The sequence below is a fragment of the Amphibalanus amphitrite genome, unplaced genomic scaffold (assembly GCF_019059575.1).
Source record: "Amphibalanus amphitrite isolate SeventyFive unplaced genomic scaffold, NRLGWU_Aamphi_draft 000123F_arrow, whole genome shotgun sequence".
In the NCBI taxonomy this organism is placed as follows: domain Eukaryota; kingdom Metazoa; phylum Arthropoda; class Thecostraca; order Balanomorpha; family Balanidae; genus Amphibalanus; species Amphibalanus amphitrite.
In genome coordinates, this window is record NW_024881618.1 from 476272 (window position 1) to 761553 (window position 285282).

The window sequence follows — 285282 nt, forward strand, 5'->3', positions numbered from 1 at the left end:
CATGTATTATATATTAACCCTCGCCCGTAAACGGTGTTTTGCCACCTTCGCCCATGCAGGGGGGGGGGGGTTGGTTTGGTGCGACCCCCCCTGGCGTTTGAAAACGGAGCGTCGTAGAGCTTAGCGGAAAAGATCAACGGATTGCTCTCAACGAGATCTCGCGATTGATGGTATATTTTTTGGTCCTAGGTCAACATTTGACCTACTTATGACCGGTCAAAGGTCAAATTTTCGGAAAAAAATCTAACTTTTTCAGATTTCCACGCCGATTGCGGCAAAACCGTAAGAGATATCGACTTGAAACCTTCACTATCGTGATCCTTGATCAATTCTCTATCGTTTGGTGTGTATTTCGATGTCATATCTCTAAAAATGATGCGTTGGGAGCATCGGAAGTCTGCAAGGTCATTTGTGCATTGGGTCACGTCAGGCGTGTGACGTCACTGACCTGACCCTGACCCAAAATGAACTACAAGAAACAACCGACGATGCCTGAAATGGATAGCAAATTCGAATTCAGGGCATCAAAATACCCCGAAAAGGCATACAAGTGCAAGAAGTCATTACAGGTCAACCGAGGTCACTGACCTTACCTTGACCTTTAGTAACCTTCAAAATGTCAACGGACATTGTGCCAATGTCAAATCAGCCAGTTGTGATTCTAAAACAATCCATCAGTGTGTCAGGTCAGTCGGCATTTATACCAAGTGAAGCATCTCCAATTTAGCGTAAATCTGGCCGGAGCTTGTTCCCTTTATGACGTCATAACTCCGTGACCTGACATGACCTTGACAAAAAAATACCAAAAGTTGCGCAAAGGATGCCCCAGAGGGTACTGAAAATTTGAGCAGGCTATCTGAAACGGTTCGGCGTGTAGCTAAGAAAAACCTCAGGGAGGGGGGGTTGCACCCCCCCCCCCTACATGGGCGAGGGTTAAACTGCGAATAGGAAGAACAAATCTTTTAAATGTCGAACAGATAGGCGAGACGTTTAAAAGATTTTTCTACCTACGAGCGGTTTAATAATTTTATCCAGTACCGCCGATATGTTTCGGGCGCTCAGAGGTAAAAAGTACATTTTATGTAAAAAGTACGACATAATTCAGACTAGACGAAATGTATATTAGACATTTCGTCTATTAAGACATTTCGTTTGTTAATCGTCTAGGCGTTCAACAAATCAGTTAAAGGCATCTGATAATGTTCTCTCTTTGCACGTGAAGCAATTGTAAACACTGTCTACGGTGCGGGATAAGAACGTTTTATGTATTACCCTGGTATGAACAAATACACTGGCGGATCCGGGGGGGGGGGCATTTGGGGCAAATGCTCGGCTCCTGGGCCACGTAGCGACAAACGGTAAGCGGCATTCGAAAGCACGTCAAAATCTTAAATCATGATGAAAGTAGATCATTCATTTTTGGGTCAGGTCAAAGGTCAGAGGTCATTTTTTGTCAAAAAGAGGTCAAAAATCACCAGAGGTCATTCTTTCTCATTGCGACATTTCTTTTTTTTTGACAAATCGGCGCATAACTCGGCTTGGGAGCCAATACAGCTATAACACAGCGGAAAAAGCACATTCGATAGGACTTTTGACGCTCTTTCTTGAATAGCTCTCAGATTTGACCTAATTAGATCAACGATTAAAATAATAAATATCATATAATAATAAGATTAACGATTCACTTAGCCTCAAAATGGCAAATACAATGTACTCCGAATGTACCTAGCCGTTTTCATGGAAAATGTTTTTTTTTGTAGATACCTTCCTTCTAGCACACCGGGGTGCTAATCTTTTTTTACAGTGTACCTATAGTAGTAATTTTACCATCGATCAATTAGAGGGGTAAACATCTCAAAAGTTTGAACTGCACCATGAGTGTTAAAGTGGATGGAATTAACCCCCAAGAATACGCCCGTGATAGAGTACATTCGCACCGGAGCATTATTTTATTCCCCATATACGTCGTACAATGGTATAAATATTCTTGATTTCAGTGTAATGGCGGTGTATAATAATCAAATTCAAATTACCAAGGTGTACTTTTCTTTCAGTGTACTGCTAATAGCTTTCGACTCAAGGCACGGCATTGCTTTTGTCAACATCGTGTTCCTCTCGACGAGACGCGTCGAATGAACCTCTAAATTTAACCTTAAAGGTCATTTGGAAAATTTTACCCAAGAACAAGGTCACGACCTAACCGGAAAAGGTCATGCTGCACATCAGTCGATCTGTATCGTCGACTTCAACACATCTAAGGTGTTTTCATCGCTCTAGGATATCTCCATCAAAAGTTAGTGTAGGTACCTAAAAAATTGTCGGACCTTTATGACCTGAGATCATCAATATCAATCGTTGAAAGTTTCAAAGCGATCGTTCAGTGGGTGCAGCTACGGTGAGCATCCTAACTTTTTCTGAGGTCATAGGTGAGGTCACCTGACATTGCCTGATGACCTGACCTTGAGTGACCTGGGTTGGTTGGGTCTGAAAATTTCCCAAAACCTATGTGTAGAAAAGATGCATGGACAGATGTGTCAAAAATCAAATGGCCGCTTTTAGAGATATCTGCGAAAAAGCGCGGGGGGGGAATTCAAACACCCTCCCCCGGCCCAGTGCAGATAAAAAACAGTCTCTACTGGACTCTGGTTAGTGGCTTCCTAATTTCCAATCGAGGATGTGGGCTGTGGGGCGGTTATGTGCTATTCGATGACCGCTGGTGACCATCGATGACCAAGCGGCTCTCGATAATCATTGATCTTTATTCTCACGGCAAACGGGCCTTTTTCATAACGTGGACGGCCGGCGATTGGCGATTGGCTTCTATGGCACTTAGAAACACCAAATTTACAGGGTAGATGGGTCCCCGTCCATTGAAGATCTCGCCTCTGTGCGAATTTGATTGCTCTAGATTAATATTTTTTTGGGGGGGGGGGATATAGATACAGAAATTTCGCTAAAACGGATCCAAAGTTTTCGCTTATAACTTTCCATCGAGTTAAGATAGAGCAAAAAGAAAAGCACCAGTGACTCAGCACGTCCGTGCGCAGCGAATGGTATACCTTGTTACCAGTTTAAGTGAACTTTAAATTTTCCTTATTTTTAAGTGAACTTAAATTTACTAATTAAAGGGACCCTCCCACCTTAACATTAGATTTGAGTTGAGATAGCCAAAATGGGGTCCCTGGCTCACAATTACCGGTTTCGGCACTCACAACATCGAGAAATGCCTTAAATCGGAAATATTGAATTTCAAAATTGCAGCATTTTGATTCAGAGGGGCTAATGCATAGGAATACCCCTCTGAATGTGTGACGTCAGCGCAGATATTTAACGATTTTTAAATGTTTGACTAAAACGTTTTGTAGCACGCGGTGGTATATGCTGCTTTGCGCGCAACAAGTGCCGCACTTTCAGCTGCCAAACTATTGCTTCCAAATAAAGTCGCTAGGAACAGCGGAGATCCCAAAAAGTAAACAAAAGTAAAAGTCTAATATCTTGAAAACCGGTGAATATTTTTCGGTGAAATTTGGTAGATATTCGTTTTCGCTCTTTCTGAACCGAGCGACATCACTTTCATGCCAATTCATAAACTTTTTTGAAGGTGGGAGGGTCCCTTTAACCCTCGCCGGCCGAGGGGGGGTGCCGCCCCCCCATAGGTTTTTTTCGCGATAGCTCCGAACACGCTGGCGATAGAGAATTGAAACTTGGCATACCTGACCTTTGATTCAAGCCGGATCTTTTGATACTAACCGCATTTTTGGGTCAGGTCAGGTCACTGACCTATGACGTCATAAGTGAACCTCTGCACGGTCTTCAGATGTCGCAACTTCGCAACGCCCTCACTGCCAGAGGAGATGTCACAGGGAAATGAAACTTGCAGGAACTAGTATCCATTATGAGTCTCACAACTTGTATATCTCGGATTTTTCCTAAAGGTCATATGAGGTCAGGTCATTTTCGTGACCTCACCATTATAAGTCAATGGGGAAAAATGAAAACTGCTATTCTGGCGCCGGGAACGATCTCCAACTATCTCAAGCACACAGAATCGTAATTTGATTCACTCCTTGCAAGGTTAGATGCGTCACTTTTGCAATGTTGACCTTGCGTGACGTCATTTATGACGTCATGTCATATTAGTTTTTCGTCAATAACTCTTGATCAAATTGAGCTAGCGAGTCGGGAAAGCCACCAATGGACTCAGGTAGACCTGCCGAATCGAATGATATGCGACATGACCTCTTTCGACCAACTTCGTGACCCGGGGGTGCTGACCTGACCTTGACCTGAGGTCAACACCCTAAGTTGACCTGACCCGAACAAAAAGTACATCATTCGATGCGCCTGAGCGAGGCGAACACGATGCTGCCAAAATCGCGGCTCTGCGGCCGTTTTTTGCGAAGTTATTCACCAAAAACTGAACCGTACCTTGGGGCACTTGACCTGACCTCAGAGGTCACCGGTTGACCTAGGACCTTAAAATCGGATACCAATCTCTGCGTCTCGTAACGGTGCACCCGCTCGTTTTTTCCGCGACGCGCTAGCTCCACCAAGGGCGAAACGGCGAGGGGGGAGTCGTACCCGCCCCCCCCCCCCCCCCTCGGCCGGCGCGTATGCCGGGTGTCCCAAAAAAAGTTTACCAAGACAATTCCTTCGCAATTGTTGATTTTTAATCTGATTCGTATAAAAGTTGGCATGTTTGTAGTAAAAAACATGGCAAACACGAAAAACATAACAACGATCATTCATGATATAAAACATCTTTGGGAAAACGTTTTGCATAAAGACATCTAATTTGGACACATCTCACAGACGCTTCTCACAGTTTGTGGTTCAAACGGGACTCGATCATCATCGGACTAAAAACGATACCTATGGTTCACATTTGAAAAGCACTTGTAGCAAGAATAAATGACCAAAATGATTCCTGCATGGCTGAAATGAGTCACACAGCACTAAAAAATGTTACCAATGATGTCTCCTCATGGGAGGCTGGTCAGCTTCAAAATCAAATGTCGACTAGACGCCCTGCTCTCCGCCTCAGGGCCTTAGTCCATGATATTCCTTCATGTAAGAAATTAAAAAAGAACTACGTCTATCATACTTTGTTAAGTTGGGCTGAATGGGTGAAGGGTAACCGCTCAAATTGAGGGTCACCCGCTCATTTGTTTCCATACGCTGCCATTGGTGCAGTGGACTGATAATCGGGTCTTCAAGGGGTCATGTCCCGCCTGCTACCGCTCACATGTGTCAGGATAATGACCCTCAACCGTACAAAAATCACGCAGCACTGAAGAACTGCGAATTCATGACTGAAATTAAGCAGATTTCACAAGCAATGACAAAGCACCAGGATACCGTGCATCTTTCCACGCCGATGTGGCGCACGGGCTGTTATTTCGAGCACCTCCTCTAAGGAGAGTCGCCTGCAGGTGGGAACATATTAATTGGTGTCATTAGTTGTGCCATGTCACATGGAGTTGAATGGTGTGTCACTCGAGTTTGTCAGATGACCAGTACAGAAGTTATTGGCATTTAGCCGAGTAAACTTTTTATTGGGACGCATGGTAGAAAACCAATAGGTCCGGCGAGGGTTAAAGTGACCATCCCACCTTAACATTAGTTTTGAGTTGAGATAGCCAAATTGGTGGCCATGGCCTGAAAATACCGGTTTGGGCACTCATACATAACATCGAAAAATGCTTTAATTCGGAGATATGGAATTTCAAACTTGCAGTTTTCGGATTCTAAGGGGCTAATGCATTGGTGTGCCCCCTTAGAATTTGTGACGTCAGCGGAGATATAACGATTTTTAAATATTTTACTAAAACGTTTGGTAGCACGCGGTGGTATATGCTGCTTTGCGCGCAACAAATGCCGCACTTTCAAATAAAGTCGCTAGGAACAGCGGAGATCCCAAAAAGTAAACAATAGTAAAAGTCTAATATCTTGAAAACCGGTGAATATTTTTCGATGAAATTTGGTAGATATTCGTTTTCGCTCTTTCTGAACCGAGCGACATCACTTTCATGCCAATTCAAAGTTTTCCAAATTGCATCATATCGCATATCATTCGATTCGAATGATCACAAGGAACACAATGACACCATTTTCGAAGCTCTAGCCTCATTGTGTGCCAAGTTTTTGGCGAAAACGTAGTTTGACCTCATTTGACCTTAATGACCCGACCTGTGTTTTTTCAGAAAGAGACCACCAAATTCATCTTCCATGGAGCTGAAAAAACACAAAAACGTTAAAATGAAGCAATGAGCATTTTTTTTTATAATTTGAGCTATTCGGACAAATTTTATTAGAAATAGTCGTGACATCTAGATGACCTCAGGTCAGCCGAACTTGGAAAACCTGGATGTAAGTTATACAACTCGGTGAGCTTAGCATATCCTGCCAGTCGAGTTGAATCAAGTCGATCATCGATGAACAACTCTAGATTCCATTGACAAAATAGCGCATTTTCAGTGCCATTTTAAGCATGTACCGGTTTTTGTGACCTTGTGACCTGAACTGAGGCCACTGAAACACAAAACTCCCATGTCACACGTCAAATGGCTGCCCCAAGTTGTGTCTGAGATTTGGTGGCGCTAAGTCTTACGGTTCTTACGCTATAATCGGTAAACTCAGCGATTCCGTTACCGCTAATATATGTCGTCCAATTTTACTACCCTGACATTGTACCGGTTTCGGTTGACCTGGTGACCTGACCTGTGATGGCAGAGACCTGCAATTTTCATGGAAGGTGCCCACAGGTTGCCTCAGAAGGTATGCAAAATTTCGCGGCTACGTTATTAACGAAAAACCTTAGGGGGAGAGGGTGCATCACCCCCCCCCCCCCTCATGGCCCGGCGAGGGTTAAAGCACCATTTGTTGCCGGCTGTCGTTACTTGACCCAAGAGCCAGGGGTGTAAGGAGTTCGGCCTGCTAGACGCCTGGGTACTTACCAACGATCCGAGACATGACTGACGTGAGCGTCCCTCACTGCACTGGTGACTTATAGGGATGAAACCTCTGATTCGCTCTCTGGAATGCCTAGGACAACAGAAATGTTCCCACCCTACCACCCCGCCTCACTCACTCTTCTTTCCGCCCACTTGCTTAACCGCGTGCACCTGACGCCCCCGAACGTCCCTACCTACCCCCTCCCCCTCCGAACCGGGCGACCTTCACTTGGCACTTGGCGACGCATGCGCAGTGCGGCCACTCTGACGTAAACAGCCGGTCGACGGCGCGCGGATCGCTCCGTCGGAGAGCACAGATCGGCACGTCTATCAATTCAGCAGCAACGAATATCAGCCTCACAGCAGCATATTTCGGGGTCTTTCGATTTGGCTGAAAATCGGTATACAGGGCCTCCTCGATGCGCTGATTTCGAAAATGTACCTCTTTGGGGTGGTATTTTGCACCGTTAACGAGTTAACGGCCATTTAACATTTTAACGGGAAACGGTGGTGTCTTTCGATTTGGCTGAAAATCGTTATACAGGGCCTTCTCGATGCGCTGATTCCGAAAATGTACCTCTTTGGGGTGGTATTTTGCACCGTTAACGAGTTAACGGCCAGTTAACATTTTAACGTGAAACAGCGGGGTCTTTCGATTTAGCTGAAAATCGGTGTACAGGGCCTTCTCGATGCGCTGATTCCGAAAATGTACCTCTTTGGGGTGGTATTTTGCACCGTTAACGAGTTAACGGCCAGTTAACATTTTAACGGGAAACAGCGGGGTCTTTCGATTTGGCTGAAAATCGGTGTACAGGGCCTTCTCGATGCGCTGATTCCGAAAATGTACCTCTTTGGGGTGGTATTTTGCACCGTTAACGAGTTAACGACCAATTAACATTTTAACGGGAAACGGCGGGGTCTTTCGATTTGGCTGAAAATCAGTATACAGGGCCTTCTCGATGCGCTGATTCCAAAAATGTACCTCTTGGGGTGGTATTTCGCACCGTTAACGAGTTAATGATCCGTTAACATTTAGGCAGCATATATCGATTTCAGCAGCAAATTTTCGGGGTCTTTCGATTTGGCTGAAAATCGGTATACAGGGCCTCCTCGATGCGCTGATTCCGAAAATGTACCTCTTTGGGGTGGTATTGTGCACCGTTAACGAGTTAACGACCAATTAACATTTTAACGGGAAACAGCGGGGTCTTTCGATTTGGCTGAAAATCGGTATACAGGGCCTCCTCGATGCGCTGATTCCGAAAATGTACCTCTTTGGGGTGGTATTTTGCACCGTTAACGAGTTAACGGCCAGTTAACATTTTAACGGGAAACAGCGGGGTCTTTCGATTTGGCTGAAAATCGGTGTCCACGGCCTTCTCGATGCGCTGATTCCGAAAATGTACCTCTTTGGGGTGGTATTTTGCACCGTTAACGAGTTAACGACCAATTAACATTTTAACGGGAAACGGCGGGGTCTTTCGATTTGGCTGAAAATCAGTATACAGGGCCTTCTCGATGCGCTGATTTCGAAAATGTGCCTCTTTGAGGTGCTATTTTGCATCGTTAACGAGTTAACGATCCGTTAACATTTCAGCAGCATACATCGATTTCAGCAGCAAATTTTCGGGGTCTTTCGATTTGGCTTAAAATCGGTGTGCAGGGTCTCCTCGATGCGCTGATTCCGAAAATGTACCTCTTTGGGGTGGTATTCTGCACCGTTAACGAGTTAACGACCAATTAACATTTTAACGGGAAACGGCGGGTCTTTCGATTTGGCTGAAAATCGGTATACAGGGCCTTCTCGATGCGGATTCCGAAAATGTACCTCTTTGGGGTGGTATTTTGCACCGTTAACGAGTTAACGACCAATTAACATTTTAACGGGAAACGGCGGGGTCTTTCGATTTGGCTAAAAATCGGTATACAGGGCCTCCTTGATGCGCTGATTCCGAAAATGTACCTCTTTGGGGTGGTATTTTGCACCGTTAACGAGTTAACGACCAATTAACATTTTAACGGGAAACAGCGGGTTCTTTCGATTTGGCTGAAAATCGGTATACAGGGCCTCCTCGTTGCGCTGATTCCGAAAATGTACCTCTTTGGGGTGGTATTTTGCACCGTTAACGAGTTAACGGCCAGTTAACATTTTAACGGGAAACAGCGGGGTCTTTCGATTTGGCTAAAAATCGGTGTCCAGGGCCTTCTCGATGCGCTGATTCCGAAAATGTACCTCTTTGGGGTGGTATTTTGCACCGTTAACGAGTTAACGACCAATTAACATTTTAACGGGAAACGGCGGAGTCTTTCGATTTGGCTGAAAATCAGTATACAGGGCCTTCTCGATTCGCTGATTTCGAAAATGTGCCTCTTTGGGGTGGTGATCTGCATCGTTAACGAGTTAACGATCCGTTAACATTTCAGCAGCATATATCGATTTCAGCAGCAAATTTTCGGGGTCTTTCGATTTGGCTTAAAATCGGTATACAGGGCCTCCTCGATGCGCTGATTCCGAAAATGTACCTCTTTGGGGTGGTATTTTGCACCGCTAACGAGTTAACGGCCATTTAACATTTTAACGGGAAACGGCGGGGTCTTTCGATTTGGCTGAAAATCGGTATACAGGGCCTCCTCGATGCGCTGATTCCGAAAATGTACCTCTTTGGGGTGGTATTTTGCACCGTTAACCCTCGCCCGCACATGGGGGGGGGGTGGTTGCCACCCCCCCAGGTAGTCTTTCTGCTCTGCACTCAACATTTTTAGAGCTAGAAGGCTGATTTTTCGTATAGCTGCTCCTCTATCCTTTCTTGATGTCCACTAAAAATTTCAAGTTTCTGTGATTTTTGGTTTCGGAGATATGACCTTGTTTTTCAGGTCATGTCATGACCCAAATGGCCAATTCTCAACATCTTGCGTTTGCCATGGGCCTTGTGAGCTTTTGACACCCTGATTTCGGCCTTTTTTGCCAGTCTTACCTCCCACCTATCATGGAACATGTTGTTCGACGATGTACAGGGGTCAAGGTCAGGGTCAAGGTCAACCTAGGTCATCTAAGATAATTGCGTTTTAGGCAAGCTGAATTTACTTTTTGTGAAGTTTTTTGACTGCTTTTTTGGTAAAAGCTTCTCAGATCATGATTTCATGTAATATAGACCCAAAAACAATCGGTGCACACATCAGTATACACACAGACACACACAGACATACAAACACATATAATTGACCTTGACCTAACTTGACCTGAAATGACCTCAGCAGCAAAATTCTGGTCGGGTAGTGTTACAAAGAGGTTCTAGCTGGCTTGGCACCAGAAAACAGCATCGTCATCGGTATTTGATAAGCAGCGCACTTGATATCCAACGGTGACCCAAAACAGCAACATTTTTTAGTTTGACCTGACCTGAAAGGTCAAGGACTGACCTGAGAAGGTAAAACTGGGTATCATTGGATTTGTCTCTTCCCAAAGAATCTTTTTGGTCTCTACCGCTAAGCTCTATCTCCAACAGGAACGGAATGGCGCGGGGGGGTGGCAACCCCCCCCCCCCCCATGTGCGTTCTAGGATGGGAAAATGGCATGTGCGGGCGAGGGTTAACGAGTTAACGGCCATTTAACATTTTAACTGGAAACGGCGGTGTCTTTCGATTTGGCTGAAAATCGTTATACAGGGCCTCCTCGATGCGCTGATTCCGAAAATGTACCTCTTTGGGGTTGTATTTTGCACCGTTAACGAGTTAACGGCCAGTTAACATTTTAACGTGAAACAGCGGGGTCTTTCGATTTAGCTGAAAATCGGTGTACAGGGCCTTCTCGATGCGCTGATTCCGAAAATGTACCTCTTTGGGGTGGCATTTTGCACCGTTAACGAGTTAACGGCCAGTTAACATTTTAACGGGAAACAGCGGGGTCTTTCGATTTGGCTCAAAATCGGTGTACAGGGCCTTCTCGATGCGCTGATTCCGAAAATGTACCTCTTTTGGGTGGTATTTTGCACCGTTAACGAGTTAACGACCAATTAACATTTTAACGGGAAACGGCGGGGTCTTTCGATTTGGCTGAAAATCAGTATACAGGGCCTTCTCGATGCGCTGATTCCGAAAATGTACCTCTTGGGGTGGTATTTCGCACCGTTAACGAGTTAATGATCCGTTAACATTTAGGCAGCATATATCGATTTCAGCAGCAAATTTTCGGGGTCTTTCGATTTGGCTGAAAATCGGTATACAGGGCCTCCTCGATGCGCTGATTCCGAAAATGTACCTCTTTGGGGTGGTATTGTGCACCGTTAACGAGTTAACGACCAATTAACATTTTAACGGAAAACAGCGGGGTCTTTCGATTTGGCTGAAAATCGGTATACAGGGCCTCCTCGATGCGCTGATTCCGAAAATGTACCTCTTTGGGGTGGTATTTTGCACCGTTAACGAGTTAACGGCCAGTTAACATTTTAACGGGAAACAGCGGGGTCTTTCGATTTGGCTGAAAATCGGTGTCCACGGCCTTCTCGATGCGCTGATTCCGAAAATGTACCTCTTTGGGGTGGTATTTTGCACCGTTAACGAGTTAACGACCAATTAACATTTTAACGGGAAACGTCGGGGTCTTTCGATTTGGCTGAAAATCGGTGTACAGGGCCTTCTCGATGCGCTGATTCCGAAAATGTAGCTCTTTGGGGTGGTATTTTGCACCGTTAACGAGTTAACGACCAATTAACATTTTAACGGGAAACGGCGGGGTCTTTCGATTTGGCTGAAAATCAGTATACAGGGCCTTCTCGATGCGCTGATTCCGAAAATGTACCTCTTGGGGTGGTATTTCGCACCGTTAACGAGTTAATGATCCGTTAACATTTAGGCAGCATATATCGATTTCAGCAGCAAATTTTCGGGGTCTTTCGATTTGGCTGAAAATCGGTATACAGTGCCTCCTCGATGCGCTGATTCCGAAAATATACCTCTTTGGGGTGGTATTGTGCACCGTTAACGAGTTAACGACCAATTAACATTTTAACGGGAAACAGCGGGTTCTTTCGATTTGGCTGAAAATCGGTATACAGGGCCTCCTCGATGCGCTGATTCCGAAAATGTACCTCTTTGGGGTGGTATTTTGCACCGTTAACGAGTTAACGGCCAGTTAACATTTTAACGGGAAACAGCGGGGTCTTTCGATTTGGCTGAAAATCGGTGTCCACGGCCTTCTCGATGCGCTGATTCCGAAAATGTACCTCTTTGGGGTGGTATTTTGCACCGTTAACGAGTTAACGACCAATTAACATTTTAACGGGAAACGGCGGAGTCTTTCGATTTGGCTGAAAATCAGTATACAGGGCCTTCTCGATTCGCTGATTTCGAAAATGTGCCTCTTTGGGGTGGTGATCTGCATCGTTAACGAGTTAACGATCCGTTAACATTTCAGCAGCATATATAGATTTCAGCAGCAAATTTTCGGGATCTTTCGATTTGGCTTAAAATCGGTATACAGGGCCTCCTCGATGCGCTGATTCCGAAAATGTACCTCTTTGGGGTGGTATTTTGCACCGCTAACGAGTTAACGGCCTAACATTTTAACGGGAAACGGCGGGGTCTTTCGATTTGGCTGAAAATCGGTATACAGGGCCTCCTCGATGCGCTGATTCCGAAAATGTACCTCTTTTGGGTGGTATTTTACACCGTTAACGAGTTAACGACCAGTTAACATTTTAACGGGAAACAGCGGGGTCTTTTGATTTAGCTGAAAATCGGTGTACAGGGCCTTCTCGATGCGCTGATTCCGAAAATGTACATCTTTGGAATGGTATTTTGCACCGTTAACGAGTTAACGGCCAGTTAACATTTTAACGGGAAACAGCGGGGTCTTTCGATTTGGCTGAAAATCGGTGTACAGGGCCTTCTCGATGCGCTGATTCCGAAAATGTACCTCTTTGGGGTGGTATTTTTTACCGTTAACGAGTTAACGACCAATTAACATTTTAACGGGAAACGGCGGGGTCTTTCGATTTGGCTGAAAATCAGTATACAGGGCCTTCTCGGTGCGCTGATTTCGAAAATGTGCCTCTTTGAGGTGGTATTTTGCATCGTTAACGAGTTAACGATCCGTTAACATTTCAGCAGCATATATCGATTTCAGCAGCAAATTTTCGGGGTCTTTCGATTTGGCTTAAAATCAGTGTACAGGGTCTCCTCGATGCGCTGATTCCGAAAATGTACCTCTTAGGGGTGGTATTTTTGCACCGTTAACGAGTTATCGACCAATTACCATTTTAACGGGAAACGGCGGGGTCTTTCGATTTGGCTGAAAATCGGTATACAGGGCCACCTCGATGCGCTGATTCCGAAAATGAACCTCTTTGAAGTGGTATTTTGCACCGTTAACGGGTGAACGACCAATTAACATCTTAACGGGAAACGGCGGGGTCTTTCGATTTGGCTAAAAATCGGTATACAGGGCCTCCTTGATGCGCTGATTCCGAAAATGTACCTCTTTGGGGTGGTATTTTGCACCGTTAACGAGTTAACGACCAATTAACATTTTAACGGGAAACAGCGTGGTCTTTCGATTTAGCTGAAAATCGGTATACAGGGCCTCCTCGATGCGCTGATTCCGAAAATGTACCTCTTTAGGGTGGTATTTTGCACCGTTAACGAGTTAACGGAGAGCTAACATTTTAACGGAAAACAGCAACTTCTTTCGATTTGGCTGAAAATCGGTGTCCAGGGCCTTCTCGATGCGCTGATTCCGAAAATGTACCTCTTTGGGTTGGTATTTTGCACCGTTAACGAGTTAACGACCAATTAACATTTTAACGGGAAACGCCGGGGTCTTTCGATTTGGCTGAAAATCAGTATACAGGGCCTTCTCGATGCGCTGATTTCGAAAATGTGCCTCTTTGAGGTGGTATTTTGCATCGTTAACGAGTTAACGATCCGTTAACATTTCAGCAGCATATATCGATTTTAGCAGCAAGTTTTTGGGGTCTTTCGATTTGGCTTAAAATCGGTGTACAGGGTCTCCTCGATGCGCTGATTCCGAAAATGTACCTCTTTGGGTTGGTTTTTTGCACCGTTAACGAGTTAACGACCAATTAACATTTTAACGGGAAACGGCGGGGTCTTTCGATTTGGCTGAAAATCGATATACAGGGCCTCCTCGATGCGCTGATTCCGAAAATGTACCTCTTTGGGGTGGTATTTTGCACCGTTAACGAGTTAACGACCAATTAGCATTTTAACGGGAAACGGTGGGGTCTTTCGATTTGGCTGAAAATCGGTATACAGGGCCTTCTCGATGCGCTGATTCCGAAAATGTGCCTCTTTAGGGTGGTATTTTGCACCGTTAACGAGTTAAAGGCCAGTTGACATTTTAACGGGAAACAGCGGGGTCTTTCGATTTGGCAGAAAATCGGTGTCCAGGGCCTTCTTGATGCGCTGATTCAGAAAATGTACCTCTTTGGGGTGGTATTTTGCACTGTTAACGACTTAACGACCAATTAACATTTAAACGGGAAACGGCGGGGTCTTGCGATTTGGCTGAAAATCAGTATACAGGGCCTTCTCGATGCGCTGATTTCGACAATGTGCCTCTTTGAGGTGGTATTTTGCATCGTTAACGAGTTAATGATCCGTTAACATTTCAGCAGCATATATCGATTTCAGCAGCAAATTTTCGGGGTCTTTCGATTTGGCTTAAAATCGGTGTACAGGATCTCCTCGATGCGCTGATTCCGAAAAGGTACCTCTTTGGGGTGGTATTTTGCACCGTTAATGAGTTAACGACCAATTAACATTTTAACGGGAAACGGCGGGGTCTTTCGATTTGGCTAAAAATCGGTATACAGGGCCTTCTTGATGCGCTGATTCCGAAAATGTACCTCTTTGGGGTGGTATTTTGCATCGTTAACGAGTTAACGATTCGTTAACATTTCAGCAGCATATATGGATTACAGCAGCAAATTTTCGGTGTCTTCGAATTTGGCTTAAAATCGGTGTACAGGGTCTTGACGAGTGAATTGTGAGAATCGTGAGTTACGTGGGAGTGAGCGCGCGAGGGAGCGCTCACTGGTGTGGCCTCTGTTTCCGGGAGAGTTTTTTTCCAAGACCAAGCGAGGCATGTGTTTGTGTAATCGTAATTAGTGATGTCAGTTACAGAAAATCGTGATACCGATACCAAACCAAATACCAACAATAACCATAGGAAAATACCAAAACCAAACCAACTTCAGAAACTGAGGGAAATACCAACTTTTTACCGAATTCACAGCCTCTTTTACGTTAGCGACGATTCACAATACCAACAAAATACCAAATGCATTATCCTTGAAATACCAAATACGAAGTTGGTATCGGTTTGGTATCGGTATACCAAAAAGTTGGTATTCGATTGACATCTCTAATCGTAATGCAATGTAAGAGCCAAAAAAGCATGTCAACGGCTCAACGATGAAGATCATTCGCGGATCCAGCCGCAAGTTTTTTTTTTGGGGGGGGGGGCAAATGGCCGAAATAGCCCCTTTTTTCCATGCACCACCTTGGGCGTAATATTAAACCTCGGGTCTGTGGGGAGGGGGCAAACACGCTGGAAGGGCATGGTCCTATGTAAATGCCCCCTGGATCCGCAAGCGTTGAAAATAAAGTTATTATATTACGTCAAAGGTTGTTTCTAAGAAATGAAATCGCCAAGCGTGTAAAGTACCGCGATACGGATAACAAAAATAATAATTAACATTCAGCCAAATCGAAAGACCTGTTCCTTAATAAAAAGATAATTGGCAGTTCACTCGGTAACGGTGAAAAATGCCATACAAAAAACACATTTTCGGAATCAGCGCAACGAGGAGGCCCTGTACACCGATTTTCAGCCAAATCGAAAGACCCCGCTGTTTCCCGTTAAAATGTTAAATGGCCGTTAACTCGTTAACGGTGCAAAATACCACCCCAAAGAGGTGCATTTTCGGAATCAGCGCATCGAGGAGGCACTGTATACCGATTTTCAGCCAAATCAAAAGACCCCGAAAATTTGCTGCTGAAATCGATATATGCTGCTGAAATGTTAACGGTTCGTTAACTCGTTAACAGTGCAAAATACCACCCCAAAGAGGCACATTTTCGAAATCAGCGCATCGAGGAGGCCCTGTATACCGATATTCAGCGAAATCGAAAGACCGCACCGTTTCCCGTTCAAATGTTATTTGGTCGTTAACTCGTTAACGGTGCAAAATACCACCCTAAAGAGGTACATTTTCGTAATCAGCGCATCGAGGAGGCCCAGTATACTGATTTTCAGCCAAATCGAAAGACCCCGCCGTTTCCCGTTAAAATGTTTATTGGCCGTTAACTCGTTAACGGTGCAAAATACCACCCCAAAGAGGTACATTTTCGGAATCAGCGCATCTAGAAGGCCCTGTACACCGATTTTCAGCCAAATCGAAAGACCCCGCTGTTTCCCGTTAAAATGTTAACTGGCCGTTAACTCGTTAACAGTGCAAAATACCACCCTAAAGAGGTAAATTTTCGGCATCAGCGCATCGAGGAGGCCCTGTATAGTGTATACCGATTTTCAGCCAAATCGATAGACCCCGCCGTTTCCCGTTAAAATGTTAAATGGCCGTTAACTCGTTAACGGTGCAAAATACCACCCCAAAGAGGTACATTTTCGGAATCAGCGCATCGAGGAGGCACTGTATACCGATTTTCAGCCAAATCGAAAGACCCCGCCGTTTCCCGTTAAAATGTTATTTGGTCGTTAACTCCTTAACGGTGCAAAATACCACCCTAATAAGGTACATTTTCCGAATGAGCGTATCGAGGAGGCCCTGTTTACCGATTTTCAGCCAAATCGAAAGACCCCGCCGTTTCCCGTTAAAATGTTAAATGGCCGTTAACTCGTTAACGGTGCAAAATACCACCCCAAAGAGGTACATTTTCGGAATCAGCGCATCGAGGAGGCCCTGTATACCGATTTTCAGCCGAATCGAAAGACCCCGCTGTTTCCCGTTAAAATGTTAACTGGCCGTTAACTCGTTAACGGTGCAAAATACCACCCCAAAGAGGTACATTTTCCGAATCAGCGCATCGAGGAGGCCCTGTATACCGATTTTCAGCTAAATCGAAAGACCCCGCTGTTTCCCGTTTAAATGTTAAATGGCCGTTTACTCGTTAACGGTGCAAAATACCATCCCAAAGAGGTACATTTTCGGAATCAGCGCATCGAGGAGGCCCTGTATACCGATTTTCAGCCAAATCGAAAGACCCCAAAAATTTGCTGCTGAAATCGATATATGCTGCTGAATTGTTAACGGTTCGTTAACTCGTTAACGGTGCCAAATACCACCCCAAAGAGGCACATTTTCGAAATCAGCGCATTGAGGAGGCCCTGTATACCGATTTTCAGCGAAATCGAAAGAACCCGCCGTTTCCCGTTAAAATGTTATTTGGTCGTTAACTCGTCAACGGTGCAAAATACCACCCTAAAGAGGTAAATCTTCGGAATGAGCGCATCGAGGAGGCCCTGTCTACCGATTTTCAGCCAAATCGAAAGACCCCGCCGTTTCCCGTTAAAATGTTAAATGGCCGTTAACTCGTTAACGGTGCAAAATACCACCCCAAAGAGGTACATTTTCGGAATCAGCGCATCGAGGAGGCCCTGTATACCGATTTTCAGCCAAATCGATAGACCCCGCCGTTTCCCGTTAAAATGTTAAATGGCCGTTAACTCGTTAACGGTGCAAAATACCACCCCAAAGAGGTGCATTTTCGGAATCAGCGCATCGAGGAGGCACTGTATACCGATTTTCAGCCAAATCGAAAGACCCCGCCGTTTCCCGTTAAAATGTTAAATGGCCGTTAACTCGTTAACGGTGCAAAATACCACCCTAAAGAGGCACATTTTCGGAATCAGCGCATCGAGGAGGCCCTGTATATTGATTTTCAGCCAAATCGAAAGACCCCGCCGTTTCCCGTTAAAATGTTAAATGGCCGTTAACTCATTAACGGTGCAAAATACCACCCCAAAGAGGTACATTTTCGGAATCAGCGCATCGAAGAGGCCCTGTATAATGATTTTCAGCCAAATCGATGGACCCCGCCGTTTCCCGTTAAAATGTTAACTGGCCATTAACTCGTTAACGGTGCAAAATACCACCCCAAAGAGGTACATTTTCGGATTTAGCGCATCGAGGAGGCACTGTATACCGATTTTCAGCCAAATCGAAAGACCCCGAAAATTTGCTGCTGAAATCGATATATGCTGCTGAAATGTTAACGGTTCGTTAACTCGTTAACGGTGCAAAATACCACCCTAAAGAGGTTAATTTTCGGCATGAGCGCATCGAGGAGGCCCTGTATACCGATTTGCAGCCAAATCGATAGACCCCGCCGTTTCCCGTTAAAATGTTAAATAGCCGTTAACTCGTTAACGGTGCAAAATACCACCCCAAAGAGGTACATTTTCGGAATCAGCGCATCAAGGAGGCACTGTATACCGATTTTCAGCCAAATCGAAAGACCCCGAAAATTTGCTGCTGAAATCGATATATGCTGCTTAAATGTTAACGGTTCGTTAACTCGTTAATGGTGCAAAATACGACCCCAAAGAGGTACATTTTCGGAATCAGCGCATCGAGGAGGCCCTGTATACCGATTTTCAGCCAAATCGAAAGACCCCACCTTTTCCCGTTAAAATGTTAAATGGCCGTTAACTCGTTAACGGCGCAAAATACCACCCCAAAGAGGTACATTTTCGGAATCAGCGCATCAAGGAGGCACTGTATAACGATTTTCAGCCAAATCGAAAGACCCCGAAAATTTGCTGCTGAAATCGATATATGCTGCCGAAATGTTAACGGTTCGTTAACTCGTTAATGGTGCAAAATACCACCCCAAAGAGGTACATTTTAGGAATCAGCGCATCGAGGAGGCCCTGTATACCGATTTTCAGCGAAATCGAAAGACCCCGCCGTTTCCCGTTAAAATGTTATTTGGTCGTTAACTCGTTAACGGTACAAAATACCACCCTAAAGAGGTACATTTTCGGAATGAGCGCATCGAGGAGGCCCTTTATACCGATTTTCAGCCAAATCGAAAGACCCCGCCGTTTCCCGTAAAAATGTTAAATGGCCGTTAACTCGTTAACGGTGCAAAATACCACCCCAAAGAGGTACATTTTCGGAATCAGCGCATCGAGGAGGCCCTGTATACTGATTTTCAGCCAAATCGATAGACCCCGCCGTTTCCCGTTAAAATGTTAAATGGCCGTTAACTCGTTAACGGTGCAAAATACCACCCCAAAGAGGTGCATTTTCGGAATCAGCGCATCGAGGAGGCACTGTATACCGATTTTCAGCCAAATCGAAAGACCCCGAAAATTTCCTGCTGAAATCGATATATGCTGCTGAAATGTTAACGGTTCGTTAACTCGTTAACGGTGCAAAATACCACCCCAAAGAGGTACATTTTCGGAATCAGCGCATCGAGGAGGCCCTGTATACTGATTTTCAGCCAAATCGATAGACCCCGCCGTTTCCCGTTAAAATGTTAACTGGCCATTAACTCGTTAACGGTGCAAAATACCACCCCAAAGAGGTACATTTTCGGATTTAGCGCATCGAGGAGGCACTGTATACCGATTTTCAGCCAAATCGAAAGACCCCGAAAATTTGCTGCTGAAATCGATATATGCTGCTGAAATGTTAACGGTTCGTTAACTCGTTAACGGTGCAAAATACCACCCTAAAGAGGTTAATTTTCGGCATGAGCGCATCGAGGAGGCCCTGTATACCGATTTGCAGCCAAATCGATAGACCCCGCCGTTTCCCGTTAAAATGTTAAATAGCCGTTAACTCGTTAACGGTGCAAAATACCACCCCAAAGAGGTACATTTTCGGAATCAGCGCATCAAGGAGGCACTGTATACCGATTTTCAGCCAAATCGAAAGACCCCGAAAATTTGCTGCTGAAATCGATATATGCTGCTTAAATGTTAACGGTTCGTTAACTCGTTAATGGTGCAAAATACGACCCCAAAGAGGTACATTTTCGGAATCAGCGCATCGAGGAGGCCCTGTATACCGATTTTCAGCCAAATCGAAAGACCCCACCTTTTCCCGTTAAAATGTTAAATGGCCGTTAACTCGTTAACGGCGCAAAATACCACCCCAAAGAGGTACATTTTCGGAATCAGCGCATCAAGGAGGCACTGTATAACGATTTTCAGCCAAATCGAAAGACCCCGAAAATTTGCTGCTGAAATCGATATATGCTGCCGAAATGTTAACGGTTCGTTAACTCGTTAATGGTGCAAAATACCACCCCAAAGAGGTACATTTTAGGAATCAGCGCATCGAGGAGGCCCTGTATACCGATTTTCAGCGAAATCGAAAGACCCCGCCGTTTCCCGTTAAAATGTTATTTGGTCGTTAACTCGTTAACGGTACAAAATACCACCCTAAAGAGGTACATTTTCGGAATGAGCGCATCGAGGAGGCCCTTTATACCGATTTTCAGCCAAATCGAAAGACCCCGCCGTTTCCCGTAAAAATGTTAAATGGCCGTTAACTCGTTAACGGTGCAAAATACCACCCCAAAGAGGTACATTTTCGGAATCAGCGCATCGAGGAGGCCCTGTATACTGATTTTCAGCCAAATCGATAGACCCCGCCGTTTCCCGTTAAAATGTTAAATGGCCGTTAACTCGTTAACGGTGCAAAATACCACCCCAAAGAGGTGCATTTTCGGAATCAGCGCATCGAGGAGGCACTGTATACCGATTTTCAGCCAAATCGAAAGACCCCGAAAATTTCCTGCTGAAATCGATATATGCTGCTGAAATGTTAACGGTTCGTTAACTCGTTAACGGTGCAAAATACCACCCCAAAGAGGCACATTTTCGAAATCAGCGCATCGAGGAGGCCCTGTATAGGTACCGATTTTCAGCGAAATCGAAAGACCGCGCCGTTTCCCGTTCAAATGTTATTTGGTCGTTAACTCGTTAACGGTGCAAAATACCACACTAAAGAGGTACATTTTCGTAATCAGCGCATCGAGGAGGCCCAGTATACTGATTTTCAGCCAAATCGAAAGACCCCGCCGTTTCCCGTTAAAATGTTTATTGGCCGTTAACTCGTTAACGGTGCAAAATACCACTCCAAAGAGGTACATTTTCGGAATCAGCGCATCTAGAAGGCCCTGTACACCGATTTTCAGCCAAATCGAAAGACCCCGCTGTTTCCCGTTAAAATGTTAACTGGCCGTTAACTCGTTAACGGTGCAAAATACCACCCCAAAGAGGTACATTTTCGGAATCAGCGCATCGAGGAGGCCCTGTATACCGATTTTCAGCCAAAGCGAAAGACCCCGCTGTTTCCCGTTAAAATGTTGACTGGCCGTTAACTCGTTAACGGTGCAAAATACCACCCCAAAGAGGTACATTTTCGGAATCAGCGCATCGAGGAGGCCCTGTATACCGATTTTCAGCCAAATCGAAAGACCCCGCCGGTTCCCGTTAAAATGTTAAATGGCCGTTAACTCGTTAACGGTGCAAAATACCACCCCAAATAGGTACATTTTCGGAATCAGCGCATCGAGGAGGCCCTGTATACCGATTTTCAGCCAAATCGAAAGACCCCGAAATATGCTGCTGTGAGGCTGATATTCGTTGCTGCTGAATTGATAGACGTCAGATCGGCTGCGTTCGTGGGCGAACGTCGTCGCGTGCGAGGGGAAGGAAGTGAGCCGCGGTGTGCGTGTTGAGGGTCGCGAGCGGCGCGGTTTCATCCTCCGTTTCATCACGGGCTGTGAGACAGAGGGTGGGATACCGCGCGCTCACCTGCGAGACTGCGCTGAGAAGTCGGGTTCAGGTTGGAAGAGCGTCACGTGGGTCGTCCTCGCGGTGCGGCGTCCCGCGGTGATATTGTTGTTCCGGTTATATAATCCTACCGGGTGACCGCCGTTGGCGATGAAGATGGCCTCCGACGACGAGCCGGCCGTGCGGCCGCCTCCCAAACAGGTATGTCGGCCACGTGTGCGTACAGCGGGAGCCGGGAGCCGGGAGCCGGGAGCCGGGAGGGAGGGAGGGGTGGGCGGTATATGTCAAGTTTAGGTCCTAACTACAATTGTGGCGCTTTTGATACGAATACGAAACAGCAAAAATTTTAGGTTTTAGGTTAGGTTAGGTTGTAGGTTTGTAGGTTTTAGGTTGTAGGTAGGTAGGTTTGTAGGTTAGGTTAGGTTAGGGTAGGTTTGTAGGTTGTAGGTTGGTAGGTTATAGGTAAGTAGGTAAGGTTAGGTCAGGTTTGATTATGTTTTTTTCTTTTATTTGCGAGACATATGAGTATCATTTTTGGATTCAGGATGTCAAATAATGTAAAAATATGAAAAATTTATCAATGAAATCTTCTTAGGACTTAAACTTGACATTTACCGGGGTGGGCACTGGGCAGGCCGCCCGTGCGCCGCGCGCGCTCACGGTTCGGGACCAACAGACGCACCGCGCCGCCGGCGGTACGTGGCCGGCACGAACACCGGCACTGCTGGTCCGAATGTAATATGTATGGATAATGGAAATGAGGGTGGAGTAGGGCGAACCCTGGACCTTGCTGGTTGCTAGAGCCTGCTGAGCTCATTCATTGACTTTCAGAGTAGATATCTACATACCTACCTAGTACCTAATGCACTCGATTATCGAATATCGATAGGTGCAAATACCCAAGTAGACATGGGTTGACCTAAGGTCATTGCGTGACCTTTAGGGGTGAAATCGGTTGTGGAAATGTAGCTCTAGGTCATGACGACTACGAGTCGTATGGGGACATATTCAGCGCTCTAGCTCCACTGGGGGGGGGGGGGGGGCACAATCTGCTGTGCAAAGTTAGGAGTCGTGACCTTTGTTGACATCTACAGTTCAAATGGCTAGGAGCGACGCCGAATGGTTTTGGAAATGTATTGTCTACCCCAAGAGATCTGTTATGTGCGAGTTTCAAGTGGTTTCGAGGCGTGCCGAATCTGGGCTGAAGATGGGCCCGGGCTGTCTTGACGGACATTAGGTAGGCCAGGGCCTCGGCTAACATGTTAACTGGTGGGCCAAATGGCCCACCAGTGACCCGAAATGGCCCACCAGCCTCAAAGATTTGGCCCACCAGTTTTTTCCGAAAAATCTAAGTTTTCACATTTTACATCACGACGTAGGTAACATTGTGATACAGACAGAGACAGAGGCCCTACTACATTGTTGCATTTAGTAAAAGTAAGAACTTGATCGTCGTTGCCCGCCTAATACCATCACCATTCCCGGTTTCTTGAGACAGCCGTAGGTTAAGCCTCGGTCACACTTCACCGGATTGGACCAATGGACGAGAAACGGACGGCGTCCGGTGATGTCCGGGGTCCGGGGGATGTCCGTTCGTTTCCGTTGGACGTCCGTTTCTCATCCGTTAATATCCGTTCCATGTCCGGTGGTGTCCGGTGTGCTCAACCGGACACCACCGGACATGGAACGGATATTAACGGATGACAAACGGACGTCCAACAAAAACAAACGGACATCACCGGACGCTGACAGTTCTCGTCCGTTTCTCGTCCGTTGATCCAATCCGGTGAAGTGTGACCGAGGCTTTGAATTTTATGTAATAATCGTGAAAGACGTCTGCCTCTGTAAATTACAGATAGTGTCGGCGGCTTCCTGCCGATCGAGGTCTGCGAGAGTTCTTGCAAGCTTTCCGATCGATCGAGTGGTTGCAGTCACATAAGCATCTGCCGCAGACCAGTCGGTTACAAGAAAAACTACGAATAAAGAACAGACCAGTTCAGACGGTCGGGGTTAAGCCTGCGAGCGATCTCAGACGGCTCGCCGATAGACACGATATAAGCCAGGGTCAAACTAGAGGTAGTGTCGGCAACTTCCAGCCGATTGAAGTCTGCAAGCGATATTATGCGTCTTCACGACCGGTATGATGCTTGCAGTCGCACATCTGACCAGTCGGACGAATTTCGAACCGTTCACAGTCAGCGTTCCAAAAATTTCTCATTTGGGCTGAAGATGACACTCAAGAATAAGAATGGATAATTTTTCACTCTCACATTTTGCGTGGCTATAGAATTTTCCACTCAGACACCCAAGAGAAATCTGAAGTTTGGGACACTGTTCACCAGAAGTGTACATCACTTAGTTTTTTTTTTTTTTTTTAGAAAATATTAGGGTTGCGCAGTGCGCTTGGGCTTTTGAGTCAATTCTCTTCCATGCGACACCAATAGGCTTAATGATCATTTTCAGAGATGTTGGGGTTGCTGTTACAACCCCCTTTTGGGGTTCCTGCTACAACCCACTTTATATATAAAGTTGCACTCGTGCTGTTCACAATTCCTCCCGATCCACCCGACAACGCCCGATCCCGTCCGACCGCTTCCGAATCTCCGACCAGTCGGCGAGCGATCCATTCAGGGCTCGCTGATTTTTAACATCCGACCGGCCGTAAGTTATCGTCCAAAGTTTTATAATCTGCGTCAATATTTTGTGCATACTTGTGCGATTTTATGTGCACCGCCGGAGTATCACCACTGAGAGGTTTGTGGGTCCCTACTACTCTCTCCTCTCTCTGAAGAGTCGGAGGGGGGGGGGGGGTCCAGCCCCGTTTTTTTACTTTTTTTTAATGCCATCCTGACGTTCTTTGCGGAATAAAGTGGCCGAAATCTGGGGAGAAATCGAAAATGGGGTGGGGGGGGGGGGGGCTATGGCTACGAAGGTCAGTCCATGTCGCTGCCCAAGTGGCCCACCAGTCAAAATTCCTTAGCCGAGGCCCTGAGGTAGGCACTAGGCACTACATGGCGTGCTACACATCATGTATTGCAGGCAGTATAGGAACGCCATGATCCATCAGCTTCGGCGTGCGAGCAACGCGTCTTTGCACTTTTTACTATCTCATGGTCGTTATGGAATCTTGTCGCGCCCTGATGCCTGGAGCATTAACCATCCTACGATTGTTCCATTGTGCCACCTCTCTTTCATGCGAGACGTTAAAAACGCGTCTGTCATGTGCTAGGCTCCGTCACGTATCTCGGTTGTGATATTCCCAGCGGCGCCTCGACCGTGACGGGGCATGTTGGGGCCACTTCAACTCACGGCCGTCGGAAGGCAGCGCGGGCCGCAGGCGATGGCCAACGCTGAATAGCGCGTCCCGGCTAAAGCATTGCAGCATTGCAGCAGCATTACAACAGTATGCTGCGAACGATACGAGCTGCCTTTTTTGTACCCGTTTTTTATATCCCTCTTTCGGAGATGCCTATTCCCGAGCACTCGCGCTAAAAGCGTAGACGATTTCGCTCGGCGTTGTTGAAAAATGTCGCCCATCGTTTCCACTTTTTAGCTATTTGCTGTATACAATCGATAGGATACTGAATCCCCGACTACTTGTGTTCGAGTCCGTCAAATTTCGTCAAAATTATTACAAAAATGTCAAGTATACCTCGGTCATTTAATAGCGAAGGTCAAAGGTCATCATAGGTCACCAGAGGTTATCATAGGTCAAATTTTCTGTTATGGGAAAATATACTCCATAACTTTCAATTACCTGAAAATTGATCTGATTGACCTCTTCGCTTTTTCTTTCTCTTTTGCTTTTGCTTCTCAGATTTGACTCCAGGTCGACAGTTTGACCTCGTTCAGTGTATCCATGTCAGTTAAGATGATAGATAACAATAAGTCTGATAAGGGCTTCGCTATTTTTTATACCTATTCTCCACCCTGAGAGGGCAAGCCTAAAAAAGCCCTTCCAGCCATGGCGCGGAGAAGTAGCTATGCTTGGATTCGATGTACATATTTTAATGTTACAATGTAATTGTAACAGCATCCAACGCCATCCCAGATCCAGGCAAAGCACAACTTACATATTACATAAACAGCGCTGCCAAGGCAGAAATTTCGCGAGACTCATGCCGTGGGCCGAGGAAGATCGTACGGATCGTACTTAACCTCGTACGTTTGCTTAAACGTTGCCATGAAATTAAACTTGCGGATAAACATGGGCTATTTGGGAAAATTGCACTCGCTGGATAATGTGATAATCGATTCATTATTAATGCGCTTACAAGGGAATGAGTGCACCCTTATTCGTAGAGGGAATGAATACGTGAAGTTTGCCTTAAATGCCTACATCACATCCATATAATAATGTAGTTCAGACTTTACCAGTTACAAGATCAAGCTTTAAGGATTTTGTCATCATCCATATTAGCACATGTAGAATCAATATGACACGAGTATCAAGGCACAGTATCATCATTACAATTTTTCAATTAATTTATCCGATATTATGAGCACAAGGTCAATTTTACCATTTTTATTGAATATAAGTAAAATCTAACGGTGCCTACGGAGTCCGTGACGGGGGCTCGGCTCACAGCTACGAGTAATGCGAGAACGAAGCTAATTGGTTGGTAGTTTATGTATGATATATGTTGTGTGGAACCTTCCGAACAATGCCGGACTGCCGATACCGGCGGTATACTGTATCGATAGGGAGCTCGAAGGTCCGTTCACGGTTCACCTCACCGCTGTTGTACCGCCTCCGTTAAGGCTGCGATGTTATACCATAACTACTGTATCGATAGCCGAACTCGTCTGTCCCGTAGGGAGTTCATATGTCCCGTTCACGGTTCACCTCTCTCCACTGTTGTATATAGAAACCGTCTCCGCTAGGGTCGCGATCCTATACTATGTCGATAGGGAGTCCGTCCGCCCGTTCACGGTTCATCTCTCCACCGTGCCGGTGGATAGGTACCGCCCCCGGCAGGGCTGCGATCGATGCGAGACGTCCAGCCGACTGCGTGGGAGGAAATGTGCTTACCGAGGGAGGAGGTAAACGAAGCTCTGAGGTAGGGAGGCTCCGAGGGCCGGGCTAATTACTGACCAGCGGCGTCTCCTTCCAGATTGGCTCGGAGGGACGGGAGGGCTGAACGGATTAGGTAAACAGATTATATGTAGTTGTTTGTAGATTAGGCGGATAGAAATTAACTGGACTTACTGGTGTGTTCATCCCAGCCTGGTGAGCAAATGTGCTGTCATCCTGAACTTGTTAGACTGGGAAAATGATGGGTGATTTCTTTGACAGTACGTATCTCTTGCATGCTCTAAGATGAGAGAGTACTCCGCAATTACCGAATCTGGTTTCGTTTTGTCTCATTTACTCCAAACGCACTATTATTTAAGACTTTTTGACCTTGAAGCTGTTATATTTCCGTTTCCCGTTACGGTCTTGAATGTCCGTGTAATTCGCTCCGTTACATAACTATGTATGTATGTAGGTATAGAAGGATGCTGACTTCTCCGCCAGAACTAGACGTCAACTAAACATGGTTCAATGACCGTGCACCTACTTAAAAGGAATTTGATGCTTGATCATCACGTCCTACTTCGTTCCCTGTACAAAGTCCGTAATGGTGGTTAAATGCTTATTATCTTATTATTGAAATATTAAGAAAGATGGAGAAAGATGTAATGGAGCTGAAATATTAAACGTCAACGGTAAATGGTGATGTGTCAAAGTACAGACAAATTCAAAGCAATCCGATACGAAATCTATCTGATATGAGCTGTTATGGTTGAACTTAGATTCACTTCACTGGGCTAACTTCCCCATTGATGATCCCGTCGTCGGCCGACTTTCCCATTCCCACGGGCTAACTAGCGGCAGCATATGCTCGCTTCCTCCCAGATAACTCTGTTTGCAACCTTATTTCATCTGCTGCGGCCTGGCGTTACCTGTTCCGTACCCAAGCCGGTTCCCATGTGCAGTCCATGGGCCCGGGCAGGCGGGGCCGGCCGCAGCAGCTGTGGCCGCGGGCTTCACGTGAGGCCGACCGACCGAACCACTTTCACTCGGACCCGCTCACACGGCCGTCAGGAGATAGACGGATGGCCACAATCACAGGGGAACGAGACATCGGGTGCCGATCAAGGCGATACCGACGCTACGATTTTGTTTACTGCCAGGCGTCAGCACATCATGTGGGAAACTATTTACACATGTTGGTACATTTTGAAGAAAAATCTGTTGATTGATTATAATTAGGGTATAGTATAGTGTTTGTTATATCCGTTTAAATGTGTTCGCTCTGAACACGTTGGTACATTATATTCTTAAAAGGCTCCCTCTTTATTGCATGACAGGCCAGCGAAACTGCCACCGTTAGGTACCGCTCTAGCTACCTGTTTCCCAGGTCCCTCGCTGGTCTGACGACGTGTTTGCTCGCTGTTTCAGGGTCTGACGGCGTTTCTGGTGGCTTCCATATTCTCGGCCGTGCTGGGCATGTTCCAGTTTGGCTACAACACGGGCGTCATCAACGCACCGCAATTGGTAAGTCGCCGGCTTCTTATATGTACTCCCCCCCCCCCCCCCCGAGTAGTGGCTAGTAACTACACAGTGTGTGCGATGTACATATATGTATGTGTTGTTTGCTTTTTACTTTTATATTTGTTGGTCGTCATCCAATGTCTTATGAAAATGACGTGTAATGTTTCGAAAGTCTGATGCGACGGGCGCGGGGACCCAGTGTGGGTGGTGGTGGCCGGTGATGGCTCATTCGGTACACGGGACCTGACTGAGCGGCACGAATGTCTAGGGGACGTGGCAGGGCGACACGTGTTATCGCGGGTTACCGGGGAAATCACCCCCAACCAGCCACACCCCTCCGCTGAATCATACTGCAAATTACACCGACCCCTCAGCCCCAGATCGGTACAGTGTTGTAAGCGATGGCCCTAAACCATGCAATGGCGTTTTCAAACCCCGGACATTCATCGCTTCGCTGCACCCGCCGTCTGTGGCGCTGAAGGTCGGCCACAATGGGTTGCATTCACAATAGCATTCGCTGTATTTCGGTCCCGCCAACTAGCGTGATATATGTGACCGGGGTCGTGAAATGGCCAGCTGGGCTCTTTACTGCTGCTAAATTGGCCCGATACTAAAACGCTAAACGGGAATCATGCCTAAATGGAGGACTATAAACGCAAAATCGCACAGTCGGTTTAGCCTATTTTCAAGCATGAATGTAGTTGGGCTGCCACATTACCTTTCTCACCGCTCTTTGACATCGATTATACCGGTGTGGATTGGTGAACTAAACATTGAGAGGTTCGGGTAGGTATATGCCTAATTTTTTTCGTGTGCCATTCGTTTTAACTGAATAGCTGCTCGTCGTGATGGGCTTGTTTGGCCTCGCAGTACGGACGATGGGCGTGCTGTATGGTACTACTTTATGGACGTCCCCGTGACGTGTTGTGTGGACGTGTTGTATGGACGATGGACATGTTGTGTCGTATGGACGCCCTGTTGACGTACTGCATAGACGACTTCATTATGGACGCGCCGTATAAACCCTATGGACGTGCTGTATGTTTACTGTATCGTCCCATTATCACCCTGCCATTCTGTATGGGGTCTGTATCGTCCCACCGTCCCCCTGCCATGCTGTATGGGTACTGTATCGTCCCTCCGTCCCCCTGCCATGCTGTATGGAGTCGGTGCCGTCCCACCGTCCCCCTGGTGGCCTCTGCCATGCTGTATGGGTTCTGTGGGTTCTGTGTCCGTCCCTCCGTCCCCCTGCCATGCTGTGTGGGTTCAGTATCGTCCCACCGACGTTTGTATTTGTATTTGTATTTTACATCATCGGCACTCTTCCACTCAAGGTGGCTATTCCGAGCCCTCGTCAAAACAGTAAGCGCGTTAAAAAGACACACAAACAGTTAAACCTGCAAAAGTATAAAAGCACGCTAAAACTAAAAGCACAGCTAAAATGTGTGTATGGTCGCCTATCCATCTAGCTGACTAGGTGACTTTTAATACCTTTCTTAAAGCGCGGACCAGACATGACCTGAAGCTCCGTTCCTATGACATGTTCGTTGTACAGTTTACACGCTCGCTGCTTAAAAGTTCTTTGGCCAAGGCTGGTTCGAACACGCGGTACATGTAAATGACCGGACTGCCTAGTCTGGCGCTCGGAAACATCTCTATTGTACGATATGTCCTGTCGCAGTACCTCAGGCTCACCCCTGCTAATCACCCCGTGTAGCAGACATACGTCGTTCATGTCAATCAACGCACTGACGGGGAGCCACTCCAAATTCCTAATCACGTCGGACACATGATCATACTTCAGTCTGCCAGATATCACTCTGGCAGCAAAGTTTTGCACTTTCTGCAGTCGCTTTAAGCTCGTTTTGCTGGCACAGCCGAATACCTGACTACAATAGCGCACATGTGACATGACTAAGGCGTCCAGTATAGTCGGAAGTACACTTGGAGGAAGCACATGCCTGGCGTGCATCAGGCCAACAAGAACGCCTAAACATTTGGTGACGATATAATCAATGTGTGGTTCAAAGGTCAGTCGGCTATCAAAGATTACACCTAGATTTTTAACAGTTGACACCGGTTGCAGAGTCTCTCCCAGGAACTGCACTCGGACCGGATCCCTCTCGGCAGCCTGTAGCGCCGATCGGCCTCCGGCGACCATCATCTCGGTTTTTGCAGCGTTTATCTTCATGCCGTTCTGGATAAAGTAGGTGGCCAGAGTGTCCAGGACACCCTCCAGTGCAGTCTGGATCTCTGGCAGCCTCTCCTTGGGTCCTGAGACGACCAGCTGGGTGTCATCGGCATACCTGGCCATCCTGACCATACACTGAAAGAAAAGTACACCCAAAATTGGAATAATTTTACGGTGCCTAAATCTCCAACCCTAAGTGATCATTCTACTCCCCCGTGTAAATTGCTTTAACATGGGCGATTAGCGACTATTTTTACCACCGGGTGTTGTGAAATAACTCCCATGAGCTTAAAAATACACTTACTCTGGAGTAAAAGTACGGTGCCTAAAAGTCCAACCCTAAGTAATTATTTTACACCCCGGTGTAGGGGAGTAAAGGCGAATAAAGCATGCGATTTACGAGAGTAATATTGCACTCCCAGTGTAATAATATCAAATCGGATTTCACCCCCTGCTTCTGTGTGTAAAAAAAGTAAATAGCATAAATACACCAGAGTAAAAAAAAATGAAGGAGTAAAAATAAATCACATTATAATTCACGTTGAAACAAAAACTCAAAAAGATAATTCTATGACTGAAAAGGCTTGGAGTAAAATTACCCCGAGTTAAATATACGCTACTGTTTCAGTTTACCCTCTGGTGTATTTCTATGTCTAGGCTGCAATGTAATGGTATATCGTCTGCTTATACATACTTTGCACCAAAGTTCATGATGAAGTCAAACGGATGGCATGCGATGACCATTTCGGATAGTATCGTGTAACCATGAGATGTCAGATACGCTATGGGCAGGATACGCATTGTGAACGCGCGGTACGAGGGATCCGAAATTATGAAACAATAAATAAAACAGTGATGTCTGCCAGTCGGTGCAATAAAACGTGACTGCTAATAATGCAAATAGTAGTTAAGAAATATCATGTTTAACACATATCATGTATTGATCATAGTTCAATCACAGTACAATCACTGGCTTCGATCTCGATGAGTTTGATTACGTTATATCACAGACACTTTGATCACAAACAAACCACCCAATCACTTTGTTCTATATGTATACATGGGGTTGCGCAGTGCGCACGTAAAATACCCGATTTGAAACTTGAATTGGCTAAGGGATAGTTAGCCCAGTTAGCTTCCAGCATAGTTAGCCAAATTGAATATTTTCATACAATGTAGATACACGTTTGGGATGATATTCTTCCAAGTTTTAGATAAATCCATTCACGTTCAGCTCAGTTGTGCTGTGCACCTCGACGTGACTCCTATCGTTTTTCAGTACTTTCTCGAGGCGCTCGCGGTACGCCAGCGCTGCTTTCTAGCGCATCTCGACGGTGATCTCTGCGAAGGCGGCTCTGAGCCGACCTTGTAACTCCGGAATGTTCACCGTCTGCGTCAAGTATGCATACGACTTCACAGACCCCCACATGAAAAAATTCACGCGCGGGGTGAGGTTGGGCTTCGCCCAAACTGCCCTGGCCACCGCACTCGCCCAATTTGCCCTGGCCACTGCGCTAGCCCGACCTCACCCCGCGTGTGAATTTTTTTCATGTGGGGGTTTGTGAAGTTGTAGGCATACTTGACAGTTGACGCAGACGGCGAACATTCCGGAGTTACACGGTCGGCTCAGAGCCGCCTTCGCAGAGATCACCGTCGAGATGCGCTAGAAAGCAGCGCTGGCGTACCGCGAGCGCCTCGAGAAAGTACTGAAAAACGATAGTGGTCACGTTAAGGTGCACAACTCAGCTGAGCGTGAATGCATTTGTCTAAAACTTGGATGAATATCATCCCAAACGTGTATCTACGTACATTGTGTGAAAATATCATCAAATTTGGTTAATAATCATGGAAGGTATTAAAGTTTAAATTCGGGGGTTTTACGTGCGCCACCCTGTACTTTGTACTCTTGGCGCTTGAACATGAAAAACTTTGAAACATGAAACGCACGCAGACCACACAGTATACAGTATACACTCTTCGTCTGTGGGTCTGTGCTAGATCTGAGCTGCCGACATGACAAGAGTGGCGTACCGCAATTGCCAGTACTCTCGCACGCGCATCTTGCACTCTACTCAGCCAGGGAGCACACTATCTTCTACGATGCTTTACTTAGTGAAATAGATGTTTAGGGCCTTCTTGTAGAGCACCTCGAAGAGGCACTTGCATGGTCAACAGAACGGAAGATAAAACACGGCATGAGTTGCAAGGATTGTGGCAACTTCACCGACCTTCGACTGTGGCAGCTCGAAGTCGCTCTCTGAACGTTGAGGCGGGACGACTGAACACTCACGGAGCTCTGCTCGTTTTTCAGATCGTCCAGCGTCGCCCCGCGCCCGTAGGCGGGTAGCGCCACCAGTTCGTCACCTGTGAAGAGGAAAATAAATTAACAATGATTTCCCGACACAGCGGAGCCAGGAGAATAAACATTATTGTATGGTTACTCCCGTTGAACCCTCAGCCCTTCGGGACCCGTCAGGAGCGGGGCTCGCTGCCCTTCCGTGGTGCAACTGAGTGAGATATAAATTGACTGCATGTATTCACCGGTTCAGGATGCAATACGTAACATTACTTTTACTATTGAGTAAAGATACATCTCAGATATTTGTATACGGATAGAATCAAAATGATAAATCACATTAAGTTTTAATTATAATTACGCATCTTTAAGTCATGAATGAAAATAGTGTACTAATTTCGCCGGGACCAGAGAAAGGCCACAATGCCAACGCTGGTAACTAGTCTGTAAAGAGGGACATAAAGTAACCAATGACCCTGCATTCCGCAACCACCGTTGACCGTTCCCCCATGTGCGTTATACGTAGGTAGGATGAGAAAGTAGGGGAGAGTGGGGCACATTCGTGCAAAAAATAGATAAATCCATATATCTGTTCTTTGGTTAGTGCAATGGCAAAATTGTTGATTATAGTATGGAAAAGAACTATTGCATGATATTTTTCCTCTTTAAAAGTTATCCTCTAAAATTATTGCTTCTATTAGAAAAAAATGACTTTTAGCTGAACGTTTGCACGAAACTGCCCCACCTATGGGGCACATTCGTGCAAGGGATGGGGCACTTCCGTGCATCCTGCAAGTGCAAAGTTCGAGAAATTACCGGGCATTACCAGAAATTTACCAAAGGAAATTGGCAGGGGGTCATTTCACTTGATTCCTTTCGACAAGAATGCATTGCACAACATATGTAGACAGAATGGGCTGGCCAACAAGAATGGGCCAACTGCCGGCCTCCGTGACCTCGCCAAGTTCGCGTGAATTACTCGTCACGACGTCGCAAGCAGCCGAGACTGAGTCAGGCGAGCGTCATTAGTGAAACCTATTACAGATAAAGTCATAAATCGCAAAAACTAAAAAAATATGCACGAATGTGCCCCCAGGCAGTGCGTACACGAACCTGCCCCTCAACGTTATTTGTAATATATTTCAAAACTTCTTGTTGAAAAAATGACACTTTTTCAACAAACAAGTTTGCAGCAGTTCCGTGAATAGAGTGAGCTTCTTCGCCCCCAATTTTGAAAAGCTGAACCCATTTCCGAGTCAGGATCACGAAAATGGATGATATGAGAAAAGTTTGGAAAGCTCACGAACATTACAAATTTGTGTTTTTATCAAGGATGACAGCAGGTACAGTGTTGTCTTCTAGTTACAATGAACGAAGGGCGGCAATGATAGACATATCTCCATAATTTACCTTGAGCTCGTGCAGTCACTCGTGTTCCCATAAACTGCTGAAAACGAATGTGCCCCATGCACGAATGTGTCCCACTCTCCCCTACATAGCATGGGCGGACGAGGGTTAATAAGCAGCACGGGCGGCAACAAAGAGAGACAAGGGTCGACAACATACATTCTCAATGAATGAGAGTAGCTTAGAAAAGTATGGATTTGCGTTATAGGTGTGGCAGTATTCACCGAAAAAATAGACCTTACAGTTTTATTCACGATCGATGGCAACACAAGTCAAATTCCTAAAACCAGACGTTTCGGCCACAGGGTGCCTTCGTCAGTGGACACTAGTGATTAAATTAAAAACACATAGTATCAAAAACAATCGGTATAAATCGTTCGAAGTCGACACATCGGGCACAGGTTTCGAAATGCATTCTTTGGTTCAACATTAAAAACCTAAATTGAGAACGGCATTCATCACGCTATTGTTCTTGTCGCGTTCTTTTGATATGCTGAAAATTAAATTATATAATGAATGTACCTACAGGTCACAATGTCAATGTCGGAACGTTTAATTCGCTCGCCTTTTCTCAGAGTCTTTCAAAGTTCGCCAATCACCTTTCGTTTAGAAATCGTTTACGTTTTGTTTCCTTGTGACATCATTGCAGCCGCTTTTGCCCAGGTGAAGAATCCAGGTTTTTCGTTCACTGTATCTTGGAAACAGATGTGAGCTGCTTCCAGAGCTTTTCTCACCGATTTTGACATGCCTTTTTCAATGACATGAGCACTGTTCCAGTTTGGTAAATTTTGACATTTTTCGATATGAAGGACGAGTGCGTTCGATTTTTTGTGGTTCCGGACATCGCGTTTGTGTTCCTTCAGTCGTGTGTCGAGTCTCAAACGCGATGTCCGGAACCACAATAGATCGAACGCACTCGTCCTTCATATCGAAAAATGTCAAAATTTACCAAACTGGAACAGTGGTCATGTCATTGAAAAAGTCATGTCAAAATCGGTGAGAAAAGCTCTGGAAGCAGCTCACATCTGTTTCCAAGATACAGTGAACGAAAAACCTGGATTCTTCACCTGGGCAAAAGCTGCTGCAATGATGGCACTAGGAAACAAAACGTAAACGATTTCTAACCGAAAGGTGATTGGCGAACTTTGAAAGACTCTGAGAAAAGGCGAGCGAATTAAACGTTCCGACATTGACATTGTGACCTGTAGGTACATTCATTATATAATTTAATTTTCAGCATATCAAAAGAACGCGACAAGAACAATAGCGTGATGAATGCCGTTCTCAATTTAGGTTTTAAATGTTGAACCAAAGAATGCATTTCGAAACCTGTGCCCGATGTGTCGACTTCGAACGATTTATACCGATTGTTTTTGATACTATGTGTTTTTAATTTAATCACTAGTATCCACTGACGAAGGCACCCTGTGGCCGAAACGTCTGGTTTTAGGAATTTGACTTGTGTTGCCATCGATCGTGAATAAAACTCAATCATGTCTGATTATTTACAATAGACCTTACAGCTGTGGCTACCAGAAATCAAGGCCCACAATTGTATAAACAGTCAACAGATATTCGTCGGTCCTCGGACATTCTGAGAAAAATAATCGATCAGATTGGCGCATGCCTTGCGGTCCGAGGAGCTATCAGCACAGATTACGAATTGGACGGGGGGGGGGGGGGGAGCGCGTAGATTGGTCTGCTACATCTGAAAAAGTAATAAAAAAATAGCGCCCTCTCACGATCACAATACCATAACCCGCGCACCGACGGGGGTCTGCGCCAACTTCGTACCGACGGGGGGGGGGGGGGGCGGATGACCGCCCCCCCTGAGATCTCGAGAACGAAGCAAGATAGCGACAAGCGGTAAGCGGCAAGGGATACGCACGGACAAGGTCTACAATTTTTCAAAGGTCATTTTCAGGTCAGGTCAAAGATGACGTCATAGGGGTCAAAAAAGTCAAAATGGCGGCGATAGGTATAGAGAGTTTTTCTCGAATAACTTTCGAACTAGTCAATATAGGAACAAACTAAGGGCAGCATCGTGATCCTCTCGTCAATCCGCATCGAATGATATATATGTTGACCTCGAAAGGTCAAGGTCAAAGGTTGACCTCAGGTCACGTGACCTCGAGGTCATCATGTATATCATTCGATGCGCCTTGACGAGCTGAGCACAATGAGACCATCCGCGTGGCTGTATCTTGTTCCTGTACGGGGTTATTGTAAAAAAAACGCTGGTGACCTTTGATGACGTCACATGACCTTACAGCTGCCCAACTGCAAAACAGACCTCAAGGTAGTGAAGGTTGATCGTATATGAGGTCATGTATGGTTTATGGGGCCATTCCGACCCGTTTTAGTGGTAAAAACAGGGAGTTGATTTTTACCCCATTGACTTATAATGGGGAGGTCGAGAAATTGATCTGACCTTAGGTCATCGATATCAAAATTATGAGATATACAAATTGTAGCTACTAATGACCTTATAACATCCTGCGACTTTCAAAGGCCTCCGACATCTACTGTAGCTCTGGTACGGTGACAAAATTGCAAAAAAGTGACTTGAGGTTGGGTCATTCAAAGTGACCTGGTGACCTGACCTTAAAAGTTAGGAGGTTCAAACTTGCACACCATGTGTAAAATTGATGAGAGAATAGTCGTACCAAATTTCTTCCCGCTATTTGCGAAAAACCTTAGGGGGGGCGGATATCCGCCCCCCCCCCCCCGTCGGTGCGCGTGATAAGTGATCGAAACTCACCGTCGGTGATTGGCGTATCAGGGAGGACGTTGCCCGCATACTGCTCACACACTTGCTGGATGTTCGTAACGACTTTTTCCTTTAGCTCTTCTGGCTCCTCACGAGTCCCCATAATCAGGGTCAGATCGTGCCACAACTGAAATGGAAGGAAAACAAATATTAGGCAAATATAGAGCGTGCAATCACCAGTAGCGTCGCTAAAATGGGATCTTAGAGGAGCCGGGAAACTCTGGTGTCGCATCGAACGAGCTCAGGTGACCACCTGCTGAGCATGATTTTAACTTAATTCCTGTGTGGCTGGCTCCTACCTACAAATAAGGCCTCCGATAGAGGGCATCATCTCTTTTGAGGAGTCAGAGGGGCCCTAGTGGTCACTGGTCACTGGTCAGACACAGATACTAGCGGCTATTCACAGGAGGCCCCAGGTGGTAAGAAAGACCCCAGCTGTCAGCGAAAAATAGAAGGAAAACTATTTATATCACATTTTTTGGCTGTAAATTGATAATGGTCAGTCTGACCAGCAAGTCACTTTCACTGTGACCAAAAATGGGTTAATATAAGGCAATATCCTGGCCAAAAGATACATTTTAAGTCTTACCTTTGTTGTTCACTGCTTGCCGCGGTCTTGGTCGTCCAGTAGACACTGCACGCTTCACCTGCACGCCACCCCACGCTTCACCATGAATCCATCCAGTTCACAGTTTCGACACAAACGTTAAAATGGCGGTACAAAATGGCGGTATAAATTGGCCACGTGGAACACTATAGTAAAATAACGCCCCGAGCTGTAAAAATACAACACTGAAGAGTGAAATAACCATGTAGCATAAAACCACACCTAACAATCCCTCGCTTATCAAGCCCACAGTGTAAATTTACTCCATTTAGGTTTTGCGATAATCAGCTGAACCACGCAAGTGTAAATTTATGCTACCAACTAGCCATTTATTATCCGCATGGGATTCAAAATGCACTTGGGTAATAATTTTACTACCATTAAGCTGAGGTGTAAAAACATAAGAGCTTGAAATTACACCATAGTTGCAAGAAAAGCCTAAAGTACTGGATGGATTACACCTAAGTTGAGTAAAAAATGCACCTAGTCATCTTTTTACTCTGAATTTTCGGCTAAGGGTGGTACAAATAGTCTAGAAAATGGTGTTAAGTGGTTACAAATATCACCCAAAAATACCACCAAGGTGTACTTTTCTTTCAGTGTACTGCCATTCACCTCGGACGGCACGTAGCAGGCGGCGCCAATGGAGGCGATGTTGTACAACATCGGTCCCAGGCAGGATCCCTGGAAAATGCCGATGTTGATGGGGAGCAGCGTCGATCTCTCCCCTCCTGGCACCTGAACACACTGCTTGTGTCCGGTGAGATAGCTCCGAAACCAGCCCGGGTCTATCTGAAGCAGTTGAAGTTGATTCAGCAGGGTCTGATGGTCCACAACATCAAACGCGCGGCTGAGATCAATTAGCGTCAGGATGCTGATGTCGCCCCTGTCTGCTGCTTCCAACAAGCTGTCGTTCACACTGACGAGTGCTGTAGCGGTGCTGTGCTTTTGTCTGAATCCATGCTGCTCCAGGCTATACAGATGGTTTCGGTTTAGATAGCCATCACGTTCTACGTGATGGCTACAGGGTGCGACGTTCTACAGGGTGCGCCATAAAGAATTACCCATCGATAAATTCACTTTATTTCCAAATGGGCTGGCATAGGTAGGCCATCTTCTGCATACGTATCGCAAATTTGTCTCCAATCCTAACAGTGTAGCTCATTTTGTGTATCCTCGTCTAATGTCTTTGCTACGCTCCTGAAATGCGAGGTCGTCATACCCGTGTACATACCCTGGTCCCACCTTCACCCTGCCGCCGCTGCGTCCGGCAGAAAATCGAGGACTTCATCACCGCGGTGTGGAAGGAGCGGTATGGGGAGGTCATCGACGAGTCGACGCTCGACCTCATCTGGTCGGTGGCCGTCTCCATCTTCGCCATCGGAGGCATGGCCGGCGGCTTCTCCGGTGGATACGTGGCCAACCGGCTCGGCAGGTCAGTCAGAGGGGTCACAGGTCACGGCACAGAGACGGTGGCACAGAGGCATGGCCGGCGGCTTCTCCGGTGGATACGTGGCCAACCGGCTCGGCGGTCAGTCAGAGGGGTCACAGGTCGTGGAGGCACAGAGACGGTGGTAAGGTGACGGGTTAGACCACTAAACGGTCACTCAGCTGGACTAGCGGCCACTGGGGCACCGGAAGGGTCACAGGGCTACGGAGGCGGTCATGAGGTCACAAGTGCCGTCATCGTGTCAGGAGAAGGTCACAGGGTCACTAATACTATCACGGCGATAGAAGAGCGGTCATGGTGCCAGAAGACAAGGCCAGACGACGGTCATGGGGTCACGGAGACGGTCAGGGCCGGGGTCACAGAGATGGTCAAGGGGCTAGAGGAGTAGTCATGAGGTCACGATATGGTCACAGGGGGCACAGGGGCGGTCGAAGGGTCACAAGTGCAGTCATTGTGTCAGGAGACAGGGCCAGGAAGAGACGTTCGGTCACCTGATCATCCATTTGCTCTGAAGGCCGCGTCCCGGCAATTGGGCGCGATTGGCACCTGGGTGGGTGACCAGACCGATCGATCGACCGACGTCCGACGCCGCGCTGGTGTACCCTCCTGTCGCAATCACTTATGGCGCCGGATGTGTGTTGACTCTGGAGGCCAGTGACGGCGCCCAGTACAGGACGCGGAAGTGTCCCCCGAGATTGGCCGCGCCGCCCTCGAGTGGTGCTCGTATTTCTCTATAAACCGCCCCCGGGGAGGGCCAGGTCATGGTACCGGTCGGGCGCGGTCTGGGTCCCGCTGTGTCACCGTGCGTCGCTAGTGCTATCCGGGTAATGGTCATCGCCTCCCCTCCCTCCCCGGACGAGAGGAGCAGGACACACAGATGGAATAACAGACCGCCTCTGAATGCGAGATGGCGCCGCGGGCCGTCAAAGGAGGGCCCGCGCACCTGGGCTATTAGCGATGAAAGCGCGCAGCGGAGCGGAGATTGGAGCGCCGCTCCGGAGCTGCAGCTCGAGTGCTAAGCGAGCGAGTGCTGCTGACGGTCGATGATGAATTATGGTTATGATGGGAACTCCGGAACGACCGCCAGTCGACCGAGAACGAGCTGACGAGCGGCGAGCAGTGTTTCAGTTTTGGGAGTGGCTGTGATGTTGTATGGTGGTGCTGCGAGATAACGTAAAAGCTATGTAGACTGACCCGAAAATTTGTTTGAGGATACTAGCCATCCTTTTAGTCAAATGTTCAGAAACATGGCCGAAAAATTTTGAGTGAAAAATGTAGGCATGGTTTCCTGTATGTATATTATTATTATTATTATTATATATATATATATATATATATATATATATATATATATATATATATATATAAGTCATCAATTCTGCCTGAAGTTTTCTTAATTCCCATGCTTTAACCCGCGCCGGGCCGGTGCTCTGAGATTCCGCGCCGGGCGGGGAGGGGGGTGTCTGAACACCCCCCCCCCCTTCTAACTCGGCTCCTGGGCTACGTAGCGACACGCGATAATCGGCACTCGAAAGAACGTCCAAAATAAGGAGGAAAACACTTTGGTCATTTTTTGGGTCAGGTCAAAGGTCAGGTCACCAGAGGTCACCAAAGGTAAAATCTACTATACTATTTGTTGAATGAAACTCTGTCTGTCTGTGTGTTTGCACCGTGCAGAGGGGTGCTTTGACGTCGTGCACAGGTCAAACGGTACGGTCGAGGGGGCTGGAATTTTCGCAGGGTGTTGATGACGTCACGGGCACGTGCAGTGTCGTGTTTCGAATCTCGGGGGGTGGATGGTTCGCACGTGGCACGCCCTGGAAAAAGGTGCTTTTTCTCCAAATTTTGCTCGGCTCTCAAGCTTGCTCCAAGGCATCGGCAGCCGGGTTCAATCGCCTTTGACAATAAAATGCATGACGATCGGCGGCGGGTGCCTCTCATTTGCAGATTGGCCAAGTTATTTATTTTGATAAACAGTGGCGAATGAAGGTTTTGATTTCGGTAAATAAAGACAGTTTTCAATACGCCTACATAAACGCGCCGGGTTCGACGCAATGCGCCACATTTGTCAAAAGGCGCCATTTTTGCCGGAAATTGCACAACTTTGTCAAATATGGTCCGATAAAGGTGCAATTCGGTGGAAGGATACATGACAAAATGACAGGTACAAATGCGCCACGTTTGTCGGAATGCGCCACATTTGTCACAAGGCGCCATTTCCATCAAATACCATTAAGAATAATGGAATGACACGAGTAGGAGCAGGGTTAGGAACTCTTTTTTTAAGTTCATCAATTTATATGATAATCTGTGACCTCACATGACCCAGTGGTAGTGTTGGTAGTGTAGTGGTAGTAGTATTGGTAGGAGTAGGGGTAGTGGTAGGGGTAGTTGTAGGGGTAGGGGTAGGGGTAGTAGTAGGGGTAATGGTAGGGGTAGTAGTAGGGGCAGTGGTAGTGGTAGGGGTAGTGGTAGGGGTAGGGGTAGGGGTAGGGGTAGGGGTAGGGGTAGTAGTAGGGGTAGTGGTAGGGGTAGTAGTAGGGGCAGTGGTAGTGGTAGGGGTAGTGGTAGGGGTAGTGGTAGGGGTAGTGGCAGGAGTAGGGGTAGGGGTAGGGGTAGTGGTAGGGGTAGGGGTAGTGGTAGGGGTAGTGGTAGGAGTAGTGGTATGGGTAGAAGTAGTAGAAGTGTGGTACAGGCCGATCCAATGTGACGTGGTGACCTATACGACCTGGCCTCACCGAAGGTGACCTGGCCTGACCCAGTGTGACCAGGGATGACCATCTTGACCTGACTTGACCCCGTATGACCCAAATTTCATCCAACTAAGCCCTCAGAATAGTTATTATGTTCAAAATTTTCCTCTGCACGTTTCCGTCCATATCTCTGCTTCCAGACGACAGAGCGATTTAAATCAAACACCATTCGAAAGCAAATTGGCTGCTGCCGCATTTTATGGCTACGCCGCGAAGCAAGTGGCGCAGCCGCTTGTCTATATTACTATTTGTGGTGACGTAGTTTCTGTCTATTACGAAGGTCGCGACATGGTGGTACGTAGCGCGGGTTACAGGTCACACCGTTGCACCTACCGCGCTGAAGTTTGCGCAACTCATAGAACAAGGATGGACAACGTGCCTTTGATGGGTCTCAGCTCGATCGGATCGATAGCGACCGCGTGGCGCGTGCCCAAAAAGTGCAAATTCGCGTCATAGACTTTACATTTATTAATCGGCTGGCAAAAACGGGCGAAAACAGCCAAATTTGCCCGACACGGGTCCGGTCCCGGTGCAATATCTGGGTAACCGTGGGCCCGACCGGTACGGGGAAAACAGCATCGTGTAGAGAATCGAACGGGCTATCGAATGGTGTGCGGTGCAGGGGTTGGCACGCGCCACGTGCACCGGGGAGGACACTTTCTTTTGAAAAATGGACGTTTTGGACGGATTTTGGAATTTATATTAATTTCAGGTGATCGCCAGACGGAATGAGTTGAAACAGCGCCTATTAGCAATAAAAATGCACCGTCTCTCATGGAAAAATTGTGAAAAGCTAATTGATCAAAAACAATGTGGAAAAAATCGCTGAATTAAATGGTATTTGTCCAAAATGTGCCACTAAAAAGTTACACGGGATTTGCTGCTTAACCTAATACGTTTGACAATTGAAAATGCTATCATTGGAAAGAGCATTCAATTCTCTCCAAGATCCAATCATCACGTTTGCATGACAAGCAACAGTATTCTTAAGAATATAAATGTTTTAAACCTCTGCAAAACGATTTTTAGCGAAAATTATCTACGCCTTTCATTTGTCTTAAAACTACGCACCTCAATTATAAAGCACATTTGACAGATTCTGAAGTGGAAAGCATGCTTATCAGACACGGGCACCTCGATGCGGTGGATATTTTTTCCACAAACCAAAACGTTTAGCCGTCAAAAAGCAATCGACCGAAATGGATAGAGAACCCAACCGACACAAGAACAACCAAACACCCGCCGATCGAAAATACCCCTTTTCGCGTTGCGGAGCACGCGGGTCACCCTAGTGTTGACTATTTCAACATTTTGGAAACTGCCAACGGCTATCTCGGGAACCGATAGAGCTACAGCGCCGCGGAAAAGCGCATTCGATAGCCCTTTTACAGACCTTTCTGAACAATGTTCTCAGATTTGCCCTAAGGTCAACGGTTTAGCCTCCAGAGGGCAAAAACTCCAAAAATAGCCGTTTTTACGAAAAGTGTTCTTTCGGCAATGACTTTTGACTCAAAAGAGCCATGACATTACTTTTGCCAGCATCGTGTTCCTCTCGTCGAGACGCGTCGAATGAACTATAATTTGACCTTGAAAGGTCAACTTGAAAATTTGACCTCAGGTCAAGGTCATGACCTGACCGGAAAAGGTCATGTTGCATATCAGTCGATCCGCAACGTCGAGCCGAACACATCTAAGGCGTTTTCAGCGCTCTAGCACGCCTCTATCAGAAGTTATTAGCGAAAAACTCTTAGATTCTGTTCGTGACCTTAGATGACCTCGGGGACATAACGAGGGGTCACAGTTGCCATTTTCCGGTTCAGTGTGTCAATTTTACCTACATCTCGATGTTTGAGAGTGTGTAGAATAGCGTTCGTGCGAAACAGACGCTTTTCAATTTTCTCCCATTGACTTATACCTAATGGAGAGGCCGCCAAATTGACCTGACATTAGGTCACCGATATCAAAATTCCGAGATATACATTTTATAGATTATGTTGCTCTCATCAATCGCTGAAAGTTTCAAGGCAATCGATCGATCGGTGTAGCTATGACGAGCATTCTTATTTTTTCTGAGGTGAGGTCACTTGACGTGACCTGGTGACCTGACCTAAGGCGACCTGGGTCTGAAATTTTCACAACATGTGCGGAAAAGACGCACGAACAGGTGTGCCAAAAACGCTGCGAAAAACCGCAGGGGGGGGGGGTCCCCGGCCCGGCGCGGGTTAAAACCCTCGTCGGCCGAGGGGGGGGGGGGCGGGTGCCGCCCCCCATAGGGTTTTTTCGCGATAGCTCCGAACACGCTGGCGATAGAGAGCTGAAATTTGGCATACCTGACCTTTGATTCAAGCCGGATCTTTTGACACCAACCGCATTTTCGGGTCAGGTCAGGTCACTGACCTATGACGTCATAAGTGAACCTCTGCACGGTCTTCAGATGTCGCAACTTCGCAACGCCCTCACTGCCAGAGGAGATGTCACAGGGAAATGAAACTTGCAGGATCTAGTATCCATTATGAGTCTCACAACTTGTATATCTCGGATTTTTCCTAAAGGTCATATGATGTCAGGTCATTTTCGTGACCTCACCATTATAAGTCAATGGGGAAAAAATGAAAACTGCTATTCTGGCGCCGGGAACGATCTCCAACTATCTCAAGCACACAGAATCGTGATTTGATGCACTCCTTGCAAGGTTAGATGCGTCACTTTTGCAATGTTGACCTTGCGTGACGTCATTTATGACGTCATCAAGGTCATATTAGTTTTTCGTCAATAACTCCCGATCAAATTGAGCTAGCGAGTCGAGAAAGCCACCAATGGACTCAGGAAGACCTGCCGAATCGAATGATATGCGACATGACCTCTTTCGACCAATTTCGTGACCTGGGGGTGCTGACCTGACCTTGACCTGAGGTCAACACCCTAAGTTGACCTGACCCGAACAAAAAGTATATCATTCGACGTGCCTGAGCGAGGCGAACACGATGCTGCCAAAATCGCGTCTCTGCGGCCGTTTTTTGCGAAGTTATTCACCAAAAACTGAACCGTACCCTGGGGCACTTGACCTGACCTCAGAGGTCACCGGTTGACCTAGGACCTTAAAATTGGGTACCAATCTCTGCGTCTCGTAACGGCGCACACGCTCGTTTTTTCCGCGACGCGCTAGCTCCACCAGGGGCGAAACGGCGAGGGGGGGTCGTACCCGCCACCCCCCCCCCCCCCCCCTCGGCCGGCGCGTATGTAGAAAACCAATAGGTCCGGCGAGGGTTTTAACAAGCTTCACTTGCTTCTCGGCTTGCCATCTTTTGTGCTCTATATATACCTTCTCTTTGACCGACAATGGAGCTTCTTATCTCAAAACTAACTTGGATCCGTTCCAAGTTCCAGCCGATTTATTTCTTGTCGGCATCACTGTATCACTAATGCAGGAGGCAGCTTATGTAACCTGCTCGAGTCGGCTCAGCCAGGCGGAGCAGAGGGGCGTCCCTGAGCGGGTCAGTGGTCTGTCAGTGGGGTCCGCAGGTACTTTGCAGGTGGGCCGGGTGCTGTTTGGGGGCCGGCGGCACGTTATGTAACCGCCGCAGGATCGTTCCGTCCGGCGGGGGGGGGGGGGCAGCGGCACACCGTCGCCGCTGCTCCTGCCTACCGTCTGAACTGGCTTCCGACGGGTGATAGTTGTTCGGAGAGATCGGCCCGAGGCGCGCTCATGACTTGTGGCCGCTAGCTGAGGTGTCTGACGGGAGAAACCTGCCTCTATCTCTCTTTCAATTGCCTCTCTTCTCTTTCACACTACATCTTCTCTGTTTCTTTTATCTCTCTCCTTTATCATCTCTTCTCTCTCTCTCTCTCTCTCTCTCTCTCTCTCCCTCTCTCTCTCTCTCTCTCTCTCTCTCTCTCTCTCTCTCTCTCTCTCTCTCTCTCTCTCTCTCTCTCTCTCTCCGATGCCTATGCACTAATGCAGGTGCATCGGCGGCATCCAGGACCAGGTGCGACCTTTCCGATGGCCATTCACAAAGGGCGTGGGAGTCACAGGCCCCCTCTATTTGGTCCATGTGCCGGTAATGGTGCCGCTACCCGGTAGACCGGGGTAATAATCGACACGTTCCGGCCGGCCGTCTGGAGCCGCCCGGTGTTGCCCCCCGCCGTCTGTGTGTCTGTGTGGTTCGTGGAAGCTGATGACGCCGGCGTGTTCCGTTCCAGGAGGGGCGGCCTGATGATGAATGACGTCATTGGTATCGTGGGCGCCGCGTTAATGGGCTTCAGCAGCATGGCCGACTCGTACGAGCTGCTCATCGTCGGCCGGCTCGTCATCGGCTACAACTGCGGTCAGTGAAGGGGGTGCAGACCCGGCCCGTCCCGCCTCACTCCCACAACGCCTCCGCCCTTTCTTGTCCCGCCCCCGCCCGCCTAATTTATTGCACGGCAATACATAATAAAACGAAATTTTAATTCGATGAGTCTTCGGAAATTGGAGATTTTATCGAACCGTGACTCCGCATCCGGTAGGGTCCTACAGCGCCTTCCTGGATCCGCCAATATTCATTCGAGCCTTCACGTCTGCACCAGGCAGCAGTGCAGTGGTTGCTGGATGTCACCTGCACCGCGACGGCCGTCAGCGACACTGTGGCGGCCGATTACCCTACCCAATACCCAGCGCTCTAAATAGAGATTCAATATTGGCGACCGAAACTCGGATGCGTCGCTCGAGGCATGATAATGTCAACCAGTTGATGCAGATATCGATTTAATCATCAGCAGAGGCTTTTATCTGTTGTTGGTTCTGATAGGCATGGAATAAAGCGGCATCCAATCTTTTTTCTAAAGAAAAAAAGCATTGCTTTCGATATTTGTTATCATTTCTTCTAGCAGCCAGAGCCATTACACAAAGAATAGCCAAAGTTGGGTCAACAAAGTATTCAGTCATCTGTGGCTGAGAGCTGAGCTGAACGCGGGCTCAGTTGATCTAAGGCCAAAGTCGATAACCTGGTATCGACACCTGCTTTCACCTAAATGGATTTGTAAATTCTAGTGAACTTTGAGGAAGGCAACTTTGCATTCCCTTCCCCACTGTTACATGTTTCAGATGACTTCCCGCGAACCAAAGCATACACTTTGTTTTCACTCGGTTTGCAGAAAGTCAACATATTAGAAACTTAATCTCTTTAACTTTCTCAATTCGCTTGATAAGTCAATCTGAACTTATGTTTGAATCTGATTCAGATTGCATTGACTTCAACTCCTTTGCGTGGTCTGGAATGACTTTGTGTGGAGCTCCTGTGATGGCCCAGTTCCAATCTAGTTCCACTCCTCCAGATCCCGACGTGCTGTCGCCAGTCGCCAGGCTGGCGTACTGTGTGCGTCCCTCTCCCGTTCAGCCCAGCATCAGCTGTGTGTTCGGCTTATGCTATCGTTCCCTTTCGGCGATGCAGTACTGCAAGCGCCGTTATTTGCTGTACCTTCATCACCTAAAAATGTAGTCGTGCCATGCAATGTGAGGTAACTGAGCTGAGATAATTGTTATGTTACATTAAAAACGCCGGTTTCAAAACGGACCGGTGAATAAGGTCTGGTCTGGTCCCGATTGGCATTGACACTCGTCCGTCTGTCGCCACAGGCATGAGCTCGGCCCTGGTGCCGATGTACGTATCGGAGATAGCGCCTGTGAACCTGCGGGGCGGTGTCGGTATCGTCAACCAGCTGGCAGTGACCATCGGCATGCTGCTCTCACAGGTGGGTCCGAGACCAGAGTGGTAGGGTCACGGAGGGGCAGGGTGGGTCAACGAGGGGCGGGGAAGGGTCAACGAGGGGCAGGGAGGGGTCACGGGTCACCGAGGGACAGGGTTGGGTCAACGAGGGGCAGGGAGGGGTCACGGGTCACCGATGGACAGTCAGTCACCGAGCGGCGAGACCGGGTGACAGGTCGGGACGGGGGTGACAGGGACGGGTGGTCGGTGAGTAGAAGAGGCGGGTTACCGCGTGGGAGCGAGGGATCGAGGGACCAAGGGGCAGGATTGGGTCACTGAGTGGCAGGGACGGGATCACCAGTCAGTAGGTAATTCATGCCTCGCTGATGCTGTCCGTGTTGGTTGACCACGATGACCGGCGGTGCGCGTCTGTTGCAGATTCTGGGCCTTGGTCAACTGCTTGGCACCGATGACGGCTGGCCCCTGCTGCTTGGTGAGTGCCCTTCGTCTGCTACTTGAGTATCCTGTGTCTGTAACCCCCTCTCTGCTGCTCGGTGAGCGTCCTGTGTCTCACACCCCCTCCCTCTACTGGTAGGTGAATGGTGAGCCTAGCCCTCGCTCTAACCTCGGGAGCCAGTGTCGTGCGTGGTCCGCGAAATCAGTAGTGATTTTCGTGCCTGTGTTCCAGCTAATGTGTCTGACATCTGCCATTTACGGTGTCAGGTGTCTGTCCAATTTAACTGTGGTTCGCTTATTTCCCGGAGCTCCGATTTCATGTGAAAGTGTTAACTAAATTGGGAAGGCCAAAATGGGCTATTGATTTTCCCTTGTTGGGGAATTACCAGGAGCTATGTTAAATGTTCTTTTCTTATTGCGTAAAAAAAAGAACCAACCACAATGCTGGTTCTTTAATTTTTTACCGCTTGAATGTACAGCTCTGACTCCTCGGCTATTCTGGTTATTTCCGTAATTACGAGGAAGCCAAAACAGACAAGTCATCCTGAGGGATTATTAGAAGGTTACGTTAAAAACTTGTCTTCTGTATCTGTTAGATTTAACTAATAGTTAAACACCTTAGCAACCGCATTTCATTTGACAGCTGCACGGTTGGATTCAACATTTATCGTCAGACAATCGACAGCCAGCCAGCCAATTGTCGTCATTGGCTGTAGAGTGATATATTTGCTGTCTGAGTCCCTGCACTCATCTTTTCATTCCAGCTGGGAACCTGTCCAATATCTTTCCTCTGAGCTGCGCCAATGCGAGCCGAGGCCCATGAAATGCCCGCCTGTGCCGAGCCGAGTCCGGAGCGTTCGTCGGGGTCGAATTGCAGGCGGTGCCGTGACTGGCGGCCGGCCGGTGCCACGTGGGGTGGGCGGGCTGCCAGGACGGTCGTCGTGTCGCCGTCTCGGGGAGGGTGGGGTCCTTCCTCCGCCCCCGCACGACGGTCCGATTCGGGAGCACCCGGTACGTGAGCAGTCTCTAATGACGGCGGCTGATGGCTCCGTGTGTCGGTCACGTGCTCTCAGGCAGACAATGGAGGCGAGCATCTCTGTCTGACCGTGTGGGGGTTTGATCGGGACACCTCTGAATGAGCTGGTGCGACCCCTGACCTTTCGACGCATATACAAACATTGTGCGGCTCGTCAATGACTTGTTCAATGTTCACTGTGAATGAGCGGTGTAATTGCTTTGGTTATATGCCGTCCCAATGGCTTCCCGCTCAGTTGGTGTGTGTCTGCTGTGTTCGGTCGGTGTTCGGGTCGCTGTGTGTCTGTTTCTCTCTCTCTGTGGGGCAGTAATTGGCCCGTATCTGTCCCGTATCAGGCTATCAGCGATACCCAACAAGTGTCCGGTCACGGACGTCTCTCGTGCATGAATAATTCACCGGTCCCTCCGACCACCGTCTGCCCAGTCTGCCGGAATGCCTGGTCCACGACCGTTGGAGGCTCTTCGTAATCAAGGCACGCCCGGCTGGCGGCGTAATATTACCGCGCAGTGTCGGCCGTCCCCTCTCACACCCGCCCCGCCCCGCCCCGGCCCCCGCCCGGCAGCCCAATATTGCCCGCCGCACCGCCGCCCTTTGACGCCTCCGCTGGCGGTGGCCGCCGCTCTCCCCAGACCGCCCCCGATAGCATTGTTTGATCCGGGCCTGATCCACTTCACCGCCGCCCGCAGTAGCCAAATGGACCAACTTTTAGATGAGAATGCAAATCAGCGTGCCCGACTGGAAAAGTGTGCCATCGCCCATCAGTATAAGGCATTCTTTCTCTGAAACGATCGCTATGATGGATTCTGCTATCTTCGGTTGAGTACCAGAGTCTTTGGTTGTTATTTGACAAGTCCAAGTTTCTTCTCCAGTTTGGATTGACTGAACGTATGTAAAAAGCTGATAGTTTTTTTAATGTTGTTATCTTTTTTCTTGAATGTTGCGACAGGGTGTTTTCAATTCTAGGCTGTTCTGAATTCTGATTTCTTGGGTGATCCACAAATGCGTATTCAATACCCATATTTTATACCCGCATACAATATCCTTGACATTCACTATTCTATTCATGTGCTGCTTTCGCGTATGAAATTCCTCATCGTTATTTTTTTAACCCCCGGCCAGCTGTTATAGCGTGTGTCCCGCGGCCAGTCTCTGTGAGTAGTAAGCACACATCAGACATGTGCTTGGATCCGAGAGCTGGATCTATGATCTCAGTGGATCTCTCGACAAAATAGAGGGGTTGGATCTATGATCCGAGTGGATCTCTCGACAAAATTCAGGGGTTGGATCTATGATCCGAATGGATCTCTCGACAAAATTTAGGGGTCGGATCTATGATCTCTGTGGATCCAGCGGGCACAAATTTGTGGAGGACCTATGATCTGTATGGATCTCACGACAACATGTAGCCAATGAAACCCTTATCCTACATAATTGTACACCTTACAGTGCAATACAATTGAGAATTGTCACTTGTGGACATGGTTGTTGTAATCATTAGGTATCATCATTAAATTTGAATTTAAATGAACAACATTTGTACTACATTTAAAATAAACCAAGAACATGCACATTGCTACTTTTTGTGACCAATTGTAACTTTTTCATGACAGCACTGATGACAATCTTACCAACAAGCTACAGCCACTTTACTTCAATGAACAAACAGTACAGACAGATGCAGTGGCAGCGGAGCACTGCAGATTTTCATTTTGGTCCCATTCTTTCCATGCAACGCCAGTAGGGCTAATGTTAAAATGCCAAAATCTATGGGGGGCACTGTACCCTGGTGCCACCCCCCCCCCCCTGTTCCGCCGCCTATGGACAGATGTTAGGAAATCAAATCTGGAAGCCAAATAGGTCAGTTTTGCTCAAAATAATCCAGCAATCCACTTCTACCAGGTATGAAAACCCAATCTAGAATGTTCGTATGAGCTATTAGTATGTGCAACACAATTTCGATTCAGTAAGAATAGCAACCAACCTCTAATACTTTCCTAATAAAATTACAAGTTCAAAAATGGCATCAACTTCTTCAGATTACCTACTTTTGGCATCGTGCCAACTGCCACGTGTGGCGCCATGCCGTGCTGTCGTTATGAGAGAGCCTCCCAAAAAAGACAAACGAAATTCACAGCTCACGTTTTGGTAATATTGTTTTATTACGTCATTATCGTTTGACCAATGAAAAATCTTAATTTGACTAAAACCGTAATGATTCCAAAAGATTCCCCGTAATAGGCCCTTCAAACTAATGACGTAAGATATTGTGATTCTTTTGAAAAGTGAATAAAATAAAGATGCAAGGCACACACTCGCTTTCAGCTTACGTTTACGTCATAAAATTCATCGCTACAAAGATGATATTCACAAACAATCGTATCGTAAAATTATGTGAGGCAGAAAAAAATGAACATTCTTTTGAAAAAAACTTCAGACTTTTGAATTTCCAGTTTGATTTTTTATTTATTTTCATTATACTCGAAGGAAGAACGCTTAGCTCATTTGTTATTTGAAATGACGTCACGATTTCTATTTAGATACTGAATAATCATTTTACGGTAAATATCCAAGGCTGCATTCCAATTGACATTTCGCTTCCCATCGCTTCCGCAGGCTGTTGAATATTTTTATACTTTTGTTTATATCTCAGTTTATTTTATCAAATATTTCTTTCAATGGATTGAAATACCTTTACCTAACCAAGCCACATGTGTCAGTATCATCTTTTATTGTTTATCAATCAATTGTGTTAGCTGGAAACTGGAAAGCCTCATGGTTGTCTAATGCAAGATTGTCTTATCATTATGTAGATTCTAACATGAATTGTGATGTGGTACCTAGGTACCTACTACCTAGTAATGTATTGTTCATTAGTCATTACTTTGACTTACCTCTATGTTAAAGGGACCCTCCCACCTTCAAAAAAGTTTATGAATTGGCATGAAAGTGATGTCGCTCGGTTCAGAAAGAGCGAAAACGAATATCTACCAAATTTCACCGAAAAATATTCACCGGTTTTCAAGATATTAGACTTTTACTTTTGTTTACTTTTTGGGATCTCCGCTGTTCCTAGCGACTTTATTTAAAAGTGCGGCATTTGTTGCGCGCAACGCAGCATATACCACCGCGTCCGCGTGCTACAAAACGTTTTAGTCAAACATTTAAAGTGACCATCCCACCTTAACATTAGTTTTGAGTTGAGATAGCCAAATTGGTGGCCATGGCCTGAAAATACCGGTTTGGGCACTCACAACATTGAAAAATGCTTTAATTCGGAGTTATGGAATTTCAAACTTGCAGTTTTCAGATTCTAAGGGGCTAATGCATTGGTATGCCCCCTTAGAATTTGTGACGTCAGCGGAGATCTAACGATTTTTAAATCTTTTACTAAAACGTTTGGTAGCATGCGGTGGTATATGCTGCTTTGCGCGCAACAAATGCCGCACTTTCAAATAAAGTCGCTAGGAACAGCGGAGATACCAAAAAGTAAACAAAAGTAAAAGTCTAATATCTTGAAAACCGGTGAATATTTTTCGATGAAATTTGGTAGATATTCGTTTTCGCTCTTTCTGAACCGAGCGACATCACTTTCATGCCAATTCATTAACTTTTTTGAAGGTGGGAGGGTCCCTTTAACGGACGTTCGAAAGCCTGATGACGTCATCAGATTCCCGTAATGGTTAAGAGATAGGGACCACGCTGGTCCCACCCTGCAAGTAAAGGGAAGAAATTGCTTGAACACCATAAAGCTGCGGGGGTTGCGACCAGGATAAATGGTGATTTCTGAGCCTGGCCGCAAACTTGGCTATCTCAACTCAAAACTAATGTTAAGGTGGGAGGGTCCCTTTAATTGTTAATGCAAACTTTTCTGTTGGTATGTGAACAATCTTCATGTCACTCAATTCTCTCAAGTTGTGACCGTCATGAGCCTCCTTTATTTTGTATTCTGTATAATGTAACTGGATGCCTTTACTAATATGGCCTTTGTATAAGATTGTTTGTTTCTAATCATACTTTGGTATTCATAACTTCTTATGAAAGAAAGTTGTTAACATTTTGAGCACCTATGAGCTATGATCCCAATGGATCTCACGACAAAATTGGGGAGCCAGATCTATGATCCGAGTGGATCTAGCGACAAAATTGAAGGGTCAGATCTATGATCCCAGTAGATCTCTCGACAAAATGGAGGGGTTGGATCTATGATCTGAATGGATCTCGGATCGGGATCCATGGGATCGGATCTCAGATCCATTTTTCCGGATCCAAGCACATGTCTGGCACACATCACCCCGTATCCTGTGTCCGGCTGGTCTGTGTACACATATGGTCCGTATCCGGCCTACCGGTCCCCCTGACCCGTCAGCCCTCAGCGGCTGGGTCCCTCTGACCCGTCAGCCCTCAGCGGGCCGTACCGGACGGGTCCCTCTGACCCCGTCAGCCCTCAGCGGACGGTTCCGTCTGCCCCGTCAGCCCTCAGCGGGCCTCATCCTACAGCGTCCACCGACCACTCCGCCTCTGCCATAAACACGCGTGTGCACACATCCGGCCTCTCGACCTTTTTCGTGCATCGTGAAAAAGCCGCGTCTCGTCAGATACAACCGCTGGCTCGTGTCTGACTGGTGTGTTGGCGTGCTCCATGCCGGGGTGAGGGTGCTCTAGCTCTGTGTTCTGCCGAGGGTGCTCTACAGAGAACCCCGTATTGATGGGGCTCCCGGCCTCCGCGCCGTGGTGAGGGTTAGAGTTGCAAAATTTCCCTACCGCACTACCGGCATGCCGGTAATTTTTCACTACCGCAGGTTTTTTCGTGGTATCTGGCATGTCTTGCCGGTAGCATGCCGGTATTTTTTATTTTGCCCCCCCCCCCAAAAAAAAATTATCAGCATATGATTCAAACTTTGGAAACTAATGCGTGGTTCACACCGGATCCGTAATGACCGTTACGTTCCGTAATGAATGCGGTGGCGATTAAAAAATATCTCGAAAGTGGAGGGCACAATGCAACGCGCATGCGTAGTTCGATTTTTTTGACGACGTAACGCCGTAATGGTTACGGATTCGGTGTGCACCGGGAATTGCCATCGCTGAGCGTTACCGTTCGAATCAAGTGCGCCAAAACTCTATTTTGTTTATAGGCAAGCGGAAAATGGACTAAAGTCAAGAGCTGCTTTTAATATCAGAGCGCCAGAATGTAGACTTGTTTTGCTCTCTTCCTTTTTAATTTGTTAATTTCACTCTGACATAGCGGTCTACAATTGTATCGAGTCATATCATTGTTAATTAAACGCCGGTGGGCAGAACACTCAACACTGGACGGAGATTCTTGCATTATTTCTTGTATTACAAGAGGGCATGTCTATGCCCGTCAACGCTGAAATTTATTTCTTACATTCTTTGCTATTCGTGGGTAATGGGAATACCAACGGACGCCAGAATCTGTACTGTATACCATTTGCTCGATTGGCTTGCCAAGAGTCAATGTGGATTCAAACATCTTCAAATATCTACAAGTCCAAGTATCAAATTTAGCAAGTAGCGGGGGCAATATGGCCAGTGAAGTTTACTCAGAACTGCATGAAACTCAGAACTCAGAACTCCATATACAAGATACAAAGTAAGCCGTGAGCGTTACACGCTGAGGGCATGCTCACAAGAAATAGTAATTATTGGCAGGTTGATTCGAGCTAAGGTAAAAGGCCAAAGGGTCCGCACGTGCACACGAGCAGACCGCTGCCCTCGTCAACATTTGGAAGCTGCATAGCTGCTCGGCGATACCTTGGCTTAACCTACCAAAGAATCAGATGCAATTCCAAGCAATCGGAACATGTCATTAAAAAGGGTAAGCACGCGCACGTGTGCAGACCAATACGCTCGCTGACCTGTGAAGTCTACTAATATGCATGGTGTTATTCAGCATACTTAATATAAGCTCTGTCGGCCCACCCAATCTGCAGTTATGGAAAAAGGGTGCGCACGTGCGCACGTGCTAGCCAATACCCTCGCTGACCAGTGCAATCTGCAGGTCAGCATGGTGTCATTCGGCATACAAAATATGAGCGTTATCGGCCCAGCGGATCCCCAGATATGGAGAAGGGGTACGCACGTGCGCACGTGCAAATCAATGTCTTTGCCAGCCCGTGCAATATGCTTAAAAACATAGTGCTTTTCACCATACTTAATATGAGCGCTATCGGACCAACCGATCCCCACATACTAAAAAGGGGTACGCACGTGCGCACGTGCATACTAATGTCTTTGCCAACCTGTGCAATATTCATATTTACATGGTGTCGTCTAGCATACAAAATATGAGCGCTATCGGCCCAGCAGATCCCGAGATATTAAAAAGGGGTGTGCACGTGCGCACGCGCTGAAGGAATTCAAAACCGTTCAAAGGTCACCGGATGTGTAGTGTGCACCCAGCCAAAACAACAAACAAATTTTGAGCTGTATCGCTTCAGCCGTTCCCGAGTTATGAAATGACGAGCTCTTCTGGAACCTCTCACGTAGCACGTGGCACGCACTGTAACAGGCACTCATGAGTTTTTATGGATAGCACAGTTCCACGAAGAAAGGATACATCCCCTCTCCAAAGAGGACCGCTCATCAAACAGTCAAACCGTTTTGGAGATACATGTCAACAAAAGTCATTACGGCGGCCGGTCGGGCCGAAAAGTTCAATTTTTCCAACTTCTGTTACGTTCCGTAACCAGTACGGTGGACGCTGCCAGTTTACGGCGGCTGGTTGCCACATTTCAACTTCGTCTAGAAAAGTCGCAATGCCTGGGGAATCTTGAGAAATGTCTAGCTCATTACGACCGTAACGGTTACGGCGTCATTACGGATCCGGTGTGAACCACGCATAAGAGGTTATTGAATTGTAATAACAGCAATCTTAGCCACTGCAAAATACATTTTGTGGTAGAAGTTCCATTGCTAAGGGTAGGGGTAACACATGAGCCTCAGCATTTCACAGGTTTGGTTATTATTAGAATTGTCAAGAATCTACTGTGGTCTATCAAAGGAAGAATACTTATTCTTGTTGCAAAAGCACAAGCAATTAGTAAGTCTAATGGTAGGTAATAGGTAAAATACAATAAAATAAATAAATGTTCATGGCAACATTCCCTAGGCAAAAGGCAGAGTCAAAACAACACAAAACACATTGTTTGGAAACTGGCCTTGAGTCCTGAGATGTGGTCTGAGTCCCTGAGATACTCTACAAAGAATTTGACACTGAAAATCCAGCTGAAAAGGCAGGCCTTGAGCCTAACTTTGTCCCAAAATGAAATGAAAATGAATTAAACTAGCATTTTGTCTTATCTTTACAAGAAAACACAACATGCAGACAAAATGAATACAAAGTGGCGCAAAATGATCAGGCGAGGCAACCAAGGATTGACTTTTAGGATCCTCTCTGCCCTAATGAAAGGAAGTAAACTGATGACGTAATATATATTCATATGCCCTTTTGGTTTAATTACTCAAGAGAAATGAATTTTCTTGTAGTGAATAACACTCACAGTGTTGATTTCATTAGAATTTTATATCGTTATGGATGATTTGAAATCAATTAAATGAAATCATATTCACGAGGCAGTAGTTTGTAGTCCAAACCTGTTTTTGCAGTATTTTAATCAGCTGGTTAAAAACTGTGTTATGGCGCATCTGCTTCGAAATCCTTTATAACCTTGTGTTTGTTCCCGCGTTTGAGATGGGGAGGATATTATATCGTTTTTATACATAGGTGACTTCTCAGGAGTAGGACAAGTGAGTTATTAAGTATTAACACATATTTTTACATGATTCGTATCCTACTCACGAGGCAGCAAGCCATGGCGGACAGGAAAAAGCAGATGTTGATCTCACTTCCTCAGTTAGGAACATGGCCGAATCTGTAGTTTTTTATATTGTGACTATCTATAGTTCATTATTTGGTTGGTTGACCTGCAAAATTTTAGGAGAATGTGGAAAATAAGAACGCCTGTGAAATGTAAATGTTGATTACAGGTGAAATTTTAACAGCTGTAGACTGGAATTGAGTTTCAAAATTGTGGTATTTGTGGGGCCAACTCAGCCAAAATCAGCCTGCTGGTAGTTTTGGCTAGACAAGTGGGTGGCTGCTGGGTGGGGCGGTTACAGAAATTGCCAAAATGTGGCATCTCTTGTAGGGGTAGGCCAGAATCAAGAATGCAGGTTTTTTAGTATGCCGGTAATTTGGCGGTTTTTTTGCTTGGGGCGTGGTCACATGCGGAACTTTATATACCGTGGCGGTTGTAGCTACAACCCCAATTTTTAAAAGTACAACCCCAATGGCAAAACTACAACCCCAACATTGGAAAATTAAGAATTAGCCTGAAACACATGAAAATGAACAAAATGTGTATCCCTACAGAAGCAGATAATTGAGATATATCAAGAAAGTGAAGATATCAATAAATTAGGACATCTTTTTGAATTCCAGATGCTAAAAACATTGAAAGTGCTCTGTTAAGAACATATTATTCCGTTGAGACAGTGAGCAGAGCATGATATGAAAGTCAATCACTTCACACTTCTTAAGCATACTAAGTGAATCATATTGAAAGTGTTCCAAAAAATCTTAACATGTAACATGAAAGTGTGAAGCAAAAAAAAATCATAACATTCATCATACTTTTGCAGTGGCGAATCCAGCTCAGAGTTTGGGGGAGGGGGGCAAACCATAACAATTTATCGATTCTTTCCATGCCTCGTCCATAGGCATGGAAAGAATCCATGCCGTCCATAGGTCCATAGGCGTAATATTAAAATTATGCCGTTTGGGAGGGGCAAATGCCCATTTTGCCCCCCCCCCCCCCTGGATCCTGATCCGCCACTGTACTTTTGGGTTTTCTCACTAAATATTTCATACCTGTGGGCTGTGCTTATCAAAGAGATAAGCATAGATGAAAAGTTTGACACAAAACAGTAAGCTTCAGAAATAGATTAACCTAACCTAAGCCTCCACCCTATGTAGCATTCAATCACCATAATCATAATATCAAATGCATTTCTTAAGTGAAATATCACTCTGTTCGCAATTTTGTCAGTTGGCACAATACCACCAATCAGCACGAATATTTGGCTAAAATGACGACACTTGAAATCAACGTTGACGACCATAAAAAGTAAAAACCAATCCTGTGCGATAATTAGTGCTGGGCCCTGTTCGGGCAGCGCATCCTATTGTAAAATTTTGCACCACGCATGCGCAGTTGGGGTCTCTCGGGTGCCAAGCTCCGCCCTTCGGCGTATGACGTCACACGTGTGACGTAGGCTCGCGCAAAATCTTTCAGTTTTGCGCAAGAAGAAAATAGTAGCTGCAGGAGGCGAAAGTGGCGCGGATTAAAGTTTACCCTCATATATTTCTTATTGTAAGTGGTTAGTATGGTGTTGTTTTGGTATCATTATCTTTCTTTTCAGTGGCACATTGCTATTAACCACATTTGAACGCATTTTACTAAGTAACTGAACGAAACACACCAGTCCATCCGCGCCACGGTTCGCCGCGTGTCGCGTGGCCCTCGGCTTTGCGAGCCGGCGGAGAGGGGGCGGAGCATGGGCGGAGCCAGGCGGCTGACATCATCGCATGTGTGACTTCACACTCAGCAAAATATTTTGCGCGGACCCGAACAGGGCTCTGATAATCTTACTGACAGGTTCGCGAACAGAATGCAAACGATGCAAACTTAAGTCACATGTAAGCCAGCATGACGCATTTGATACAAATGCAAGGTTTTGGCGACGTCTGTCAAATCAGCAGCAACGAATATCAGCCTCACAGCAGCATATTTCGGGGTCTTTCGATTTGGCTGAAAATCGGTATCCAGGGCCTCCTCGATGCGCTGATTCCGAAAATATGCCTCTTTGGGGTGGTATTTTGCACCGTTAACGAGTTAATGACCAATTAACATTTTAACGGGAAACGGCGGGGTCTTTCGATTTAGCTGAAAATCGGTGTACAGGGCCTCCTCGATGCGCTGATTCCGAAAATGTACCTTTTTGGGGTGGTATTTTGCACCGTAACCGAGTTAACGACCAATTAACATTTTAATGGGAAACGGTGGGTTCTTTCGATTTAGCTGAAAATCGGTATACAGGGCCTCCTTGATGCGCTGATTCCGAAAATGTACCTCTTTGGGGTAGTATTTTGCACCGTTAACGAGTTAACGACCAATTAACATTTTAACGGGAAACGGCGGCGTCTTTCGATTTGGCTGAAAATCGGTATACAGGGCCTCCTCGATGCGCTGATTCCGAAAATGTACCTCTTTGTGGTGGTATTTTGCACGTTAACGACCAATTAACATTTTAATGGGAAACGGCGGGGTCTTTCGATTTAGCTGAAAATCGGTATACAGGGCCTCCTCGATGCGCTGATTCCGAAAATGTACCTCTTTGGGGTGGTATTTTGCACCGTTAACGAGTAAACGGCCAATCAACATTTTAACGGGAAACGACGGGGTCTTTCGATTTGGCTGAAAATCGGTGTACAGGGCCTCCTCGATGCGCTTATTCCGAAAATGTACCTCTTTGGGGTGGTATTTTGCACCGTTAACGAATTAACGGCCAACTAACATTTTAACGGTAAACGGCGGGGTCTTTCGATTTAGCTGAAAATCGGTGTACAGGGCCTCCTCGATGCGCTTATTCCGAAAATGTACCTCTTTGGGGTGGTATTTTGCACCGTTAACGAATTAACGGCCAACTAACATTTTAACGGTAAACGGCGGGGTCTTTCGATTTAGCTGAAAATCGGTGTACGTTCAGTGTCTCAGGGGCAGACAGACAAGCCGTTGTGTGTTCCTAGCCATCGTGGCTGTGAAGAGTATGCGTTTTGTTTACGATTCGCCAAACAATGCATAGTACATTTGCTCGTTGAAAAAAGAAGATCATCTAGTTAATTGAAGTATTCGGTGATATGAAAAGGCTGTGGCATTTATTATTTAGTTTCCTCAGGTTGAGATAATTTAGATCCAGTGTTATGTTCCTTTGCGGCATTGTGTTCGATATGTTGTCCTCGTTTGCAAAATATCTCATGTCTGATCAGTCACTATTCCGGTTTATACTACCCGTTTCCGTAATAGACGTATTCCAGACGACAGTGGCATTAATATACAAAGATGGACTCGTTTTAAGTTTTTTAGTCTAAAAATAACGTATTCCTGTTTAGGTCTTCGTTGTCAATTGCCACGAGTGGCTTAAATTGTTACTCGTAGGGAAAGAGCCCTGCTCCAATACTGAGTAATGTTTGTGTCAAATGTGGAAAGAAACAAGTATTCATAGGGACTGTGATTTTGGGCGTTTACCTACCGTTTCCGAATCGCCACGACCAGTACCTAGCGGCGGAACACCCTCAATTAAGGGGGGCACTGTCGACTTTTGATCCCATTCTTTCCATGCAACGCCCATAGGGCTAATGTTAAAATGCCAAAATCAAAGGGGGCACGGTTCCCCGGTGCCCTCCCCGTTCCGCCGCCTATGGCCACGACCATGGTGGCGACTGGCGATACCCGAGTGCCTACAACCAGGCACATATATCGGGGTTACATGAGCACAGTAAATACGTATTTAGCCGCTAATTCGAATTAGGAACGCATTACCGACTCATGTAGCCACCTGCTAGTACGAATCGGCGATCCGATCCGCGGTTACATGAGCAAAGCAAATACGTATCACGATCGGATTCACCGCTAATGCGAATCAGGAGCGTACTACCGACTCATGTATCCACCTGCTAATACGAATCGGCGGTCCGAACAAAATCCGCAGGGAAAGAGGCTTAGAAGCAAATAGGACCAAGATACGTATTACAGGAACTATTTCTGTCCAAAAAGAAACATTAAAATGCAAAATAATAGGTATTTTTTTCATTTGCTTCTTTTGAAATAATAATTAAAAAAATATGTCGGTATTTTGTCAAGTTTTCAAAAATAAATATAGTGAAAACCAAAAAGAAAATATCAAAGTACTTTCAGTTGAAACATTTTTCTGACAGCACTACAGACGAATCAAGAGAGGCAAGTGCTCAATGAGTCAAAGCAAGACAAATTTATGTTTAACTTTTTTTTGTTAAGTTAATTGAGAATGTTTTGAGCAGATTAAATGCAAAAAAGACATAAGATATTAAGTTTTTAATTCAGTCACCTCTATTGCTACGGAAGTGCGCCACATTTGTATGCTATTCCGTTTGTAATGCGCATCGGGCCGAAAGCCAAACTAGATCCGCTTGACGTCACTGATACGAATTTGCTCATGTAGTCGGTGCACTGAATGCGTTCTTGGGGAGCTGATGCGAATTAGCGTAGTGCGTATTTGGAACGGATCGCTCATGTAACCGAGGCACAGGATTCGGGCCGTATTTCACAAGAACTATTCTTTGCTGACTGGAAGCGTCAAAATGCAAAATACTAAGCATTTTTTTATTGGCTGCCTCGTAGAAAATAGCAAAAAAATGTTGGTATTTTGGTTTAGTCTTTGCATGTGAAATAAAATGAATGAAATATTTTGATACATAATTTTTTCTGACCACCCTGCTGTCGCTGCATGGCGAATCAGTGCCCACTGACTTAAAACAAGAAAACTTTGTTTTCATTTTTTGATTTCATGTTAATTTTAAATGTTTTTGAGCCTATCAAATGATATAAGTATTTAAAATTTAGATCAGTCGTCCCGGTAAATGCCGCAGCTGCGCCATGACTGTACGCTAATCCTATTCCGTTTGTGATACGAATTACCGGCCGTCGAGGAGTCAGCCCGGGTGAGCCAAACAAGATCCGTTTGACGTAGATAAAACGAATTAGTCTCATGTAACCGGTGCCGTAGATACGTTTGTGGGGAGCTGATGCGCATTAGCGTAGTGCGTATTTGGAACGGATCGCTCATGTAACCCCGGTAATAGCCAATAGAGGGACGACAGGGTCAGCCGTCTCTCCCTGGAGATGGACCACTTTTTTTTTTTGTAATTGAAAATGTGGGCCCCTCCCGAAAAATAGTGGGCCGAATCCGGGGACTTTTCGGGTTTTGGTGGGGGTATACCCTGGGCTCCGGCAAACTACAACCCCAATGAAAAACAAAAAGTTCCACCTCTGGGCGTGGTAGCATGCCGGTATCCCAGAAAATTTTTGTGGGGCGGGGCGGTGCCGGTAGCAGCCCATTGGGAAAACTTTGCAACTCTAGTGAGGGTGCTCTAGTCTAGCCCTGCGCGCAGCCGACTGCCGAGTGCTTGTGCTGGGACCGGCGGATGGCGCACCAGAGCGGTGATGATATCACACTCAGCGATACGAGCTGAGTGCACCGGGTATATGATCTAAAGGTGTTAATTCAGACATGGCGAGATGATGCTCCCAGATATGGCGAGAGGCTACTACACCAGACTCGTTAGGTGAATCGTATGAATGCAGTTTTTTCGTCATGCGCTGCGACATGTTTTTGTTCGAAGTGACGATTAGATGTTGTATATCACACACAATTTCCTTGTTTCAGCTACCGGTTTTCATAGCTGAATTTTCAAATCGCAAAACCCACTTACGTTTTTTTAGGAGCTTGACTATGCATGTCCTCGTCACATGGTCTTTTCTTGTGTCCTCAGTGTGTCATCTGTGTCGTCAACAGCTAATCGTCTATCCTGATCCTTGTCATTCTCACTCCCTGTCGTGCACTTCCGTCTGTCACCAACGTCTGTTCCCTCTCTGTGTCCCAGGTCTGCCCGTGTTGCCCAGAGTCACCACTGTCCCGACTGTGCCCGAGTCACCCCTGTCCCGTCTCTGTTCCGCAGGTCTGGCCGTCTGCCCGTCAGCGCTACAGCTGGTGCTGCTGCCCATGTGTCCCGAGTCACCGCGCTATCTGCTCATCACCAAACAACGCGAGCAGGACGCACGCAAGGGTGAGTGAGCCACAAACGATGTGCACGCGAGCGGGTGCACGAGAGAGGTGGCACGAACTGTCCTGCGGGAGGGTCGCATAAGAAGCATCAGTGATAGTTTTGACTCGCTGTAAATTTGTACCTATGGAACATTGTTACCAGGCTTAGATGAGACATACGAGGGGGTATCGAAGTTCTGATCATCACATAGAAGGTATAGACCGATTTTGATAATTTTTGGTTGGTATTATATTTGGTTCTTAAGAACAATGCTCCCGCAAAGAGAATCCTGAGAAGTGGTTTTATCTTATGTAGGAGAGACTTAGAAGTAAAAAAGATGAGTATTGGGCTCATTGAGGACCGAACCGTCATACAACTAATGCATTTGAAACGGTATCACACTGAGAAAATACATCAAGAACGTGAAATTAGTTTATGGCGAGGATAGCCCATCTCATGCACTTACCGAAAATGAAGAAATAATTTTCAACTTGGTTGCATGACCCTTGCAGGGGAGACAAGAAGTGAGTGACTACCAGTGACTGACAAGGTGATGACTGTGAAGGAAGTGGAGGACCTCATCCTTACAGATCGTCGTGTGACCTTTCAGATGATTGTGCAACAGAAAGGTCTCAATGCTGGCAGTGCCTGAAAATATTATCAGCGAAGAACTACAGACGATAAAGGAGTCAGCCCGCTTAGAAGTTCGTGTGTTTACTTTGTTCAAGAGAAAAATGCGTCTTGGCCTTTCGAAATGAAAACTAGGCTTTTTTTAGGAAATTGAAGACATCTTCGATCATTTGATGACTTGTGACGAATGCTGGGTCTATGTGTATGATCCAGAGACAAAAAGATGACCAAGAAGTATAAGCACGGCACATCTGTCCTTCTTAAAAGGCGAAGATGCAGAAACCGATATGGAAGGTCAATGCTATCAGTGTTCTGGATCTGGCGTAGGATAGTCATTACCGACTGTCTTGATGATGGTCGGATAATGATAAGCAAGCAATACTGCACACTTTTGAAGAAGTTGCGAGATGGCCTCAAGCAGAATCGCCGTAAAAAACCCAAGAAAGATGTTTTATCCGCACCGACAGCGCCCCCGCCCATTCGTCCTGAGCTGCGATTGAAGAAACAACATGATGAGGACATTAAATCTTATCGCATCTAAGAAATTCACCTGACCGGGTATTAACTGACTCTTGATTGTTACGGTAGATGAAGAATCCATAGTATGGCCGGTGATTTAAGGACAGAAATGACGTCATTGATGAGGTGGAGGAGTGATTTCCGGGAGAGTGCGAAGGTCCTACAATGATCGCCTGAGGCAGCTCAAGAAACGATGCAATAAGTTTGCAGTCGTGTGTGCTGACTTGTAAAGGAGTAATGAACATCATATAAAAAAATCAAATTTCTATCACATCTAATTCATGGTGATGATCAGAACTTTTCGATACCCCCTCGTATATGTTCAATCCATCCTATCACCTAGAATGTGTGATCGATCATAAAATGGGTTATCGTGAAGTTGAATATCTGGAGAACATAGTCTTAGGGAAATGATCAATGAGTATTGAGCTAGTACTGACACTGGCGGATCCAGGCTTGCGTTTTGGGGGGGGGGGGGGGCAACTCATGCAGGAGCCAAACCTAGGGTACCCCCAAATCCTGTTTTCTCATCGGATTTAGGCCACTTATTTTTCGTCACAGCCCTGACACTATGAATATTTTTTTAACTAAAAAGAAAAATATATAAATGGTAGCCCACCTGACCCATGCCTTTATATTACTTTGTAAACACTTACCATTGCTTTTGTCGACCAGTTAACCCGCTTCGAGTCAGTGCTTGTGCCCCTTTGCGGGCCGGGAGGTGGATAAACACCCCCTGTCTAACTCGGCTTCTGGGCCACGCACTGATTGAACTATGTTTCATTATCGTTTGGGGGAGGGGGCAAACGGGCCACTTTAGGCCTCTGGGAAGGGGCATGGCCCTAAATGCCCCCTCCCTGGATCCGCCAGTGTAAGAGACCATTGGAGCTGCAGTTGGGTACCTCAGACGTCAGGGTACGCCCTCAGATGTATAGGAATCGCATGGAGACCTCTTATGCTATAGTGGACTGAAAGGACCCAAAGGAGCCTGTCTAGGGCTCCCGGAGATAGACGTGGGCCCTCAGGAGCCCGCCAGAGCCCCCAATGAGGGATAAGTGAGGGATACAAAGTGCCTGCAATTGCATATTGCATAAGCCATAACGCCTTTACAAATCAATATAGATAATGTATCAGTGGCAGATCCAAGGGGGGCCACATGGGTCATGACCCCCCTTGGTACGCCCGGGGGAACCACAGGCCTGTCAGGGGCACCACCGGCCTAGCAGGGGCACCACCAGCCCGCCAGGGGCACCACCAGCCCGCCAGGGACACCACAGGCCTAGCAAGGGCACCACGGGCCTGTGAGGGGCCCCACAGGCTTGTCAGGGGCCCCCCAGGTCTGTCAGAGACACCAGAGACCTGCCAGGGGCGCCGCCGGCCTCGCAGGGGCACCATGGGCCAGTCAGGGGCACCAGAGGCCTAGCAGGGGTACCACAGGCCTTACAGACCTCGGGTGGCTGTCCCTGCGCGGTATGTCCGATTTCCACACCCTTGTCATCGCACACAAGGTCATACAGCGCCGAGAACCCGAGCAACTAGCAGCCCTGTTCGTCGCTAATAGCGCTATCCGCGAGAGACCATCCAGGCAAGATCGCCTCTTCCATCTTCCCCGTCCGCGGCTGGAAACGGGCAAGCGGCGGTTTGGCTATCGAGCTGCAGCTCTGCTGAACAGCCTGCCACCTCACCTGTCGCAGCTGCCTCCCGCCCGCTTCGCCCGCGCTGTTAAAGCCGCAATCGTGGACGATGAATCAGCACATCGTCGCTGACCAATAGGATGGGGGTGGGTAAGAGCGATGAGGCTGTCCTGAGAGTGTTTTGTCCTTGTTTTGACGTGAGTGAATGTGCAAATGTTTTGAATGATTAGATTAGCAACCGCGGATACGGATTCTGAGCAGTAATCGCCACGCATTTTGTATGTGGATCGCTCTTAAATGTAAATACAAATACAAATACAATACAAATACAGGGGCACCACCGGCCTTGCAGGGACACCTTGGGCCTGTCAGGGGCACCACAGTCCTGTCAGGGCCCAGGGGCACCAGCGGCCTAGCAGGGGCACCACAGGCCTGCCAGGGGCACCACCGGTCTAGCAGGGGCACCACCGGCCTCGCAGGGGCACCATGGGCCTGTCAGGGGCCCCACCGGCCTCGCAGGGGCACCACCGGCCTCGCAGGGACACCACCGGCCTCGCAGGCATCACGGCATCACGCAGGGGCACCTTGGGCCTGTCGGTGGCATCACGGGCCTGTTGGGGGCACTTAAAGGAAAAGGGCCACCTTTAACATGGGGATTGAAACTGAGATAGCCATCTTGTAGCCCGTGTCCGAAAACCTATCAGTATACCTCCTTACGGCCGATTTCGGCCTCCATTCGTAGTTATCGGCAATTTTAAAAGAAAATACGCCAGGAATGCGTCCTTATCCCAGGAATGCGTTCTTATCCGACAATACAGCCACCCGCGGCGAGGCTTTGGTTTTTTACCAATCAGCTCCAACCAGCTCAGCTTTAACCAATCAGCTTATTTGACACAATCCGACGAGTCTGTCTTCTGAACGCTGATTGGCTTGAGTGTGACGTCATCGCTATGCCATCATACAGTAGGTGCCGTAGAGAGTATCAACATAGTACCAATATGTTAAATAGTTTTAAATACTTTTTAGCGAATTGTGCACTTCTGGCACCAGTTTTAAAAAGAAAATGAAAAATAATAATGTCAAAATGAAAAACAACGATATCTTCATATTTCACGAAGGTGGCCCTTTTCCTTTAAGCATAGGTGGAGCTTTTCCAGGGAAGTTGGTGGGGCAAAAAGTCGTCAAACCCACAATGTCCGATTATAAAGTTGAATAAAATGCCACACTGAATCAATTCCTATCATTACAGACATATTATTTTGCATTAAACAGACATTCCAAAGCTTTTCAATGCGAAAAAGATTAATTTGCAAAGCAACAAAGTCTTAGAAACCAGCTAAAGTTGGTGGGGCAAAACGCTTATTGGTGGGGCAAAATACCAAGTTGGTGGGGCAGCCGCCCCACCAACTGTATAGGAAGCTCCACCCCTGCCTTTAAGGCTTGTCAGGGGCACCACAGTCCTATCAGGTCCCAGGGGCATCAGCAGCCTAGCAGGGGCACCCTAGGCCCGCCAGAGGCACCACAGGCCTGCCAGGGTCCAGGGGCACCACAGGCCTAGCAAGGGCACCACGGGCCTGTCAGGGGCACCTCAGGCTCCCGTGCCCCCCCCCCCCCCGGATCCGCAAGTGATGCCACACCACGCGAAACACCGCCAACTACCAGCTGCCGCGCCATAAACACGTGCCAACAACAGTCTTTTTTTGAAGGTCGACTCCGCTCGCGCAACTTTTGACTGACCCTCACTGCTACCATATTGCTTCCATATTATGCTGTGGAAAGGTGGCTACACGGATCACATAACGGATCGGCAACTCCCCCCGCGACCTGTCTCCCCTGCCACCTGGTGGGCATTTAGGTGAACTATCTTCACTAAGGAAGCGGCCGGCCTCGTGCGTGTTGAGGGCGTCGTGTCGGAGCTAATTAAGTGATTTTTCTGCGGAACATGGTTTCTCAGCTAGCTTAGAAGATACCTATGGTATACATGAGAATGGCAAGAATCGTTAGAGACAGGTTAAGTATTTGAGATTGTATCCTTTGTCATGAAAATCGTTGTTTTCATACCCACGTGGGCGACCTAGCGTCCATCGTGAAATGGGTAATTTTCCGATCGCTGTCATCTCTTACATATATTTCATGAGTATATTTTTGATAAATATTCATCTGCCGATTAAATTAAACCTGTAACTTTCACAAATATACTTGCATAAAGTAAAAACCCACGCCGGGCCGGTACACGGTACCAACCGCGCCGGGCCGAGGGTGTATGAAACCCCCGCCCGCCCCCCCCCCCTAACTCGGCTTCTGGGCCACGTAGCCACACGGGGTAAGCGGCATTCCAAAGAGCGTAAAAATAATGGCGGAAATACTTCAGTCATTTTTTAGGTCAGGTCAAAGGTCAGGTTACCAGAGGTCATTAAAGGCAAATTTTGTCTATTTCAACAGTTTTCGAAACACCCGACGCATAACTTGAGAACCAATAGAACTACAGCGCCGCGGAAAAGCGCATTCGATAGCTCTTTCACAGGTCTTTCTGAGTTTTATTCATAGATTTGACCTCAGGTCAACGGTGTAGCCTCCAGAGGGCAAAAACTCCAAAAATAGGCGTGTTTACGAAAAACGTTTTTTTTTCGGTAATAACTTTTGACTTAAACGAGCCACGACATTACTTTTGCCAGCATCGTGTTCCTCTCGTCGAGACGCGTCGAATGAACTATACTCGTAGGTTGACCTTGAAAGGCCATTTTGAAAATTTTACGTCAGGCCAAGGTCATGACCTGACCGGAAAGGGTCATGCTGCATATCAGTCGATCCGTATCGTCGAGCTGAACACATCTGACGTGTTTTCATCGCTCTAGCACGTCTATCAAAAGTTATAGTAAAAAAAACTGCTGTTGACCGTTTTCATGCCACTGTTAACATGTAACCCGATGTTTGAGGGTGTTAAGAATGACCCGCCCAGACCAAATGAGACGCCTTTCAATTTGCTCTTATTGACTTATTATTAGTATTATATATATTATTATATATAGAGAGAGAATGTTGAATATGAGGCAATATATAGGGTGCAAAATGACCTGACCTGGCTCTAAGCCACAGATATCTTGAGATGTAACACGTGGCTAAACCAGCCTCGGGGCCAAAGCTATAGTCACTGTTTAGCGGCACGCTGCTACCCAGTACCTAACATCATCAGGTATGGGTGCCTCCGTTCCTATGGAAACGTAAGCAAACTTCACAATGTTGCCAACGTCCGGCTAAGTGTCGATACCTTGTAGCGGCGGGGAGGGTCGTATCGTGAAACAGGGGCCGAGGTCCACCTATAGTCTCGTTAATGGCCAGTTCGTTGGATTTGCTCCGATGTTATCTACTCCAACTGTAGCCGGTGACCGTCTAGATAGATAGCTAGATAGATAGATAGATAGATAGCTCCGATGTTATCTACTCCAACTGTAGCCGGTGACCGTCTAGATAGGAACAGGGGATGAGCTCGTACTATGGGCAGACGGATGAGGAAAGGTCTTCGTGTACCTACGGCCAAAAACGACGCTAAAGTTGCGAGGACGTGCTTCTTGCTCATACAACGCAAGCATAACTAGAAACATTTGGATCATTATGCATGCTCCAGCTGATTAGGGAATGAAGTATGTAACATTTCCATGTTATGGTAACATTCCAGCTGTTAGAGAGACTCCGTAATTTAATCCGTTCTTAACCTTTGTTTGTTTTTGTTTTGTTGGGTTAGGCCCTTTCGGTCCATTGAGACCATTGCAGAGCCGGAAGGATTATAGGAATTGGGGTAAACATTGGTATGGACAGGCACCCTAGAGAGTCACCGGGGCTGAGCCCGTCCGAATGGACAGGCCGACCAGCCCCCCAAGCACTCTCTGCACCCGGCTACGGGTGTGCTCCCATGGGAGCAGTGGTGCGCTTCAAGGGAGCAGCCCGCATGAGATAAAGTTGCCTGTCCAGCCCGGATCAAGAGTTGCTGCGTGGAGGAAAAGGATTTGAACTTGATCTGAACATCCTGAGGATGGAAACGACGGACGGGTGTTGCGTTCACACCCGTTTCCCCGTGCCTTTTAACGGTTATATAGCCTTGCTTTTAAAGGGACCCTCCCACCTTCAAAAAAGTTAATGAATTGGCATGAAAGTGATGTCGCTCGGTTCAGAAAGAGCAAAAACGAATATCTACCAAATTTCATCGAAAAATATTCACCGGTTTTCAAGATATTAGACTTTTACTTTTGTTTACTTTTTGGGATCTCCGCTGTTCCTAGCGACTTTATTTGAAAGTGCGGCATTTGTTGCGCGCAAAGCAGCATATACCACCGCGTGCTACAAAACGTTTTAGTCAAACATTTAACGGACGTTCGAAAGCCTGATGACGTCATCAGATTCCCGTAATGGTTAAGAGATAGGGACCACGCTGGTCCCACCCTGCAAGTAAAGGGAAGAAATTTCTTGAACACCATAAAGCTGCGGGGGTTGCGACCAGGATAAATGGTGGTTTCTGAGCCTGGCCGCAAACTTGGCTATCTCAACTCAAAACTAATGTTAAGGTGGGAGGGTCCCTTTAACACTGGTTGCGGCGGGCGGCCGGCTCCCCTCCTTAGTGAAGATATCCGCGCCGCTAGATGGCAGCCCGCTCCGCGGGTACACCGATAACAAAGGGAATCGGGGAGAGTTGCCGATCCGTTAGGTGATCCGTGGTGGCTAAAAACCTCTATCAAGGTATATTTTCTTAGCAATTTTTCTGACGTTTGGGGGGGGGGGGGCCAAACAGGCCACTTTAGGCCTTTGGGGGGGGGGCATGGCCCCCGTGGCCCCCCCCCCCCCTGGATCCGCCAGTGAGTACTGACATATTCATCATTCTCAGTCCGCTAGGATTTTTGGAAGCGTCAAGCCAGTCTTTATAGCGTAATCTCTGTTTTAGTCGGCGTTTCCTCGGCTATCGGTTACGCCACGACACGCAGTCATTTATGTATGCCTATCTGCCGGCACGGGTCACCCCTGATCGGTCAGTCTTCAATATGGTATGACTTCCGCCTTTACGCTGGGTCGTCCTCTGAGCGCTCTGACACCGCGCCGCGGGGTCGTCTCCTCAGCTCTGCGGAAGCTGCGCCACGACAGTGCTATAGAGGCGGACGTGGAGGAGATGAAGGCTGAGGAGCGGGCGCAGCAGGCCGAGTCCAGCTTCACGATGCTGCAGCTGATCACGTCGCCGACGCTGCGCAAGCCGCTCATCATCGCCATCGTGATGCAGCTCTCTCAGCAGCTCAGCGGCATCAACGCAGTACGGTGACGCTTCGGGGTGGAGAGGGAGGCCGGGGAGGTGTGGAGGAGGATCCTCTGGCGGTTCATTGTTAATGAGGGTGTTATTCTTCACACGGTACTACCCAAGTTTCACATAGCGGCTGTCACTCGCCTGGGAGCAAGCTAATTCATACTGTCCCCTTACCAAAAGTTTAATGAGCATTCGCCTAAAACCACGCGATTGACATTATTTCCTCGACATCACCCTCTGCCCTCGGCAGGTCTTCTACTACTCGTTCGACATCTTCTTGGACGCCCACCTGTCTGAGGAGTCGGCCGGCTACGCCACCATGGGCGTCGGCGTGGTGATGGTGCTGATGACGGGCGTCTCGATCCTGCTGATCGAGCGCGAGGGCCGGCGCACGCTGCACCTCTGGGGCCTGGGCGGCATGTTCTTCTTCTCCGTGTTCATCACCATCACGTTCCTGGTGAAGGGGATCATCTCGTGGATCTCCTACCTGTCGGTGGTGTGCACGTTCGGGTTCGTCGTGTTCTTCGCCGTCGGGCCTGGCTCCATCCCGTGGATGATCACTGCCGAGCTCTTCTCACAAGGTGAGTTTGCCGACCTATGGGCTGTGGGCTGTGACATGTGGCAGGAGTTGGCGCGCCTTTGGTGCGCGGGCGCTGTCACTGTCGAGCTCTGTGTGGGGGTTGTGTGACAGATGTGTGCGGCAAATGCTGGTTATTGCGGGTCAGGTATCGAATTCGAGACAACTCGGGTCCCGTAGGGATGTCCGTCTTATTTGTTCTCTATTAATTCTTGACATACGAACACGGCTGTCACGAAGATTGATAATAGCTCGGTTTATGGCTTGTGGAATATTTGAAGTGATTCACATTTGGACGCCTTTGAAGTGGCTTGACCAACATGCCAAAGATAGCTGCCCCACGTCGCCAGTCTGTCGTCTGTCCGCTGGATCAGCGCATCGGCTTGAGGAATCAGCAAATCATTGTTACCGGGGCAACGGGCGGCTGTTACCTAGGCAACCGACTGTTAGGGTGAAACTAGCGCTTCCTTGTCACCGAAGGATTAGTCAATTAATATTGACGGTGGACTCGACTGGAAAGTCAGTTAAACTTGGCGGCTCTCACGCCTGGGAAGTATTTGTGCCCCGCAATCACGGCTCGGCGGAGGTGCGGCTCAGTGCCCCGCGGCGTCCTCTCCCTCTCCCGGAAGAGCTGGCCAGTGGCTGCTGACTCGATCCGACTGGGCACTCGATCCGTCCACTCCCGCCCCGATTGTCCGGTCTGCCGCTGCGGTGGCTGGACCGTCCCCTGTCCTGCCCTGTCAGCGGCTGAGGGCACCCCTACCCGGCAGGGGTCGCGTTACACCCCTGTCCGGCCCCCGGACACCGGCCAATGGGTCCGCTGCCGCCGGCGATCCGAGGCGAGGGGCCATGGTGTATTGATGTGCCGAGCTGCGCCATTAGCTGGGACACGTGCCGTCAGCATGCCGTGGTTTGGAGCCCGGGAGGTCGTGTGGTAGACAGCGGCCAAACATAGAGAGGTTTACTGCCTTGAGATGCCATTGGTGGTGCACAGAGGTGAAGAATATCGCCTTTTAATCTTCATTATTGCATGCATTTGTAACATAAATGGAGATAAACTGTGCAGTGTGCATCAAATGTATTAAACATATACAAAAATCGCGCATTCATTTTGGGCTTGCGTGTTGTTGTTTCTAATAACGCTGAAATAATTGCAATTAAAAGCGAACGGCCCCAATATCACACATTAGTCCTGGCCGGGCTCTCCCTATCAGATACACAGTCGGCACATTTGATGTCCGTTAAACATTGACCAGCCCCCCAGTTGACACGTGTCGCGGTCAATGGTCATGGTGTGTTATGTCACTTCTTCATCATGTGTCTGCTGACAGCCATGTGTGGTGTGTTCGCTCAATTAATTGGACATGTTATTTGGTTCGCTTAATTAAAGGCTGTTATTTGGGTCCCGGAGTTTGAAACCTGCTACGATAGTTAGACTGGATGGAATTAAGTTTTCGTAATTTCCATTCATGTTTCTGCATACTTTATGTTCTTTCGTGGTGTGGCATTCAGGACTCAAGTTAGTGCAGTTATGTTATGTGGAATGTGGATTGCGGGCCTTCCATTCTGTCGTAAACTGCGTCATAAGTACATATGCCGTTTTCCGTTTCAATCGTCGCTGATATTGTCACGCCTGTAGCACGTAACATCACATTCACGACTGTATCGATGCTGATCGTGTGTTTCGCTCCGCAGGTCCGCGGCCGGCTGCCATGAGTATCGCAGTGCTGGTCAACTGGTTCTGTAACTTCATCGTCGGCATCGCCTTCCTCCCGATGAAGGTATGTCCGTCTACAGCGCCCGCCACTCAGCCCAGACATGCCATCCCGGTCAGACAGAGAGTTCGTACACGACTCAGGACTGGTCAGGTGTAGTCGTTGCAGTAAGGCACGGCGAACCAATTACGCCCGTAACGTAACCCTTCCTCACACACAGGCATCATGTTTTATCTTTTATCTATGTAATAATCTACACTACCCCAGCAAAATAAATCTTGTGGTATCCTTGTATTTCCATAAATCACCAACAGGCTTACGCCCAATTACAAGTGAAGTCAGACGCACACGCATACATGCATTAATATCGCCCATCCCTCCACACACACACTTCTCCTTCGCATTCGGCAGAGGCCGACTCAATCACATAACGCACGCCAGGGTTGAGGCATTGGTGATAGGTACAACCGCCGGACCCGGTTTGTCATACAGATCAGTCGACACAGTTCGACACAGATCAGTCTTTAATCAGGAGCCATCCGCACTCCGTCATTGTTTACGGTATGGTCAGGCCTCTTCCCAATGCTATTTGTTACACGTCATCGGCAGCCTGACGGGACGAGTGTGCTATGTGGGACGGAACCGGACAGTGAACACGGGCCTTTGACCCGCGACGGTGCCCAAGTGTTCCGTGCAGGTTTGAGCTCGGTGGTGAACAAGGGCCTTTGACTCGCGCCCGCTTCCCGGGGTCCCGTGTCCATATGCATTAGGCGGTGAACAGGGGCCTTTGACCCTTCCCCGCTGTCCGAGGGTCGGCTGAATGGGTTCCAGCGGTCGATAGTATCACCCCACCGGTCGGCGCCCATAGAACGCGACCCTGCCAACCCACCACGCACCCCGTGACAAACGGCCCGGCATTGTTCCGGGCCCGCGGCCGCGGCTTGAGCGGCACCTTCCGCTTTGCGAGGGTTGCCAGCACGGGCCATGTGCTCAATGCTGGACGGATGGCTGTCTAGGGGAGGCGACCTAATCGTGTTGCTAGTGACGTAGTAATACGCCACGCGACGACGCTGTCAGGTCCGACCTCGTAACTCAAATCAAAGCAGACGTGCCGTGATGTACGGCCTCATAGTGCTGATTATGTAAGCGGTCCTTAGTCGCTGTTTGGCCCGTAGTCCGGCTGGTCGACCGTGTCCTCTTTGTAGTTGGCTCACGGTGAGGTCGTGACCGGGCTCCGTGATCGCTCCGTTACGTGACACCTATCCGTCACAATCACGGCGACTGCCGGCGCCAGGCTGTGACGGCAAATCGTCACATCGGGGAACCACCCTGCTTGGTACACCGACGGTGACCCAGAAGGGACAGAATGGAGGAAGGTGTCAACTTTCGTGGTTAAGAGAATCTTGGTTATCTGTAAGAATCTTGGTTAAGCTCACGCTTTCTTCGAACGTTCAAAGCTGGTTTTTCTACGACATTTGACGGCGCGGGTGCGTTTTGTGCGTGTGCGCTCGTATGAGCGCCAATCGTCTATCGCTTCCATAATCGATGATGGTATACTAATTGCCATACGCCACCTGCGCTCTCTGTCCCCTCCCTTCCCCCACTTCACCGAGAGGGTTCCTGCGGCAAACGTAGAAGACACGCAGGGACGTACGGGAAACCCATGGACGCGCAGGGAACGACGGGACGCCTAGGGAGCGCAGAGGCATGCATTAAATGCAGAGACGCGCTGAAACTACCGAAGGGGCGGTGTGATTCGGCGAAAGGCCAGCTGCTGTGGAGGAAGGGAGCGGCGATGGCTCGATTGTCCGTCGGCGCCGCTCCGTCTTCCCTCCGCCGGCAGCTGTGTCGATCATTGTCCGGAGCGCTGGATAATTGGCGGGGGCGGCCCATGCACCCATCGATCGACGACGGCGGACGGCGGGGACCGGCGGCGACGGCGGGGACCTGGCGACGTCGGGGGGCCGGCGGACACGCGATCCCGACCTTGGCCCAGAGCACCGCAGGCCGGGCGCAGCGCCGTCGGCAGCCGGGGGATGACACGTCATTGATCATTGTCAGTATCAGGACACTGGCACGTTTTCATCATCAGTATATGATGAAGGCGGGCGATAATTCATCGCCCTCAATAAAGGCACGCTTATGTAATTTTCGGTAATATTTCCATAAGAATAAAGGAGCACACGTGACACTTTTTTTTGGATATGTTCAGAATTCTGATCATATTGAGAGTTAGCCTAAGTTGCCAGCCTAAGGAGTTCATCCTTATATACTCATCCCGGTAGCTGCCCACTGCGCTTGTGTCTGCTGGTTCATGTCGACTCGCTCAGAGTATGTCTGCGGTAATATGTTAGTCGTCAGTTTGTCTTCTGCTGACATCTGTCGACTGACAGATTACGTCTGCTGGCTGATCTCTCCCTTAGAGACCCGCCAACTGGCTTTCTTCCCTCCCTTCCCCCGGGAGATCACACCGCAGCTGCTTGAACTGACCCCCCCCCCCCCCCCCCGGCCAGTGTGGCCAAATTGGCAATGTTGTGGGGAAATCCTCCCCTAATGAAAAGGATAATGACATCCTAAAAATTGGGAAAAAGACATCCTCACGACTTTTTCACTTAAATATATCATACTGTTCTGCAAGCATCAATGTGTTTGGCAACTTCTTGCTAGGTCATATAATACCTCTGTCTCAATAAGCGCCAATTTGAATATAGGCAACACAATGTTAAGCAATATTCATATTCTTATGTTCTGGCAATATTGATATAAAATATAGGTTGAGGTATGTATGCAGCAACTGCAAGACGTATGGAAGAAGACAAATGCAAGACCAGAGACAGCATGGCATTAGCAGTTGAAATCAGCATGCTGATGCTGCATGGGTGATGTGATTGTGACAAAATAAAAACTGCATTATATTCCAGTGTCTTGACTTTTGGAGCTGAGTTTGTACCTACCAAACAACATGCACAGGTTTGGTAAGGAAATCACAAATTGAATTGTACAAACAACTAGGCTATTTCAATTTCAATTTCAATCGATGCTCACCCAGCGCAGATACAGCATATAGCCTTGGACCAGACTCGGATTAATATACAATAGTTACCAGTATAACGCCTTTTGGGGCGACTAACGGAGCGAGCGAGAGGGTGGGCCTTGCACGTGCGAAATTGCGAGGGGGTACCTCCAACTGACTTGTGCACGGCACCCTACTAACCGGTCTCTAGCGATGTGCCAAATTTGGGCACAATCGGCCCAGCCGTTCTCGAGATCTGGAAGCAGCACCCTGCACGTGCGCACGTGCAAAATGGGTCCCAACTGACTTGTGCACGGCACCCTACTAACCGGTCCCTAACTGTGTACCAATTTTGAGCGCAATCGGTCGAGCCGTTCTCGAGATCTGGAAACGACCCCTGCACGTGCGCACGTGCAGCAGCACCCCAACTTTGGCACATGGATATGCAGAGCCTAGTGAGTGCCTACCTACATGCCAACTTTCAGCGCAATCGGCCAAGTAGTTACCGAGATATTGCAACAATTACAAAACTGACACCTCTTCGTTTTGCACGTGGCACGTGCATAAGGGGTCATCCACATGCATCGTGAATAGTCCAATACTTGGTAGAAGGAATGAAGCTACCCTACAAAATCTACCGCATGTAAATCGGTCAAGTGGTTGCTGAGATATAAGCCTCGCAAAAGCGTCCGCACGGCCGGCCGGCCGGCCGCTCATACTAAGAAATTTCCGTTAATCTAAGGAAAGACTACGCTCGCTTCGCTCGCTCCGTAATCAATTGATCGCAAAGAATAAAAGCAAAACTAAGCTCAAACACAACCACTGAAAATCAGGATAAGCACAAACCCCTCGGACACAACAACAATGCATCCACAGCGTCCACAACACAAGCAGTCGTTCGAGATTCAAGGCCATCAAAGACACAATAATCCCCTGTTGACTCTTCATACATCATGCACCACCGCCCTGTCGTGCTTTGTTCAGCCTGTGACGTCACCGGTGGTCAAAAAGGAAGTCGTTATCGGGAAGTCAAAATCCCGAAGGAAGTAGTTATTTTCCCCCTAACTCCCCCTAACTTAAAATGACGACAGCACCGTTAATCGACCAAACCAAAACGAGAAAATGAGATAATACGAAAGAAAATGAAATAATACATTGCATACGCGGTCATGTTCTTGGAAAATTTGCGAAATGCTTGTTTTTGAGCCCAGTAAACTTCCGTCATTTTCATGCGAAAAATCCGCTGATTTTGCGGAAAAAATGGCTTCTGAAGAAATGAAATTGTTAATTCCCAGGCTCATTTTACGAGCTAAATGTTATACAAAGTGAAAGAAAATTGATGAATTATGCCCACCTATGCATCAAAACTGATATTAAGCCCACAATACTCTATTTTGACATGTTCAAATATAATGACATCCTTCGCCTGTTTTGGCGAAATTCTACCCCTAACAACCCCTAACTTCAACTCTTCGCCAAACTGTAAAAAACCATTTTTGTGATTTGGTATTCACATATATCATGCTCCATTGAGTTCCCTACAATATTATCATCATTTTACCGGCTGTATTGTCTTAATTTTCACGTTTGGCTGGCTTTCGTGAGCCGCTGTTTTAGGGATGTCGGAAGTTTTTCTGCCGAAAATCTCTGAAATCGTGTGACGTAATACAGAGGCCGCGAAGTTCGACAGGTGCGTCGAGATTGATAATCTTGTACAATATTTTGTAGACGAGGAAAACCGAAACATTTGCTCCATACAAACGATTCGAGAAATTAAATTGAATAGACAAGCAGTGTTGTGTTGTGGCCTTGTTGCCTTATTTCAGCATTTGATAGAAGCGTAATAGAACTGATAGCAATACTTGCAAAGCTATTAGTCAAGGTACAGGGACCTAAGACCTTGATCCTGGAAAGATCTCAATTAAAGTTGGGATGATGTTGGTCTATGCATGCACGTTTGTTATTTGTTGGTGGAGAGCGTAGGCTGAGATTGCTTTGGAGAAGCATGGAACAGGAACACAGCCTCAGGTAAGAACGTTTCTCAGCATTTCGAGCCTTTAGCTCTTGCCATCATCAGGAATCTGCAACCGAACCTGGATGTTGAGCTCATTCACTTCACAAATATATAAGGCATCAGTTAAAATTTCATTTGTGTGCATCTATTATTTTTCCTGATTTGATACATTCATATACCTACTTCAAAAATACATATTACCTAAAAACACCAACAATCAGAACTCAGAAGAAATTTCCAGTGATGTTGGCTGGTTCCGTTAAGTTAATTATTAATATTTGGGATTAGCACCTCAGCAATGACATTGTCATTGCTAGTAAAAACCCTCTAGTTTCAAAGACTTTTCATTACCAGTTAGTAGTTACCACCCATCTACTCTGTGCATTCTGACTGAAAGAAATGTAGGCATCTGGCCAGATTCTTACAGATTGATATATATATATATATATATATATATATATATATATATATATATATATATAGGTATCTGGTATGATAAAATTTGGTTTATGTGTAGATAGGTTGTGGGCTTAAGGTTGTAGGTAATAGGTTTTGAGTTGGGACTGGCAGGTTGAAAGTTTTAGGTTGGTAGGTAGCTAGGTAAGGTTAGATCAGGTTAGGTTATGTTCAAAATATTCACTGGACTTCATATTCACATTTACTAAAGATTTCTTATATTGAGGGGTGATCTGTTAACATTGGACATTTGATGAAATGTTAATGTGAAGGCAGATGTGATGGGTATTAGGGTGTGTCATTTTGGGCACTTTTTTTCGCAAAACATGGTGCTCCACTGATTTTATCGTGCCCCAGACACGTAGAAACCGTGTGACATTTTTTATTTCCCCCAAATATTAACACCCATGCGGCGCCGACCGCCGACACTTTGGCCTATCTCTCAGCATTAGCGACCTCAGCGCCCCTAGCGGCAATGTTTTGAACTAGCACGCTCGCTATGCTTTGTGAGCTTACGATCATCATTAAATGCATTTTACCGAACTGACGCCTTGCTGTTGGCTTGTCTGGCACTCAGAATGTTGGTGAAAATGTGATGTTATGCATCTTAAAGCACGAAATAGTTCTGTGTTAATGTATATTGCATAGTACTACCCCCGATCCCCGTCCTGGTCTGACGGGATACGTACGAGCGCATGTTTATAGTGCCTGCTATTAGGTGTCACATGTTTTTTTTTTTTGGTAGCGTCGTTCACTGCATAGACCCCGGGGAACAGGGGGGGGGGGGGCAGTGGGGGCGCTTACCCCCCCCCCTCCAACTTGAGAGCCGAGTGGGCGCCGCCCCCTCAACATTGATGCAACGATGAAGGATCTCTGCTCCCTTTTATGGACCTACATGTCTGTTTTTATATAAACATCAGCACAAGGTATTTCTCTTGCATTGAATGGTTTCTGCTGATTCGGCATCGATTTAAAGGGACTATCCCACCTTCTAAAATGTTGTTAAAACCAGTTAAATTGTGCCCGACTTTATAGATTGGATGACCAGGAACACGGTTCTGGCATTTATTTTTCATTAAACATCTTAGGCTTCCCATATTCCAAACACAAACTTTCAAATATGTGACGTCACAGCCCAAAATTACCTCCTTCCCCAGGCCACATTACTGTCATAAAGCTGATTCTTTTTACTCTGTAGGCACCACAACAAAGTTCAGACCAAGTTTTAAGCGATTTTTCAACGAACAAACCCATTTAAATCAGAATGACTAAACGAGGTGACGTCACACTAACGGTCGCTCCATGTTGAAGATAGGGCCTTGTACAAGGCCCATTTTCAAATGAAGGGAACGAATTTCTTCAACACCAAGAGGCCGCGGGGGTTGCAACCTAGATAGATAGTGGTTTCTGACAGGGTTGTATACGACTCAAATTTTTGGTGAGTCGATTCAGAAGAGAGTTTCCTAAAACTGAATCGACTCGACTCATGATTCCAAAAACTTTAATTGAAATGATTCGATTCAACTCTTGACTCAAACATGACAAGAAATATATGAATCAATTCGACTCATGATTCAAGCATATTTTCAGTTTAACGATTCGATTCAACTCATGACTCAAGGGTTCTGTTAAATAATTTGAATCGACTCATGACTCAATTCTGACTCAACTCATTGGACAGACTCATCAAATTATTCAACATAAAATGTTTGTGCAAACCCAAGAAATACAGGTAGTCGTAAAGCAGGCGTCACACTTATTTCTGCAACCATGGAGAGGCGCTGTACCCAGAGATGCTTTCTAATCAACCCAAACCAAACCAAACCTAATCAAACCTGACCTAACCTAACACAACCTACAACCTAAAACCTATCACCTAAAACCTAACCTACAGCGCCTCCCCTTTGTTGCAAAAAGAGGTGTGACGCTTGCTTTACTAGGTAGTGAAATACATTCATGGGTGCATACTGCATATGTAATTCCTGACAACTAGTGAACTATATACATGTAGATATTTAAAAAGTTAACATTAATCATTTTATTTATGTATGAAATAAAAATAAAGAAAAACATGTTGCTATTATTATTGAAACCACAGAACACACTTTGCATACCTATAGGTAATGTAAATAAAAATGTCAGCAGCAAATCGATAGGTACCTGACTACGTGCCAGCTGCAAGCCAGCACAGTATTGATTTCTAAATAAGAATGCAAATATGAAGCCTTTAATATATGACAAATATGAAGCCAAATATAAGGCTAATTAGAATCACAAAATGCAAAGAAAAATCATTTTGTTCATGCCCTGTTGCCTTGTGGCCTTGAGAATTTACCAGGACAAGGTTTAGGGCATAATCCAATAATGTAGTGTGATCCACTTTTTAAAGGTATAAACACATGACGTCAATTATCTTAATCTTAGCTTTAGCTTGTCATAACTAATTAAACTCAAAATAAACAAACCAATTTTTATTAAATTTAGCAGAAAAATACAACACCAAGCCTAAAAATGGACGTTTTCGTTTATTATAAATAACAAAGTTAAATAAAACGTCACTTTCCAGTTGATTTGCGTAATGGTAGCGCTTTTTTAGCTATGGTAGCGCCGCTACGATTTTTTGCTTTTCCTTTACGTTTGGGATATGGCAGCAAATATGATTGTCGACAGAAATTGCTAATAACTTACAAATATTACTCTTATCTATTCAAGCTCGAGAAACATTTGTCCACGTTAATGACGTCATACAATTTTAATTTGAAACCAAATCTTGTTATATTTTTTCTTAAACTTTATCATTTTATAATTTACTGGCTAAAAAGATCAAGTTCTCATATCATTTTAAAACTGTTCCTATTCATTTATCAGCTTGAATTAAATAAAAACTTCATTTTTCATCTTGTTTACGAATACTTATTTGCGACGTCATGCGCGACCACGAATTAGCAATTGTGAACCATCGGAAAAGAAAAATGTGAGGGTTATTGATGGTCTTTCTAGACAACTTTGATAGACAATTATTTAAGGTTTTATTTCAATTGTAAACGGGTATCTATCTCATACTTGTTAGTGTCCCTTACTAGCACTCACAAAGCCAACCCAATGTGAGTATTTCAGTAACAGTCCACAGATGTAGTGATTGCATATAGTTATAAATACAGGCTGAGGCAATTGCAATGCTGACTTGCCAAAGTTGAATATAATAGGTAGCTGATGCCAGCCAAAACATAAAAGGTGCTCACTACTTCACTAGCAGTTTCATGACTTTAAAATAAGTTTATCTTACCTGGTGGCTGGAGCAGACTGTGACAAGTTACCTTGAATCGATTCAAAATGTGACTCGCGTTACCTTGAATCGACTCAAACTCTGACTCAAATGGCCTATACATATGTGAATCGACTCGACTCATGATTCATTAAGCTTTCAAATTATTTGATTCGACTCAACTCATGACTCGAAGAAAAACGACTGATTCTTGAGTCGATTCATGATTCAACTCTGAGTCGTATACAACCCTGGTTTCTGAACCTCGCCGCAAACTTGGCTATCTCAACTCAAACCCCATGTTAAAGGTGGGATAGTCCCTTTAAGAACACCTGCTATTGTCATCCCACTTTGATTTTATCTGAACTTGATCATAACTTTGGTAGGTCAGATTTTATACTGGACCATTTTGGTTCCGGATGGTATTTGATTTGGCGTGATGAGAACATTATGACGTACAACGGTGGTAAAGTCGTTGATTGATACAGGTTTACTCGCTCCGGTGGGAGGCAGTAGCGGCGGAACACCTTCAATTAAGTGGAGGGGGGGGGGGACACTGCCGACTTTTGGTCCCATTCTTTCCATGCAACGCCCATAGGGCTAATGTTAAAATGCCCAAATCAGAGGGGGCACGGTGCCCCGGTGCCCTCCCCGTTTCGCCGCCTATAATGGTGGGAGGGCGGCGTGTGGGACTCAGAAGGAGACTAATGGCTTGTGTTGTGCCTTTGGTAGGACCCTCAGTATCACCGATGCAGGGCCTTCAGACCCTCCAATTAGGGGCCTTTAGAGGCACTGGTGTGGGGTCCTCACAGACGCCCGTGTGGCCCCTCAGAGGTGCTAGTGTGAATCCCTCATAAGCGCCGGTGAGGGTCCTCACAGAATACAGACGCCGTTGTGGACCCTCAGAGACACTGGTGTGGGTCCGTTACATGTGGGTGTGTGGCCCTTAGAGCTGCTGGTGCGAACCCTTTAAAAGTCGGCAGCTGGGGCCCTCAACGACCGGGGAGGGGGACCTCAGACCGGCAAGGGGCCCACAGAGGCCGGCGGCATTTTCAGAAGCCCTGTGGGGTCCTTAGATACCGACAAGGTACTCTGAGACGCCAGTGCGGCCCTCAGTCTCCGGTGTAGGGCCCTCAGAGTTGCAGGTAGGTGGCCGTCAGATATGCTTTTGCCGAACCCTCACAGGCGCAGGTGTGGGTACCTCAGAGCCACCAATATAGGGTTGCATAAATGGTGTGGCACTGGCTTGGGGGACCCTCAGTGGTGCCCTTATGGGCCCTTAGAACCACTGGTGTGGGGCTCTCAGAGGTGCTGGTTGTGAACCCTCAGAGGCCCTGCTGAGGGCCCTCACGGTCTCCGTTATGGGATCCTCAGAAGCCGGCGTAGACCCTGACGGAGATCTTAGTGTGGCTACTTAGGGGTTCATGAGGTGCTCTTACGAGACTTCACAGGTCTCTTACGAGACCTGTGAGGTCTTTCTCAGTTGAAATATAGTCAGCGTGGACCCTCAGAGGTCAGTTGGTGCCGCAGGGCCCTTCATGGCCGGGTGGGCTCTCAGAAGCACCAGTGAGGGCCCTCAGTCTCACAGTCGTCGTAATGGGGCCGTCAGGGACATTGGTGTGAGGCCATTACTGATAACAGGTTGGCGTAAGGCCCCAGATATGGCCCCTCTTGGGCCGGCAAGGACTCTCAGAGGCACGCTAGCGGCCATAAGAGGCCGGTAAATGGCCCTCAGAGGCCGCCAGTAGCCTTCAGAAGCCGGCGTGTAACCCTCATGGACAATTTAGTGAGGCTTCTTTGGACTCACGAGGTGCTGTTACGAGCCCTATTTTTTCTGAATCGAAATATGGCCAGCATAGACCCTGAGCGGTAAACTGGTGCCACAGAGCCCCTCCGACCCGAGGAGTCCTCTGAATGCGATAGGGGGGGGGGGGACTAGAGGGCACGTGCCTCCTGGGACCCCCTGACTACGCTACTATTTCATATGCGTCATGTCAGGTATTTTGGGCTTGCACCCCAACTTGAAGAATGTTCCTGGGCCCCTGTGACAATATATTGTATTCATTATAGGTATTCGTCATTAGCTTGCACTCTCTGCAATCTGCCCATACTATTATTTGTCCCTAGACGCGCTTACAGAGAGCAGGGATAAGCCCATACAGTCAGCGGCCTGTTAGTTTCGCAAACAGCCGCCAGGGGCGCTAGGGTCGCCTATGTTGTGAGATAGGGTAAACTTCTCTCGCTCGGCGCCGCCTGGGGGTTAAAATTTGCGGGAAATTAAGAATGCCACGCCCTTTCCACATGAGTGGGGCACAATAAAATCGATGGAGCACCTTGCATTGCGATTAGTGACACACCCTAATGGGTATGCAGATTTCATTACATCAATCATTGCTTTAGTGTGTGAAAAATCTTTATGAAGAAAATGCATTCTGGCATTTGCAAGCACCATTTGAACTATGATGATGTATTGAACTGCTTCATTCTGAAGCCTGATCTGATTCAGATGGGAAGTACCTAATCATTTCAGGGATTTGGAGCTGTGTGTAAATTTAAAGCGATCTACATTTCTAATTCAACATAACAAGGCACTTATTCATTGCAAAACACTACTTATAATTGCAGTGGTACCTAGGTGAGGGGTGTTTTAATTTATGAGGAAAATACTGAGCAATATACATTATGAAATCTTTTCAACTTCACCACAACTGCATAGTACATTATGGCGACATCTATTGAGTAGGTTGTGGTGTTTACAGAGCCACCTACTGGCAGACGTCCAAAACGAAACAACCAAGACGCACCGTGCACTATGCGTTCAGACTCATATAATCGAACTGATTGGTGAATTGGCCCCAGTCAGTCATACCACCATTCGTGTGACTGATTTGTGAACCTACCATAGACCCCTTACCTGCAAAGCATGACAATCTCGATGAGATGTCGTCGGCGCGAATGCACTCAGCTAGACGCTGGTGTGTTGTACAGCACAGCTGATCCACTGTCGTGTGGTACGATTTTTTTGTGCCCAACCAACATGGTATCGTGAACTTCGGTGTGAGACTGAGCACATACCCTGTTGTGCTAGGAAAAGGAAATGATAGGGTGAACTATGAGACCCACAACGGGTTGAGCAGGGAATAAATCGCCGTGTTTTTTTCCTTCAAACTCCATATCTGTTCTCCCGTAAATTTCCGACAGGTTGAAAAAAGCTTTAAAAAATACAGTGACTCGGTTTTCTGAAGTTTGTCTGTCTCAGCAGATGAAGCAATGTCAGAACAAGCTCACATGCTCACATACTTGATCAGGATCGAATAATTGGACTTTTTAAATGGGATTTTTCGTGCTTCCGGGCAATTCACGGGAAGAAGATCAGGGTTTGGAAAAAACGCGTCGAAATGACCGGCTATGGTGTTTTCCCCTAAAAAAGTGTGATAGGCTGGTAAATATTTTATGACCTATTCAGTAATAGCTCTAGGTCTTGTTAGATGTAGGTGTGTTTTTCCAGCTCTGTTAGCTCTGTTAGAGTCCGTCGGGCTGGTGCGGACTCATTACCTTAGTTGGTGCAGCTCGTCGACATATGTTGTCTCGTCTGGATATGGATTTGCGATCTGGCCAGCGATATAACGGTGACAAAATGTGTTCATCTCATCCGTTCGACCAACTCTTCTAGTTCAGTGTTACCCAGCCCAAAAAAAGATCGGCGATATGGACGTTTCGGTACCTTATTGCATTTTATTTTCCCCTCAGTTGCCGTTACTACACACAGTAATGAGTAAATTCATCGCACACATTGAACCCAAGATCACAGTTGCGGTTGGATTCTGGGATATGCACTAGGACATTAAAGGGACCCTCCCACCTTCAAAAAAGTTAATGAATTGGCATGAAAGTGATGTCGCTCGATTCAGAACGAGCAAAAACGAATATCTACCAAATTTCACCGAAAAATATTCACCGGTTTTCAAGATATTAGACTTTTACTTTTGTTTACTTTTTTGGGATCTCCGCTGCTCCTAGCGACTTCATTTTGGAAGTGCGGCGTTCGCGGCAGATGTTGCGCGCATATAGCATATACCACCACTGCTTTACAAAGATGTTAGTATAAGGTTTTAAAATCGTTAGATCACCGCTGACGTCACAAATTCTAAGGGGGCATCTCAATGCATTAGCCCCTTAGAATCCGAAAACTGCAAGTTTGAAATTCCATTCCATATCTCCGAATTAAAGCATTTTTCGATGTTGTGAGTGCCCAAACCGGTATTTGCAGGCCATGGCCACCAATTTGGCTATCTCAACTCAAAACTAATGTTAAGGTGGGATGGTCACTTTAATGTCGAGGATGACATCGGGAGTTGTACTGGCCACTGGCTATATCGGTCAACATTTTATATTAGTGATAACTTTTCTTAGTTCTCATAATCGATGCAATTCTGATTCTTATACTGATGCAATGTTGATACAATAACTGATTCAGAAATGGTCGTATAGTCGATTAATTCGATTGATTCGAGAGTAACCTATTAAACACAACACTATGCATTTACATTTTATAAAACGTGAATAGGTATGCAGTATGCGCAGCTGTATCTTCGGGGAGCAGACGTCGGTGTCCGAGGTCATCTGGCAGTAGGGATCTTGATGGATTCGTAGGTTCACGATGATGACAGGAGTGCTTGCAAATTGGAAGGCTCGCGATCTTCTTTCAGGAATGGATGAGGAATATGCCTGGAATAGAGTAAGGGGAATCAGCATCGGGAAGGTGGTGGTTGGCAAATGACCAGTGGCCGTTGAAGTTGTTCCTATTAAACGATTGTCTGAAAAAGGATTGCTATTTCTACATATGTATCACTGAAGTACTTTCTTCAAAGATACATCAGTACTGAATGTTAGTAAGGCCATTTCCCACCTTTTCTATGGAAATTAGAACTTAAAAAAAATCAGTAGACCATTTTTCAAAAAAATAGTTACATCCTCTGGCGGCTTTTTTTCTGCATCCTCCCCCAAACGCAAAATGGATTTGGCCACACTGCCCCCCCCCCTCCCCTTCCCTCAGTGTATGTGTGTTCGTACAGTCGTGTACAGGTTGATGGTCCGCCACTCTTTATCCACCGGGTTCCTATGGCTCAGCATTGGCAGCAGCCGCCTGGTACCGGTAGGCTGTGCCGCATGACCCGAGAGTGAAGCGGCACAGCCTACCCACACTGTATGACACCGGCTCGGGTCGCCTGGTAGAGCGATTTGACCGGACGCTGCGTTACACCGGCTGGGGGGAGGGGGGGGGGGTAAGGGTCAGGCCTGTCTATTTGGCTCGGCTCGGTGGATGAGGCGGGCTGGAGTGTGGTGTGGGGCGGGGGTGATGTGGGGAGGGAGTGAGCGGACCTGGGGCTGGGTGTGTGTGGTCACTTGTCGCATAGAACCGATCGTAATCCACCCTCCAAAAATTCGCTTTAGAGATATTCACAAAACCCAGGGGGGTTCAAACACCCATCTCCCAAGTGGAGTGCGGAAGGACAGGTAAGGGTCCATACGGTCTCCTCATGAATTGCAGCAAAGAAAGAAAACAGACCTGTCACCAAATAATCTTTCTGAAAAGTGGACAAATCGCATAGCCTCGGACACAGAAATAAACATCCAGCACGCGAAGCGTCTCGAACCGGGCCTCTCACTACCGGTCAGTTTGACAGTCTAGCACTCCTACGCTGAGCTACACCGGATGGTGGCCACGGCCGGGGCAAAGTCTGGCCGGGCGGGCGGCGGGGCCGGGAGGTCGGCAGCAAAGTCAACGAATGTTTTTGTGGTTCCGGGTGCGGGTCGCTCTAGCTTGGTGGAATGATGATGGATCATTGGCAAAACTTTCAACGTGGCGTCCCGGTTCGAGCCTCATCGGGGCTCCGGCTACTTTTCCGAGTTAGGATCTGGTTTGATTTTAGTGGTTGCGAGCCATTTATACGGTTTTATATCTACATGTCGATTGTCGATTGATTGATTGATTGATTGATTCATTCGTTCATTTAATACATGTCGACATTTAAAGGGACTATCCCACCTTCTAAAATGTTGTTAAAACCAGTTAAATTGTGCCCGACGTTATAGATTGGATGACCAGGAACACGGTTCTGGCATTTATTTTTCATTAAACATCTTAGGCTTCCCATATTCCAAACACAAGCTTTCAAATATGTGACGTCACAGCCCAAAATTACCTCCTTCCCCAGGCCACATTACTGTCATAAAGCTGATTCTTTTTACTCTGTAGGCACCACAACAAAGTTCAGACCAAGTTTTAAGCGATTTTTCAACGAACAAACCCATTTAAATCAGAATGACTAAACGAGGTGACGTCACACTAACGGTCGCTCCATGTTGAAGATAGGGCCTTGCGCAAGGCCCATTTTCAAATGAAGGGAACGAATTTCTTCAACACCAAGAGGCCGCGGGGGTTGCAACCTAGATAGATAGTGGTTTCTGAACCTCGCCGCAAACTTGGCTATCTCAACTCAAACCCCATGTTAAAGGTGGGATAGTCCCTTTAACATACGAATTGACATCCAGGATCAATCCGATCAATCTACCATTTTCATAAGCGTATTGCCTAAATATCATGCATATATGTGGCACAAGACCTATGGTTGCCTCGATACTGTGCCAAATCACGTTTTGCACAATGCACAAGTAAATTGTATTCGCTGGGTCTTCCGTGTATTTTGCTTAGCAAAAACAGGAATGCAATTGTTAACCCTATTAGTGGCAGGGGGGGGGGGGGTTGTTTTCATCCACCCCTCAGGTTTTTCGGGAATATCTCCGAAACCGCTGAAGCTACGATGCTGAAATTTTCTGACTTTTCCTAAAACTAAATTTGGCACATTCCCGGAAAATTTCAAGTTCATAACTTTACCAGGGGCGGCTCCAGAGCACTGGGAATTGGGGGGTCCTATTCGTGAAGCGAGTCATTTGGGCGAAGATCACGATGCTGATGTAGTATAACTGTATGCACCAGTTTTACGAACAGTGAATGAAAGGTATCATGTGATAACATATACAAAGTTATTGTGCATCCTCTTTTGACACGTTTTGCTATAATTATAGGCGGATCCAGGCGTCCAAAAAGGGGGGTTATGTTTTACCTCCCAACATAGGTGCCCTGACACCGCCTATGCATGACCAATACAATTGTAGTCGTTCTCTCATAAGAAAATTGTAACATAACAAGACCATTACCACCCTTTTTAGAAACAGTACCAACAAAAACCTTATTTACTATACTTTTTGTGTACCCCCAATCTCAATGATCTGTATCCGCCTATGATTTTTGAAAATGCATATTTTTAGGATCCATGTGAATTCCTGGTTCATTCTCTATCGATCGGCAAAAGTTGCGTTAAGATTGGTTCAGAAACCTGGCCGTGATAAACAGTCTAAAATGTATCTGCAATTTGCCCGTTTTTACCCCCCTCTACCCCCCTATTGACATTTTTTTAATTCTTATTTTTTAGAAATGTAGATCACGTTGAGCGAAATCGAATGCCGTTTGAATTTTGAAAATCGGCCCGTTAGATCTCGAGATATCAGGGGGGGTCGTAAACAGCCCCCCCTGCCACTAATAGGGGTAGCCAGGAGCCTGCCACTAATAGGGTTAAGCGACGCAAAATGTGCAATGCAGCAAGTGACCACACACACCCGCCCAGCCCCCATGGTCCACCAACACGCCCCACACCACTCGCCAGCCCACGCCAACCACCGAGACGAGCCCCTCCCCCCGCGCTGGTCTGACGCGACAGCTGGTCTACAAAGCGCTCCACCCGGCGACCCGAGCCGATGTCAAACGGCGTGGGTAGACTGTGCCGCTTCACTCTCGGGTCATGCGGCACAGCCTACCGGTACCAGGCGGCTGCTGCCAATGCTGAGCCATAGGAACCCGGTGGATAAAGAGTAGGGGACCATCAACCTGTACACGACTGTACCACCCTGACATTCTCCGTCTCCCTTTCCGCAGAACGCGCTGGAGAACTACACGTTCCTGCCGTTCTCGGCGCTGCTGGCGATCTTCTGGGGATTCACGCTCAAAATGGTGCCCGAGACCAAGGGAAAGACGTTCGAGGAGATCGCCGCGCTGTTCCGACGATCCGAGCCGTGAGTCGTCGCGCTACAGTGCTGAGCTGGCACTCTCAGACGAGTCGCCGTGCTACAGAGCGTTGCTAGGATAACTGGTATGGGAACTGGGGTGCCGTTATGATAGGTGATGGATTTAGTGCTTTTGGGTTTGATTCCAAACTCTTGTGCTGTCATGATGGCACTTGATGGGTTGAACCAATTTATATGAAAGCAAGTATCACTAGAAAAGCTGTGTCAATCAAGCCACTACGTTGACAGAGAGAACCACTTTGCGGTACTTGCCGATCTTTGCTTGATGAACCAGTTGTAGGTTTAGACACCATTGGCCTTCCGCCACCGTTCTACCGGCCGTGTGCCCTGAGCTCGGCGCCGTGTCTGACCGCCCCTGGCTGTTCCGGCTGCCCAGTGGGAGCGAGCTGATGCTGGACGAAGATGGCTTCAGGTGAGCACCCCGCATGGTGTGTCTCCCACCTACCTCCCGCCCCGTCCGCTCTGTTGCAGACTGGTGCCCGAGCAGCAGCAGCAGCAGTACAAGACCGACGCGGGCACTGACAACGGCGCGTTCGAGTCTAGCTCGCAGCTGTAGCCGCCGTGTCTCTGCCCGCCCGCACCGCCCACCGCTGCGGGCCCGCGTGTGTGTGTGTCTGTGTGTGCGTGTGTGGTGCCGCGCGCTGTGTGACGCTGTTTGCCGTGACGCGTCACGTCTGGGGCTGCGTGACGCGAGTGACCGTCACCCGGCCGGTTGCAGGCCGATCACCAACGGCTCCCAGCCGGCGGCGGCGGCGCGGTTCGAGGTGCCGCCCCTGCTCGAGGCCCGCTACGTGCCGCCCTGTAAGGCACGCGCCGCGCGCCCGGCGCCTCTGTATCGGTGTGCCCCGTAGAGCATGTGTGTGTGATGGAGGCCTGGCCCCAGGGCAGGCGGTCGGAATATGTCAGAGAGACACTGGTCAGAGCTAACCGGAACTCGAACGGTGGGAGTTATTCGACTTTGATCCGTCCTTTTTACAGGACTATAGTAAATTTCCAGATTACAAGGATGGCATGACATTTGCAAATTTAGCCCAGCTAAACCAATACCTGTTGTTACACAACAGACCTCGTGCCTTGTCACATGCCTCATGGCATGGCCTGGTAACGCCACCTCAAAGCCAAAAAAGCTGTCGTTTCTGGTCGAGTCACGCTCGCTGTGCCTCGTCACGGCCTCTGAAGTGGCAGTTCGTCCTTAGCCGGAGGCCGCTGAGTTCACAGTCCTTACCCGAGGGCCACTGAGGTCACGGAATGCCATTCTCGAGAGGTTTGTATCTCTAGCTGATAGCGCTCAGCCTATCATCCACTTAGTGCGTGGTCAGTAAACAGCACCCAGTCAAGTTATCTATACCGTCCGACTCTGATCAGAGACAAAACAGCGGCGGATGCTCGAACGATTATACAAGCATCAGCGCTGCATCGCCTGGCTCTGACAGTTAGCATTGACCCTCAGCTGGTGACCTGTGACCGGTGACCTCTGGCCTGTGACCTCTGACCTCTGACCTGCCCCGGGGGTCTGCCATTCTCCTCAGCCGTGTCTGTACCCCCATCTATTACATCCGGCTTGCGTGCATGCTTGTTCCGACCATCCAGTAGACGGCATGTGTCGCGATATTGGCATGCTGTAGCGGCGGGCGGCCCGACGGCCCGGCCGCTCTGTTTATCCTGCTAATGATGGCCGATTTGGTTGTCGGCCGGTATCGGCCGCGGGCACGGTGTAATGTGGCCGTGACTAGCACGGTGGATGGAGTACTTATCGACGGGCGCACCGGGCCGTCAGGAGACCGGCCGCGGTACAAGACAGCGCCGGGGGACTCCGGTGGGGCGGAGACTATGGTGCCCTGATCTTGGGGTGCCTATATACTGCTACTTATCGGGGGAACGCAGCGTTGATTAACGCGGATAGCGACTCTGGGACAGCTGCTGCGGATGATAGCAGCTCATCTGGCCTTGATAGTGCAATGTGCGGCGGAGGACATTCGCTCGTTCATATATCGCTCGTTTTGCAGATGTGAATGTGCTGTATGTTGAATGCTGGATGGGTAGATAGCGTTCATTATCATCTGTCTCCGGACCCGGGATCGCGTCTCGTAGTTTTGTGTTGTTACTGAATGGTAATTTTCAACATTATCCCCGAAAATCGTCAGCATGAGCGTGGATCGTCGCCTGTTCCCGCATGCCTAATGTTCACTCGATTTATGTGTTCGGTGGTCGCCTGTGCCTTCCGTGGTTCCGACGTTGGATGTGATAGTGCGCCCACCCCATGTGCCAATGCTTCTGTAAGATACGGGGGCCGTATTTTTCTACATGTATCATGAAGAGGAGCATGTAATATAGATATGCCAGCTGTTATTACGGATTATGTAATTTGTTATTTGATTATGTAATGTCAGTGCAGCTTCATTGCAGCCTGGTTACGCTAGTGAAATGGTACCTAACTCAGATGACTTCAGAAAATATGTCTTATTCCGCTTCGAATCTTGGTAAGTAATCATGGCTTTTACATAACTGTTCGAAGGGAGTCGGCTCTTGGGTCTCGCTATGTGGGTCGCTAAGGTGATTAACAGACCCAGCTGTGTGACTGTTGCCTGGCTGGTAAGACACGCGTGCTGCCGATGCCCGTCGACCCAGCTGCTGTGCGGACTGGCACAAAGTCTTGACCCTCTCCCAACAGCAGCGAGAAGTCCCTGATGACGTCTCCCTAACCGTCCTTCCGAACACCACAGCTGCACCGTTTTTCTGTCTTTCCTCTCTCTGACATCGCAGTGAGCTGGCCAGTGTTCACAGCTGACCCGGTGTCGTCCTGCCGGCAGCAGCGCGGGGTCTTGGGCCTGAGTTGGTCAGTTACAGCCGGAGGTCACACAGCTGACCTGTGCCCCCCCCCCCCCCTGTGCCCCCCCCCTCTACAGCAGCTCGGGAGGTAGGGCCTTAGCTGGTCAGTTACAGTGATGTCACACGGCTGACCTGCGCCCCCCCCCCCCCTGTAGCAGCTCGGGAGGTCGCGCCCCAGCTGGTCAGTTACAGTGGAAGGTGACACAGCTGAACTCTGCCCCCCCCCCCCCCCCCCCTCTACAGCAGCTCGGGAGGTCGCGCCTGAGCTGGTCAGCCTGCACCCGTCGCTGGAGCGGCCGGCCGGCTGCGCGGCGGCGCCCAGCCCACTCGGGCCGCGCCTGGTCGACCGGCGCAGTCACCACCACCTGGAGCCGCTGGCGGCCGAGCTGAGCACGTGACGCCTGGGGCCGGGCCGCGCGCCCTGTCCGCCACCGCGCGCGCCGGCCTGGCTCACCGACAGGTCACTGGACACAGAGCCGTACCGGCTCAGCACGCAGGGTGGCCCGGCGCGTGACGACGCAGCGCCGGCGGTGGAGGCCGCAGCCCCGTCAGACGACCTGGCGCGCTGGGTAGGACGGTCCGGGGCAGGCGCCGCCTTCTGGGAAAGCTCAGAGAGGGAACTGGCTACAGAGCACGGACACCTGTGATCTCCGGAGGCTCAGTCGGACGCGTTGCGAGCACCTGAGCGGAAGTGGCGGCATTGGCAGCCCAGCTGTGATGGCGCGTGTGCCGCGCGACAATGACACGAACACGTGAAACCGAGCTCTCACCTGCCAAGTGTGGTTCGATGCGTTTGCTGTTGAATTAGGTAGTGATTTTCATTCAGTACTCAAATTGTATCAATTGTTGAACTTGTATTTCTATTTTATCTGAATGCAAAATATGACGCGAGTGGTGCTAGCCATGAAGAGTGTTGATTCTCATTCCAGTTTCTGAAGTCGGAGCGGCTCGTAAATGTTCGATAATGTTCAGACCGAGCCTGTTACTGAGCGCAGTGGCCGTGGTGGCGGCGTTGAAGGATCGGCGTGCGGCCGGCGCCGCACTGCTCTCGATAATCAGAAGATAATGAAGCTCAATATTTGTAGCTCCTGTAGTGTGCTGTGCGTTACGCGGCGCTGGCAGGTAGGGGGCCGGTGTGGGTCGATCGGACAGACGGGAGCGGAGTACTGTCGGTCCAGTCTGCTCAGTGGTATTCTGTCATCGGGCGGTGCGGAATACTGTCCAGTTAAATGGACATCCGCAGAGAAATGCAGCTCGACAGACGTGGTGTGGTTGGTCAGTGCGTCATTTTTCAATTCACAGGATGACAGGATTTCCTTACTCTTATTTCGGCGATTCTCGGGATCCTCGGGCTCATCGTTCGGCCTGCCGCGCGTCCCGGGGCCGCCGGTCGCGGCTGTCTGTCCGCAACTGGCGGGTTTGTTGCTGCAGCACTTCACTGCCCAGTTCCGCAGCGCCGGTTTCATACTCCGCCGCGGTCTCTGTGCGAGTTGAGTTTGTGAGTTGAGCGAGCGCGAGTCGCCGTGAGCCGGCGTGCGGCGGGCCCGGCCTGCCCTGGCCGCCCGATCCAACGATACGCTTACCGTTGTTGCGTTGGAGGGTGGCGTGCGGTGTGTGCTTCGGTCGCCCTTCTGCCAACCTTGGGATAGTCATGTCGACTGTCCGTGGACTGTCAGGTGCTATGTGGAAATGTGCTAGAGCTGAGGCCTCTTGCACCAAACTACCTAGCTAGGTAAAATCGAAAAAACCGGTTTCAGAATAAGCTAATCTAACGGTGGTAAATTTGTTTGCAATAGCCCAATACATGATCCTACATGTGCTTGCAAAATTTTGCATGCAAATTGTTACATTTGAGACTTGGACTGGGTATACGATGCAAAATAATCCAAGCATTGGTGCAAGAGGATTTTGGTGCAAGAGGCCTCAGATGAGTGGAGTGTCAAGTGTATATTTCAGTCTCGTGATGTGACTGTGCGGGTGTGATCGTGAGTGTGGTCCGTGATCTCTGAGGTCTGCCGTATGCCGGGACCGGAGCTACCCGTTCCGGCACGTGCCACCCGGCCGCCCACTCACTGCCCGGCCCGCGCACAGCGGCGCTCCACCGTCCGCTGGGGGTAGCTCTGGCCCGGCCAGGAGCCGACCACTGACAAAACAGCGTGAGGAGGTGATGTCTGTGTGTTCTATGGAGAACTGGGTGGATAAGAGCCAACTGGGATCAAATCAAACCCACCGCTCAAAACGAACAGACTGCATCACCACGCTGGTATATTAACACACATCGTTTGTCATGACACACATGCGGTCCCAGTCGTCTAACGGACCAGAGATTCCACGCGAGTGACGGTCACACAGTGTAAGGAGACCGCCGACCGGCCGACCGGCGGTCAGTCATCACGGTAGTCACACGGCACGGAGCCGCAGGCACGGCACGGCACGATATCAGAGGTGCGCCGCGCCGCTCACCACGTGTCACTGCATATAAAACATCTGGTACTCACGGCACGGCACGGCACACGTGATGTGCCGGGAGGAGACTGGTCACTGAGGACCGTGGGTCAAATCGGCAACAGCATTCCACGCTAGTACGTCCTCTGGTGTGAAAGGTGCAACTACGCTGAATATTTCAGTACAAACCAGAGCATGCTCAGTTGACCTGACTTGAGCCGGTAGTGGTGCTCACACAAGGCATGTTGTTGTAATATTTTGCGAAAAAATAGCACCTCAGCATAATACCATAATTGATCGCAGTCCATGCGATGTGCTTGAACAATGTCGCCAACTTGAAACATCGATGTCTGAATACTGTCGGTTGAACACTCGATGAACACTTCAACCTCTAAGTGAAATGTGCCTTACGTCATGAAACTGGTGCTTGATAACTAAGCAGCTCTATGAATGGACACTCCATGAACTAAATAGGATGTTTAAACTAAGCAAAACACTGAACAGAACAAACATATGTCGGCTTCCATTGCCAGTTAATACCGCCTTGCCGCATGGAGTGATTAGCAGCCACATGTTAGTAACAACTCGGCTCCTCTCTCCCTCCCCGGTACCGTTCATTTCTAAAACCTCGAGGGTAACACATCCGCAACCCAAATCCCATACACATATCAGTCATAAGTCCTCCGCTATAACATAATAACTTAACAAGTGAAGCTCAAATACTCCGCGAAATGTGCGACCATCACCCTGCCGAACCAAGCCACCACCCCAACCTAACCCTCCCTCCCCACGGGCGCCTGGCGGCCTCCAGAGCTCCCCAGACCGACACGGGGCCTGCCCCGGCGGTAGCCGTCCACTCCCCGGAGAGACCAGGCTGCGATGTACAAAAATTAACGCAGTCCTACTCTCTCATGAAGTGAGATAACTCTATGGCTCAGTGATGTGTAAGTAACCATCGATACTCGATCCCATCTGAGGCTGCGGTCCCACAACGGGAGGACCCATCACGACAGGCAGTGTCGGCGGCCTTCCCACCACCGTCTGCCAGTGTCACACACGCGACACACGGTATCGTCCCGTCCATACTTCACGGCACCGTCCACACGACGGTCCCATCTCCGATCGCTGAGGCAGAGTCGGACAGGCGCCCGGCCGCCCGGCCTGAATGTATCACAGAAGGACGAGCTGCAGCGAGCTCACATGAAGTCCTGGCCGCCGACCGGCGGGCCCAGTTCAGATGTAGTCGTGTCCGGCGCCCCCGGCCACCGGCGGCGCGGCGGCCAGCGGTGCGCGCGGCGGCGGCGCCGGAGGCCGGCGCAGTACCGGCAGCGGGTGCGCCTCCGTGTTGAACACGTAGTCGTTGAGGTTCAGAGTGCTCTGATCGTCGGAGAAGAGCAGGTACAGGTACTTGAGCGTCTCGCCGAGGAAGAACGACTCCATGGAGTCGCGCGGGTTGAGATTGTCCGGGTTACGCACGTCCCCGATACTCGTGTAGCCGCCCGTCGGCACACGAGCGTACTTCTCAAACGCCTGCGGGACAGGGGGACGGTCAGAGGCTGGGACTGGGTCACTGGACATCGGCAGGGAGATTGGAGAAGGAGAGTGTCTCTCGGTCTCGGCAATCAACAGTCATAACTTAGCGGGAGAAAGTGCTTCTCAATGAAATGTGCAACGGAGGCAATAACGAGAGAACGAAAAACAAAGAATGCTTTTAAAGGAACTTCCTCAGCATCCAGTATGGTAGGGTTGAGGGATCGGGAATAGCTCACAAGCTCACCTGGAAAATGTTCCACCCCCAGTCCTGGTAGATGTATCATCTCACCTGGAAAATATTCCACCCCCAGTCCTGGTAGATGTATCATCTCACCTGGAAAATGTTCCAGCCCCAGTCCTGGTAGGTGCGGTTGCCGGTCAGGTGGTACAGGTACCACAGCGACTCCACCGTCTCCGGCCGCAGCAGGCTGTGCGCGTCCAGCGGCTTCACGTAGAAGTCGGTCGTAGAGTCCGGCTGTGGTATAACGGGACGAGGTCAGCGAGGGAGAGGAGCTGAACAGAGAGAGGTCAGCACGAGACCGGCTGAGCAGACAGGGTGGGGAGAGAGGATGGAGGTCAGCGCTAGGAACAGGGAGGTCGGGTGGGACAAGGTTGGAATAAAAGGTAAAGATTCAGCCGAGACCTCGACATAGGAAAAAAACAAACAGTACGGGAGAAGTATAAAGACAGGGAGCAGTCTAAAGACAAGGGTTACAGCCACCGTGGAGCTGAGTCGGTAATGGCTGAAGTGGGCTCCAAGGATCAATGTCTTATCGTTTCGGTACCTCAGCACCTGACACGGGGTTATCCGCGGTCGGGCCAACGGGTTCGAGACACTTCAGAGCTCCGACAACAGCCGTGTCGTTGGGTGGAAGCTATTTACCCTAAAGGTGAATCAAAGATAAAGATAAAGGTCCTTCAAACAATCGCCATCGAAAACTGCGTCAACTACACACTGAATATTGTGTAGGTAATGAACAATCTCAGCTGGTGTTATATGAGTGTTTGGAGCACGTCCACCGTGAAGTGACCTCAGTCCACACTCAGAACTTCCGCGCCGAGAACAAAACTCCGGTGAAGTAAGCGCAAGTAAATAAACAGTGCGCGACACGAGGGGGTATCGGAAAGTTCTGATCATCGCCATGAGCTAGATATGAAAGAAAGTTAATTTTTTACGTGATGTTCATTAGGTACTTCTCCACAAGTCACCACACAAGACTACGATTTTTTCCATCGTTTCTTGAGCTGCCTCAGGCCGCCATAGTAGAACCCTTCCCACTTCCCGGTAAATCACTGCTCCACCTCATTAATGACGTCATTTCTGTCATTAAATCACCGGTCGTACTGTGTATTATTTGCCTCCTGTAACAATCCAGAGTCACTTAATACCCGGTCAGATGAATTTGTTAGACGCAGTAGGATTTAATGCCCACATCATGCTATTTCTTCAATCTCAGCTCAGGTCGAATGAGCGCGGGGCGTGTCGGCGGGGAGAAAGACATCCTATCGGCCTTTTGGCAGCGATTCCGCTGGGAGACATCTCGCAACCCCTTCAAAAGTGTGCTTAGTACGTGCTAATTATTATCCGACCCTCATCAATTCAGTCGGTAATGACTACCTCAGGCCAGACCCAGAACACTGACTACATTGACCTTCCATATGGGTTTCTGTATCGTCACCTTTAGAAGGGCAGATGTGCTGTGCTTCAACTTCTTGATTATTTCTTTTGCCTCTGCATCAAATACGTACACGCAACATTCGTCAAGGTCACCAAACGATCGAAGATACCTTCAATTTTCTAAAAAGGTGCCCCAAGCCGGCGAGGGTTAAACAAAGTCAACACATGAGCTCCTAGGGAGGTTGACACCTTTATCGTGCGTAACAGGCACTGCTAACATTAAGACCATTCTGATGCATGATCATTTGGAAGGTCACACGACGATCTGCAAGGATGAGGTCCTCCACTTCCTTCACAATCACCACCTTGTCAGTCTTTGGTAGTCACCCGGTTCTTGACTCCCCTGCAAGAGCCATGCAATTTGAAAAAAATATTTTGCATTTTACGGTAAGTGCATAAGATTTTTTTTCGCCATAAGCTACTTTCACTTTCCTAATGCATTTTCTCAGTGTAATACCCTTTTAATGCATTAGTTGGATGACGGTTCGGTCCTCAATGGGCCGAACTCATTGCGCATCTTTTTTATTTCGAAGTCTTTCCGACATAAGATAAAACTGCTTTTCAGGATTTTTTTTTTCTGCATGAGCATTGTTCTTAAGGACCAAATACAACACCAACAAAAAATGATTGAAATTTAATATAACTTCTGTGTGATGATCAGAACTTTTCGGTACCCCCTCGTACAAGGTCACGCTACACCTTTCTAGCATCTGCAAAACCGTACAGTATCCAGCTCCACCATCCGGCACTGGAATAGGGCGCGCTAGTCTCTGGTGCCACCCTGACCCACGATCCCAGCGGCAGCGCCCATCCCGGCCACGTTCATGTTGAAGTAGGTTATCTCTGGCGCCACCCCGGTCCCTGATCCCCGAGCTCAGCCCCCACCGCGACTCACGTTCATGTTGAAGTAGGTGATCTCTGGCGCCAGTCCGGTCCCTGACCCACGATCCCAGCCCCACCGCGACTCACGTTCATGTTGAAGTAGGTGATCTCTGGCGCCACCCCGGTCCCTAATCCCCGATCCCAGCCCCACCGCGACTCACGTTCATGTTGAAGTAGGTGATCTCTGGCGCCAGTCCGGTGGCCTGACGGCTGTAGGTGAGGTAGCACGTGTACATCAGCTCCTCGGCCAGCTTCATGTAGGACGGCGGCAGGCCCAGTCGCACGCTCAGCGCCAGCGTGCCCGGCAGAAAACAGGCCAGGTGGTCCTGGTGGATGTCCGTGAAGTTAGCGTCAGCAACAGCAACGAATACAGCGTCGGATTCAGAATCGCTTAAAGAACTCATTTTAGGGCAATTGGGGGACGGGGAGCAAGAATATGACCTTTATTTGGCCTTACTTATTTGGCCTCTTACCCCTTACCCCTTAATCGGCCCTTAAAGGAAGGGGCGCGTCAAAAGTGCCTCAAGGGTTCGTCTGATCGCCAAAATAAGGGTCGCAATCGATTCCCCGGGTCAATATCTAGCCGCAGCCTCGGGTTCCAGATGTGTGCAACTTACCCCTTACCCCTTAATCGGCCCTTAAAGGAAGGCGCGCGTCAAAAGTGCCTCAAGGGTTCGTCTGATCGCCAAAATAAGGGTCGCAATCGATTCCCCGGGTCAATATCTAGCCGCAGCCTCGGGTTCCAGATGTGTGCAACTTATCCCTTACCCCTTAATCGGCCCTTAAAGGAAGGGGCGCGTCAAAAGTGCCTCAAGGGTTCGACTGATCGCCAAAATAAGGGTCGCAATCGATTCCCCGGGTCAATATCTAGCCGCAGCCTCGGGTTCCAGATGTGTGCAACTTACCCCTTACCCCTTAATCGGCCCTTAAAGGAAGGGGCGCGTCAAAAGTGCCTCAAGGGTTCGTCTGATCGCCAAAATAAGGGTCGCAATCGATTCCTCGGGTCAATATCTAGCCGCAGTCTCGGGTTCCAGATGTGTGCAACTTACCCCTTACCCCTTAATCGGCCCTTAAAGGAAGGGGCGCGTCAAAAGTGCCTCAAGGGTTCGTCTGATCGCCAAAATAAGGGTCGCAATCGATTCCCCGGGTCAATATCTAGCCGCAGCCTCGGGTTCCAGATGTGTGCAACTTACCCCTTACCCCTTAATCGGCCCTTAAAGGAAGGGGCGCGTCAAAAGTGCCTCAAGGGTTCGTCTGATCGCCAAAATAAGGGTCGCAATCGATTCCCCGGGTCAATATCTAGCCGCAGCCTCGGGTTCCAGATGTGTGCAACTTACCCCTTACCCCTTAATCGGCCCTTAAAGGAAGGGGCGCGTCAAAAGTGCCTCAAGGGTTCGTCTGATCTCCAAAATAACGGTCGCAATCGATTCCCCGGGTCAATATCTAGCCGCAGCCTCGGGTTCCAGATGTGTCCAACTTACCCCTTACCCCTTAATCGGCCCTTAAAGGAAGGGGCGCGTCAAAAGTGCCTCAAGGGTTCGTCTGATCGCCAAAATAAGGGTCGCAATCGATTCCCCGGGTCAATATCTAGCCGCAGCCTCGGGTTCCAGATGTGTGCAACTTACCCCTTACCCCTTAATCGGCCCTTAAAGGAAGGGGCGCGTCAAAAGTGCCTCAAGGGTTCGTCTGATCTCCAAAATAACGGTCGCAATCGATTCCCCGGGTCAATATCTAGCCGCAGCCTCGGGTTCCAGATGTGTCCAACTTACCCCTTACCCCTTAATCGGCCCTTAAAGGAAGGGGCGCGTCAAAAGTGCCTCAAGGGTTCGTCTGATCGCCAAAATAAGGGTCGCAATCGATTCCCCGGGTCAATATCTAGCCGCAGCCTCGGGTTCCAGATGTGTGCAACTTACCCCTTACCCCTTAATCGGCCCTTAAAGGAAGGGGCGCGTCAAAAGTGTCTCAAGGGTTCGTCTGATCGCCAAAATAAGGGTCGCAATCGATTCCTCGGGTCAATATCTAAACGCAGCCTCGGGTTCCAGATGTGTGCAACTTACCCCTTACCCCTTAATCGGCCCTTAAAGGAAGGGGCGCGTCAAAAGTGCCTCAAGGGTTCGTCTGATCGCCAAAATAAGGGTCGCAATCGATTCCCCGGGTCAATATCTAGCCGCAGCCTCGGGTTCCAGATGTGTGCAACTTACCCCTTACCCCTTAATCGGCCCTTAAAGGAAGGGGCGCGTCAAAAGTGTCTCAAGGGTTCGTCTGATCGCCAAAATAAGGGTCGCAATCGATTCCTCGGGTCAATATCTAGCCGCAGCCTCGGGTTCCAGATGTGTGCAACTTACCCCTTACCCCTTAATCGGCCCTTAAAGGAAGGGGCGCGTCAAAAGTGCCTCAAGGGTTCGTCTGATCGCCAAAATAAGGGTCGCAATCGATTCCCCGGGTCAATATCTAGCCGCAGCCTCGGGTTCGAGATGTGTGCAACTTACCCCTTACCCCTTAATCGGCCCTTAAAGGAAGGGGCGCGTTAAAAGTGCCTCAAGGGTTCGTCTGATCGCCAAAATAAGGGTCGCAATCGATTCCCCGGGTCAATATCTAGCCGCAGCCTCGGGTTCCAGATGTGTGCAACTTACCCCTTACCCCTTAATCGGCCCTTAACCCTCGCCCATGTAGGGGGCGGTTGGTGCAACCCCCCCCCCCCTGAGGTTTTCGGAAATAGTGCAAAAACGGCGGCGCGCAGCGCCGCCAAATTTTGGGTACCTTATGGGGCAAACCTTGCGCATCTTTTGATAAAAAAATTTGACCGGGTCATGTCAGGTCACGGAGTTATGACGTCACAAAGGGAACAGCCTCCGGCCGGATTTTCACAAACTGAGTGCCAACGCCCGAGGTTTCCTGCCGGTGGTACGGACATCGGTTGATGGATCGTGATGAAACTTCCCATGCATGTTGGGGCAAGTAGGTATTGGCTATCATATGGTATAAGAAACTTGACCGGGTCAGGTCAGGTCACGGAGCTATGACGTCACAAGAGGAACAGCGTCCGGTACTATTTTTGAAAAGCGCCCGAACCACTATTTTGCTAATTCTTGTCACCTCAATGGTAATATGCAGCAATATTAGCTTCTATAGGGAGCAAATGGACCTTCCAAATCCAAAAATACAATCAGATTTCAAAAATTTAAATTTTGATTTTTCGAATTTCTGCCGCCGACTGTGACCTTGCCGACTTCCGGCGCTCCCAACGCGCCATTTTTAGAGCTAGGGAAACGAAATACATACCAAACGATAGAGAATTGATCAAGGAACACGATAGTGAAGGTTTCAAGTCGATATCTCCAACCGTTTTGCCGCAATCGCCGCGGAAAGTTGAAAAAAGTCTATTTTTCCGAAAATTTGACCTTTGACCGGTCAAAAGTAGGTCAAATGTTGACCTAGGACCAAAAACTATACCACCAATCGCGAGATCTCGGCGAGAGCAATCCGTTGGTCTTTTCCGCTAAGCTCTACGACGCTCCGTTTTCAAACGCCAAGGGGGGGGGGTCGCACCAACCCCCCCCCCCCTGCATGGGCGAAGGTGGCAGATCGCCGTTTACGGGCGAGGGTTAAAGGAAGGGGCGCGTCAAAAGTGCCTCAAGGGTTCGTCTGATCGCCAAAATAAGGGTCGCAATCGATTCCCCGGGTCAATATCTAGCCGCAGCCTCGGGTTCCAGATGTGTGCAACTTACCCCTTACCCCTTAATCGGCCCTTAAAGGAAGGGGCGCGTCAAAAGTGCCTCAAGGGTTCGTCTGATCGCCAAAATAAGGGTCGCAATCGATTCCCCGGGTCAATATCTAGCCGCAGCCTCGGGTTCCAGATGTGTGCAACTTACCCCTTACCCCTTAATCGGCCCTTAAAGGAAGGGGCGCGTTAAAAGTGCCTCAAGGGTTCGTCTGATCGCCAAAATAAGGGTCGCAATCGATTCCCCGGGTCAATATCTAGCCGCAGCCTCGGGTTCCAGATGTGTGCAACTTACCCCTTACCCCTTAATCGGCCCTTAAAGGAAGGGGCGCGTCAAAAGTGCCTCAAGGGTTCGTCTGATCGCCAAAATAAGGGTCGCAATCGATTCCCCGGGTCAATATCTAGCCGCAGCCTCGGGTTCCAGATGTGTGCAACTTACCCCTTACCCCTTAATCGGCCCTTAAAGGAAGGGGCGCGTCAAAAGTGCCTCAAGGGTTCGTCTGATCGCCAAAATAAGGGTCGCAATCGATTCCCCGGGTCAATATCTAGCCGCAGCCTCGGGTTCCAGATGTGTGCAACTTACCCCTTACCCCTTAATCGGCCCTTAAAGGAAGGGGCGCGTCAAAAGTGCCTCAAGGTTTCGTCTGATCGCCAAAATAAGGGTCGCAATCGATTCCCCGGGTCAATATCTAGCCGCAGCCTCGGGTTCCAGATGTGTGCAACTTACCCCTTACCCCTTAATCGGCCCTTAAAGGAAGGGAAGCGTCAAAAGTGCCTCAAGGGTTCGTCTGATCGCCAAAATAAGGGTCGCAATCGATTCCTCGGGTCAATATCTAGCCGCAGTCTCGGGTTCCAGATGTGTGCAACTTACCCCTTACCCCTTAATCGGCCCTTAAAGGAAGGGGCGCGTCAAAAGTGCCTCAAGGGTTCGTCTGATCGCCAAAATAAGGGTCGCAATCGATTCCCCGGGTCAATATCTAGCCGCAGCCTCGGGTTCCAGATGTGTGCAACTTACCCCTTACCCCTTAATCGGCCCTTAAAGGAAGGGGCGCGTCAAAAGTGCCTCAAGGGTTCGTCTGATCGCCAAAATAAGGGTCGCAATCGATTCCCCGGGTCAATATCTAGCCGCAGCCTCGGGTTCCAGATGTGTGCAACTTACCCCTTACCCCTTAATCGGCCCTTAAAGGAAGGGGCGCGTCAAAAGTGCCTCAAGGGTTCGTCTGATCGCCAAAATAAGGGTCGCAATCGATTCCCCGGGTCAATATCTAGCCGCAGCCTCGGGTTCCAGATGTGTGCAACTTACCCCTTACCCCTTAATCGGCCCTTAAAGGAAGGGGCGCGTCAAAAGTGCCTCAAGGGTTCGTCTGATCGCCAAAATAAGGGTCGCAATCGATTCCCCGGGTCAATATCTAGCCGCAGCCTCGGGTTCCAGATGTGTGCAACTTACCCCTTACCCCTTAATCGGCCCTTAAAGGAAGGGGCGCGTTAAAAGTGCCTCAAGGTTTCGTCTGATCGCCAAAATAAGGGTCGCAATCGATTCCCCGGGTCAATATCTAGCCGCAGCCTCGGGTTCCAGATGTGTGCAACTTACCCCTTACCCCTTAATCGGCCCTTAAAGGAAGGGGCGCGTTAAAAGTGCCTCAAGGGTTCGTCTGATCGCCAAAATAAGGGTCGCAATCGATTCCCCGGGTCAATATCTAGCCGCAGCCTTGGGTTCCAGATGTGTGCAACTTACCCCTTACCCCTTAATCGGCCCTTAAAGGAAGGGGCGCGTCAAAAGTGCCTCAAGGGTTCGTCTGAGCGCCAAAATAAGGGTCGCATTCGATTCCCCGGGTCAATATCTAGCCGCAGTCTCGGGTTCCAGATGTGTGCAACTTACCCCTTACCCCTTAATCGGCCCTTAAAGGAAGGGGCGCGTCAAAAGTGCCTCAAGGGTTCGTCTGATCGCCAAAATAAGGGTCGCAATCGATTCCCCGGGTCAATATCTAGCCGCAGCCTCGGGTTCCAGATGTGTGCAACTTACCCCTTACCCCTTAATCGGCCCTTAAAGGAAGGGGCGCGTCAAAAGTGCCTCAAGGGTTCGTCTGATCGCCAAAATAAGGGTCGCAATCGATTCCCCGGGTCAATATCTAGCCGCAGCCTCGGGTTCCAGATGTGTGCAACTTACCCCTTACCCCTTAATCGGCCCTTAAAGGAAGGGGCGCGTCAAAAGTGTCTCAAGGGTTCGTCTGATCGCCAAAATAAGGGTCGCAATCGATTCCTCGGGTCAATATCTAAACGCAGCCTCGGGTTCCAGATGTGTGCAACTTACCCCTTACCCCTTAATCGGCCCTTAAAGGAAGGGGCGCGTCAAAAGTGCCTCAAGGGTTCGTCTGATCGCCAAAATAAGGGTCGCAATCGATTCCCCGGGTCAATATCTAGCCGCAGCCTCGGGTTCCAGATGTGTGCAACTTACCCCTTACCCCTTAATCGGCCCTTAAAGGAAGGGGCGCGTCAAAAGTGTCTCAAGGGTTCGTCTGATCGCCAAAATAAGGGTCGCAATCGATTCCTCGGGTCAATATCTAGCCGCAGCCTCGGGTTCCAGATGTGTGCAACTTACCCCTTACCCCTTAATCGGCCCTTAAAGGAAGGGGCGCGTCAAAAGTGCCTCAAGGGTTCGTCTGATCGCCAAAATAAGGGTCGCAATCGATTCCCCGGGTCAATATCTAGCCGCAGCCTCGGGTTCCAGATGTGTGCAACTTACCCCTTACCCCTTAATCGGCCCTTAAAGGAAGGGGCGCGTCAAAAGTGCCTCAAGGGTTCGTCTGATCGCCAAAATAAGGGTCGCAATCGATTCCCCGGGTCAATATCTAGCCGCAGCCTCGGGTTCCAGATGTGTGCAACTTACCCCTTACCCCTTAATCGGCCCTTAAAGGAAGGGGCGCGTCAAAAGTGCCTCAAGGGTTCGTCTGATCGCCAAAATAAGGGTCGCAATCGATTCCCCGGGTCAATATCTAGCCGCAGCCTCGGGTTCCAGATGTGTGCTACTTACCCCTTACCCCTTAATCGGCCCTTAAAGGAAGGGGCGCGTCAAAAGTGCCTCAAGGTTTCGTCTGATCGCCAAAATAAGGGTCGCAATCGATTCCCCGGGTCAATATCTAGCCGCAGCCTCGGGTTCCAGATGTGTGCAACTTACCCCTTACCCCTTAATCGGCCCTTAAAGGAAGGGGCGCGTCAAAAGTGCCTCAAGGGTTTGTCTGATCGCCAAAATAAGGGTCGCAATCGATTCCTCGGGTCAATATCTAGCCGCAGCCTCGGGTTCCAGATGTGTGCAACTTACCCCTTACCCCTTAATCGGCCCTTAAAGGAAGGGGCGCGTCAAAAGTGCCTCAAGGGTTCGTCTGATCGCCAAAATAAGGGTCGCAATCGATTCCCCGGGTCAATATCTAGCCGCAGCCTCGGGTTCCAGATGTGTGCAACTTACCCCTTACCCCTTTATCGGCCCTTAAAGGAAGGGGCGCGTCAAAAGTGCCTCAAGGGTTCGTCTGATCTCCAAAATAAGGGTCGCAATCGATTCCCCGGGTCAATATCTAGCCGCAGCCTCGGGTTCAAGATGTGTGCAACTTACCCCTTACCCCTTAATCGGCCCTTAAAGGAAGGGGCGCGTCAAAAGTGCCTCAAGGGCTCGTCTGATCGCCAAAATAAGGGTCGCAATCGATTCCCCGGGTCAATATCTAGCCGCAGCCTCGGGTTCCAGATGTGTGCAACTTACCCCTTACCCCTTAATCGGCCCTTAAAGGAAGGGGCGCGTCAAAAGTGCCTCAAGGGTTCGTCTGATCGCCAAAATAAGGGTCGCAATCGATTCCCCTGGTCAATATCTAGCCGCAGCCTCGGGTTCCAGATGTGTGCAACTTACCCCTTACCCCTTAATCGGCCCTTAAAGGAAGGGGCGCGTCAAAAGTGCCTCAAGGGTTCGTCTGATCGCCAAAATAAGGGTCGCAATCGATTCCTCGGGTCAATATCTAGCCGCAGCCTCGGGTTCCAGATGTGTGCAACTTACCCCTTACCCCTTAATCGGCCCTTAAAGGAAGGGGCGCGTCAAAAGTGCCTCAAGGGTTCGTCTGATCGCCAAAATAAGGGTCGCAATCGATTCCCCGGGTCAATATCTAGCCGCAGCCTCGGGTTCGAGATGTGTGCAACTTACCCCTTACCCCTTAATCGGCCCTTAAAGGAAGGGGCGCGTCAAAAGTGCCTCAAGGGTTCGTCTGATCGCCAAAATAAGGGTCGCAATCGATTCCCCGGGTCAATATCTAGCCGCAGCCTCGGGTTCCAGATGTGTGCAACTTACCCCTTACCCCTTAATCGGCCCTTAAAGGAAGGGGCGCGTCAAAAGTGCCTCAAGGGTTCGTCTGATCGCCAAAATAAGGGTCGCAATCGATTCCCCGGGTCAATATCTAGCCGCAGCCTCGGGTTCCAGATGTGTGCAACTTACCCCTTACCCCTTAATCGGCCCTTAAAGAGGGGGCGCGTCAAAAGTGCCTCAAGGTTTCGTCTGATCGCCAAAATAAGGGTCGCAATCGATTCCCCGGGTCAATATCTAGCCGCAGCCTCGGGTTCCAGATGTGTGCAACTTACCCCTTACCCCTTAATCGGCCCTTAAAGGAAGGGGCGCGTTAAAAGTGCCTCAAGGGTTCGTCTGATCGCCAAAATAAGGGTCGCAATCGATTCCCCGGGTCAATATCTAGCCGCAGCCTTGGGTTCCAGATGTGTGCAACTTACCCCTTACCCCTTAATCGGCCCTTAAAGGAAGGGGCGCGTCAAAAGTGCCTCAAGGGTTCGTCTGATCGCCAAAATAAGGGTCGCATTCGATTCCCCGGGTCAATATCTAGCCGCAGTCTCGGGTTCCAGATGTGTGCAACTTACCCCTTACCCCTTAATCGGCCCTTAAAGGAAGGGGCGCGTCAAAAGTGCCTCAAGGGTTCGTCTGATCGCCAAAATAAGGGTCGCAATCGATTCCCCGGGTCAATATCTAGCCGCAGCCTCGGGTTCCAGATGTGTGCAACTTACCCCTTACCCCTTAATCGGCCCTTAAAGGAAGGGGCGCGTCAAAAGTGCCTCAAGGGTTCGTCTGATCTCCAAAATAAGGGTCGCAATCGATTCCCCGGGTCAATATCTAGCCGCAGCCTCGGGTTCCAGATGTGTGCAACTTACCCCTTACCCCTTAATCGGCCCTTAAAGGAAGGGGCGCGTCAAAAGTGCCTCAAGGGTTCGTCTGATCGCCAAAATAAGGGTCGCAATCGATTCCCCGGGTCAATATCTAGCCGCAGCCTCGGGTTCCAGATTTGTGCAACTTACCCCTTACCCCTTAATCGGCCCTTAAAGGAAGGGGCGCGTCAAAAGTGCCTCAATTCGATTGCGACCCTTATTTTGGCGATCAGACGAACCCTTGAGGCACTTTTGACGCGCCCCTTCCTTTAAGGGCCGATTAAGGGGTAAGGGGTAAGTTGCACACATCTGGAACCCGAGGCTGCGGCTAGATATTGACCCGGGGAATCGATTGCGACCCTTATTTTGGCGATCAGACGAACCCTTGAGGCACTTTTGACGCGCCCCTTCCTTTAAGGGCCGATTAAGGGGTAAGGGGTAAGAGCTAGGGCCAAATAAAGGTCATATTCTTGCTCCCCGTCCCCCAATTGCCCTAAAATGAGTTCTTTAAGCGATTCTGAATCCGACGCTGTATTCGTTGCTGTTGCTGACGCTAACTTCATGGACATTCCTGGTGGCGGGTATAAAACACAGTCACGCACTCGTGCTAAATTGTTTCGGCTCACCGAAACAGTCATGTGCTTGTTCGAAAAAAAGAACCTGAATATGGTGAAGCTACAAAGCGAGCGGTTGAAGAACATTTCAAACTGTTCGACTGCATACGAAAGTCAGTAAAACACTTCGAAATGCATGAATTCTACGCCATTTGAAACGATGTCAATTACCAGCGATTATTTATAGACTACATTGTTTTGCATTTTAGTAGAACATTGAATTTGTAACGTTTCAGATACCGAACCGCCCACCATTCAAACGCACCATTTTCGGTTTAATGTTCTTGCCGCCGCTCATCAGCTCTGCCAGGAAGGTCAGATCGCCCGGCTTGCTCTTCTTGACTAGGAGGTGCTGAATGCCCTGCACCGAGGCGTTAAAATCATTCCGGAGACTGCGGAAAGTGGAACGGCGTCAGTCACACAACGTCAGATAAATATGGAGTTATTGAACTGACAGAGGTTTGCCAGTGTTTGTTTCAATGAGCTTCACCATCACAAAGCAATAATCAACAAGCCGTCGTGAAAGCATTGGCTCTCAGAATAAATAAAATACCTGAGATGCACACTGCACAGGGTCCTTGCTACACTCGCTTTATCCAGCTCAGCACTATTCCTCTTTTCAGTCATCCCTCTCTCGCTCCCCATCAGTAAAAGGTAGGGATCCCGACTCACTGAGCCAGCGGCAGTCCCAGCTGGGCGTACTGTTTGATCAGGTACTCGTAGTAGCTGTCTCCCCTCCCCCCCCCCCCTACTCACTGGGCCAGCGGCAGTCTCAGCTGGGCGTACTGTTTGATCAGGTACTCGTAGTAGCTGTCTCCCCTCCCCTCCCCCACTCACTGGGCCAGCGGCAGTCCCAGCTGGGCGTACTGTTTGATCAGGTACTCGTAGTAGCTGTCCCCCCTCCCCTCCCCCTCCCCTACTCACTGGGCCAGCGGCAGTCCCAGCTGGGCGTACTGTTTGATCAGGTACTCGTAGTAGCTGTCTCCCCTCCCTCCCCCTACTCACTGGGCCAGCGGCAGTCCCAGCTGGGCGTACTGTTTGATCAGGTACTCGTAGTAGCTGTCTCCCCTCCCTCCCCCTACTCACTGGGCCAGCGGCAGTCCCAGCTGGGCGTACTGTTTGATCAGGTACTCGTAGTAGCTGTCCCCCTCCCCCCCCCCTCCCACTCACTGGGCCAGCGGCAGTCCCAGCTGGGCGTACTGTTTGATCAGGTACTCGTAGTAGCTGTCCCCCTCCCCCTCCCCGTCCCCCACTCACTGGGCCAGCGGCAGTCCCAGCTGGGCGTACTGTTTGATCAGGTACTCGTAGTAGCTGTCGCCGCTCCCCTCCCCACTCACTGGGCCAGCGGCAGTCCCAGCTGGGCGTACTGTTTGATCAGGTACTCGTAGTAGCTGTCCCCCTCCCCTCCCCTCCCCACTCACTGAGCCAGCGGCAGTCCCAGCTGGGCGTACTGTTTGATCAGGTACTCGTAGTAGCTGTCTCCCCCTCCCCTCCCCTCCCCCACTCACTGGGCCAGCGGCAGTCCCAGCTGGGCGTACTGTTTGATCAGGTACTCGTAGTAGCTGTCTCCCCTCCCCCCCCCCCTACTCACTGGGCCAGCGGCAGTCCCAGCTGGGCGTACTGTTTGATCAGGTACTCGTAGTAGCTGTCTCCCTCCCCTCCCCCACTCACTGGGCCAGCGGCAGTCCCAGCTGGGCGTACTGTTTGATCAGGTACCCGTAGTACCTGTCTCCCTCCCCCTCACTCCCCTCCCCACTCACTGGGCCAGCGGCAGTCCCAGCTGGGCGTACTGTTTGATCAGGTACTCGTAGTAGCTGTCCCCCTCCCCCCCTCCCCACTCACTGGGCCAGCGGCAGTCCCAGCTGGGCGTACTGTTTGATCAGGTACTCGTAGTAGCTGTCCCCTCCCCCTCACTCCCCACCCCACTCACTGGGCCAGCGGCAGTCCGAGCTGGGCGTACTGTTTGATCAGGTACTCGTAGTAGCTGTCCCCCTCCCCCTCCCCCTCCCCCACTCACTGAGCCAGCGGCAGTCCCAGCTGGGCGTACTGTTTGATCAGGTACTCGTAGTAGCTGTCCCCCTCCCCCTCCCCCTCCCCCACTCACTGAGCCAGCGGCAGTCCGAGCTGGGCGTACTGTTTGATCAGGTACTCGTAGTAGCTGTCCCCTCCCCCCCTCCCCTCCCCCACTCACTGGGCCAGCGGCAGTCCGAGCTGGGCGTACTGTTTGATCAGGTACTCGTAGTGGCTGTCTCCCCCTCCCCTCCCCCACTCACTGGGCCAGCGGCAGTCCGAGCTGGGCGTACTGTTTGATCAGGTACTCGTAGTAGCTGTCTCCCTTCCCCTCCCCACTCACTGGGCCAGCGGCAGTCCGAGTTGGGCGTACTGTTTGATCAGGTACTCGTAGTAGCTGTCTCCCCTCCCCTCCCCCTCCCCCACTCACTGGGCCAGCGGCAGTCCCAGCTGGGCGTACTGTTTGATCAGGTACTCGTAGTACCTGTCTCCCTCCCCCTCACTCCCCTCCCCACTCACTGGGCCAGCGGCAGACCGAGCTGGGCGTACTGTTTGATCAGGTACTCGTAGTAGCTGTCCCCCTCCCCCTCCCCCTCCCCCACTCACTGAGCCAGCGGCAGTCCCAGCTGGGCGTACTGTTTGATCAGGTACTCGTAGTAGCTGTCTCCCTCCCCTCCCCCACTCACTGAGCCAGCGGCAGTCCGAGCTGGGCGTACTGTTTGATCAGGTACTCGTAGTAGCTGTCCCCTCCCCCTCACTCCCCTCCCCCACTCACTGGGCCAGCGGCAGTCCGAGCTGGGCGTACTGTTTGATCAGGTACTCGTAGTAGCTGTCCCCCTTCCCCTCCCCTCCCCACTCACTGGGCCAGCGGCAGTCCCAGCTGGGCGTACTGTTTGATCAGGTACTCGTAGTAGCTGTCCCCCTCCCCCCCTCCCCACTCACTGGGCCAGCGGCAGTCCCAGCTGGGCGTACTGTTTGATCAGGTACTCGTAGTAGCTGTCCCCTCCCCCTCACTCCCCACCCCACTCACTGGGCCAGCGGCAGTCCGAGCTGGGCGTACTGTTTGATCAGGTACTCGTAGTAGCTGTCCCCCTCCCCCTCCCCCTCCCCCACTCACTGAGCCAGCGGCAGTCCCAGCTGGGCGTACTGTTTGATCAGGTACTCGTAGTAGCTGTCCCCCTCCCCCTCCCCCACTCACTGAGCCAGCGGCAGTCCGAGCTGGGCGTACTGTTTGATCAGGTACTCGTAGTAGCTGTCCCCTCCCCCCCCTCCCCTCCCCCACTCACTGGGCCAGCGGCAGTCCGAGCTGGGCGTACTGTTTGATCAGGTACTCGTAGTAGCTGTCCCCTCCCCCTCACTCCCCTCCCCACTCACTGGGCCAGCGGCAGTCCCAGCTGGGCGTACTGTTTGATCAGGTACTCGTAGTAGCTGTCCCCTCCCCCCCTCCCCTCCCCCACTCACTGGGCCAGCGGCAGTCCGAGCTGGGCGTACTGTTTGATCAGGTACTCGTAGTAGCTGTCCCCCTCCCCCCCTCCCCACTCACTGGGCCAGCGGCAGTCCCAGCTGGGCGTACTGTTTGATCAGGTACTCGTAGTAGCTGTCCCTCCCCCCCACCCTACTCACTGGGCCAGCGGCAGTCCGAGCTGGGCGTACTGTTTGATCAGGTACTCGTAGTAGCTGTCTCCCCTCCCCCTCCCCTACTCACTGAGCCAGCGGCAGTCCCAGCTGGGCGTACTGTTTGATCAGGTACTCGTAGTAGCTGTCTCCCCTCCCCCCCCCCACTCACTGGGCCAGCGGCAGTCCGAGCTGGGCGTACTGTTTGATCAGGTACTCGTAGTAGCTGTCCCCTCCCCCTCACTCCCCTCCCCACTCACTGGGCCAGCGGCAGTCCCAGCTGGGCGTACTGTTTGATCAGGTACTCGTAGTAGCTGTCTCCCCTCCCCTCCCCACTCACTGGGCCAGCGGCAGTCCCAGCTGGGCGTACTGTTTGATCAGGTACTCGTAGTAGCTGTCCCCCTTCCCCTCCCCTCCCCACTCACTGGGCCAGCGGCAGTCCGAGCTGGGCGTACTGTTTGATCAGGTACTCGTAGTAGCTGTCCCCCTCCCCCTCCCCCTCCCCCACTCACTGAGCCAGCGGCAGTCCCAGCTGGGCGTACTGTTTGATCAGGTACTCGTAGTAGCTGTCTCCCTCCCCTCCCCCACTCACTGAGCCAGCGGCAGTCCCAGCTGGGCGTACTGTTTGATCAGGTACTCGTAGTAGCTGTCCCCCTCCCCCTCCCCCTCCCCCACTCACTGAGCCAGCGGCAGTCCGAGCTGGGCGTACTGTTTGATCAGGTACTCGTAGTAGCTGTCCCCCCTCCCCCTCCCCCACTCACTGGGCCAGCGGCAGTCCCAGCTGGGCGTACTGTTTGATCAGGTACTCGTAGTAGCTGTCCCCTTCCCCTCCCCCACTCACTGGGCCAGCGGCAGTCCCAGCTGGGCGTACTGTTTGATCAGGTACTCGTAGTAGCTGTCTCCCCTCCCCCTCCCCACTCACTGGGCCAGCGGCAGTCCCAGCTGGGCGTACTGTTTGATCAGGTACTCGTAGTAGCTGTCTCCCCTCCCCTCCCCCCCACACTCACTGGGCCAGCGGCAGTCCCAGCTGGGCGTACTGTTTGATCAGGTACTCGTAGTAGCTGTCCCCCCTCCTCCTCCCCCACTCACTGGGCCAGCGGCAGTCCCAGCTGGGCGTACTGTTTGATCAGGTACTCGTAGTAGCTGTCCCCCTTCCCCTCCCCCTCCCCACTCACTGGGCCAGCGGCAGTCCGAGCTGGGCGTACTGTTTGATCAGGTACTCGTAGTAGCTGTCCCCCCTCCCCCCCACTCACTGAGCCAGCGGCAGTCCCAGCTGGGCGTACTGTTTGATCAGGTACTCGTAGTAGCTGTCCCCCCTCCCCTCCCCTACTCACTAAGCCAGCGGCAGTCCCAGCTGGGCGTACTGTTTGATCAGGTACTCGTAGTAGCTGTCCCCCCTCCTCCTCCCCCACTCACTGAGCCAGCGGCAGTCCCAGCTGGGCGTACTGTTTGATCAGGTACTCGTAGTAGCTGTCCCCCGCTCCTCTCCCCTACTCACTGAGCCAGCGGCAGTCCCAGCTGGGCGTACTGTTTGATCAGGTACTCGTAGTAGCTGTCCCCCCTCCCCCTCCCCCACTCACTGAGCCAGCGGCAGTCCCAGCTGGGCGTACTGTTTGATCAGGTACTCGTAGTACCTGTCTCCCTCCCCTCCCCCCCACACTCACTGGGCCAGCGGCAGTCCCAGCTGGGCGTACTGTTTGATCAGGTACTCGTAGTAGCTGTCCCCGCTCCCCCTCCCCACTCACTGGGCCAGCGGCAGTCCCAGCTGGGCGTACTGTTTGATCAGGTACTCGTAGTAGCTGTCCCCGCTCCCCCTCCCCACTCACTGGGCCAGCGGCAGTCCCAGCTGGGCGTACTGTTTGATCAGGTACTCGTAGTAGCTGTCTCCCCTCCCCTCCCCTCCCCTACTCACTAAGCCAGCGGCAGTCCCAGCTGGGCGTACTGTTTGATCAGGTACTCGTAGTAGCTGTCCCCCCCCCCCTACTCACTGGGCCAGCGGCAGTCCCAGCTGGGCGTACTGTTTGATCAGGTACTCGTGGTAGCTGTCCCCCCTCCCCCCCCCCACTCACTGGGCCAGCGGCAGTCCCAGCTGGGCGTACTGTTTGATCAGGTACTCGTAGTAGCTGTCTCCCCTCCCCCTCCCCCCCCCACTCACTGGGCCAGCGGCAGTCCCAGCTGGGCGTACTGTTTGATCAGGTACTCGTAGTAGCTGTCTCCCCTCCCCTCCCCTCCCCTACTCACTAAGCCAGCGGCAGTCCCAGCTGGGCGTACTGTTTGATCAGGTACTCGTAGTAGCTGTCCCCCCCCCCCCCTACTCACTGGGCCAGCGGCAGTCCCAGCTGGGCGTACTGTTTGATCAGGTACTCGTGGTAGCTGTCCCCCCTCCCCCCCCACTCACTGGGCCAGCGGCAGTCCCAGCTGGGCGTACTGTTTGATCAGGTACTCGTAGTAGCTGTCCCCCCTCCCCTCCCCTCCCCACTCACTGGGCCAGCGGCAGTCCCAGCTGGGCGTACTGTTTGATCAGGTACTCGTAGTAGCTGTCCCCCTCCCCCCTCCCCCACTCACTGAGCCAGCGGCAGTCCCAGCTGGGCGTACTGTTTGATCAGGTACTCGTAGTAGCTGTCCCCCTCCCCTCCCCCACTCACTGAGCCAGCGGCAGTCCCAGCTGGGCGTACTGTTTGATCAGGTACTCGTAGTAGCTGTCCCCTCCCTCCCCCTCCCCCTCCCCCACTCACTGGGCCAGCGGCAGTCCCAGCTGGGCGTACTGTTTGATCAGGTACTCGTAGTAGCTGTCCCCCCTCCCCCCCCACTCACTGGGCCAGCGGCAGTCCGAGCTGGGCGTACTGTTTGATCAGGTACTCGTAGTAGCTGTCCCCCTCCCCCCTCCCCCACTCACTGAGCCAGCGGCAGTCCCAGCTGGGCGTACTGTTTGATCAGGTACTCGTAGTAGCTGTCTCCCCTCCCCTCCCCCACTCACTGGGCCAGCAGCAGTCCCAGCTGGGCGTACTGTTTGATCAGGTACTCGTAGTAGCTGTCCCCCTTCCCCTCCCCTCCCCACTCACTGGGCCAGCGGCAGTCCCAGCTGGGCGTACTGTTTGATCAGGTACTCGTAGTAGCTGTCTCCCTCCCTCCCCTCCCCCACTCACTGGGCCAGCGGCAGTCCGAGCTGGGCGTACTGTTTGATCAGGTACTCGTAGTAGCTGTCTCCCTCCCCCTCCCCCACTCACTGGGCCAGCGGCAGTCCCAGCTGGGCGTACTGTTTGATCAGGTACTCGTAGTAGCTGTCCCCCCTCCCCCTCCCCCACTCACTGGGCCAGCGGCAGTCCCAGCTGGGCGTACTGTTTGATCAGGTACTCGTAGTAGCTGTCCCCGCTCCCCCCCCCCCACTCACTAGGCCAGCGGCAGTCCCAGCTGGGCGTACTGTTTGATCAGGTACTCGTAGTAGCTGTCCCCCTCCCCTCCCCCACTCACTGGGCCAGCGGCAGTCCGAGCTGGGCGTACTGTTTGATCAGGTACTCGTAGTAGCTGTCCCGCTCCCCTCCCCCACTCACTGGGCCAGCGGCAGTCCCAGCTGGGCGTACTGTTTGATCAGGTACTCGTAGTAGCTGTCCCCCTCCCCTCCCCCACTCACTGGGCCAGCGGCAGTCCCAGCTGGGCGTACTGTTTGATCAGGTACTCGTAGTAGCTGTCCCCGCGCGCGCCCATCGTCACCACAGAGTACTGCCGAAACTGGCCGTCCTTGGTGCTAATGTAGATGGGCACCAGGCCCTCCTTCTTGGGGAGGCCGCTGATGTGGTTTGACACCGCCATCGCCCGGTCCTGCCGTGAAGATCGCAGATGTTAGATCAGACAGCCGGGGACGGGGAAGGGCGAACAGGTGGGGAAGGGTATATACCAAACTGGCCGCCATCAGTGCACACCTAAATATCATCGGTGAGCTCACACGCATTTTAATGTTCACTCAGTCATCAGTGCCCAGTTCGTTGTCAAAACACATCCTGCGCTCATAAGATTTGCACCCAACCGGTCATAAGATCCCATTCGGTCCCTCCGATGTCCCTCTATTCACCAATCCTTACCCTCTGACCAGCTGCCCTCTCACTGAACAGCGCGTCTCACTGAGCCCGCGTCCACTCACAGAGTACCGCCGGTCGCCGGAGACGTGGCTGAGCTGATTGAACTCAAGCTGCAGGGTGGCCACCTCGGCAGTCGAGCTGTCCGGGTTCCAGGCCGGGCCGCGCGCCTTCAGCGTGTGCAGGTTGACGTCCGAGTAGGGGATGCCAGAGGGAGTGTTGAAGGCGGGCAGCAGACGGTCACCCAGGTCCACCTGCCAGAGGCGGAGGACGGCGGCGCCACGTCAGAGGGAAGTCAGAGTAAAAAAAATAGACAACACCGAGGCAGAAAACTAGACAGCGATGTAGGTACATGGCTAATGGCGTGAATCTATTTCTTTGTTACATCGTCTGTTCCTATCTAAAATCAGGACCAAGTTCAAAGACTAACTTTTCTTGAGCATGAGCCCAAACTCTGCGAGAGATGACGGTCACATGAGCGCATTCAAACATATTGCTAACAACACTACTGGTTTGTAACATCTCTGTGTGACATTAGTCATCAGCAGAGAGTAGCGTCCTCCTCTTGTCGCACTCACGGCCTTCTTGAGGAACACGTCGTCCTGCGAGAGGTGGTGTGCGCTCAGCAGACCGCCCAGCACGCGGATGGTCGTCTCGAACACGTTGACGTAGTCGCTGACGTCCAGACTCAGATGGTCGGCCACCCAATCGCGCGCCTCGGCAAACTCTATAACAGGGCAGCAGAGAGTGCGTCAGGTGGGGAACGCGGGTCATTGTTCGTCCGTAACAGAACGTAAACGATACCTAGAAGAGCAGGAAATACAAATGACTTAGTAAATGGCTGATTGCTGATTACCTAGTCGTATAGACATGATTTACTCCATGGTGTTCATAGTTCATACAATGATCGAAATCGCTATACAATGATCGAAACCGCTGTCACAAGGCAGCATCCAATCATCCTCAGCACTATCATGTAAACTAGCACCCCTTTCCATCACATCAACCTTGCACCCGTACATAAACCGAACCATCAGGGAGGAACCTCCGGTAAGAAAAACCCACACCCACGCCCTCTCTCCGGTGGAATCCAGGCGCCACCCCTCTCCCTCCTCAGCTGAGGCGCCGCCACCTCCCACCTTTCTTCAGGTCCATGATGTACATAGTGTCCAGGCTGTCGATGAGTGTCAGGCCCAGGCCGAACCAGTCGTGCGCCGTCTGGGAGATGGGCTTCAGGTGGTCGTGGCCCCAGGCATAGTTGGTGTACGCCGTCCAGGCGTGCTGGAACGCTGACACCACCGCGCGCTGACGAACGTTGGTGGGACCTGGTCGGACAGACAGATTAGTGGTCAGACACGTAGACAAGACACGGTTACATTATAGTCGGATAGGCAAACGGATGTGGTTGGATTGTGGTCACATGCAAAGACGTGGTCAGATTCTGCTCACGTGACATTGTGTCAATGTGACACACATTGACATTGTGTCACACGCACAAACGTGGTGAGATTCTGGCCAGGCTTTTACTGAGACAGATACATGAGCGCGCATGGCGTACGCGAGCACAATTGACAGTGGTATCAGTAATTATACGTGAACGTGACTATTAAAATGCAGGAGATGGTGCGAATCGCTAAAGGTGGGTTAGGCTTATTCTTCATGCCTAGCTCAAACTGCTCAGATGTAAACAAAACAAAAAAACAGTCGAAACTTTCAATTCAGCCCCACCCTTCAAACACCCAGCATCCGACTACCCCACGTTCCACGCAGTTCGGCCCACCGTACCTGGGAACTGGACGGGTGCGCGTTTGGCCCGCGGCGGGATCAGGGGCTCCGGCTGCGCGGGCCCCGAGTCCGGGTCCGGACCCGGGTCCTGCTCCGGCTCCGGGTCGCGGTCCGGGTCCGGCGGGTTGCGGACACCGCTAGGGTCGTCGTCGCCCAGGTCCTCGCCGATTCTGCGGGAGACGGCCGGCCGGGTCGGAGTGGTTAGAGTGGGGACAGACAGGGCAACGGGAGGCACAGATGCCTTCAACGAGGGGCGTTTGTCATGACTCTCAGCCAACGATATCAGATGGTCATGAAAAAACGACTATCGGAATTATCCATCCAACTTAGCCGGTACCATTAAGGCCCAACATATGCAACGACATTAGGGTCTCCCCACAATGCAGTGTCACAGCGACCTAACTCCGGACTGAAGTCACAGCACGGTCAGCCCCCTCCCCCGGTCAGCCGCTGCTCACTTGTCGACGTGGTGCAGATGGACCAGTTTGTTGACGCGCTGCACCTTGTTACCGGCGCCGTCCAGCGTCTCCTCCAGACGGTGCTCGATGTTGGCCCCGCCGTGATGCTGGCCAGGCGCCGCCGGACGGCCGATCACCCGCCGAACCTCCTGTACCGAGAGAGGGGAGGTTAGAACTGTCCGACCGACAGTCCGGGGCCGCCGGCCGGCCGATCACCCGGCGAACCGACTGTGGGGCGAGGGGAGGTCGGAACTATCCGACAGCGCGGTCCATGGAGGGAGGTCGGCACTGTTCAGTGACCCCGTCCACATAGACGGCAGTCACGTAAAGCTAGCCTATCTCGTAATGGGCACACCGGCTGCCCAAACCCAGCAGACCAAGTCTTGGCCGCAGAACCCGCTCTATCGGCGTCCCGGTGACCGATGACAGTGGCAGGTCGGCCACCCCTGGCTTACTCACCACACCGCCCTGACGGGGCCCAGTCCCACAGGACAGGTCGGCCACCCCCGCTCTACTCACCACACCACCCTGGCGGGGCCCGGTCGCAAATTCCCAATAATGCTACACGCTACGCACCTCCAGCGCTGAGTGGCTGGTTGTCGCGGGAGATGACGTCATAGCCTGACGCCACGCTCATTGGCGTGCGGGTTATGTGACGTCACATCTATCAGCCAAGCAATAGTTAGACGAGGTGGGGTCTATTCGCTAGTCCAGATACAGGTTAAGGAAACTTACGAGGACAATATACGAGTCTATGCACGAACCACACGCGGACCATGGATAATTACTAGTGGTGTCAATTACGGAAAATCGGAATACCGATACCAAACCAAATACCAACAAAAACCGTAGGGAAATACCGAAACCAAACCAACTTGGGAAAATGAGGGAAATACCAACTTTATACCGATTTCTTAGCTTCTTATACATTAGTGATGGTTCATGATACCAACAAAAGACCAAACACATTACAATTGAAATACCAAATACCAAGTTGGTATCGGTTTGGTATCGGTATACCAAAAAGTCGGTATCCGATTGACATCTCTAATAATTACCTTGTTAGTTATCCAAGCGCGGACCTAAGGCACGAATTCAAGGGGCTATTGTTGGCGTTTGTTGGGTGCACTGACTCAATCCATCGTCTGTATAAAGATAGGCCCCTCTTGCACGGAGACTCATCCCGAATTCGCAGTCTCCTTGGACGAATATGTCTATAATCTTGGTAACGTATTTAGATTGAGATTCATATTCGATATTGATGGTCTGCGGAGTGCGGAGTGCGGACCATTTAGAATCACTTGAAAACGATTTTGACTTGTGTCTCCGTGCAAGAGGGGCCTATCTCCCTCCAGACGATAGAGCGAGTCGGTGCGCTGGGTGTTGAATTTGACCGTGATGGTGTTAGACCTGTTAGACTGTAATTCGTGTTGGATTTGTGGGTAGTGTTGCTTCTGCACCTGTGGTGTTCGATGGAAACGGATGTTTTTTTTTTTCGGAAAAAAATGAATCTTTAGGCATTTTGAACATCCACGTGAACTGCAAAGATTTGGCTTTGAGATGTAACGTCAAAACCCGAGAAGAGTTCAGAAACTGGCTGGAAATTTGCTGTTCTTCTACCTCAACTTACCTTAACCCGCGCCGTGCTGGGGGGGGGGGCGTTTTTACGCCCCCCCTCAGGTTTTTCGCAAATATCTCAAAAACGGCGGCGCGCAGCGCCGCCGTTTTTGGTACACGTGTTCCTACATCATTTCCGCACATGTTGTGAAAATTTCAGACCTAGGCCGTTCAAGGTCAGGTCACCAGGTCACGTCAAGTGACCTTACCTCAGAAAAAGTTCAAAGGCTCGCTATAGCTACACCGACTGAACGATCACTTTAAAACTTTCAGCGATTGATATGAGTAACAGTATGTATAAAATGTATATCTCGGATTTTTGATATCTGTGACCTAAGGTCAGGTCAATTTTGCGACCTCTCCATTATAAGTCAATGGGAGAAAATTGAAATGCGCCTCTTTTGGACGAATATCGTTCAAAACGCTCTCAAACATCGGTTCATAGGTAAACATGACACACTGAATAGGAAAAATGCACCTGTGACCCCTCTGTGTGCCCCTGAGGTCATCTCAGGTCATGAACGGTCGCCAGCAGTTTTTTGGCTATAACTTTTGATAGAGACGTGCTAGAGCGGTGAAAACACGTCAGATGTGTTCAGCTCGACGATACGGATCGACTGATATGCAACATGACCCTTTTCGGTCAGGTCATGACCTTGACCTGAGGTCAAATTTTCAAAATGACCTTTCAAGGTCAACGAATAGTTCATTCGACGCGTCTCGACGAGAGAAACACGATGCTGGCAAAAGTAATGTCATGGCGCTTATGAGTCAAAAGTTATTGACGAAGAAACGTTTTTCGTAAAAACGGCTATTTTTGGAGTTTTTGCCCTCTGGAGGCTAAACCGTTGACCTGAGGTCAAATCTGAGGACATTACTCAGAAAGGTCTGTAAAAGGGCTATCGAATGCGCTTTTCCGCGGCGCTGTAGCTCTATCGGTTCCCGAGATAGCCGTTGGCAGTTTCCAAAATGTTGAAATAGTCAACATTTTACCTTTGGTGACCTCTGGTGACCTGACCTTTGACCTGACCCAAAAAATGACCGAAGTGTTTTCGTCCTTATTTTTGACGCTCTTTCGATTGCCGCTTACCGCGTGTCGCTACGTGGCCCAGGAGCCGAGTTAGACGGGGGGACGTGAAAACGCCCCCCCCCCCCAGCACTCGGCGGAAAGTTCAGGCCACCAGCACGGCGCGGGTTAACCCAGGGACACCGCCGAACACTATGTATAAACGTTCTATAGCCTTGGTATAAACGGATCAGCTACAGCTGCCGTCAAACTCGTAATTGATGCGAGTGCATCTCGTTCACCTACGTTGCAATAACGTAGCACCTCGCTATTCGGTGTCACTTGTTTGAGGTCATTTGCTTTGTCAAACATCTGGTGGGTAAATCATTCACGACGGATACGCTTACTTGAGCCGTGGTGGAATGTTGGTCCTCAAAACCTGTCACCAGCCGTGCACAGCTCGCCCTACCACCGAGCCAACACTCCAACTCGCACCGCACGAGCAGAGTACATTTCGATTACCATAATGCTGCATGACGCAACAACCTCAGGTTCTTTCGCCGCAACTTCCCTTGCGTCGGATAAACCCGATAAATCGTTCGCAGTGTAGTTGACTGAAGCATCAGAGCAGTGGTCTTCGAGCCCTCCCATCGGCCGTGCACATCTCGGAACCCGCTCCCATCTGCCGTGCAGATCTCTCTGAGCCGCCTGCCGCCGGCGCCTCCAGAGCCGAGCGGGCCCCCATGCGCATGCCCCGTACGCGAGTGACGACACCGTGACGTCACCCGCCCGGGCTGTGCGTAGCGTGTAGCACTATTGGGAATTTGCGGCCCGGTCCCACTGCGCAGGTTGACCACCCCTGATTTACTCAACACACCCCCCTGGCGGGGCCCGGCCACCGCGGACAGGTCAACCACCCCCGCTCTACTCACCACGCCACACCGGCAGGGCCCGGCCGCCCGGTCCCACCGGACAGGTCGGACCACCCCGCTCTACTCCCCACACCCCCCTGACGGGGCCCAGTCCCACAGAACAGGTCGACCAGCCCTGGCTTACTCACCACACCACCATGACGGGGCCCGGCCGCCGCGGGCAGGTCAGCCACCCCTGGCTTACTCAGCACTCACCACTCCACCCTGACGGGGCCCGGCCGCCGCGGGTACGTCGACCAGCCCTGGCTTACTCACCACACCGCCCTGGCGGGGCCCGGCCGCCGCGGGCAGGTCAGCCACCCCTGGCTTACTCAGCACTCACCACTCCACCCTGACGGGGCCCGGCCGCCGCGGGCGCCTCGGCCGGCGCCGCCTCCAGACGCTGCCCCGCTGAGCTCTCTGAAGTCGAGGACTGGAGGGTGTTCTGCAAACAGGACACCCACAGTGGACACCCACAATCACAACACTCCACTGAGGCAGCGCTAGATGATCGCACCCGAAACGAGACAAACAAAAAGCAACACAGAAAGCGAATAAGCGAAGCAGGAGTAAACTCAAAGAGTAAGCCCCCAGCACAGGCCGTCAGACTACAGGATAAGACAGCATCAAAACGGCCATTATGCAACAGGATGTCTCATATCTATCTTATTGGCACTCCCACCAGCATAAAAAAACGATGGGCACTAGATGACAAACTTTGCACAAAGAAATGTAAATACTGTGTCAAAGCAAACAATTAAAAACACAGAAACTAAAACAAAAGTACCTGAGCATACCTACTTAACAGAAACCATACTCCCACAGCAGACAGTCACGACACCGCAACACCCACGAGGCCCGCGCGACTTACACTTGAATGATCATTGAAGATGAGGAATACAACACAAAATATTGTGATGCCTAAAACTATGGTTATAATGTTTCGTTGAAGTCTTGATAATCGATTCCATCTCTGAAATCAAGGAAAATCGGTCACTTTTCCGGAACCAAAGCTCAATTCCTGAATATCATATGAATAGTTGTTTGACGAAAGCTGCATCGAATTGGAATAGCAGTCATATCATGCTTCATAAAGATAACATATTTCTTAGTTTCAAATTCTTAGTCAGGCACACTACATTTGAGCATGTTATTCAAATTGACCAGCCCAAAACATTTATGACTTTTCTGCTAGTAACAAAATATGTGCACATTTGTAGTCATAGGTAGGTACTATCTCAATAAATATCATCTACCTACATTCTGCAGTGCCCATCCTGACATTATTATCTTTCTCCCCTGCACTCAGAGGGATACTGGCATGTGAGTAAATGCTTACCCTCCATAGAGATCGACCAGTGGAGCCAGCCTTCGCTGCTCCCAGTAGAGGCAGCTCTGAAACTTGCATGGCAAAATCTGCCATCTGAAAAGAATCAGCATGCTTAGGTACAGTTACTTGAATTTTAGCAGGAAGAGAGAGAAAGAGAGAAAGAGGGAGAAGGAGAGAGAGAGGAAAGAAAAAGGTGAGGGAAAGAGAGAGAGAGAGAGAGAGAGAGAGAGAGAGAGAGAGAGAGAGAGAGAGAGGAGAGGAGAGGGAGAGGGAGAGGAGAGGGAGAGGGAGAGGGAGAGGGAGAGGGAGAGGGAGAGGGAGAGGAGAGGGAGAGGAGAGGGAGAGAGACCATGGCACCTGGAGCTTCCATGGGGCCATCTGAGGTTGTTGTAAGGGCCCTCAGACTTCAGAGGCCAGTGTGAGCCTTGGAACATACATTGGGTCCTAAAAGCTGTTGTGAGTACCCTCAGAGGCTGTCAAGGGGCCCCTAGAAACCAGCATGGTCTCTGGAGCCTGTGTTGAGCCCTCAGCTGTCACTGTCAGGGCCCTCAGATGTTGTCCTGGGGGCTCCAGAGGCCAAAGTGTGCCGGCCAGAGGCCACAGGCCCTCATAGGTCATTGTGAGGGCCCTCAGAACATTGTAGAGCCCTTGGAGGCCAATGTGACTTCTGAAGTATTTGTGGGGCCCTCAGAGGCTGTCATTGGGGCCATCAGAGGATGTTGTGGGGCACCAAACATGGCTCGGGTGCTAAAAGCCGGTGTAGCGCCCTTATAGTCCAGCATGTGGTGCTTCTTACTGTACCTACTTCGACTTCCTACAACCTCACATAGACTTTCCTTTCCAAATTAATTATTTTCAGGAGGAACTGTATTGAATGTTTTGATGGGCCTCATGTGCCAGTCTGCAAAACATGGCAGGGAGCTCGACAAGATTTTCGGGGCAGACAAAATCCTGCCCCGAATCAGAATGCTGAGTCCAGGGGCAGCCCAATTCCTGCCCCTAATGATGCAAATAATGTAACGATATAATGATGTAGGAAGCAGTAAGAGGCTGAGAAAATCACTTCTGTGTCAATTTTTTAACTTCTGCACCAGATTTTCCTGTTTCTGCCCCAATCTTCCTGAAACCTGCCCCTTTTTCTGCCCCAACCTGTGGTGTCTGCCCCGACGAGATCTCGTCGAAGCCTGCCACGTTTTGCAGACTGGCTCATGTGCATATTCTGAGGGTGCAAAAAAGATAAGTTTGCACGGTACATGTTTTGGGTGGTGCAGCTGCACCCCTGCACACCTTCTTCCACCCCATTTGGATTAGTACATTCAAACCATTAACCTAAAATGGCGGATGGATTTTCCAGCTTTGGAATCTGTGAATTTTACTGAATCAGGATGCTGGGCTGCGCTTTTTAACAAAATATGTTGGGACGTGATAAGTCAGAAGTGCTTTTCATCAGTGATTTGAGTCTTATTTGACTCTTGAATCAGTTGTACAACCTAAGGTTTCAAGAGTTGAGTAGGGGCGAGAATCGCACGAATCGACTCAAAAAACCTGTGATGCTCATTCCTGATCAGTTGGTGACATACCAGGGAAATAAGCTATAATTAGAGCGCTCTATTTATTGCTCCTGCCCCATGTTTAAGAGATACCCCTAAAAGCGTGATCTTTTATCGGCCCTTACGCAGCAAGGCAGTAATTCTCAGACCAGTAGGCGGAACTATGGTCATGAGTACCCAAATATAGGAACGTTCCCATTTTTGGGAACGGAGTTCCCAAATATGGGAACGGGCGTTCCCATTTATGAGAACGGAAGGCAATTTTTCGGCCGTTCTCCCACTAAAACTCAAAAGTGCATCACGTCTCAAAAAAGTGCACGCTGATTTAAGTGTCTACTAAATCTCCATAAAGTTATCTTTAATCTGACCGTGGAACAAGGAAATTGACCGTGGAATGATATTTTTAATGATTTTTTGAAAATGACAGAATGGTGGAAATATGGGTTATACGACATTTAACATGCAATTTTAAGGAAAATGAAGCATTTTTCAGTTTGAGGTAAAGTATAATAATTTTCGCCTGGTTATGAACTTTCATACTATCGACACCAGATGCTGACAAATGCAAGCGAAGACGCGGACGGTCCCGAGGTAATATTGTTGACTTTTGTGTCGGGGCGGACGACCGCGTGGAACGTGAGTGAATTTACCGAGCTACTGTTGTAAACTCAGTTTAAGCGGTTGAAAATTATCCAGCTGTATTTTATCATCCCGGAAAGACATATTTTATTTGGATGCTAGCTGTTAAGAGTTGTTTTATAAGGAGCGTCATGAGCGTGGTTTTTGTCTTCCGTGTTTCTAAGCGTGATCGTTTTGGGGGAATTTCTCTTATATAGCTCGCTCTGTGTGGCTTATTTATAATTTTTATGCTGATTTCGATAATTCCTCGTGCCCATCCTACCAGGCCTGTTGCCACTTACACTCATCAAGAAAGGAAAAAACTAGATTTTCATTGGGACTAGGTGTTTTGAGGGTGTAACATATTCAGCGTTCCCATTTTTGGATACTTCCTTGTACTCGTCAACTATCGGTGATAAACAGACAGGTGCTTGACATGTCTCCACCCTCAGCGCGGACGGTGGATATAGGTATGGAAGACCTTGTTGAACATCGCTGAGCGTTGTGAATTACGTAATCCTGCAGAGGGGGGCGTGCCCGCTGCGAGATCGACGGGAATAAAAGCGCAGAAGACCGGGCGAAACATGCGACGGTCTTGCCGGAAAGGTCATCTGATGATTGTTGCGTTAACAATAATTTGCGGCGTTGGACGTGATGCTTGTTAATGAAAAGAGCCCCTGAAAGGCGTCGGTGAAATCGTTCCCAATTTTGGGTACGCCGTTCCCATAATAAGGAACGCTTGCAGCGCCAGTGTACGAGAGCGTTCCCAAATTTGGGCTCGCGGCCCGGATGATGGACTGCTTTAGAAAAAGGGGAACGATTTGAAACTACGATGGGCCTTACAATATCAAACTCTTTCCCAACAATATTGAGACAAATATCAGGCGGTTCACGATCGTTTTATATTTTTTGGACGTCATTTAACGGTTCTTTTTCTTGTTTTAAATAATGCCTACATGGCGTTCCCATATTTGGGTTTATCGTTCCCAAACATGGGAACGAAAATGCGTTCCCGAAAATGGGTACGCTTGACCATAGTTCCGCCTACTGAGACCGGTGGATGGTATCAATAGAAAGAGAATGCGTCAAAGATTAACATGAATTAATTAAAATAACATTAAAATGTTAATTAAGCGTGGAAATTAGTCCCAAACATAAGCTAATTATTGCTCCTACCTCGGCGACGGCGCTCCCCGCAGTCGCGTATTTACAAATTGCAACCGAGCTCCGCCGTGGGGTAAGGTGGGCAGGGGTTTTCGCACTACGGCTGCGGTTGAACTACCGTCTGTGGTAGAAACTTCAGGATGATGGCGCGTTTCATACGAAATCTGGCGCAATGTTTATTTGCTTCTGAACTTGTATTGTTATTGCTGTGAACTCTTGAAGTGGGGGTGTTTCAATTACAGTTTGTGGATTATTTGGGTTTCTTGATATAAAAATCGAATAATATTATGAAACATTGTGTGGAAACTGCAAATACTGATATAATCAATTGCTTAGTTTGGGAATTGATACACATTTTGTAGAGGTTTGTCTGGCAAATCGTGTAACAAACTTCAAGCCTATCATGATCTGAAGCTGTTGTAACAAATCAAAATTGCTTTGATGTTCCATAGTACCTTGTTGGAAAGACTGGAGCATGGTTCAAGATGATGTGTAAAAATTCAAGATTTGTGCAAAAGCTTACGACTGAAGAGTGAAAACAGTTCTATATGATGGCTCAATCAAATGTGGAAATGGACGACAAAAGTAGAGTTTCAACATTCGAGCATGTGAGAATAACTTCAGAACTTCATAGTTCTTGTAGCATTGCATTCTTCTTTTGTACAGTTCTAGGTTTTGCTAGGGTATTTCAATTTCAATGTGTCAGTTGAGATATATGTGGATTTCGGACAAAATTTAGAATCATTGCATGGTAGATATGTACTTGTTCAGTAAAAAGGTATGTGATGAATGCGACGATAAAGTTTTTTTTATGATTAAATATATGTTCATTGTTGTACCTACAAAAATGCAAGCTTACTAGCACCTAGTTATTGAATCAAATCGAAAGTATTTGCTATTAATGTAAATATGTACCTGCAAAGTATGTCAATAAATTTGTGTGATGTTGACCAGAGAGCTGTATCATCTGGGCATTTATGTTGCTTCTTACATTTGGTGTTAAGCATAGTAATTATGGATGAACTTTGTGCCAATATCTTCAATTCACAGTGTATGTGGCATGTCTACAGCCCTCACTGATCCTGCTATAGCTATAGGCATTTGACTCCAGCAAGACCAAGGGCATGAACTTCACAGTTGCGCAACCCTTTTCTTGTACCACCAGTCACTTTTTTTCCTTAAGGTGCACATGGCAGTGTACACAATAATGCACAGAGGGCCTACACAAAAACAGCATGATTAGTGTGCACTATGATGCACAGCATTGTACCCTGATCATTTGAATATTCTGGTCACTCAAGTCAGGAGACCATTTTTGAATGTCACATTTATTATACATCACTTGTCAAACAAGAGCATGATGACACACATTTTGACAAGCAATCATGGTAATATTCCAATCAATTGGACACCTCCCTAGGCATCATTTTCCAGGAAGGTACTTCTGCAGGTGTTGTGGTAGGTTAGGTTGAATTGGGTTAAGTTAGGTGAAGTAAGGCGGTTAGGATCAGGTCAGACTGTAAGACCTGGTCAGGTTGATTTTAATCTTTCATTCTAATTTGACATAGATACCTATTACCTATGTTTTTGCTCCAGACTGTACTTCATTAGGTAATGAGTTCATTTTGTTTTGTTTTTTATCTGTCTTGTTTTGTGTTTTTGTCCCTTATGTTTTGCCCCATAGGCAAGGGTGGAGCTTTTCCAGGGAAGGTGGTGCTGGTTGGGCAAAAAGCTGTCAAACCTGCAATGCTCGGTTGTTAAGTTAGATTATGTGCAACACTGAATCAATTCTTTTAATTACAGAACTAATATTTTGAATTACACAGACATTTCAAAGCTCCTCAATGCGAACAACATAGTGGTTTGCTAAGCAACGAAGTTCTACAAATAAGCAAAAGTTGGAGGGGCAGAACGCTATTTTTTCTCTGACAGCTTCGTAACTTGTTACGAAGGCACTAAAACTACTTCAGTACAGGGTGTAACGAAATTATCCGGACATCTATTTTTTGCCATATCTGTTTGCACAGTTTCCTCATACTTTCTGATGTTAGAAGTGGGAATATTGGATGAATACGTGCCTCTGCTATCGGTTTTCAACTCAGCAGTGACCTGACCTTGTCATGTGACTGTTGCTCTGAGTAGGAGTCGATTCACAGACGGGTTCACATGGTAGTTGTCGTCCAAGGCAGTTGCGAGAAAGGGATACAATCTCTCCTTTCGTGGTAAAATTGCATGGCGGCATCCACGGCGTCATGAGCCAGAAGCTGGTCTGCCAGCAGCTAGACATCAGCAGCAGCCAATTGCACATCTGCCTGAGGTGTAATAAGCTGGGACTTCGGTGGCAGACTCAGCCCGGTCGCGACCACAAAAGCCGCCCTTTGTCAAGTGGTGAGGAGAGTTGTCAGGATAGCGGCAAGGAAACGGCACCAATCAATCTGCAAATTGACTCGAATTCTTACCAAGTCAGATAATAAGAGATCCCATATCATGGTTTACCGCTACCCGCCCTTTAACTTGGTTCTAGTGCCCTTCAAACTGAAAAAGACAACGAAACTGACGGGAAAACAACCAGTTCACATCCTTTCGCCTCACGCCGGATCGCGTCCACTGGATGAAGAATGATAAGGGTGAGGTGGTCTGGTTGGATGGGTAGCCGTTCGAGCTGTTTTATCCTTTGAACCGTCAAATCGGCCATGTATGGGCGGCCAGCCGCTCGAACTTGCTGGCCTTCACCGCCGTCAAACATCCGGACAATATCCAGAACTGGAGCATGTTCAGTTGCCTAGCGATCCTCCAATAGGACATAGTGTCACATAATACCACCATCAACGTCAAGTATTACCCCGGAGAAACATACTGGCTAATGAATAGTCGGAGGCGCTCAACCAGACGGTATAGGAGGGCTCGGTTTCTGAACGCGCACTGATGCCTGATTCAAGCCACGCTATCTTCATGCGGGGCGGCGCGCTACTTAAAAGTCCCTAAAAGAACGGGAAGTGATGCCGATAGAACCTTCAATCATTCTGGGCTAACGCTTATGACTTGGAAAAAGTCGCGATCCCAATTCAATTGAAAACCTGTGGGCTCTTGTTCAGCAGGTGACTGAAGAGACGCCCGCCACAAGCACCGCCCAACCGCAGGCACAGGTTTAGACGGCGTTGGTCCGCGTCAAAGCCAGTTTGCTGGAGAATCCATTGGCTGAAATGCTCCAAAACATTCGCCACTGTGTTTTTATGAAAGGTGGCTACATGCTCAGTCAAAATAAAAAGTACCAGAATGTGTTGCTTTTTAATAACAGCGGGAAGAAAGATGTCCGGATAATTTCGTTACACCCCTGTAATGTTCAAATGGTTGCTAAATTCGAAATCAGCTAAACAAAAACTAGCCTAGAAACATGTTAAACTCGAAAAAGTGAACCGGGGTCATCAAAGGTCATTGAGCTGACCTGACTTTCATGTGACACCCACCCTAATGCATGGGACGAGCATCATATCACATGTTTCAACGCTTGAAACCACTTAAAGACTGCAAACGCGCGGCTAATGCGAGCAGACATATCGCCGAATCGCGATTCGGGCCAAACATGGTCTCGAGAAATAGGTCACAGGTCAAAGGTCATTTGGGTCAGGGTCATGAAATTTTCAGGGTAGGAGTAAAATTGATAAAATCGGGGGTATTGAAAGTTTCGTCGCGATCGGACGGTTTTTACGCGAGTTACTCACGAAAAACCGATGGGGTCCGCTCAACGCCTCCCCCTATACGGGCGAGGGAAAAGCGCAACCAAAAAGGCAAAAATACGCACATGCGATAACCTATACTGCGAAAAAAGGTGCATCATTTTTTAACGTCGCCGACAAATTGTAATTACCCCAAGCTCAGGCAGCTGTATGGTAGAAAATGCCCCAACTGAAATACACTACGGCGCAAATAAAATACCCTACGGCGGAGCTCGGTTGCAATTTGTAAATACGCCCCGCAGTCAGCGGAGAAGCTAAAATAAAAGCCACCATCCTCCTCCGTAAGTCAATTTTAGAGCGGCCGAGTGGGCCGATGCGGGGCCACCAAACTGAGGTGAGACGAGGCTAGCAATTGCAAACCGCCATAGAAATCAATATCTTAAGACGTACAATATGGGATGATTACTCTGAAGCTGGAGTGAAAGCATGAGTAGATTGCAAGAAACGAAATGCATAGATTGGTTGAATTATGTACAATAGGCACAGCTCAGATGAAGCCATTTCTATGATGTTGACATATGACATAACCCTTCCTCTCCTCACGCATGACCTAAGTGCATTGGCAGTTACCGGCATAGTTTTTGGGCACGAGTGTAATTCGCCATCGGACCGCAATGCATGTTGCTAGGCTGCTGCAATTACAACGAACATACGAATACTGCCTTCATTTGTAGACGTTTGTTTTTTAGGCGGTCTTTGACGTGCAAGGGGGCATACCTGTCGACAACTTGAGTTTCTCCGAATTTCAAAATTTCCCAGAATTTCAATTCCTTATGCACTGTTGTAGGTACAGCTATGTTCACAAGTTTTCGTTTCCTCCTGTTCTAAAAAGGATGATATTTGTCGATTTCGTGCGTCGCTGATAGGAGGGTGCGTTTAATAATTAGGCCCAACGCTTTCTGCATCCACGAGTACCTTCAAAAGGGAACAACAGTTTCCATTTATTACACTATGGGACATGTGACAAAATGACCACTGGAACACGCATGAAACGGAGCTGATATTCCTAAAAATGTCTACAATCACTTCTTTTCTGACACTATTAGCAAATACCATCTCAAGTTAGGTGGTTGACAGACAGTCAATGGAGGTCTGGGGAGACTGAGTGATGCCAATTCACCACTTAACTGATAATGAGGGCCGAGGGAAGAGAAACATGCAACATGCACAACTGACAACTTGACAAGTGACAAAACACTACCACTATTGCGCAGTGCACAACAAATTACAGAAGCCAGCCCAAAAAATGCTTTTGGTGGCTAATTGCAAAACAAGTCACTAATAAATGTCTTAGTTGCAGCTGAACACTGCACAATAATCACACTGTTCACACATTGAGTGAGATGCCACAGGTGGTTTGAATCACACTTTGGTTCAACTGCAAATCTGAAGTGTTGTCATGAGGTTCATGCCTCCATGATCACAGCACTTTGGTTGTGGTTGGCATAACTTGTAGTCTGCAGAGTTCCACATGAACTGCAGACACCTCATCTGGTGGTCTTCATGTTGCTCAACTTCTTCAGGAGGCAAATGTCGACCACCCAGCGGAAGCATGGTCCTGCAGAAAAGAAAGGTAATGCATAAGGTACAAACATTATCTGCTGAAACAGCCCCTTCTGTTGGCTGTTATTAAACTTTTAACATAACATAACAACATGTATTCCACGTATATTACATTTGTTGAAGTAAAATACTACCGGCTATTTCAAAACCAGAAAATGAAATTATATTGTGGCATAATTCACATGCTCAGCTATCAGTATCAAATAATAATCAATTTAATATTTGGCATATTCTATATAACACATTCATAGAATATTCTACTTCACGTCACAAGGACTCACAATCTTTCTGTTGGGTGTTTGATTGACGCATTAACTAAGTTTGTCTTAGGTTTTATTATTGCAAAAAATTCATATTGCATTATTGTATCAAAATACTGCCAGCAATAACAAAACAAGAACATGAAATGTCAATGAGCAAGCCGCCTTTCCTAAAAATGGATTACTTTGAAAGGAATTTTAGTTTCTTTTAAGGAAAAGGAGAAATGATTATCAGGTAATTATCAGAAAACCACTCAACCAGCAAGTGGCTGGATGGTTTCACAGCAAACATCAAGCCAAAACATATACTTACATTTATCTTACAATTGAGCCATTTGACTACTACAAGGATATGTGAGCAAAATAAGAATCCAATTATCCAAAGTTGACTTCCTTGCAAAGTTTATGCCTTATTTTATGAAAATGTGTCACTAGAATATGATACTTATCATCGAATATTATTAAATTTACGATTTATTTCGATCGGAATGCACATGGAGTCCCGCGCCAATTTCGTCGACGATGAATATGATCGTGTTTCATGAAGAGATAAGGGGTTTCAATGGTCTTTCAAAGCAAAAATTTGATGCAAAAATTTGTAGGAAATAATATAAAGCTGGTTCAAATGGCCATCAACCATTTAAAACACCGAAAATACTCACAACTCCGTCCCGACGACCACGCAGCACCGCGCACGCCACACTACTGGCACAATGCCAAAACTGCTGTCATAGCGGAAATATTTTTTTTTCTCGATTGCAATTGTGGAATTATTTATTAAACAGAAGATGATCTTTCCGAAAAACCGACTGATTTCATACACAGATGCATGGAAAATAAAAAAAATCCCGGTAAGTTTATTTGTATTGTTTTGTCGATTTTGACATGCTCCTAGTTTGCAGCCATATTTCGATATGTTCTACAGGGAGTTCAGAATTATTTCAGGACCAATCTTTTCCTCATTCATTTTCCCGTCGATCATGAAATTTTTAGAGCGGAACAATTAGTTTCCAGGCGGTCCGAGCGGTTTTCGTGAGAAGGGTGCAAAAATCGGCGTCATTTTTAGAGCCTCGACACCAGCTCAACACAGGACCCTATGGGAGACGGTGAAGTAGCGGGAGCAATAAATAGAGCGCTCTAATTTTAGCTTATTTCCCTGGTGTGTCACCGACTGTGATAGCTTCCGCATCCGCCGAAAAGGTGACCGTTTCCTTTCAATAACGTAAAATCGCTGAGCCCCTTACGCCCACAGCAGCCTTTCACACATACCCAGTACCCACTGCTCAAAGCCACGCAAGACCATATAAGAGAACCCACGGTATGAAAATTGACTGAAATCCAAACCTCAGCGCTGCCTCACACCGATGTCTGCGTCGGCAACGGCGACGACGACGTCGACGACGACGACGACGACGGAAACGTCAACAGACAACAACATTGCTATGTAGCAATATGTTGTTTTTATTGACGTCACTAGCTTTTAAGGGATGCTGCTTGTTAGCGATGGTTTCTAAGCAGAAATAATATCTTAAATAACTCGAATAGAAAACTGTAAGTAATTATTATGGAAAATTTGTTGCGTTTGATTTAAATGTTTTGTAGAAATTGTAAAAATATTGCGGAATTATAAACATTCTTAAAGTTCGATGACGTCATCTATATACTAATTTTTAGTAAATCTATTTGACACTTTCGGCTCACTCGCTACATTTGACTAGCTATAGAAGTTACGGCCACTAAAAAATAGTTTTTTAACTAGGGCAGCAAGGCACGGGTTTGCGATTTTGCTGAGCTGAGGTGAAGGTGGGGTGACTGAAGGGTGACTGAGGGCATATCAAATCAAATATACCGACTGAAAGGTAACGCTATTGCTTAGTAAGTTGGTGCATATGGTATTAATTAGTGCTATTAATCGCATGCTTGTGCTTGTCGATTATTATTAATTGCCCATGATTGTGATATTGATTGGTGCGGTGGTTTATCACTGTAGGTATTTACCTGCAATGGTGCGTTCGGAGAGGCACATTCCACGTGGAATCTGTGGAATATTCCAGACACGCGGAATATGTCTGGAATGCTCCATGCTCTCAACATTGAATATAGGTACCATGTCCATTAACTTGTCAATATTTGCTCTTTTCCCCTAAGGGAACTGTGAAGGTGTAGCTCAAATGCTGGGTTTTTGCTCCTGTGACCTGTGCTTGACCTTTGCCTGTGATGATGAGAATGCAACATATTCATTAACCTGACAACTGATGCAGACAAACAACACAAACCACTGAGCTGGGAAGATACATTTGTTCCCAAGAGGCCAGGGCCCTGGCTCCTCAAGTCCTCAGAACATTATTATTTGTTGCCTGCAGCTTCAGGTACCTGCCTGCAGCCTCAGCTCTGCCATGGTTTCAGGACTTAGTGGTCCAACCAAAAAATACACTCCTTTATAAATAAGGCTGCTTTCACTTTACGGAAGTGAAAATATTTGGTCTGGACCCCCATGACCCCTCCCCCAGTGCCAGAGCTCCCTGGTAGCTCCCTGCCTGCAGCTACCAGGTGTCAGTGCCCATTTCCATGGAAACATAAGCAAAATTGTGACTTTTATTTTGAAGGGCCTCAAATTGGATTATCCCTCTAGCTTTTGCACTTTTTGATTAAAAGTACAAGAAACTTCATTCTAGCTTTTTGTTTACATGTTTTTAAATCATAATATGTTTAATGCTTACTTAGAATGTGCCAATGCAAAATGCAAATTGCCTTGGAAATGGAACTGGGTGTAAATAGGTAACAAAAGTAAGTTAAGTTTCATATCTGCAAAGTTTCTCACTAGAATTCAAATAAAAGGTGGTTATATAGACAGACACTTATTTTCAGAAACAATATTATTATGTTATGTCTTTAAAGTCAATATTTTGAAAAGATCACATTTGCCTCTATATTTGTCATATTTTCCCCCATTTTTCATTGACATTTGCTTGAGTTAGTGAACTAAATATTAACCATGACACATGGGATCAGTTACACCTACATTAAATCATATTTGGCAGGTGCTCCTCTACTCAGCTCTCCAAACATGGCAGCTTCAAGAATTACAAAGAAAATTATGGATGTCATAAAGAGCAAGGAAACCAGGGATTATTTTATGAGGTAAGTTTGATTGCTGTTTGTGTGCATGCTGCTTAGTGGTGACAGGTCTGCCTGTAATGTCCTGATGTTTAACATTTATATTTGAGACTGTTAAAACTGATTAAAAGGATTAAAAGGATAGCAGACATCAGCACACTGACAAGATGATCCAACATAATCCTGCATCTGTTAGATATTCGACCAAATAAGCCTTCCTGAAGTCAGTACCTAAAAGCTTTCAAAAGCTACATTACAAATGTAATTTTGTGCTAACTGCAGTAAGCTCATGTAGTTGGGTAATAATGTTCCTTCTTGCTTTTTAGAGCTAGTCTTCCATGCTCATACAAGTGCATGCACTGTGTGCTTCATTAAGGTTATCTTCAATTTGCTGTAGGCCTCATCAACTGCTTAACCCGCGCCCTGCTGGGGGTCCTGGATTTCCACGCCCTGCTGGGGGGGGGGGGGTGTTTGAACACCCCCCCTTGTAACTCGGCTCCTGGGCCACGTAGCGATACGCGGAAGGCGGCGTTCGAAAGAGCGTAAAAAATAATGACGAAATCACTTCGGTCAATTTTTTGGTCAGGTCAAAGGTCAGGTCACCAGAGGTCATTGAAGGCAAAATTTCGCCGATTTCCAGGTCGAATGTCGAAAATTTCCAAGAAGCCAACGCATAACTCGGGAACCAATAGAGCTACAGCGCCGCGGAAAAGCGCATTCGATAGCCCTATTAACGCCCTTTCCGAGTAATTCTCTCAGATTTGACCTAACGTCAACGGTTTTGCCTGCAGGGGGCAAAAACTGCAAAAATAGCCGATTTTTTTGAAAACAGTTTTTCTGCAATAACTTTTGACCCAAGCCTTGTACGAGCTTACTTTTACCGGCATCGTGTTCCTCTCGTCAAGACGCATCGAATGAACTATAACTTGACCTTGAAAGGTCAACTTGAAAATTTGACCTCAGGTCAAGGTCATGACCTGACCGGAAAGGGTCATGTTGCATATCAGTCGATCCGTATCGTCGAGCTGAACACATCTAAGGCGTTTTCATCGCTCTAGCATGCCTCTATCAAAAGTTATTTGCGAAAAACTGTTAGATACCATTCGTGACCTAAGATGACCTCAGGGCATAAACAAAGGTCACGGACACCATTTTTAAGTTCAGTGTGTCTAAACCACTTGTAATTCGGTGTTTGGGAGTGTTTATAATGTCTTTCATCCAAAAGAGGCGCATTTCAATTTTCTCCCATTGACTTATAATGGGGAGGTCGCAAAATTGACCTGATCTTAGGTCATCGATATCAAAATTCTGAGATATACATTTTGTACATGCTATTGCTCTTAGCAATCGCTGAAAGTTTCAAAGCGATCGGTCACTCGGTGTAGCTATGACAGACATTGAAAGTTTTTATGAGGTGAGGTCACTTCAAGTGACCTGGTGACCTGACCTTGAATGACCTTGGTCTGAAATTTTCACAACATGTGTAGAATTGATGTATGATAAGGTGTACCAAAAACGGCGGCGCTCCGCGCCGCCGTTTTTGAGATATTCGCGAAAAACCACAAGGGGGGGTGTTCAAACACCCCCCCCCCCCAGCAGGGCGCGGGTTAACCCGCGCACCGACGGGGGGGGCGGATATCCGCCCCCCTGAGGTTTTTCGCGAATAGCGGGAAAATCGGCGGCGCTACCGCCGCGAAAGTTGGTACGACTATTCCCTCATCAATTTTACACATGGTGTGCAAGTTTGAACCTCCTACCTTTTAAGGTCAGGTCACCAGGTCACTTTGAATGACCCAACCTCAAGTCACTTTTTTGCAACTTTGTCACCGTGCCAGAGCTACAGTAGATGTCGGAGGCCTTTGAAAGTCGCAGGATGTTATTAGGTCATTAGTAGCTACAATTTTTATATCTCGGGATTTTGATATCGGTGACCTAAGGTCAGGTCAATTTCGCGACCTCCCCATTATAAGTCAATGGGGGAAAAATCAACTCCCTGTTTTTACCACTAAAACGGGTCGGAATGCCCCCATATACCATACATGACTTCATATACGATCAACCTTCACTACCTTGAGGTCTGTTTTGCTGTTGGGCAGCTGTGAGGTCATGTGACGTCATCAAAGGTCACCAAAGGTTTTTGGCCAATAACTCCGTACAGGAACAAGATACAGACGCGTGGATGGTCTCATTGTGTTCAGCTCGTCAAGACGCATCGAATGATATACAGGGTGTAACGAAATTATCCGGACATCTTTCTTCGCGCTGTAATTAAGAAGCAAGACATTCTGATATTTTCCCTTTTGAATTATTATATAGCCACCTTTCATAAGAGCGCAGGTACACATTTTTGGAGCATTCCAGCCACTGGATTTTCCAGCACAGTGGGTTTCGTATAGAGTAGCGCCTTACTAACCTGTGCCCGCAGTTGGGCGGCGCTGGTGGCGGGTGTCCCCTCATTCATCTCCTGATGGAGAATAGTCCATAATATATCGACGGAATTGCATGGGAACTATTTCCAAGCCATAGCCCTTTAGCCCAGAAGAACAAAAAGGTCCTCTCGGCATCACTTCTCATTCTGCTAGGGACTTGAAGGTGGTGCGCCGCCCCGTATGAAGACTGCGCGGCTTGAATCAGGTATCGGTACACGTTCAGAAACCGAGCCATCCTGTGCCGTCTGGTTGAGTGGCTCCAACCAATCGCTAGCCAGGGTGTTGCGCCGGTAATACTCGTCACTGATAGTGGTTTTCTGTGTCGTCATGAACAGCTTGAATATTACACAGCAGCTGAACATTCTTCAGGTCTGGATTTTGGCCGGATGTTTGACGCCGGCGACGGCCGGCACATTCGAGCTGCTGGCAGCCCACACATGGCCGATTTGACGGTTCAACGGGTATCGCAGCTCGAACAGCTTCCCATCCGACCAGGTCACCTCATTCGTGTCTTCCTTCGACCAGTGGACACGCCCTGGCCTGAAGCCGAAGGTGGTGGACTGGTTGTTTTCCCGTCAATTTCATTGTCTTTTCCAGTTTGAAGGGCAGTAAAACCAAGCTAAAGGGCGGGTAACGGTGAATCATGATGTGGGACCTCTTATTATCTACCTTGGTAAGAATTCGAGTCAGTATGCGGATTAATTGGTGCCGTTTCCTTGTCGCTATCTTGACAACTCTCCTCACCACTTGGCAAAGGGCGCCTTTTGCGATCGAGGCCGGGCTGAGTCTGCCACCAAGTCCCAGCTTATTACGCCTCAGGCAGATGTGCTACTGGCTGCTGCTGATGTCCAGCTGCTGACAGACCAGCTTCTGACTCATGCCACCATGCCACCAACACGTAGCCTTACTACGAAACGAGAGACTGTACTCCTTTCTCTCCACTGCCTTAAACGAAAACTATCAAATGAACCCGTCGGCGACTCGACTCTTACTCAGAGCAAGAGTCATTTCGCAAGGTCAGGTCACTGCTGAGTTGAGAGCAGATACCAGAGGTATGCATTCATCCAATTTTCCAGCTTCTGACATTAAAAGAGAAACTGTGCGAGCAGATATGGCGAAAAAATAGATGTCCGGATAATTTCGTTACACCCTGTACATGATGACCTCGAGGTCACGTGACCTGAGGTTAACCTTTGATCTTGACCTTTCGAGGTCAACCTATATATCATTCGATGCGGATTGACGAGAGGATCACGATGATGCCCTTAGTTTGTTCCTATCTTGACTAATTCGAAAGTTATTCGAGAAAAACTCTCCATATCTAGCGCCGCCATTTTGACTTTTTCGACCCCTGTGACGTCATCTTTGACCTGACCTGAAAATGACCTTAGTAAAAATTGTAGATCCTGACCGTGCGTATTCGACGCCGTTTACCGCTTGTCGCTATCTTGCTTCGTTCTCGAGATCTCAGGGGGGGGGGCGGTCATCCGCCCCCCCCCCCCCGTCGGTGCGAAGTTGGCGCAGACCCCCGTCGGTGCGCGGGTTAAGTTTTGGCTGTCCTGGGTACAATGCCAGTCCTCAGAATACAGCAACAGCTGAATGCAACATCAGACTACTGCGTCTTAGTTTAGTACCTATATCGAGCAGTTGAAGCCATTATGCTGACTGTCAGTGTTGTTATATTATTGATTGTGCCTCATATCACTGATGTCAACGGAGCCAGGCATTCATCACAATGTCATGACAAACTGACAGGTGCTCCATTGTGTTCGCAGCACCCATTTTTGGGGGCCTGTGGCCAACTGGGGTATTCCTCTGGCAGCACTAGCCGACATCAAGAAAGACCCGGAAATCATATCGGGAAAAATGACGTTTGGTGAGTTCCACTAAATGCTGGTTACATGTATACATCATTTTGTGAATTGCCCAGCTTATCTGTATTCCTACATTTAATCAAGAGAGACGGGTTTGTAAAATGCCGAGACGGCTTCGGACCCGGTTGAGTGTTTCGGCTCAGAGCGATCAGTCGCCGTGAATCGAAAACTGGCCCGTGTTCACCGAATCGCTTTGTGCCGCAGGAGGCACGAGCTTCCTCAGATTTCCGAAACAACTGAGTTTTGATTCTCCAAATTATAGCGGTTTCCTATAGCCCATTTAGCTACCTTCGAGTTATCCCGCTCTGATGAACGCTCATCGCTCCCATTTCAGCACTGACGTGCTACAGTGCCGTGTTCATGCGCTTTGCCTGGATGGTGCAGCCGCGCAACCTCCTGCTGTTCGCCTGCCATTTCACCAACGAGTGCGCTCAACTGACCCAGGTATGACGACACAGGCCCTGTCTGGTGCCTCACGTCGCGACAGAGTCCAGACCTCTGAGCGGCCCACGCGGTCGTCCCCAATGTTTATTGGCCAGTACGTAATGTGTAGCATGAGCCTGTCCTGCAGTGTTTGCGCAATAATACCGTGATCGAGCGCTGCAACTTGTCATGTTGCCTCATGACATTCATCAGCAGTGGAGAAGTCTGCCAGTCCCGACCATCTATTTTTAGATGGTCGATCAACGTGCTTGCGAAATGCATCTGATTTTGTATTGCCGCGCTCAAACGTCTCTCCGACACCGTTCTCTCGTTGGTATCCAAGCTGTTTTGACGTCACTGGTGACGTCACGCCGTTCTATTTCAGCTGGGCCGCTTTATCAACTACGAGTATCTGGGCGGTCGCGCCCGGCGGCTGGCAGCGAAGGCAGAGGAGGAGGCCGCGGCCGGCCCGTTGTCGGACACCCTGGCCGCGGAGAGCGACCCGGCGCCGGTCGCCGCCGCCGCCGCTCCAGTCGTGCCCGAGTCCAAGGACAAGGTGATATTCGTCGGACAGAAATAGTCTTCCAGCCGACCGGTTAGGCCTGAATAACGAATGCTAACGATATGCGTCTGCTCACCATGGGCGGGTGGCGGGTTACCACTGGTTGGGAGCCCTCCCGTGGTGACGGGGTAGTGGGCCATGGTGCCGACGGATTCGGTCGTTCCACGTAGGGTCGAACAGTTGGGGCGCTGCAGTGTCGGTGTGTGTGTGTGTGTGTGTGTGTGTGAGGTGGGGAGGGGCGGGGTTGTAAGGACCGGTGTCTGCTCGATGGGTACAGAGCGGCCACCGGCTGCAGGTGTCGGTCGCAGTGGGCCACAGCTGCTGGCCGTTACTGACGCTCGGACTCGGCGCACACTGCCTGTCTGCTCCCGTCAGGGACGGCCGGCCGGCACCCCGGCGACACGGGAGTCAAACGGTGATCAGGGCGAATTGATGTCGAAAGAGTGAATCGCAGTCGATCCGTGTGAATTGTCAATTTTTTTCGTGAAAGTTCGTTGTCATGCCAAGACGATGATGTTTGTAAGAAAGATGTCGAATATTGGCCTTGTTATCAGATGGCATTGACTTTTGTCCGTGTCTACTGACTGTCATCCTTTTGGTGCCCGTTTTGCTGCCGTGTGTTAGTCATATTGGCCGTTTTGAGCCGATGGCCACTGTTCCACTTGTGAGATCAGGTTGGATTGATTTTGGACACCCCATGTGAAGTTTGGCATTTGTCGTGCGCACCACTTTTATATTGACACGTTGTGTCGTACCGACGATGGTTTTCGAGCCGCTACTGTTGAATGGGCAACTTGTGACCGTGATCGAGAGGCGAATGACTGGTGGATTTTGCCATGTATTTGGTGCAATAGACTGTGTATTCCGTCGCCGCTTAAATACAGGTACTTGCAGATGCTATCATTTTGCAAAAAAAGGTCATTGAATGCACAAGAAAGAAATAATTTATCGTCGGTATTTTGCTCAGACAGTTTTCAATGTCGCTTTGGATGATGCCTTTGTCGTGACGCTTTTCGATGAACCGGCACTGGTTATCGATTGTTTCGACGCGTTTGTCTTCACCTCGCTCCTGGAGGAGCTCTTGGCCAGTGAGCTGCCGGAGGGCCGTCCCGTGGCCGACCTCCCAGTACGGGCCGCGGGTGGCGCGGTGCCGCCGGCTCTCCCGGTCGCGGCCCGCGAGGAGCCGGCCCTGGTGTCCAGAGCGCCGCTGTGCGCCCGGCCGGCGGCCGGCGGCGCGTCCAGGCCGGGGCCGGCGCTGCCGGCGCTGATGACTGAGCGGCGCCGCAGGTGCTCCTGCCAGCCCACCTTGCCGAGCTCCCAGTCGTCCGAGATGTGCGCCGACGACACGGACGGGCTCTCGTTGATCACCTTGGGCCCGGACAGGTCGAACACGGGTGGTTGGTCGGCGTAGAGCGCCAGGTGCGGCCCGGTGACCGGCCAGCGCCGGGTGCGCGGCCGTGGCGCCTGCACGCGCCACCAGTGCCGCTGGCGCGACCACTCCTCGAACGGGCGCAGCGCCTGTCTCCGCACCGACGCCGGCACCTGCGGGCAACGAGCCGAGCGGGGAACTCAGGGGTACACTACTGCCAAACTGAACGGGCAGGTCGGACAGGACAAGTAACCACGGCTGTGTGGCGTGGTCTGCACCGTTAGAAGCGGTCCAGAGACTCGCTTGTGCCCAAATGATTAGTGACACGCGCCCCCAAACATTCATTTTCCTTAAGTTCTACTTTCGTGATACCTACGGTTGATGAATGCTCAAACATTGCTCACGGCCGTGCGGATGATTCTCCGACTCACCTGAATGGGCGACTCGAAGGGCAGCAGCTGGTCGTCGCTGAGGCGGCTGACATCAGACTCTGATCCGGAGCGGCTCAGCGAGTCGTCCGAGCCGCCGTGCTCGCTGGCCGCCGGCCGCACCAGTTTGGCCAGCGCGCGCGCCCTCTGCTCGTCCTCGTCCGGCCGCAGTCGCTCCAGCGTGGTGTCCCGCACGTTGTCGATGAGCGCCCGTTCGGCGGACGAGGGCCGCGCGGCCGTCAGCAGGTGCGTGATGCCCTCGACGCGCAGTCGCAGCGGGCCGCCGTCGTCCGACGCCGCCGGCGCCGGCTCCGTGCGGAAGATGGAGCAGTCGGAGCCGGACGGCGCGGAGACCACAGCTGGCGGGTCCAGCCGGCGCAGCGGGGCCAGCGAGTGCTTCAGGGACGAGTTCTGGCCCTCTGCCGGCGTGGGAGGGAGGGAGAGGGTCAGGGCAGTCGGTTTAGCTAGGCTGAGTGTAGCCCACTTACATCACAGGGCTCGCCATCCGGCACAAAACCATCAAATGACAGCTGTGGAGCAGAGTTGGCTCACTGACCCCACCTCTCACTCGCGTCTTCCGGCAGGTCCTCTCCTCCCCCACCCCGCTCACCGATCCAGTCTATCTCACCGATCCAGTCCATCTGATCTCACAAATCCAGACTCCAGTCTATCTGACCGCTCACCGAACAAGTCCATCTGACATCTCACCGATCCAGTCCATCTAATGTCTCACCGATCCAGTCCATCTGGTCTCTCACCGATCCAGTCTATCTGGTCTCTCGCCGATCCAGTCCCGATATTTCGCCGATCCAGCCCGTTGGCTCTCACCGATCCAGTCCCGATATCTCACTGATCCAGTCCTGTCGTCTCTCACCGATCCAGTCCATATGGTCTCGCAGCGTGTCGCCGTGCTGGTGGTTGATGACGCTCTGCAGACAGAGCGCAGCCTGCGCCACCAGGTCGCTGTGGTCGCTCAGCGAGACGTGACGCAGCGCGCGCGCCGCCGCGCTCCGTTTGGCGCGCTCCAGACGGCGCACGTGGCCCGACACCAGATAGTTCTGCATGTAGCGGAAGTTGCCGTCCAGCTGGGCTGTAGAACGTATGTCAGGGAGGTTGAGGTCAATGGTGGGCGAGAGTTGAGGAAATCACGGGTATGGCTTGGTGTGAATTGAACAGGTTGTTGTCAAATATTTGCGTTGCATGCGCGTTGTACCTACGAATCGGAAACGCAACTGGTAGTTGGAGTCGACTGGAACCTAGCACAATTCAGTGCTAGGCAACAAGTGTCATTCACCAACAGAATGAAGACACTATGCCGACCGCGGGTTTGTCTATCGTCACTACATAGCATTATACACCGACATTCATAGAGAGCGGATACTGTCCTTTCCTATCATGACCGTGTCTTTCTGTTTTAATAGCAGAGGTTACCGAAGCAATGGGTAAAAATAAGTTTGTTCAAAGAAGTTAAGATCAAATAAGTTTAAATAACTCAGATGCATAGACCGACGACCGTAGACACTGACATAATAGGTTGGGGCTCACTTTCAAAGGCGTCATGAAGCTGGTCGATCTGCTGAATTCCCAGTTTCAGGCACTTTATCTTCTCTCGTTTCTCCAGGTTCTGGTTGAAGGGGTAGTTCTTCCAGAAGTCGACCTGCTCCTGTTTGTCGGTCGCCTCCATCATGACCTCTCGCAGCTCCTCCGACAGCTCTGAGGGGAAGGTGAGGGCAGAGGTGCGGTGATAGGGAGAGGCCTCCTCCGACAGCTCTAGAGGGCACCGGAGTAATGTGAGAGTTGAACTTCTGACAGCAGCTCTGAGAGGCGGAGGCACAATATAAGGGACATAAGCTTCGACAGCTCTGAGGGACAGACGTGCGGTATGGGAGACAAGCCTCCCACAACAGTTGAGGGCCAGAGGCCAGAGGCCGGTGATAGGGACATGTCTACTCCGACAGCTCTGAGGGCAGAGACGCGGTTTTACGAACGGGCGGAGAGTCTCGCTAGCTTACCAGCCACGACACATGCACGGCTCCAGCCGGCCTCCACCTATCAACCCGTTTAGCCCTCTTGGCTCTTAGGGATCCACCCTCTCAGTTCTTTTTCTAGCACTCTAATGAATGAGCAATTTACGTTTATCGTTGAGAAGGGAAACAATCATTTTTTTCATTCATATGCACTCCATGGGGTGTTTTCGAGCAGCGCGGTGTCCCGGTCCCTCCCCACGGACCTCTCTGCCCCGCCCCACGCGCGGCCGGCCGGCGTCTCACCGAACTCTGCGCGCTCGTGGCGGCGCTGCTCGGCGCGCAGCTGCGCCTCCGCCTCTCCGATCTCGCCGTCTCGCGCGGCCACGTCCTCGTCACAGGCGCGCCGCTCGGAGCCCTCCTGACGGCGCAGGAACGCGATGGTAGCGTCCAGCTCCGAGCGCTGGCCGCCCACCTGAAGCACAGTGCGACACGAGATAATTAGGGGTGGGTGTGAGGCTGTGGGCGGTATTCCAAGACAAGACAAGACAAGGCTGTTAGGGCGGTGAATCAGTCACATCCAGTCACCCAGGCAGCAGTCAACAGAGCAAGATGGAGTCACAGGCTGATGTCAATTCTGTTCGAGAAGAGGTCATGGGTTGATGTGAGTTCTGTTAATTTTGAATGTCAGGTTATGGACACAGCGGGATCGTAATTACCTAGGTACCTGGGTCTTAAGCTCGCGGTTTTCATCCTCCCATTCCTTGGCGTTCTCCATCAGACGAAGCTTCTTCTGCGTCCCGCAGTCCAGCCTGCCAGAGGAAATCACGTCATATGAGGCGTGGAGGAGTGACACTGTGGCAGACACTAAATTAGGCAACCTTAGACACCGTTGGCTGATGGCTGAATAAGAACTATCTGTGGACGTTAAAGGATCTCGCTATCTGAAACATATGGCCTAAATCAGCTCAACTCAATCAGCAACGTTACAAAGTGTGCGTATGTGTGTGTGTGTGTGTGTGTAGGGGGGGGGGCTACAGAAGCAATATACTCACAGGTATTCGGCGATGGTGATTTTCGGATCTTTACTCGGCTCTTTGGCCTTCTTCTTCTTCCCCTTTCCTTTCTTCTTGCCCATTGCTGCTCTCTTGGTGCAAAATCAAGGAAATCCACAAAGGTCTACGCCAGTACGTGAAAGAAACATATGGAGGTGACAGGCTTGTGGCTCGTAGTGCCCTTCAACAGCATCATCATCATCATGATGTGTAGGCAGAGGATCCGTAGTTTCGCAACGAAAACAATTTGATGAAACCAGAGATGATCGCAATCACATTATCGACATAAACACTGCGGTGCAGGCACCAATTTGTAAGAACTTTAGGACGTCAGTGCATTAGTCGAAGTAAAATTCGCAGGAAGTGTAACAACAGGGTCACAAAAGGAAGACTCGTTAGACTGAAAACGTGTCGACGCTTCATGTCCTCGATTTAGACCCCAAAAACGTGCTGACTTTGGTAATGAGCCGCTATCGGAAACAGTGGATAAGAAATGGTCCGATACTTTGGACAGGATAAATAGCACAGTCTCAACAAATTTATTTACAGAATATGTCATAGCTGAACAAGTTCATGTTCACGAAGATAATAAAGATGGCCCAATGCATCCGGATTACACCCAGTGACGTGTCTGATTCGACATAGGCGTCACGAATTATGCAAAAAAAAAAAAAACACACACACACACAATTTCAATTTCAGAATAAATGAATCAGCAGAAATTAGAGAAGTTCGTAATCTCCAGAATATAAATGGCCACACAGAAGTTCAAAACAAAATAATAACGAATGATAATGGCAGCGCCAAGCTTCAAACCGCTGTACCTTTCGCGTATAAAAATGCCACCATACATCATTCGCGTTTACGATACGTTTAAAGACGTGCACCTTCAATGTGAGATGTCGCCGAGCTATGCCCTCACCTCATCCTGTGAAAACGTATGGGACAAACGTACAAAAGAGCGCTAGACAACCCCCATTCCCACCCCCCCCCCCCCCCACACATCCAACATGTCTCTCAACACAACACAGCAGCGTCTTTCCAGCGCACGGCAAGTTCCTCGTCCACTGCACTTTGCGCCTTCCAGCGGTGAGCACCGCCCCTCGCTGACCATGTCCGGGCGGTAGGGATGCCGTCAAAGAAGTCCCACCCCGTCACTCCCACTGGCGTCCGTTCGCCGCGGACCCACCGTTGTGCACTCGCGCTCGCAGTCCTCTCACGGCTCGGGCCGATGCCCGGCCAGCAGCAGCTGCGTGTCCAGCTGGCTCTGCGCGATATCGTGCAGCGCCTCCTGGATCCGCTGCAGCAGCTGCTCGCCGCGGGACACCACCTCCCGCAGCCGCTGGCCGGCCGCCTCGTTCTCACGCTCGAGCAGCTCCAGTGCCGACAGCTGCCGGCAGAGGTGGCCCTGTTAGCGGTGGGCTCGGGGTCGAATATGTATGTATGTATGTATGTATGGATGTATGTATGCATGTATGTATGTATGTATTGACATCAAAAGCCTTCCACATATGGCGTGGCGATTACGGGGCGAATACAGGGCCAGCGAGGTGCCATACGGCAGCAGTCGCTCCCACTTCTTAATGCGAGGTGTTGAGTCCTCACAGGGTCGTCAGTGATAGTGGGATCTCCCTTACAGTTCGGCGGAAAAGTTGCAGTTTGGTGGAGGACTTCCCATTCACCCGTAGTTTGTAGAGCTCTGAGAGCAGAGTGACTTACCTGCAGTTCGGTGGAGGAGTCCTTACCTGCAGCTCGGTGGGGGTGGGGTCCATTTACCTGCAGCTCGGTGTGGGGAAGGGGGTTCATTTACCTGCAGCTCAGTGGAGGAGTCCTCGCTGGGTAGCGAGTCGATCAGCGTGTCAATGTCCTTGGCCTTGCGTCCGATGAGCGTGGCGAACAGCTGGGCGTAGTCCTCTGCGGGCTGCACGTGCTGCGGCGTGCGGCCGCCGGCGCGGTCGAAGCCGGGGAAGTGGCCGGGCGCCGCCTGCTGTTGCAGGATGCCCACACTGTTACAGAACAGCTCGGCCAGCTCGTTGACGGCGTCCTGCAGCTGCGTCAGCCGGTCGGCCATGGCGGCGCAGCGCTGCCGGGCCGCGTCCCAGGCGCGGGGAGAGCAGAGACCCCAGCCGGTCGGTGTCAGCAGGGGTAGGCAGCTTCTGACAGTGAAACGGCGCTACCTACCAGTTTCTGAGAAAGGCCCCAATACTTGTCAGTGATTATCCACCTGTACAGTGCTAAGGAAATAGTCAAACAGTTACATTACAATACAAAAAAATGAAACGGGGTAACACAATCCAATTTATAAAAAAAAATGAAACCACGCCCAACGTAACAGAGAAACTTCCAATACAAGCTCAGAATCCCTCGAAATCCATTTTGTATCGGAGCTTTGGAGTGGAAGTCAGTTGAAGTCATGGCAACAACCCAAGAGTCAGAGTCGGGACTGTCCACTCCAAGCTGCCTTGACTCTAGAAAATGATAGAACAGTCACGGAACTGAATGCTCAGACTACTCCAGAACATGTATTCGAACCTGGGGTAGCATTCACTGATGCACGGCTAAAAATAAGATTTGCATAGAGCTGCTCGGCGTGAAGTACGTGGTGCTGGACAGGACCCCGGGGCTCGGCCCGCACTGCCGCAACCTTCGCCGCCGTGTCCGCCCCCACATCGCCCAGCTTCGACACATCACTGGCCGCAGCTGGGGCCTGGAGAAGCGGCAGCCCCGAGCTGTCGCCAACGGCCACGTCAGATAGGCCATCGAACACACAACGGCCGCCTGGCTGCCAGCGACGGCCAGGACTGACATGGAGGTGCTGGGGCGTGAGATGCGCGCCGCAGTTCGTCACCAACTGCATCGGATCGGTCCCCCCACCGTGGGGTCACGGCCGAGGCAGACATGGTACCAGTTGCGGCTTGCCGCACGGCGCTGGAAGCGCAGATGCTAATCAAGGTCGCAGCTCCGCCCACTGAGGACCTTCTGCACTAGCTGGCAAATGCAGACCTAGCGCGGCACCTCAATTCATAGAAATTGGCTTAACCTTGGCCCGCATTGGTGTTTTGCCAGCCTCGAACGTATGGGGGGGGGGGGGGGTCCGTCGTCCGTTGGACCCCTCTCGCCGTTTGGCTCCTGATCGAGCTAGAGCTTTGCGAAAAAAGCGTGTTGCCCGTGACGAAAGGAAGCCGATGATACCCAATTTTAAGGTTCTAGGTCATTGGTTGACCAGGTTAGGTCAATGACCCGGCCAAAAGTCGGGAAAATCGGGACCTGTTAGAGCATCGTAAAGTGCGGCTGCTATAGGGGTTTTCGGGGTGCTGATAACGAATATCATGTTAGTTTTGATCACAGATGATGTCTTCATGCATTTAGGCCAGGTCAGGTCAACTATCGAGCATTCGTAGTACGTCGCGTATTCGTAGTACCTACGTGCCAACCGCCTCTGACAGCTTCGTGTCACATTACGAAGGCACCAAACTTCTTCGTAAATGTTCAAATGGTTGCTAAATTCAAATTCAGCTAAAAAAAACTAGCCTAGAAACATGTACAACTCGAAAAAGTGAACCGAGGTCATCAAAGGTCAATGACCTGATCCGAGCTCCAAATGACCTTGAGGCTTGACACCAACCCTTATGCATGGGACCAACATCATAACACATGTTTGAACGCTTGAAACCACGAAAAGACTGCAAACGCGCAGCTAATGTGAGCCGACACGCCGAATGGCGATGCCGGCCAAACATGGTCTAAAAAAGTACCTAGGTCACAACTCACAGGTCAAAGGTCATAAATTGGGCCAGGGTCATGAAATTTTCAGGGTAGGTGTAAAATTGATTAATGCGAGGGCACTGAAAGTTTTGTGGCAATCGGCAGCTTTTAACATGAGTCCGCCATCAGAGGTCAAGGTTCACGTTTAGAGGATACCTATGTAGTGGCTAGAACACTAATGGTCACCATTAGTGTTAGTAACACCATTAAATGGTGTTACTTCAATTCAGAGTACATTCACAGACTCAATCGAAACCAGAGCACGCAAATTGAAATAAAATGTAAAAACAAGAACCCACCCCCAAAGCAAGGCGTCAGTATCATACTATCAGTAACAGTAAAGTTGGTCGAAAGTCAAAGTTGCATAGGTATTTACCTACCTACAACCTCAACCTGATACAAGCTAGGAAACTCTTAGAACCAAGATTCCTATCTCAACCTGATTTCCCGCCCGACTTTTACACACTTATATATCTTGATCTCGAACCAATCGAACCAAAAAGCCTACTTAATCCCATAACATTTGATCAGTGGGGCCCTTTTATGGGCTCTCTCTATCGTCTGGAGGTTTCGAAAGATGCTCTCCAGAGATGGCGCTAGTAAATTTGGCTGACATGACGTCATGCTAAAAAGTGATGGGTTTTGTGAGAGCAAATGTAATAATAGTTGAAAATTTTGTACTTTTGCTTAATTAAGAAAAAATAAATATACAATTGTTCAAAACAGCGTTTTCCTCATTCATCCTTCATTGTTTTAAGAGGAATATAGACAGTTTAAATATTTTTTCTTGACCGCAATTCGCACACGCACTAAATTAAAAGCTGGAGTTTTGTGCGTTCGTAGATCGTGATTTGAGAAAATAAGTTGACAATAATCCTTTGCACTTTTGCTTTACAATCATTTTTCAATGCAGATAAATGCATTAATTATTCGAAAATAGGCATATCTTTGAAATATTATGATTTTCCACAAGCAACTTTTCCCAAAAACTTGAACTACTTACAACTGACGAACGCATCCAATAATCTAGATGTCTTAGGATGAGTTCGTCATTTTTTTCCAAGGAAATACGATACAGTTCAAGCTACTTTACCGATTTATTAGGGTACTTTTGCCAATGAATTAATAAATAAATGACAACAATCAATCTCATCATCAACCATACTCGGAAAAATTTTCTTCGCATAAGCGCGAACACATCCGCGCTTTCATGAAAAGTCACGCCCGTAGATGTCAGGACTGCTGCTTTATGTTTCGCAAGGTGGCGCAGCGCGCAGGGTACCGACTACCGAGGCTGAGGTCTCCAGACTCTCCACCACGATTTAACTTGGAAATGGCCGATGGGGAAGGTCTCACCCAAAAACGGACGCCCTTTTACACAACTGCATAAAGAGAATGAATTATTGGCATAGCTGACCACACGTCCCCTCCCCCTCTCCGCCCCAGCTCAATAGGAAATATCGCCTATTTTCCTTAGTCAGTTATATTCTGACTAATTTCTCACTCTTCCCAGTAAACCTTAACATGCATGATGCAGATGTCCACTGCGTAAGTCGTGTGCTTCCGTAAGTGTGCCAACTATATAGTGTTGCCTACACTCTACAGTGCCTACTGCTTCCCCATTGTCGTTATAATTGGTGATTCTCAGGTCAAAAGTTACACAGTGGTCTCAGAGAACAATCGTTTCAACAAATTAACGATTCAAACCGTTGCATTCTACTGATATTCCGGTCAGTTCTGCTACTAAACGATTCCGGCAAAACACTCTTTAGGTTATGTATTAGCGAACCACCACACAAAATTCGCCCAATCAATGGTCAGTTATTACTGCTGGGCTGAACCGTCATACGCTATATAGCCTATTGCAGTCAACATTTTCAGAACGATACTGACTGACGAAACACAACGTATTCGCGGATTCGCACATACGTTGGCACCCAGGTGGCCTGTCAGCAGCCGCACAAATCCGCACAGCGCAGCCGGGATTTGACATTGAGATGGTACACCGTAAAGCATGCCTTTCCACACAGGCACAAGCACAGGGACACAAATTCTCAAAATCCAAACTTATTCCAATACTGGTCAATTACGAATAGGCATAAAGTTTTGAGGTTTTCTCATGTTCATTCTTCTTTCAACACACGCGGCAGGCTGCAGCAGCTGCAGAACATCTCACAGAGCTGCGCTGGATGCAGTCATGAGCTGGGACACGGTCTGTGACCAATGACCGATCGGGGGTGCCAGCCTCCTCCCGGCACGCGATGCACTGGCCGCCGCGCAGTCGATGTCGGGGCACCGCCGGCATTCGCCGACAGGGTTCCATCCGATTCGGTGTATTGGTGGCAGCCCGAACAGTGACCCACGCGAAGCTGGTGGACGTCGATGGCCGATGAGCGATGCCCTTCCGCGACCGGCGGTGGCAGTCGGTCCCACATCAAGAACAGATACCAGTCATGCGGTCAGTCGGCGACGGCGCTGTCGCGAGCCGATCTGATGGTCGCGCGGTGGGCGTTGCCGACGTCCACCGGGACCGTCGACTGGGGGAGCGCGGCCGCCTCTTGGCCGCCGCCTCTGGTCGGCGAGCTCGTTGCGCTGTGGGACGGCATCCACTGCAAGTCGTTCACTGTGAAGCGGTCGTTTGACCGGACCTGGCAGGCGGGGAAAGGGGGCCTCAGATGAAGTAAAACCATCCCTCAGGCCAGCTTGAACTGGCTCTCCACCTCACCATGTTAGATAAGCAGACACCCTCGTGATCATCGCAGCGATGATTGCCAATTGGTGTGTCATTATGGGAGAGGATGCCAGCCTCCTTTGCAAGATAGTCTGCCTTTAATATAGTGCAGCCCGACCCATTGCCTGTGGCGCAGACTGGGCTTGATAATGCAGTGCAGGACACACCAAACGTAAGCGGCCATCTGTACCCCCTGTGCAGTAGGGCTGACTCAAGAGCCCAGAGTTGCCCTCCCCCCACCATTCTGTGCACGTGATAACTGGATGGGACATGCCATGGTCAGCATCTGTTCAAAAGCTGCCCTAAGCATGTAAAGCTCCACTGGCATGCTCAAGCATGGTCACAGTCAGTTCTCACTTCTCAGTTGAACCTCCAATGGAAACCCATCACAAAGTAGAGATCAGGGCACCTCTCACACTGCAGCACACTCAACGACTGAGGCACCATCTCATCACTTGCAGGTGGTTCTTGCCAGGAGCAATGCCAGCCACGCACATCAGGTGATAACAGCAGTGTACAACTGCAATCTACAAGCAGCCATGTTCTTTCTGGTTTTCTCCTGTTGAGATCCACTGCCATGCATGAACTTGATGGGCTTTTGTTGCGCTCCTCCCATGTGCAGACAAGTTTCTGCTGAAACAAAGCAAAGCAAATGTGATTAATAATGGCCCTGTTTCACCATCCAGACACTGTGTGCACTGGTAGCTACGGCATACCATAGCATCACTCAAATGACGTTGCATGTGATCTCTTAGTTTATGATCAATCACGTTTGGAACAGAGTGAGAGGTTCTGAAAAACCGTACCAAGAACAGAGGTTTGAGTTCAAATACTGCTAGCATGCTGCTGGTGCTGGTACCGCAGCGTGCAGCGTTCTGGGATGCTGTCATAGCTTAGCGTCACAGTGAAGTTTGTTGACACTGCCATGGAAACCCAATTGCAATGCTCTGACACACGCAGCGCACTGCAGTGCTCAAGTGCGTGCTCTGCCGTGAAACACCACCCATGAACGTTGGTTGCATGACCAGGATGGAGCAGTGTGGCAGACAGTGATTTTAATCTTAATTGCACTTCCTAGAGATTAAAATGTTGTTGGTGAAATTGCTATTCATTATTCCTATTACCATTGTCTAAATTTCACATTTCAAGACAGCATCAGCATTGACATGTTATATAAAATAAGGTTTAGACTTCAGGTGCTTCAGGTGGTCCCGGGTTCAGCTATTAAGTAAAACAAGGGCAAAAAATTGTCAAAATTAAAAAAAAAAATACCTGCCTTCATCAACACCTCATCTAATCTAACCTCATCCTCATCTAACAAGGCCCTAAAAGCAAAAACCGTTTGAATAACAATGTAATATTTTGCAACCGCTGCACCATTACTGTCACGTACGCCACAGTGTATATAAATAACGTACGCTATCCCTAGATTGGTTGCTGGTAAGTAGTGGTTGTCGTCATCAACTCGTCATGCAGCAGCTGATTGGGATGGGCGGGGCCTATTTTTATCCAGGCGATAGAGAGAGCCCTTTTATGCTTATTAATTATGCATACTCTGTTTTTAAGGTTTATATAGCCTTGCTCTGTTCGACTTCTCCGCTATCGAGCGAGAGTTGGCTGATGAAGTGCTCGTTGCCTAGCAATTAGCGATTTAATTTTCCAGTTGCCTGGGAACGGCTGCCTGCCGATAATAAAATTTGTGCTATTGAACATATATCTTAATTCGTTTTGGAGGCAGTTATTGCGCATATTTTCTCATTTATTATCAATAAATTTATTTGATGACGTCAATAAGATAGGCCAATCATTTTGTAGTTTGATGTAATTAATGAAATGAAAACCAATTGGTATCGCAGATTGGCTTTGATTCTATGACGTAGGTAATCACCTTCAAATAGGTGATAAGTGTTACAAGGCCGGGCATGTGGAAAAGATCTGTGAGGGGAGATGAAGATTGGATTGGATGTAGAGTGGATGGGGTGTAGTGGTCTATTTATCCACAATTTTCCATATTCGTGAATTAGATTGCTAGATCCTGTTTATTCTGCGAATTCGTAAGTTTTGATTGAATTTTGAGTAACGTGACTAATTGCACCTTTGACGGCTCAAGCTGGTCATACAAATGATGCGTTTTATTTTGGCTGATGAAATTTGAGGGACAGGTAAATCATAGGTACATGATGCCTGCTACTACAGTAACCGTGGTTCCTCATGCTGCTTTCATTGCTGCAATATGCTTTTATCAGCTTACTGACTTTGGGTTAAGTTGTTTCATAAATATTTAACTTCTAGCCTATTGGTAGGTAAGTTGCGTAAAATGGGGCTACCACTATGATTTAAAATTTTGGGTTGTAACCCTTTGATGTTTGAAGATGCCCAGATGAAGTTTTAACCAAATACTATTGTCAATAGACTTAAAAGTTAAAATGAAGGCATGTATTGATTGTTGTATCTCAGTAGGCGGAACTATGGTCATGAGTACCCAAATATAGGAACGTTCCCATTTTTGGGAACGGAGTTCCCAAATATGGGAACGGGCGTTCCCATTTATGAGAACGGAAGGCAATTTTTCGGCCGTTCGCCCACTAAAACTCAAAAGTGCATCACGTCTCAAAAAAGTGCACGCTGATTTAAGTATCTACTAAATCTCCATAAAGTTATCTTTAATCTGACCGTGGAACAAGGAAATTGACCGTGGAATGATATTTTTAATGATTTTTTAAAAATGACAGAATGGTGGAAATATGGGTTATACGACATTTAACATGCAATTTTAAGGAAAATGAAGCATTTTTTACATTTTGAGGTCAAGTATAATAATTTTCGCCTGGTTATGAAGTTTCATTCTAGCGACACCAGATGCTGACATATGCAAGCGAACACGCGGACAGTCCCGAGGTAATATTGTTGACTTTTGGTGTCGGGGCGATTGACCGCGTGAAACGTCAGTGATTTTACCGAACTACTGTTGTAAACTCAGTTTCAGTGGTTTAAAATCATTCAGCTGTATTTTATCAGCCCTGAAAGACATATTTTATTTGGATGCTAGCTGTTTAGCGTTGTTTTATAAGCAGCGTCATGAGCGTGGTTTTTGTCTTCGGCGTTTCTAAGCATGATCGTTTGGGGGGAATTTCTCTGATATAGGTCGCTCTGTGTGGCTTAATTATAATTTTTATGCTGATTTCGATCATTCCTCGTGCCCATCCTACCAGGCCTTTTGCCACTTACACTCATTAAGAAAGGAAAAAACTAGATTTTCATTGGGACTAGGTGTTTTGAGGGTGTAACATATTCAGCGTTCCCATTTTTGGATACTTCTTGTGCTCGTCAACTCTCGGTGATTAGCAGACAGGTGCTTGACATGTCTCCACCCTCGGCGCGGACGGTGGATATAGGTATGGAAGACCTTGTTGAACATCGCTGAGCGTTGTGGATTACGTAATCCTGCAGAGGGGGGCGTGCCCGCTGCGAGATCGACGGGAATAAAAGCGCAGAAGACCGGGCGAAACATGCAACGGTCTTGCCGGAAAGGTCATCTGATGATTGTTGCGTTAACAATAATTTGCGGCGTTGGACGTGATGCTTGTTAATGAAAAGAGCCCCTGAAAGGCGTCGGTGAAATCGTTCCCAATTTTGGGTACGCCGTTCCCATAATAAGGAACGCTTGCAGCGCCAGTGTACGAGAGCGTTCCCAAATTTGGGCTCGCGGCCCGGGTGATGGACTGCTTTAGAAATAGGGGAACGATTTGAAACTACGATGGGCCTTACAATATCAAACTCTTTCCCAACAATATTGAGACAACTATCAGGCGGTTCACGATCGTTTTATATTTTTTGGACGTCATTTAACGGTTCTTTTTCTTGTTTTAAATAATGCCTACATGGCGTTCCCATATTTGGGTTTATCGTTCCCAATTATGGGAACGAAAATGCGTTCCCGAAAATGGGTACGCTTGACCATAGTTCCGCCTACTGATCTGCAATTTTATGGGAACAAGTACTCATAAGAAAATCACGTTTGCCATGAATACCTAGAATTTATGTGCAATAGCTCGTTAATATACATCTATGTTTGTACCCTTCTTTCTTTGGAAAAAGGCTGTGATTTGTTAGCTTAGTCACTATTTCTGTTTTACAGAAATTCTGTTTCTTGTTTTCTGATTCTGATTGTTACATATGCCAATTCTGATTGTACCTACCTACCTATGCATTTACAGGTTTTGACACTTTTAGGAACAATGACTGATAGTAACTGTGTCAGTGAGAAGATGGAAAACACTACCATTGAAGACCAGCCTCCTGCTACAGCAGATGCAGCAGAGGATTTTGTAGATCCATGGAATGTGACCAGTCAGTCACAGACTGGTATAGACTATAACAAACTTATCAGTAAGTTTTGCAGAAACCAGTTTGGATTGGCTGACCATTTTCGTGGTGGAAAATCTTATCATGATAATGCACATTTGGCTGGGCTTTTGAGGGCTTAAGAATTGTAAAAATGTTTGATGCCTTTGTAGAGGTGTGTATACCTTCCATTGATTCCACATTTATAATGTAAACACATTATAAATGTTGGCATGAACCAAGCTCATTAAGATAAATCTGTAGTTAAAACTTCAGAAAGTGGTGTTTCTTACTCCAATCACCATTAATCAATAACCAGACATGGGGCACGCCTTATTCAGGTTTCATCATGAATATCCCAACAAGCCCTGGGATCCACTCTCTCTCCTCGGACGGCCGAGTGACGTCATCGGCTGCGGTGACGTCACTCGCGCACGAGGTCGGGTACCGACTGTCACAGTAGTAACAACAGCGGCGTGCTGCCCCGGTGGAGCCCAGTGCGGTCTCCGGCGCCACTCCGCGGCTGATCTGACCGCCGCCTTGTCTGTGCGCCGTCCCCAGGCCGGTTCGGCTCGTCCAAGATCGACGAGACGCTGCTGGCGCGCATTGAGAAGGTGACCGGGAAGCCGGTGCACCACTTCCTGCGGCGCGGCATCTTTTTCTCGCACCGCGACCTACACACGATCCTGTCGCTGTACGAGCAGAAGAAGCCGTTCTTTTTGTACACGGGCCGCGGGCCGTCCTCGGAAGCGCTCCACCTGGGCCACCTGGTGCCCTTCATCATGACCAAGTGAGGCGCGCAGCGGAGCTCCTCCGAGATACATCTCATACTGTGCGTGATGCTGCTATAGGCCCTCTCTCGACTATCAGTGGCTTTGTCGTGTTTCCCGGCAATCGGTTCGCATGTTTTTTTTTTTATTTCTTCAATTTATTCTGATAGACGGACACGGCAGCCTAGTAACTTTGCAAGTTGTCTGTTGCTCGGGTCTCGATGAGCACATTTGTCTCGATTAACGTCAAGCCCGAACCTCTCTTTGAGCCATGTGTCTTACTCATACGTAGTACGTACAGGTCTCGCGGGTTTTAGCGGTAGGTTTTGCACCTAGAAAAATTAGTGTACTTTAGGCTATATCTTCGTTGTCTTAAGCTTTTAAGTGTTGAAGAGACGATAGACTTGTTGGTTCACAAGCCGGCCATGATCGTGTAAAATGACTTCATCGTAGATCAATTAGTTTCTGAGATATAATCGGAAATGTAAAAGTGCAAAACCCACCGCTTAATCTCGCGAGAGCCGTACGTCTCAGTGAGCCTGATGTAGTTTCCGCACCCGTCTTTTATCTGAGGGCGTGTCTTACCCACATATGCTTTTAAACCCAGTATCGAACCTTTCAGCCCAGCTATGTCTACACGTCCTGGCTACGAACCGACCCTTGTTTCGTATCGTACTCCTGTCCCGTGGCCGTCTCTAAGCCTCGTGCCGCCCCCGCCAGGTGGCTGCAGGACACGTTCGACGCGCCGCTGGTGATCCAGCTCACCGACGACGAAAAGTTCCTCTGGAAGGACCTCACTCTGGAGGAGGCGAACCGACTGGCACACGAGAACGCCAAGGACATCATCGCATGTGGCTTCAACCCGGACAAGACGTTCATCTTCTCCGACCTAGACTACATCGGGTAAGCTCATCCACGTGTTGGACACTGACGAGGACGCTTGGATGGTTTGATGGTTAACACGTGATTTGATTTCGACTATGGTGAATCGGTGATTTATTCAATCAGTTTCATTTTAAGTTTGTAGTTTTATTTGTATCGGTGTTTACATTTGAGATTGGTTAAATATCATTTGACGCTTATTCATTCGATGTGTTTCAGGCAATGTCCCCAGTTCTACCACAACATGATGCGCATCCAGCGGAGCGTCACCTACAACCAAATCAAGGGCATCTTCGGCTTCGGCGACAGCGACCACATCGGCAAGATCGCCTTTCCGGCGGTGCAGGCGGCGCCCAGTTTCAGCTCGTCGTTCCCGGTGCTGTTTGGCGGCCGCGCCGACCTGCCCTGTCTGATACCCTGCGCCATCGACCAGGACCCCTACTTCCGTATGACGCGCGACGTGGCGCCGCGGCTCGGCTACCAGAAGCCGGCGCTGCTGCACTCGTCCTTCTTCCCGGCGCTACAGGGCGCCATGACCAAGATGTCCGCCAGCGACCCCAACTCGTCCATCTTCGTCACCGACACCGCCAAGCAGATCAAGACCAAGATCAACAAGCACGCCTTCTCGGGCGGCCGGGACACGGTGGAGGAGCACCGGCGGCTGGGCGGCGACTGCAGCGTCGACATCAGCTACCAGTACCTGACCTTCTTCCTGGAGGACGACGCGCGCCTGGAGAAGGTCCGCGCCGACTACTCGTCGGGTGAGCTGCTCACCGGCTTCCTCAAGAAGGAGCTCATCGAGCTGCTCCAGAAGCTGATGGCCGAACAGCAGGAGCGCCGCAAAGCTGTCACCGACGAGGTGCTCAAACACTTCATGACGCCGCGGCCGATGCTCTCGTGACGGTCGGGTCGACGATAGGGTAATTTTACACGGACTGGGAACTGAACTGGCTGGGACCGACCACCGCAGCCGGAGGTTGTGCTTTACGGGGATGTGGGGATGGGGAGGGGTGATCGGTGAGCGGGGAGTGGGAGGTGAATTTCCTCTGCTCGTCAGGGCCCGTCAATTTGTTACGGTATCGTAGCGGCCCGCTGGTGGATAGCGGGGAAAGTCACAGACAGATTTTACCGGTTTGTGCTTTTTGACTGTTTTTGTTTTCTTTGTTGAGGCGTTTTCCAAGCATAAATACAGCACACGCTCGCTCGGACCCGATCCATGTGCTTTGTTACCTTTATTCACCCTATGATGGATTTAAACGCGAGATTATTTCCGAACTTCAATATATTACAGTGCAGCCGCTTTTGCAGCGTCCCGTGTTACTCGCGTCTTCCCCCAACGGTTAGTTCGTACTTCTGATGAGTTTCATACCCTCATCTATCCCGTCTCCGAGCCCCGATGTTACTCCCGAACGTTCTTCCCATCAGTCACACACGTCTGTTGGACGGGCGATGTATTCTGCTGAGGAGGTCGCCGCGTTCTCGTCCAGACGCTCCTCGCACCACGCCCGGTACACATACCCAGGTACCCAGTTCGTACAGCGCCACAACACTCCGCCGTGACACGCGACACCGGCGCCCGAAAACGGCAGCACCCGACATCGCCCTGTATTTACAACATGTTCTAGTGATTCACACCGCCCTGTAGCGAGGCGCGCCGCCTACTTCCTGTACCACATCTGCACCGTCTTCATCCGCTTCACCTTCTTCTGCAGCTGGAGGATGCCGTACATCAGCGCCTCGGCGGTCGGCGGACAGCCTGGCGGAGCAGAAAACGCGTAACAGACCGAGAATAGCGGACATTGTTCACACTGACCTTGGAAGAAAGGTAGAAAATGTGCGACAAGGTAGTCGGGAATGGGCTGATGGAAACGTACACACCACACAATGACAAAGCGTTGCTGCGTGGGGTCTGTTCCAGCGCCTCCAGAAACCTCCAGAAAGCTCCAGAAAGCTCTAGAATCCTCCAGAGAGCGTTCCAGCGCCTCCAGAAAGCTCCAGAAAGCTCTCGCCAAAGCTCCAGAAACCTCCAGTAGCCTCCAGAGAGCTGGGAGGTCCAAATTTCTCTGGAGGCTCTGGTCTACAATTATGGCGCACATGTGACAATCACGAGTGTAAACAAAGGAATTTTGACTGATTATTTTACTACTTGAATGTTAAGAAAATTACATTGCTATAATTTTGTTAATCTTTCTTAATAAAATTGAAAACAAATTTTGCGTTTCAAGAGAGAACAATCGTCACTCTTTTGGTATATGTGATGCCAATCTCCAGAAATCTCCAGATTGCGTTCCAGCGCCTCCAGTAAAACCTCTGGTAGAGCCTCCAGTCAAGAATTTCTACTGGAGGCGCTGGAACAGGCCCGTGGTCAGAAGCAGGGTCTGAAAACCTAGTTAGCCTCTACCACACGAACGCAGGCTAGGTTCGACGACAAAAAAAAAACGCGCAGTTTAAATCAAGAAGTACGTAAAATCGCACACACACATTCAACAAGAGCCATCCAGTCCACCTCGTCGCGGCCAGCCCGCCGAGCAGCACCGTCGTGCCTACCTGGCACGTAGATGTCGACGGGTACGATGCGGTCACAGCCGCGCACCACAGCGTACGAGTAGTGGTAGTAGCCGCCGCCGTTGGCGCAGCTGCCCATCGAGATCACCCATCGCGGCTCCGGCATCTGAGGGCGGGAGGAGGCGTCACCAGACTGGCTAGACCAACAGGATAGATAACAGCCAGACCGGGAGGGTGGTGCTGGAACAGCGGGAGAAAGGATGATGCCACAGGGATTCTCAATGCCGTCAGTGTTGTCTTTTTACAACGGTGGCATCGCCGCTGAGGACAGGTCATTATCTAGTTTTCGAAGGGTACACGGCACGGGGTGTATGTGGAACGTAACTGACATTTCCTGGAACCACTGGGAAGCGCACATCATTACGAAGGCATGTAGCAGCACTGACGCAGCAATCAGCCAGCAGCCTTTCAAATGTTTGCTTACCCAGCAGAAGCAATGGCTCTTCTGATAATCTCAGCGCTCACCTGATCGTAGATTTTGCGGAAGGCGGGCGCCATTTTGTTGGTGAGCGTGCCCGAGACGATGATGACGTCTGCCTGGCGGGGGGAGGCACGGAACACCACGCCGTACCGATCCATGTCGTAGCGCGGCGCCGCGATGTGCATCATCTCCACGGCGCAGCAAGCCAGGCCGAACGTCAGCGGCCACAGCGAGCCCTGCAACACACAGCGGCGCAGGCGTCAGAGAACTGAGCAGCGGGGTGGTAGAGGGGAGGGAACCACTGGGAACACAGCGAGCCCTGGAACGCGCAGCGGCGCAGGCGTCAGAATGGGGCGCGGGGTGGGAGAGGAGGTAACATAGTCAACTCTGCCGCATAGCAGAGGTCAGAACGGAGTCGCGGGGTGGGAGGGGAGGTAACATAGCTAACTCTGACGCATAGCAGAGGTCAGAACGGAGCCGCGGGGTGGTGAAAGGGCAGAGGAAATCATTGGAAAAGCCGCTACTTCGCAAATTTATTACAAAGCCCATATGGTGACCAAGTAAATTAGGATTTAGGAAACAATGATATCGATAGAAAGGATCCAGCAATAATGATACCAGCAGCACAAGTGAAATAATCGAAACGTCAACGCCTGTGCCCTAATGAGAGAACCTAGAGACATTAGGTCCATCATACCCCCCCCCCCCCTGTGGTTTACCGCCGTGCCTACCTTTCTGCCCCAGTTGAGCAGGTCGTCCAGCCGAGCCACCGCGTACTCGGCCTTATTGTTGAGGTTCTGGAACGGCGAGTACGGCTTGTGCTTCTGCGGCACCACTGTCGGGCGGCACAGAACGGTGTCAGGACATAGTGCCACATTAACGCCAGGCGTGTGTACTGTGTAGTGAGCTCACAGGGCTGTCGCTCAGTCTAATATAAGGAACTAGAGTCTCATAAAGCAGTGACAATGAGCCGCCAGTAGGTATAGTATCAGTCTGATAAATTAGTTACCAGCAGCACATGCGGCTCCATGTTGGGAATCCCCCCTCCCCAAAAAAATGTATTATTGAAGTTCCCCACACAATAATTCACCCCTTGATCTTTCCAACATTATCTCGCATCCCGCATTCGAGCCTCCCGTATCCCTGCGCGCCTCGCCCGTCCGTCCGTCGGCTACTGACCGGCTTCTGAGGTGGCCTCTCTCCGCTGCTGTAGGGCCGTCGGCTGGATGGAGGGAGAGCTAACTGCCGCCAGGGGCCGGGCGATGGCAGGGGCCGCCCGGGACACCGCCAGGCCGCGCAGAACTGTGGGCATAGGCAACAGGCGGGTTAGACAGTGCTATCGACACGGAAACAGGCGGCTTAGACAGTACTGTAGGCACAGACAATGAGCGGTAGGACAGAACAGTCGGAAAGGACACGGGTCAGACGGAACTGTCAGCACGGGCGGAGGACGGTTCAGATAGAGCAGCTGTCAACACAGACGAAAGACGAGTCAGACAGAACTGCCGACACAGGCAGCAGACGGGCTAGACAACTGTCGACACGGAACAGGGTAGGTACAGCTGTCAGCATGGGCAGCAGGCGGATAATACAAAACAGTGGGAGCACACACGGGATGAGTCATAACTCAGAAACCAGGGCGGACTGACGGACAAAAACAAAATCCGGTCCGGTAAAAACTGCAGTGGTGATAAAGGCGGTAACTGTTGACGGTAGCTGTCTTGTAACTTTTCGAAATATGAGTACCAATCATATGAATGTTGAAAAAGAGTCAGGACCGTAGCCGTAAAACGGAAATTGAGGTACTGGATCCATTGGATGGATATGTTGAATATCCGCAGACATACATACTGTCCCTAAAACTGAACTACCTAATGCGTCCATTACACATATTAAAGCGCGTACAGCCACCTAGATTTGTCGAGCCTAAAAACTGCCAACCTGAGACTATAATAGGTATATGTATGTAGTGTATCCATCGGGCGTGGTCCGCTCAAATAAGTCGTCGCTTTCGGCAATATCTCTAACGACTGGAGCACATTGCCGGTCCACACTGGTGCCCTACATTAACGATCGCTGCCCGAACGCTGAACAAACAAGTCACCATCGTCGCTGGTCGCTGCCGTCGCGGCCCAGTGCGCTGGGTCAACAGGGCACGCGCAGGTGGGCACACACAGGTCGCCACTCGTTGACGGTGCAGGTCAAACAGAACACACGGCTGAACGGGAGGCAAACACCGGGCTTGTCGCGTCTATTGAAGGCGAGCCGACCGAGGAGAGGTCAGCCCCAGCGACGGCCCGCGGCAGCGCCATCAGTGAGGGCGAATACGGCCACCGCGGGGGTGTCCGTATAGAATAGTCACTCATCGGCCGTGGCTGTCCACTCTGTGGCGGACAGTGCAGCCGGGGACGGTCTCCGACGTCCCCTCACCTCTGCGCTTGCACCTGCCGCTGCCGCTGACGACGGATATGTCGTGGACGGGTCATCCGAGTTCCCCTGTAAACGCCAACACCCCAGGCACTCTGCCGGACGGAGACACCCCAGGCACTCTGCCGGACGGAGAGAAGCCAGCGGTCGAGCCGGCGCCGGCCGGCCCGCTGCCCCGGTCGGTCGGCGCTCTGCTGCGCCTGCTGGAGCTGACGGGCGCGGCCGGCCCGCCCGGCTGGCGCCGCCTCCTGTACGCCTGTCTGCTGCACGCGCTGCAGACGGCAGCCGCCTACCAGACCACCGCCTGGTCACTGCGCTACGGCCTGCAGAAGCTGGCCGCCGGAGTGCCGGCCGTGCGCGTCGTGGCCGACACCGCCTTCTTCGGGGTGGCGTTCGTACTGCGGTGGCTGACCCTGAGCGCCGTCCTGCTCCGCGGCCGGCGGCACTTCTCCGCCGAGCTGGACAGGGTGCGCGCCTGCCTGGACCAGCTCTCCGACCTGCCGGGCTGGGCCGCGCCGCGCCGCCGCACCGCCCGCATCGCCGCCGCCCTGCTGGCCGTGATGCTGGCGCTGACAGTCGGTATCGGCTGGACCACCGAGGGCTTCATCTCTCCAGAGATCTGCCGCTCGCAGCACTGGTCCAAGTGCCTCCTGGCGTGGACGCGGCGGGTCGGCTACGTCGGCCTGGTGGTCTCCTTCCAGCTGGTTCCGGTGAAGTTCCTGCTGGTCGGCCTGCTCATCTCGGACGGCCTGGAGACCGTGAACGCCGAGCTGAGGGCGATGGTGAACGGCGAGCGGCCGGCCGGCGCCTGGCAGCTGCAGCGGCTGGCGCGGCTGCGCGCCCGGCTGACCGACTCGTTCGTCCGACTGACCGGAGATAGTGCCGCAGAGCTGGTGCTGGCCATGGCCAACGGGATGCTGCTGCAGGTCACCCTCTTCATGAGCGTGCTGGAAACGCTGCGGTCCGCCTTCACCGCGCAGGACGTGGCCGGTTTCGCTGTGTACCTGATGTCCACCGGTCTGACGCTGTCCGGTCCGTGCGAGGCGGGCCAGCGGGCGCTGCAGCTGTCGGCCGACAGCCGCCGGCTGCTGCTGCAGCTGGAGGGCCGCCGTCCCGAGCTGGCCAGTCAGGCGGCCCTGCTGCGGGAGGCGGCCGCCCAGGACCTGGACACGCTCGGCGACCTGGGCCTGTTCCGACTGCGGCGCTCCACCATCGTCAGCGCCTCCTCCACCATCCTGACCTACGTCATCATCATGGTGCAGTTCAGCGAGGCCGGCGGCGGCGGTCGGGACGCCGCCGCCGCCGGTAGCGTCAGCGTCACCACCGCCGCGCTACCGTAAATATTGGGCCTCGGAGGTGCGAGCCAATGTCACCGAAGGACTGAATTCTGACATGGTGGTGCCAGGACAGCACTGGCGGTTGAGCACTGATGGCATACTCTTCAACTTGACTGTTCCCTTTATGTGGTGCCTTTATTGCTGTTTCACTGGAATTCAGAAAATGTCTGTATTCTCTGAATGATTTTAAGCAGCTGGATTACATCTTAGCCCAACCCAACCTAGGCAACTATCTGCAGAATTATGTAATATGTACTCAAATAAAGACAACAATGTGAAATGAAATGGTTCCATGAGTTGATTAACCTAATGAATCAAGAAAACAGACCAATGGGACAACTAAGCATACATGTATGTTTTGGAAGGCAGCTTGTCACATGGGGAGGGGAAAAGTGAAAGGTGACATGATCAGCAAAGCTGGTGGCAAAATGAAATGGCTGAGAAGTTGAAAATGGATACAGTAGGCTGCAATTATGTCAACAATCCATATCTTTCTATTAAAACTAATAAAAACGTCGAAAATCACCTTGAATCAAAGCAAAAACAACATTGCAAGTATTTCTTTCATATTCTTTTAAAAGAATTTAAAAAAAATGCTGCTCACCTGACAAGGCCATGGTTATACTACAGAAGCTCTGCTACAGGTTTTGCTTCTGCTGCTGGGTTTTGGAGGTCCTGAAATGAAACACAACAATTTTTCACACACAAAAAACAGACACATTTGACTTCAGTGCCCCTGTGTTCCTACTTCTTCATACACTGTGCATCATCACTTACAGCTATAATTGGCTATCTCTAAAATCTGAAGGACTAAAACATTACATAATAGGCTTGGTTGGCAATAATAAAAATGGAATGGAGTGGGTCACCACTCACCACTCACCAGTCAAGTATTGCTACTTATTTTGCTATATTTTAACTGTAATTGTCAAAGTACAACAATGCACTCAATTGATGTTATGGTCATACTACTGACTACTGAGTTTATACCTCCTAATAGATATAGAACTCAACATGAACAAAGTGCCTAAAAACACTCCTCAGGATGTTAGACATGCCTGCCTGCGTTACCTCCAAATGAATCAAATCAATTCAGTGAGTGGCAATCAGTTATTTGAATGGTAGAAATAGACAACATAGGTAGATATAGACTTCAGGGTACAGAAATAACATTTTTGATGTTGCATGAATATTGGATAGTGAAAACTAAAATACACCCTATAATTTGCAGATATTTCACAAAATGCTTGACTTTCAACTACAAATATATTGACATGACAGAAAACATAAACGTTGCAAATGTTATGTAACCAAGAAGCCAATGCACTTCCACCTGCAAGATCCAGCACGGAACTAAAAAAAATGAGCCTATATTATTTACAGAAGCTTATGAATTAGTCAAATTAGGAAGAATAGTCAATTTTTATGCAGTCATGCTCCTATTGACGAAGTAGGCACTAATTATCATGAATGACTTGATCTCGAGAAGGCCCCTTCGGAAGTAAAATTCAGCAGGAATACCTAGTGATTCAGCATAGCACTTTCTGAGGAGTTAAAGTGACATGCTTCAAGAGTTTTCCTGAATAAATGAAAATAAACATTTGTAATCCACTCTACCTGATTAAATTCACGCATAAATTACTCATAAAACATCTATAACACCCACCAACAGATCAAGATGAAAAAAATAAAGTTACCAGCGAAAACCATATAGCCAGTATTGTCTCTAGCGCGCCTTCCTCGTCTCAAAGATTTGCTCTAAGAAACCACTGCTAATTTGTTTGTCGGGAACACGCGTCCATGTTCTTTACGCTCCTTACGGGCCTTACGGCGCCAAAAATCGTGGTCAAGACCACGTCAAGACCATCTAAAGAGTGACGGTTATCTATAATTCACATCGGTAGGCATTAATCCATGGTTTTGCCATGCGATTGGACGTCAAACCCGCCAAGCAGTAGGATGTTCTTCAGTAGCGGCGGAACACCTTCAATTAAGGGGGGGGGGGGCACCGCCGACTTTTGGTCCCATTCTTTCCATGCAACGCCCATAGGGCTAATGTTAAAATTCCAAAAATCAAAGGGGGCACGGTGCCCCGGTGCCCTCCCCGTTCCGCCGCCTATGATGTTCGTCAAGAACAGGGAAACTTCCCAACCAGTACATATTGATTGAGACATCCCACCTACGTCACGATCAGAAGCCCACGAGTTTACCATTCACAATAAATTGATATAATTGAAAAAATCCACACACATATTTGCGTGTTTTACACCAGCGGGGCCAAATGTCACAAAAGAACAAAGCAACGGTGAAAAGAAAAGTAGATCTCCGACACAAATCAAAGCCTCAAGTCCAAAGATCCGGACGGCGGACAGACATTCGTTTATTTTGTCATGATAAATGTGCTTCCACCAACATGGTAACATTATAAAAATAGTAATAACTATTCCTGTACATGCTCGCTTGTTTTCCGCACAGTCCCAAGGTCCATCCGATCACCTAGAGTGCCGGAGGGATGGCTTCGGTGGCCGGCGCTGTCCCGTCCCACCATCCCGACATATAAGGCCAGACTGTCATTGGCGGAACTCATGGACGACCCATACATGAGGCCTTGTCCAGTCCACCGGAAACATAAGGGGATGCGGTACAGAAACATAACAAGGATATATTATAGATCGGCAAGCACCGTAACAACTAGTCTGGAAACAACCGTGTAGCTCAGAAGTCCCATCTAGTAGAGCTGTCTTATTCTCCGCAGATCGCTCACACATTCATTATGTGGACCAGACAGATAATAACGAGACACATCATACGTCCGCACGCTCCCGGCGAGCAGCAAGAAATAAATATAGCAATAGCTTTTAGCTAATAAAATCAACACAACAGCAGTCAAAGGCATTTGTACGGAAATAGAGCATACAGCACAGTACGAGTATCTCACCATAATACAGCCATACTCAGAATATAGCCATTCCGCCTATAACAGAAAATATACATATTTGATGATAGATTCTCTCAAAGTATTTACTCAGGACGTTCCTCGCACAAGTTACGGCGTGGAAGCCCACTGTAATTATCGTCACCGGAGCCTCGTTGATCCAGTCTTACCCTCCACCGGCGCGGGTCCACTCACACCAGCCGAGCCCGGCCTGTCGGTCGCGTGGTCGGCAGTGGGGTATCGCCTTACGAGAGCGACACGTCGGCGGATCGGTCGGCCAGTCCGGGCGCGCTGGTGGCCAGCACGTGCACCTGCTGACCCCGCGAGGCGCTGTACACCTGGCCGGCGGCGAACGGCTCCAGGCGCGGCAGGCTGGAGCCCGTGACCAGCGCGCGGCCCTCGGTGCTCTCTGAGGGGGGAGGGCGAACGTGGTCAGCGCACGGCCCTCCCTCCCCACTCTGCATGGGGAGGGAGGGAGGGGTGATCGGCCCTCGACAAATTGAGGAGGAAGGGAGAGTGTGGGCGCACGGTCCTCCACACATTCTGAGGGAGGGAGAGGGGATGGGTCAGCGAGGTCCTCGAGCAGTAATCGAGCACCTCGAGTCCCATATTGCGCCTGGCGTAGGCCTCACTCATGTTGTTCGGGATGCAAGTCGACCGTGGGTGGTCTATATCACGCCCTTTACCCCTGTTGATCGGGATGCAGGACCATGGGCAGTCCATATCACGCGCCTTACCCTTGTTGGCCGGGATGTAGCGGCTGAGTCGGACAGTGACTGGTCCATGATGCCCCTTAGTCCCTTACCCTTGTTGGCCGGGATGTAGCGACTGAGTCGGACAGTGACTGGTCCATGATGCCCCTTAGTCCCTTACCTTAATTGTTGGCGGGGATGTAGCGACTGGGTCGGACAGTGACTGGTCCATGCCCCTTAGTTCCTTACCTTTGTTGGCGGGGATGTAGCGACTGAGTCGGACAGTGACTGGTCCTTGCCCCTTAGTCCCTTACCTTTGTTGGCCGGGATGTAGCGACTGAGTCGGACAGTGAGTGGTCCTTGCCCCTTCCCTTACCTTTGTTGGCCGGGATGTAGCGGCTGAGTCGGACAGTGACTGGTCCTTGCCCCTTAGTCCCTTACCCTTGTTGGCGGGGATGTAACGACTGAGTCGGACAGTGACTGGTCCATGCCCATTAGTCCCCTACCTTTGTTGGCCGGGATGTAGCGGCTGAGTCGGACGGTGGGCAGCGGCAGGAATCCGCCCGTCAGAGGCATCACCTCCAGCTGCAGCACGTGACGCGTGTCCGGACCCATGTCCAGCACTCCTGCCGATACAGGGCGCACCGCAACGCGCCGGTGAGTACACAGGGCACGCCGGAAAGTCGGACACCAACTCACCAGAACATACGTCATAAAGTTATCAGCGCAAAATGCCAAGAAAGTAAAGCACTTTAGCAACCTGCAAGAAACTTTCCAGTGCTAATGACATGGTACCTAGTCTACCTACCATTATCATCACCACTAATATATGTTTCTGCCTCTGAAGAGAAAGAGAAACACATTTCCCTCTCCGTTACCCCAGTTACCCCTCTATATTATACACTCTGCTAGCGGCTGGCTCAGACGGTTCCCCTCTCATTACCCCCGTTACCCCACCATCCACTGACCTGAGCTCCGTCCGCAGACGGCCCACTTGTTACCCCGTTACCCCATCCTGACTGACCTGAGCTGCGTCCGCAGATGGCCCACCTGTTACCCCGTTACCCCATCCTGACTGACCTGAGCTGCGTCCGCAGACGGCCCACATGTTACCCCGTTACCCACTGACCTGAGCTGCGTCCGCAGACGGCCCACATGTTACCCCGTTACCCACTGACCTGAGCTCCGTCCGCAGACGGCCCGCATGTTACCCCGTTACCCCGTTACCCACTGACCTGAGCTGCGTCCGCAGACGGCCCACACGTTACCCCGTTACCCCTATCACCTACTGACCTGAGCTGCGTCCGCAGATGGCCCACATGTTCTGGTCGGCCAGCACCTCGTACATGACGGCTCGCAGCTCGGCGGTGCCGTCCTCCTGCGCCACCGTCACGTGCAGCTGGCAGATGGAGCCGGAGCGGCAGAACTCGGCGCCCTTCAGCGGCTCCATCCGACACGTCACACTCAGCAGAGTCTGTGCCAGGGAGATAAACACGTATGTACTGTAATTTACTGCGAAGGGAAAGGTAGATAGTACGGGCATAAGTGCGAAAAATGACGCGACCACATGAAGTTAGCAGCTCACATAAAAACAATATAAACATCAACTCAGAACAAAACGCTATATTTAGTGAGCCAAACAATGTCAGTCACACCGTCAAATCTGATCCAGAATTCAGCGCCGCAAAGTGTCTACAATGTTTGTCTCAGTAGCCCGGCCCTCACCCGGTAGTCGGAGACGGTGAAGTCGAACTTGAAGCGCTGCCTGGTCTCGGCGTCAACGGCGCGGTACTCGACGCTGAACTGACTGCGGACCGGCGGCGTCTCCTTGGACAGCACCATCTCCCACATGTACGAGACGCTCGTCTCGCTGGACACCACCTGTCGTGGGGTCGAGGTCAGATCAACAGCACCATCTCACACATGTACGAGACGCTCGTCTCGCTGGACACCACCTGTCGTGGGGAGCAGCGTCACATCGGCTCCCACATGGACGACACGATCGTCTCGGTGAACACTGGACACCACCTGTCATTGGGAACCAGCATTGCATCATCTCCCAAAGTAACGATAGTCTCATTTCACGCTGTTTTGGGGGGCAAGGTTGGGCTAATATCACGTCTACAATGACGTAATAGCTGATTCTCTTTGACATTGGATATTCGACACACCCCCGACAAGCAAACGCTAAGACATGCATCGCTATTGTCCTTTTTCTCAGTCATGCTTCATAAGTGTCTCTCCTGGTGGGACATGAATCATCAACGTAACTTGTCGGGGTCATGACTAACCATCGCCTGTAACATGCCCGTCCCACAATGTTTTTTATGATAGTCAGTCCCGTTTCGCCAATGTCTCTCCCTGACAGTGATGCTTCACCAGTGTCTCTTCCCGTCAGTCCTGCCTCACCAGTGCCCCTTCTCCAGCTGACTCATGTCTCACCACACTGCCCGTCGGTCATGTCCCACCAATGTCCCGGCCCCCCCCCCCCCCCCCAGACTCATGTCTCGCCTGTGTCTCACCATTGCCTCTTCCCCAACTGATGTCTCACCAATGTTTCTCGGCCCTGACTCATGTCTCACCAGTGTCTCGGCCGTCTCGTTGAGCGGCGTCAGCTCTACGGGCGCGTCGTTTACGACGGTGAGCGCCGGCCGGGTCAGCTCGAACTCGGCCGTGTTTAGTCCGTGCATCACCACCTGCACGGGCACGGATTATCAGTCAGACACACAGAGACCGTACATTGTCACCAGGGAGCCACATGCCGCGGCACGGACAGTCAAGACAGTCAGGCGGGCGGACGACAAGGAATCAGACTGGGGAAAGGGGACGGGATGGAGGCAGACAAGACACACAAATACACGTCGGACAGTCAAGGCAGCTAGGTGGGCGGACGTAAGTAGTAAGGTGGGGACAGGATTCACATAGACAGTCACACAGTCAGATGGACCATAGACCACTATATACCTGGTCTATAGTGGTCTATGGATGGACGGACGGGAGGACGAACGGGCAGACGGTCAGACAGACGGATTGACAACAGAAGTACGGTCAGTCAAAAGAACGGCATTCGCGGGCCAGGAAAGTCAGCACTTCAAGCATTCCGTAGCAACACTCACTATAAGCTGACTTTATAGCAAAGCTGACTTTGTGTTTATTTAATAATACTCCGACATTCGACACGACACGACATTCGACCTTCGACATTTTTGCCATTTTTCGGGCGCATTCGGTGACTGTACGCTTCAATAACGGTGTAATGACAACTTTGGCGTAATATCCGAAATTCATCACCGATGTCCAGGTAAAACACGTGTCCCACACCTGGTGATGCCGGCAGACGTTACCTGTAGGAATTTCCTAACGTTGGACGTGTGCACCTTGAAGGCGGCAGAGAACGGCAAGAGGAAGTGCAGCTCGGCCTCGACCGGCGCCGCGCTCCACGGACAGATAATGTCCACCTGAAATCAAGGATGGTCAAAAATTCACATTTCACACAACAGCTTAGCTGACCTCAAGACACTGATAAGTTACACAATGTTTTCTAAAAGAGAAATATATACCATAATAAAACAAGCACACCATGGAAATGGCAAAAGCTATAAAACTTGCCCTAAAATGAATCTATCTCAACTTATTTTCCCAATACAGGATTATGCACGGATTCCCGTTACTCACGTTAGAGTGCTGCCGGAGCGACATAAGCAAGTCCCTTATCAATCAGCAGCCGCCCCGGTCGAGTGTGACTCACCTTGTGTACCACGCTGACGCCGTCCTTGACGTGCGCCAGCTGCGACAGCATCGAGACGGGCAGCCGGGCGCTTTGGAACGCCTCCAGCGGCGGCACGTGCAGCTGCAGCTCGTCGCTCCAGGGCGCCGCCGGGTCACCGTCAGCGGCGCGCACCGACAGGCCACGCGAGCACTGCAGGCGAACCGCCGAGGGGCCCGGCAGCGGCTCGCTGCCGCACACGATCTGCAGCGTCATCGGCTGCACGGTGCCGGCCAGCAGGTCACCGGCTGACTTGTTCAGCGACACCTGGTGCGGAGACGACTTGACGGCGAAGCGCAGCGGCCGGGCCAGGTCGAGCGTCAGGTCGAGCGCCGGGCAGCTGAGCTGCAGGTGGCGCACCACGTACGTGCCCGGCTGCTGGACGCGCGCAGACAGCACCAGCTCGGTGGCGCCCGGCTGCAGCGTCACATCCGCCGCCTCCAGACTCTGCTGGAAGGCGGCGGCCGGCAGGTGGCTGGGCCGCGCCAGCGCCGCCGGCTGACCGCTGTCCTTGCGCCGCAGCACCTTGAACATGTTGCGGCAGACGAGCGTGGCGGCGCTCAGACTGCGGTCCTGTTTGTACTCGAGCGCCGGCTCCAGGCAGAGCTCGCCGCCGCCGGCCGCCGGCCCGTCCGCGGCTGCCGGCGAGCTGGGCCGGCGCGCCACGCCGCCGCGCCGCACCGAGCCGGCGCTCGAGGTGCTGGCCGAGCTGGTGCTGCGGCTCACCTGCTCGGCGGCCAGCGCCGGCTGCAGGTCGGCGCGCGCGCGGCTCAGCGCCACCGGCGCCGGCAGGCGGCTCTCGACCGTCACGCGCACCTCGAGCCGCGCGCCCGGGTAGGGCTCCGAGTCGGGCGCCGCCAGCCGCGTCTCGCGCACCGACACCACCTCCTCGGCGGCCAGCGTGAGCCGCGGCTCGGCGCCGGCCGCCGGCGCGCGCAGCCGCTCCGTGAACTCGAGCCGCGTCTGGTGCGGCACGTGCTCGCTGGCGGCCACCAGGGCGCAGGTCTGCGTGTACCGCTGCCGGTCGCCCATCAGCTGGTAGCAGTGCGCCAGCTGGAGCAGCAGCTGGGCGGCCAGCCGGCCCCAGCCCTCCTCCTGGTAGGTTTTCAGCGCGTCCGTCAGCAGCGAGGCGGCGTGCGCGGCCTGGCCGAGCCGCAGGTGGAACGTGGCCAGCTGACGGCCGACCAGCCGCGCCAGCCGCAGACGACCCATGTGCTTGTAGGTACCCATCGCCAGCTCGGAGAGTTCCTAGGGGCGGGGAGGACGGGGGGGGGGCAGGTCAGCGACGCCGGTACTATACCACAAGCGACCAGCAGACCATTGTGTGTCTACTGTTCGCTTAACATCATTGACCGAAAGAGACGTTTTATTGATGCGCAATTAGAATGAATTCGTGACGAACCAATTCGTGATGAATCAGAATATTTCACATGCGCCGTGCGCACCCATCAATGGTAGCCTAACTCCAACATCATTGGATAGCTCGTCTGGCTCACCAGGTAGCACTTTTGGAAGGCGTCGTGTCCGGCCAGGGCGTCCTTGAGTTTCTCGACGGCCGGCGAGTTGTCTCCCATGCCGGCTGACAGGGTGACGGTCAGGTGCAGCTGGGAGGAAGTGGGCTCGTCGCCCGGCAGCAGCCCGCAGAGTTCTCCGAGACTGTACAGCTGCCAGCCGAACAGGGACGGTTGGAAACGCACCACAAGCGAGAATCAGGACACACACTTCAGCAGCCAACACAGCTCTAAGAAAATGCCTAACTGCTGCTACTGGCAGTTTAGAGACGGGCCTTATAGCACACGAGCTTCCAGGCTATATGTGGGTAGAAATATCGGCACAATAAACCAAATCTGTGAGACAGCTCATCCAGTACGATGCTAGAGTGAGGTTAACTGTAGGCAATAAAACCAGTGACCCGAGAGTAAATACAGATCAGTCACTCACCGAGAGCACCTACCCCTGACAAACAGCTCATTTGGTGTGAGGTCCATATCCCCCAAGCCAATAACCGCGTTTCGTTCCAAGTGGCCCGTCATAAAATACTTGCTTTACAATCACGGGCAGTCAATTGTGTAACTGAAACTTGTCAGGGACCTACCACGCATGAAAATGACGTCCTAGCTGGAATGCTAAGAGCCGCAGATGCACCTACCATCAACACCAGTCTACTCGAGTCTAAGTGCACGTGCATTGTGCAAATTCTCCCCCCCCCCCCCCGGCGGGGCATCCCCACCGTCCTTTGAGTTCTCAAGGTCACCAACGAACGGACCTTGAGTCGCGCCTGGTCGTACAGACTGGCCGTGTGCACCCCTCCCCCCCCCCCGGACGGACCTTGAGTCGCGCCTGGTCGTACCGGGTGGCAGTGTGCATCCCCCCCCCCCCTGCAGCGCCCCCCCCCCCGGACGGACCTTGAGTCGTGCCTGGTTGTATAGGCTTGCCGTGTACCTCCCCCCCCCCCTGCAGCGCCCCCCCCCCCCCGCGAACGGACCTTGAGTCGCGCCTGGTCGTACAGACTGGCCGTGTGGACGCCGATGCCCTGCTGGGCAGCCGTGTCGGCTGGAATCTCGGCACACATGTCCAGCACGTTGATACAGGTGACGAACGCCCAGCAGGCCACACCGCCTGCGAGACACGAGGTGAGTGGGTGAGAGGTGGACAATGATCTGCTGACGGATGGCCAGCAGGCCACGCCGCCATCGAGACACAGGGTGCAGGGGTGAGAGGTGGATACTGAGATAGGCTGACGAATGCCCATCACGCCATGCCGCCTGCAAGACACGAGGTGAGTGGGTGAGAGGTGGGACAATGATCGACCGATGAACGCCCAGCAGGCCACACCGCCTGCGAGCGCAAAGATCAAATAACGAACGGGGGGATGTCCCAACGAACCAGTATGGCACTATCTAAGCTGTATAAATCGAGTCCTAAATAAAAGAACTAAACATCATTTCCAGTGAGACGAAAATATAAATCAGTGTCGTCTCTCGTTCTTATGAGGTTAGCTGTTAGTTAGCAATGCTTCATTATCAAATGACATTAGTATTTTTTCCGATGCTGGTTATGCAATTATGCATTACCTTGCTGGATCTCGAGTCCCATGAGGCCGAGCTCGTTGATGGTATTGAAAAGGAAGGTGATGGTGCGCTGGGCGATCTCCGGGGTCCGGTCCAGCTTCTTCAGCAAAACACACTGACGCGCATACAGGTAGTTCCTGAGACAGAGAACGGATGGGGTTATCAGGCTAAAACGACGAGCTGTACACACGGCAGCCGCATTGCATGTAGATAAAACCAGTAAAACGCCTTTTGGGGCGACTAACGGAGCGAGCGAGTGTGGGCCTTGCACGTGCGAAATTGCGAGGGGGTACCTCCAACTGACTTGTGCACGGCACCCTACTAACTGGTCTCTAGCGATGTGCCAAATTTGGGCACAATCGGCCCAGCCGTTCTCGAGATCTGGAAGCGGCACCCTGCACGTGCGCACGTGCAAAATGGGTCCTAACGGACTTGTGCACGGCACCCTACTAACCGGTCCCTAACCGTGTACCAAATTTGAGCGCAATCGGTCCAGCCGTTCTCGAGATCTGGAAACGACCCCTGCACGTGCGCACGTGCAGCAGCACCCCAACTCTGGCACATGTATATGCAGTGCCTAGTGGGTGCCTACCTACATGCCAACTTTCAGCGCAATCGGCCAAGTAGTTACCGAGATATTGCAACAATTACAAAAGTGACACCTCTTCGTTTTGCACGTGGCACGTGCATAAGGGGTCACCCACATGCATCGGGAATAGTCCAATACTTGGTAGAAGGAATGAAGCTACCCTACAAAAATTACCGCGTGTAAATCGGTCAAGTGGTTGCTGAGATATAAGCCTCGCAAAAGCGTGACCACGGCCGGCCGGCCGGCCGGCCGGCCGCTCATACTCAGAAATTTCCGTTAATCTAAGGAAAGACTACGCTCGCTTCGCTCGCTCCGTAAACAGCAAATCAATTACCTCCAGTGATGTTCCAAAATATAAAGTCAAAACACTCCCGAGTCCCGAGATCAATCAGCTGTTCACCATTGCTGTCCCGCATTTCCAACCTTACACCCACGCACCATTATACTGATCAGCCTCCCTTACGAGTAATCCTAAATAATCCTAAACATAAATCATAAATCCTACATCAACATAAATCCTAAATAATCCGCCGCCGCCGTGTACGATGTAGTCACTTACGAACACATTCAGCTAGACTGCGCGTCGTACCTGAAGGCGAGCAGGGACATCTCTCGATTGCAGAGGGCGTTCCGCATCTCCTCCGAGCAGCTGGCAGGAACAGCCAATCCCTGCCAGCCCTGGACCGGCTGCGAGAACGTCTCCAGCCAGCGCGGCGTGTCTGTTATACACAGAGGGGAGACATTGGTCACTGTGGGTACCACTACGGCCAGTCCCTGCCAGCCCTGGACCGGCTGGGAGAACGTCTCCAGCCAGCGCGGTGTGTCTGTTATACACAGAGGGGAGACATTGGTCACTGTGGGTACCACTACGGCCAGTCCCTGCCAGCCCTGGACCGGCTGGGAGAACGTCTCCAGCCAGCGCGGAGTGTCTGTTATACACAGAGGGGAGACATTGGTCACTGTGGGTACCACTACGGCCAGTCCCTGCCAGCCCTGGACAGGCTGGGAGAACGTCTCCAGCCAGCGCGGAGTGTCTGTTATACACAGAGGGGAGACATTGGTCACTGTGGGTACCACAGCAGCCAGTCCCTGCCAGCCCTGGACAGGCTGGGAGAACGTCTCCAGCCAGCGCGGCGTGTCTGTTATACACAGAGAGGGAGATATTGGTCAGAGGGTAACACTACGGCCAGTCCCTGCCAGCCCTGGACCGGCTGGGAGAACGTCTCCAGCCAGCGCGGAGTGTCTGTTATAAATACACAGAGGGGGAGACACACAGGATCTTGAGCAATGCAGCTGTCGTTTAGGGAAGGCGGTTCGAGAAGAATGTATACCTCGGAAATAATATTCATATTCGATTCATGAATTTACAACTTGTGGATGCATTGGTTGGCCAATAATCAAGGACCAAATAGTGGCAGTGCCCAAATTAAAGTTCCTCCTTATCCTCGCCACAAACAAAACCAAATTACAATAAGCTAACTCGAATCATATTACCTACTGCAAAACGTGAACAGCATCACGGATGCCGGGTGTTCTGGCAAACCAGTGAGTGTTCAACTGACCTCCAGCGCACGAGTTGAGTATGAACTGCGTAAAGAGGGCATCCAGCTCATCATACTGCACGAGCGCTTCGTCACAGAGGCCCAGCTGTCCGAACACAAACGCCAGCTCCTCCTGCAGCGGAAAGTACCGGCAGAAACTCCAGTCGCTCGAAGTGCGCTTCTCGCCTGCGGAGAGGGAAACAAGAGGTGAGGAAAAACGACGATTGAGGGCAAGTTTGTAGGTGCTCATATCAGTGAATCGTATAAGGACTATCCAAGACAGTCAGAAATCGAAACGACTTTAAAGGCAAACGATTTACTGTAAGTTTCAAATTTTTGCACGAGTCAATAATTGTATAACTGATAAGCTGACTGACTGATGAAATCTGAACATCTGGCAGTTATAGAGCAGCCACGGTCCCCCGCCACCACCGCTCGCCGGCCACTCACGCTGGCTGCGCATGGAATCCTCAAACCGCACCAACACCCGGTTAAAGCCGATCAGCAGGAAGTGCCGCAGCTTGGTCAGCAGGCTGTGCAGGGAGCCGGCCGAGCGGGAGTCCGATTTGGAGGGGTCCAGCAGCGTGATACACCTGCAGAACAACGACCTCAGAGAGGGAACACGTGAGACACCGGGGAACTAACCGTCCTAGTTACATGAGGTTAGCCCGTAGGGGAGCGGAGGGGGCCGTGAGAGAAATAGGTAGAGAGAACGTTAAAATTGGTCCTTATTCACTGGTTTCTCGATTATATCTCGGCATCACGGTCAACCCGCTCATCAGTCAAGTCACTTTCGACCATGATACAGATTCACGAACGTTTACTGATTCCGCGGCTGCACGCCACTGACCGGTCTCCGTGTTTGCTGTTGATGTCGGCCTTGACCTTGTCGAGGACCGAGGAGCGCGGCAGCAGCTTGTTGGTCTTGCTGCGCGCCTCTGCCGACTCGACCACCACCACCAGCCAGTCGACCACATTGTGCTGCCGCAGCTGGGCCAGCCACGACTGTAGCGACTCGCGCGTGCTGGACTTGTACGTCTCAATGTCCTGACGAGGGCGGGGAGACAGTTGACGTATTGTTGCAAATATCCGCCGCGAAAGGTGCTGCGGGATTTTCTCTCGCGACGGACGCATAATTTATTAATTGTAAATCGACGCGACGGAAAAAGGGGGATTTTTGGGGAAGCGAAAAAGAAAGGGAACCAGCTACGTACTAGTTTATGTGTGGTTATCTTGCTGCTATGAGTCTTCGATGTGAAAGCAATAAATGCTAACCTGTTTTTTTGTAACAGTATTATGTACGATGAGCGAGCATCGGGTACAAAAGTTAAAAATTGGCCACTGAGCATGATATGAAATACAAAAGGAAACGATTAATGAACTATAAATTAATGAATAAAAAGCAGAATGGAAGAATGCAAAAATCAAGTAACAACAAGTGAGGTAAGATGCAACAAAAAGTGCATTTGTTAGCCGCAAAATATTCAGAGGAAAACTAGCTGACTCGAGCGTGGGAGAGTGTCACGGAAACGAAAAGCGGCACATTTTCTTGTCTGCGATCGACGTCCCAGCACAATGACAACCCGGATGACGTTTATCATCGGTTCCCAAATGTTGACTGCCACAGTCCATCAGCCATAACTCACCGTGCGATGGTCCCTTTTGGGGGGCAGTCAGAACTGCTTATCAGACAGTCAGACCCCGTTCACCGGACATCCGGTCTCAGCTCACCGGAAGTTCATTCCATACTCAACGGACATTCAGTCCCCTCTCACCGCACAGTTTCTCCCCTCTCACCGTACAGTTGGCCTCCTCTAATCGACTATCGAACGACCCGTCTTATCTCTCACAGAACATTCAGTTATCAGTCCCCTCTCCCAGGACAGCCGATACTCGTTAGCAGGAAATTTACGAGTCACCGCCGCTCACCGTAAAATCGACCCCTGCTCACAGATCAGTGTCCGCTCTCACCAAACATTCAGTCCCCGCTTACCGGACAGTCGGTCCAGAAGGTGTGCAGGCACGGCCGCCGCACCAGCGTGCTCATGTCGTCCACCAGCGTGGCCTCCGAGAACGGCTCGAAGCTGGCCTCCAGGGTGACGTGGCGCGGCGCGCGGCCGTAGCTGCGGCGCCACTCGACCGACTCCTGTGGCAGGCCATGCACCAGGCCGTTCTGCAACTGCTGGAACACCGCCGGCTCCCCGGCGTCTGCGGGGGACAGGGGAGGCGTCAGGGGCCGTTCTGCAGCTGCTGGAACACTGCCGGCTCCCCGGCGTCTGTGGGGGACAGGGGAGGCGTCAGGGACACTGCTGTACTGCAGCAGCTGGAACACCGCCGGCTCCCCGGCGTCTGTGGGGGACAGGGGAGGCGTCAGGGGCCGTTCTGCAACTGCTGGAACACTCTCAGCTTGCCGGCGTCTGCGGCAGACAGGAGGGAGTCAGGAAACGAGGATGTGCTGCACCTCTGGGGCATTCAGTTATTTTAAAACAATTCCTGGCTGAGTGCACACAAAGACCATTCAGATTGATATCTACCTAGAACATGACAATTCTCTAATCAATTTGATATGCGAACATGCTTCATTTTTTGTTTTGGCAGTAGAATGCTGATATGTTATTGCCAGGATGGGCTCTTGATCGTGTAGGGATCATACTTACATGTTATGACTGGTTTTCTTTCTGTTTCCATTTCAGTTGGGGATAGACAATAGGGAACTTTCCTGTCTATTTTTATTGCATCTACAACTCCTCACCAGGACCAGACCAACAAACATCAGAGTAAAGAATCTGAAATAAAAATACACATGAGCTAGTCAGATATAGGTATGTGATGACTGATGAGCTAAATTTCGGAATTTTTCATGGGAAGTGAAAGCCTTGCCAACGTTCAGACTATCGACCGTTTCAAAAGGGAAACGGCGCGGGTAAATTGCTATATAGATAACCAATTAACAGCGAAAAATGACTGATCTGAAAATTAACATAAACCACACAAACTGAGATAATATCAACACAAGCCGTATCCCTTGCCATATCCTAACACCGTTACTACACGTCATTCCCCGTTGTTTATGCGCACATCGCCATGCAAGATTACTTCAACTTGCCATGGGCAGGAAATATGGAAGCAAATTATATGGTAGCTCTTTTTCAATCAAAAACTGCGCAGTTGTAACGTTTAATTTTGTTCTAAATCTCATTTTTTCGGGTCACAAACCTTTTTAAGCACCTATTAACCAATGGTCAGCGAAGTTTGCGTTTTCACAGCTATTCGCAAAAATTAAAAACGGCTCTCCATGCAAACCGCTGTTTACGGTGACTTGCATTGCTAGGGAGTCAACGTGGTTAGACACGACGCAGTGACCGCCCAAAACCAGAGTGGAAAGAGTTGCGCAGTGAATGATGTGACAGAGCCTTGGGTATGGAATTTTGATATAATCCCACTTGTTGGTATCTGTGTGAGTTTTCTAAAGAGCTGCAACTGCTGGCTTAATATGAAGTAACAACTTAATTGGAGCAGTACTAGGCTACACACCATAACAAACAATTAGTGATAAGCATCGCAATCAAGGACTTACCTACTTGCAGTTACAGTTATGACTGGATGGACTGGAATAACTAAAGGCTGCATAGTAACATTACGAATGGCACGATGGACTGTGTTATTATTGATATCCGATGTTCATTTTTCAAGTTTCTTATAGTAAATGCTACAGTAGAAAATAAGGATAACAATAACAAAAACCTCACTCACCTGGTCAACTCACCAGGTAGGTTTCCTGCTTCACCTATATGAATTGGACAGGTAGATTGATGGGAGTGAAAGGGAAACCCATTTTGGATAGTGACGCTCCGGCTTAATAAATAAATAGATGTAGCTGACCTGACCCCAGGTCACCAAAACTTTAAGTTCCCCCTATCTCTATTCAAAGTCTGCTATGCTGCACAACCATGTAACATGTTTCCAAACTGCTGTTTTCAGTAGCTGTTTGAATAACATGCAAAATTAGCCTTGCAAGTCTAGAAAGGTTTGTGATGTCATGAGGTTACACGTTTTGTCTCAGAATATGTCAAAGTTCTAGGGCAAAAAACCTGAGTCCCCCAGGCTCACACATACTAATGCATACAGTATACACTCTGCAGTCTACCACACTTCTAGTTGGGCAGATATTAGGTAAGGTCTTTCAGTTTCAGTGTTTATGCAACATTTCCACTGTCATCTGGACACTGACCAAGATGAAGTGAAAGGCCAATAAGCATCCAAATGTTGACTCATTTTTTGTTGCAGGGAGATTTGCCTGTCAGCAACTGATTTGCTTCCAGAATGGGTTCTCACACTCCAGAGATCATAACTCTGCAGACAGGTCATTATGCCAACTTTGTTGGCACTCATTGGTGGAACATTCAAGAGTCATCATTTGTTTATGATCCAACTGCTAAAGTAGAAATCGACCATGGCGTCTTATTTCGTGAAGGAGAAACATTTCAGGTATTTCTACCCTTTTTAATCCCTACTCACTGCAGTTATTCTTGTTTTGGAATGTTGCTAGCTCATGAAAAGAACATTTAAAGATCAGCGCTGACCATAACATTGATGACAGCTTAGGATACCTAGATGTAATGAATTGTGTTTTTGAAGTTGGTTTTCAAGGTGAATATTATCATGCTTGACGTTCTCATATTTTTTTCTGCTCCCTCTCCGTTCCCACCCCCTCCTTGTACCTGTGGCTCCGTTTCCGTCTGTCTGACCGGACGCCGTGCCGAGCAGCGGGAGAGCACGTTCACGCCGCGGCTGCTGGCGGTGGACCTGCGCGGCAGCCTGGGCGGCCTGCGCCGGCGCGGCCGTCTGTACGGAGAGGAGGCGCCGCCGGCGGCCGCCGCCACCGAGCGGCTCTGGCACGGCGACACGGTGCGCCACAAGCAGGAGCCCGGCCGGCCGGGCCTGCTGCAGCGGCTGGACGGCGCCGGCGACCCGGCCGGCGAGAAGGACGTCTGCCAGACCCACGGTCAGCTGCCAGGGGGTGCCGTGTCCGGTAGGGAAGGTCTGGGTGTCTCTCTTTGGAACTGTTTGGTGCCGAATGCTTGTGCAGGTCGGGCGGCTGAAAATCTACATTCATCGTCATCATCCTCTGTTGACTGTAAACATTGCTTGTTCGCTTTCTGGTGTCCTGACAGATCACTTTGATGTTTTTCACCGATCAGCAGACGGTCAGCCGGCGGAGACGCCTGAGATCAGAGCAGAGCCGGACGGCGACAAGGCGGAGTCTGACGAGCCCGCCAGTCCAGACGTGGCGGTGAAGGTGTGGTCCGACTTCCTGGGCACTCACCTGCACCCCTGGAGCGTGCACATACTCACCGAGCACCTGCACGATAACGCCAGCGACCCGTTCGACGTGTTCGGGTGAGTAATGGTGGCCGCCGGCCCTGGCTAACTCAGTAAGAGTCTATGAATGACAGCTATTGAGCTTTGTAATGATTTGACAAAAGTCGTATCAGTGGACACTGGGCAGGCATTGATCGCGGAACGATTGTTTACAGCTACGGCGAGGCCCAGTATTCGCGAGAGGATTTTCGTGACTGCTTTGAAGATCGCCTGAGAGCTTACGCCGAGGAGTGCGATCACCTAGCAGTAAGTTCAACTGCACGCCCTAGACACGTATCCTCCGTACCTCTTCAGTCTCGCCATTCGTATTCACATCTTAGCGGCGTGAACTAATCACGTTTGCAGTTCGTACATTTTACATAAATCAGCGTCATTATATGCGTACAACAGCTTGTCCGCCGTTCTTTACATGTGACGGACCCCTAATCGTCGTTAGACATTCTTCAGTTACTATCAGGTCAGTGAGGATTCCTTGGTCTGTTTCTGTTTCACTGACGGAACTACCCCTCCCTACGCTGTGCCGCAGGGATTCCACGTGCTGTCGGACGGGTGTGACAGTGTATAACCTCTCCCCCCCCCCCCCCGCTGTGCCGCAGGGGTTCCACGTGCTGTCGGACGGGTGTGACAGTGTATAACCCTCTCCCCCCCCCCCGCCGTGCCGCAGGGGTTCCACGTGCTGTCGGACGGGTGTGACGGGTTCGGCGGCGTGGCGGCCGGTGCGCTCGCCCACCTCAGTGACGAGTACCCGCGGCGGCCGGCGCTGCTGGTACCGCTGCAGCCGCCGGCGCCGGCGCGGCTGACGCTGCCGCAGATCGTCCACCGTACGGTGAACGCCGCGCTGACGCTGGACGCCGGCGGACGGCTGGCTGCCCTGTCCGTGCCGCTCTCTGTCCAGGAGCGCTGGTCGGCGCCGCTCGTCCCGCCCTCTCTGAGACAGTTCGAGCACCTCGAGTACGGCGGGGCGTCGTACGAGGGCAGTGCGCTGCTGGCCGCCGCGCTAGACACGGTCACCGCGCCGTGGCGGCGGAAGCAGGGCCCGGTGCCGCTGTACGAGGTGACCGCGGCTCTGACGGGCCGCGGTCGGACGGTGGCCGCCGCCGGGCTGGCCCTGCCGCTGGGTGTCGGCCCCGGGGACCGGCTGGCAGACTGGCTGGACGCCGGGAGTCTGCGGCTGCAGAGTCTGACGCCCGGGGTGCCGGCGCCCGCTGCCGGGACCGGGCCGGACGTGTGGAGCGGCTGCGCCGTGCTGCGGGGTGTGCCAGAACAACAGACCAGGTGAGTGACGGAAAAGCTCTGTTTGGTACCCAGGACGTCAAAAGCTGAAAATATGTGTCGTATATATACATATATATATATATATATATATATATATATATATATATATATATATATATATATATATATATATATATATATATAATTAAATTATATATATATAATTTATATAATTATATATATAATTATATATATAAATTATATATATATATAATTAAATTATATATATATATATATATATATATATATATATATATATATATATATATATATATATATATATATATATATATATATATATATATATATATATATATATATTGAGTAAATCAAAAGGCATTGCTGAACTTCATACGAAAAGTAAAATCAACCACCAACTTCAAAACAATTTTATCTCTTTGAAAATTGTACGTTGTTTATCTCTCTTGACTTGTAGTGGATCTGGTCTTGACTTTTTGGCAATTGGTAGGTACTGGTCATCATCAATGGATTACGTATGCAAAAATACTTATCTCCTTTCGAGTGCAGCCTAGGTTTTCGACGGCTCAAGACTGGAAACTGTCCAAGAAGACTTGGCCGCATACGATGCATCCCAGCGTCGATTTTATCTCTCCACCAACCCATCCGTCGTTTCCATCGTAGGGACAATCAAATCCTTCTCCTCCACGCCGCAACCCTCAGTCCGGGCTGAACAGGCAACTCTCATGCGGCAACTCTGACAGGCAACTCTGGACAGGCAATTCTCATCTCATGCGGGCTGCTCTCTTGGAGCGGCTCCGCTGCTCCCGAGGGAGCACACCCCCGTCGCTGGGTGCAGTGAGTGCCTTGGGGCTGGGTGGCCTGTCCTCTGGACGGGCTCAGCCCCGGTGACTCACTAGGGTGCCTGCCCAGACCAATGTCTCCCCCTAAATCCTATCATCCTTCCGGCTCTGAACTGGTCTTGTCGGACCGAATGGTCCTAACCCAATTAAACAAAAAAAATTATCTCGCGAACAGTTTGATGCATTTTGGAGCATTTGTATACATCTTAGGTTGGACATGCCACAAAACCCAATCATCATCATCTAAGCTGCATCTTTCTTTAACTGCATCATTTGATCGTAGTTACGCTCTTCATTCACATTGTTTCGAATATTTTCCTTTCGGGATGGACTAACATAATAGGCGATGTCACTGGTGAAGCAACCAAAGTGGGTGGTGATGGATGGCTGCCGGGGCCCGTTAATATTAGGTGTGACGGTTGCCACACCCGATTTCCCTCGCCGTCGGGAAATCCGCCTTCTCAGCTCGCCACTGAAAAGGTTCTGACCTTTGGAGCCGTGTGCGAAACCTCGGAAGTCTCCGCGGTATGCACTGGGGAGTATTGCCGCCGAGCGGCTGCCTTTTCATACCGAGACGGGCTGGTGCCATTTGAGCCCGCCTCCGGTACTCTGTCGGTGGGCCGGGCGGAGTCCGCACCGGCGGCCGGCGCGCGGCACATCCGGGCGGAACTCGCCGGCCGCTACAGCTCACCTGAGACCCGTGGCACCAGTTCCGGGAATCGCCTGAGCAGTGACAGAAGTTCAGCGACCTGTGAGAGCCGGCTGGTGGCTCCAGGTGAACGGTGACACACGCTCCATGACCTGTGACCCCAGTGCCACAGACTCGTGACCGGCAACTCCAGACCCGGCACCTAGCTGGTGACTGCAGGACTGGCACCTGACCCGTGACCTGTGACTTTAGTACCGGCAGCTGACCCATGACGAGTGACTGCACGACTAGCAGTGGGTTGTGACCGGTGCCTTGTGCCTACGGCCGACAATAATCCCTGACCTATGACCTGTGCATCTGGAACCCACCGTCACCTGTGACCCGTGCCCTCTGTCCACAGGTCCGACAGTGACCCGTGGCAGGAGGCGGTGGTGCGGTGGCCGGGCCGCCAGCTGGCCTGCCGGCTGCGGGAGCCGCTGAGGACGGCCGCGCCGTTCCCTTCCCTGTTTACGGCTGATGTCGGTCCGGACGGGCTGGTCCGACCCCGACAGGCCACCGCCACAGGTGAGGAGTGTGGCAACTGAGGGAGGAGACGGGTGGTGATGTAGCGTAAGTGGTGGCGAGGCTCCAGATGCTGAGGTATTGACAGCGGACGATGAACTGATGGATTTGCGGCTCTATAACCGCCGTGTTTCATATGTCATGTTTCGGTATGGGTAGGTAGTGCTTGGAAGTAGAGTATGCGTAAAAGCATTTCAGTAACTATCGCGTCCAGTTTTTATAGTTGGTTTTCAGAATTATCAATCATATCGTAGCAATACCTATCATTTCAAAGCGAACATTGTTTCGGGCTCTCTTCCAATCGAACATGTTTGTCGGCGATAACAACGAAGGCAATTTGACAAAAACACAGGGTAAATGAAAAGTTTTGTCGCTCGCCCGTCAATGTATGAATTTTAGAATATCCATTCTGACGTTCAGGCAGCGTTTATTGCCGTTTACCGTTCTCAGTACTGCCAATGGGATTTCTTTGATCAGGCCCTCCTGACAGGGCGATGCCTCAGGGAAATCAGATAGACGCGGGGAATTACTAACTTCCCAGTTACTTAGAAGGGTTACGGACAAAAGTACGTATCGCTAAAGTACGTAGGACAAAAGTACGTAAGCAAAAGTACGTAGCATTTAAGTACGTATCGCAGAAGTACGTACAGTATAAAGTACGTATGGACAAAAGTACGTCAGGGACAAAAGTACGTATCGCAGAAGTACGTACGATATAAAGTACGTATGGACAAAAGTACGTCAAGGACAAAAGTACGTATCGCAGAAGTACGTACAGTATAAAGTACGTATGGACAAAAGTACGTCTGGGACAAAAGTACGTATCGCAGAAGTACGTACTGTATAAAGTACGTATGGACAAAAGTACGTCAGGGACAAAAGTACGTATCGCAGAAGTACGTAGGGTATAAAGTACGTATGGACAAAAGTACGTCACGGACAAAAGTACGTATAGCTAATGTACGTAGGGTAAAAAGTACGTATAATGGACAAAAGTACGTCACGGACAAAAGTACGTATCGCAGAAGTACGTATGGACAAAAATACGTCACGTACAAAAGCCTACGTATAGCAAATGTACGTAGGGTATAAAGTAGGGTAGCCTTGGGCAAGACGCCCCAGATAATTTATTTTGCTACATAGGTACCTACTTTTGTCTCACATCACCTGGAAGGCCAAATTTGTGCTCAATGTGTTCTTTGGACATTTTACTCTAAATTCCATCGCTCAAATTCATTCACTTATGATCGGACTCCCAGCTAGGAAGTGCTTTGTGAAGCAACTGCAAATGGGACATTTTGCCCCAACCCCAGGGCAAAACGCCCCACGGCCTGAGGCAAGAAGCCCCATACACTAGATTAGCCCTCGCGGGCCCGGGGGGAGCGTTTTTCGCCCCCCCCCCTTCCTGGCGAATATTTGCGATAGCTCCCGAACGCTTAGGGATAGGAAAGCAAAACTTTAGGTACCTTTTCTCCCATCAATTTGACATCATCTGAAGTAAAAAAATTGGACCTAGCCCCATTGATGCCGTCACAAAGTCGATTTTTCTAGACCCCTGCACGGCGAACTTCGGTGTCACAGACGCGAACTTCAAATAGCTGCTAAAAATAGAGTTTTAAAGATAAAGACAAATTACAAGCACGGTTGTGTAGCATTTGACCTAGACAAAAATACAAAAATAGTTTTAGTGACCTGAGATCAGAGGTCAGGTCAACGACCCCGAGCTGTGGTTTTAGTTTTTCGCAAATAACTTCGACAAAAAAGGTCCTAGAGCTACGGCAGTGGTATCATCGCATTTGTCTTGTCAAGCCGCGTCGAATGATATATATTTTGTTTGGAAAAAGGTAAGTTTTATGTTGACCTCATGTGACCTCGAATGACTTTTGGTTGACATTGACACATCAAAAGTCGTTTATGATGGATTCGTACCCGCTGATCACGAATCTGGCATCTATTTTCCTCTAAGCCTTTATTTAGAGCCTCCGGATTGCAAAATTGTCTTATTTATTATTACTAACTTGAATCAGTGAAATAGCCTCTAGCAAGGACTCTCTTCTGTGACCTTGACCTTTTAGCAGCCTTGTATCGTAAGATGAACCACAAATAGGGACCTGATAAGCCTCAAAACATTTCAAAACATCTTGGAAGTTGACACACAAGATGTACGAAAAAGTGTAAGTTTGAGGTCAATTTTGAGCATGACCTTGACCTTGACCTTTGATGTTGAGCACATTTTCGGAATTCTCAGATTCTCTTCTTTCGTTTGACACCCAATGTTACCGGTTTCATGCATCCTGCCGTCCTCTAGTACGCTCACTTTGAGATCACTACACATGTGCCGGTTTTTGCCTTTGACCTTGACCTCTGACCTTGAAAATTGGCCTGAGGTCAAAAAATTTAGGTGCTTTAGAAGCGTCTCGTAAGGACCTTTCGTTTGGTATCGCCTTTGTTTGCGTAGCTCTCTTATTTACGGAGTTAGACAGGGGGGCGAAAAACTCCCCTCCCCGGGCTGCGGTGCACACTGGTCGGAAACGCCCTGACGAGAGGCCACGGGCGATTCCGGAGTTTCGGATTATTTTTTATATAGATCGATTTGAAATTGATCAAATTATTATACTTAGGCCAAAAAACTAATCCGGGTGACCAAAAATAACTGTAATCAGCCCCCGAAGATGGGGTATCCCAGAACTCGGAAACTGACGCGGAGCAAGAGGTTTCTTGAGCCGGATATTCAGAGTCTTATTGCTGATAGACACCAAATTGAAATCCCACATATTATGCATCAAAATGTTCGTTATGAAGTTGCCGACTGGTCAGTGCAAAATTTTTGGCATACTAAATCCCTAACTAAGATGTACTATAGCTTTTTATGAAGGCTCTCCTACAGTGATTCTGGAATATAACTGCAAAGTTTAGGTAAGGAAACAACAGGTAGTCCCATCTAGTTCCACTCTGATTTTTTGTGAGATGAAGTAGGATTTAAATTTACACCAGGGCAACATAAAAGCTAACTGCGCATATTTGCGCAAAATTTGCAGGAGCCGCTCTTCCTACCCAACTACCGCCCGCCCCGCCCCAGTTTCGGCTCGGCCGCCGCGCCCGGCTTACGCTGACCTGTGTGGCCTGCACGCATCCATGCGTAGTTGACTGGTCATTAAAAACAGATGCGCTTGAGTTTATGAATTTTGTGAAAAGCGCGTTTTATGTATGCATTTATGTTGATGTATTGACATCAAAAGCCTTCCACATATTGCGTGGCGATTACGGCTTGTATTTAGAGAGCCTTGCTATCAGCTATTGACAACCATCACTCGGCTGAAGAAAGTGGAAATTGAAACCTTCGTGAATATAAGACGCTGCAAATATAGGACGCCTGTCACTGACGTCGGGTTACCTTGGGCCGTCTTTAGTTACATTAGATCACAATTCCGGTATTTACCCCGGGCCGGACCGATTGGTTTTCTATATTGACCGGGGAGGGTTGGTACAACTCCCTCGCCGTTTCGCCTCTAATTGAGCTAGAGCCTGGCGGAAAAAAAGCTTGTGTGCCGTTATAAGACGCAAAAATCAGGTGCTACCCGATTTTAAGGTCTTAGGTCAGCCAGTGACCTCTTAGGTCAGGTAAGTGCCACAAGGCACGGGTTCGGTTTTAGGTTAATTACTTTACCAAAAATGGTCGCACTGCCGCGATTTTGGCATCATCGTGTTTGTCTAGCTCAGGCGCGTTGAATGCTATACTTGGTGTTCGGGTGAACTCAACTTAAGGTGTTAACCTCGGGTCAAGGTCAGATCGGAGCCCCTCAGGTCACGAAAATGGTTGAATGAGGTCATATTGCATATCATTCGATTCGGCAGGTCTTCCTGAGTCCAATGGTGGCTTTCCCGACTCTCTAGCTCCATCTGATCAGGAGTTATTGACGAAAAACTTATATGGCCTTAGTGACGTCATAAATGACGTCACGCAAAGTCAACAATGCTTAAGTCAAGCACTGGACCTTGCAAGAAGTGCATGAAACCATTCCCGGTGCCCGAATAGCAGCCCCCAATTTCCCTTGTTGACTTAAAGTGGTGCTAGATCCTGTATTATACTCAATTATGACGTCATAACTTAACAAATTCACGTCACATATTTAGTGCTTGACATCCAAATGATAGATTACATATGACAGAGAAGGTATGCAAAGTTTTATGAAGTTTGCTTCACTAGTTGTGGAATAACAAGCAAAAAACTTTTGCGGAAAGGCCGCTGGCCTCTCGCTGGAGCGTTTCCGACCAGTGTGCGGTGGTTGGAATTACCCTCCGGGCCCGGCCGGGTTAACAGAAGAGAGAACCCTGCCAGTTCCGAGAAACATCGGTGAGGCTGTTTACCTCGGCGGGGCGACTTGCCCCGGTCTACCCTACGTGTGGACAAAAGTACGTCACGGACAAAAGTACGTATAGCAAATGTACGTAGGGTATTAAGTACGTACCCCACCCTTGGGTTAAGTTGATCAATGTGTAATACCTTTCTTATTCTTTTTTTTTAATGAGCATTTGTTACAAGGCATAGCAAAATTTCTCGATGAGTAAATGGGCGAAATGGACAAAGCTATATTATTTGGTATATGAATTTATCATGAGTTCCCTGTAGTATGGCAACAGAGCAGCAATAAAGAAAAAGTGGCTCAACTTACACTACTATACCCTACTTCTAGCATACGTACTTTATACACTACGTACTTTGGCATACGAACCGTGCGTACTTTTGGCATACGTACTTTTTACACTGCGTACTTTTGCATACGAACTTTTGCGTACGAACATTTGCGTACGTACTTTTGGCATACGTACTGTATACACTACGTACTTTTGCATACGTACTTTTGCGTACGAACATTTGCGTACGTACTTTTGGCATACGTACTTTATACACTACGTACTTTTGCATACGAACTTTTGCGTACGAACATTTGCGTACGTACTTTTGTCATACGTACATTTTACACTACGTACTTTTGCATACGTACTTTTGCGTACGAACATTTGCGTACGTACTTTTGGCATACGCACTTTATGCACTACGTACTTTTCATACGTACTTTTGCGTACGAACATTTGCGTACGTACTTTTGACATACGTACTTTATACACTACGTACTTTTGCATACGTACTTTTGCGTACGAACATTTGCGTACGTACTTTTGGCATACGAACTTAATCGCCTACGTATATTTGCGTACGAACATTTGCATACGTACTTTTGTCCTACGTACTTTAGCGATACGTACTTTAGTCCTAAAATCTACTTAGAAATGCTCGAGCGTTCTTTCGAGGTCTGTTTTTGATCAGCTTACTTTTTAGGTAGATCAGAGTAATACAGGTCCTAGGTAGAACGTCCTTATTTCAGGTAATTTACTGCAGCGTATTGCGCACACACACACACATACACACAAATACAATCACAGCGTGTAGGTAGTGCATGTATATTTTGTGTATTTTGGCATGCTAGTGTTGTGAGCTTTTGTATCGACATCGTTCAATGTTTATGATAGCAATGCAGACATTTTCAGCGTGTATGATTTCATGCACTGTCTGCTTCTTTTGCCATTTGTCACCCTCACTGACTGTCCTCCGATGTACGAAATCCCACCCTCGGTGTACCCGGGTCTGTCCTCCGGCCGTCGTCAGTCGCCCTGTGTAACTCCCCTGCCCTCCCCGGTCCCTCAGCGGTGTCGTCGGCACCGGCGGCCGGCTCTCTGGTCTCGTCTCGCTCGGCCGGCGAGTGCCTGGCCTCCCTGGGCGCCATCGTCGGCCGCTACAACGTGTCCAAGTTCCACCGGTTCGCCGCCGGCGGCCTAGAGGCGGACGACTTCAGTGAGGTCCGTGAGCGTCTCAGCGACCTGGCCGCCTGCTACCGGCCCGACACGGACGCCCTGTAATAGGAGAGGGTTCGCTGTGACCGGTCAGTGACCCAGCTGTGACCGGTCAGCGACCTGGCCGCCTGCTACCGGCCCGACACCGACGCGCTGTGATAGGAGAGGGACGGTTAGTGAGGTGCTGTGACCAGCCATGGAGGCGTTGTGACCGGTCAGTAACCGCCTGTGACCAGTTGGTGGTCAGTGACCCGGTGTGACCGGCCATTGAAGTACTGTGACCGGTCAGTGACCGCTGTGACCGGTCAATGACCCGCTGTGATCGGTCTGTTAGTTACCCGCAGTGAACGGTCAGTAGCCCGCTGTAATCGGTCGGTCACTGACCCGATGTGACCGGCCAGTGACGCTTTGTGATCGGTCAGTAACCCACTGTGATGGGTCGGTGATCAGTGACCCGCTGTGACCGGTCAATGCTGCTCCGCGGCACGCTCTGGCCGGTCAGTGCCCCGCTGGGACCGTTCCTCCACCGACCGGCAGTGGGAGCGGCCCGGCCCGACACCGGGATATCGCGGCTGTGACCGGTAAAGGGCTGGGGAGTCCTGGTGGAGATGTTACGGCTGCCGAGTGTGGTGTAAGGGCGTCTCAGCAGCGTAGGATCCTCGGCTCAGTAGCGGAAAGTCCTGTGATACCGAATTCGCTTGTGTGCCATGCTAACATGTAAGTTGTGGAAATATAACACGTGCTTTTTTAGAAGTAATTCGTTTGATTTCAGCTCAGTTTCAGAGCCTGATAACTAGATCAACCGTCTAATTTTGATATCGGTTCTGACGGCGTGTATTAAATGAGAGACGGAGTGGCGTGACAGCCGGGAAGACCCGATTACCGCAATAGATCAATGAAATGACGTCAAGCAGTCCAGTGCACTGGGTGGAATGTCCCGACTGTCGGGATACAAAGCCACGGTGATTGCCAGACTGGTGACAATCACTGAACAAATGTTGGTCCCGAGTTATTCCTACTGCATAACCCAGCGATCGGGTGTGATAAATGATTGTGTTGTCCGTCCATCTCTGTCATCTTTAGTGACGGATGACTGCGGCATTGTTCTACCATTTGGACGACGTTTTCCGACAGTAAATGTTACCCTATGTCTATAACATCCATTGAGGAGGTAATTGTGGCCACAGTGTTGGAACTCGATTGTTCTTGCCAATCATTGGCATATCAATGAAAACATCGTTTCAGCGAGCAGTCATTGGCAGATAATATACGAGTACACCCTTTCCGACTTCCCGTCTCCTGCGGCCCAATCGGTCAGAAGATCAGCGTTTCGCGTATGGCCACTAGGATGACTACCTGCAGATGACTTGGACTGGTGCTGCGTTTTTGAATTTCTCCGAACATCTCGGCCATGTCTCGAGTGACGGGTATTGCGCCCGGATGAGTCTAGTCTGACGGCCGTCCTGCCCACTCACGCAGCCGGAGCGAGGGAGGGAGATCTCTCGGCTACGCGCGGTGCTGAGCGGGTGTCGAAGTCAGTGAAAATGCCTTGGGCGGTGACCACTGACCAGGTCAACTCGGTCAACTTTGGTCAACTCGTCGTGTGTTAGGTATATTTTTCTCGCCGCTGACGAGGAACAGAATCAGAATCAGTGTCAGTTGAGAAGAATCAGTGTCATCTGTAATGACCACTGTTCCCCGAAACAGGTATATCAGGTCTCGGTGTTCCGTTCAGTTTTTGGCCCCGCGTCTGCCCAGACTGCGTCCCCCGCGGCGGGCTGGTGACGCTGTGCCGAAAATGTCCAGCGCGTCTGATGTGGCTGCGGGGCCTCGTGTCGCATCCATCCTGCCGTCTCATTAGTCCTGTCTGAAACTGACACGCCGCCGCGCGCTGAGCCGGCGTACGGGCCAGAGCGGCGTTCGCGGAACATGGAGAGAGAGAGAGAGAGAGAGAGAGAGAGAGAGAGAGAGAGAGAGAGAGAGAGAGAGAGAGAGAGAGAGAGAGAGCCGCCACTGACTGAAGGGAGAGCCTCGAACTGACTGAAGGCGGGATATGGAACAGACTGAAAGCTGGTCCTCAAGCTGAATGAAGGTAGTACAATGAAGGAATGAAGGAAGGTAGTACGAGGAGCCTCGCATGCATCGACAGACGATTTCGCGCGCAGATTACGATAGTTATCAGATATTTGCTTGTTTGCGCAGCCTGTGTGGTATAGCTAATGTTGATTTTTTTTAATGGTCGGCCATCAGACCTGGCCTGGTGAACTGACATCGTAGGGTGGCTGACCTTGGTGCTCACCTGAAAAAGGTGGTCTCAGACTAATAGTTTCACACATCTTGAAAGAAAACATGATAAAGTGAGTACAGTGTAAACAATGTGCGCAGCAGTGCTGTTTTTACCTTATTGAAAGACCGCGAGGCGTCGCTCATTTTAGAACAGTCCCCGGCGGTACGCGGGTCATTCCGCTGCCCTGACCGCCGGATGACTCTGCCCCCCCCCCCCGTCCACCTGTCGCCGGTGTGCCGGCAGAGGGGGTTAGGGGGGGCGGTGCACCGCCGGCGGCGGCGCCGTGTACCGCCGTCCGTGTGTGCCCGTATTGATCGCTGAGCCTGTGCAGACTATAAGGCGGCCGACTGTGGCTGGACGGCCGAGTGGCCCGCCAGCCGCCGACGGGAAGGCACCGCGACCTACTGACCGCCGGCCGACACACCTGTCATAGGTCAGTGACACGCTGCCCGTCACAGGTCAGTGACACACCTGTCACACCTGTCACAGGTCAGTGACACATCTGTCACAGGTCAGTGACACACCTGTCACAGGTCAGTGACACGCCCGACATAGGTCAGTGACACCTGACACAGGTCAGCGATAACAAGGCCGTCATAGGTCAGTGACACACCTGTCACAGGTCAGTGACACCAGTGATACAACTGTCACAGGTCGGTAACACACCTGACACAGACCAGTGACACACCTGACACACGTCAGTGAAAGTCAGTGACACCCATCACAGGTCATTCAGTGACACACCTGTGTCACAGGTCAGTGGCAGCTGTCACAGACTAGTGAAACATTTGTCACGGGTCAGTTTATTTGTTTATTTGTTTATTAGGCATTGTCAGCCACAGGCAAAACCCAATGACGGCTGAGGTCAAAGTAAAATATAAACACGCACACGCACACACGCACACACACAAGACACACACTATTTCATCACACCTGCCTACGCACATGCATATGCCTAACCCACCACAGACAAAAACCGCGGGACATCTGGAACCCAAGGCTGCGGCTAGATATTGACCCGGGGAATCGATTGCGACCCTTATTTTGGCGATCAGACGAACCCTTGAGGCACTTTTGACGCGCCCCTTCCTTTAAAGGGACCCTCCCACCTTCAAAAAAGTTTATAAATTGGCATGAAAGTGATGTCGCTCGGTTCAGAAAGAGCGGAAACGAATATCTACCAAATTTCACCAAAAAATATTCACCGGTTTTCAAGATATTAGACTTTTACTTTTGTTTACTTTTTGGGATCTCCACTGTTCCTAGTGACTTTATTTGGAAGCAATAGTTTGGCGGCTGAAAGTGCGGCACTTATTGCGCGCAAAGCAGCATATACCACCGCGTGCTACAAAACGTTTTAGTCAAACATTTAAAGCTCGTTAGATATCTGCGCTGGCGTCACACATTCAGAGGGGTATACCTATACAATAGCCCCTCTGAATCAAAATGCTGCAATTTTGAAATTCAATATTTCCGATTTAAGGCATTTCTCGATGTTGTGAGTGCCGAAACCGGTAATTGTGAGCCAGGGACCCCATTTTGGCTATCTCAACTCAAATCTAATGTTAAGGTGGGAGGGTCCCTTTAAGGGCCGATTAAGGGGTAAGGGGTAAGAGCTAGGGCCAAATAAAGGTCATATTCTTGCTCCCCGTCCCCCAATCGCCCTGATATGAGTTTTTTAAGCGATTCTGAATCCGACGCTGTATTCGTTGCTGTTGCTGACGCTAACTAACTTCACGGACATTTCAAAGAAAAGGTGTTGTTCTATATACCCTGCGTTGAACAAGCCCGTCTGCCTAGAGTGCCGGCCAGGAACACGCAGCGAAAACATAGTCACAAGTAGCCCACAGTCCAGTCGGCCGGCAAACACAGAGCGTATGAACTTCAGGTCGGTCTGAACAAGTCTAGCTTTGATGGACATACAGTGAAAATGTTGGAGGAGAGACTCATAGTCCATCGAGCACCGGCTATGTGTCTTGGCGCCTAACCACATCAGGTAACGGTGTTGCAGTCTCTCCAATCTCGCAAGGTGAGTAGGTGCTGCGCCACTCCAGACGACACTCGCGTATTCCACAACCGATCTGACATGGGCATTGTACGCCGCCATGACTGCCCGGTGATCGAAGTACGGCAGCCGGGTACGGTGTGAGACCTGCATGCTGCGCATAAGTAGACCTAGCATGCGGTTGGCCTTGCTCACACAGGCGTCAACATGCGCGCCAAATGTTAGCCTGGAGTCCAGGATCACACCCAGATCTCTGATCTCCGTACACCGCTCGAGTTCGTGACCATCTAAAAAGTATGATGATGCGATGGGAGATGTACGTACGTAGAGTAAAGGTGATGGTCTTGCATTTAGCCGGATTGAGCCTAAGATGCCATGTTTTTGACCAGTCACTAAGACGGCTTAGATCAGCCTGAAGAGAGTTGACGTCCGCTGGACATTGAATTCTGTGGAAAATTTTGACATCATCAGCATATGACAGTGAGCTGGTCTGAAGTTGAGACGGAAGGTCAGCTACATAACATGTGAAGAGAATCGGACCGAGAATGCTGCCTTCCGGAACTCCAGATTGCACTGGGATCCAGTCCGAGTGCTTGCCATCCAGAATGACCCGCTGATAGCGGTGGCTGAGGTAAGAATCAGTCAGTGACGCAACACCTGTCACAGGTCAGTTTCACAACTGTCAAAGGTCAGTCAGTGACACACCTGTCACATGCCAGTGATATACCTGTCACAGGTCAGTGACACAACTGACCTGTCACAGGTCAGTGGGACTTGTCACAGGTCAGTAGACAGTAATACAACTATCACAGGTCAGTAATACAACTGTCACAGGTCAGTTAGTGGTGAAACATGTCATTGTATTGACCAGCCGTGCGATAGGTACGTACCCTGAATGGGGTGGCCAGCTGGTTAGCTTTTATGGTTACCCGTCACTCGTTGCACTAGTTCTGAATGGAGTGCGAGTCCATCATTCCCGGCGACCCACCGTTCGGTACGCCGGCTCTGAATGGAGGGGGGGTAGTCGGTCCGTGTTTACGGCCACCCGCCCCCTCTCAGCGGCGGCCGCAGTTTACGATACGGGAGGGGCGGACCGGGACGTTTACGATACAGAATGGGCGGGACCGGGCGGCCGGGACGCTCCCAGACGAACAATTAGCGCAGCGGGGGAGCGTCTTATCTAATTAACTAGTAACTGCACATAACCCCGGAGCAGGTCGGCAGCGACCGCCGCCAGCAGCTGGAGTCAATTAGGTGCGGCGCCTTATCGGCCGGGGACCGGGCCCGCGGGTATCATGTTACCGATCTGCCGGCGAGGACGACCAGACACTTGGGAGGCGGGCCGGGAACGGGATGTCGAGCCGCTGATACTTTACATAAATAAAGTTATACACCTGACTAGGTGGGTGCGCACATTGTGAAGTGCCTGCACTTCATCGCCGACTTCATACACCCTCCTACATCGCCGACTCCTGCTGTGGGACGGACGTTCGCTGAAGTCCCCGCGTTACGAGCGGTGTCAGCGCAGGTGGCGAGGTGCAGCGTCGGTCGATGATGGCCCCATCCGGCCGCGAACGGCCCGCCGGAATGCATTGTAGCGCTGGGTCGGGCAGGAAAGTCAGCCATCGATCGGCGGACCAGCTACAGCAGCCGAGAGCAGCAAACTTATTAATTATGAGCAGGTGATAATGTGCCGCGGGGACCCTGTAAGGCTCAGCTGAGCGGTGACGGGCGGTGACACGAAATTGGAGTTGGACAGACGCGCGGGTCGGAAAAAGAAGGCGAAGAAAGTTCGGAGGAAATGTTCGACGTCTGGCAGTCGTTATTGAAAGATCCTTTGCATAATTAAGTGCCTTATTGTCGCCCGTCGCTGTTTAGGTCAATATGCTGTCTGCCCGTCTGCAGTCTGCATTTGCGATGACTGCACGCTACGAGCTGTGCCAGTGCCGACTTTGTGCTGTTTCTGACTGTCTCGCGGCTGCCGTTTGAGAGCGCCCCATTGCTGACCGGGCCGGGCCGGTGCCCGGTACCGTTCGGCGGCCGGCCGGCGCACAGTATCTCTCACCGGCTAATCCCTGCTGACCTTTTGGGCTCTGAGAATGTAGCGCCGGCCGCCGATGGCGATATCGACCAGCGAACCCGATCACAACTGTCCTGGTGACGCTGGGAAAGCGGCAGTAGAGAGCGCTGGTACTGCCGTTGGACAGTGGACTGTCTCTAAAGCTAGACATTTATATTGCACCGCTCGACCTGCCACATTTTGCAACGTTCGTCGCCTATGTAACGCTTGATATTTGCGAGTTAACAGCGTCTACATGCACAATGTATACCTATTTGCACTGTTTATATTGCATGCTAAGGAGTTCAACAGAATAGTTAGGTAGGTACACCTACATACTACCTACTATGTTTTGCGCCACGCGCCATGCTCCCATACAACCTTCGGATATCAATGTCAACAAGTCCTTCTCCGAAAGCCTCATTCTAACTGCTGAGTGACGCTTTGTGACACTGTGTTGCAGCTGTCGGCGGAGAGAGAGGGGCGACCTGTTCTGCTGGGAGCAGAGACAAGCGGCCTGTTCTGCTGGGAGCAGAGACAAGCGGCCTGCTCTGCTCTCCGGCTGAGGGCGAGGTGACCCGGTCAGCTCCCCGACGGCAGCCTGCCCTGCTCTCCGGAGGGGCGGCGGCGGCCGTCCGCCGGCCCCGGCCCGGCCGGCCCGGCCGCCATGCCGTCCTCCCTGCGCGACGAACGCTCCAGCCGCGGCTCTCGGGATACCAGTCCGGCCACCGGCTCGGCGCGCGGCTCGGCGCGCGGCTCCAGCTCCGCGGCGCCGCGCACATCGCACAGACGAAAAACGGCACGAGGTCAGTGGGAATGGGCGCTCAGGGGTGCAGACCGGGCAAATTAGAGCACAGAAGCCGTTCACGATCACACACAGGATACATAGAACTGATTTCGCAGATTGAACAGAACTCAGACACTTTACACAGACACATGCTACTCGGGTCGGGCCCTATCAGCATGTTCCGCTCTTTCTGGACCGGGGTGCCCACCAACAACTACCGGGCCCACGGTGTGTGTATAACCCTCGGGCGGCCAACCCGTCGCATGTCCATCGCGGCCACCCGTCATGTCACACACCGGGGCCGCCGGCACTGTGCGCCGCACGCAACGGTAATCCACTTACCGTTGTGACGTCACACAGTGACTTTGAGGCGTCGCCCACTGCCCAGTATTTGTGACGTCACCAGGAGCAAACGATGACGTAACGACGACTGTGCCGCTGACAAAGTTCATTAATGACGCTCTGAAACTCAGAATTTCATTTTCTGTGGGTGGACGTTAGAAGTTGGGCAATGCAGCATGACGTGCACTTTTATACAGTGCTGCCAGCAAGGTATCTGTAGCTATGCATAGATTAGGTATGTATATTTCAGTTCATCTAGGTAAGTTGGCGTTCCTAACTTGGCGTTCCTTTTATAAGACCAGCGTTAACTTACTAACATCAGATTCCACTATTTCCATCATCATCACGTTTATTAAGAAACAAAAGAATACACAAAATCAAGATAAGTAAGAACTGGTGCAAAAGCACTCGAAAGTGCTTAATTCGAGGCACCAGCTCTGTTAAAGAACATACAAGCAAATAAACACATACACACATATACAAGAACTTAAAATGGATTCAAACAAACTAAATCGCCGGTCGCCGCCACCAAACCGAACGCGTCGCGCATTAGAGGTTGTCCAGAGAGCCCCGTTGCCGACGCCACCCCACCGAGATTTGTTTGTTTTTTGTTTGTTTTGTTGGGTTAGGCCCTTTCGGTCGACAAGACCATTGCAGAGCCGGAAGGATGATAGGAATTAGGGGGAGACATTGGTCTGGGCAGGCACCCTAGTGAGTCGCCGGGGCTGAGCCCGTCCAGAGGACAGGCCATCCAGCCCCAAGGCACTCACTGCACCCGGCTACGGGGTGCGCTCCCTCAGGAGCAGCGGTGCCGCTCCAAGGGAGCAGCCCGCATGAGATAAAGTTGCCTGTCCAGCCCGGAGGGGGGTTGCGGCGTGGAGGAGAAGGATTTCTGTATCCTGAGGATAGAAGCACGGATAGGTGACCCCACCGAGACACGCCCATCCCGCCTCGTAATTAAATAGTCAGAGTGTTGGGATTGTAAAGCGCCCAGAATTAAGTAAGAACGTTTGGAAGTGTTGAGCCACCGCCCGGCCGCCGCCACTATTTAGGTTGGTGCCATGAAGAAGGATTTCCAATTTTTTATTAGTTTGGTATTCATGAAAGTTAGTATGGAGTGTTTGTGATACTTTTTGGTAAAGGATGCGTCTTTGAAGTAAAAACAATGGACATGCTGTGATGAAATGACGAACGCTTTCTATGCTGTGACCACAAGGGCATGCCGGAGAATCTTGTTTTTGAATGTTAAATTGTTGTGAATTTAAATCGGACATTCCATTTCTTAGTCGCGAATGTAGGATGTTGCCTGTCTTTGACCCAAACGAGTAGTATTTTGGTGGCTGGGGGGAGCCAATATGGTGTACAATGTGTTTTTTGAATTCTACTATGGATAAGGATTTAAATGTTGCCGGTAGTTCGTTGTACTCTTTGCTTGTGGTGATAAAGAATGATCGTTGATATGATGATGTTTTCGGACGTTGGATCGTGTGGTCATGGGCATTTCTTAAAACCAACTGTGTGTCTGTCACCCTTGTGTTTGTTATAAGTTCTTGTATGTACTTCGGTAAAATTGGTTTCGATTTAACGAGTTTGTGATATAGTGACAATCTGTGAATGCGTCTTCTTGTCGTTAGTCTGTCCCATCCTGTCTCGAGTCGTAATTTGTCGGAGGGTGTTCTAAAGAGTGCTCCTGTCGTCAGTCTAGCCGCTCTGTTTTGCAATGTCTCCAGTCGTGTCGTGTCCTGTACTGTGATATGTCCGTCGTAAACAGTGTCACAATAGTCAAAGTGTGGTCTTACATAGGTAGTATATATTTGGTGAAGGATGGGTCTTGGCAAATATTGTGCAATAGGATACAATGGACTGAGGGATATGTTAACTTTTTTGCATATTTCGTTAATATGACAATGAAAGCGAAGATCGTCAGAGAAAATTAAACCGAGATGTTTGTGTGATTTTGCTAGTGGTATTGCTTTCCCTCCGAACGAAAGAGTCGGTGGCATTTTGGAGTGTTGTCTGTGAGTGAATGTTTGTTGCACTGTTTTGTCGGCGTTGAAAGTGATAGCCCAATTTCTTCCGTATTCGAAAATAGAGTCCAGGTCTTTTTGGAGCGATTGTTCTGTTTCGCGTAAGTCAGTTTCTGAGTGTGAGGCATAAAGTGATGTGTCGTCAGCGAAAAATAAAATATTGTGCTGTGTCTGCTTTGAAAGGCCGTCAAGATAGATAAGAGCTAAAAGTGGTCCGAGGACGGAGCCCTGCGGGCATCCTGCATTTATGGTCTGTGGTTCTGACAGTGTGTTGTTTATGCGTACCATTTGAATACGGTTTTTGAGATATGACTCCAACCATTCTAAAAGTTTTCCAGTTATTCCAAAATCATGTTCGCATTTGAATAACAAGCCTTTATGCCAAATTTTGTCAAAGTACTTTGCAATGTCCAAAAAGATAGCTGTGAATTGTTTTCCTGTGTCTAACGATTTATACATGTTGTTTGTTAGATAAAGAAGTTGTTGTTCAGTGCTGTGATTTTCTCTATAACCACTTTGTTTTTCCGTGAGGAGTGAGTTTTCTGTAAAGTGAGAATACATTTTTCTGTAAACTATTTTTTCGAATACCTTTGAAAGAGCTGATAAGATACTAATTGGTCTATAACAAGTAAAATCTGAGGGGGATCCTTTATTCTTGTAGATAGGTGTTATGTGGGCAACTTTGAATGTTGATGGAAATTTGCCTTCTGCAAGTGATTTGTTAAATAAACGAGACAAAGGTTCTGCAATTAAAAGAGCTGTCATTTTCAATAATCTCACAGGAATTTCATCTGGGCCAGTTTATTTGTTGACGTTAAGACTGTTCAACAGTTGTAATACCTCCCTTTCACTTGTCCGGATGTTTTCGAGATTAGGTGTGGCTATTTGTTCGGGTGTAATATCTGGAAGCTGCTGCGAGTCTGAAATGTTGAGTGTCGATTGGGCGGCAAAGTGGTTGTTAAGTATTGCTGCTTTTTCGGGGTCCGTTGTGATAATGTCGCCATTTGGTGTTTCTAGCGGTGGAATTATGTCAGTTCTGGATTTTCCCATTAGCTTACGCAATGTCTGGTGATAGGTATTTTAACGGATTGGGCTTCAACACCAGTAGTTTTTTAACTTCGTTCTGCATGTATGCATTTTTTAACCGTCTATTAAGCTGCGTTACTTTGTTTCGCTGGTATCTCCATCTGTCCCAGTGGTAGTCCAGATTTGTGTTCTTGGCTTTCTTGAATAGTCTATCCCGTTTCCTTATATTCCTCTTCAACTCAGAAGTGACCCATGATTTTTTGTTGGACTGTATTTTCACGCTTTTAGTCGGTATTGAGGCAACAGCTGCGTCGTATATTGTTTTCGTAAAATTTGTTGTCGCTGTGTCTACGTCACTGTCAAGTAAACGATCCCAGTCAGTGTCCATTAAAAGATTTGTAAGACGAGTTGTGTCCATATTTGTGTAGTCCCATATCAGTCTAGTGTCCGCTTGATTTTGTAAGGGCAACATGAAGTTTAACGATGCGAATATTGGGCAATGATCCAAATTAGCGAATGGAGATAATGTACCGCTCTTAGTGATTATTTCTGTACAATTCGTGAATATCAAGTCTCTTAAATTACATGAGTTTCTTGAAAAACGCGTTGGCTCTGTTATTAGTTCGTGCAAACATAATCCATCAGCGGCGTCTTTTAGCGCATTGTCAAATGGTGTAACTCCACTGCTGCGAATTTGTAATTGTTCACTTAAGTATGCGTTTCCTGCGTTGAAATCTCCTAAAATTAATGTGGCAGTGGGTGTATGTCTTTGCGCCTGTAGCACGGCTTCCGAGAAATTTCCAATGAAATTGTCTAATTTGTCAACTGGTTGGTTTGGTGGCAAATATAGACAGCATATGATTAGAGTGAAAGCTTTAGTCTTTACTTTGACCCAAAGCCATTCATGGTTTCCTACTTCTAGATCTATTAACCTCTGCACAGGCAAAGACGAGTGTACATAGACTGCGACTCCCCCTCCATGTCTGGTTCTGTGTTTGGTTATTGGAGCGTGGTATCCTTCAATTGCGTACAAACTGCTTGCAACAGTACAATCCAGTTTTGTTTCTGTTAGGGCCATGATTTTAATGTCGTTAGCGTTGATGAATTGGTGAAGCTCGTCTAACTTTTGCGTCGCTGTTATACTGTTGATATTTATATGTGAAACATTTAGAGCGTGTGTGATATTCGGTCCAGGATTTGTTTCTACGCCACCTATAACAAGCAAGCTTTGCAAATTTTTGTGCTCCCCTAGGCGTTTCCAGTGTTTGTGTGTTGTATGGATGCTAAGAGTTATGTGACATTTTCTTGTTTCTAGCGATAATAATTTAGTTCGCAGGTGATGTGGCCAGGATAGGATAAGATAGGATAGGATAGGATAGGAACTGTCTAGCGGCGACGAGCGGACGGCGGCTGCGAATTTACGAGGCAGAATAAATGTTACGAGGCAGTATAAATGTGAATGGATGTGAAAGTGCATTTTTCGTATTTTGGTATCAACGACTCGTCGACTGTATAAATGCGTTGTTATTAACAGGACGAGCTTATCGTTTGACTCGTCTAAACGATGCTCCCGTTCAATCAACTCGAGCAATAACAGTCTCAGTCCATCCGGCTTTCTGCCGCCCACGTTTTTGTAAGGTCATCTCAATATTCATCACTGCTTATCGAGATAGTCGGCATTTTACGTGTTCCATTGCTTTTGCATTTCTTCCCCAACGGCAGGCACCGTTGGCCGTGTACTTATATTACTATTCCTAGATGGCGTTAGTAGTGAGCGCCTGAATACATACTGTGCCGGAGGGCCTCCAACCCAGCATCGCGCTAGTCGGCTCAACCGGGACGCATACATCCTACTTCGCAAACAAAGATAACAGATTTGATTTGACAAAAATAAAAGAGTAGCTTTGAATCCTCCAATCTCCCGTGAATCACCTTTTGAGACTGAGTACCCAGAACCGCCTCCGCCTGCCAATATCCGGACGAAAAACGACAACAAAACGTGCCTGCCTGATACGAGACTTGTGCAATGTGCATGTGACAATGCTCATAGTGAAGTTGTGACGGAATCGCTCGTTTTGAAGTTATTTACCGCTTTAACTGATGTCAGATCCGAATATTTTACAGCAACTGCACCATAACTGTCATTAGTGCTCGCTACGATTGCTATCGTAGAAGCTTCAATATTTCACCAAATCTTAGCGGCTGACACGGCATGCCTCGGCATTTGGCAATGGTCGCTGCAGAACTTTGTGCTGTAGCTCTCCGAGCAGGGAATTCACATTGTTAACCTTTTGATGTTTCTTTCAACGGATTGTGAACAAAGTTTTAGCACTATAAAGTTAGTCATCTTCGTAAACCATAAGTTTAGTGCCAGTGGCTCTGAATCATTTGAGAACGGCTTAGAATTTCAAAAAGCTCCGTTGATAAGTCGCCAGTAACGTTGTTTGGTGCCGTAGAAGTTTTTTCGGTAGGTAATAACTCCCGATCAAAGTGAGCTAGCGAGTCTGTTGAGCCATCAATTCACTCAGAAGGCACTGCCACATCGAATGATAGGCAACATGGCGTCATCCAAGCGGCTTAACCGCGTTGCTTTGACCTGACCTTGACCTGAGGTCAACATCCTAAAGTGACCGGACCCAAGCAAAAAGCATACCATTCGACGCGCCTGGCCACCACGAGCATGATGATGCCATATTCGCGGCTCTGCCATGATTTGTGGCGTTTATATCTGTATACGCAAAGCATACATATTGGAAGCCCAATGCGAGGAGTTGTTTTTAGTAAATTGGTTACCTAACTTTTGGGGGGAGTAGGTATGCCCCCTCCTGCACAGCATCTCAAAGCACTTGAAGAAAAGGCGGCTGCGGAAATGCGACTGTCACAAAAGGTCATGTTTTTCCATGCATATGTAAGACACCTCAGTCTTCAGATACAGCCTCCGGTCTTACTGCATGTCTCTGTATTCCTGTGTTCTCAGCTTGACCGAACACACAACACACAACCAGCCGCGCCTCCGGCCGCGCTCCACACACACACCCTCTGCCCAGCGCTCTGCTCTGCTCTGCTCGCGCGCCGACGCGCGACCGCTTCCCGCCACAGCCGGGAACACGATTTAGCCGTGCATCCTTCACGGCTCTCGGCCACTAAATAATATTATACCTACTTACACTCCTCCCCTCCTATTGAACAATATGCCAACGACAGTCACAACAAACGCTTAATCAAAAGACCAGTGAGCAGGGTCGAACCGTTTCGGGGGGCGTACCTCACGCCCGAAACGGGTGACAGTTCGCGGCCGCTGATCCACATCCCGCGGCGGCTCGGCATCGAACGGCGGCGGCGGGGACGGCGGCGGAACATGTGGTACCTCCGGCCGGTGCGGCACAGCGTCATGGAGCGGTACAGGGTCAGGTGGCGGCACACAGTCAGGTCGCATCTCGGGCAGACGCGGCATCAGCACGTGCGGCAAAACAACAGGTTGCGGTACATAGCGGCCAGCTGTGACACCTTGGGGCGGAAATACAATTGGCGCCCCACCCATACCAGGCACACTATGGGGCCGGGCAATGGGCGTTCCTGGCACATCTCGCCAGAGAGACAACCCATGCGCTCTTGTCGCGGTCCTGTGCCCCTCACTCACAGCCGGTGGGCGCTCCACTGTGTTGTCCGGCTTCAAGCGGTTGTGGTGCACCACCAGACTGCGCCGCTTTCCCTCCTCGCGCACTCGATAGTTCACTGGTCCACATTGTTCTATGATCTCAGCCGCACGCCAAGGCCTCACAAACTTATGATATTCACCGCGCTTCGGTACATTGCGAAACAAGAACACTTTGTCACCCGGGCGATACGACCACTCGTTCATTCTGCGCTCATACAAAGCTTTGTTGCGGTCATGGGACAGCTGATCGCGCTTAACCACATCCTTAACAGTAAGTCGGAGTGTCTCTCTCAAATCGTCTATGTACTGGGGGAAGGTTGGGGCCCGATCCACAACCGGCCGATCACCCAGCGAGGCTTCCGCCGGCAGGCGGGGCTCTCGCCCAAACATCAAGGCGAACGGAGAGTATCCCGTGCTGTCGTGCACCTGACTCCGGTAGGCGAGCATGAGCATCGGAAGATGCTTATCCCACTCCGTGTGCTGCTCAACAAACTTAGCCAGCATGTTCAAAATGGTGCGATTGGCTCGCTCAGTCATCCCGTTGCCCATAGGGTGATAACTGGATGTCTGAGACTGCTGAATGCCGAGCAGTTCGCTCACAGCTTTCATCACCGCACCGACAAAGTTCCGACCTTGGTCCGAGTGCACACGCTTCATGACGCCAAAGCGAGAAATAAACTCATTTACAAGAACATTGGCAATCGTAGTAGCCTTTTCATCCGCTAGGGGATACGCTTCAACCCAGCGTGTGAAGTGATCAGTGATCACTAGCAGGTGTTTGTAGCCTCGAGCGGTTTCCGGCAGGTTGGTCACAAGGTCCATGGACACCAGCTCCATCGGCTCGGACGCAGACAACTGCCCCATACTCGCACATGGGCGGGGAGTCGGAGAGTTTCGCGAGGCACAGCGGCGGCACTGTTCGCAAAACTCAGTCACCGTACGCTCCAGGAGCGGCCACCAAAACCTGAGTCGCGCGACTTTCGCCAGCTTTGAAGCGTTGAAGTGCCCACCCGACGGACCATCATGAAGCGACCCCAGCACCACAGGCACGAGCTGGGGTGGGACTACCAGCTGCAGCTGGTCGTGCCCCCTCGGCCCAGCCCGGAACACTCTGTACAGAACATTATCAATCAAACGCAGACGTGACCACTGCCGCCAGTACGGCAGAGCGCCCTTTGACACGGAGGACTGGGAGGGCCGCTGTGTGCTCCCAGCAAGCTGCCTCTTCACCTCCGCCATGGCGGGGTCTGAGTTCTGCGCCGAACACATGAAATCAGAAGGCCACATGGACTGAACGTGGCGAGCTGCGACGGGAGGCGACTGAAAATCCATTGTGTCTGTCTGTGTAGACACCTCCTGCGTGGGGTCCGGCCTCCGACTGAGCGCATCCGGAGCCTCATGTAGCCTACCTGGCCGATGAACAATCTCAAACTGAAACTCGCCCAAAATCTCCAGCCACCGCGCCAGAAGCCCGTCAGGGTTTCTGAAATTCACAAGCCACTGCAGAGCGGCATGGTCTGTGCGGAGCGTGAACTTACGACCCAAAAGGTAATGTCGGAACTGCTGCACAAACGTCACAGCTGCGAGTAGCTCCTTTTTAGTGACTGAATATTGCCGCTGGGATTTAGACAGGCTTTTACTGTCAAATGCCACTGCCCGCTCACCCTGTCCATCCCTCTGCAGCAGAACCGCGCCCATCTTTGACCCTGAACAATCCACGTCTAGTACGAATTCGCTCGCTCCCGGGGAAAAGTCAGGGTATTTCAGAACCGGAGCCGTGCACAGCGCCGCCTTTAGCGAGTCAAAAGCCATCTGAGCCTCCGCATCCCAATGGAAGTCTACGTCTTTCCTGGTGAGGTGATGCAGCGGAGCCGCGATAGCAGCAAAATCTTTGATGTACCGTTTAAAGTACGTTGCCAATCCCAAGAACTGTGACAATGCCTTCTCATTCATAGGCACCGGCCAATCCTTTACTTTGTCTTTGATCACTTACCCAGGTAAGTGATCTCTGATTGAAAGAATTTGCACTTTGAGAGGTTGAGAGTCAAATTCGCAGCCGACAGACGACGGAACACCTTCTCAAGACGTGAAAGATGCGTGTCAAAATCGCCAGAGAAAACCAAAATGTCATCAAAGTAGCTCACTGCATCAGTGGGAGCCAAATCACCCAATACAAGACTCAACAGTCTGGCGAACGAACTCGGGGCACCACTGAGGCCATATGGGCACGTTGTGTATTGCCAAAGCCCAAACGGCAGCGTGATGGACGTTTTGGATCGATCCTCCTTTCGGATGCTCATCTGGTTGTACCCGCTTTTTAGATCGAGCACCGAAAACAAAGAGTTACCTCCCAGGCTGTCAAGTAGGACATCAACCCTTGGGATTGGAAAGGCTGGCACCTGGCACACGCGGTTAAGTTTTCGAAAATCCCCACAAATTCGCACAGAACCGTCTCTTTTCTTCACCAGGACTACCGGTGATGACCAAGTGCCATCAGACGGCTCCAGCACCCCCTGATCTACCATATCCTGCACGCGCTGCTTTACTTCTGTCTCCAGGTGTGGAGGAATTCGTCTGGGAGCTGATCGCACCGGCTTGGCAGTGCCCGTGTCGATTACGTGCTCAACTAGTGAGCAGTGACCAAGCTGGTCTGAGAACAACGAGGGGTACCGGCGCAACAGAGCAAAGAACTTTTCCCGCTGCTGACTCGTTAGCGACACATCAGACAGATCGACCAAATCCTCCAAGGAACCCGCGCCAGAGCTGGGACCATTTGACACCCCATTGTCTGCATCATGCCCCTCCCCTTCAATGGAGAAGTCGGCTTCCATTGATCCTAGGCCCTTGCCCTTAGACACCGAGACCGAGGATGACGTCACGTTACGCACCACGACCGGAACACTGCCGCCCGGCTTCACATCAACCAGTCCGTCCAGGAACGTCAACCCACTGACTGCGACGTCGGCAATGAACACAGCCTCTCCCTCAAAATCAGCATCATCGACATGGCCGGGGATCACAACCTCACAGTTTGGGGGTATAGCGTACGTTTCCTGTACAGACACCCTGCACACACGAGTCCGCGTCGGTCGCTCAGGCAACACCGTGGCGACCGGCTGACGGTTCACCTGGTTTGCAGGTGTCAGCTGCTTCGTCGATAAGTCAAGAACAAACGGGTAGTGCGCGAAAAAAATCCATGCCCAGGAGGCAGTCGATGGGACCGATTTCGTCGGATACAAACACAGAGAGCGGGTATGACACATTATCGATAACAAAATGCACTGCACACCGACCGAGCAGACGCAACGGCTGTTGAGTTGCAGTTTTAGCGGTGACGTCACAACGTTGTAGCTGGGGACGCGCTGAAATCTGATCATAAATCCGCCTGTGAACTATTGTTATAGCACTTCCTGTATCCACAACAAGCTGCGCTGGCACCTTACTAACCTTTGCCTTGACCGTAATGTCCGACGCCGATGCAGCGCAGTTATTCAAAACTCTCGGTCCCGGCGGCCGAGTGACCGGGGAGCGCGCGCGCCGCCCTGAGCGCCCTCCCCTCCGGCGATTCCCGAGAGGCGGCACGTGCGCTGAACATGGCCCACCTTCCCACAGGCAAAGCACCTGGCTAGACGGAAACGACAATCTGGTTTCCCGTGACCCATCTCCCCACAACACAGACATATGGGCATTGACACGTCACACTCCTGTCGTCACACTCCTGTCGGTTCTGCAGCCTCGCCTCCCACTTTACGCACCCCCGGTCCACTGTAGGCCGGCAGCCTGAAAAAGCGCTAGAAATTCCCCCAAACTGACTGTCCGCAATATGAACAAAATAGGTATCATTTAATCCCAAATTGATCGAAGAATACGATTCCGATGCTAGTTTTGTCCTAAGGTCAAAATTGAGGTCGTCAGTTGTCACCAAACACAAGACAATTTAGACTCTCTATAGGCCACCACATTTACCGATTTTAATGATGAACTTTAGTGGTAATTTATTAGTTGACCAATCGTCGTTTTGAACGAAATTTCCTGTCAGACTAGTTCAGGGAACTGTTGTTCACTGTGCCAACATCATTCTGACATATTGCATCGCTTTTCTGCAAGATAAGCTAGCTGTTTGCAAGCAGCTGCAAGACGTAATTTAAAATCATATCCAATTTTTCAATTAGACTTTTATAAAAACGTTATTTCGAGCAGCTAAAAATGAACATTTCATACTAGCCTCTGATTACTCATCTTTTGTTCCATATAGGTGCTTTGCTGCTTTTCCCTGCTACTTTTCGAGATATGCGCCAGTAAACCACATGATGTAGGGGCAATTGTCACCTCGCCGCTCTACTGAAGGCCCGGCGCTCTTTAAAACGCTGGAAGTTGTGAAAAACAAATGCTTATAATCTAAATGAAATATATGTCCCTGAGCTCAGAATTGATCAACGCACACAATGCTGTCAACATTTCTGGGCCAAACTAAAAAATTCAGTCATTATTAACCCCTAAACACAAGTCAGTGATAATCAACAACAACTTGCTCTTTAGTTAGACTTTTTGAGAAATGTTATTTCGAGCCGTTAAAAATGGCCATGCCATACAAACCACCAATCATCTTTCTGTCATGCCCTTCTCGCAATTTTTGCTAATGCCTGCTACTCTTCGAGGTCACGTGACCTCACCATTAAAAGTGAATGGGGAAATAAGGAAACTGTTGTTTTTGCGCATGGAATGATTTCAAACTATCTCAAGCACACGGAATCGTGATTTCGTGCACTCCTTGCAAGATCCGATGCTTTACTTTTGCATTTTTGACCTTCCGTGACGTCATTTATGACGTCACACCGGTCATAGGAGTTTCTCGTCAATAACTCATGATCAAATTGAGCCAGCGACTCGGGAAAGCCACCAATGGACTCGGGAAGACCTCCCGAATCGAATGATATGCGATACGACCTCCTTCGATTAAGTTCGTGGCCTGATGGGCTCTGAACTGACCTTGACTCGAGGTCAATACCTTAAGTTGACCTCACCCGAACAAAAAGTATACCATTCGACGCGCCTGAGCCAGACGAACACGATGGTGCCAAAATCGCTGCTCTGCGGCCATTTTTTGCGAAATTATTTGCCAAAAACCAAACCCTACCTTGGGCTTTTTGACATCACCTCAGAGGTTACCGGTTGACCTGGAACCTTAAAATCGGGTATCAATCGTTCCGCCTTGAAACGGCGCACACGCTTGTTTTTTCCGCGAGGCTCTAGCTCCATTAGGGGCGAAACGGCAAAAAGGGGTCGTACCAACCCTCCCCCCCTCGGCCGGCCGAGGGGGTGGGGGGTCCGACAATAGGTCCGGCGAGGGTTAAGCAGCCCCACTTCGTTTTTAGCATGTTTGCTTGTCACTGAGATCAACAACTCAATCACAAATAATTTCTAGCACTTTTCCGGACCCCCGGCCCAGTGTGCGGTCGCTCTGAGTCCGATCCGGCCGGCCCAGCCTCCGCCTGGTCGAGGGCGGGCTCGGACCGGGCGCCATCGCCGCCCACTGCACACACGCGCTGTCCCTGGCCCACCGGTCCCCGAGACAGACGATCAGCAGCCAGCACGTTTTGCACACTTTTTACGGCTGCATCAAAGGTCACAGATCCCAAAGACACCACTGCATGAGCCAACCGCTGAGGCAAGGCGGCCAGGAAATAGTGAAAGAGATGCGTATCAGGCGAGTGGGCGCCAAACACGGCAGTGACCAGGCCGCGCAGCTGAACAATGAAGGTGTCCAGTGACTGAGCCGTCGGGTCGAATTTGAGCGCCTGCAGCGCGCTGTGGCAGTCCAAGGCGCTAGCGTCCGGGAACACGGCTCCGAGACGGTCTAGCAGTGTCGATTGAGCCGTCAGCAGGACGCTCAAACGTGTCGAACGCCTCTCGGGCCGCTCCATCCAGACACAGCGGCAAACAGTTCAGAGTCGCCTCACCCGTGAACGACTGCACGGCACAAAAACTCTTAAAATCCTCTCGGAAACGACGAAATGACCCCCGACCGTCATACCTGGGTGGCGCGAAGTGAGCCATTTCCTCTTGAGATAATCACGACGTCGTCGTAAATCACTGCGTATCACTTGGGGCGTGAAAGAAATCAAATGTTTATATAACAGCTCGCAGCTGATCGGTTCCGTGTCAAACAATTTATCAGGCCAAGACTGTGTGTTAGGCCAACACAACCCGGTTCGCAACCACAACCACCGCTGCCACCAATGTAAGACACCTCAGTCTTCAGATACAGCCTCCGGTCTTACTGCATGTCTCTGTATTCCTGTGTTCTCAGCTTGACCGAACACACAACACACAACCAGCCGCGCCTCCGGCCTCGCTCCACACACACACCCTCTGCCCAGCGCTCTGCTCTGCTCTGCTCGCGCGCCGACGCGCGACCGCTTCCCGCCACAGCCGGGAACACGATTTAGCCGTGCATCCTTCACGGCTCTCGGCCACTAAATAATATTATACCTACTTACACATACCTACATAAACGTTGGTGTTGTTTTTTTTCTGCAAAACAGGTCATATTTTCGGAACTTTTCAACGATACAATTTCTCCATGGGCTACCGGATTATCTTTCAACATCAAAGTTAAGTGTCTAACACAATGAAATATACACATATGGGTATAAGAAAACGTAGTTATCATTTTCTGGAAGAAGAAGGAACACAAATGTCATGTCATTGACATTTTGGTGTTGTTCTTAGTGCTGTCTTGCCTTAATTAGAATTGGACGTCAGCCCCCGGCAGTTTCCTTTTCCGGCAATCATCAGCTACTGGTCGCCTATGTTTGACGACTGGCTGGGAAAGGATCGAATTACCGATTCCGTCTCCCATGCGTGATCGTAAAGACCCCATTAATTGAGCACATACAGTAACATTCCTCCCTGTGTACTGGGTGAGGATTATCCGGTGTAAATCGCTTTCTGGGGAGTACCGATACGCCCCGAGGCGTAAATGCACGCTATTAGTCGGGTATAGTAATTGGGTCGCGGATCTGATGAATATGCTATGATGGAGGCATGGGCATCATGCCCAGCATATATGTATATTGTATAATGCCGGATAAAACAGCACAGAGCGGGGCACGCTCTGTAGCAACTAACTACAAGGTCTCTTCGGAGCCCTTAGATAAACAACCAGTATAACGCCTTTTGGGGCGACTAACGGAGCGAGCGAGAGGGTGAGCCTTGCACGTGCGAAATTTCGAGGGGGTACCTCCAGCTGACTTGTGCACGGCACCCCTAACCGGTCTCTAGCGATGTGCCAAATTTGGGCACAATCGGCCCAGCCGTTCTCGAGATCTGCAAGCGGCACCCTGCACGTGCGCACGTGCAAAATGGGTCCCAACTGACTTTTGCACGGCACCCTACTAACCGGTCCCTAGCCATGTACCAAATTTGAGCGCTATCGGTCCAGCCGTTCTCGAGATCTGGAACCGACCCCTGCACGTGCGCACGTGCAGCAGCACCCCAACTCCGGCACATCGATATGCATTGCCTAGTGGGTGTCTACCTGCATGCCAATTTTCAGCGCAATCGGCCAAGTAGTTACCGAGATATTGCAACAATTACAAAAGTGACACCTCTTCGTTTTGCACGTGGCACGTGCATAAGGGGTCACCCACATGTATCGGGAATAGTCCAATACTTGGTAGAAGGAATGAAGCTACCCTACAAAAATTACCGCATGTAAATCGGTCAAGTGGTTGCTGAGATATAAGCGTCGCAGAATCGTGACCACGGCCGGCCGCTCATACTCAGAAATTTCCGTTATTCTACGTAAGACTCCGCTCGCTTCGTTCGCTCCGTAATAATGAATGAAATGCGTGCAGCATTGGTTTATGCGCCTTTGTCGCGTTTTTTTTTTCCACTGAAGACCCATGCTGTTTATACCGGCTAATATCCACGGGCCATGGGCGAAAGTTACCGATTGCCGTGCAAAAAGATGACAAACGACTATCAACTTAAACGTTTATAAATTTTACGTCCCTAACGTCCATGGAAATGTTTACGTTTCTTTTTTTTTATTAAATATGCATAGCAGGACACACAGCATGCACAACATAGTACACTCGATTGTCGAAGACAGTGAGCGGGCGCCACTCCTTCCGTTTCGATTGTTCGTTGGCGTAACGAATCACGGGCCGCGGGCCCCCGCCCGCACCCCCGGAAAATCATTTTTCCCGGGGGTGCCCCCTAACCACCGCCCGGGCGAGGGGAGCGCCGACCCGACCCGACACTCGACCGGCCGGCGCCCCGCCCGCCCGGGCGGCCGACCGGTCCCTTTCAATTGGGACTGATACCCAGGTTGGCCCGGATGGGTCATAGGGGCGGGGGCCCAATGCTCGGCAAAACTCAGGGCTCCGCCACAGGCCGGCGTTCAAACACAGTAACGTTCAACAATCTTCCGTTCAAACACAACAAACAGTAACCTAGGTGAGCAAAGAGCAACCAAACAAACGAGTAATTAAACAGACAACATAAACTACACTGTTAAAGAAACGGAATGATTTCATTTATGTATGTGTAGGCATTTCTGTTTGTACTGGGTTGTGTTTGTGACTGTGTGCGTACATGCATGTGTCGGTGTGCTTGTGCAATGTGTTTGTATCAGTTTAGGTGCTTGTGCGTGTGTGTGTGCGTGTGTGTGTGTGTGCGTGTGTGTGTGGTGTGTGTGTGTGTGTGTGTGTGTGTGTGTGTGTGTGTGTGTGTGTGTGTGTGTGTGTGTGTGTCTGTGGGTGGGGGGGGGGGGTGTAGGTGTGTGTGTGTGTGTTTTTTTATAATTATATTTGGTGAATTGACACGTTTCCGAGTCGCCCACCCGGGGGCGGAGCGGACGCTAACAATCTTGTAAGATTGCCCCACTTCTGGTGGAAGAGATCGAGTTTGTCGCTTGTTTTTGCAATGTGTTGTTCTTTTTGCAGTTCAATCTTTATCATTTGCAACACGACCATCGTTGATGGCATAGAAGACCTGAGACGTGATTTGTGAATGTGATCTTTAATAAGCGTGAATAAAAGCATGGCTATTTTTGATAAGTCTTTAAGAAAAAACCAGCTTACTTTGTTCACGATTATATCTATTCCGTATTCCTGTTTCAGGTGGGATAATACTTCTTTAATTAATATTTGAGTCTTGGGACACTGCCAAAATAAATGAAGGATAGTTTCCGATGTTTCGCTACAGAAGGAGCATGCATTATTGTTTACATAGTTTATATTGTGCAGAAACTTATTTGTGGCGTATATTCTGCTTATTATTCTATAATGAAGAAATATAAAATATGTATATGATGTTGCCTTCGATATTTGTTCCACTGTGCCTTCAACGAACTCGCCAATATCTGTAGTCCACTTTGCTTTAAGACGTAGATTGGACTCTTTGTTAGAATTCCGCATACTTCCAACAAATGCTCGATATGCTAATTGGGGAAAATTGCTGGTATTCAATACCTGGTTAATTTTGTATGGGATGTTTGGTTTTATTATCAACGATTTGTCTATTTCTTTTCGAATCTCTTTTGGTAAGCTTCGAACAAGGGATGCGTAACATAAAAAGTTCATACGTATGCCGTAGGTTCTTTCAACATCTTGTCTTGAAAGAATTAATCCAGTACGTAGGTTATATAGATCTCCTATAAACCTCAGGCCTTTATCATTCCATTTCTTTATAATAGTTGTTCCGTACTTTGTCCAATTTGAGAACCAAATGTTTTCCGAAGCAAGTTCCTCTATTGATGGATAATATTCTTGATTAAACTGAACCCAGTGGCGGTCGCAGGGGGGGGGGGGGCCATCAGGGCCATGGCCCCCCCCAAAGGCAAATCAGGGGGGGCATCATATCATTTGGCCCCCCCCAAACAACCGATGGGCCCCCATGGGCGTATTGGGGCCCTGGCCCGTATTCGATTGCCACGAGGCTCGAGAAACCCACGCCAGCTATTAACAGCTCCCATACCGGTCTTTGAGGGTCCTACACTCACCTCTGAGGGCCCTTCAGTGGCGGTCAAGCGCCCACATTGACCGCTGAGAACCCACGTTGACCTCTGAGGGCCCTCCACTGGCCTTTAAGGGCCCCTAAACCGGTCTCAGGGGCCCAACCGGCGGCTGAGGGCCTCACACAGGCTCTGGTGGCCTCATTTCTGTCTCAAGACTAGCCTTTAATTGCCTCTGAGGGCCCCGCACTGGATTCTGAAGACCCGATGTCGGCCACCCGGATCGACCTCTGAGGGCCCCTCTTGGTCTTTGAGGGCCCTCCGCTGGTCTCTTGGGTCCAACGCCGGCCTATGCCGGTCTTTTAGGGCCCCACACTGACCTCTTAGGGCCCCATGCTAGCCTATAAGGACCCACATTAGCCTCTGAGGCCCCCCGCACTGGATTCTGAAGACCCAATGCCAGCCTCCAAGGGCCCGCATCGGCTTCTGAGGGCCCATCTTGGCCTTTGAGGGCCCTCCGCTGGCCTCTGGGGTCCAACGCCGGCCCATGCCGGTCTTTTAGGGCCCCACACTGACCTCTGAGGGCCCCCTATGCTGGCCTGTAAGGACATACATTAGCCTCTAAGGGCCCCGCACTGAATTCTGAAGACCTGATACCGGCCTCTAAGAGCCCGCATCGGCCTCTGAGGGCCCATCTTGGCCTTTGAGGGACCTCTGCTGACCTCTGGGGTCCAACGCCGGCCCATGCCAGTCTTTCCGGGCCCCATTCTGACCTCTGAGGGCCCCATGCTGGGCTGTAAGGGCGCACATTAGCCTCTGAGGGCCCCGCACTGGATTCTGAACACCCGATGCCGGCCTCTTAGGGCCCGCATCACCTTTGAGGACCCATCTTTGGCCTTTGAGGCTGGCCTCTGGGGTCCAACGCTGACCCATGCCGGTCTTTAAGGGCCCCACGGCGGCCACGCTAACCTCTGAGGGCCCCATGCTGGCCTGTAAGGACCCACATTAGCATCTGAGTGCCCAAGTCGGTCTCTGATGGTCTCAAACTGCCCTTTGCAGGCTCTGTACTGGTCTCTACATATATGCCCCCAACTGGCCTATGAGGTCTCTACACCGGCCACTGATGGCCGTATTATGTTCTATGGGGGCCCAAGACTTACCTTTGGGCGTCACGCATTTGCCTCTGAGGGCCCACATCAGCCTCTGAGGCCCCATCTGGGGCCTTTGAGGCCCTTCGCTGACCCTTGGGTCCAACGCCGGCCTCTGGGGGTCTGACACTGTACTCTAAGGGCCACATTGCAGCCTCTATGCGATAGGTGTCGTCGAAGCGTTATCCATGGGCCTATTAGTGTAGGAGCCACGGGTGCAGTGGGTGAAGTTGCACCAACAATAATTCTCCAGTGGGTGCAGACAATGTATTCTCCACCCACAATAATCTGGAATAAAACCCATTTTCTCATCAACACTACTTTCGATGTAGCACAACAGATTCAGGATATTTTGCACACTACTATCCATCTTTCGATGCATTTGCTCTGTGATGGTCTTCAAAACTTACATGTGTGCTCAAGTGAAAAATAAGAAACGGAACACATGTGATTGAACACATACCGATGACCCACTGTCAAAAGTTTTAGCACGATATCTTCAAAATGGCTAAGTTAGCCGGTTTTACTTTTTGCGGTAGTCAATTCACAGTTGCGTGAATTATTGACATTACCAATGCTTCCAAATGAACTTACCTTTTCGACATAGTACACTCTCGAAGCTGGCAATGAGCCTCCGCTCGGGTGCCGCTCCCTACCCCCCCCCCCCCCCGCTTCACCGGTCATGGCTGGATTTCTGCACTCATGCACTACGCCCGTGGGCCCCTTTAAGCTAGCACTGGGCCCCCCGGGTCAGTGCAGGGGCCCCTTTGCCAAGTTGGCCCCCCCCCCAAACGCCAAGTCTGCGACCGCCCCTGACTGAACCCACGCATCTATAAGGTTCAAATAAAAAGGATTTGTTGTATTTCTTTTACATAGTTCTAACTTCTTATAACCATATGTTAACATGTTTTGTATATCTGGGAGTTCTGTTCTAGCAATAGTACACTGTAAAAAATATTGACTAGCCCCTCGTCAAATGATTCTCAACGCTAAATGTCGGGGGTACAGACTAGTTTTGCATCCTACTTTTGACACACGCTGCGAGCCCCTGGCTTGTTTTGTGTTCGTCAGATGACAGTTACCAGGTGTCGGTTAGTTTTTACCACGTCCCAAAAATAGCTGGAGCGTTTCTGCCTTGTTTTGGAAGCAGGTCCTCGTTAATGCTGTGTATGATAACAAAGTACCTAGTAACAATAATAACGAAAAACAATGTCAAAACGAGGGCGGCTTGTTTAGTGACGATGTTCAAAAGAAGCATCGTCTTGTTCCTACTTAACGAATGAAGCTCAAACTAGGTCAAAACTAGGGGCCCAACTAGGCCCTAATCAACTCATAGTCAGATGACCAGCAGATCCTACGCCGCCCAATCCAGTCATCGAATTTGCCAGCGAATTCGTTTGAAGACCATCATATTATTAAATATCGGTGGTCTTCAAACGAAATCCCTTACCAGTTTGATGACGAATTCATCCGGCCCATTCCAAAAACGCTCAAGATAAAATGAAAGTGTATTTCTGAAATAATGTGCTTTCTTGCAATGCACCTTTCGTATATCAAGCGAACCTTTCACTTCCAGCGCCCGTTTACAGTTATCAATCGAATCAGAAGCATGCACATACCTATCGATAGATCTGAACCTAAGAACACAGAAGACATTTTGTAGAGTACTGTCTGAGCCTATGCAGTGGAGCCCGTGAGCCGCCCAACCGCAGCTGCCTCATGAACTTGATGATAGGTCTGAACCTCAGATTGGCCAGAGCTTGGCCGTCAATAACCAGCTTATTTATATCCACAGTTGTAGTGACTTAGGGTTTAGAATTTGCCAAACCTAAGTTTTGATTACCAAGAGAAGTTTTGTACTTCTTGCACTTGCCTTTTCTTCATAACTTTGGCGGAAATCGTCGTAGTGAAACTTCAGTGTTCCGTTAGCTGTCGGTTCTTGAGAGAGTTGGCCAGGCCGGACACCGGGGGCGGCTCCACAACTTTCGAAAAATTAAACCTAAGTCCTATTGCACTGCATGGAGAGCAATTCATTTAAAATCGCTCTTGTCCCCCCCCCCTCGAAAACTTTGCAAACGTCTCTGCGCGACTTGGTTGAGAATAATGGCTTATGGCAAGTTATTTAATCAGAACGTCGATCACTGCAGGTCATATATCGGCAAGCAATTCTTCATAACTAGACACTGCACAAATGGAAACGATACAGGTTTGCCCAGTGATAAACACTCGCACTTCACAGACGCGCGCACCCCCGACCGAACGCGGCACGGCACAGCGCAACTGGCGCCGGGAAGCCGGGAACGCATTAAGTGAAGGATTCACAGGTGCGCAACTTTCTTGCGAACAACAAAAACCTACCGCAAACGATTAAAAAAAAGTTTTAGGGCAATCGGAAATACAAATGTATTGACTTATAGAAATAAAATTGTCATTCACCTTCCAAATAACCCAACAATTTATTTGCCGTAAAAAGTGTCTGGAAATGGAAAGTTGCAAACATGATTCAGCAAGTAGGGAAACGCAGCAGCTACCTGGCGAATAATCTCAGGCTGGTTTAGTGACGAGTGCATTGCTACGGCTTGTTCCTCACCCTTCACAGATTACTATGACAAAACTACCCCTAGTATTTTGATCATCCTGAGGCTGGCTTTCACCTAATAATTTGATGAGGGTCTTCCTCGTTTCGGATTGAGGCGAAAACAAACGTCAAACAACCTTGATAGTTAATTCAGCACTTCAAAACAAAGGTACACCTAGGGTATCATTACAATACCGGATCATAACGATCTGGATAGTTCTCAGCCTATAAGCTAACTAAGCGGTAACTAGTCAAGTGGTAGATACCGGAAGTATTGACAACCTGGTGACTGTTTCAAGACCCTTGTTTTGACACATAGCTCGTCAATATTTTTTTACAGTGTAGTCCAATCTGCACTGGAGATCCACATGCGCTTTAACCATGTTAATTTCATACTTTTAATGAATGATTGTAACTCAATCATGTTTAGTCCATCCTTGGAATAACTTTGTATTATTTTTGTACGCTTTACTTTATCATTCTTTCGTCCCCAAATAAACTCAAAAAATATTTTTTCTAGTTCTTTTATGCGTTGTTTTGAAGGATTAGGCAGTGCCATAAATAAATGAACAAGTTTCGAGAGCAATAAGGTTTTAAGTACGCATATTCTACCAATCGGTGTTAGGCTTCGCCTTTTCCATTGTTGTATCAATGACTTAATCATGGGCATCTTTAGCTGTATGTTGTTGTCTGTTACATTAGAAGCATCGTCGGTTATCTTAATTCCAAGTATTGTCATTTCTTTTACAGCTTTTAGTGGGCATTCAGGATATATTTCTTGATCTTTCAAAGAACCTATTTCCATAATGGAAGTTTTCTCAACATTTATTCTTAGGCCTGATTGGGAACCAAACTTAGTTAATTCTGTCAGGGAACCGGCAATCGATTTTTCTGATCATCCGCGTACTGACTTATCCGTATCTCGTTTCCCTTTATGATTATCCCTTGTAATTCCTTTGACTTTTTAATTTGTTCAGTTAGGATGGAAGCTGCCAAGTTGAACAGATATCCTGATGCAGGGTCCCCTTGCCTTATACCTCTTTTTAGATGTATTTTTTTGCCTAGATGCCCGTTAAGTAGAATTCGTGAGTGATTGTTCTCGTTTAGATATAACGATTTGACTATGTATTTCATGTAAGGGCCAAAATTTAATTCGTTTAGTACCATCTCGAGGTACTTCCAATCTACTGATTCGAAGGCTCCTTCGAAGTCTGCGGCCAATATCACCCCAGGTTTCTTGTTAATTTTAGCCCAGTGTATCACGTCTAGCACGAGCCTAGTATTTTCTCCGATATATCGGCCTGACGTGTAAGCTGTTTGGGCTGGGCTGATTACTTTAGACATTATTGTTTTTAATCTATTTGCTACGGCTGTTGATATAATTTTATAGTCAGTGTTTAGTAGTGTAATAGGTCTCCAAGCCTTGGCTGAATGGAGTGGTTTTCCTTTTTTGGGGATTAACGTTATCATACCTTCGCGATGTGTATTTAAATTAAACCCTGACCGTATTTTAGTGATTCTGTAAGTGCTCTGTGTAAAAATGGACCTATTTCGGCCCAAAAGCAGCGGAAAAATTCGACAGGGAATCCGTTTGAGCCTGGCGTTTTCCCCTTTTTCATTGAGCGTAGCGCGTCTGTAAGTTCAGACATCTGAATGTCAGCTTCTAACGCCTCGTTATCCATATTGTTTAGTTTATCTCTAATATTACTGGATATAAATGTTTTATTTGGGTTTATTTCGCTATTTGTACTGTATTTTTGTTCAAACATGTTTGAAAAGTTCTCTAAAATTTCTTTTGCATCTGTGATATTTCTCTCACCGACCTGAATGTATTGTATATTTTTTCTATCCGCATTTCTTTTTTCTAAAGAGAGAAAGTATTTTGAATTCCTTTCTCCTTTCTCGTGCCAGGATACTCTTGATCTGACGATGAGTCCGTCTATAAGTGGACGCCTTAGTTCCTCTAATTCATTCTTTAGTATGTCTAGCTGAACAGAGTCGTTTGCCTGGCCAGAACTAGTTAACTTTTCTTCTGCGATCATTATTTTTCTCTCTAAACTTTTCTCTCTCTGCCTCGTGTGTCTTGCTTTTTGTTTTGAAAACTGCACGGTTTCTCCTCGTAACATCATAAGCAATGTTTCATAAAATAAGCAATCGCTTATAGTAAGCTGAATTTCTTGGTATTGTGTACTGTCACTGTAAAAAACCTCTTGATAGACGGGGACCGCATATTGTTTTAGCGTGTGGGTAATGCATGCTTTAATTCTTTTTACATATTCTTCATCCTTCAAATGTGCAGTGTTAAGCTTCCATATTCCATTACCCCTCTTGTTTTTGCTTTGAATTTCTAGAGTAATCATATTGTGATCGGTGCGATACCCAGGAATGATGTCAATCGAGTTCAATGAAGTTAATAAGCCTTCGGAAACAAAAAACATGTCAAGGCGTCCAGCTTTCAGTGGGCTTTTTCTGTACCATGTGTACTTTTTGTCCTCTGGATGTGCCTGCCGCCATGCATCAACAAGTCCGTGCTTATATGTGAGGTCTAAGAAGGTTCTTTTGGCTCGAACGTTATTTTCGCCAGCGTAATTATAAGAATCTACTTGAGGTGATATGACGAAGTTGAAGTCCCCACCCATAATAATATGTTGTGCATCAAATTGTTCTAATGTATTATAAAAGGGACCCTCCCACCTTTAAAAAAGTTTATGAATTGGCATGAAAGTGATGTCGCTCGGTTCAGAAAGAGCGAAAACGAATATCTACCAAATTTCACCGAAAAATATTCACCGGTTTTCAAGATATTACGACTTTTACTTTTGTTTACTTTTTGGGATCTCCGCTGTTCCTAGCGACTTTATTTAAAAGTGCGGCATTTGTTGCGCGCAACGCAGCATATACCACCGCGTGCTACAAAACGTTTTAGTCAAACATTTAACGGACGTTCGAAAGCCTGATGACGTCATCAGATTTAAGTGCCTATACCAATACATTGTGGCACTTATTTGCACAGATGTCAAAATCAAACTCAAATTTCTTTGCGATGAAGTAATTGCTGGAGAAACGGTTTTCACGGCACTGATTTTCAAAGAACGTCCATCAAGATGGCTATCTCAACTCAAATCTAATGTTAAGGTGGGACAGTCCCTTTAAGCTGTCTGTAAAACATAGGATTATCTTCATTAGGTCCATAAATGCTTACTAGAAGAAATGATTCGTTGTTAATTTTTACGTTTAACAGTACGAAGTTTCCGCAATCTGAACTTACTTCTTTTATGAGTGTATATTGTAAATTATTATGAAGTAGAATACTCGTCCCTCTGCTTTGAGACGACAAACATGAGTGAAACGTTTTACCACACCATAAACTATCAAAATATGGTATGGTCTTTTCCGTTAGGTGAGTATCTTGAAGAAATACAATGTTAAAACCTTTATTTCGAATGTAATGCATAACGTCTCTTCTTTTCCGCTGGTCTCCTAGACCTCGGCAATTCATTGACATGAATGCTATTTTATCCATTATAATGACTTGAAACAATAACTTGTTGTTTAACACCTAGGAATACTTTTGAACAATCATGTCCTGCAAAAACGGTGACTTTGTAGGCAGCGTCCGCTCCACCCCCGGGATGTGCGACTGCATTAACGTGTGCGCATGTATGCATTATGCGTACGTGTCCTACTGCCCATGTGTGTGTGTGTATGTGTGTGTTGGTGTGTGTGTGTGCATGTGCGTGCGGGTACATACGTGCGTGTGTGTATCTGTATGTGTATGCTCGCTTGTGCATACACTGCATATCGTTGGCTTTGCACAATGTACGCAGATCAGTAACGTATTCAGCTTTATGACCTCCAGGGAAGGCTGTGTACCGATCCGCCAGAGATTTGAGTACATCTAATACAAATAGTTGGTGGCTAATATACCTCGTAACATAAATAATCATCCGCAAACATACATATTCATTTGTAAATAGGCAGTGCACGCAAACCTGTCCTTCAAGAGGTCGATACTAACGCCGCCGGCCGCTAGAGGAGCGGCTCACTGGGCAGCGGAGGCAACGCCGAACCCGCTAGTCGGTATACGGCGCGACCCGCCGCCGAGGGCATCCCCACCGCGGCCCGACCGACGACCTCGACCCGACCGATCTTAACCTAAAAGCATATATGACACATCGCAGAGTCGAGCTGCACGGTGTGCACTACACAAAAAAAAACTCGCTAGATAGTGAGAGAGGGGGCACAGAAACAAAGAAAGAGGAGGACGGCAAAGAGTTCGTTTCATCAAACAGCGAGACTGTTGTATTGATACATCACCGTTTGTGTCCGCGGTATCAGACTGAGTTGTCCGACGGTCCAGGCGTAGGTGGCGCCACAGCGGGCACCACAGAGGGCGCCCCGACGGTCGCCACATCAGCGGCAGCCGTGTCGGGAGGCCCGGCTACCGTCCCAGGGCGAGGCTCAGCGGCCGCGGCCACCGTCGACGCGCCGGCCGCGGCGGCCGTCGGTAACTCTGGCGCAGCCGTCCGCCCGAGCCGTCCATCCGTTGCGCCACTTGAGCGGCCGGCACCTGCCTCCACCAAGCGCTGGGCCGACTCAACGTCGCCCCGATCGGCGGCAGAGGTCTCCCGGGCCCCGTCGGCTCCGCTGCGCCGTCCCTCGGCCACCGACGCGTCGGATCCAGCTCCGTTCCGGGTAGTACGTCGCCCTCCGAAGGTCTGGTCGGGAGCGCCCCGGCGCCGGTCCCCCCGGCCCAGCCGAGCGTCGGCCACCTGACCAGCACGGGCCGCGCCGCGCGGGGGCAGCTCCGAGTTCGCTCCACCGATGATTCGCCTCAGGGCGTCCTCGTCGGGCACTCGAATGTTAGGTCCGTTCTTTTCCGTACGGCAGAACACTAGACCCCGGCGTCTGAAGACGGACGCCACCTTGGTGCCGCCGCTCGACTTGCGGACTTGAAGCAGCTGGTTGTAGAGTTGCTGTTTTTTTGTTGTGAGTGATTCAGAGATGAACAGCGGAGCTCGTCGTCCCTGGAAGTCTCCTGTGGGTGAGAGGTGGAAGCGGGCGTCGTAGATGTAGTCGCGTACGCTCCTCTTGACAAACTTCGCTATGATTTTGTCGTCTCGTTGCAGCCGATGAGCGGCGTGAATGTCTGCTTTTGTTAGCTTCAGAGCAGGTATTCTTTCATTGAGAAGACTCACGATCATTTGCTCGGCGTCTTCATCAGCTGATCTTCGGCCGAATCCCTCGCATGTGAAGATCAACGATGCGAGTCTTCGGTTCAGATCGATACTTTCGACCTGCGCCTGGAGCTCGGAGTTCACCTGGATCTGCTGTGTCAATTTTTCTCGGGTGTGCTGCATCTCTACTTCTCGATCCATGGCCTCAGATTCGAGAAGTTCGATGCGCTTCGACATTTTATCGAATTTTGTTTCAAAAACGCCGATGACTGAGGCGATGCCTGCATTTACCAGTCTCTGTATGGCAGCCAGTGCACCTGCACTCAGCTCCACGCCCGCGGGCGAGGCCGCGCCGCTCAGCTGCTCTGTCGGCTCGGCAGGGCTGGCGAGCGGCCGCTTCGCAGCGGGCATGGCGAGGTCTCGTGGAGACTTTGAACTGCGGTCTGGCGCAGGACGCTTCGACTTCCTCCCTTCAGCCCTTCTTACCATTTCTGGTACTGAGAGCTGTCGCCGACGGTTAGCCGGCGTCTCAGGATGTGTCTCGGCGCCAGACGCGACGCAGTCCGTGAAAAAAGTCTCGTCGGCACTCTCATCAGACGCCATTGCCACGGTAAGCGCGTCACGATATACCAGATCACGAAATGTCACTCCTAAATCAGTCAAACACGTGTCCGTTGCTCTATACCACCGGTAAACACTGGCGCCCGGGTACACGCACTGGCGCTCACTCAGCTCGCATGACCGGAGCTCGCGCGGGCACGTCCGACCCCGTCCGAGGTCAAACGCCAACTGATGTTTACGTTTCTATTAGTACCTATACTGTAAACTTTTTACTGTTTAGCATTTTGCCAACGTCTTCGCAGAGCGATGCGGGGCGGGGAAGGATGGTAGGGCGGATTTTAAATGTATTTATCGTTTTGGGGCAACAACGCATGTCTTTGTCTGCGAAAGTAAGCTATTTTGTTCAGGAGCCGCTCGGTCCCGGGAAGTCTCATCAACCCTGTGATTCCGCCAGCCCTAGTGTTGCGGCAATTCGGCGCCTCGGTCCCCGAGAGCGGCATAATTTTTTTTTTCGGCTAGGGTCCACAAATGACACAACCTCACTTCTATATCCGTCCCTGGTTAGCAGCTTACATCTTAGTCCAGCCTTTCTGTGTGATTTCAGCGCTGATCGAGGGTTTGCATCTCCATGAAGCCATAATTCGGAGTGACCTTACGGCCATTGAGAGCATTCTCAAGGCCCGGGTGGATGTCAACCTCAAATACAAGGTGAGAGGCTGCACGACCGGCGTCGATTATTTGAAGTATGTGCGTTACACGATGGGAAGTGGGCAGTCTTCGGTAAACGTTTGTTTGTTGTCGAAATTTTGCGGAAGACGAAAGCAGAACGGTGACTATACGCCAGCTATCTGACCTGTGTCCATGCGCTGTACCTCGCCCCAGGGTATCACGCCCCTGATGAGGGCGGCCAAACGGGGGGACGTGGACGCCGTCAAACTGCTGCTCGCCGCCAAAGCCGACATCGACGCCTCCAACAAGGTAACCGGGGCCGAGAGTTAGGGCAGTGGAAGCAGCGCTGCGAGCTAACAGAGTGCTAAGGTTCGGTGCATGAATGCCATGAAGGCTGACTGACGGTTGACGGTCGTCAAGTTTCGGCACCATTTGAGACGCAGCAACCTAAAAGAGGATGTCAAAATGATATCAATGCTTCACTTCTCTTTAGTTTCCTCGTGTGATCTGCTAATAGAGCAGGATAAAATTCACCGCCGGGGCACACACCATACCAGTGTGCCATTGCACTGCGCTCTCATCCCCGGGTTAGTTCGCCGACTGAGTAGCCTCCCAGTGTCTCCGCGCCGCTGACCTGAGCCGTCTCCTCCGCTTCCGCAGAGACAGGAGCGGGCCGTGCACCTGGCAGCCTCGGCCGGTCACCTGGAGGTGCTCAAACTGCTCATCCACAGCGGCGCCGACCTCACCGTGCTCAACAAGGTCAGTGATGGACTCATGACGTCTGAGGACAACACATAATGAGATACACTACACTACAGCTTCTGCAATCAAACACCCCACCAGATGAACTCGAATTTGGCTCAACAGACGACAAAAGTAAAACGTAGGATCTTCTCACAAAAGCGAACTGGCGGATGCATAATGCATATAGTCACAGATTGCTGTAGCCTGCTGGTGCATTACCGGGATAAATCGGTCATTATAGAGACAGTTTGATTACACTTTAATGGTATAATCAATCGTAACACATTATCAAGTGTTCGGGTGCAGCTCAAATTAGCTAGATGATATCCTTTGCTGTCTTGATTGGCTATCTATAAATAAGTATGCACGTCCCCGACATGGATATTTTTTGTTTGGTCGGATCTCACCGAGTCACATGATTGTCATGAAACGTTTATTTCCCGCTCTAATGGAGCTGACACGTCGTGTTTCTGTGCTAGCTACATTGCTATACATGGGCCGTTTGCGTGACACTGGCTTGGCGAAAGGTCACGACAGAACATGTTTTATGAATGGGCGTCATTTTCCCGATGTCAGATGGGCAGAACGACGCCACGATACATGTGAAATCCGATAAACGAAATCCCATTTGTCATTGCAAGGAAACGGAACTGGTCGACGTTCTATTTGAAGAATAGAGAACTTTCCCTGCGAATCGACCGCGCACCAAACAACCGCTGATTTGCATATTGTTTCATCGTATTGCGAACGTTTTATGCAAGCTGCTGACCCGTTTGAAGTGAATTGTTCTTCATTCATCTTCATTCCTGTGAAGCCAATGTTGCCTGGCTGCTTGGGGCAGCTGTCGCACAAGTCGCACCAATACATCACAAGAATGCTCATCTCTTACACTTTCCGCCGAGAGCTGCCGACAGCGGGGCCAGAACTTTTTGTTCGCGGCCGTGGCCGTGGTGGCTGTCCTCACCCCTCACGGCTCCTGCCTCTCCCTGCCGACAGCGTGGCCAGAACTTTTTGTTCGCGGCCGTGGTGGCCGGCCGGGACGCGGTGATCCGGTTTGTGCTGGAGCACCTGGAGCACTACGACCTGCGCTCGGTGGACGGCCAGGGCTGGTCGCTGCTGCACGCGGCCGCGCACCACGGTCACCGCGAGGCCGCCCAGCTGCTGCTCGACACCGGCTGCCGCGCCGACGCCACCGACACGGTCAGTGCAACTCGAGGGGGGGGGGGGGGTACTGGATCGGCGATGGACAACCCACAGAATTAGTCCACCGACGCGGTCAGTCCATGGATGGGAGAGGGTGGAAGGGTGGTGGACGGGTGGTGGACGGGTGGTGGAAGGGTGGTGGAAGGGCGGTGGACGAGTGGTAGAAGGGCGGTGGACGGGCAGTGGACGGAGTCAGTTTACGGACTCGGCCAGTGCGCAGACGGGAAAGAGCGACAGGTGATGGGACATAACGAAAGATTTAGCGAAAGTATTTGCCTAGAAACTAGGGGCTCAGTAGGCTACCCACGCTAACCAGTAGGTAATCGCTAAATCATGCAATAAGCGACGCACCTCATCTTCTCGTTAAAGATAATTGATAACTTATCAAAAACGCTTTCTGGTCAATGAACAGTGGTATCCTACATATAAATGACTGCTCGGAGCAAATACCTCCCACCGTTGCATTCAATCCGTAAAAGCAATGTCGGCCGATGCGCAGAAACATTCGTCGTAGGATTGCATCGCAAAAAGTCAGGAGATACCGGATGTAAAGAACCTTAGTAAATGGAAGGCAGATGGCTAACTCCAAGATACCTATAAGAAACGCTAACTCATTCCTCGCCGCTACCTGATGGCGATTGACGTGTAACGGTGATGATCTGCGGGCTGGACCGCGACATCCTGGCCTGGGGTGTTCTGAGAGTTCTATGATATATGGACTTCTAATGATTCAGCGTGAGCACATAACGGATATGCGCTTCACGGTAAATATATGCGCAGCCAGCGTAATGCAGGGAGAAGGGCCTGCGTACTTTTGATTCTTGAAACATTGGCCTTAGGTCATTTAAGCAGTGTGTGTGAAAACGCCAAAAGAGCTACATCTTAGGCCTGTACCTACACATTCAGCTGCTGTGCTGCTGTCAGCCGAAAATCACTCACACTATTGGCTGAAAAATTGATGACGTTATGTTGCACATGCAACATGACGTCACCTCTCTGCTGCCGGCAGCATGGGCTGACGGGCTGTGCTGCTACGAGAAAGCAAGTGCAGAGATGCCGAGCCGTCAGCAAAAGCCATAAATGACGCATTTAGACACTGGTAGTGGCGCATGAAAGCAAATCACGTGCCAGATTTTTATTGAGCACTGCAGATAAATGAAATTTGGACACCATGTTGGCGCTATTCACATATATTTGGTTTCATAATTAATTGTCGATACAAGAAAAATACTTATTACTTTCGCACATTGTCAGTAAATATTTTGATAATATATCTAACTGCTTAAGTATTGTATTAATAAAGAACATGAAGATGAGACGAAATATTTGTTTACAACGCCATATTTGTAAACAGTCAGCCAGTGCTGACCAGGGCCCTGTTCGGGCAGCGCATCCTACTGCAAAATTTTGCACCACGCATGCGCAGTAGGGGTCTCTCGGGTGCCAGGCTCCGCCCTTCGGCGTATGACGTCACATGTGTGACGTCGGCACGCGCAAAATCTTTCAGTTTTGCGCAACAAGAAAATAGGAGCTGCAGGAGGCGAAAGTGGCGCGAATTAAAGTTTACCGTCCTATATTTCTCATTGTAAGCGGTTTGAATGCTGCTTTTTGGGTATCATTATCACTTTTTTCAGTGGCACATTGCTATTAACCACATTTGAACGCATTTTATTCAGTTTTTGAACGAAAACCACCAGTCCATCCGCGCCACGGTTCGTCACGCGTCGAATAATGGCTGCCGCGGCCGCCGCGGCCCTCGGCTCTGGCGGCCCGGCGGAGAGTGGGCGGAGCCAGTGGCTGACGTCATTCCAAGTGTGCCGTCACACGCTGCAAAATATTTTGCGCGGACCCGAACAGGGCTCAGGGGGAGGCACTCGCCTTGGCCGTATATGGGCCAGAATGTCTAACGATTTCCGCCATGTTGTGTATACCAAAGTCTTGAAAAGTTGATCAGTGCAATCAAACTGCAAGCATGAAGCAGCAGCACTTTTGAGTAGTGTACCTCTCACTAAACTGCACCTCTGCTACCGTACATGCAATTTATATTTCTGGTATACACAACATGGCGGAAATCGATAGACAAAAACAAGTCACCAATGCTCCTTCCAGTATATATTAGAGTTCAGTGGTGCTGACATTTTTCATCAGCCAAATGTATACAGTTCTGTCAGCCAGAAGCGGTGGGCGGAGCCTATTTCAGCTGACAACAGCACAACAGCTGAATGTGTACAGGCCTATTGATTGCTTGCCCTGCGGTTTTGTATAGGTCTACGAACGAACTATGAGCTGATTTGTCCAAGAACGTTAAATTGGGAGAATTTGGCTTTTGACGACCTCTGCAGAGCAGAGAGCAGTACAGAGCTTGAGCAGTCACCCGCCTCTGCCCCTGCAGCTGGGCCGGATGCCGCTGCACGCCGCCTGTGCTCCGCCTCTGACCCGCCTGTGACCCGCCTCTGCGCCGCAGCTGGGCCGGACGCCGCTGTCTGACCCGCCTCCTTCCCGCCTCTGACCTCCCCCTCCCCCTCTGTGCCGCAGCTGGGTCGGACGCCGCTGCACGCCGCCTGTGCTCCGCCTCTGACCCGCCTGTGACCCGCCTGTGACCTTTCGTCTGCAGCTGGGTCGGACGCCGCTGCACGCCGCCTGTGCCGAGGCGCAGCCGGAGGTGGTGCGCCTGCTGCTGCGCCAGGAGCCGCTCGGCGGCGCCGACCGGACCGACCAGCGCGGCAGCTCGTGCCTCCACCTGGCCGTCCAGAGCCAGTCACGGCCCGTCACAGAGCTCCTGCTGGCTGCCGCCGCCGACGTCGATGTCGCCAACCAGGTAGGTACCGAGCGGAGCGGACGGATGGGTATGGTGGGAACTGGGAGGGCTGATACAAAGTGCAGTGGGATGGGCTGGGAAGGAACTGATTGAGTCAAAATATCCCTGAATTTGTATCAGATTAATTATATATGGGATGAAGGGAATCGATGGCATGATGCTTGATGACAGACGATGATTAACCCTCGCCGGCACAGGCCATTTTGAGTCCTTCGACGGCACAAGGGGGGGGGGGGGTTGGTAAGACACCCCCTCGCGTTTGGCCCTTGATCGAGCTAGAGCTTCGCGGAAAAAACGAGCGTGTTGCCCGTTACGAGACGAAGCCGATGATACCCAATTTTAAGGTCCTAGGTCATCGGGTGACCTTCCAGGTCAGGTCAATGACCCGAAAACCGGGAAAATCGGGACCTGTTAGAAAGTCGTAAAGTGTGGCTGCTATGTGGTTTTCCGGGGTGCTGATCACGAATATCGTATTAGTTTTGATCAGCGATGATGTCTTTAAGCATTTAGACCAGGTCGGGTCAGGTCAGGTCAGGTCAACCGGTAGGGGTTGTGACGCGTATTCGTAATACGTGTCAACCGCCTCGGACAGCTTCGTAACATGTTACGAAGGCACCACAACTACTTCGTAAATGTTCAAATGGTTGCTAAATTCGAATTCAGCTCCAAAAACTAGCCTAGAAACATGTAAAACTCGAAAAAGTGAACCGAGGTCACCCGAGGTCACCAAAGGTCAATGACCTGACCTGACCTTCAGGTGACCTTGACACCCACCCTAATGCATGGGAGCAACATCAAATAACATGTTTGAACGTTTGAAACCACGAAAAGCTTGCAAACGCGCGGCTAATGCGAGCCGACATGCGCCGAACCGCGATTTCGGCCAAACATGGTCACAGAAAAGAGGTCACAGGTCAAAGGTCATTGGGGTCAGGGTCATGAAATTTTTAGGGTAGGTGTAAAATTGATCAATGCGAGGGTACTGAAAGTTTCGTCGCGATCGGCCGCTTTTTACGCGAGTTATTCGCGAAAAACCTTAGGGGGGAGGGGGTTGCATCAACCCCCCCCCCTGTGCCGGCGAGGGTTAAGGCGTCGGCTCAAAGAACTGCAGTATAGATGAAACCGGTCGGTGTATGTCTAAGCGAGCCAGGAAGGGACAATGAGAACTAAGTAGGATATCTACATATAGAGACATTTTTCGACGAATCCCGGTGTACACTGTAAAAAAAATTCACTAGCTAATTTTGAAATTAGGCATTTTTTACGAGTGCCTCCCTTGCTCCTCGTTACAACATATATGGACATTAGTAGTCAGAGCCATGCACGTTAACAATGCCGCTTGTGGAACAAATGCCTACGAGCGAGAACATGTTCAGGAACCTAATTTTGCGCAGTGTTAATGAACTACGCACAGCCTCACAGTGTTACCCGCCGTTGGCTTGTTCTCGGCCAGTTTTTAGCGTGTCCCTCAATTAGGTCATTTCGCTATTAGCTCAGCTGACGAGGCCCCGGCTGGCACCTACTAAACGGATAACCTTGCGTGCAACCCCGCTTGTTGTCACGAACGCCTGCAGCTGGTAAACGTGCTGGCAAGCTTGCGCGGTAAGCGGCTTCGGATGGCTATGAGGATGTGCCTCATAGCTATCCTCGTCGCATGTTACAACCTAGGAGTCTGTGGCTGCTTTCAGAAGGAGTCCCCCCCCCCGCTTCCGGGAGCCGGCGTCCATTTTGTGTTGCGTCGCCATTGCTGTGTGTGTCTGCCCAACTGCTCTTTGGCTTGATTGAAGGTGAGGCATCTTGTATCATTTGCTGTGTGCTCAACAAAAAGGTTGTCCATTTGTAAACAAAAGTTATTATGTTGTTGAGCTTCTTAGAAGATGTATAGTATCGCATAATGTTGCCCGTCGTTGGCAGAAGTGCGCCGGTATCGTCTATCCAAGTCAGAATAGCTATATGTTTGGGACTTAAGCTAGCTTGTGGCAGGAGTCTATCACTTTATTCAACTTTAATTTAATCATTTTCCAGATTGGTATGCCTTATGATAATAATAATGTTAATATTCGTTTTTTTCACCCATTACAGACTTCTCTGGTTTAGAATGGGGCCATGTATATGTCCTGGCCTACCTGCACCCCGCGACTGCCGCCGGTGCAGAGCTAATGAAAAAATCACAAATGTTTGATGGTGGTTATAAGAAACCTTATTGAAAATTATTCAGTTAGTTGTTGTTGTTGTTGTTGTTGTTGTTGTTGTTGTTGTTGTTAAAGTTATAGTTATTGTCCTGGCGTTGTTATTGTTCTCGTTCTCGTTCTCGTGCCCGAATAAATGTGCTGCAGCGCTACTCAGTCTGTTTACTTGCGGGTGGCGGTCGAGAGTCGGGGGCACTGGTCGACGGAATTCCGTCGACGGAATTCCGTCGACCGTGCCTCGACCCCGAAGACCAGTAGTGGTACTAGTTAACCCATTTACGCCCTTCGTTGCGTTTTCGCAACACAAGCAAGCGTCGACGTGATCAAATCTTGAGAAGTGTATAATGGCGTCTCACCGATGAGACAAGTTTCAGCGCGTTTAGCATGGATCCGCGCATGATGCTACGCAGTTACAAGTCTGTGCGGCTGGTAACTTACCGTCCAGAGCTTCCAGAGGGAAGTCGAAGGTCCCGTCAGTGATGACGTCACGAAAACCAAAATAAGTAGATTAAGTGATTAATTATATCGTAATGAATAATGTGTGAACATATTCTGCAGAGTCCCTACAATAGCTAGAATATACATTTTATTAACAAATTATGCTGCAAATAGGGTTTGTGACTATTTTCAAATATGACTACAGTCGTGTTGCGGTAACGCAACGTTGGGCACATCGGAATGACAGGGGTGTTGCGAAAACGCAACGAGGGGCAAATTGGCAGGGCAGCGGAAGTATTAGGAACATCAAATAGACTTCACTTGAGATACGTTGTGGGTTCTTTCCTTCTCTCCCCAATCTTCCTCCCTCTCTTCCACGCTCCCCAACTCTCTCTCCTTCCCTCTCTCTCTCTCTCTCTCTCTCTCTCTCTCTCTCTCTCTCTCTCTCTCTCTCTCTCTCTCTCTCTCTCTCTCTCTTTCTCTCTCTCTCTCTATCTCTCTCTCGTTTTGTAGTCGTGAGGGACGTGTAGGTATGTAAAGTGCAAGGTGCATTTGCACGTGAATGTTGCGACACGTTTCACATTAACTCACTTAAACAGCTATCAAACACTCATTTCTTTTTCTCGCAGATTATCGGGCTATTCGAGCAATGGGTTTTCGAGCATCTGAAAATCGCATGGTAGGAAAAGGACCTGCATCAAGCGGTCGGCGATGCTAACGGAGTTGAGAGATAGCGAGGTACTTTGAAAATTGGATCTACTTTGTACTAAATAATGGGGACGTAGTCTGGTATCAGACGACAGATAGGCATTGTCATTCTCTGGATGCAATCCGCTGGCCCTTACGTTAGAAAAGATAACTCCCAGAAGCGGCAAATGTGGGATATGCCCCCTCGGGGGGGGGGGGACAACAGACCCCTTCGGCAGGAGTGATGAGGGCGTCTGGAAAATAATAGTTTATTTTTAGAATTCATGGTTTACACGGATTGATAAGGTGGTTGATGTGAAGCATTGCTTGTTTGTTTACTGAGGGTAGGCCTTTTGTCTAATCAGACCATTTTAGAGTTAGAAGCATTATTGGAATTAGAGAAAACATTGGTCTGAGCGAGCATGGTGAATCGTCGAGGCTGAGCCCATCCATCCAGGCCACCCATGAACCAGCCCCCCCCCCCTTCCCAAGCACTTTCTGTACCCGGCTACAGATCTGTGCTCCTATGGGAGCTGCTCGAATGCGATATACCTAGTTGCCCGTCCAGCTCGAAACAAAGGTTGAGGCATGGAGAAGGATTCTACTATCCTGAAGATGGAAAGGACGGATTGACGAAACACTTGGAAAGTGTGAACTGCGTCGAATCACCAGTCTGCCCTGGCATTGTCTCGAGAAAGAGGTTACAAGTGTGAAGGTCGCTGAGAGTGGGACAATGAAAATTTTGGATTAGGTGTAAAAGTGATAAAATGGGTCCTGGGAGACACTTTAAGCCGAGTTGTTATGACGCTCTACGCCTTACGCAGGTAATTTGTGAAAGCCGGATAGGTTCATTTTTTGATAAGAGTGTGCACGACTACCCTGTATTTGAATTTGTCTTTACTCCTAGGAGGGTGGTTAACAATGGTATTGCGGATAGGCGCTTAGGCGAGGCACTGGTTGACTCCCAATCCTCGGTTAAATTGTTTTCAGTTTGGGGTTCTCATTTGAGAGGGTAATGGGCTAATGGCTCTGTCTAACTTCCAAAAAGAAAGCACCGCCCAGGGTACGTGCCGACCACTAGGTACTTTAAATGGACAATTGTTGTTGATAATGACCGTTTGTTGCCATCTCCCCGTTCGCGAACCCTTAAGTTATGCTCCCTCATTGAGGTTCTTAGGCGGGTAAAAGCATGAGGGATGTGGGTTCCGCATTCTCAAGCAATATTTTTCAACAGTTGGTGAAATATATGTTAAAACAAACTAGCATATACGGCGGTATAGTGTACTTTATGTCTGTCTGATGTGCCCGTCGTTGCGTTTTCGCAACGCTGATGGCGCCCGGCGTGCCCTTCGTTGCGATTTCGCAACGCACGTTTTTTACGTTTTTCTCGAAAAACTTTTGCTGCCGGCAAAAATTATTTTCGATTCCATGCAAGGCCCTGGTAGAAGCGTAACATATCTTGATTTCATCGATTTTCATGATGGTCAATATTCCTGGGCATAAATGGGTTAACTATAGTTCGTTTTTTTAAGTTTGACCCTCACTGTAAACGTCTTTTTGAACATAGCACGAGAATTGCTAGCTGAATTACTGAGAAAACTGGTTAGCGCACACTGATTTAACCAGATTTCACAGACGATCAATTTCATCAAATTTATTTACTATTTCACAGACTCGTAAATCGTATCTGCCAATACCTACAGCCTCACAGGGATAGACGACTTCTCAGGAATTATGTCTGAACTAATAAATAAATTGCAGGGCGCTTAACATAACGTTAAATCGTCGATGTTCAAAACTTATTTTTGAAAATATTATTCATATCTACAATACAATGTGCGCTTACCAGTTTTCTCAGTAATTCAGCTAGCAATTCTCGTGCTGTGTTCAAAGAGACGTTTACAGTGAGGGGCAAACTTAAGAAAAACGGACTATAGTGCCACTACTGGCCTTGAGCTAGTACCATTACTAGCCTTGGGGGCTAGTACCATTACTGGGTATGGATTAGTAGGCAGTGGCTAGTTACCTTACCAGGCAGGGGCTGTTATGACACCTAGTAGACGAACTACCCACGCTATTTACGTGCGTGTTGTCAAACTAGGTGGAGCACGGTGGTCGTATGCATACGAGGCACAGCCTTGTCGAACAAGCTTGTTACTCGGCAACTAGCCTAAAATTAGCCAAATTTACACGCTCCTGCAATGTTATTTTTGCGCTGAGAATTCCTCTACGAGGGGCTTGTAAGTTTTTTTTTTACAGTGTATTTTGTGTGATGCCGTTTGGCCGTTTGAGGCTGCTTGGATGAGAAGGTACTTGGATGAACGGGACCGTAGATATCCCGTATCCACTGGACAAAAGTGCTGGGAAGAGAGCCGAGTCCGTATTCACCCGCTGGTCACAGTTTCATTCCGCTGCGGAGATTACACATGAGAGCAATATTACCGGCATGCGCGGGGCACGAGCGTGTAGGTGCCGCGTGCCGTCCCAATTTGTATAGAAGCTCCATTCGGCCAATGTCCTGCGTGCGAGCGCCATGTTCAGTATGTAGGTAGTCGTTTGACGCACTCATTTTACCCGTGAACGAAGTTATCGTGTCATAATGATACCTTTACCCATGCTGATGCTATCTGCGTTGTAGGTATAAAACAACCTTATACATTGCTACCCACTGGAAGAAGTTCAAGTATAGGATTTAATTTCACTGAGGGCTGTACGGCTCCAGCCAGCTCAAGCTATGCTGCTTTGTGCAGTGGTCGCCCGGCTTCCCTGTGGTTTCATTGTCCCGCAGGTGTTGTAACGAGCTAATATTGGTGGTGGGACTCTCGAGACCCAGCCGGGTATCGAGAGGCCGTACCATTACACTGGCGGTTCTAGAGGAATTTCGGCAAATTCCCCCAGAAGTCCAGAATGGACGTGCATTAGTCATTATTCATTTACCTCGCACAACGCATAAAAACAGGCAAGTTTGTAAACAAAAATGCGTTTTAAATTGCACGGTAACACATAACGACCCTCATAAATTTGTATTTATTTTATTTTTAGGAGGTGCAGCATACCCGTCTCGTGTCGGTACCGCCGACTGTTGCCCCTCTGGCCCCGCCCCGCCCGTGTTTGTGTGTGCCCGTGATGAGTGTCGTGTCGGCCGGCCCTCTAGGGTTTCGGAGCGGTCGATGTGCTCGTTATGCTGCGGGCGGACTCTGTCTGATAATGGCACCGCGGCGCCGCCCGCGTACAGGAGATATGCTAATAACACCGGGTCCCCAGACGGACTTAGGGCTCCGTCACACAGCCCTGTCCTGCGGTCTTACATTTATCGCGGCGACAGACGGGTCTGTCTGCTCAACCGGTCCCGCAGCCACTCTAAAGTTCCCACAATACCGCCAATGAACCGATGTAAACCCCAAATAACACCGTCAGTGTGTCGATATAAACCCTAATTATACCGTCAGTGTACCGATATGTACCCCAATTATCACGTCAGTGTACCAGTGTAAACCCCTATTATACCGTCAGTGTACCGGTGTAAACCCCAATTATACCGTCACTGTACCGATATAAACCCCAATCATACCGTCGATATACAGATGTGTACACCAATTATACCATCAAGATACCGATATGTACCTCACTCACACCCAATCAGCGTACCGGTGTAAATCCCAATTACACCGTTAGTGTACCGATATAAGCCCTATTCAAGCCGACAGTGTAACGATAACCCAAATCATACCGTCAGTGCACTAATATGTACCCCAATTATACCGTCAGTGTACCGATATGAACACCGATAATATCGTCAGTGTACAGACACATATCCATTTATGCTGTCAGTGTGCCGGTGAAAACCAAATTATGCCGTCAGTGTACCGATAAGTATCCCAATTACACAGTCAGTGTACCACAATAATAATACTTTTAAATTTTAATGTACCGATATGTAGGTACACTGACGGTGTTATACCACAATTTTACCCCCAATTGCACCACAGCGGCTCCCCCAATTCGGTCTACCATTACGCTCAGTCAGTGATATTGATTGCACGTTTTCACAGGACGGTGAGACGCCTCTCCATTTAGCGGTACGTAGCGGCAGCGACGAACTGGTCGGAGTCCTCTTGGCCGCCGGCTGTAACGTGGCAGCCACCTCCAAGGTGAGAGCTAATTGCGTACGCGGTGCAGGCTTGTGGTCTCTATAGTCTATTCTATTGTTGTTTGATATAACAGGAATGTATACTGAGGCTTCCAACCACTGGAGCAGTTATATTAGGGATTAATTATAGTCCGATGTTATGCTTTCTCGTAACTTGGTATGTTATTTCGTGTTGCATCAATGAAAGCATATTGACGAAATGACATGACTGTGAACTGTGGCAAACCCGTCCTGTTTCATAGACTGGCAACACGGCGTTGCACTTGGCAGCAATAGCGGAGTCGTTTGCAATTTCCCGCAGTCTTCTGAAGAAGGGCATCGACGTCAAAGCACAAAACAAGGCAAGTGGAAATGTCATATTACTGCTTAACTGTCGGAGAGGCTGATCGGGCGGTGCTGGGGTGCTCTTCTTCCCTCTCTAACCTGTGGCTCGCCTTCCGGGAAACTCACAGATTACGGATGAGGGATTTGACTCCGATTTGATGCCGGCCGAACCGATGGTTGATGACCCTTTATTCCGCAACGGTAATGATAACGATAATTCTGGAAGGGGCTTTCTGTTGTTAACACTTACCTGCTCAGTGCCGAGCTGCTGTGTCATGTCGCTCTCGCTGAATGGAATAATCCACGCGCTCCAAAGAACTGACTCTCCTCCAAAGGACGAGACTGCTATCTGTGCCGCTGTAGCTCACTGGTACATACCATCCGTCTTCCCAGAGAGGTGAGACTGCACTGCTTCATTTGCCGCTCTGTCTGACCGTAATTACCCGCTATCTCCTCAGAGGGGTGAGACTGCGCTCCACCTGGCCGCCGAGACCGGTAACGAGGAGCTGTGTCGACTGCTGCTGGACCACGGCGCCTCCCTGGTAACCAAGGAACAGGTGAGACCGTGACACACTGTAACATTGTGACTGTAACATTGTGACACTGTGACCGGTAACGAGGAGCTGTGTCGACTGCTGCTGGACCACGGCGCCTCCCTGGTAACCAAGGAACAGGTGAGACCGTGACACACTGTAACATTGTGACTGTAACATTGTGACACTGTGACCGGTAACGAGGAGCTGTGTCGACTGCTGCTGGACCACGGCGCCTCCCTGGTAACCAAGGAACAGGTGAGACCGTGACACACTGTAACATTGTGACACTGTGACCGGTAACGAGGAGCTGTGTCGACTGCTGCTGGACCACGGCGCCTCCCTGGTAACCAAGGAACAGGTGAGACCGTGACACTCTAGACAGATGAGCCAACGCCAGTGGAAATACAGCAGAGGCAGCAGAGCGTTCATTTCGTGCTGCCGAGTTGAGACAAATGAGAAAAACATGATATAACTCTTTGAGACTGCCCTGCCGAGAGGCGGCTCTATGATTTCAAAGTGGTGGCTTTACGAAACCAGCGCAACATTTCAAATGTTGAATGAAATTACAAGGCGTCGAATTTCTCGTAATCCTGGCATTAAATTTAAACCGGCCTCGCCGTATGCATGGCTGAGCGCTGCTCAGTTCCGCCGGGCGCGGCCGGTCGGTGAATTATTCCCACCACGCGACGTCCGGGCGGATGCAGCTCTGTTGGACTGCTCGCTGATCTATGGGGGCTTCCGGCGCCGGCTGTCCGGGCCGGCCGGCCGGTAATAGAGCACGTGCCACTGCAGCAGCCCTTCCGCTCCTGTCGGCCGACAGCTGCGTGATGTAATCCAGACGGCGGTCTTACAGACCACGGCTGATCTCTTACATGACTCAGAGGTCAGATGGTGACCGTACAGACAGACCACGTCTTATCTGTTACATGACTGGGAGTCCAGATCGGACCGCACAGACCGCAACTGGTGTGAGGGCGTGACATGATGCAGAGTGCAGACGGGACCGTATAGACAGCGACCGGCGAATCATGATACATACCACGAATCATGATACATACCACGACCAATGTGGCGTAATAATTGATAATTGATCCACAACACGGTTCGCGCGCGCTCTATGCATGCAGGTGACGACGCTAAGAGACGAGACACGTTAACAGCGACCGTCTGCAAAATCATCGACCGACCAAAATCGCTATCTTGAGGATCGTATTATTCGTCATTCCCATAAAAGTCTCTGCGAAATGCCCACGTTTTATTTACTTTATCAGTGGATATGTTAGCCCATTACCGTGATGAAGCCGTGAGCTATTGCTATCCTTCATCACGTCTGTTCCTTTCAGGGAGGGCGGACTGCCCTGCATGTGGCGGCCCGGGGCGGGTTCGACACTCTCGTGGATATCATGATCTGCCATACGCGCTCGAAAAGAGGCCACAAGGACATCGTAAGTCTCTGATGCATATGTTTGGATCAGTTTTAACTTAATTCGTTTATTTCAATGCTTGTAGAGTCCGATATCAGGGAATGAAATATGTCGAGACATAGACCCCTTTAAACAAAGGGGTTTATGGTCGAGTATGTTTAAAGGGGTCTATGGTCGAGACGGGAAGTAAGACGTTTCTTAGTCGACAGTAATGCGAACGCTCAATCTCAATAATGTGTTCGACCTTTCAGTGAAGGTCGGGATACCACAGAGCGCGTTAGTCCCTATCAGTCCAATTGCCGTCAGATCACCCTCGACTCCCCGACCATCACCGCGCGCCTGTGTCGCAGTCTTCGACCACCTTCCTGGAGGAGGAGACGCACCTGAAGCTGCTGATGCTGCCGCCCATCATCCGCGTCACCTGGCTCAACAACAACCAGTCGGAGCGGGTGGAGGAGCTGATCCGCGCCGTGGCCAACCGCTACCTGCCGCGAGGGAAGTGGAAGGTGCTGGCGCGCCACTGGCACTTCTCAGAGGACCAGATCGAGGCCATCGAACACCAGTTCGTCGGTGGGTGGGGTGAAGCTGTCCTTTTACCACGCGGATCACGGACAGAGTTCTACTGGGAGTGAGATGAACTGATGGCTGCTGAGAAATATCGCTAGCGTTGTAGCTTCACTGCTCGCAATACGTTGTGAAAGTATCTCGTTTTCAGATGATAATTTTATCGCATTAACCCTATTCCTGGCGGGCTCCGCCGGGACAAGAAACTGGCGGGGGGGGGCCGATTCGGCCCCCCCCTTCAGATCTCAAAAACTACACATCGCAGCGACAAACGGTAAACGGCATCGGATACGCACGGTCAAGATCTACAATTTTTACTAAGGTCATTTTCAGGTCAGGTCAAAGATGACGTCACAGGGGTCGAAAAAGTCAAAATGGCGGCGCTAGATATGGAGAGTTTTTCTCGAATAACTTTCGAATTAGTCAAGATAGGAACAAACTAAGGGCATCATCGTGATCCTCTCGTCAATCCGCATCGAATTATATATATGTTGACCTCGAAAGGTCAAGGTCAAAGGTTGACCTCAGGTCACGTGACCTCGAGGTCATCATGTATATCATTCGATGCGTCTTGACGAGCTGAACACAATGAGACCATCCACGCGTCTGTATCTTGTTCCTGTACGGAGTTATTGGCCAAAAACCTTTGGTGACCTTTGATGACGTCACATGACCTCACAGCTGCCCAACAGCAAAACAGACCTCAAGGTAGTGAAGGTTGATCGTATATGAAGTCATGTATGGTATATGGGGCCATTCCGACCCGTTTTAGTGGTAAAAACAGGGAGTTGATTTTTCCCCCATTGACTTATAATGGGGAGGTCGTGAAACTGACCTGACCTTAGGTCACCGATATCAAAATTCCGAGATATACAAATTGCACATACTGGTACCCTAACTAAAGCCTGAAGAGAAGAAATTGATCGGTCAAAAACTCTAGCTCTGGCGTGATTGCAAACTTTTCTGAGGTAGGGTCACCAAACCGCCTCTGGTGACCTGACCTGAGGTCAGATCAACTCAAAATTTTCAGACATGTTGCGTAGAAGCCTTTTAGGAAAAGTCAGAAAATTTGAGCTTCCTAGCTCAACGCGTTTGGGAGAAATAACCAAAAAACCTTAGGGGGGGGGGGGGCTCCTGAGGCCCCCCCGCCAGGAATAGGGTTAATCCGACGTCTTTTGTCGTTGCCATGATGATTCTGCCTTTTTTTTAGACAAGTTGGCAATGCTAAGACCTGAATGAGCCGGTCACAATTTATGTGGTGTCGAACGATATGCGATGTATGTTACGCCAGTGCAGGTGGGCCCGCCTGCCGTCTGCCGATTTGTTGATGCGTCTGACGACACCCCGTCTGTGCCGCCCAGGACCGGAGAGCTACAAGAGCCACGGCTACCGCGTACTGCGGCTGTGGTACCGGTCGCTGGGCCACGAGACGGACCCCATCCACGTGCTGCAGGACAGCCTGGCCAGCGTGGGCGCCGACCCGGGCATCGGTGGGTCGGACCGGCGCGGAGGGATGTCTGTCTGTCTGTCTGTCTGTCCGTCTGTGTCGGACCGGTGGGCTGTCTGTCTGTCTGTCTGCCCCCCCCCCCTCTCTCTCTCTCTCTCTCTCTCTCTCTCTCTCTCTCTCTCTCTCTCTCTCTCCCACACCCCTCGGACGCGTTTCGTCTCTCCACCGGATAGTTTCACAGCGTCTCGACTCCGCTGAATACGGTTAGCCGCGTCTCTCGTCCTCGGTGCTCAGAATATCATACACTGCCCGCCAGTACCGGTATGAGCAGCGGCTGACTATCGAGCGCTTCACTCGGACTGGGAGAGTGGTGTATTTTTCACTACCGGAGACCCCCGGGGCTTGGCGAAAGTGCTCTTCATTGTAATCTCTGGGAAACACGAGCGGCCGCTCATCATCGACTTAGAGCCTGAGGGGAGGCTCGAGGGCAGAAATATGGCGAGCAGCTCACCCAGGGTGTGTTTCTTTATCGTGCGTGGCGCAACCATCGAGGTTAGCTGTAAATGGCACTTCGTGAATGGTAGCGTCACCCATCTTATTGGTCGTACGGAGAGGAGCCAACACCAGACATTGAGTCCGCGAGCCAACAACCTCCGGTGTCGTTAGCTTGCGTCAAGATAGTGATTTTAATTCAGTTTGTATTGCAGGCAGGCAAAAATAACATCGTCATCCATAGCGCCATAGCTTTTGTGCCGAGACCTCGTACACTGACACTGTGCTCTGTATTCCCAGATCTTTCAGAACTGTCGGCCAACGAAGAGGAGATGCAAAAGTTTGCCTCGCTGAAGCCGGGCGCGGTGGGGACGGACTCGCACTGCCCCGGCCGCTGCTCCTGTGCCATTTTGTAGCCGAGGGTGCTGGACGCGGGCCGTTCAATGCTTCTTACTCAGTGTTTTTCAATGGTGTGAAATGAATCATCTAGGTGTACAATCGATTTTCTATTATAAATACATGTGGATGCTACCGTTTTCACTCCCATGTTTTGAGCAACAAAAATACAACCTTCTTTACTGGGCTCTAACACGACTGAAACTGATCTGATCTGATCTGACACGACGACTGATCGGATGAAAGCAAACATTTTACTGTATCGTAAAGCATCGTATTATAGTTGAATGCAGCCCGCCACGCCACGATACAAATTGAATTGAATTAAAACGGACCCGGTAAACAAGTACTTCATAATCTATTCACATGGACATGTGCAAGCTGTGCCACACGCACTGTGCGGGGACCTGATAAATTGAAGCCGATTCGATTCGTTACCAGCGACGTGCGACTTTATAGTGCAAAATATATCACTGATTTCCGCTGTGTATTGAGATTGATGCCAACGCCTTCATCAGCCTGAGCCGCCTTCATCAAAGTAAAGGTCAAACGGTTACCAGCCGGCAGGCAGTGGAACAGTTTTAGGTAGAAGGGAACAAAATCACGTCAGAATCTGCAATCCAACAATTCGGCCTCCTTTCGGCGCACCTAGTGTTCTCACGTGTGTCATTGCAGATCGGCAACCACATCGCATCCACGAAGGCGAGGAAGCGTCCAAACGGGCCAACTATATAGGAGAAGAACTTCATTTTCGGCATAAATTGCGAGCGTAGTCCCAATATGTCCATGATGTCATCATGGTCTGTTTACGAGAAGTCAGATTAATCCTCCGTAAGAAAAATTACAAAATTGGCACCTAAGTCCTAGCCGCTATGATCTAGGGCTATATCGGCAACTCTGCCTCGTGGATTGTGAAAATCATCTGTCAAACGCACACCGACAACTGTATGGCTCTTCACAAACAAAATTGTCACTCGTCTACGAAAATATATTTGGGTTTTCAAAAACAGAATGAAATGCAGCTAAATGCATAGTCATATACATATGGATGGATACACCGATATTCAGCGGGGAGCGTAGTTCCCTCGCTCTGGAAGGAACTGGCTAGGGTGATACTGGTACGATACGAATCGGAAGCGCCGCGTGGCTGGTAAGAAGTAAGAACCACAGGAGCCATCACAGTCCACATATGGTGCTAGGAAACCACACATATTGCACTGAAACAATTATCGAACTCATCCAGTGAACGCTCATGTTGCCTAGTGTTCGTGGTCTGGTGCTTATCATGAGCAGATGATAGACATAAGGTGTGGAAAATAATGGTGTAGAGAAAATCAACTCTAAAACTTATCACTGCGCTATGAGCGGTGTGCGTTGACATTTCATAGGTATCACGATACTCTTCTACCTACCTAAAATACGACACATTTCTCGTCCAATGTCGAGCTGGACAGATAACACGCAGTTCCTGATATCGTCAATCGTCATGTCAGATCTATAATAGCATTTCGCGCTCAATCTGCGCCCTGGCAGCTAATCCAGCACCACAGAAGACGGGCTATACTTAGAGCACACGTAAAACCGCGCACTGTAGATAGTATCTCAACATCACATGATCCACAGCTCCGATCACTGAATCGACGAGCTGGGGCGGGCGCCGAGTCTCCAGTGAGCCGTAGCGGCCACGGTGGCTCAAACAGATCCCTCACAGACCGGTTTCGGTCACAGTGCTCCACCAGTGAGTCGTGTGGCGACCGCAGTGGCTCCCTCAGTTCCGTCCGGGCGGCACAGCATTCCCTACAGAACCGGTCCGGTCACAGTGCCTCTCACAACTCCGTCACAGAGCTGGGACAGCCTTATTGCCTCGCACTACTTCCCTACTGAGTCAGTCCAGCCGCAGTGGCGCCCTCAGCTCCGCCAGTGAGCAGGGACAGTCGCCAAGATCCGCCCTAGCCGGCAGGTGACGCGACCGCGGCGGACTGACGCTAGGAGCGCCCCTGTCAAGCGCAGGCGGCTCTGCGACCTACTGTTCGTGGCGGCAGGCTCGGATCGCATGACTATCGAGAGTAGAGCCGACCGGCGGCTCTGAAACTCCCGCGGCTACTCCCGATGCCGGGCGCAGTTCCCATCCTTGTCGAGTGACGGAACTGCGACCTACTGTTCGTGATGGCAGCGCACGGATCGCACGTCTGTCGACCGGCGGCTCTGCAACCTACTGCTCCTGATACCGGGCGCGGATAGCATACCTGTCGATTGCACAGGAATAGCAGGCAGGCGACTCTGCGACCTACTGTTCGTGGTGTCGGCGCGCCAGCTCCTTGATCTGCTCGTAGGTGAGCCACATGCAGATGTTCCAGCTGACCAGGCGGCAGAACGACGGCAGGAACCTGGCGGCGGGGGCGGAGGTCCGGTCAGCGGCATCGCACCGGGAGAGACAGCAGCTCGTGGAAATACTAACACACGGAGTGTGCTGATCGCCCCGATACTATTCAGCACATCAGTAGCTTGCTAGGGGAACGGCATTGACATTGAATTTCGACCCTAGAATAAATTAGCAAGGTTCAAAACATTTGCCTGCTGCGTATACATACAATTTTTTTCCTATCGAAAAATAAAAGGAAAATTGAACAATTAAAAATAGAACATTTACCAGACTAGTAATCAGCTGTACTGACCCTTTATAGAAGGCTCCGGGTCCCTCCTGCATGAACATGCGTACGGCGGCGTCCACGGCGCCCCTGTACTCGCCCGGCTGGGCGTTCATGTAGCGCGTCTTTATCACGTCCACCGGCGAGGCCACCACCGTGGCGCACAGACCTGTGAGAGTGAGAAACCACTAGTCAGAAACAGTTCTGGAAACGGCGACTCAACATATCACCGTGACACGCAGAATCTGTGAGGAAAGGATGCCAACAAGACCGAGAGCCAGCCACGGTGACTCAACAGAAAACAGAGAGCCTCGCAATGCCGGTGCGCACTTGCGATTAGGATCAGCAGAGAAACAGCGGCGTTATAGGAGCCTCCAAATGCTCACTTGTGCTCACTTTCGCCTGAAAACTTGAACCCCCAAAATATTTGAACCAGTGAATCTACCTATAGCCAACTGTTAGGAGCGGCCAGTCACATACGGAGGCGATCTCAGAGTAGGTTAGAGAGGGTTAGAGTCTGACCTGCCACGGCGGCGGCGCTGAAGTGCAGCGGGATGCCGTTCTGCAGCAGGTGGTAGTACAGCAGCGTGTCCTTGGTCACGTCGTAACACACCGTCTCCGCCACGTTCACGATCGCGTTACGCATCACGTTCGGCGTGAACCCTGCGAACAAAAGGCGGGCGTCATTGGAGAGAGAAGACGGGACTCTGGCGGTGGCGGGACTCTGTCACTTATATGCAAGATTTATAGCATGGCCATCTATTTGGAAATGTAGTCGTAGAGCCTTATGAACTGCTGTCGCGAGCCAAATATTCCAACCATTCTCTGGCAGCCGGACGACCCCGTTGATGCACTGCGTAGTTGTTTACCGACTGCTGCGTAGTTGCTCGACTAAATTGATACACTTGAGCCGTACAGAGCTTCGCACCGGTAGTACGTATCCCTCTCACATGTCCTCACCCATAAATTGGTCGCCAAGGTGGGCAAAATCAGCCATCGAGAGTCCCCAGACAGAGCAGTGTCAGCGATTCCGCCACCCTTGACCTTGACTAAGGTGCGCGTATGACCCCGCGACCGTGCCAGACCGCGTCCAGACCCCCCCCCCCCCCCCGCGTCACCGAGTGCGTTGCCAGGTGAACGGGCACGGTCGGTAAGCTGCCAAATGAACAGGCACCGGGCCAGGGCCCTCACTCCCAGCCGAGCGACCTGTCACGGATTAGCTGACAAAGCCTGCCAAACGTCCCTCGACTAGCGTGGTAACCCGTTACTAGAAGTCGGTTGGTGCTTCAGCTTGTGCTGATGTGTTAACCCATGCACTCATTAGTGGAAGATGGTCAGATGGACCCCTCCAGATTTTTCTGAATAACTCGTGAAAAAGGGGCTGGTCGTAACAAAACTTTCAGTACCTTTGGGATAAACAATTTCACACACCCTGAAAACTTCCTGACCCTTACAGAGGTGACATTTGATCTGTGACCTGTTTCCCGTCATGTCAGGCCCGTTGACGTATGTCGGCGAATCGTGTCTGGGGTCGCGTCCTTTGTAGTTATCACCACCCTTCTCATCAACTGACCTTTCCAGAGGCCTTTAGTTCCCTCTGTTTTGAAGATTGTTCGGTAGGCTTGCAACGAGCTCTTGTATCGCGGAGGGCCCTTGGACTGGCTCTGGGCTTGCATCCTGACCTGAAAAGATAATTATCCTCACATGGGGTCGACGGTTACGACTCAACCGCCATTGGAAGCCTCACAGAAAACCTCGCAATTTCAAGGAATTAGGATGTAATCACGCATACCTACTTCAATATTGGTTATCTACGATTTTTTTATCCAGCGGCAGACGTGATCCTTGTACGACACAGCAAGCTCAGTTCGTTTCGTTCGACACGTGCCATGACCCGGCCCCAGGTCCGCCGGTACGCCCCCACATACCTTGACGACGTCGGTGGGTTGCGCCACCATGACTGCCAGCGCTCCGGTGGTCATGCCGGCCATCACGCGCGTGGGGATGTTGACGTAGTTCTGGCTGGGACCTGCCAAACGGCGTCATACGTCACTGGAGCAGCCCGCGGGGCGTCGGGTGCTGGCACAAAGGGACGGCGCCTACGCAGCGGCAGAGAACAGGGTGGAGGCGGAGAGGACGGCGGGAGGCGGCTGTGGCAGAGAGACGGGTGCTCATTCTGTCTGAGATGAGCACGAAAACAGAATACGTGAAACAGAACGGTGAACTTCCAAGCCAGAATCCCAGTGTACAATAGAGATGAAATCGAACACCATTAGCGTCCGATATGCGTATCTACACAGCACGTTACTACATTTTTATTTCGTGAGGCAAACACACTTACTTCCGATGAAGGAGTGGTAGAACTCCTTGAATGTGTCGTACATGCCGAGTTTGATAGCAGAGAAGCACATTTGTCGCTGCAGTCCTGGCGCCAGACCCTTGTACAGCCCCCTGCGGCAAACAGCACAGGTCGTCAGTGGAGCTAACACGAACACATACGTAATACGAATACCCGGAACACCGTGACTCAGCAGTCACAAACACAAACCCACAGAGAACCTCGCCGACTCACCTGGGTCCCTCCTCGGTGGCGATCGTTTTGATGGTCCCCAGCATGCCCTGGTATTTGGGCGGCGCGGCGCTCGATATCACGGCCTCCTCGTAGAACAGGCTGACCCGCAGCAGGAAGCCGGACGTTTCGCCTTGCACCTGGAATGTGACAATTGGGACGAGGGTCACGAACGAGCTATTCATCCGCGAGACGGATAAAAGACTAATATAAAACGCTGAAAGACACGGACATTTGCTTATGAAATACCCGTTCAATTATTATAATCAGCTAATAGAAATCCAATACGCATATCCGCAAATACATCATTACGCATTTACTTGATGTGATATTTTGCTAATGCACTGTGCAATGGTTTCACGAGACAAAGATGGACAACGAGGCCAAATTAGCTGAATCATGTTAGAGTGAAATCAACAGCGAAGAAGTCAATCGGCCAAAGCACGACGAGGACAACAGATTCCTGCACATTCCGTTTTGGAAGTTGTGTGCTTGAGAAGTCGTACCCAACTACACAAAAGTTATACGCACTTCAACTACGAACTCATCGGCCTTTATAAGTTCAACAATGGCATCACGGCCACAGGGTGTCCAGGCAGAAACGACCAATCGTATTGATCGCGACTGGTGGGATGCGGATAGCGTGTTGCGCAGTGCCTGTGCCGCACCTCTGCACTTTACGACCGTATTTGAAGTCTGGCCCTCATAGCATAGCCTCATAGACCTCACAGCCTCGCCGCAGACCATGGTTTATGTTCCTAACATCCGTCTGCGGGCACCAGTCCGCCCGGAATGGGGTCGCGGACCGGCGCAGAACGTCGCTGCCTCCGCCGCTCTCTGGTGGCGTGTGCCCCGGAGCGGTGCGCAAACACGGATTATGAGCGGGTGCGGGCCCGCTGGTCTCTCCACCAGACCCCGGCCGGGCGCGGTCACACCAAGGTCGCCGCCAGGGCACCGCGAGGTCACACGCACCACCCCGGCTGTTTTAGTGCTGTCTACTCGGAGCGGACCGGGCGGACGTTTCCTGTTCTGGCGCCACCAGTTCAGATAAATATTGTCCGGTCACTGTGACAAAATAGTCTCCCTCTGTTTAGTTAGACCGCTTGCTACCGCGACTTTGTCGGCAGAGAGCTCAACCCGTAGCCATTGGGTCGGACGCCGAGCCGGCCAATGATATGTAAATTAACGCAGGGTAGTGATGCAAGTTCTAGCCATACGAAGATGTCGATGGGCGACATTCTGACTGGGTGGGCCGCGTAGCGCTGCCCGAGCGTAGGCTCATCAGACTAACGCAGAGCGCAGCTTCAATGTGCCAGGCTCATCTGCGTAAGAGCATTGGCGCCGATGGTGCCAGTTGCCGAATCTATCTGCTGCGTGAACGGTCATCCCAAATTTCTCCTGCATGTGAATGCATATTGAATGTGAAAATTTAGCATCGCGCAGCGTATGCCGTGGCGGGACCCTGACGGTAAGCATCGTGCTGTTCTGCGAAAACAGCATCAGTGATGCACAAAATTAGCCCGTCGAGCAGCAGAGGAAGAATTATGTGAAATGCAACGGACATGTCACCATAGCCCTGGCGTGTTACAGGCAAAACAAAAACAGATCGCGCCCTTCTCTTCAGTGTAACAAATCGTCTGATCTCGCACAGTGTCAAATGTCCGTGGTTCTGCTGAACAGGCCTGACCTTCACCGGGAAGCCACTCTGCCGTGCAAAGGCAAACACTACTATGTGAGGTCAGAGCCTGACCTCACGTAGTGCAGGTCAGGCTGTAGTTTTTGCCTTTGTATGGCAGCACTGACCTGCAGTCTGTGTCCCCAGTCTCACTGACCTGCAGTCTGACTTTGGCCGTGTCCAGCGGGAACGTCATGGCGTCTGCGATGCAGGCCGACGTGCCGGCCACCAGCAGTCGCTCCACCATGCTGTTGTGGGCGTGCGGCACGCCCGTGCGCGGGGTGCCCTGCTGAGCCATGGCTGCTGTGAAGGTAGGTACTGCTGCTGCTGCTGCTGCTGACGCTACAGCCCACCAAAGACTGTCGACCGGGCTGCTACCTGAAAGGGACGACACATGATTGAACGCCGACCCCGTGGACACGCATTACTTTGTTTTAGCAGAATACGCGGTGTTCCAAAGACAGGCGACAAAGGAACGATGAAAACTACCTCACAGTGCGAACAATAAAACGGATAAAGAAAATCAATAATCAATAGGTAAGTAAACGGGCAACTCTTAAAAAGAATACTTTCATAAAGCACACAGAGGGATGTCGATTGGAGACACTGGATACACAACAAAAGCCCACTATCGCAGCAGGTAGGGATACCTATGGGTCACTCGGCCCGCCCCTCAGTCCGTCGGTCGATCGTCCGCCACCATCACCCACACCGTGCTGCTCCGCCGCCACCCGGCGCGCCACTGCCGCCGCCGCCGCGCCGCTCCTCGTCTCCGGCTGCCAGCCGGGCAACAGCGGCGGCCCCGGCCCCCCTCTATCGACCTGGCCCACCGAACCCCGGCGCTCCGCAGCCGCTCCGGCAGGGCGGCCGTCAGGGTCGGGGTCGGTGGGTTAGACTAAGGCAATGAATGTGTGCTGTGTGGATGGTGATTCGAGGAACCGCCGTAATTCGACGTTCGAGGAACCGCCGTTATTTACCGCTGGTGAGATGCCGACTATGATGGGGGGCACGGTGCTATGAGGAGGAATTGAGCGGCAGCTTTGGGAACCAGGATATGGCGTCATAGAACGGACCGAGTCTCCAACAGCAGGCTGAGTCAGCAGTTTCCTTGCCTCTTCTTTTATCTGCCCTCCCCCGCACAGCACTGTGCAATACGCGCTGCATCGGTGCACCACCGACAACGCAATGGCAAAATAACCGTCGCCGGCCGTAAACAGGGTTAGGTATTTGTGCAAAAGTTAGCTTCAAACCGGATAATACCAGAAATAATGGTGAAGCCGGGGAATAAAAACACCGCTGGTTAACAAACGGCCCTAGGAGCCTGTTTTACACACTCAGCCTACCGAATGTCCCTAAATGGAGAACAATCACATATTAAGGTCAGCCGTATTGATATTTTCGTCGCCGTACCGCCTTGTTTACGCCACTTCACGCCATCATTTCCAGACCTCATCGATACGACGCATCTCACGCGGGTGCGAGGCCGCTCGGTCCGAAGTCCAGGCCAAACCACCTCACTTCCACGTCCCATCGTTACGGTTCCCGCTTGCGCCGGCTCCGATCAGTCCACCCGGGGACGGACTTTGTTCGCCACGGCCCCGCCGTGCGCCGGTCGCTGCCGCTCTGCGACCTGTCATGGCCGTGTCTGCTGCCAGTCCCCGGACCCTCCCAGCTTCTGACGCGCTGCTCTGGACTCGGAGAACGGGGGCACATGACCCGTCACCACCCTCCCCCCCCCCGGGTGGGGCGACCGACAGCAGTCCGGGCGGTGACATAGACAAATACAGCCCGCGGTATTTTAACAGGCCATGACGCCATATCACGCCACGATGGGCGGCGCCAGACGGCCCAGGGGTATGCACTATGGCTCTTGACTGACCGTTGGAGAGGGGGAGGGGCATATCTCTGATTGACCGACGGAGGGGGGGGGGGGGGGCGTCTGACTGACCGACGAATAGGGTATGGACTTCTGATTGAGCGGGGAGGACTGATCAGTGAAATTAGAATATGTTTTCCCAACATAAACAAGCATTACCAATAGGAGGTGCGGTGTACAGTTGGAGCCCGGTGACGGTGGACAGCCGCAGAGGTCAGGGGACGGGCGTTGATGTGTCGCGATGAGCGGCTCGATACCGGTCATACATATTCAGGAGGGAGCACCGGCCAGGGTCACACCGGGAGGACGACGCGCGCGGAGGCGACCGTCGGATTCAACCGGTTCTGCGACCCGTCGTCGTTTACAGCAAACATCCTTAAACTACCTATATAGTCATTGGTGATTGTATACCATACCAAAATAATAACAAAAGTATTAGTTTTTGAAGAGTTAGAAAATGTGGCATGGGTGAATTTCAGATAACCCCAAATCATCTTTTAGCCAAGGGCGTAGAAATCATGGTTTCCTGCCACTCAGGTCCGTTTGGCATTGGAAAGGTGTGTCCCTGCATACCTATTGATTTCACATGTCTACATTTCATACCAATTTCTAGACATATTTCCACATACAATTTAAATAAGGTAATTAATTTAAATAAGGTACTATTTGGGCACCAGCGACACTGCGGCCGCCGATTTCCCAAAACCCGTTTGTCCATAGCACGGTCATGGACTTCTCGTCTTTCACAGCTGCGTTGCATGCAGCGTGGCACTACACATCTCATTAGAGTCTAGAACGTGGCACCATGGCAGTCTAGGTATATAGCACGTCACACATCCCGTCGGTACAGCGCTGACCAGAACCTTGTCCGGTATCAGGTGCGGGTATACCTCCACCAGTCCACAGTCCGGTGATGCGAGGTACTAAGGCAGGTTTACCTTCCAGGAAAACAAAGGTATGTAATCCGCATTGCAAACATTATTAGCATGTAAAATCCTAAGCCGAATATATCAGTGCCTGAGACGAGTAGCGCCACTCGGTAGCAATTCCAAGCAGCTTCGTCACCCGTCACCCGTCGCCGTCACTGCCGTGTGATCATAAACTGTCCCTGAAAACTGTCCTCTGGGACGCCAGCTGTCGAGCCAATTTCCTAGGAAACAGCCGTGCATTTAGCAATCAACGGCCAGCAGCACCCCTTTCTTCACACCAAACCAAGGGCGGATCTAGGGGAACGTTTTGGGGGGGGTCACCAGTCGGCCGACATGCCAGGTCTGATGAATGAATTCTGACGACCGGGGGGGGGGGGGGGTAGGGAGCGAGTATGTCGAGATCCAATGACATTTGATCTTCGTCGTTTCTGAGTTGAAGTTTTATCGTAAGTCACTCGGCTCAGTAGTTTTAGTTAGTGAAACCCACCTATAGAGGAGCGTCGCCACGGATTTTTTTACTGGGGGGGGGGGGGGGGGCGGATCGACCGACTTAAAAACCCAGAAGTAGTAGATATAGTTACCTCACTTATGCATTAGTCTAATGCCCAATGCATTAGTAGCATACAGTCACGATCTCTCTTATTGACCTGTGTATGAATCGGCGGCGCGAAGCGCCGCAAAAATTTGAAAAAAGTTGTCAAAACACAGCTCTAAAACACAAATATTACAACCCTTTTAGCATGCTAGTACAAGCCGGAGTTCCTTCACAGTGCACATATGAATTCCGATTCAATTTGACACGGTTGGTGTTATTACAGTCACGATCTCTCTTATTGATTGGTGTATAAATCGGCGGCGCGAAGCGCCGAGAACATTTGCAAAAGAATGTGTCAAAACACAGCTCCGCTCCAAAACACAAATTTTACCACCCTTTTAGCATGGCAGTACAAGCCGGAGTTTCTTCACAGTACACATATGAATTCTGATTCAATTTGACACGGTTGGTTTATGTAATTACAGTCACGATTTCATATTGACCTGTACGTATGTACATGAATCGGCGGCGCGAAGCGCCGCGAAAAATTTGCAAAAACATTTGTCAAAACACAGAGGGGGTCTCCTCTCTACAGAGGACCACCGATCTCTACTGCGGGCCTCCTCTTTTCACAGGGCCTCTTAACTACAGAAGGCTTCCTCTCTACAGAGGGCTTCCTCTCTACTGAGGGTCTCTCCCTTTCAGAGGGCCTCCTTTACAGAGGACCTCCTCTCTTCAAAGAGCCAGAGGACCTCATCTCTGCAAAGGGCTTCCTCTCTTCAGAGGGCCTCTTCTCTACAGAGAGCCTCCTTTCTTCAGAGGGCCTTCTCTCTACAGCGGGTCTCCTCTCTTCAGAGGGCCTTCTGCATTCAGGCGGTCTCCTTTCCACAGAGGGTCTCCTCTACAGAGGGCCTCCTACCTACTGAGGAGTCAGAGGGGCCGACACAGACACTAGCGGTTATTCACTGGAGGCCCCAGGAAGTAAGAAGGGCCCTAGCTGTCAGGCTGGTCAGAGTGCCCTGAATGTCCTGACGTGATTTTTGGGATTCCCGTGAATTTCTTTCGCCTCCGACGTGATTTTGACCTGCCAGGGCCCAGGGGCACTAAAAATAAAACAAACAAAATAAAAAAATGGAAATAGGACATCACCAAAATTAAGTGGCCGAAATCCGTTGAGTTTTTAATTTTGCGTATAGGTAGGCCCAGCTAACAATTTGCCGTTGTTACAACGTCGTTTAAACGTTGTCAAATGGTTACCACAACGTCCCGATTTATCGTTGTGACAACGTAATTTTGTAGACTCCAGACAACGGCGTGACAACGTCATCCGACCATGCATTTGAATGTCATCACAACGTTTCTGTAACGTGGCCGTGACGTCCCAAAACTGTTCTTACAACGTCCCGCCAACGTTATGAAATGTTTTCTGTAACGTACCAACAGTGTTTCTGGAACGTTGTCACCACGTTTCCGCAACGTGACTACAAGGAGTATAGAACGCCTTGGCAACGTCTCTGCGACGTTTTTATCACGTGCGCACCACGTTGTCGCTACTTCGCATTGCCGTCCCTGCGACCCTGAGTAAACGTCCTAAACATTTTCGCAACGCCCTCTCAACGTGTTCGCAACATACTCAGAATGCGTTTCCGACGCTCTCTTCCCGTTCTCTAGACTTGTAAAAAAGGCATGTAAGAAGTGTATATTTCAATACATCATACAGGTCAATTTACAACAAACAAACAAAACGACGGCGGCGGCATCGGTGATGGGGCATGGGGCCCAGGGGCGCCCCCATGGGGGCGTGGGACGGAATTGGGTTCTACCGGCTCTGACGCTAGCCGCTAGCACGCCAGAACTGGTGGAAGTTCACTTCTTTACTAACCCTCGCTGGGAGGATCACTCGGCGGACCGTTAGGCACCGGCTCATTTGCGGCCTCGATGTCCCTAGGCAGCTGGCAGTGCCTGACTAGACGGTCTGCGCACCCCCCGTTCCGGTCGCAGCTTCCGGACAGCCACTTCGCTACCGCATTGCCGACAGTAGGCCTGCCGCAAGGCGCGCTGACGAGTTGCAGGACGTCTGCGGGAAGACATGAGGGAAAATCAGACATTCAATTCATGAAAAAATCACAAAAATACCTGCACCACTTTCCGTAACAGTGCGACAGGCTAGATCAAACTGAAACATGTCAACACCTTAGAGGCTAGAGCTACAATGAACTATAGCCTAGACCGCACGATATTACAAGGCACAATCTTGCAAATGCTACTCGTAAATGGTACTTTGACTTACCAGTCAAAACAACAATCGCATCAAACGCAGACAACTGGCGCTATCTTTCATCTTCCAGCTATCTCAGCCGCGCCCGCCGCCGGCCCTCACTGCTCGCTCGCGCCGCGTAGACTGCGGCTCGGCCGGCTGGCTCTGAACGCCGGCCGGTGACACTGACGTCACGGCCCCTCAGGCGAGGTCAGGGCGCGAGCCACCGTTCGCCTGAGTGGCGGCCCGCGTGGCTTGCTGGCAGCCGCGGATAACAGCCGCGTTTACATAGGGATAGTTGCAAGCCTCTAGCTCCGCCTGTGATGTTGCAAAACATGCCAATGACGCTTTGCAATTTACACATGTTATATATATATGTATATATATATATATATATATATATATATATATATATATATATATATATATATTAGAGAGAGATAGGGAGAGAAAGGTATCAGAATTTACTTGTAAAAACACCGCTAATTAGGTATTCAGTACCTATAATGTCAAGGTTGTGAAAAACCGTTTTAACAACGTGTTGGCGACCACCAGCTGACAACGTGAACAGTCCAAGTGTTAAAATATGTCAAATTTAACGATGAAAACTGAATATGCGCATTGAAAGTCAAAGGAAATGCATTATATGGCCATATATGTCACCATGCATTATCAAAATATAATGCTGCAAGTGCGCGGTTGCTGCAACGTACCAATAAAACGTTGTCACGACGTTTTACCACGACTTTCGGACCAAACCATGGCTTCACAACGTTCAGAACGTTGCTACAACGTAATCAAAACGTAATTTCGCAACTTACCGAAACACGACGTTGTGACAACGTTGTAGTAACGTTTCCTGTTAGCTGGGGGGGCACCACGAATTAAATTCATGACCATCCCCTTGGAGTTTTCCTGGATCATCCCCTGGTGCTCGCACGGTTGAGACAAAAATGAGTAAGATTCTGGCCTTCAATACGCCTTTTCACGCAACACGATCCAGAAAAACAAAGGTATTAGCTCAGAAGTGTTTGACATGTGATTTTGAGCATGCAAGACGGCGTCTATAGCGCATTTAGGTCTTCGGCTTTTGGGGGGGGTCAAATGACCCTCTCAGACCTTTTGGGGGGGGTCATGACCCCGTGGACCCCCCCCAGGATCCGCCACTGCACCAAACAGCAGTGTAGCCTGGAGGCACCCGACTGCCGAGAACAGGGGCGGCGGACCCACGCGGTCGGGTTGGCCGTCGTCACGGTCCGACCGGACAGAACCGGCCGACGCCGGACCGACCGACCACCGCCGGCGGCGGGCCGGTCGGCGAGCGCTCCTCTGTTCGCACACAGGGCGCCCGCTCCCCGCCCGGCCCCTGACGACAGCGACGTCACCGCCTCGACACACATCCATCTGGCAGCTCTGGCTGGCAACAACACCGGCTTACCCCTACCGGCGCCGAGAGAAGCGTCCGCTTTTTGCCGACAGCTCTGAAACGCCGCGTGGTAAAGGAGTTTGTACTGCGGGGACTCGGATACTTAACAGGCAGTGCCACAAGTCGTTTATGATGCATACCAGAAACGCGAGTTTGGAGCAGCCGCCAGAAGTACACACAAGTTTTCGAGCTAAAAGCATTTTATAAGCCGAGTCCCACATATTAAAGTGTCGATTCTTAATCCGTAACTACTCTTTCTGAATAGCCTGTCGATGGCACCAGTCCTTTCATCCTCAGGACAAATTCATTCCCATCTTTGACCAATACTTCCCTTCGGTCCTGTCCAGCGACGCTGGCCACGGCCAGCCTAGCCTCCCGATACGACCCTTTTCTGCTCAACGGCGTCCGTCCCGTTCCAAGGCAGACCACGGGGTTTTCATGCCGCTCCGCCTCAACGGCTACCCTGGCAAGCACATACCGCCGCAGCCACTGTCCAAGGTAAGCTTCTAAAGCTTATGATGGCATTATCCGTTCTCGGCAGTGCAGCGAGAACATGGCGGTCCTAGTCGCGCAGTTCGGCGACAGTACGGCGTAACACAGTCCAGTGACTTAACCCGCGCCCGGCTGGGGGTCCTGGATTTCCACGCCCTGCTGGGGGGGGGGTGTTTGAACACCCCCCCCCCCTTCTAACTCGGCTCCTGGGCCACGTAGCGATACGCGGAAGGCGGCGTTCGAAAGAGCGTCAAAAATAATGAGGAAATCACTTCGGTCAATTTTTTGGTCAGGTCAAAGGTCAGGTCACCAGAGGTCATTGAAGGCAAAATTTCGCCGATTTCCAGGTCGAATGTCGACAATTTCCAAGAAGCCAACGCATAACTCGGGAACCAATAGAGCTACAGCGCCGCGGAAAAGCGCATTCGATAGCCCTATTAACGCCCTTTCTGAGTAATTCTCTCAGATTTGACCTAACGTCAACGGTTTTGCCTGCAGGGGGCAAAAACTGCAAAAATAGCCGAATTTTTCGGAAACAGTTTTTCTGCAATAACTTTTGACCCAAGCCTTGTACGAGCTTACTTTTACCGGCATCGTGTTCCTCTCGTCAAGACGCATCGATTGAACTATAACTTGACCTTGAAAGGTCAACTTGAAAATTTGACCTCAGGTCAAGGTCATGACCTGACCGGAAATGGTCATGTTGCATATCAGTCGATCCGTATCGTCGAGCTGAACACATCTAAGGCATTTTCATCGCTCTAGCATGCCTCTATCAAAAGTTATTTGCGAAAAACTGTTAGATACCATTCGTGACCTAAGATGACCTCAGGGCATAAACAGGGGTCACGGACACCATTTTCATGTTCAGTGTGTCTAAACCACTTGTAATTTAGTGTTTGGAAGTGTTTATAATGTCTTTCGTCCAAAGGAGGCGCATTTCAATTTTCTCCCATTGACTTATAATGGGGAGGTCGCAGAATTGACCTGACCTTAGGTCATCGATATTAAAATTCTGAGATATACATTTTGTACATGCTATTGCTCTTAGCAATCGCTGAAAGTTTCAAAGCGATCGGTCACTCAGTGTAGCTATGACAGACATTGAAACTTTTTATGAGGTGAGGTCACTTCAAGTGACCTAGTGACCTGACCTTGAATGACCTTGGTCTGAAATTTTCACAACATGTGTAGAATTGATGTATGATAAGGTGTACCAAAAACGGCGGCGCTCCGCGCCGCCGTTTTTGAGATATTCGCGAAAAACCACAAGGGGGGGGGGTGTTCAAACACCCCCCCCCCAGCAGGGCGCGGGTTAAGAGGGACTGTGTCCGGTGGAGCGCATTTCCGCTGCACCGACACCTTCGACAGCTGGAGGAGGGGAGGTCCGTTACCAGTCCGGGGCCTGACTGGCCAGCAGTGGCTGGTTAGGGGCTAGGAGCACACGACCAACAGGATCACCAAGCCGTGGTGTGCAGAACGTTACGTTTCCGGGTTCTTTTTTGGAAGGCTGTTCAGTAGACGCAGCTTGTGTTAAAAAGATGCATTCATGTAAAGCACCTGCACTATACAGTATTAGTAATCTTGCTATACATACCTACAGTATCCAGAGAAAGATGCCAAGATATCGAATACCCACCAGCAATGCATCTAAGAATTAGTTCCAATGTGGAAAATGCAAGCGGCGGTTGCCGTCAGTCCTCATCTTTCGGTCGCGTTGGCTGGGTCCTTTTTTTACACCGCGTGACAGAGGCCGTTTTTAGGTACGGGTCGTGACCTGCCGACCCTGGGTCGGAGCACCTGTCGGAGCACCCCTGGCGCCGTGCCAGATGGGACAACTAGCGCTAAAGTGGTGGTTCAGGCGCAGCTCAGGTGTGCGCGACGAGTGACGAGCACAAATGGCACTTACAGCCAGTGACGGCATTTAGAGCCAGCTGCCGGCATTTAGAGCCAGCTGCCGGTGCCATGACAGTGGCGCGCCATGTCGCCTCAGCTTGTGAGTCGACATCGAGACAATTACACACATAAGCGAGATGGTAGAAAACAATGGATATGAAGTATAAGCAGTGAGCAGTGTTCAACCTCGCTCGGCCAGGAAACTAATTTGCACACCTCCAACATGGGTTGTCTAAAATAACTTTAAAAGGTTGAATATGGGGCATCTTTTATATATGTACCTTTAAAATTTCAGGTCCTTGTGACCGCAACATTATGAGCTAACTCAAGGCCAGTTCGCCAAAGGGTCGCATCAATCCTCCCCTAGCAGTTCCCGTTATAAGAAAAGGCTTGGCCGTGCAAAAGTTCATGCAATGGCGTACTTTTGCTGTACTACATCAAAATTACGTAGACTATCTGTAAATTTAAATACGGGAGTGAGAGCAGGGTTCGGAGAACCGCTAGTAGTGACGCCATGCAGGAAGGAGGGACTGCCGTGACGCCAAACACTCCGAAGCAGCGGCGAACGACATCTTCCTCGCGGAAATGACGCAGGAAGCGCGTAGATCCCGGCGCTCGGCTGGGATCCCCTCGGCGGGACAATGAGGTAATGGTGTGGTCGGGTGGTCGGGTCGGCAGTGGGAGGGGTCTGCCGCCCCGCCACCCGCCAAACAGGCCGATGTGAGCGGTGGACTCATTTCCACAGCCTCTCGGTGATGGTAAATCAAAGTCAATAATGCAGGCGGGTTATGAGGCGCTGATTTTTATGCCATCCTATGAATACAATTGTTCCTTATCATCGGAACATGTAGCCAAGCGTCGACACTGTACCTGTAAATATAATTCAATCCAGCTCTCCGACTGCATCCCCTATATATCGGACCACCAGGCGATGGGTATTTAATCACCAACCCTTCCCCGAACTGCGCCGGGCTTGGCGGCTGTCTCGGGCTCCGGATCGATATTTCCCAATCTGGCTACTCACCGCGTCTTGAGCCGGATCTGGGCGCGACGGTCGATCCTCCGATCCTCGAAGACCTCAGAGATGTCGGGCTGCGTCCACGCTGTCTGTGCGACTCCAGGCGAAGACGTTCTCTCGGAGGTGGAGGCGCGCACGCAGGGCCTGTCCCACCGACAGTGACTCCCACATACGGGTCCTTGCGTCAGCGCGGCGGCCGCTCACACCCCCGCCGGGAGCCAATCAGCGCGCCGGCCGCCGCTGACGTCACGGCCGAGCCCCTGCGCTCACCTGACGCCAAGGCCGCCCGCCGGGGTCGATCCGCCCCCCCCCCCCGCCCGGCCTCGCCGCGGGCACCGAGCAGACCACCGGAGCGAACTGCGGACACACACGACGCAGGATCCTAAGGAACAATTCTTTAACCCTCAACATCATGAACTCTGACGTCACGTCTAAAAAGCCAGTTCAATTGCAATATTCCTTTAACGCATGACAATTAACCAGCAACGTCCTAGTTGTAAACCGACATATCACAAATACTTTCAGTTACACGTCCCTACACTGCTCCACAATTCAACCAGCTTGAAGCGGCGACGTAGCCTATGAAAAAATGACTTATGACCTACACGTCGGCTATATAGGTATGCTTATGTACAGTCTGTCTTAAAAGTACCGCGCAAAGTGACGGTGGATCCATCAAGCCTGACCGAGGAAGGGCCTGCTAAATTTGAATCACCGAAGCAATTGACATCCTCGTCCATTCCCCAGGTCAATTGGTTCGGTGACTTTCAAACTATAGCAGGCCCTTCATCGGTCAGGCTTGATGGATCCACCGTCACTTTGCGCGGTACTTTTAAGACAGACTGTACGTATAGAGGTATACATATTATACAGCACGCCACACCGCCTACATCAAAATGATAATTTCAGTTTTCAAGTCAGGTAAATAACGGATAACCTGCATCAGTCCCCCGTGAAGCCGTACTCACCCCAGGACTCGGCAGGTGACGGCAGGGGCGGCGGCGTGGTCCGACCTGCTCCTCTCACGGTCAGCACAGCGGTTCAGCGCGCCCCAGGACTCGCCTTACCAGACATCCTTGAGCGGAGCCGCGCCCCTCGCCATGCGCGGTCCCGTTTACGGCCGTTGGAGCCGAGGTCAGCGGGTGCTGTCAGCTGCGCCGGGGGCTGGACGAGGCCGGCACCCAGCCGACCCCGGGGGCAGTCAGGCACGGGGAGCGGCGTGCGCCTGGGATATGCTGACGGTAAATGCCCACATTTTATTGATATGTTTATGGCAATCATAACGAGCTCCGTGCAGGAGTCTGGAGGGACCAACTTTCACGGGGTGGACTCCGTGGGGCTCGTCCCCGCCCCCGCCGTGGAGAGGGGCGGGGAAGCCAATCGGGTCCCAGCCCGCCTTTTCGGGGCCGGGCACCGGCGGCCGACACTCCACGGCGCCATCGTCTCTACACCATCTGCACGACGACCTGCACACCTGGTGCACGCTCAGCGGGCCGGTGTCGCGCGAGGACATGCCGCCTGGAGGCTGTCCGCAGCGGCGCCGGCCTGCGGTGAATGAGTGAGTCGGCGCCACCCGCCGCTAATGCCGGCGGCGGGGGTGCGGCAGCGCCCGCCGGAAGGAGCTCCCGGGGTCGAAGCAGGAGAGCCAAGAACCGTCGAATCCACACCAACCTCAAAACTCGAAGCCGCCTGCAGATCGCCTGCTGGAACGCCGAGGGACTACGTCGCAAGCTGACGGAGCTCCAAGGCTGGCTTTCGGAGTAGAAAATTGACGTCATCGCGGTTCAAGAGGCCCAGTTCAGCGCTTCATCTCTCACCGAGATCCCCGGATTCCAGACGGCGGCCGTCCGCCGAAGGGCACGGGGGCGGAAAAACTCGGGTCCGGCCAAGGGGGCGACGTAGCGATTTACGTCCGCACAGGTCTCAACTTTGACAAGCTAGAGACCGCCTCTTGGCCATGGCGGACACGACTACCGAGTGGTGCGGCATCCGCCTATACCTCAGCATTGGCAACTCCGCACTGAAGAGCAGCAGTCCTGCGCCAACCCTGGACATCCAAAATTATATCGGCCGTGTATCCGACCTGGCGAAGAAGACCAGAAGTTCGACTACTTCGACCCGTCGGCCCTCCCCACCAACCGGGACTCCCTGCCCACCATCCGGCCTGGGATCGGCACTGCGTGGAGGAGGACGAGACTGTAGGATATTGAAGCGAATGCTCCCGCTGTGTGACGGACCTGAGTGATAAAGTGAATGCTCTCGCTACCTGACGGAACGCAGTGACTTGTTCTCGAAAAGGTAAAGAACTAGGAGAACGCACTAGCCACGTGCCGCTCGATTGGCAATGCCCGACAACCCGCACTTTACTGAATAAACATAAATAGTTAGCTGGGCATTTGAATACAACAACATTGGCGACGAGGTAATTTTCATTTTGTAACGCCCATTTGCTGAGCAACGTAAAGCCTACGCCCGCAAAAAGCCGCGCAAGACATGGCTGGCCCTGCGGCCTGCGCTAGAATTGCCGCAGTTGATGTAAGAAGGCCCGATGAGTGGCCAAGATGGCTTCGAAGACTCGAAAACGTGTGCTTGGCCATGGGAGTTGAAGCCCCAGCACGCAAAAAGGCCTATCTCCTACATTTTGCAGGCCCTGCAGTTTTTGAACTGCATGAAACGCTGCTAGCCCCAGCTACCGCTGATGAGACGCCGCCACTGGATGAATATCAGCTTGCTTGCAAGCAGCTGAGTGCCTATTTTGTGCCCCAGAAGAACATCGATTATGAGTGTGATGTTTTTCGTCAAACTCTTCAGATGGAAGGTGAGTCCATTGATGCTTTCGTAGCAAGACGACTGCGTCAGCTGGCTAGCACTTGTGAATTTGCGGATTCAGCCAGATAAATCAGGCAAAAGGGAAATCAAACAGCTGATCATGGGTGTCAGAGATCCCAGAGTGCGGGAAAAAGCGCTACAGCAAAAGATGACTCTGGAGGAGTTGCACGCACTCCTTTGCGAGAGGCTTGGAGCAAGCCAGGGCCCAAGCCCGTGCCATTGAAGCACGTCATCAAAACAAGCTTGTTCTGCCACAAGCTCAAGTGCATGCCCAAAACAAAGTTGACAAGAAAGTACCTGCCCAAAACATGCAGCAGAAGAAAATGCAACACATTGTTTGTTGATTGGGGCTTTAGGGCGCGCCGACTGCTAAGGTCATTTTGCGCCCATAACGTCGTACTAATAAAAACAAGTGTGCCACAAGAAAGAACCTTCTAGATACTAAGACTAGAAAGTAAGACTCGATATAAAATAGCAAGGTAAGATAAAACAGCGCAAAGGTGTCGTCCTAGACAACTGACTAGATGAAAGGACTAGAGAGGGCTAGTTGGATTGTTTGTTTGTTTGTTGATTGGGGCTTTAGGGCGCGCCGACTGCTAAGGTCATTTTGCGCCCATAACGTCGTACTAATAAAACAAGTGTGCCACAAGAAAGAACCTTCTAGATACTAAGACTAGAAAGTAAGACTCGATATAAAATAGCAAGGTAAGATAAAACAGCGCAAAGGTGTCGTCCTAGACAACTGACTAGATGAAAGGACTAGAGAGGGCTAGTTGGATTGGGGTCAGGTCGAGTAAATCACTTGGAAGTTGATCGAACGGATAAAAGAAAAGATGCTGCCGGATAAAACCCAGGGTGACTCGTCACCCAGTAAGCGGCGGATAGTGGTACCCGGAGCGATGCGCCCGAGGTAGCGTGTCCGGTTCGGTTCAGCGAGAGGACAAGATAAAAGCACGTGAGAGACAGTGAGAGGCACGGTACACCTGCGACAGGTGGGCTGCTCTTCTCCGCGGAGGAGATGACCATGCGTGGCATACGTATGGCCGATGCGCAGCCTACATAAGACGACTTCGTTATGTCTGTTACTTTGCATGGATGACGACCAAGGCTCGAGAGTTGGCTTGATATCTCTCAGCTTACTGCTCGCGCGCGAGTCCCACTCTGCTTGCCACTGCGAGAGCATGGAAGATCGTACGACGGGATAGTAATCCCGGGCAGGCAGAGGAAATCGCCGAGTGTAGGGCGCTGCGGCGGCGCGTCTCGCGGCGGCGTCAGCAAGCTCGTTGCCTTGGATTCCAACATGACTGGGAATCCAGCAAAACCGGATAGTTTTTCCGGACTGTTCCACCGAAGTTAGCCGAGTTAAAATGTCCTGAATGATCGGGTCGTCAGGATTAAACCGTCGTAAAGCCAACAGACTGCTTAGTGAGTCTGATAAAATCAAATAGAAAAAACCGTCGGACACCTCAATAAAACACAGAGCCTTTTCGATGGCGACTAGCTCTGAGGAAAACACCGAGGCGCTGGGTGGAAGGGAAAACGAGCGGGTGTCCCGACCAGCGACAAAAGAGCAACCCGCTCCCTCGGATGTTTTTGAGCCGTCTGTGTAGACTGAAATAAAACCATCATACGAGGCTATATGCTCCAAGGCTCTGGTTTGTGCTTCATAGGACAGCAGGCTATCCTTTTTTACTTCGGAAAGCGAGAGGTCTACCTGCGGCGGGGCGTTTCTCCAGGGTGGAGAAGGCGTTCCCCAGATACGCCGAACGCCGCGCAAGTCTATATTCGATGTAGAGAATAAACCTCTCATGCGTGCTCCGAATGGATGACTCGTCCCATTACCAGATGAAGCAATGTGACGCGAAAAGACGTACGGGTACGTCGGATGCGTCGGGAATTGACGTAGTTTAAGAGCATAACGCATCCCCAGCGTCTGGCGGCGGAGAGAAAGTGGCGGCTCGTGCGCCTCAGCAAGAATGCTACTCCTGGGCGAGGTGCGGAATGCTCCGGTGGCTATTCGGAGTGCTGCATGATGGACTGTATCCAAGACCTTCTTGCTGGATTCACTCGCTGAATCATAGACAAAGGAAGCGTAATCCAGCTTCGATCGTATAATCGATCGATAGAGAAGAAGAAGGGTCCTGCGGTCCGCACCATAAGATGTGCGGGCGACACATTTTAAAACGTTCAGGGATTTAAAACATCGTTCCCGAAGCGTTCTAAAATGTTCTCTATACGTCAAACGACTGTCAAAAAAGATTCCAAGAAACTTCGCCACCGGCCGAGTAGGAATCACCTGTCCATGGAGCTTGATTCCCAAGGCTAAGTCGTCACAGCGGCGGCGGCAAAAGTGCATAGCGACGGTCTTCGTTGTTGAAAAACGAAGGCCGTTGTCGTCGCTCCACCTCTCCAGACGGGTTACAGCGAGCTGCAACTGTCTGGCAACGTGACGGGCGGTCGTAGCTGAAAACCAGATTGCGAAATCATCGACAAATAGTGATTTGCCGATAGATGGTGCGAGATTGTCGCCAATGTCATTGATCGCCACAGCGAACAGCGCCACACTGAGCACTCCGCCCTGAGGAACTCCGTTCTCCTGAATAAAACTGCTCGAAAGACGGCTGCCAACACGGACTTTGAACCGACGACCCGATAAAAAGTTCTTGATAAAGAGACCCATTCGGCCACGTATGCCGTACTTATGTACTTTGGAAAGTATTCTGTGTCGTAACACTGTATCATAGGCCGCCTCAATATCAAAGAACAGTGCTCCAAGGTGCTTCTTTTCAGTAAAACAGGTGCGTATCTCGGTGTCGAGGGCTAAAATGTGGTCAACAGGGCTGCGGTGCTTTCTAAAACCGCACTGGGCGTTTGTAAAAACACCGTGATGTTCCAGAAACCAGCTAAGACGCACATTGACCATCTTCTCCATCAGCTTTGAAAGCGATGATGTGAGAGAGATGGGCCGATAGTGGAGAGGGTCATGTCCCGACTTGCCAGCCTTCAAGATAGGAATGATAGTGGCTTCCCGCCAGGTCTCAGGGAAAGTGCCAGTCTCCCACAGCGAATTGAAAGTTGCTAGCAGCGCCTCGAGGGCAACTGCCGGGAGATGACGGAGCATGTCGTTGTGGACAGCATCCGGACCTTCTGAGACGCTGCGCAACGAGCTGATGGCAGACGTGAGTTCAGCCATAGAGAAAGGCTCGTTGTACACCAAATTTTCAGCTGTGCTGAAGTCCACGGCGGCTGGTGCAGGTCGTGAGGACGGCTCTCCTCGGCAGCGCTGATAGAGTGCACGGCCTATCGTCTCTGCGACGTCTGAAGGGTGAGATATGTCCGTGTTGTTCACTCTTAAAACCGGAAGCGGAACAGAGCTGAACCGGCCTTCAATGCGCTTCATGCGTGCCCATATTTGGGTCGTAGGAGTAAAACGGTTTAAGGAACTTACGTAAGTGCGCCATGAAACAGCCTTTGCCTCCTTTAAAACGCGTCGGGCAAAAGCCCGCGCTCTCTTAAAAGCGATGAGGTTCTCAGTAGTACTACTCCGGTCAAACTTTTTAAAAGCGCGCTTCCTGGCACGAATCGCATCTCCGCATTCCTTGGTCCACCACGGGACCGGAGGACGACGAGGCTGACTCGACGTCTTGGGTATGCACCCGTTTGCGGAGTCAATGAGTAAACATGTAAAATCCTCTGTAGACATCACAGAGGGGTCGGCTCTGGATAAAACAGAGGCCTCTACAGCGGCCTGGAATTCGCCCCAGTCGGCTTTCCGAACATTCCACCTAGGTGGTCGGTTGCCTGACACTGGGGACTCCTGGTGCTCCAGCCACACTGGGAAGTGGTCGCTCCCGAGTGGGTCGTCATGGACGGACCAGGTAAAAAGCTGAGCTAACCGTGGACTGACTAAGCTCAGGTCCAGAGCCGATGTTTGACCGGAGGGTGTTGTAAAATGGGTGCGCTGTCCTGTATTTAAAATACACAGCGCCTCATCGCGGATAAAAGATTCTAAAAGTCGACCACGAGTGCCAGTCGTGTCGCATCCCCACGCCAGGCTATGGGCATTAAAATCGCCGACTACCAGGACCGGAGGTGGAAGCTCATCGACGAGTCGATGCAGCTCAGCCACCGGGAGCGCTATACCTGGTGGAAGGTATAAAGAGCATACAGTTAGTTCCCGGTGGTTGAAATCAACTCTGGCGGCCACCGCCTGCAGGGGAGTCTGCAGCGGCACCTGGCGCGCAGGTACGCTGTGGTGAACCGCCAGAAGCACACCTCCATGGGCAATGGTCGGGGTGTCCAGGTCTCTTCTAAAAACAGAGTAGCCCTTGATGGCAAAGGTAACGTTTGGCGCTAGCTTGGTCTCCTGGAGACCTAAAACAAGGGGTGTGCGCCAACGGATAAGAGACTGTAGGTCCTGGTAGTTGGCCCGGAGGCCTCTACAGTTCCACTGTAGAATAAAAGGCGTAGTTAAAAAGGCGCAGAAAGGGCGCGTATAACATGAGGCAAAGGCGCACACAGATTCCTGACTGACCACAAAAAAGGTAAAAAGCACCGAGAGAAATGCACCTGGTAAAAAAGCGCAATAGCGCGAGAGAGATAAAAGGATAAAAGAGGAGATGACTAGACTGAAAGACTAGACTAGGTCCTCTAACTCCGAGGAGGCGCTCCCCCCGTAACGGATACGGGGATGCCCCGAGCCCTCTCGGTGTAGCCTCCCTTCAGCAGAGGCAGATCGGGCGTGGCTCGAGCCCTGCTGGGGCTTTTTCGCCCGGGGGGCGTCACCCTCCGAGGGCGACCAGCTCGGGGGCGTCTGCCGCTTGGCGAGGCGCCCTGGAGCCGCGGAAGGCTGTTGCCGCCCCGACGGGGATGTCGAGGCGGCGGCCTGTGTCCTCGACACAGGCGTCTCTGGCAGCGGCGGTGGTGGCCGCCGCTGCGGAGGTGGAGGAGGCGGCGGGGGACCCATGATGGGCCGAGTCCCCGCCTGAGGGGTCTCCGGGGTGTCAGCGGCGACAGCCGCATTGGCACTCCCGGAGGCGGAGGCGGCAACAGAGGCCTCCTTAGCCTCGATGGCCTTTTGAACGAGGCGAGCCCTCCTCGCCTCTCGTGCCCTCCTCTCCTCCTCTCCCCGCCGCAGAGCCTCCTGCACCGCCGTGGGCGGTCGGGGGCGGGGCGGGGTGGATGGCGCCTTACCCTGCGCCGGGGGGCGCCGACCACCCTGTCGGCGCTGGACGACGGTCCAATCGTCTCCTTCACCGCTCGCAGCTGGAGCGGGACTGGGTGGACCCCACACTGACTCTTGAGCAGTCTGCTCTGTGTCACTCGGCGGCGCACCAGGCGCCGAAGAGTCCGCGGAGTCACCAGTGGCTACGACAGTGAGGCCAAATCTTTTGAGAAGCTGCACGAGCTGTGCCACGCTCATCTGGGAGGCATCGGTAGCGTTTGTCACTTTCACCTTCTGGGCATACGAGGTCTTCGGGTGATTTTGGTTATATACCTCCCGGGCCTCTTTGAATGACAGATTCCTGGTAGCCTTGATGGTGTTGATCTCCTTCTCCTTGACGTATGTAGGGCAGGACCTGTCATACGCGGAGTGCGGTTTCTGCCCCTCTCCGCAGTTGACGCATCGAGGGGTCTCCGAGTCGCACGTATCGTCAGTGTGGTCCTGAGAAGCGCACTTGGAGCATGTGGGTCTACCCCGGCAGTTGTCCTTCGTGTGGCCGAACCTCTGGCACCGATAGCAGCGCATGGGTGCCGGGACGTATGGGCGCACGCGGACCTTGATGTACCCCACACGGACCTCGTTCGGCATGTCGGTGGTATCAAATGTCAGAATGATGTTATTTGTCGGGACCGTGCCTCTTCGCGTGAGGATGCGGCGGGCGGCTGTCACGCCGTACTCCGAGAGCCCGTCCGCTATGTCCTCGTCACTCACGTTCCTCAAGTCGAAGCAGTTTATAACTCCTCGAGAGGAGTTCTTGGAGCGGTGTGGCTCCACCGTCAGCGGCAAAGAAACGAGCTTCCGACCGGAGGCACGTCCTTCCGAGTACACGAATCGAGTGGCAGTTAAGGCATTCGTCGCCTCTTCGCTTTTCCGGAACTCCACCTCAAGTGCTCCGTCCCGCATGCGGTCGCAGCGGACGATGCTGCCAAACCGGTCACAACCGTCCTTTCGCTGGAAGGGCGACAAGGAGCTCAGCTCCCTGTCCGCGCTCCGGAAGATGAGGATTCTGGGATTTTTCGGTCTTTGAACGTGCAACGTTCGCCCGTCGGCCGAGGCCGGCGGGCGAGAATCGGCCGAAGCCGAGGGATTGGTGAGAGAGGGGGAGGAGGGGTTGGTCAAGGTATCCATGCGAGTCTGTTGGTCTCCGCCAGCTCGGCCGCCGACGCTCCGCAACGGCGCCGCTACAAGGCCTGGGACGGCCGAGCTGACTGTACGGGACTTGGCGGCACCTTCCGAGGGGGAGAGAGAGACTCACCACCCCCCACGGTCGGATACCGCCTCCTCCCTTGACGCCTAGCCGAGTCACCGCCAGGGGCAGCGACAGATCAGCCCCACCGACGGAGGACGAGCACAAGTGCCCGAACCCCGCCGGCGACACCTCTCCGACACCACCCCCGGCGGCATCACGACTGGGAATGGCTCCTCAAGTGCGGCGCCCCACTGAGTGTCCCGCCCTTACAGAACTCAGGGCCAAAGAGGCGTGTTGCCCAGCCACCGCGACTGGCTCCGCACGGTGGGGGGCTCAACCTCCAGGATCCCGTTGTCCTGGGGTACGGGTCGGCTCGCCTAGCCTAGTAAAACCGGCTGGTACCCGAGGGGACGCCACTCCCCTTACACTAGCCCAACTCGGCTGTGTTCCTGCGGGTGCAAAAACAACGAAAAAGGGGTAGGAAAGGAATCAGAAGGCTGTGATCGAACGAAACGCGGACATCCGGTGAGAAGCAAAGCAAAAGCAAACAAAGACCGCTCAAGAGAAACAAAACCACGAAAACCAAGAAAAGTCGGGCCGTACCATCTGTCCATCCAGCGATCAAAGCAAGTCGTAAGCAAGCACAGGTCAAGCTGGGGCCGAGGGGGCGCTACTCCCCTTGCTGGCCGAGGCCAGGGCCGCCGCGGGGCGAGGGCCCAAGGAACCCAGACCAACAGCGACCCGGGCCACTGCCAACCCCCTGCGGGGCCAATCCTGCAGACAATCCATCCAGTAAGCAAGACAAGTCCAGGTCAAACGCGCGTCAAGCTGGGGCCGAGGGGGCGCTACTCCCCTTACTGGCCGAAGTCACAGCCGCCGCACAGCCGGAGCCAGATGACCCCGGCTAAGCAGCAGCTCCGACCACGGTCAGCCCCCTGCGGGGGCTAGTTGGATTGGGGTCAGGTCGAGTAAATCACTTGGAAGTTGATCGAACGGATAAAAGAAAAGATGCTGCCGGATAAAACGCAGGGTGACTCGTCACCCAGTAAGCGGCGGATAGTGGTACCCGGAGCGATGCGCCCGAGGTAGCGTGTCCGGTTCGGTTCAGCGATAGGACAAGATAAAAGCACGTGAGAGACAGTGAGAGGCACGGTACACCTGCGACAGGTGGGCTGCTCTTCTCCGCGGAGGAGATGACCATGCGTGGCATACGTATGGCCGATGCGCAGCCTACATAAGACGACTTCGTTATGTCTGTTACTTTGCATGGATGACGACCAAGGCTCGAGAGTTGGCTTGATATCTCTCAGCTTACTGCTCGCGCGCGAGTCCCACTCTGCTTGCCACTGCGAGAGCATGGAAGATCGTACGACGGGATAGTAATCCCGGGCAGGCAGAGGAAATCGCCGAGTGTAGGGCGCTGCGGCAGCGCGTCTCGCGGCGGCGTCAGCAAGCTCGTTGCCTTGGATTCCAACATGACTGGGAATCCAGCAAAACCGGATAGTTTTTCCGGACTGTTCCACCGAAGTTAGCCGAGTTAAAATGTCCTGAATGATCGGGTCGTCAGGATTAAACCGTCGTAAAGCCAACAGACTGCTTAGTGAGTCTGATAAAATCAAATAGAAAAAACCGTCGGACACCTCAATAAAACACAGAGCCTTTTCGATGGCGACTAGCTCTGAGGAAAACACCGAGGCGCTGGGTGGAAGGGAAAACGAGCGGGTGTCCCGACCAGCGACAAAAGAGCAACCCGCTCCCTCGGATGTTTTTGAGCCGTCTGTGTAGACTGAAATAAAACCATCATACGAGGCTATATGCTCCAAGGCTCTGGTTTGTGCTTTAAAGGACAGCAGGCTATCCTTTTTTACTTCGGAAAGCGAGAGGTCTACCTGCGGCGGGGCGTTTCTCCAGGGTGGAGAAGGCGTTCCCCAGATACGCCGAACGCCGCGCAAGTCTATATTCGATGTAGAGAATAAAACTCTCATGCGTGCTCCGAATGGATGACTCGTCCCATTACCAGATGAAGCAATGTGACGCGAAAAGACGTACGGGTACGTCGGATGCGTCGGGAATTGACGTAGTTTAAGAGCATAACGCATCCCCAGCGTCTGGCGGCGGAGAGAAAGTGGCGGCTCGTGCGCCTCAGCAAGAATGCTGCTCCTGGGCGAGGTGCGGAATGCTCCGGTGGCTATTCGGAGTGCTGCATGATGGACTGTATCCAAGACCTTCTTGCTGGATTCACTCGCTGAATCATAGACAAAGGAAGCGTAATCCAGCTTCGATCGTATAATCGATCGATAGAGAAGAAGAAGGGTCCTGCGGTCCGCACCATAAGATGTGCGGGCGACACATTTTAAAACGTTCAGGGATTTAAAACATCGTTCCCGAAGCGTTCTAAAATGTTCTCTATACGTCAAACGACTGTCAAAAAAGATTCCAAGAAACTTCGCCACCGGCCGAGTAGGAATCACCTGTCCATGGAGCTTGATTCCCAAGGCTAAGTCGTCACAGCGGCGGCGGCAAAAGTGCATAGCGACGGTCTTCGTTGTTGAAAAACGAAGGCCGTTGTCGTCGCTCCACCTCTCCAGACGGGTTACAGCGAGCTGCAACTGTCTGGCAACGTGACGGGCGATCGTAGCTGAAAACCAGATTGCGAAATCATCGACAAATAGTGATTTGCCGATAGATGGTGCGAGATTGTCGCCAATGCCATTGATCGCCACAGCGAACAGCGCCACACTGAGCACTCCGCCCTGAGGAACTCCGTTCTCCTGAATAAAACTGCTCGAAAGACGGCTGCCAACACGGACTTTGAACCGACGACCCGATAAAAAGTTCTTGATAAAGAGACCCATTCGGCCACGTATGCCGTACTTATGTACAGGGTGGGGCAGAAAGATTTACCTGTTTGTTTTCAGTCCATTACTTAAAAAGTTACGAACGGATTTTGATACAATTTTGCATGCAGCTTCCCAACTGACTCATGTATCAACTTTAAAATCGTTTTTACATTTTGTAATAGTTGTTGGTGAGCTATAGCGAAGATGACTAAGTGAGCCCAAATAACGGCGCTGAAGTAGACTGGCCACAGCTCCCGAAGCGTTGCCAAACAGCTCAGCGTTGCCGTAAAAACTGTTTGCAGTGTAATTAAATGACTTAAAAAGACAGTGTTAGTGTCGTCGAAGTACATGCCAGGCAGAACAAGGGATTTCCGCTTCAAAAAGCTAGTTGATATCGTGCACAAGAAAGTGTTTCAATTCCTAGGCGAAGCATGCGCAAACTGCCAAGGGAACTCGTTGTTGAGCCCAAAACCGCCAAGAGAAGAATAAACGACTGCTTAGGCTTCATGTCATACAGGATGCAACGTCGACACCTAATTTCGGCGGCATCCAGGGAAAACCGGCTACACAGGATCCAAAAGACATTGGAGGAGATCAGCAGCGCCGGTAACAAGGCATTCTGCTGGTCCAATGACAACATGCTCATGCCTGAGCCCCAGAGACACTCCCAAAGCGTCAAAATTTTGGTAGATGGTCCATCCAGCATTGATCCTGCTATTCGCACCATTTTTTGTTGCTTGAAGCCTGCTGGTGTCATGGTTTGGGCTGCCGTCGCATCCGACGGCTCAAAAGGAGCCTTATTCTTCATCAATGAGGCTGTGAAAGTGAATTCAGAGGTTCAAGTCCATCTGCTGGAGGAACATGCTTTGTCTTGGGTCACTCAGTCGTTCTGAGACGGATACGTCTTCGTCCAGGACGGTGCGCCGCCGCAAACGGCCAACATCGCTCAACCGTGGTGGAAGACCCACATGCCTGGGTTCTGGGACAAAGACATTCGGCCATCATCAAGTCCAGACCTGAACCCGATGGACTTCGCAATCTGGGCCATCTTAGAGAGGAGGGTGTGTGCAGTGCCACACAGCAGAATCGCCGCCCTGAAGCTGGCCCTCGAGACGGCACCGTCGAATCTTGGTGGGGACACAGTGCGGCGCTCGTGCCCTCCGCAGAGGGACGTTTCGAAGCAGTGGTGAAGGACAAAGGTGACCATATTGAGTCATTATGCCGTCGCTGAGATGTGTACATGTTACTGCATATATGTGCCAGAAATCAATTTGATATCTTTGTTCGGGGCCGAAATATTTAAGAAAATCAAGAGGTAAATCTTTCTGCCCCACCCTGTACTTTGGAAAGTATTCTGTGTCGTAACACTGTATCATAGGCCGCCTCAATATCAAAGAACAGTGCTCCAAGGTGCTTCTTTTCAGTAAAACAGGTGCGTATCTCGGTGTCGAGGGCTAAAATGTGGTCAACAGGGCTGCGGTGCTTTCTAAAACCGCACTGGGCGTTTGTAAAAACACCGTGATGTTCCAGAAACCAGCTAAGACGCACATTGACCATCTTCTCCATCAGCTTTGAAAGCGATGATGTGAGAGAAATGGGCCGATAGTGGAGAGGGTCATGTCCCGACTTGCCAGCCTTCAAGATAGGAATGATAGTGGCTTCCCGCCAGGTCTCAGGGAAAGTGCCAGTCTCCCACAGCGAATTGAAAGTTGCTAGCAGCGCCTCGAGGGCAACTGCCGGGAGATGACGGAGCATGTCGTTGTGGACAGCATCCGGACCTTCTGAGACGCTGCGCAACGAGCTGATGGCAGACGTGAGTTCAGCCATAGAGAAAGGCTCGTTGTACACCAAATTTTCAGCTGTGCTGAAGTCCACGGCGGCTGGTGCAGGTCGTGAGGACGGCTCTCCTCGGACGCGCTGATAGAGTGCACGGCCTATCGTCTCTGCGACGTCTAAAGGATGGGATATGTCCGTGTTGTTCACTCTTAAAACCGGAAGCGGAACAGAGCTGAACCGGCCTTCAATGCGCTTCATGCGTGCCCATATTTGGGTCGTAGGAGTAAAACGGTTTAAGGAACTTACGTAAGTGCGCCATGAGACAGCCTTTGCCTCCTTTAAAACGCGTCGGGCAAAAGCCCGCGCTCTCTTAAAAGCGATGAGGTTCTCAGTAGTACTACTCCGGTCAAACTTTTTAAAAGCGCGCTTCCTGGCACGAATCGCATCTCCGCATTCCTTGGTCCACCACGGGACCGGAGGACGACGAGGCTGACTCGACGTCTTGGGTATGCACCCGTTTGCGGAGTCAATGAGTAAACATGTAAAATCCTCTGTAGACATCACAGAGGGGTCGGCTCTGGATAAAACAGAGGCCTCTACAGCGGCCTGGAATTCGCCCCAGTCGGCTTTCCGAACATTCCACCTAGGTGGTCGGTTGCCTGACACTGGGGACTCCTGGTGCTCCAGCCACACTGGGAAGTGGTCGCTCCCGAGTGGGTCGTCATGGACGGACCAGGTAAAAAGCTGAGCTAGCCGTGGACTGACTAAGCTCAGGTCCAGAGCCGATGTTTGACCGGAGGGTGTTGTAAAATGGGTGCGCTGTCCTGTATTTAAAATACACAGCGCCTCATCGCGGATAAAAGATTCTAAAAGTCGACCACGAGTGCCAGTCGTGTCGCATCCCCACGCCAGGCTATGGGCATTAAAATCGCCGACTACCAGGACCGGAGGTGGAAGCTCATCGACGAGTCGATGCAGCTCAGCCACCGGGAGCGCTATACCTGGTGGAAGGTATAAAGAGCATACAGTTAGTTCCCGGTGGTTGAAATCAACTCTGGCGGCCACCGCCTGCAGGGGAGTCTGCAGCGGCACCTGGCGCGCAGGTACGCTGTGGTGAACCGCCAGAAGCACACCTCCATGGGCAATGGTCGGGGTGTCCAGGTCTCTTCTAAAAACAGAGTAGCCCTTGATGGCAAAGGTAACGTTTGGCGCTAGCTTGGTCTCCTGGAGACCTAAAACAAGGGGTGTGCGCCAACGGATAAGAGACTGTAGGTCCTGGTAGTTGGCCCGGAGGCCTCTACAGTTCCACTGTAGAATAAAAGGCGTAGTTAAAAAGGCGCAGAAAGGGCGCGTATAACATGAGGCAAAGGCGCACACAGATACCTGACTGACCACAAAAAAGGTAAAAAGCACCGAGAGAAATGCACCTGGTAAAAAAGCGCAATAGCGCGAGAGAGATAAAAGGATAAAAGAGGAGATGACTAGACTGAAAGACTAGACTAGGTCCTCTAACTCCGAGGAGGCGCTCCCCCCGTAACGGATACGGGGATGCCCCGAGCCCTCTCGGTGTAGCCTCCCTTCAGCAGAGGCAGATCGGGCGTGGCTCGAGCCCTGCTGGGGCTTTTTCGCCCGGGGGGCGTCACCCTCCGAGGGCGACCAGCTCGGGGGCGTCTGCCGCTTGGCGAGGCGCCCTGGAGCCGCGGAAGGCTGTTGCCGCCCCGACGGGGATGTCGAGGCGGCGGCCTGTGTCCTCGACACAGGCGTCTCTGGCAGCGGCGGTGGTGGCCGCCGCTGCGGAGGTGGAGGAGGCGGCGGGGGACCCATGATGGGCCGAGTCCCCGCCTGAGGGGTCTCCGGGGTGTCAGCGGCGACAGCCGCATTGGCACTCCCGGAGGCGGAGGCGGCAACAGAGGCCTCCTTAGCCTCGATGGCCTTTTGAACGAGGCGAGCCCTCCTCGCCTCTCGTGCCCTCCTCTCCTCTTCTCCCCGCCGCAGAGCCTCCTGCACCGCCGTGGGCGGTCGGGGGCGGGGCGGGGTGGATGGCGCCTTACCCTGCGCCGGGGGGCGCCGACCACCCTGTCGGCGCTGGACGACGGTCCAATCGTCTCCTTCACCGCTCGCAGCTGGAGCGGGACTGGGTGGACCCCACACTGACTCTTGAGCAGTCTGCTCTGTGTCACTCGGCGGCGCACCAGGCGCCGAAGAGTCCGCGGAGTCACCAGTGGCTACGACAGTGAGGCCAAATCTTTTGAGAAGCTGCACGAGCTGTGCCACGCTCATCTGGGAGGCATCGGTAGCGTTTGTCACTTTCACCTTCTGGGCATACGAGGTCTTCGGGTGATTTTGGTTATATACCTCCCGGGCCTCTTTGAATGACAGATTCCTGGTAGCCTTGATGGTGTTGATCTCCTTCTCCTTGACGTATGTAGGGCAGGACCTGTCATACGCGGAGTGCGGTTTCTGCCCCTCTCCGCAGTTGACGCATCGAGGGGTCTCCGAGTCGCACGTATCGTCAGTGTGGTCCTGAGAAGCGCACTTGGAGCATGTGGGTCTACCCCGGCAGTTGTCCTTCGTGTGGCCGAACCTCTGGCACCGATAGCAGCGCATGGGTGCCGGGACGTATGGGCGCACGCGGACCTTGATGTACCCCACACGGACCTCGTTCGGCATGTCGGTGGTGTCAAATGTCAGAATGATGTTATTTGTCGGGACCGTGCCTCTTCGCGTGAGGATGCGGCGGGCGGCTGTCACGCCGTACTCCGAGAGCCCGTCCGCTATGTCCTCGTCACTCACGTTCCTCAAGTCGAAGCAGTTTATAACTCCTCGAGAGGAGTTCTTGGAGCGGTGTGGCTCCACCGTCAGCGGCAAGGAAACGAGCTTCCGACCGGAGGCACGTCCTTCCGAGTACACGAATCGAGTGGCAGTTAAGGCATTCGTCGCCTCTTCGCTTTTCCGGAACTCCACCTCAAGTGCTCCGTCCCGCATGCGGTCGCAGCGGACGATGCTGCCAAACCGGTCACAACCGTCCTTTCGCTGGAAGGGCGACAAGGAGCTCAGCTCCCTGTCTGCGCTCCGGAAGATGAGGATTCTGGGATTTTTCGGTCTTTGAACGTGCAACGTTCGCCCGTCGGCCGAGGCCGGCGGGCGAGAATCGGCCGAAGCCGAGGGATTGGTGAGAGAGGGGGAGGAGGGGTTGGTCAAGGTATCCATGCGAGTCTGTTGGTCTCCGCCAGCTCGGCCGCCGACGCTCCGCAACGGCGCCGCTACAAGGCCTGGGACGGCCGAGCTGACTGTACGGGACTTGGCGGCACCTTCCGAGGGGGAGAGAGAGACTCACCACCCCCCACGGTCGGATACCGCCTCCTCCCTTGACGCCTAGCCGAGTCACCGCCAGGGGCAGCGACAGATCAGCCCCACCGACGGAGGACGAGCACAAGTGCCCGAACCCCGCCGGCGACACCTCTCCGACACCACCCCCGGCGGCATCACGACTGGGAATGGCTCCTCAAGTGCGGCGCCCCACTGAGTGTCCCGCCCTTACAGAACTCAGGGCCAAAGAGGCGTGTTGCCCAGCCACCGCGACTGGCTCCGCACGGTGGGGGGCTCAACCTCCAGGATCCCGTTGTCCTGGGGTACGGGTCGGCTCGCCTAGCCTAGTAAAACCGGCTGGTACCCGAGGGGACGCCACTCCCCTTACACTAGCCCAAATCGGCTGTGTTCCTGCGGGTGCAAAAAACAACGAAAAAAAAGGGGAAAGGAACCAGAAAGCTGTGATCGAGCGAAACGCGGACATCCGGTGAGAAGCAAAGCAAAAGCAAACAAAGACCGCTCAAGAGAAACAAAACCACGGAAACCAAGAAAAGTCGGGCCGTACCATCTGTCCATCCAGTGATCAAGAGCAAATCGTAAGCAAGCGTGGGTCAAGCTGGGGCCGAGGGGGCGCTACTCCCCTTGCTGGCCGAGGCCAGGGCCGACGCGGGGCGAGGGCCCAAGGAGCCCAGTCCAACAGCGACCCAGGCCACTGCCAACCCCCTGCGGGGCCAATCCAGCAGGCAATCCATCCGGCAACCAAAGCAAGTCCAGGTCAAACGCGCGTCAAGCTGGGGCCGAGGGGGCGCTACTCCCCTTACTGGCCGAAGTCACAGCCGCCGCAAAGCCGGGGCCAGATGACCTCGGCTAAGCAGCAGCTCTGACCACGGTCAGCCCCCTGCGGGGAAAATGCAACACAGCCCTCAAGCCAGTGCCTCACATGCAGAATTGCAGACAGATGCCGCATGTGCAACAGCCCCCGTCATCCACAGTGGGAATGCCCATTCAAAAGCCAGGAATGCTATCACTGTGGAAAGAAGGGGCACACACAGTCAGTTTGCCGTGACAAGCCATCCAGACAGAGTGCATGGCCCGCCATGGCCAGCCTCGGACCAACAAAGTGAAGCAAATGGATCTCGAGCCAGATCAATCCTCACCTGCTGAAGATGAGTACTCCACTGAAGCACATGTCTTGAAATTCATCACACTGCTGACAAGCCGGCAGTGAATGAAAACCATCCGATCGAGATCACAATAGAGGTGGATGGTGCACCAGTGAGATTTGAAGTAGATACTGGTGCTGCAGTGTCTGAGATGCCAAAGCAGCTCTTCCGTAAGCTGTGGCCGAAGAGGAAAATTGGGAAAACCAATCAGAAGCTGAAAACGTACACAGGAGAACAAATCAGAGTGGAAGGAGAAGTCTCAGTGTCAGTGCATGAAAAGGAACACGCTGTTCAGTTGCCCCTAATCATAGTGCAAAGTTCCAGCAAGCCGTTGCTGGGTCGTTACTGGCTATCTAAAGTGCGACCCAACTGGCATCAGATCTTCCAAGTGAGAGCTTCTTTGGAGGAAATGGCACAAGAAATGCTGAAGAAGTTCCCCAACCTGACCAAAGAAGAGTTGGGAAAAGCTGAGTTCAGGTTGCCCTTGCACTTGTAGCCTGTCTATCTAGGAGGGAGGAGTGTAGGATATTGAAGTGAATGCTCCCGCTGTTAGTGACTTGTTCTCGAAAAGGTAAAGAACTAGAACGCACTAGCCACGTGCCGCTCGATTGGCAATGCCTGACAACCCACACTTTACTGAATAAACATAAATAGTTAGCTGGGCATTTGAATACAACAGAGACGAGGCGACGTCTGGCGGATCGGATGGCACAAATCGGAGCCACCGCCCTCAACGACGGCTCCCACACCAGGATCAGCTACAGGTGACAACCCAGCACACCAGACGCCGTCTTCTGCCACCGTGACCTGGCCCGCCGCTGCACGTGGGCGGTGGGCGCGGACATCGGCAGCGACCACCTGCCGATGGTCACTTCCGTCACGATGAGCTTGAGCGGTCACCGCCCAAGACGGATACGCAAGACGCGCTGGGCCTTCCACAAGGCAAACTAGACAGATTTCGAGGACGACTGCAAGACAACACTCGCAGGGCTCCCGGAGGACGTCACGATAGAGCGACTCAACGAGCTTTTCAGTGCTGCGCTGCTGAAGTGCAGCGTGCTGCGTGTCCACCGTGGGGCCAGGTCCGACCCCAAGCCCTGGGCCATGGACCCTGAGCTGGAGGAGGCTGTGCGTGACCGCCGTAGCGCGAGGGCAGCACTGGACGCCGCTCCCGGCTCGGCAGATGCCAGAGACCGCAGGGTGGAGGAGTCCAAAGAAATGGCACTGTTAGCGAGCAAATACGCTTTTCTGGATATCTTGTCGAAGACGGCCGGCGCTCGGAGCGCGGCGGTCGGTCCGCCGCGCCCCGCACATATGTGTCATCCGGCCCCTGTCCTGGTTCTCATGCCCACGTGTTGTGCGTACCACGAGGGCTGAGACGGGACGGGGGCCCGACAGTCTTCAACGGGACTCCGCCGGTGCGACACGGCGCCGGTGTATACGACGTGGCCGACGTGGCCTGACGATTACGAGTCTGACTCCACCGGTGCGCGACGGCCCGGTGCGCGACGTGGCCTGACGAGACGACGAATCGAACTGCATCTGTGACCGCCGTCTTTTACCCGTTTCGCTATCAACCAAGAATAGACCTTTACAAATATGACCAAAACTTTATGGTCCTCCGGTTAATGAAACGATACGATCAGATACGCAATTCTTAGTGAACTTGACGATTACACGAACACTTTGGTCTGCCGTGCTGGATCAGAGTGAAGCACACGAACAGCTGCACCGAACTTGTTAACCAGGCTTTGATTGACTTTTCAACCAATGACTGGCTCACTTTTTTCAAAAAAAAAACTAGTAGATCAACTATCCTTAATCTGGTGGCCTGCAAGGTGACGCCTATGCGAAATGGCACCAAACTTGTAAACAAACCAGCAACTTGTAGATGAGGCGCAGCACGCTGATGTCTCGTGAATAAGCTCTCCGAAACAAACACCAAAAGGACGTGGAACGGTGGTCAGAACACACGCGACGCTTGCATCCTATTCAAGTGGGTGACAGGGTCCGACTACAGAATCAAGCCGGCCCTTTCCCCACCAAGTGGGATAATACTGGAGTGGTCGTCGAGGTCAAACAGTTCGACCAATATGTCGTACCTGTCGATGGGTCGGGCCGAGTTAGTCTCAGCAACCGCCGCTTCCTGCGGAAGTACGTGCCGGTGGAAACGCCGCCTCCCCGCCTTGGTATCGACTGTGACGAACTGCGTGCTGGAGCGGCCTGACGTATGTACAGGGCTAGTGCTGGTATCCGATCCAGCGCGCAACCCACAAGCGTTTCGACGAGGTGACGTGCCATGCGCTGCTGCTCCAGTGTTCCTTGCGAGCTGTGCGCCTTCCCGTGTGTGGTGACACTTTCCGGTCTGCCGTACCTCTGCATTGCCTCGCAGACAGACGGGCCCTGGGCTGCGAGCTGGGGACCGAGTTCGGCGATGGCCAGTGCTACCAGAGGCGCTGCAGCTGCCCGACGAACGGCCAGCGGCAACTTAGCGAGCGACGTCGAACGCTTGGACGACGTAACGTGCCACAGTCCGCTACTGCAGCATTAAGAGTTATGAGCATTAGGAGTTATGAACATTATGAACATTATGAAGCCGTTGTGCACCGTAATGGCATATTGCCGTTGACGTGCCGCTGCTCATGACACTGCACAGAGCACATGTCCACACTGAGCCCGCCGGTGACCTAGTGCGGCGAGCTGCAGGTGGTGCTGGCGGGCTGCGTCGGCCCGCGGCTCGACGGCACGCTTGCCGACCGGCCCGGCTCCTACCGGACGCTGCTGGCTGCCTCCCAACTGCCCTGCGCCGTCGCCTACCCGTCATTATGCCTTATGTTTTACCGTGTGTCAGATTCTGGTGTTCATGCTCGATCCTATGTCGTTCGTGCCAGATTATCGTGCCGTTCGTTCCTGATGTTGTACCATCGCGCAATATTCTGGAATTGCTCGTGCTTGATGCCGTTAACGTTTGCAGTTCAGAATGGTGCCGTTCATACCAGCTTCTGGTGTCGGGTCTATACTTTACCGTTCGTGTCAGATTCTGGTGGTCATGCTTGATTGTTCTGTAGTTCGAGCCTAAGATGCTTCACCATTTGTGCCAGATTAAGATGCCGAGCCTGATCCTGATGCAGTTCGTTCCGGGTTTGGATGAATACTATGTTTGGATTGGATGTCAGGTTTGGATGAATACCAAGCACACTGCGCCAGCCTCTACGGATGTGAGCTCTGGACCATGTACCGAGATCAGAAAGCAGCTCGCAAGCTTAGCATTGCGTACCATAACTGCATGAAGAGACTTCCATGAAGGCTCCCAGCTGGGCCCGTAATCATGAGCTATGCCATGGTCTTACAATGTTGACATGTCAAATGCAAATAGCGTATAGACAGATTCTGTTCTGGCGCCGCCTTTCACTCTCCCCCAATGCTCTGATTGCTACCGTGTTGAATAGTCCAGCTGGCCAGGTGGGTCTGGCAGCGCAGCAGCACTTGCGACTGCGTCAGCTGTATGAGCTCAATGACTTGGTGGCAGTCGCCGGGACTTTTTAGGATCAGTGTTTGAATGTTTGTGAGCTCGTGGTTTTTGTGCGCATTTGGCTTGAGATGACCAGTTGATTTTGTGAGTGTTATGTGGAGGCGAGGGTCGAATGCGAGACACATTTGTTCTTGGATGTTAGAGATATGCTGTGTATGTTTGGTTTCAGGAGCGTGTACGATAATGCACTCGGATTGCCTTGCTGGTTGTGTTGATTCTTGAGAATCAGGGGAAGGTGTAGTGTGAGCATTGAGTGTAGTGTAGGAGACTGTTGCCTCGGCGCCGCGGGGAGCGTCGGCCGGCCGGCCGCCGTCTGCCCCGTCCCCTCCGGCCTCCTGTGTGGACGAAGGGCTTAGGGCACATCTGGCGTCGGAGCGGTCCCCGCGGCCGTTTGTCCCAGTTTCGGGGCCATGCCGGCGCGTCGGACGGCACGGAGGGGGAGTCATGTCAGAGCCATGGGACTGCACGGTGGCGTATGAGGGCGATCAACAAATACAAGGCAATTTGGCGAAGACAACGCTTTACACAAAGAGTGCCCGCTCTTTTACTAAAATGTTACGAAACTGTTAGTGGTGGTTGACATCTATACGACTACGGATCGCCGACATGGCGCCTTCTGGTTGATCTGATCTCTGACCTGACCTACGCCAAATGCATAAAGACATCATCTTCAATCAAAACTAACATGAAATGCGTCATCAGGACTCCGAAAAAGCACAACCTCGTTATTTCACAACAACGTCAAAAAAAGGACACGAGTGTCTATCAGTGCCTGTCAGCCAGTCATACATCTACCTGGGCCCAAGACGGCGTGTATTATAACTGCCCGTCTGTAACTCACGATGATCTAACTCTGGTGTCCGGGGTGCCACCAGCAGCGAACTGTGCCTCAGGAGTCCACCCAGCTGAGACGGTTCTCGGAGCGCCCCTGGTGTCCGCGGTGGCACCAGGAGCGAGCTGTGTCGACGGCCCGAGTCATCCGCGGTCTTCTGGCACCAACGGCCAAGTCAAGCAGGCAGGGGGCAGGGTGCTCGTGGCGCCGAGAAGCTTGACGCTGCCATAACGTCCAAAGAAAGCGTGGTAAGCAGCCTCCGTAACCCAGACCTGCTATTTGGCCAGCTGGTGGGGTTCGAGATGGAGCGCGTGAAGGATTACAAGAAAGCGGATGCGAAGCTGGAGATGCTTACCGTCTTGAAAAGGGCGCAGTCTGATTAAAAGCATGTGATAACCTTCGCACGTATAGGGAGTGGGGGGGGGGGGGGGGTGTCTTTGCCACACATATTTGATACACAATGACCAGAATGAGTCAAAACGATCTTATAGCGAGCTGTATAATGCTTTTTCGGCGTCTCTCAACTCTCAAGCTTTCTTTAATTCTGAGATAATGTGGTGTGGCTAAATGCGTCCGTCTCCAGCCTCCACCATGGCGAACTTTGCTGAGACCGAGGCATATTCTGTGTAGTGTGTATTTCCGCTGTCCTGATCCCTATAGCGGCCCTTTTGCAAGTTTCATTTCGATATTCCCAACGGTTTAGAAGCTATCGGGAAAGACGAGATGGAACATATGCCTGCCCTTGCCCCCCCCCCCCGCGCGTGTCGTGTCAATCGATGTAGCCTTCTCTCCGAATTGCCTGTATTTTTTTGTCATTTTGCAGAAAACGCATGTAGGGACCTAGAGAACGCGCTGGGATCCGCAGGCAAGGTGTTCGGGAAGTCATCGAGCCGGGCCATCCTCATATCCAGGCGAAAGACGGCGCCTATATCCTGGTGGCCGAATCTAAGCAAATCGTAACGCTCCATGACCAAGACACCGCTTTGTTGGCATATGCACAGCATCTTCAACCTCAAACACGGCAGGGACGCGAGTAGGCCGTCCTATGGCCTATCCTATCAACGACGGCCAGAAGCTGTCCGCCAAAGTGAAACAGTTCATGCGATCTGCGGCTGATGACGCGTGAACTGGGTGTGCGTCCCGCGTGACGGGGTGGGGCTGTGCCAGGATAGACTGTCCGTACTGCTCAAATGACCAAAGATTTTGACCAAATGACCAAAGAGATCGCGCGAACGGCTTAAATGCGACAAAATGCTATCAACCACGGCATGGGGTGTATTAGGAAACCGCAAACTTCTTTCGTGGGTTGTAAAAACAC

At 50.3% G+C, this 285282-nt stretch overlaps 11 protein-coding genes across 43 annotated transcripts; 5 read left to right on the top strand and 6 right to left on the bottom strand.

Annotated features, from left to right (window-relative positions):
• The first annotated feature begins 21624 nt into the window (after window positions 1-21624).
• LOC122381604 (glucose transporter type 1-like) lies at window positions 21625-94612 on the top strand. 4 transcript variants are annotated; one of them, XM_043365975.1, is made up of 14 exons: window positions 21625-21948; window positions 28193-28288; window positions 38831-38991; window positions 45960-46084; window positions 47374-47489; window positions 47882-47936; window positions 62734-62841; window positions 70709-70896; window positions 71138-71468; window positions 73160-73245; window positions 89924-90060; window positions 90449-90484; window positions 90791-90873; window positions 93145-94612. In XM_043365975.1, the coding sequence occupies exons 1-14, from the start codon at window positions 21898-21900 to the stop codon at window positions 93297-93299; spliced, it is 1728 nt and encodes a 575-aa protein (XP_043221910.1). In that variant the 5' UTR covers window positions 21625-21897; the 3' UTR covers window positions 93300-94612. The 4 variants fall into 4 exon arrangements, 3 of the variants coding, with proteins under 3 accessions (XP_043221910.1, XP_043221911.1, XP_043221912.1); XR_006256557.1 differs by lacking the exon at window positions 90449-90484 and having other exon boundaries at window positions 21802-21948; window positions 90544-90873; window positions 93145-93180; XM_043365977.1 differs by lacking the exon at window positions 90791-90873 and having other exon boundaries at window positions 21802-21948; window positions 93145-93273.
• Window positions 94613-95149: 537 nt separating this feature from the next.
• On the bottom strand, window positions 95150-134090 carry LOC122381603 (endoplasmic reticulum mannosyl-oligosaccharide 1,2-alpha-mannosidase-like). 9 transcript variants are annotated; one of them, XM_043365966.1, is made up of 14 exons: window positions 133999-134090; window positions 123772-123855; window positions 123304-123405; window positions 122776-122877; window positions 118899-119047; window positions 118441-118610; window positions 117795-117980; window positions 117234-117382; window positions 116721-116909; window positions 116214-116401; window positions 109224-109350; window positions 99601-99765; window positions 97214-97354; window positions 95150-96876 (listed from the first exon to the last, which is right to left on the bottom strand). In XM_043365966.1, exons 2-14 carry the CDS (start codon window positions 123853-123855, stop codon window positions 96580-96582), a joined length of 2049 nt encoding a protein of 682 aa, XP_043221901.1. In that variant the 5' UTR covers window positions 133999-134090; the 3' UTR covers window positions 95150-96579. The 9 variants fall into 9 exon arrangements, with proteins under 9 accessions (XP_043221901.1, XP_043221904.1, XP_043221905.1 ...); XM_043365969.1 differs by having other exon boundaries at window positions 134017-134080; XM_043365970.1 differs by having other exon boundaries at window positions 133972-134001.
• Window positions 131097-141955, top strand: LOC122381606 (mitochondrial pyruvate carrier 1-like). 4 transcript variants are annotated; one of them, XM_043365983.1, is made up of 5 exons: window positions 131097-131112; window positions 135696-135795; window positions 139976-140076; window positions 140409-140518; window positions 140883-141955. In XM_043365983.1, exons 2-5 carry the CDS (start codon window positions 135722-135724, stop codon window positions 141075-141077), a joined length of 480 nt encoding a protein of 159 aa, XP_043221918.1. In that variant the 5' UTR covers window positions 131097-131112; window positions 135696-135721; the 3' UTR covers window positions 141078-141955. The 4 variants fall into 4 exon arrangements, with proteins under 4 accessions (XP_043221918.1, XP_043221917.1, XP_043221915.1 ...); XM_043365982.1 differs by lacking the exon at window positions 131097-131112 and adding an exon at window positions 134402-134513; XM_043365980.1 differs by lacking the exon at window positions 131097-131112 and adding an exon at window positions 134432-134529.
• Window positions 141882-146285, bottom strand: LOC122381605. Its single transcript, XM_043365979.1, has 7 exons — window positions 145876-146285; window positions 145548-145632; window positions 145127-145295; window positions 144402-144569; window positions 143731-143946; window positions 142860-143275; window positions 141882-142601 (listed from the first exon to the last, which is right to left on the bottom strand). Exons 1-7 carry the CDS (start codon window positions 145956-145958, stop codon window positions 142023-142025), a joined length of 1716 nt encoding a protein of 571 aa, XP_043221914.1. The 5' UTR covers window positions 145959-146285; the 3' UTR covers window positions 141882-142022.
• A 279-nt stretch (window positions 146286-146564) lies between these two features.
• LOC122381607 (mediator of RNA polymerase II transcription subunit 21-like) lies at window positions 146565-150205 on the bottom strand. 8 transcript variants are annotated; one of them, XM_043365990.1, is made up of 4 exons: window positions 150162-150191; window positions 148408-148604; window positions 147686-148062; window positions 146565-147265 (listed from the first exon to the last, which is right to left on the bottom strand). In XM_043365990.1, the coding sequence occupies exons 3-4, from the start codon at window positions 147944-147946 to the stop codon at window positions 147092-147094; spliced, it is 435 nt and encodes a 144-aa protein (XP_043221925.1). In that variant the 5' UTR covers window positions 147947-148062; window positions 148408-148604; window positions 150162-150191; the 3' UTR covers window positions 146565-147091. The 8 variants fall into 8 exon arrangements, with proteins under 8 accessions (XP_043221925.1, XP_043221919.1, XP_043221921.1 ...); XM_043365984.1 differs by lacking the exon at window positions 148408-148604 and having other exon boundaries at window positions 150021-150205; XM_043365986.1 differs by lacking the exon at window positions 148408-148604 and having other exon boundaries at window positions 150017-150205.
• A 4092-nt stretch (window positions 150206-154297) lies between these two features.
• Window positions 154298-159580, top strand: LOC122381608 (tryptophan--tRNA ligase, cytoplasmic-like). 5 transcript variants are annotated; one of them, XM_043365994.1, is made up of 5 exons: window positions 154298-154425; window positions 156589-156760; window positions 157277-157505; window positions 158206-158388; window positions 158587-159580. In XM_043365994.1, exons 2-5 carry the CDS (start codon window positions 156610-156612, stop codon window positions 159266-159268), a joined length of 1245 nt encoding a protein of 414 aa, XP_043221929.1. In that variant the 5' UTR covers window positions 154298-154425; window positions 156589-156609; the 3' UTR covers window positions 159269-159580. The 5 variants fall into 5 exon arrangements, with proteins under 5 accessions (XP_043221929.1, XP_043221928.1, XP_043221932.1 ...); XM_043365993.1 differs by having other exon boundaries at window positions 154313-154336; window positions 156605-156760; XM_043365997.1 differs by having other exon boundaries at window positions 154314-154425; window positions 156605-156760.
• A 223-nt stretch (window positions 159581-159803) lies between these two features.
• LOC122381610 (NADH-quinone oxidoreductase subunit B 2-like) lies at window positions 159804-166837 on the bottom strand. Of its 5 annotated transcripts, XM_043366002.1 has the most exons (8): window positions 166593-166631; window positions 166001-166036; window positions 165722-165792; window positions 162533-162655; window positions 162085-162188; window positions 161398-161589; window positions 160915-161038; window positions 159804-160123 (listed from the first exon to the last, which is right to left on the bottom strand). In XM_043366002.1, the coding sequence occupies exons 3-8, from the start codon at window positions 165732-165734 to the stop codon at window positions 160026-160028; spliced, it is 654 nt and encodes a 217-aa protein (XP_043221937.1). In that variant the 5' UTR covers window positions 165735-165792; window positions 166001-166036; window positions 166593-166631; the 3' UTR covers window positions 159804-160025. The 5 variants fall into 5 exon arrangements, with proteins under 5 accessions (XP_043221937.1, XP_043221934.1, XP_043221935.1 ...); XM_043365999.1 differs by lacking the exons at window positions 166001-166036; window positions 166593-166631 and adding an exon at window positions 166815-166837; XM_043366000.1 differs by lacking the exons at window positions 166001-166036; window positions 166593-166631 and adding an exon at window positions 166784-166833.
• A 630-nt stretch (window positions 166838-167467) lies between these two features.
• Window positions 167468-180492, bottom strand: LOC122381612 (trafficking protein particle complex subunit 10-like). Its single transcript, XM_043366004.1, has 16 exons — window positions 180369-180492; window positions 179705-179919; window positions 178562-178758; window positions 178162-178304; window positions 177733-177897; window positions 176760-176889; window positions 175585-175718; window positions 174996-175129; window positions 174007-174174; window positions 172493-173758; window positions 172089-172202; window positions 171327-171440; window positions 170470-170625; window positions 170038-170218; window positions 169251-169370; window positions 167468-168461 (listed from the first exon to the last, which is right to left on the bottom strand). Exons 1-16 carry the CDS (start codon window positions 180397-180399, stop codon window positions 168298-168300), a joined length of 3432 nt encoding a protein of 1143 aa, XP_043221939.1. The 5' UTR covers window positions 180400-180492; the 3' UTR covers window positions 167468-168297.
• A 538-nt stretch (window positions 180493-181030) lies between these two features.
• LOC122381613 (protein misato homolog 1-like) lies at window positions 181031-193005 on the top strand. 2 transcript variants are annotated; one of them, XM_043366005.1, is made up of 8 exons: window positions 181031-181129; window positions 181999-182199; window positions 182479-182716; window positions 182913-183111; window positions 183249-183339; window positions 183758-184368; window positions 186239-186402; window positions 192107-193005. In XM_043366005.1, exons 2-8 carry the CDS (start codon window positions 182035-182037, stop codon window positions 192316-192318), a joined length of 1680 nt encoding a protein of 559 aa, XP_043221940.1. In that variant the 5' UTR covers window positions 181031-181129; window positions 181999-182034; the 3' UTR covers window positions 192319-193005. The 2 variants fall into 2 exon arrangements, with proteins under 2 accessions (XP_043221940.1, XP_043221941.1); XM_043366006.1 differs by having other exon boundaries at window positions 181044-181129; window positions 182916-183111.
• Window positions 193006-199122: 6117 nt separating this feature from the next.
• Window positions 199123-244089, top strand: LOC122381614 (ankyrin repeat and death domain-containing protein 1A-like). 2 transcript variants are annotated; one of them, XM_043366007.1, is made up of 13 exons: window positions 199123-199409; window positions 226473-226576; window positions 226751-226846; window positions 227198-227296; window positions 228278-228481; window positions 231099-231302; window positions 238669-238767; window positions 239009-239107; window positions 239549-239647; window positions 240970-241071; window positions 241401-241620; window positions 242976-243104; window positions 243854-244089. In XM_043366007.1, exons 1-13 carry the CDS (start codon window positions 199271-199273, stop codon window positions 243967-243969), a joined length of 1710 nt encoding a protein of 569 aa, XP_043221942.1. In that variant the 5' UTR covers window positions 199123-199270; the 3' UTR covers window positions 243970-244089. The 2 variants fall into 2 exon arrangements, with proteins under 2 accessions (XP_043221942.1, XP_043221943.1); XM_043366008.1 differs by lacking the exon at window positions 199123-199409 and adding an exon at window positions 225683-225917.
• An 827-nt stretch (window positions 244090-244916) lies between these two features.
• LOC122381615 (mitochondrial uncoupling protein 2-like) lies at window positions 244917-262467 on the bottom strand. Of its 2 annotated transcripts, XM_043366009.1 has the most exons (10): window positions 262239-262467; window positions 261277-261627; window positions 250999-251219; window positions 249170-249306; window positions 248939-249048; window positions 248526-248626; window positions 248171-248279; window positions 247120-247260; window positions 246625-246766; window positions 244917-246336 (listed from the first exon to the last, which is right to left on the bottom strand). In XM_043366009.1, exons 3-10 carry the CDS (start codon window positions 251137-251139, stop codon window positions 246237-246239), a joined length of 981 nt encoding a protein of 326 aa, XP_043221944.1. In that variant the 5' UTR covers window positions 251140-251219; window positions 261277-261627; window positions 262239-262467; the 3' UTR covers window positions 244917-246236. The 2 variants fall into 2 exon arrangements, with proteins under 2 accessions (XP_043221944.1, XP_043221945.1); XM_043366010.1 differs by lacking the exons at window positions 261277-261627; window positions 262239-262467 and adding an exon at window positions 251492-251609.
• Window positions 262468-285282: the final 22815 nt, after the last annotated feature.

Coding starts and splice junctions, on each gene's coding strand:
- LOC122381604 (XM_043365975.1), top strand. CDS start 21,898: ATGAAGATGGCCTCCGACGACGAGCCGGCCGTGCGGCCGCCTCCCAAA. Junction 73,246..89,923: donor TCGCCTTCCTCCCGATGAAG/GTATGTCCGTCT, acceptor CCCTTTCCGCAG/AACGCGCTGGAGAACTACAC. Junction 90,061..90,448: donor CTGTTCCGACGATCCGAGCC/GTGAGTCGTCGC, acceptor CCGGCTGCCCAG/TGGGAGCGAGCTGATGCTGG.
- LOC122381608 (XM_043365995.1), top strand. Junction 156,761..157,276: donor AGACTATAACAAACTTATCA/GTAAGTTTTGCA, acceptor CGCCGTCCCCAG/GCCGGTTCGGCTCGTCCAAG. Junction 158,389..158,586: donor TCCGACCTAGACTACATCGG/GTAAGCTCATCC, acceptor GATGTGTTTCAG/GCAATGTCCCCAGTTCTACC.
- LOC122381615 (XM_043366009.1), bottom strand. CDS start 251,139: ATGGCTCAGCAGGGCACCCCGCGCACGGGCGTGCCGCACGCCCACAAC. Junction 248,627..248,938: donor CTACCACTCCTTCATCGGAA/GTAAGTGTGTTT, acceptor GCCGTTTGGCAG/GTCCCAGCCAGAACTACGTC. Junction 247,261..248,170: donor AACTAAAGGCCTCTGGAAAG/GTCAGTTGATGA, acceptor TTTTGTTCGCAG/GGTTCACGCCGAACGTGATG.
- LOC122381613 (XM_043366005.1), top strand. CDS start 182,035: ATGGGTTCTCACACTCCAGAGATCATAACTCTGCAGACAGGTCATTAT. Junction 182,717..182,912: donor GGACGTCTGCCAGACCCACG/GTCAGCTGCCAG, acceptor TTCACCGATCAG/CAGACGGTCAGCCGGCGGAG. Junction 183,112..183,248: donor GACCCGTTCGACGTGTTCGG/GTGAGTAATGGT, acceptor GATTGTTTACAG/CTACGGCGAGGCCCAGTATT.
- LOC122381605 (XM_043365979.1), bottom strand. CDS start 145,958: ATGGGCAAGAAGAAAGGAAAGGGGAAGAAGAAGAAGGCCAAAGAGCCG. Junction 144,570..145,126: donor CCACGAGCGCGCAGAGTTCG/GTGAGACGCCGG, acceptor CCTTCCCCTCAG/AGCTGTCGGAGGAGCTGCGA. Junction 143,947..144,401: donor GCTTCATGACGCCTTTGAAA/GTGAGCCCCAAC, acceptor TACGTTCTACAG/CCCAGCTGGACGGCAACTTC.
- LOC122381614 (XM_043366007.1), top strand. CDS start 199,271: ATGCCGTCCTCCCTGCGCGACGAACGCTCCAGCCGCGGCTCTCGGGAT. Junction 227,297..228,277: donor ACCTCACCGTGCTCAACAAG/GTCAGTGATGGA, acceptor CCCTGCCGACAG/CGTGGCCAGAACTTTTTGTT. Junction 239,108..239,548: donor ACGTCAAAGCACAAAACAAG/GCAAGTGGAAAT, acceptor CTATCTCCTCAG/AGGGGTGAGACTGCGCTCCA.
- LOC122381606 (XM_043365983.1), top strand. CDS start 135,722: ATGGCAGCTTCAAGAATTACAAAGAAAATTATGGATGTCATAAAGAGC. Junction 135,796..139,975: donor ACCAGGGATTATTTTATGAG/GTAAGTTTGATT, acceptor TTGTGTTCGCAG/CACCCATTTTTGGGGGCCTG. Junction 140,519..140,882: donor AGTGCGCTCAACTGACCCAG/GTATGACGACAC, acceptor GTTCTATTTCAG/CTGGGCCGCTTTATCAACTA.
- LOC122381603 (XM_043365965.1), bottom strand. Junction 118,611..118,898: donor CATCTGCACCACGTCGACAA/GTGAGCAGCGGC, acceptor CGTCTCCCGCAG/AATCGGCGAGGACCTGGGCG. Junction 116,910..117,233: donor ACGTGTTCCTCAAGAAGGCC/GTGAGTGCGACA, acceptor CGCCTCTGGCAG/GTGGACCTGGGTGACCGTCT.
- LOC122381612 (XM_043366004.1), bottom strand. CDS start 180,399: ATGGAAACAGAAAGAAAACCAGTCATAACAT. Junction 169,371..170,037: donor CATCTGCGGACGCAGCTCAG/GTCAGTAGGTGA, acceptor CTGTATCGGCAG/GAGTGCTGGACATGGGTCCG. Junction 168,462..169,250: donor CTACATCCCGGCCAACAAAG/GTAGGGGACTAA, acceptor CTCCCCCCTCAG/AGAGCACCGAGGGCCGCGCG.
- LOC122381610 (XM_043365999.1), bottom strand. Junction 161,039..161,397: donor TCCGCAAAATCTACGATCAG/GTGAGCGCTGAG, acceptor TCCCGCCCTCAG/ATGCCGGAGCCGCGATGGGT. Junction 160,124..160,914: donor CGTCGACATCTACGTGCCAG/GTAGGCACGACG, acceptor CTGCTCCGCCAG/GCTGTCCGCCGACCGCCGAG.
- LOC122381607 (XM_043365984.1), bottom strand. CDS start 147,946: ATGGCCGACCGGCTGACGCAGCTGCAGGACGCCGTCAACGAGCTGGCC. Junction 147,266..147,685: donor ACTCCTCCACTGAGCTGCAG/GTAAATGAACCC, acceptor CTCTGCCGGCAG/CTGTCGGCACTGGAGCTGCT.